At 40.9% G+C, this 253,278-nt stretch overlaps 1 protein-coding gene and 1 pseudogene across 13 annotated transcripts; both read right to left on the reverse strand.

Moving 5' to 3' along the window:
• Nucleotides 1–17,225: 17,225 nt before the first annotated feature.
• On the reverse strand, nucleotides 17,226–146,754 carry NETO1 (neuropilin and tolloid like 1). Of its 13 annotated transcripts, none has more exons than XR_006707267.1 (12): nucleotides 145,319–146,754; nucleotides 143,244–143,297; nucleotides 142,873–143,010; nucleotides 136,269–136,517; nucleotides 78,028–78,069; nucleotides 77,782–77,948; nucleotides 67,297–67,525; nucleotides 42,442–42,555; nucleotides 35,173–35,731; nucleotides 34,100–34,174; nucleotides 19,599–20,078; nucleotides 17,226–19,162 (listed from the first exon to the last, which is right to left on the reverse strand). XR_006707267.1 is itself a non-coding variant. In XM_045457081.1 (11 exons), the coding sequence occupies exons 1-10, from the start codon at nucleotides 145,344–145,346 to the stop codon at nucleotides 34,114–34,116; spliced, it is 1,641 nt and encodes a 546-aa protein (XP_045313037.1). In that variant the 5' UTR covers nucleotides 145,347–146,754; the 3' UTR covers nucleotides 17,226–19,162; nucleotides 34,100–34,113. The 13 variants fall into 13 exon arrangements, 11 of the variants coding, with proteins under 11 accessions (XP_045313037.1, XP_045313038.1, XP_045313036.1 ...); XR_006707266.1 differs by lacking the exons at nucleotides 17,226–19,162; nucleotides 19,599–20,078 and adding exons at nucleotides 29,637–33,213; nucleotides 33,312–33,358; XM_045457081.1 differs by lacking the exon at nucleotides 19,599–20,078.
• Nucleotides 95,950–96,077, reverse strand: LOC123588647 (annotated as a pseudogene).
• Nucleotides 146,755–253,278: the final 106,524 nt, after the last annotated feature.

The following is a 253,278-nucleotide window of genomic DNA, read 5'->3' on the forward strand; positions in this document are numbered from 1 at the left end:
TTGATATTTCAGTTTAAAGAACAAAATAAAAATCCTCAAGAACATCAGGATAGAAGGAACATATTTCAACGTTGTCAAAGCCATATGTGAAAAGCCCACACCTAACATCATCCTCAATGGGGAAAAACTGAGGCCTTTCCGTTTGGGATCAGATACATGACAGGGATGTCCACTCTCACCACTGTTGTTTAACGTAGTGTTGGAAGTCCCAGCCTCAGCAATCAGACAACAAAATGAAATAAAAGGCATGTAAACTGGCGAAGAAGGAGTCAAACTTTCACTCTTTGCAGATGACATGATACTCTACAGGGAACACCTGAAAGGCTCCACCAAAAAGCTGCTAGAACTGATACATGAATTCAGCAAAATTGCAGGATACGAAACCAATGTACAGAAATCAGTTGCATTTCTTTGCACTAATAATGAAGCAACAGAAAGGGAAATCAAGAAATCAATCCCATTTACAATTGCACCAAGAGCCATAAAATACCTAGGAATAAACCTAACCAAAGAGGTAAAAGATCTGTATGCTGAAAGCTATAGAAAACGTATGAAAGAAATTAAAGAAGACACAAAGACATGGAAAAACATCCCATGCTCATGGATTGGAAGAAAAATATTGTCAGAAGGTCAATACCACCCAAAACAATCTACGCATTCAATGCAATCCTAAAGAACAAAATAATTTGTAACTATACCTGGGAATAACGGGATCTATGGCTCCAGCTTTGATTGATCATAAGGAACATATAGATATAGACTTAGATGTGATATGGTAGATCTATCTTGATATCTTAAGTGCACAATACCATTCTAGTGAAAATATAAAAAAAACTGGAGAGCCTAGAATGTGATACCTACCCTATTATTGCTCCCTAGTTGGAATTTCATAGAATCGAGGCATAGTATCCCCATGTCCATTGGATGCCAATAATCAGTTAGCAAATCAACTGACTTTTGATCGTAATAACAGTAGCACACTGAATTTAGATCATGAATTAGAGTCCACAGTAGTAATGCAGCCTTCTTAAATCTTATCCAGTAAAATCTCTCAATACTCTGTGTCAACAAGTAGGACAGACTCACACAAATAAAAGCAGGTTGGGCTACCAATAAAAAAGAAAAGGACATCAAGACCAAGCCAGTGAATAGATGGCCATACTTCTAATTTGAATTTGAGTAGCCGCTAGTGTTACTCTGAGAGACCAGTAACTCTGATGCCGTAAACCCTCTGGGAGCAGAACACAGACCACAGACCACGTGAGGGAGCTTGTGTTGGCTGAAGAAGTGTGTGTTTGTGGAAAATTACTGAGTCCTGAGGGTTGGCTACACTTGGAAAGCTGACTATTTTTCCTCTGGCCAAGACCATGGAATTGGCGCTTTCTGTGCGCTACAAGGCAAAGACCTTGGTGCCCCCTACTGCTAGAAAGGGTGTCCACAACTTCTTGTAATGCAAATTTGCCACACACAATTGTGAGGGATGCTGTTTTTTCCAATCGCAGAAACATCTGTTATTAAATAAGTTTTGCAATTCTTATTTCATGTTTACTAGAGTAAGAGAAACTATAAAAAATGAAAGATGTATAACGAGATTGGTTGAGATAAAAGACTCACGGAAAATGTTATTTATCTAAAGGCAAATATCCTTATTGGTTTCGGCTTACTTATTATCATCGCTAATGTCGCACGTTCATAAGACTGAAAAAAAATCATAAAATATAGACAATAGTTAAGACAGAATCAAGGCGTATGTGGTAGGTAGACATCAAACATATTTTTATAACTTCACTTGTCACTGTTTATTGCACAACGTCATCCTTATTTTTATTCTTCCCTTCCTGAAGTCATGACAGGTACCTAAAAATTAGTAAACACATAATCTAAAGAGAAAAGTGTTTGATTACTGTAAATGCCATGATCCAGAGATGACTAGTCTTATCCTTTCCATGGAAATTATGTGTGCAAATTATACACACATATATGCATATACTGATGCCTATACTGTAAATTCCATACACTTATCTTGCAAAAGTATGATCTTATAACGTTACTTGTTTTCTAATATAGTTCATCAAGAATGTTCTTCCATGCAAATACAATATAAATAGGCAACATAATTCTTAATGGCAGCATTATATTTCAGCATATGGAAGCAACAACGTAACCAGTTAATTAATTGGGTTGAATTGTGTGCCTCAAAAGGAGGAAAATTTTTTTATTTAACCTCTGTCTTGAAGCTGTCTGCTCTCTCCTCCCTGCTCCGTATAGAGATGATATTAGAACTTTTCCAGTTAATTTTCTTTTTTACAATTATCTTGTTTTCAGTTATTTAAAAATGCAGTTATCACCCAGCTCAAAGTCTGCCCCCTCATTTCTGCTCCCAGGTGATGTCTAAGGTTCAGTGGGAGAAGAGGAACTTGCCTTTTTTATCCTATTTCTGTTCCTTTCTCTCCCCCAACTCCCTATGCTGCCTCTGGCTCCCCTGGGTCCCAGGGCCCAGCTAGAGAGGAAGCATGGAAGCAGGCAGGACCAGCTCACCAAAACCTTGAACCACATCCCCTCCCTCCCGAGGGGCCATGTAACTGAGCGCAGCCGATGGGGTGCGAGTAGAGAGATGTCAGCCATCCACCGGGCCCTCTGAGCTGACTGCGGATGCTCCAGGGAGACCCCTGGGCCCTCGAAGACCACCAGGACTTGAACAGCCCCTCCCCTCAGATCTGCACAAGATTATGGTGTGTTAAGCCACTAAGATTTGGGGTACCTAATAGAGTCCACATCTCCTCCCTCACTAAAGGAGGCAAAAGTGTTAAAAGCCAAATCACGTACCTGAACCTTTCTGTAGGTTTTGGAAACCAAACACCATTGGTGTTAGCTGGTACCAGATTCTTGGCATTCTGTTTGTTTGTTTGTTTGTTTTTTCTTAGTAGGGGGTACTTCCTCACGTGGTGGTTTTACATTTTTTTTCCCAAAACACCCCAGCCCCCCAATCCCCCAATAGGAGAAACTTTCAAGATGACACCTTCAGTAGGATCGGTTTGAGCCACATTTACCTTACTTGCCTGGTTTCTTTGGAAAGCAGGCCACCTCCAAATGATATTTTTCTGCAGGGGGCAGGGTGTTTAGACTGTGTTTTTGGTTTTTGTCGTTTTTGTTTTGTTGGCAGAAACCTTCATGGCCATAGTTTTTTGCATCCCATCGCACTTGGTTTGGGAAGGTAAAAAGAAGAAATCTCTCTTTCCCTCTCTCTCCCCCTCCCTCCACTCCCCCACCTCTTTCTTTTTTTTGTTTTTCCATCCCAGGTACTCAGAAGGCAATCTTTACTGGGGTCCCTAATGGGTGATGACTCCTTTGAAGGAAAACCTGACCACCTCTTAGTCGTTCTCTCACCGCTTCATCCTGGCTTCTATCAGGGACAGGTGATGTTAAGGCTGGGGATCTCAGGGCCAGTTTTTACATTAACACACTGGAAACTCCAGAAAAAAGGACCAGTTCTTCTGTTTACCACAAATGAATAGCATCCTATTATATGGATAGTAGGAATAAGGTAGTGGATATTTTTTTGTATTTAAAGCTACATTAGAGGAACGATCTTTATAGCTAAACATTTTTTTTCACATCCTTAGTAATTTCATTCGGGTGACTTTATAAAAGTAGAATTGCTTTTTCAGAAAGCATGAATTATTGGCTTCATATTAGAGCCATATTTTCTCTCCATTAAGACTTTTCCAATTTATCTGCCTACTATCAGTGTAAAAAGAACCTGTTTCTATACCCAAAACATCAATAATAGAAATCAAATTTGAAAGAAAAAGATTTTGCTTGTCTCACAGGTCAAAAACGCTTCGATGTTTTGTTTACTTTCTGAATACTAATGAAGTGGGATATTAATCTGTAGGTGTCGATCATTGGGTTTCTTCTTTAGTGAATTGCCTACTCGTAACAAGATATGAATTCTTGATTTTTCTCCCCAAATTGCTCATCCCTCTTCTCCACGTATAAATGATACCCCACTAAGCCATTGCTGGAGTTACAGGCTAAAACCGCATGAGTCATTCTTGAGTCCTCTCTTTTCCTTGACCAAATCTTTCAGCCTGTTCTATCTATCCAATTTCCAAAATATATCTGGAAGTCATCTTCCCCTACAGCCACTTATCACCTATTGTGTAGACAGCTGCTATAGCTTTCCATCTGGTTTGCATTTCTCAGGGACTCTCTATATAGGCATGCACTTTGAGAGATTGGCCTGGAACCATCTCAGCTTGGAGGATGGGCGGCTATTTTGCAATGTGTCCTTCCAGTAGGGAACCTTACTGTATCTTTCCCCAAAAGTCACATTCCAAGAGTGTTACAATCCTTCCACTCTCCCACTCTCCACATATACTTTCCACAGAGCCGCCAGAGCAACCATTTAGAGATATAATTCTGATTAAGTTGCTATACAGCTTGTATCTTCCAATTGTTATCTGACATTTAGGAAAACTCTCTATATATTTTTAAAAATTATTTTGACTTTGAAACAATCTCAAGCTTTACAGAAAAATTGCAAGTTCAGGACAAACATCTTTTTTTCCCCCAAAACCATTTCAGAAAAAGTAGCCAACATGTTGTCCATCATCCCAAATATTACAGTGAGTGTGTATTTCCTACAATCGGGGCCTTCCCCTATCTAATCACAATATGGCCAATTAAAAGTAAGAAACAAAAATGGGGACATTACTACAATATCATCCTTAGACCCAGTTCAAATTTTTCCAGTTGTTCCAATAGCATTTGTGTGTGTGTGTGTGTGTGTGTGCGTGCACCTAGGGTAGACTAAGCACTTGATAAACATCAGCTGTCATTTTTGAAAACTAACCCAAGCTATTCATTTTGCAGAAGGAAAAACTGAGGTCTACAAAGGAAATATGACTTCAACAGCATTCTTTATAGCAAAACGATCCAGGTCAAAATCATGCCTTAAAATCATGTCTCTTTCTCAACCTTTCTTCAACTTTGACACTTTCAAAAATTACCAGCTAGTTATCTTCTAGAATGTCTTTTCACGTTGGTTTATCTCTTGTCTTTATATGATTTGACTCAGTTTATGCATCTGAGAAGCAAAAAAAAGGGGGGGGATAATGTGTTCTTTTTGTTGTGTCGTATCCAAGTTTGATTTGAATCAATCTCTGTTGATGTTAACTTAAAGCTACCTTAAAGTAGCACCTGCCCACTTTCTGTGTAAAGTTACTTGTCTGGGTAACCAACACCATATTTGAGAGTCAGGGCATTTCTGTCACCCCCTCCTCTCATTTGTTGCTGCCACATTAACTAGTAACCAGAACTCAGCTCTGTTTCTCCCTTTTCCTACTTCCTCCCCACCCAATTATCAAGCAAATATGGCAAAAAGACCAACTTCACTTGGGAGCAAAAACTTTTCCACTTTTCAACGTTATTAGAGGCATCGTCAATATAGAGCTGGCAGGGCACTGATTGAAAATAGGAGCCTGAATCTTAGACGGCTGGGCTTGGGAATCATTAGCATGTGGATTAAGGTAAAAAGAAGGAAATGGACAAAATCATTTGGAGAACATTTATGGAAAGGGGAGTGAAGGAACAACAACAGAATCTTTAGAAACACCAACACTGATGCGATTGTTGGAGGACAGGAAGTTCAAGTAATAAAGTTCAAATACTGAAAAAGTAGAAAAAGAGCCACAAGAATGAAGAAGTAATAGCTTGAAGAAGGAGCCTTTCAGAGCTTCATCAACAGCAGAAAGATCTGCAGAGTACCCAGAGGTGATGTAGCCAGTCTTTGAAAGGAGAAAAAACAGATATGTGAAACATATGCCTGGTTTCCAGGGTAAATAAAGATTTATGTATCTTGCTCTGTGAAGAAGGAAAACTAACACATATTAGATCCCAATATACATTAGTAATTTTGTTAGATGTCTTAGAATGATCTTATATAACCAACTCACATGAGAAAAATATATATAAGTAGGCATTATTATCCCGGAATTTGTAGCACGGGCAACACTCAGTTGGCAAATGTCTCATTCAGATTAGAACTCGGTTCTTTCAGAACCTCGGTCTATACTAGATTAAGTATGCCACAGAAAGTTTAAAATAAGTTCAGATGTATATGATGATAAAACTACATGAAAAACTAATGTTAGATCAAAGACACATATTTCTGTTGCCCTCTCTTTTGGTGTTTATATAGTAAATTAAGGGTTTGATTTTGGGGCGTTTTAAGTTGCTTTCAAGACTTCCTGAAGGATAAGATTTTCCTCTGCCTTATAAATGTCAAAAAATCAAAAGTAGACCACATTAATGATTCTTGGAAACAGACACTTGGGAAATAAAGACTGAAGAATATATAATGCAGAAAGATTCCCCATACGTTTATCCACTTCGTCACCACGCACTTAGTGACTGCTTAAAATATTCCAAGCACCCTTCTGGTGTTGAGAATACAGTAATCGGCAAAACATGCAAAATCCCCTGTTCTCACTGAACTTACCTCCATAGAACAAGATGACAGAGAACGAACAACCAAATATAATGTGCGAAGGGACTGTGATCGCTATAAAAAAGAAGGCAGGGTAACGGACTAAAGACTGGGGGTGGAAGACTGGGGAGGATTGTAGGGGCAAAAGATAATAGAGTGGGCTTTTTAAAAGGAAAGCCCATGGAGGTCATCTCTGTCAGGATGACAGGTGAGCAGAAAACTTGAGTCAGTGAGCCAACACTGTGGATGTCGTGGGGAAGCGCTTACCAGGCAAAATAGCAGGGCTTTGCCCTTTGAGGAACAGCGAGGAGCCCGTTCTGGTTGATGTGGAGTAGATGAAAGATGGATGCCAGGAAGCAGGGGAAAGATTGTGTAGGACCTACTAGAGTGGATATTCAAAGGTGGATGCCCTATTTTGAACCCGTCAGCCCCTTTTATTGTAGTGACACGTTCCATTCTGCTTGATTTTCACCAACAAGTACATTCTTGTGCAGATGTTCAAACTCTAATGATCAAACACTTAGATTGGAAGAAACCCACTAGCTCATTGCCTCTATCCCTCTGGCAGTGCAGAGCAGAGGTTAAAAAGATGCTTAGCAATTATCTACAACTTTAATAAGCTGAATCCTTGTAATTAGCCATTCACAACATCCCACTGTGGTACAGCTAAATATTATGGTTTCCATTTTCTAGATGGGGAACTGGAGTCAGTGATAAAGCTGAAGGCTCCTAAGGATGTTATTTTCAAGCCTAGCTTAAATTTTAGGCTTACTAACTTCATGATATGTTTTTAGCCTGGAAAACCCCAAATCACCAATAGGACCAGATGCAAAACCCAAATGTCTCATTAGGCACAAAGGCACTTAACAGCTTTTAAGTGAGAGGAGGAGAGTTACAATCACAGACTCCTGTCCTAGGATTTTCTCTTCAACCAGGAATGCATGGATTTAAGGCAGAAGGGTCAAGTTCATCACATGAAGAATTCTACAATGGCAGTCCTATGAAGCACACCATTTTGAACACAGAGTCAATGATGTGTCTCTGTAGGATTAGATTGAACCAACGAGAAGTACTTTAATGTCATGCTCTTATTACATAAACTTCAGAAACGATTTTTTTTTTAATGTTTATTTATTTTTGAGACAGAGACAGAGAGTGAGCCAGAGCGGGCAATCCAGTGGGGGAGGGGCAGAGAGAGAGGGAGACAGAGAATCCCAAGCAGGCCCTGTGCTGACCTGGGACCTGAACTCATGAACCGATCCGTGAGATCAAGAACTTGACCTGAAATCAAGAGTTGGATGTTTAACTGACTAAGCCATCTAGGTGCCCCCAGAAACTATTTTTAAAATCCTAAGAGTATTCGCTGGAAGCCTAGAGATAAAAGTCTTGTATTGAAAAGAAATAAGGATATAAACATTGGCAGAATGTGTTAGAAGAACATCCATATCATTAATAATACAAGCTCTGTTGTTAAACAGGTATGGGTCCAACCCAGTCAACTTGCCTTTGGCAAGACTCTCAATCTCTTTAAGCTTCAGGACCTTGATCTTTAAAATGGGAAAAACAATAATACTCATTTCACAGGGTTGCAGCGAGTGTCAGATGGGAGAATTCCTATAACTCAATGAGCACAATTCCTGTTATAGAGGAAGCACTTAATAAACTGTAGCTATTAGAAAAAACACTTAAACGATCACACTATTTTTTTATATTCAAGTATATTTAAGTAATAACTCAATTTCAACCCTCCTAAAAATATATTTTTTAAAGATCTATGAAAGTCTCACACCTAATACTTTAAAGAGATCAATAAACTATGCCAATACATGTTTTATCGTATCTTAGAATGTAGGCTTTAAATATTATAAAAGTCATTTTGGTAAAAGTGCCATCAGGAGTTCCTGACTCAAAAAGAGATCAGTTATATCTGCACAACGTTGCATTATTTGACGTCGCCTAACACATGGCTGTAAAGTATAGCTTTTAGGAAATTAGTCATGGTGTTCATATATTTCGCTATATTTTCTGTATGCCGTTTCAGCGTGTTTTTCTGGGATTGGAAAGAGACAACCTGCATGGTGAACGGAGCTCTAATGAGAACACAGAGATGTGAGTTACTTACATCAAGGACGTTTTCAATCCAAAATCGTTTTCCTAGAGCAATATCCACCCCTCAGATACAGACAACTCTATATCTCATGCCGAAATAATTGGATAGTGAAGGAAAAAAAAAATCTTACCCAGTCAGAGAGGTATATAAGAATTTCACGCTGAAACTGGCATTTTCTTTGTCATAGAAATTAAAAGGCGTCACAAACATTTCCCTATTCTTATGTATTATTTGATAGTGTGGTTTCTGGCAAAGAAACAGGAGAAGGCAAATGCATGTCTCCTTTCTGTATTCTTCACATGGTCTTGACGCCGATTCTAAAGCATAAAAGCTCAACCCTCCCAGAGGGATCGAGTAATAGGTATTCACACCACATGCTTGTATACGCTCTGGAATCTAAACAGGAAACCTCCCTGGTTTTCTCCTTGGTCTCTCTGTGGGCTGGTAAGGGCTAATTTCAGGTAATGATCTTCAGCTGTATTCCAAGCTCCAACACTAACCACCTCTTTCCACCCATTTTCTCTCACGTTAACTATGTGCAGATGACTTGGCTTGCAAAAAAAGGAAATACTTGAAAGTGAGTCATCCTGAGCCACACTGCAGGGGGTGCTGCCGGTGGCCCGTTGTGTGAGGCATTTGCCATGCCAGAAAACCCTATTTTGAGTTGATTGTAGAGTACTCATTGCCTGTTGTGTCATGGGCTGTAATCACCAGATAGTAACGTGCTCCTATCTGGGATAATGAGCTCATTGCCTGAATTAACACTCAATAGAATAGATACTGAGAAGAAATCTAAGGCAAACTGCCATTAGGAAAACTCAGATCAACTTTTGGTTAAAAAAAAATTATGGAGTCTGCAATCTACACATTAAGATGGGTTTTCTTTCTCAACAGAAAATCAAGGACTCTACCATTTCCCAGCAATTCTTGTCTCATGTAGCCTATATTCACAGTACCATTAATCTTCAAAGCCACATGATGACCGCAGTGTCTTATTTCTATTTAATAGATGGAAACTCAGGGAGATGCAGACATAGAAATGGTTACAGAACGCCAAAGTGCCTGCCAGACCGTCTGATTTTCCCACTTTGCAACACTAGCTGCCTCTTCAACAGCTTCTGAGATTCGGCTGATATTTCCGAAGACATTTCTAAAGACTTTATCCACCCTCCGAAGTAGAAACTTAATTAATAGCGCCCACATAGATGGTCATTCTTATAAATATAAAACTAGACATAAGTCCACATCAGTATGGATACCTACATCGTTTCTTCCTTTACTTACAGCAAAGTGAAAGCAATCCATATGTTTTAATAACCGACACCGATATTCTTCTTAGCAAAACAACATAAAAAGTTTTCTAAAAAAATACGAGCAAACAAATACAAAATACTTTAAAACATGGTTGAGGAAGAAAGCCAGGCTTTGTGTTGGTATGATGGCCTCAAAAGAAAAAGTCAGACTATTGCTGGGGAGATAAAAAAGAGAGAATTGCTTTTAAGTTTCAAACAGAAGTTACATAAAAACATAAAAGTGGCACTTGAGGACTGCAGAGAAGATTCAGAGAGGGGCTAGGACCCTAGGCATCACATGGAAAAATTGTCAAGAAAATGTCTATTTTTGCAGGGTCCAGAAAGGCGCACCAAATTAAAAATTTCTGATTTTAGGGGCGCCTGGGTGGCTCAGTTAGTTAAGCAACTGACTTCGGCTCAGGTCATGATCTCCCAGTTGGTGGGGTCCGAGCCCCACGTCCGTCTGGGCTGACAGCTCAGAGCCTGGAGTCTGCTTCGAATTCTGTGTCTCCCTCTCTCTCTATTCCTCCCCTGCTTGTTCTCTGTCTGTCTCTCAAAAATAAATAAATGTTAAAAAAAATCTCTACTAAGTGATTTTGACTGTGTATTGGGGTTGAACGGCAGGCAACCTTTCCTATGATCCTTGGGTGTTTGGGGCACACAAATGCTCTGTGTGAGTAGACTGTGGGTATGCCGGTCAAGAGTGAGAGGCTGGACTTTTTTCCCCTATCTTTTCAGGAAAAGAAGCAAACTCATGTTGTGCAAGCAAAGGTGACTCTTAAAGTCTAAGACTTTCCTTTACTTAATTGACAAAAACATTTTAGAGACAGCTTCGACCCCCCCCCCCTGGGGCTTGGGATATCAGCGATTAGCCAAATAGGGACTGGGATTTTTAATGTCAGTGGCCAGCCCAGAGAGGTACATGCGTACGTGAGGCCAACCTGTCTGGGACCCTGTGTATTTTTCTGCTCGGCCATCCTCATCATGGAGACTTCTTCCATATAAAATCCAAATAACCGCTTCACCTTCACTATGTCTACCGTCCAAATGGACAGAAGCGAAAGTAAAAGCGAAGAGTGACTTGATTCCTTTTTGGCCCCCAAACCATGGCGTCCGCAGAAGCCACGCTCGGCAGACATACCTGGGCGTCATTGACTAGAGCTCGTTCACGTGGCCCCGCCTACGCGAGGAGGTGAACACTCCATGGGGCTCACGGGTGCTGCAAACAAAACTGAGATCCTGTCATGAAGAAAAAGGGGGAATGTTCTTGGCCACACTCTCAAGGCTGGGCAACTCTCCAGGGTGCCGGGAATATCATTCCTTTGTATAAAAACAATTTTCAGATTTAAAAAGGCTACGGGTCCAAAGAGCTGAGAGTTTGCCATTGTCTCCTCAATTTTAACAGCCCTCTGCGTGTTCCCCCTATTCAGCCCATAGAGCTAATTAATGCAAAGGGTAGTTTCCCGGGGTAGACTCATTAGGTAAATCCCAAATGGATCTCAGGCTGCCAGTTAGGAATAAAAAGACGTAGGCCTGTGTATCGTTACCGCATTCATTAGAACCCATCTGGCTTCATGAAAGGACTCCAAAACCTTCACAAGCCAAAAGGATGTGTTTTATCTGCTGTGACAATAGCGATACCTGAGGCTCTGTGTCAACCGGTTTGGTAATTAGTATGCCAACGTGGCTGCAACTTACTTTACCTCTGGCCCCCTCCGGGTTCTCCACCTACAGCGTATTTCAAGAAATCATTAAATTCCACAACATTCTGACTGAAGAGACCTGGTATTTCTTTTTTCTTTTTTAAAGAGACAATGTTTTCCCCCTTCCGACGTCGTTAGTATCGACTAAGATACTGTCTCGGAAAGTGAAATCTGCTTTGCAGATGCATTAGGTCTATCTTGTTTCTGCTTGACACAGTTCACTCAATAGGTTGTGCGGGGCATTCTGCAAACAGCACCGAACTGGCGATTGGAAGGACGAGGTCGTATTCTCTGATCTGTTGAAAGAGCTTCGGGAAGTAATTGGAATTTCCCGGCTTTCAGTTTCTCATCTGGAAAGCCAGTGGTTTGAACCAGATGACTCCCGGGTTACTTTACGCTGTGTACGTCATTTGATGTAGTTTCCTTTCATTAGACGGCAGAGACTTTCTCCCCTTTGCTTCCAGTTATTGTCATTCACAAAGAAGACTGAGAAGGGAGTGCGGTTCGGGCCAAGACTGAAAAACAAAAGAAATGTAAAAATGTCAGTTTTTGTCTAGACAATACTGAGCGCCACCTTGATGGTCGCTAATTAGAGTCACTCATAGGCAGGTTTAGCCATCAGATCACTCCAATCACTTGCAAGAGAATATTGGTAACGGTACCTGCGGTAACCCTCCAGGTGATCTATATATATTTCATAGATAGAAATGTATATGAAATATCTGTGGTAGTAACATGGGTTAACCCTGATGATCACGGTGTCGGGACCACAGCATTTTGTTTGGTGGTGGGAAAGCAGTGATGGGGTACAAATGAAAAAGTGTGATAAATGATCAATACAAGAAAACTATGCTTACCAGTGTAAATTAATTAAAAGTGATCACTGCTCTTTTACTCATGCTAAAGAAAGTAGTAACCTTCATACTGGGGCACCTGGGAGGCTCAGTCGGTTGTGTCTAGCTCTTGATTTTGGCTCAGGTCATGATCCCAGGCTCATGGGATCCAGCCCCCCGTTGGGCTCCACGTTGATAGTAGAGATGGCTTAAGATTCTCTCTCTCTCTCTCTCTCTCTGTCTCTGCCCCTCCCTCTGCTCATGCTGTCTCTCTCTCTCTCAAGTAAAAAAAGAAGAAAAAAGGTAAGAAGTTATTGCTATATCTATTACAGTTCCATTTGTCCATAAATAAGTCGCCAAAATATAAAATAAATTAGCTTAATAATTTAAGGAGTTAAAGAAAATAGAAATTAATAAGGAATTAGGACTTCAATGTGCTCTTATATTAAAGTTTTACTATGTTGCCTCATCTGTCCCCTGAAATCTGCATTCTCTAAAACTACATATTTTCATTATCACCCCCAAGACCCGAATCATCTTTATAGAATGAATACTATAATTAGTATAATTAATATTGGTTAACACTTTAGTTATTTAAGGAAGAATGTTTCATTTAAATTTACTCTGCTACTTCTCCTGAAGGATACTGCTTTAATCCCCAGGTTCCGAAAGATATTAAAAACCTCAGCGTGTCCACCTAATTCTTGGGAAACTTTTATGACAGAAAAAACAAATAGACCCAACCACTCCCTCCCTCATGGTAATGCAGTTCAGATGGGTTAACTGACAAAGCGTCTACTCATACATAATGTAAGATAATTATTCACGAAAAGAGAGCAATTTTGGAAGAGACATGCAAGGAATCATGAGTAGAATACTTAGTAAAATTTTGTCTTAACACTGGGGTGGAAGAAATTTGCTGATAAATTCCATAAACACTTATTGGACATAATCTGCATGGGCCATTTTACTGGATTCTAGTGATAAAATACAAATAGGACCATCCTTCGTCTCACATATTGAAATACACTGAAGAAAAATAACCAACAAAACTGTCATTGCAGTGGTGTGCTATGATACATGAATTCAAGTTTCTGGGAGCGGAATAGAGCAGAGTGGCCACACCAGACTGATAAAGTCAGTCATGTTCCGGAATGCGGGAAAGACAATGAACTTCCTAAGGGATTGCCAAGAGTCAGTCTGGAGGAAGAAGGAGGCAAGAAAATACCAAAGACCTTGGGTTAAAACAGAAGTTATTATAATGCAAACTGAGTCTCTGAAATGACAATTTTGCACCAATGAAATATTGAGGTCAGAATGTTCTTCATCAAAAGGAAGGTGCATTAATCTAGGATGTCCACTTAGAAAATTTAAATGTCTGAATGTCAGCAATGGCAATTAGTGGGAAATAATACACGTAGTGACTGAGAAAGGAAGAACCAGGGAAACTTCCAAGATACTTAAAGAAGGATTCTTTTTGTTGAAAGTTGGTCAACTGTAGTCTGAACTGATTGAAACTAAAAGAAACATTCAAAGGCCCTTGTCCTGTTTACAGGACAAGAGGTGGGGGTGGGGGTGAGGGCGGAATTAATGGCACATGGCTAATTTGAAAAGGGATCTGGACAACTCTGCCTGGCAAGTGACAGAAATTTCGATGATTTCCATATTCGGAGGCCAAGAGCATCACTGAGATTCAACTGGTTCGGACTAATTAAACTTAACAGGTGTTTTCTCTCACATCAGCCTTCCAAGAATCTGATCTCATTCTCCCCATCGTCTTGCAACGGTTTGGGTGAATACTCGATGCCTTTCTTCTCTGCTAGGGATGTTGAGCTTCTCAAAGTCAGAGATCCGCCGTCTTTTGTTCATCATTGTCTCTCCAGATGTGGCATGGTGCTCAGCAAAGTTTGAGTTGCAAGAGCGAACAGTTAGTGAATATATTAATTTGCAAGAAGATAACCTGAGCAAGACCGTCATGATGAACAGCGGACAACCTGGTCTCGACTTACTGTCTCATCTCACCTCCCGGGACAAACTGCTCCCCATTTACAACCAGTGACAGCAGCCCTTCTCCTTGGAAAGGCCTTGACAGCCTGTAATAGTTTCCTTTGACTCCCTGCATAAGAGCCACTTAAGGGACACAGGTTTCGTGGCCAGGCAAACTGCATTTGAATCTTACCTCTGCCATGGAAGTTTGTCATTACGATGTCACAAGAAGGCGATGTGTATTTAAAAAAAAGAAAAAAAGGCCAACTTCAGGCAGATAGGAACATACGTTTTTCATTTTCTCAGGGAACTCCTGCTTTCACAATACTCAATTTATGACTATATATATATATATATATATATATATATATGTAGGTATATGTGTGTGTATATATATGTGTGTGTGTGTGTGTGTGTAGGTATATGCATATGTGTGTATGAGTATATAATATGAGAATACTTACTATATTATGCAATATAAATATAAGTACACTTATATATCTATGTAGCTTGAATCTATGGTATTGTAATCATCTACTTCCGTGTCTTCCCCATGAGACTATGAATGATTATACCTACATTTCTAGGTCTCAGCAGAAGAGTCTAGTACAGAGCTCGTACTTTTTAAAGCCAATTTAATGTATGAAGGCATGACTGATTGAGTGGACAAATATTCTCTGAAATACAAAAATGAGACAGTTTCCCGTGAGCACCATTAAATAACTTTATTGCTAAACTGTTATATATGCATAAAATATACATATGTAATTATACATGTACATCGTAACACTTAACATAGCTCCATAAATATGTATTGTTTGTTGTTGCTAGTCCAAAGTCAAACTAACAAACACTCTTGACTCTGACCAAGGGCCTGACAAACAGAGGAAACTGTCATGATTTTAGGCAAAATCCATATGTACAGCATTGCTTATATTTGTTAATTAAAGTTTCGTATTTTGATTTAACTTAAGATTTCTTTCAGAAGCAATCTGTCAGATTATTCGAGTTGGAAGACAGCACAAACAGTAACTTTATTCTGAGATGTTTTAAAAGCATGTGGGCGGGAGAGAAGAGAGATTCTTCTTCAAGAATAAAATTGAAAAGTTGAGTTTCCTGCTGCCAGAAACTATATTCTTACATAAGTCTCTCAATGCCTTTCTTCTGAAGGGTACAGTAAGAGATGGAAGGAATGACAGTGACCTAGCAGATCTCTAGAGTTAAAAAGGAAAAACAAAACTCCTCCTTTATTTATACCAAATACTGTATGTTGGGATAATATATTGCCTGAGGTTGGATACAGACACCAGCTGAACCCCGAGCCCTGGAGGTGGAGAACACATCCCCAGCCGTCAACATCTAAGCCAGTTGATGCCACGTAGCTTAGGTGTGTTCTTGTGAAAGATGCCAAGAGAAAGCAGATTTCAGGAAGCCAACAGGTACGGGGCAAAGCAGTGAAACTAAGTGTTTCTTCCAGCATAAGGACATTTTACAGAAAGGAGAAGAGGGGTGAGGTGCTGCTCTAAATCTGGAGCTGCCCTTGGACTTTTTTTTTTACACGTTATTATATAATGTGCATGAAAACTTTATAAGGTAGATATTTTAGTTCAGTGTGTTACCTACCCTGACGCGAAGATTCAGAGACGGCTGGCGACTGTGAAACTTACAAAGGTCACAGATAGTTAAATTGTACACCTCGAATTCAGTGTTTGTTGCCAAAGAACTTTCTAATTTATGCGATTTTAACTAAGCATTTTGAATAACAAATCCTGGTCCTTGGAAGTCACACTTAAAATGGGGGTTGCTTTCTGAAACATACTTACTTTTCAGGAGCAATTTCATAGACAGGTAAGGTGGATTGTATTGTTGTTTCCAAAGATTTGCTTCCCCTTTCTTTGTAAGATATTTTATGTCCCTCCCCACTGATTCTGGGTCTGGCCACGTTACAGGTTTGGCCAGTGGAAGGTGAGCAAATGTGGCATGAATCAAGACCAAGCAGAAGCATCAAAAATGTCGTTTGAATTTCTTCCAATTCTCTTGTTTTTTTTTCCTTCCCAATAGGAACCACATATCCTCAACAAAAGCATCTCCTCCAGACAGGCTTCAGAATGAGAAACATGGGGAGGGGAGCTGAAGGCCCCAACCCGCCGCGTCTGATGTGTAAGGACTGCAAGAAAGAAATGTTTGTTTGTATGAGCCATTGAGTTCATGGGTCACATCTCACTCCTGCCAAGATGACTATTTTAAAAGAAAAATGTCCTGATGCTGGAAGCTATGAGGCCCTTGATATGAAGAAGAAAGCAAGAAAACAGGAAGGAAGGAAGGAAGGAAGGAAGGAAGGAAGGAAGGAAGGAGGGAAGGAAGGAGGGAAGGAAGGAAGGGAGGGAAAGAACAGAAACTAAACATCAATTATTATTTAAAAATATTTTATCCACATCACTTATATATATTTGTTCACCAAATGTACATTGATAGCCTACTATATTCCTGGAGCTATATTGGATACTGTATATGGGGAGGTAATGAAACAAAACATAGCTCTTGCTCTCCATGGAATTTTCCATCTAGAGGGATGACTGTTTCCTACATTACTTGTTGAGTAATGCTTGGAGTAATGTTTACCTCAGTGGGGGGGGGGGGGTTGCGTTGAGGAACACGGGTGATGAGCACCCCCAACAGGAATATAGGGGTACAGGTACTGAGAATTGACTGCAGACCAGTAATGGATGGTGTTTCAGCCAAAATGAAGGTCACGCAACAAGGGAAAGTGGATACCGTAGAAGCTATAAAATCCAGTAGCCATGACAGAAGTCTCATAAAAACACAGTAACAATTTTATTTTCTGAGACAATTCTTTTTATTTGTTAGGTTTCTACATTAAAAGTTGGCATGACATTGAACATATGTGAAGGCAAACACCACCAGGTAAGTTTCCTCTTGGACGTTTGTGCAATTCATCACTACTCATGATAATTGCAAGAGACTGAACATTTCAGGTGAAAGACGCTGAAACCAGGCACCTTTGCTGTCACCGCAAGTGACATTCTTAATTGGCAATCAGTTCCAGATACGTTCTTTGTGACACTGTGCGAAAGGCTCACTACACATTTACCATATTACAGACCTAGTTTTTCTTCTTGCTCTTTTGAAGATATTATGCTAAATAAGTCATATTTTGAATTCACAAATTAGTATTCACTTGTGTCAAACAAAGTACTGTCTGTAACTATTTCGATCAGATTGTTAAGAGTCACATAATGTATTTGTGTATTGTCTTGATTCCTTTCAATGAGAAATTTGCAGCAGTGTTATGGATACAGATTCTTTAATCTGAGACCAAGACAGAATAAGTAACATCTGTAGTAGAGAGAAGGCTGTTAATCTTTATTTAGTGGATACTGATAGATGGGGCCGAATCTCATAATGAACATTTAATAGCATATTTCGTTTTCAAAAGGTTTCCTCTGCATTAATCTTTATGACAGCATCAGTGACAGTACCATCATTTTATGTTTGAGTTTTGTATACCCTGCACGCAAGAAACTGGTTTTTTTCCACCGTATATAGTTTTAATATGCTGCTGTTTGGTGTGCACTAAGACCTTATCTTTATGATCCACGACTTAACAATCCAGGCTGTTAAATCATATGCTTACCTGAACATGTTATTTTCATATGCTTGTACTACATTACCTATCACACAAAAAAATACGTAATTTCTTATAAACTCAATGGGCTCAAACCTTGTATAGACACAACAAATGGTAGCCATGTTAACAGTAAAAAGGAAAGTACATTTTCTAGAGTACAGGCTTTTAAAAATATAGTCAATATATAATATACCAATATCATTATCAACACATTATATCCTTCGTCTCATTTCTTGATATTGAGAACATCGTTCCTATTTTTGCTCTTATGATGTCAAAATCCTTTTGCACATGTGTGTGCAACCCACTTATATCAAAGCCAATACGTGTCATTCCTCTCCTCCCAAGGGCACTATACTTGACTGGTAAAAGAATTAGGTAACCATTCCCCTTATCATTTCCACAGGCTTATTTGCACATGTTAATTATTTCTCTGATGCCTTCTATCATTCCCTCCCCTTCACAGTCGACTGGGTAGAATTAAGTGAACTTGTTGCAGTATACATTATTTCTAAAATTTCCAGTGTGTTCCACTGAGCGGCCATTCTTTGTTTCTTTCAGAAGAGAAACACCGCACCTTTACTGATGATCACGCACTTGGGATTAGGCCCCAGTACCGACCTTCCACCTGTGTTAGCCTGGGTTCAGTCAGGGAAATAGAATTTCTAGAGCATTTTAAGAATGAGGAATTTAAGATGGGAGTTGGGGATTCCACAGATGTGAGAGGAGATGGCTAGTAAAAGTCTGGAAGGCAGTAGCTGAAGGACTGGAGAAGCAGTCCCGGAGGACCGTTGACCGCAGCACGGGGACTGGACAGAAGCCAGAGCTCACAGACACGTAGAAGCTTCCATGTCTGGTCACCACGATGGAGAACTGGGAGTTCGTGGGTGTGGCCAAGAAGCCGCTGCATCTGCCCCCCAAGACCTCCCGAGAAGAATGGCTTCCACTCCGTCTTCCCCTTAAACCCTTTGTGAGTGTCTGTCACTGACAAACTCTAACGCAGAGCCAGAGAAGGAAGGGAGACTTGGAGACCTAGTTTCCAGTCCTAGTAGAGAAGATTGGTGGTGCTTCTTTAAGAACAGACAACCCAACATCATTCCTACAAAGAGAAACCAAATAAATAACTTCTGATGCTGGGGAAAAACAGCTTTCCTAGAGATGAGGTTGTATACATATTATTGGTTTTTTGTTTTGATTTTGTTTTGTTTTGCTTTGCTTTTGCCTTCCAAATGGTTTTAAATTCTTTCTTTGGCATTGGTCACTGAGAGTCACCGAGCATCGATTCCCCTCAGAAAAGGCACGGGCTGTTTACCAACCAACCCTCCCCCACCCCTATAATGTGATTCTGAGGGTTGAACTGGAAAATGTATATCAAGCATTAGCACATCTCTGGGGCTCAGTGTATAAAGTCAGTACTTTGAGAGAAAATGGGTATGTCAGTAGGAAGCCTAGGTTAGGGTCTGGGAGTCCCTCCATCTACTGGCTCTGCGAACTGGGTAAATCGGTTGACTTCCTTTAAGATGCAGGTTACTCACCTGTAAGACGAAGAATGTAATAACATCTTCCTTCAGAATGACAGTCAGGATACAGTTAAACAAAACAATGTGTGTCCAAGAATCTTCTTTATAGTTAACCTTATCTTACTCGTAGCAACTTGCCATTTTCATGATGAATGTTTACTCTAAAACATGAGAAAACTAAGTGTCTGTTGTTGAAAACCAGACTCTCCTAACAGATGTGTGGTTTCGCTTGCCTTTGCTGTGACTGAGCTCCAGTTTCTGCCGTGTTCTAACCTGCCCGGGACCATCAGGTAAATTGAGAGTGCTCCATGGAAAACAACAGGATCAAGTCCGGCTCTAAAGGGATTTTGCTGGGATTGCATTTTTTTTTTTTTTTTTTGTAAGCACAATCTCCAAAATGTTTTCTTGGATAGTCCTTAGATATGTCCTTTCAGAACTTGACAAGAAGATTGAGCTGTCTATTTACAAAGTATTGCACCAAAAGTGTAATGGCATCTGAAAAAAATACAAGCATATCAATTCAATTATACTTGGCAAGCCTTGAGAATATAAATCTCTAATCTTTTCTTCCCAAGTCAGTCATGAATAGTTGAAAGATTCCCTGATGAAAATAATAACAATAATAATTAATAATAAAAAAAGCAGAAAAAATAAAATGGTATACTCAAAATAATCTGGAGTTGTTTTAAGCCTAGCTATGCCCTGTATACTTTATTTAAAAAAAAAAAAAAATCTTGCTTCTTATATATTTTCCTGCTCTTCACATTTCTTTATTTCCTATACTTCCTTCACAAATTCACTCAAATTTGAATTGTAATTTTGTATGGATAATTTCTCTTGAATGGTGTATATCTCTTTATTACACACGTCTCTACTTGTCCGTATCGATTCTCTCAGTGTGTTAGCATTCAATTTGTCCTATGATGATTCCTTTTATTATGGAAAAGTTTTTCATTCAAACAAAAAGTATTGACTGTGCATCCAGGATATTCCAGGAAGGTGCTATCCTCCGGGATACAAAAATGAAAAGGATCTCTGCTTTCCTCAAAAAGCTGATACACGGGTAGGAAAGAATGATATAAAAATCAGCAAGTTAACTATTTCATAATGAAATTCATTGGGGTGAACTACGTCCAGAGGACAGAGTGTCACCATACAGTATCTACCTCTCCTCTCTACCAAGGCATTGAGGAATAATGACATACAAAAAGAAAACGACTTTGAAAGCAATACTATAAGCAGGTAATAATTCCAGGTCAAGGAATTTTGGAAAGTACAAATTAATGATAGGATTTGTCACTGATGAGCACTCATGAGAGATTCTACTGACGGAAAAGATGTGGAGGCCATTATTCTCCAAAGGCAAGCACAGCCAGACGCATGGGCATGTATGATACCCACATATGTGCAGGCATGTTCTTCAGAACTATCTGTAGACTCACATAATTTCGTGGCGTTTTCCAAAGAATCTTGAGAATTTCGGGATCTTCTAGGCATCATCAGGCTAAAGACCTTTGGGGAAGCTTCTCTGACCTCTGCTCCTTGGGTTTTCCAAAGCTTATATAAGCCCTTAATTCCTAGATGCATTTTAATTCCCGGGATATGGATAGTGGCTTTGGTTTTCCTGACTCTGCACCCTGACAGATATGCCACACCTGTTTTATGCATCACCTGCACTACTGAATGTCCTCCTGTTCTCAATGACCTCCCCCTTGCTCCTTTACAGGCTTTTCTCAACCCAGCAGACAGAGCAGAGCAGGGAAAGCAGCCATGTTGTGACCCTGACAAAACCCTCCAGTGGCTTCCCATTTCAGTCAGAACAAAATCTTCATTGCCCCTAACTGATCTCAATCCTGGCCACTCCACCCTTGATGGCTCCTGCCTTCTCTCTCCCCCTCTTTTCCCACCACAGCATCTTCTCAACCATAGCCACTACACTCCTTCTGCCCGAAAATCTCTTCCCTCAGATACTGACCCGTCCGTTTTACTCCATTAAGATTTTGGCCAAACGTCACATTCTCAGAGAGCCTGGTCATGTCTTTTCTGCATGAAATGCCAAACCTGTATCTCAACACTTAGCCCCTAATATGCCTTGTTTTTCTTTCAAGGTACGTGCACAACAGGCCCCAGGATTTTTATTGTTATTGCTTTTCTTTGTTCTTTGTTTCCTTCGCCTAGATTACATGACATAAAAGAGTGAATATCTTTTCTGTTGGGTGACTCAAACAGCTCCATGAACCTAGTATGGATACAATAAATATTTATTGAATGAACTGCTGTTGCTCCCGGTGTGTTTGTTGAATACATTAACAGGACTCATGACAACCACCGAGTCAAGCCAAACAAGCATACAGCTTCAGCAACGAACTCTGAATTCCGCAAGACTTCAACTGGAGGAAAGTCCGTGATAAAGCAGACAAGTCAGACTTCCAAGTCAGACTTACAAGAATCACATACCTCCCACAGAATCAAAATTTACCCATAATTCAAAGAATAGAGGTAATTTTGCATTGAAGGCGACGTATGTGGAAGCTGGGTATACAAACCCAACTCACCGGGTCCTTTATAGCTGCGGCGGGAGAACCTCAATACCATTTACACACAGGAGCTCTCGAAGTGTTGCACGTAAGCCATCGCTTGTACAAAGTGAGATATTTTAGTTACGAGACATTGTCATTTACTACTGAGATAGTCACGTGCTGACTCTAACAGTTTTAGCAGGCCTCGTGCTATAAATCCATAAACTCTAAATTCATTTACTAAAAGCAACCTCGACAGACCAGGTGCTAAAATGGTTTTGTACGTAGAGATTCTCCATGACAGGTCTCCAGTATCTCCCCAGGAATTCCTAAAGAATGCTTTCAAGCAGAATTGATTCTGTTATCTCTGTCGTCTATTCCTTCTCTCTCCTGTTTCTGTGCTCACTAGGTTAGAAAGAGTGGATTGAAATCAGTGACTAATATCTTTCTTCCCATTTATTAAAATTAATAAATGGGAAATCACTGAGAAGTAATTTGATGAACAGTCAAGACTATGGATTCTAGGGGCGCCTGGTTGGTTCACTCAGTTAGGCGTCTGATTCTTGGTTTCAGCTCAGGTCATGCAATTAAGAGTTGACAACTCAGAGCCTGCTTGGGACACTCACTCTCTCTCTCTCTCTCTCTCTCTCTCTCTCTCGGCCCCTCTCTGTTCGTTTTCTCTCTCTCTAAAAATAAATAAACAACCAATCATTTAAAAAACAAAAAAAGACCACGGATTTTGTATCCAGACTTCCAAAGTTTAAATCCGGGCCTCATAATGTATTAGTTACGTGATCTTGGCAATGATATTTAACTTCTTTGGACCTCATTTTCTCATCTGTACAATAAAGCTAATAATATCTAGCTTGTAAGGTTGTTATGAGAATTAACTGTGTAAATACCTGTAAGATACTTAGGACAGTGTTGCATGTAAGCTGAGTATTTGCCAATGGTGACTTTTTTAATACTTTAATGCACAGCTACTGTTTTGCTGGTTGTCACTCCACTGAGATAAATACATGTGAGTGTTCTGGTAAAAATCCAAATTTAAATGGCATCAAGAATATTTTCTGCACGAAATTAGTTTATCATAACAAGCTACGGTTTCATATGATTAAGCCAGAAAAATGGATCTTTTCTCCTGTATGTTCACGAACTGCAGAAAATTGCAATTAAATAGACCACAGACTGAGTCAAAATTACTCAGTTCACCTATCAGCCACGTTTAGTTGTCTCCCTGTTCCCTTGAGATGAAAGTCTGAGGGTGGTTGACTCAGATTAGAATTCTTACCGCCAGGAGATTAGATTCAAAGGCACTCCCTGTGAAAGACCGAAGTTATAAAATTTTCACTTTGCAAGTTCTGTGGCTGATTCATTAGAATTTCAATTATTAGCCCTCCTCGGAAATGCCCTGAAACTTCTAATACACCAGAACAGGGTCTCTAGGCTCTCTTGAAGGTGCCAGTAGGCCAAAACTGCCCAAGCATTTGGAAAACAAAAACAAAAAGCAAACAAACAAAACAAGCAAACAAACAAACAAAAAAACCCACTTTATTCCTGAAGAAGAAAGTAAACTGTAAGGATACACCAGAATTGATTATGGTGCGCATAAACGAATTAAGAAGTTGCCCAGAGCTGGCTAGGTCTGGAATATAAATTCAAAAGAGCATCCACAATGTTTTCATGTCAAGGTCTTGTCACTACAAATGTCTCCCCCACCCCTTATCTCAACAGGAATTGAGGACTACCCACCCCATGAAAAGGAACACCTGTTCATTATAAACATAGGCATGATCGTCATATCAATTTTAAGAGCTCATGCTATAAAACTAATATTTCAGAAATTATTTAGCCAGTGTGTGAAATGGAACTAGACAAGATCTCAAAAGCTAAGCACAAGAATCTCGGGGCAGAATTTTCAAATGCTCGTAGCAAGGACCAACATGCCAGTTAAAATCCATCAGAATCCTCCGGCCAGGAAAACAGAAAACAGACCGGGTACATCAAGAGGGAGTGTGATAAAAGGAATCTGTTGCACAGCTTGAAAGGTCGAGAAAACAGACAGGGAATTAGGAGGTAGCACCGAGTTCATAAGCTATATGAAGCCTGAGCAGCCTTCAGACTCAAGTCCTTGAGGTCTCGAGCTGCTTTTCCATCTTCCTCCTCTACCTTCTGTTAGGAGACCTGAGCGGGGACCAGCTGGCAAAGAAACGACCAGGGTGCAGCGTCCCAGGCCTGGTAATTCAGAGCAGTCAAACTGGAGGTGAGATAGCAGATCTCACCAACAGGCACCGTCCTTAAACAAATGATGCCCATTTACAAGCAACTGAAGGGTAAAGGTCTGGTCAGAAAATACCTACGTAATTTGTAAAAGTCTCAATATAAACGGGGGGAAAGCTTGGCTATCGAAAGTGAACGGAGAGTGTTTGGCCCCAAGTGCATTAACATTTTACAAAATAGTTGGGATTACCAGGTAATGACTTTTTTTTTTTTTTTTTTTTTTTTTTTAACACATAAAGACTGTCCTTTCAGAAAGTGGGGCGGGTGTATTATAGGAAAGTGTGTTCCTAAGATCCATCTTAACGATGATGATCTACCTGGAAAACTTGTGTTTTAAAGAGTGATATTTTTTAAAAGACGCTTTCATTCATAAAGTGAGCAGATGTGAGAAGTTAAACATCATGAATGATCCACGGATCCTAAGTATACTGGATAGATACGTACTTCAAGCAATTCTACTTAAATGTGAGTCTAAGTTTTGGTTCTTCAAAACTTCCCATTTTTTTTATTCGTATTGTGTGTGTGTTTGCTTAGAAAGCAGAACCTCAAATTAGCTTTTTTGTTTGTTTTTTTAGCTAGTGTGCCTGTAACGATGGTTACTAAATGTTACTTCTTTAGGCTTACTTTTGTTTTTATTTATTCTTAACTTTAAAAAAAAAAAAAATATTGAGAGAGAGACCGAGCACAAGTTGGGGAGGGGCAGAGACAGGAGACACAGAATCCGAAGCAGACTCCGGGCTCCGAGCTGTCCGCACAGAGCCTAACGCCGGGCTCGAACTCATAAACCGGGAGATTATGACCTGAGCTGAAGTCGGACACTTAATCGACTGAGCCACCCAGGTGCCCCTCTTTAGACTTAGTTTATAAACTGGCTTAGTTCTGTAACTTCTAGAAGGAAGGGCTAATAAATACAAGCCAGGAATCAGGTCAGGACATTTATCTGTGACAAATAAAAAATTTGTTTATTTTTAAGTGTAATTTTTCTACTCATTTCTTCATTTAACAGACCCACATTGACTATGCACTTAACAGTTACTTTGAAGGATACCCAAATTGGTCAGTCCTGAGGCTTGTCTTCAAACACTTATATTCTAAAAATTAGCAATTCTCAATTACATGCTTTTAAGTATATTTATTTTGAGAGAGAGAGAGAGAGAGAGAGAGAGGGAGGGAGAGAGAGAGAGCATGTGTCTGAGTGGTGGAGGGGCAGAGAGAGAGAGAGGGCGAGAGAGAGAGAGAGAGAGAGAGAGAGAGAGAGAGAGAAAATCCCAAGTAGGTTCTCCACTGTCAGCACAGAGCCCAACTTGAGCCTCAAACTCATGAAACCTGAAACTGAGACCCTGACCTGAGCTGAAATCAAGAGTCAGACACTTAAGGGACTGAGCCCCCCAGGTTCCCCAACATATTATTTATACCATATCTGTGTTGGTGTCTCTTCCATGATCATCCTCATTATGCCCAACCAACCGCGACATTCCTTCCATTTGGTCCCATCATTCGTGATCCCTCATTCACTGATGTCAGTTGACTACTGCCTTGAAAGCTGAGGTCTTGTCCTGAGCTGACTAAACCCTTGGGAATCACAAACACGGAGCACTCCCGGGTCATCAGCAGTGGCTGGTTCGTGGATTTATAAAGGTGTCACATATCGGAGACATTTTTCCCACTCTGGAGAACAGACTGGTAACGCACAAATGGACAGACAGCCCTCACGTTAGTAAAACGGGTTTCGTGTTGTTCGTTCATGGACACAACTGATTCCAAGTGTCTCAGCAACTGTTTTCATGAGGTATAGGCCCTCTCTTTCACAGATAAAGGCCCCAGAGCTCGGAGGGTTCAAACAGCTTTTTTTAGGAGCACATAAGTAGGATGAAATGAACCTAAAATTTGAATTCTGAATTTTCCCTGTTGAAAAGGGACACATGACTTTCAGCGCATTATATCACATTTTTACATCATAATTGTGGTTAGGAGACCGTAATTTTCAATATAGCTGTCTGCATGCTTGCTTATCCACTGTTTATATCATGCAGATTCATATCCAAAAATTGTCTGGCATTGAAAACAGGATTTTCTTCCAAGTGTTGGTATTTCTGCATATATTTGATGACTAGGGCTTTGAGGGTCATTTAGTAGCTCTGGAGTTCAATGAGATGACACGATAGCATAAGCATCCGAGAAAATGTCATTCCCTTGAATAACAGTCAGTGGGTTCTGGAAGTCAATCATCTCACTGTGAACACAGGAAGGGCTGGAGATCATCTCCATTACTGCTCTTGACAGACGATGCATTTGTTCTGTGTCGGATGTAGATGAAGTTTACACACGACTTTGATAACGTACGTAAGGATATACAAAATATCCTCCGATGCATTGTCATTTGATCCTTAAGTGCTACAGGGCGGAGAGAAGTTGCTATAATATAAATTTTTACAGTGAAGGAAAGCCAACACGATGGGGTTACTATGAATATGAATTAACTACTTTTGGCAAAACGTATGTTGACTCCTCGAGGGCCATAGGCACATGGGTGAGGATTGCTGGCTGATTCCAGCATTAATCAGCTCTGGGTCAGTCGGATTTATCACTTCCTTTGGTGAGGTCTTGGAAATGTTAATCAAACTGTGTTCAATGTCCTCCTATATACAGTGGAGTAACAGCCATAACAACGAGCATTGCTATTATTAGTGTTGGAACTGCTAAGATGACCGACAGAATGCTTAATTGTCAAACACTTGGAAGGGTGTTTAGCATATAGCACTCAGTGTGTTGGTTACTTAGCCAATCACAATCTTGAAACTTAAAAAAGTATGGCAGGAAATAGAAAAGCAAGACAGATATTTCTGGATATCTACCAACAGTTTATTCTTTCTTAGTGTTTTGTTTTTGTATTGTTCTTGATTCCCTTTACTTATTCCAGTCTCCTTCAACTGGACAAGCACACTGCTGTCGGAGCATTCGACTTAAAGTATAGTTCATAAACCGTATCACGCTATGAAACATTAAAGCATTCTCCTTGGGAAAAACACGAACTCCTTTAGATGAAACTACACGTGCTCAGAAATCAATATGCAAATGCCAAACTACTCTTCCAACTATATTTACTGTTTCTCCTTTAGTCTACTCCTACGCTCCAGCTAACTCAGATGAATACCTGGCCTCCCAAGACTGCTTCCTGCTCTAACTTCTCTAGGCACAAATCTCTCCCTGCCCCACTATTCGATGGTCTCCAACCTTGAAGAGCTGCTTAGAAAGACAACCATCCATTAAGCCTCTCTTGATCCCCTTGAGAAGATATGTGTATCTCATATGCTACTAACTTCTTTATCATAAAGCATCGTCTTTATTACGTTCTCTTGACAATTGAATATGTGTAATCTTCCATTCAAGATCATGAAGAAGGTTACTAATTAGCTTTTTTTTTTTTTCTTTTCAACGTTTTATTTATTTTGGGGACAGAGAGAGACAGAGCATGAACGGGGGAGGGGCAGAGAGAGAGGGAGACACAGAATCGGAAACAGGCTCCAGGCTCTGAGCCATCAGCCCAGAGCCCGACGCGGGGCTCGAACTCACGGACCGCGAGATCGTGACCTGGCTGAAGTGGGACGCTTAACCGACTGCGCCACCCAGGCACCCCACTAATTAGCTTTTTAAGGTGAAAAACTTGGCAAATAATTTTGCATTTTGTTGTTTTGATCTAGCTCTTCTAAATACCCTTCCTTCTATGAAGCTCCATAATTATGTTCCCCAATAGATTTCGGCCTTTTTTTCTTTTTTTCATTCCCAAAGCATTTAAGAAAAATCCCAGTATATAGACTGTATAAGTTCAAAAGAGGCTGGCTATGTTGATGTTAGTTTTTTTTAATGGTTTTTATTTACTTTGAGAGAGAGAGAAAGGGTGTGAGTAGGGAAGGGGCAGAGAGAGGAAGAGAGAGGAAATTCCAAACAGATTCTGACAGCACAGAGCCCAACACAGGGCTCCATCTCACAAACTGTGAGATCATGACCTGAGCCGAAATCAAGACTTAGACACTTAACCGACTGAGCCACCCAGGCGCCCCTGGCTATGTTGATGTCAAACTTAACTCACGAGAAAGTGATTAAAGAGTACACATTTTATAGTGTGATACAAAAGGAATACTTCCTTTTAAATAATTTATACATTGTGCTTTCTGCTCACTGTTATATTTTGTGTCTCCACCTGTGACTATTAGGAGCAGAGCAAAAAAATCACTTTTCAAAGAATGGACCAATATAAAATGGCATGCCTCAGAGTTTGGAGATGCGTTAGGAGTTGGGGACAAATGAGAATACGTTGACTGCACAATTACTATGAATGTAAAGCCGTGGAAACTGTACAATCATACTGCTGCAGGAATAAAACATTTTCTAGAAACCAACCCTAGACCCTGGTAACTGACCTAAGTGAGAAACAGATAGAGTTTAACTTCTTACCTTTGAGGAATTAAAGACATATCAAGAGGGCATTTACTTCTTTAATAATGCACAAAGAACTACAGAACTGGAGGCAACCATAAAAAATGATGACATACAGTGAATGTCTGACATTGGTCACCTACGTTTGGTATTTCTAGGACACTTAGATTTACTTGAATGTTATTATTCAGTTAAAGAAACTTGCAGTACAATTTAAACAACTCATTAATAAAAGAAATCAGGATACATCTACGTTAACAAAAGCGATAAGATTTATGGAATAAAATTATAAAAACACATCTCTGGCTACTTTTACAATGTATCTTTTATTTTGCTATTATTTTCTTTCCTAATTTTATTTATTTATTTATTTATTTCGAGAGAGACAGAGACAGCACGAGTGGGGAGGGGCAGAGAGAGGGACAGAGAATCCCAAACAAGCTTGGAGCTGCCAGAACAGGGCCCGACCTGGGGCTCCAACTCAAAACCCTGGAAATCATGACCTGAGCCGCAATCAAGAGTCAGACGCTTAACGGACTGAGCCACCTAGCTGCCCCATTTTGCTACTTTTTTTTCAACCTTTAAGAGGGGGATGTGAAATACTAATTAAATGGATAAGAGATTTATAATAAATTCAAATCCTGATTCTTCTGTTCTTCCTCTACTTAACAATTTGCCGACTGGGCCCTCTGTGCCATGAGCGTGACAGACAGAAACAAGCAAAGAGGAGAAGAATGCATAAGTAGCCGGGATATCAAAACGAACTTGTTTCAGCAAAGTGGGAAAAAACTGAAACTCGCTTTCCAAGTCATAGACATTTAGAGAATTTTAAAGACTTTATTTATTTAACCTCCCTCCAGAGCTGGAATCTGACAGGACTCATTTTCATCATTGAAATAGACAAACGTCATAATAAGATAAAAATGCTATCATTTATTTCACCACCAAAACATCAATAAATTATTCGCCATTACTTTAATTAAGGTAACAGGAACCAGTATCAGATTCTGTCATTTATAATGATATTCTGAAGTCGAGGAAAATCGATTCATGGGATTTTTTAAAAAGCTATCAAATTTGAGAAAAACCCAAATTCCTAAGGGAAAAATAGAGAAAAATTAATGCAACAGTTTACGTGAATATTCATTCAGCTTTTGTCAAAGGCCTAACCTTATTAAACACCAAGAATGGCAGTTTATGGAGTCAGACCCATTAAAATATTTTTAGTGGAAAAAAATAATGCAAAACAGAAAAGCTGGCATTTCCACAATGTGGACTGTTCTCCTTTAAAAGTTCAGTGACATTGATCTACAGTTCTGTTTATGGCCACATTTCAATTGTCCGAGCAAATGCAAGTGAATGATAGAAAATCAAACATTACATAAATCTGCCTGGCAATATGATACCTAGAAATTGCATGTATATAAAATCAGCCCCCCCCCCCAAACAGTATTTCCCAATCAGCACACCCATCTCGAATTAGGCAGGTGAAATGCACTTGGACAAAAGGAAGAGGCTGAATGCAGGGTTTCCCAGGTGTTGCCTATAATCAGGATATGTCTCCTGGTGTTTGAAAGTTAATTCAAAAATATAAGAAATAAAAGGAAAATGGCTCTTTTCAAATTAACTAATATAGTGCGTAATTATGCTTTTGGAAAACATCTTACGGAATTAAGAAAGCACTTGTGTAAGTAATCTTTAAATTCACTTTATCAAAACATATAATTATTTATTAAAATAACTGGATTTGAAACATCTTGAAACATCTTGAGAGTCTTGAAACATCTCATTCCTTACCTACAACGTGTCTCCCGATTGAAATTGGAAGGTTGATGTTCAGGTGACAGGGTCTGATAAGCCAGTAAATGGAAGTGTTTAATATACTGATAAATTTCAGTAGTGGCTTTTAAGAAGCCTCCTCCAAGGGCCTCCCAGGTATGGTGGACCCCCACGATCTCAAGCTCCAGCATCCAGGGTTATTCCGAGGGCCAACAGGATGCCTCCAGGTCCTAGCCTTAGCATCGTCACTACCTTCTCTTCTGATTCGTCAAAACCATTTTTAAATATCTTTAGCATGACCACCGAAAAGACCTATTCTTCATTAGAAGTATTTTGCCCCTGGAGCTGCTGTGCCTTAAATGTACATAAGAAATCCATCTTTATCAATTTACTCAGTGTGGTTGGACTTTTCATTGTTGCTAACCTCCTTTAGCAGATTTCTGGTGCAAAGATCTTTTCAGCAGTGAACCAACAGATCAGAAGCATCTGCAGATTTAGGAAGAGCTGCCTATGGACAGCTACAGGGCAAGTGGGTCACTTAATTTATTTTCTTTTGTTTTCTGTTAGAAATAAGTCTTGAGATAAATAAATAAATGTGTATATATATATATATATTTATACATTATATATATATTATAATTTTGAGATTATTCATTCAAATAGTAAAGGGCCTATGAAGATTTCTAAAAAAGAAAAAGTAACATAAACATGGCTAGCAGTCTGCGGATGCATTACATTTGAATTAAAGGGCATAAGAGTTGGCCTGAGATTAAATAAATCAGTCAAGTTAAATAATAAAGGCTACATTATGACATAAGCAGTATGTATAAAATATGTAGCAAAACAATAAAAATAACATTTCTTTATCATGTCCGATATTTTTTTTCTATTCATTAGTTTATCAGATGCATGGAAGTGATTATGTATATTGACTTTTTTTCAATATCGATTATTCAGAATTGCTATGATAATTCTTTAACGTTCCTATCATGAAGTTTTATTTTCTTTCCCATTGAATTGTTTTTGTAGCATATATGAAATTGAATTCCTAATAAGGATGTATGCAAGTAAGTCGTCTATGGGTTTGTAAAGCCTGCTTGGGTCACAAAGTTTGAACTGTGATGGACTAGATTGCTTTACTATTCAGAGGACAGAATTCTATAGAATTCAGCAGTTTGGGCGATGTTGGTAAGCAGATTGATAGTAATTCTGATTTTTAAAGTTTATTTTCTAAGAATACACATTCAATATTAAAAAGTACCCATTCACTAAATCAAAGTTTATAGAGTGTGTATATAATTCAACAGCAAGTAAATATATCATATGGTTTTACTTTATTTATATTAAACACATCATGATTAGTAAGCTTTCAGGTAGTATTTGTGCGTCTCAGTATGAGAGCAACTCAGAATGGTGTAATGTGGGGGCATAGAAGGATCTGTGATTTTAAAGCGTTTAAAAAGATTTTCCTATTCTAAAAGAAGAACATATTCCATAAAATTTTCGAGATCAAATTTTAGAGAAGTAAGCCTCAATACTAAAAGACATCCTATATAGCCTAACAGGTAGAAAGAGTTGATATAAAGTGAGCACTTATGTTAAGTCAGGTGTTTTTTTTTTTTTATCACTCTAATAGAAGAAAACATTTTTCTTAACTCAAGTTAGGAAATTATTATACATTTTTATATATCTTTATATCAAAAGTTACAAGTAGCAAGCATATGACACAAAGAAATGGAAGTGTAACAGCAGTATTCAAGAATGCATGCTTTTTACAATGTGTCTAATAAAAAGGATATTTTTCCAACTCAAATATTCAGTACTGACATGCAGGATAGTTTCTCACACTGCCAATTCAGTCATATTGCTAAGTGCTTCATCAAAAAACATTTCTATTGAAGGGTACGAATGGTAAAATACCTGATTTCAAAAACGATTTCTGAAACTTAGTGTCTTCCTTTGATATAGAACAAAAAGGAAGTTGGGGGAATTTGGGAAAGAACAACGACAAAAAAATGAGATGTTTCTTATTGCAATGTAGTTATTTTTGCTCAAGACTCTCGGCTGCGTTTAATCATAATCCAACAATAGATGGTTATAGTCCATAAAACCTCTAGCTGGTGTGTCCATGGTCCATATTTTCACTTCTTAACTGTAGCATGTTCAAAATCCCTCAGAAGCGCACTATTCTCAAGCAGTCTATCTAATGAAAACAACGTACATGTAACACAAAGTTCATCCACAATCGTATTTTTCACATATCACACAACGTACAATCATATAACGAGGACATAAAACAGCATGGAAACAAAGTGAAACTAACAGGGAAAATAAAAATCGGGATAGTCTTAATCAGGAACTAATTTCTTCTTCAAGTTTCCAGTAAATCTCAAAATGTGTTTAAAACCTAAGGAGCACTTGGTGGCCAGCAACCAAATTACGAAATGAACATATCATTGTGCAGCGGGGATGTCTTGCTGAAGGAATAACAAATGTCTGCAACTCTTAAGATTGGATAAAGGCAGTGGAAATGAATTTAGAAATATGTCCACTTTTCACAATTCACTATAGAATTTTCTTTTCACAGTCCCCATCTTTGTACAAATAGTTCTTCTCTGAAAATAAAACACAGTTAAAACATTTTCTCCCAATGAAAAATGCATACAAATACATCAATTTATCAATGTAATATAGAGCATGGAAGTGCATTCACCTAAGTCAAGAATAGTTGATAGGCTTGAAGTGCTTTGAAGAGTTTAGCTGTCAAGCAAATTTAATTGGAGACAGATTAGTCTAATATAGATATAGATTAGCAAGTGCTAAAAGTAAAGCTGCTATGATATTTGATCACAGAATAGATGTACACGTAGACCACTGGTGTCAATGGAACATTTTACACTGTTAAGCATTCAAATTTTATATCATAAAATTTGACTTCATAGATTTTGACATAACATGCTACATTTAATTTGGATGAGATAAGCTACGTATTCATGCAAAAATAAGAGTGCACAAATTGCATAAGTACCACCAAATACTTAGCGTAGGAGTCTGAGTAGAATATTGCCAAATGAAATCAATCAGGAAATTACCAACTTTATATACTGACTTCGGTTATATTGAGACAATCTTCAAGTGTTTTTATTATGAAAAACTTGCATTTCTTCTGCTCTTTTTAAAAAGAGTTGACTAAGTTTCGGATTTTAACTTTAAAACATATAAAATTTCACTTCCTGATTTCACATCATTTTAATAACACTGTAGTACAATGCTTGATGGTAAGCAGGTGAACAATGTTTTGAAAGATATGTCTACGACAAATCATCATTCCATCAGCATTGAACCCATTATATTTCTGATTATGAAATATTACGAAACATGTATCTCAAGAAATTATGAATAAAGAGCACATTCCTTAAAATATCAACAAGACAACTGCAACAAAACAAAACAAAACAGAATACAACAAGGTGGGAGAAGGAACCAAGGACATTCGCTTACCTTGAATTTTCTTTTTAGACCCTAGTTGTGTTGTATTCAGATTCATGTTTGCTTAGAGACCCAATGAGGCAGAACCTGGAATGTTATGGCTATTTCATTCAACAAAGTAATATTTGCACAAAAAATAAATATTCATACAAATACTTAAAAGCATTCCTAAAAATTCTTAAAACTGTGGAAATAGGTTTTTTTTTTCCATCAGCATGCAAAAATACTAAATCAACTAAAAATATTTTAGGTTTTAAGATGCACTAATGAATTAAAAAAGTATGTACATTCATAAAACAAACTCAATGCTAGTAAACATGCAAAATAAAACATATATAATTTGGATTAGGGGACTTAAAATCAATTTTTTTTTCTAAATTAAATTTTCTTTCCTCAAAATTTTTACTAATTTTATGGCTAATAATTCGATACAGATAATAGTATCTTTCTGTTAAAAGGAACATGAATTAAATGTTGCTACTATTTTTCTCTACATTTAAATAGAAATGTTTTGTATTTTAGCATACCATACTATTATATGCAATTTGTAACGTAAGTATTATGTGATCTGTAGAAAAAAAGGATTTCGGTAATTTCATTGTCATACAAAAAATATAATACGCTATATTGCAAAATACGTTATTTTTAATTAAAATTATTCAACAAGATGGGTTAACCATCTTGGTAAGGCAATTACTTCCAAATATCATTTTATATCTGAAAATATATTAAAAGTTGACGAGAGCGACATTTATGACCATGTGGATGCAAATTAGCAAGTCGTATTTATGATAGAAATTAAAACCCTAATCTGTGTAGAAGTAAATGTCATGTACGCGTGGGAATAAATGAACTATCTTTGGTCTGTGTGTGCTCACACACAAACACATGTGTACATAAACAGGGTTCAGGAAGCCTATGGATGGCACGGGAAAGGAAAAGGAGAGGAAAAAACTCGAGATCCTATGGTTTGAATCATTAACAAAAAGAGAAAGTGAAAATGCAGATCGACTAGAACACAATATTCTTGGAGGCATTTTGGTCCTCAGGTTATAGTCGTCATCAAAAAATCTACTGATACTGACCGCTGCACGGCTTTGTCGTGTCGGGACAGCCTGTGACTCGTCGTGGGCACCTCCTCAATCTCGTCGATGTCACAGGCATCTGCGGCATCCTGCGAGTAGCTGTGTTTCATGACGAGGATATTTCTTCTGTTCATGGGCGGGATGAGGGGTTTGATGGGCTGTGGGGGCATCTCCGTCAAGACAGAAGCATCTCTTGTGCTGAGGTTACTGCGGCTGCCCTTCGTACTGGACACGTGGGACCCACAGTGGTGGTCGTGAACACACTTGGAGGAGGATCTCCGCAGTTTGTGGTAGTTTTCAAAGTCCTCTGCCACATCTGCAAAGTCAGCTGTAGCTCCTGTCCCTCTGAGAGTGCATAACTCATAATGGGGAGGTTCAAACACCTCCTGGAAAACTGTCTGGTCAAAGTCCGATTTCCTTTGGACATATTTTTTACGAGGCTGTTTGATCTGCACAATGACAGAAATGATAATAAGGATGATCACAATGCAGGAAGTCACTCCAATGACAGTCCCACTGGTGTTGGTGAGCTGGTCCAGCAGGCTGGCTTTCCTCTTCTCTACAGGTTGAGGAGAGTGAAAACAACAAACAAAACAAGAAACAATCCACCGCGTATTAATATGGTAGTCAAGGCGCATAGGGAGAACTTTAACAAGACGTACGCTCAGCATGGGACTCTCACACGCTTCGAGTGACAAAAACGAATCTTTAGAAACAAAACCTTTCGCTTTTCACAGGGGCCCTATCGTCCGGCCTTAGAGACAGCCCTCCCACTGCCCAGCACCCCTACTTGAAACATAAATATATGCGTGGAGAAGGTCTCACAAGACCTTCAGCATGACGTTTGGGAATGGATTAGTAATGTTAAAAACGGTAAATTATTTTCCTTCTCATAGGAGTAAGGAAACATCCCAGACTCCACTAGTGGGAACGCAGACTTACCTATATGGTTTCGAATTTATTCCTGACATGGATAATTGAACTCAAAATAACAACAATATTCTGATATCAAAAGGTAATTCAATTTCATGACAGAAATTTCTGGAATGGTGGCATGATGTCTTCCATGGGCCTCTTCCCCAGTGAAACAACCATAACTGGTAAAAGTGATTTAAATAAATAAATAGAATATATGTGCATATATATATTTTTCTGGAAATTATCTGGAAATCTATCTGGAAATACTATATATATATATATATGTATATATAGATAGATATATGTACATATATATATATAGTATATATATATACATATATATACATATATATATATATAGTTTCTGGAAATTATCTTAATGGAAAGAGCAAATGGAAGTACATTTATTCAAGAAAATTTACTGAATTTCGTTAAGAACAGTGAGAGTCTGGCCTTTGAACCCATTTCTCCCAACCCCACCCCAATTCACCATGATGGACACTTAGGGAGGTTTCAGACAACAGCACAGAGTTTCCTCCTCCTAAGCCTTCCCTTCTACAGCTGCAGTATCTCCCCAGGAGGAGCAAACCACTAGCATTTCTCACCACCCCCCTGAATCCCTAGTGCAGGTACTCTATCCTAGGCAGGAGATGCTGAGTTGTCAAGGGCTCCATTCCTCCTCTCAGCCCCCACTGGTAGGATGGAAGCTGTATAGCAGGGCAGCAGGCTGGGAATGCTTGTCTCTGAGCACACTTGCCCAAGCTCACTCGTAGAGTCTGTCCGTCTCTGTCAGTCTTGTCAGTCTGGCAAGCTGATAAGCCAGAGGTTACCACCCTCGGGCAGTACCCTATTCATAAAGTAGGGGTGTCACTCCAAGACAAGTAGGTCACGGCCCCTGCCTCCCTCCATCACTCAGAGCAGTGATGCAGACGTTTTGCCCATGAAGAGAGGTAAGTCAAGAACAGAGAGCACCAGAGCTTTCCCCAAAGAACGTGACATTGTTTGGAACAGTGTGGAGAAGTTCAAGCCTAGGGATCTCCAAAACAACAGACATTTTCTGGTAAGCGATTAAGAGGAGACGATCAAGGGGCGCCTGGGTGGCGCAGTCGGTTAAGCGTCCGACTTCAGCCAGGTCACGATCTCGCAGTCCGGGAGTTCGAGCCCCGCATCGGGCTCTGGGCTGATGGCTCAGAGCCTGGAGCCTGTTTCCGATTCTGTGTCTCCCTCTCTCTCTGCCCCTCCCCCGTTCATGCTCTGTCTCTCTCTGTCCCAAAAGTGAATAAACGTTGAAAAAAAAAAATTAAAAAAAAAAAAAAAAAAAAAAAAAGAGGAGACGATCAAGCTCTTCAGTAACAACTAGCCAGACCTGAGAACAGGTAGAAGCTTAACGTAAAATGTCAGGAAAATAACTAGTAATTTAGAATAAATCATAAAGGCCGAACTCAAAGACTAACCCCACAACAGAATGGAATTGAATTGGGTCAGACCTTGGAACAATTTATACTCCTGGGAACCACCCAAAATAGTAGAGCAATCATTTGGCACTTGGTGGAGACTAACAGCTGGGTGTGATACCAACAGAGACACATAAACAGCACAGGCAAAGGGATGGTCAGAGAGCGCCTTACTAAACCAGGACCATCTGAGACCATGGCGTGGTCTCTGTGGAGGAACGTCAGGACAGACGTCACTGAAACAGGCCAGCCTGGTCTGTGCTCACAAACAAGTCGAGGAGAAAACAGAAGGAGCAATAAGCCCCGGGGAGGGAGGAATCAGTACCCAGAATTGCTACAGCACATTATTTGGCATGAAGTTTTCTTTTTTTATCTTCTTTTCTTTTTTTAATGTTTATTCATTTTTGAGAGACAGAGACAGAGCATGAGCAGGGGAGAGGCAGAGAGAGAGGGAGACAGAATCCAAAGCAGCCTCCTGGCTCTGAGCTGTCAGCACACAGCCTGACACGGGGCTCGAACCCACTAACTGTGAGATCATGACCTGAGCCAAAGTCGGATGTTTAGCTGACTGAGCCACCCAGGCGCCCCTAACATGAAGTTTTCAACAAAATATCACAAGGCATGCAAAGAAACTGGAAAATGCAATTCAGACATGGGGGTTAAAAAGCCTTAGAGAGGGCCAAACAGCAGACTAGGCAGACAACGAGACAATGATTGCAAAGCGGTTGTTATAAAATATGTTCAAGGAACTAAAGGAAACAATGGTTAAAGAGGGTAAAAGAAAATATGAGGAGAAACCCTCATTGGATGCAGAATAGCAATGAAGAAACAGAAATCATGAGGACACCTGGGTGGCTCAGTCGGTTGAGCGTCCGACTTCAGCTCAGGTCATGATCTTGCGGTTTGTGAGTTCGAGCCCTGCATTGGGCTCTGTGCTGACAGCTCAGAGCCTGGAACCTGCTTCGGATTCTATGTCTACCTCTCTCTCTCTGCTCTCCCCTGCTCACTCTCTGTCTCTCCCTCTTTCAAAAATAAATAGACATTAAAAAACTTAAAAAAAAAGAAACAAATTCTAAAAAAGAAAAAAGTGAAAAATCTAGAGTTGAGCGGCATGGTCACAGAAATAAAAACTGCATTTGAGTGACTCAGCAGTACATTTCAGCTGGACTAGGAAAAGAACAGCAAATGTGCAGATAGGTGAAGGAACGTTATGCAATCTGAAGAGGACTAAGAAAAAAGGATGCAGGAAAGTGGGCAGAGCCTCAGAAAAATAAGACAAGCCATCAACGGCACCAACATCATGGGATGGGAGTAAAGAAGGAGAGAAAGAAAGTGCAGGACAATAATCACATACATAAAGGGTGAGGACTTCCCAAATCTGATGAACAAATCTAAAATCCAAGGATTTCAACAAATTCCAAGTACGATAAATGAATTGAGACCCACACTCTGACATATGAGATTAAAGATGTTGAAACAGAAAATCTTGAAAGCAGCAAGGGGGAAATAACTCATCACACAGAAAGGACTCCCAATCAGATTAACAGGTGATTTATCATCAGAAATCTTGGAGGCAGAAAGCAGAGGGTCGACAAATTTAAAACCTTGCAGGCAAAAAACAAAACAAAACAAAAACTGTTGATCGAAATCTAATATCCAGCATGACGAACTTTCAAAAATGGAGATGAAATAGACATCTCCAGGTAAACAGAAATAAACATAATTTAATGCTGAAAGAATTTACGGCAGTAAAGGAAATATTAAAGGAAATTCTTGGGATCGAAACCAAGCAACTCCAGACAGTAATTCTAACCCACGTGAGAAAAGTAAGTACAAAGTGAATTAAAGTGGCAAATAAACATTGCCAATAAAGGCGATCCTATACATAACTACCAAGGACGATATAGTTGAATATATATTCTGCATTCTTCCCTTAACTTTTTAAAAGAGTAATATCATATGCATAAAATTGTACTGTTGGGCCTTTAACTTATAATATATTTGGTATTAATAGTACAAGTGAGTTTAGTAGGAGCAAAACTGTCTTGGAATAAGGAAGTGTCATCAGATGGTAATGTGAATTCACAAAAAAACAAAGGAAAGAATGAGAAGTGGTAAGGAGGAAAGGGTTATATAATGAATTATGTGAATACATACTTGCTCTAAAATTACGTAAAGTAACAACAGTGATGTATTCTTTGATTTGTAACGTACATAAAAGTAATATGTACAATTGTAATAGGCAAGAAGGAAGAGAGAACAGACCTACATAAACAAGGTCATTGGGATTAAATTAGTATAAACCTGCAATATATTTTGGGAAATTAGGCTATATGTTATAACCCCTAAAATAACCACTAAGAAAATAACTCCAAAAATACATTAAAAATCACTAAAGGAATTCAAATGCTACACTGGAATATATTCACTCGGTGCAGAAGACAGCAATAAAGAAGAAAAGAGGAATAAAAAAACATGGGACACAGAGGGGAAAAGAAAGTACAATGGCCGATGTAAATCCAACTATATATCAATACCAGCATTGAAATATGAAGGGATTAAACAATCCAATGAAAAGGCAAATGTTTTCAGAATGGATCAAAAAATGAGATGCAACTATATCCTGTCTATGGAAGGCATACTTTACATCCAAAGATATAGATGGACTAAAGGCCAATGGATGGAAAAAGATTGCAACACAAACCGTATTTATAAGAAATCTAGAGTAGATGTGCTAACATTAGACAAAATACTTTAAAGCAAAAAGTTATTAAAAATAAGAAGATCATTTGATAATGATTGATAAAAGGGTCAATCCATCAGGAAAGCACAATAATTTCAAACATGTACAGACCCAACAACTAAACTCAAAAATACATAAAATGAAAGCTTACAGAAGTGAAGAAAGAAGCAGTTCAACCACAATCATCAGAGGATTTTTTAAAAATAGATAAAACATGGTAGGAAATAAAAACAGAAATGGAAGACGAACAGTGCTATCAACCTACATCTATAGCACAATTCACCTAACAATGCACAATGCATTCTTTTCCAGGGCACAGCGAATTACTTAGAACATACTGTAGGTTAGTACATGAAACTAACTCCAATAAATTACAGGCATACCTCATTTTATTGCACTTCATCTTGTCCTTCACAGACATGTGTTTTTTTAAAAATTGGAGGTCTGTGGCAACCCTGCATCGAGCAAGTCTATCAGCACAATCTTTCCAACAGCATTTGCTCACTTCGTGCCTCCATGTCACATTTTGATAGTTCTTGCAACATTCCAAAGTTTTTCATTATTATTACATTTATTATGGTAACCAGTTACCAGAGATTCGGACTCACTGAAAGGATTGATGATGGCCAGCACTTTTTAGCAAGAAAGCACTTAAAAAATTTTTTTTTGATGTTTACTCATTTTTGAAAGAGAGACAAAGCATGAGTGGGGACAGAGAGAGCGAGGGAGAGAGCGAGGGAGACACAGAATCCGAAGCAGGCTTCAGGCTCCGAGCTGCCAGCACAGAGCCTGACACAGGGCTCGAACCCACAACCCATGAGATCATGACCTGAGCTGAAGTTAGACGCTTAACTGACTGAGCCACCCAGGCGCCCCAAGAAATAAAGTATTTTTTTTTAATTAAGGTATGCACATTGTTTCTACAGACATATTGCTATCGCACACTTACTAGACTACAGAATAGTGCAAACAACTTTTATATGCACTAGGAAACCAAAATATTCGTTTGGCTCACTTGATTGCGGTGGTCTGGAACTGAACCCACAGTGTCTCTGAGGTGAGCCAGTAACGACAATCAAACCTGTAAAGGTGTGATCCCCTCTCAAAAAAGAATGAATCAGAAATCAAAATAGTGGTTCTGCCACCTGGAGAAGAGAAACCTGAAAGCTCATAATGCATATCTGTTCACATTCTCTTCCGTCCACTCCCATGTGAAATAGTCCCTATACATGTGGGAACCAATCCCGTTAGACAAATAAAGCTTAGGACCACCAGTCATTAACAGTGCCAATTTAAGATTCTACTGCACAAATCACGTAATTTCCTATCCATCCATTCAGAAGTGGCTCCTTGAATAATCACCTACTCCTATCCTCAAAATAATTGAGAGGCTGGGCCTTTCTCACTCGTCAACCATGGCTAGGGTGGCGATGCCTGTCTGCTTCTGTCCACAGAAGATGGTTTAATAGACAATACTGGACTTTGAACATGAAAGAGTTCATTGCCTGTTCCTTTTTCTTGGCCAATCAGGTAATATTGAATGTGAGTAAAAGAATACACCTGGCACTTTCAGGTAAAACACACAACATTCATAGCCAAGCCGAGGACTGCTATCCAAGTAAACAGACCTTTGTGTACAGGCTAGAGAAGGGAGCAGGGGCGCTGGAAGGTATTTTCTTGGGAAAGGAAGAAAAGCATTCAGGGAGCAAAATTGGAAGTTGAGCTAAGTGGCTCGGAGTACCTGAAAGCACAAATGTTCCTTGAACGCACTTGACCTCTAGAATGTGTGCTTACTATCCAATGAAGACATTGGAATAAGGGAGAGTTGCAGGCAGAGATGAAGGGCACCAAGTCTGATAGGAAAAACACACTGTACTAGGAAGCTTCATTTCCTCTCCATGGCTCCGCAGGCTCTCAAAAGATGTCTTTAATGAGCATCCCAGTGTTAAGGATACTCTCCTATGCATCAACGAATGAGGAAACTTCTGGTGAAAGCAAAGACTAAGGTTTACAAATGAATTATCAAATACACACGAAGCTTGAGACAGTTCATAGACAGTCCATTTTTAAGTCTGATACATCCAAGCACTGTAATAAACTTCTTCCCACTCTACAGGCTGAGGAATTTTGCAAATTTTAAGAACCGGTCTTTACCTTTACAATGATTTTCGTCCCAAGGATACACACAGTTCTGGAGTCCATTGCAGACCAGTGTATTGTTAATACACATGTTGCTATGGCAGAAGAATGTATTGCCTTCACAGGGAGCTAAAAATAAGAAGAAGAAAAAAAAGCAAAGAAAAAAGTCATAACTGTGATTCAGTAGTAAATCACTCTGATTGCAAATCGAAAAACAAAAAGATGAGAATGATAATTTGCCATCAAATTGAGATAAACGATCCGACATTCCATTCTCAGGGGTTGCTATTGTGGTAATTATTTCCCATGTTGTGAACAGAGTGGGCCCTTCTCTAGATGTGCTTAGCTTATAAAACTAGCACAGGAGGGTTTCCATGATAACAATGAGGTACATTATCTATATGGGTGCGTTCTTTTTTTTTGTTTTTGACTTGCTGCATTCATTTAACGAAAATTAAGTGCCCACTACATGCATAACATGATGCTTTACACTGGAATTCTGTATGTACAAATTTAGTTGTATTATGCAAAAAGTCTTAATTTAATTAATATTGAAATAATTTTGTAAAGCATATGTTTACAAAACACGAATGAAGAAAGTAGACATTAAGCAAATCTCTATTGCATTATTTCAACAAATGAACAAAACAAAAAATGTCATGGAAATTCAGAACAAGAGAAAATTAATCCTGAACAACATAAGAAAAATATATATTATTCCCATCAACGTGATTGATGAAATTAACCTACTTTCATGTATTTCACACATTCTAGTAACATTATGTTACAATGGTCCATGATCGCCAGATTACAATGCACATTTAGGGTGCTGGGAGATAAAGGAAGGATGCCCAGAAGGTATACAATACAAAGATATGAGAAATAGTACAAGTTTAATGTAGCAACGTATAAGGTTAGATAGGACTTCCATATTAGGAAAATACATTCCTTTTTTTTTTTTTTTTTATCGGAGTAATAGGATGTTTAGAAAAATTAGTCTCTAAGGGCACTTGGGTGGCTCAGTTGGTTGGGCAACCGACTTCGGCTCAGGTCATGATCTCGCGGTTTGTGAGTTGGAGCCCCACGTGGGGCTCTGTGATGACCGCTCAGAGCCTGGAGCCTACTTCGGATTCTGTGTCTCCCCCTCTCTCTACCCCTCCCCTGCTCACGCTCTGTGTCTGTCTCTCAATAATAAATAAACGTTAAAAAATTAAAAAAAAAAAAAGAAAAATCAGTCTCTAGAATAATACTGAATTAGGGATTATAGTTCACAGACCGTGCTTTTAACTTCACAATGATCCCACATATCTTATAAAACGTAATTTCTGTGTTTCGTGCTTTTTTTTTGTTCAGTAATTGTTCTAAGATCCTTTTAAGGATGAGTATCCTAGAACAGCATATTAGATACAAAACACATAATTTACAGTGGTTAGAAAATCGATCAATAAAGATTCACTAATGATCAGTATTGTCTAAATACCACAGTCATGTTGTAATGATTTTCACACCTTCAAGACTATATATCAACAGGTATTTTAGAAAGTTACCCTTTTTAGGTACATTTGCTATATTAACCACAAGTGTCAAACAAATAATTTGCCTAAGGCAACTTGGTATATTTTAACACTCTTAGAGAAATCCTAACCAAAAAACAATACAAAACAAAACAAAATAAAACAAAACAAACAAACAAAACACACTCAAGTCTTGCAAATCAGAAACATGGTAAAGATGCAGCTAACTCAAGCAAAGGGATTCCTTCTGGCTCTCCACACCCTTCCCCCTATCCCACTTCCAGAAGACTAGTTCCTTCTTTCCTCGGCTAGAGTTTGACTTTACAGTCTTAAAGTCTGGCAAAAGATTAAAAAAAAAAATGCAATAGTCATTTTCGGGGAAAAAACACACTAAAAGGTAGAAAATACGTAGTAGTCATTTTGAAAAGGAAGTATCATGCTTAACATGGGCTAGTGCCTTGTTAAACATCATATAAGCCTGTTATAATATAAACTTTAATGATCTGATACATTATCGCAAAGATCTGCTCTTTAGTATGGAGCTAAATTTAAATTTCTGTAGTCAACCGTAATGGCTCTTGCAGAACAGATACGGTCTGTTAAGCAGATAATGAACGTTGTCACACTGTGCACACAGAACGAAAAGGAGTTTTCTGCGAGTGGAGTAGTTGCAAAATGTTTTAGTAAAAAACCGTAAGAAATACACACATCCTAAGAGACTCTAGTGGTACTGAAAACAGTTATCAGGGCAACTGGGTGGCTCAGTCGGTGAAGCATCCAGCTCTTGATTTTGGCTCAGGTCATGATCTCACAGTTCTTCGTGAGTTGGGAGCCCTCATGTCAGGCTCTGAGCTGGCAGTGCAGATTCTCTCTCCCTCTGTCTCTGCCCCTCCCCGACTCTCAAAGTAAATAAATAAACTTAAAAAATGAAAATACACTTATCCACCGAGTGAAGAAAACCTTTAAGAGAGCATACTTACTTCCCTTCCAGGATGAGTTGGAAAAATTACTACAGTTACTATTAAGTAGGATGCATTAGATTTTACAATTTTAAGTATGTGAATAAAAATGACTCTGCATTCTGTAATTGAACAAACTACAATAGAATACTCGTAAGAGCACCAAACTGTGAATTCCAAATGCTCCAAATGCAGCCGTGTTTGTAGTTCTGCTGCTTCTTGGTTGTGAACATCTCTTATAAACTACAAATCCAGGGGCGCCTGGGTGGCTCAGTCGGTTAAGCGACCGACTTCGGCTCAGGTCACGATCTCATGGTTCCTGAGCTCGAGCCCCACATCGGGCTCTGTGCTGACACCTCGGAGCCTGGAGCCTGCTTCGGATTCTGTGTCTCCCTCTCTCTCTGCCCCTCCCCCGCTCATGCTCTGTCTCTCTCTGTCTCAAAAATAAACATTAAAGAAAAAGTTTTAAAAAAACCCAAAAAACTACAAATCTATGTGCCTGTATCAGTTATGATTAAATACTGGCGATTTCACTGGTAACGGGATAGGTAATTCAGGACGGCCAATAAGTCACATTCCTGACACACTTCTTTTCATCCAATGATCAGGCAAATGTGCCAGTTAACTGGGATCATCTTGCTTTTTAAATTTTCTATTATTGCAGGTACTAGACTCTCTTTTCTGTTACTTTTGCCAGTATTTACAGAATTGCTATGCAAACAAGAAAGATAAAAAAAGCAAATCTTGCAGCGGCTAAGAAACAAATGTGTAACAACTTACAGTTCTTGAACAAAAATAAATGTTGTTTCATAGACAACACCAAAAATACAACATAGTGGCTTCTGAGTGTTCTCGTTATTGTACGTCTGAATATTTCTCTCCTGTAAATGCAGATCTGCGGGGTGCCTGGGTGGCTCAGTCGGTTAAGCGTCTGACTCTTGGTTTCAGCTCAGGTCACGATCTTACAATTTGCGAGTTCGAGCCCCAAGTCGGGCTCCACGCTGCCAGTGCAGAGCCTGCTTGGGATTCTCTCTCTCCCTCTCGGGGCCTCCCCCTCTCTCAAAATAAATAAACAAACTTAAAAAAAATAAATGCGAAGCAGGTATGCAATGGTTCATCAAAGATTCCTATTTCTATCTCCTATTGAAAATAGCAACTTCCTGCCTCCCAAAGCAAGCTACGTTCTTCTTGTGTTTTCAAGGATGTCTGGACACACTTTGGATACCGACCTTATTTCCTATGACCCTCAGCACACTCCCGTTATCTGTGGCTCAGTGGCCAAACACAGTTCCTTCTCTCTCTCTCTCTCTCTCTCTCTCTGCCCTGGAATATCCTTTCTCCGTTCTGTTATCCAAATCATATCTGCACTGTATTATCTGTACAGTTTTGAAATACTATTCCAAGCTACCGAGAAAATTATCTTTTTCTTAAATCCTATTATACTTATAATTTTAAGCAGAGCTTGGCGGTTAGCATATGCTTATCATCTTTCCCACATGTTCTTTGAGACGAAGGGCAAGGCCTTCAAAAATTTTTCATTTTTAAGCTTTCATACGGTTTAACGCTCCTAGGCTTATGGTAAATATTCAACAGAGAGGTTTAATTGATTAATATTACCGAGCAAAAGGTTAAGTCCAGCCAGGGTGCTAGCTGAGTATCCCAGGAAGCGGAAGACTCCAACAGGTGTGGTGAGTAGTGGAGAGCTAATCTCCATGCCATGAATGGTCTTCAAGGGCAGTCCGATTTGCGATATTCTCAGAGACTACAGCTCAGCGTCCTTTCCTTGGCTCGCTCACCATTGCTGACCCAGACACATCCTCCCAGTTGGCAGAGGACTGGTTCTGCTTAGAACTTCAGTATACGTTGCCAAAAGCTCTTGCCTCTTAAATACCAGCTTCCTGATTTCCTAAAATTATCTGGAAGAAGCTCAAGTGGAGGGTGGGATTCACGCACAAAAACGTGGCAGCTGAGGAAACAATCCTTACGGTTCGGAGTACCTCACGCGCCCAGTTCCCATGATCAAAAGAGTCTACTTCTTTCTGGAAGGAGGTTTTCTGTTGTCAGCGGAAGAGCAAACACAGCTTCGCGTTGGCTTTTAGAAAAGACACAGGAGGAACTATTTTCGTGGCTTTTTGTCTCTGAACTGCTTTCAAAGTGTACTTAGATACGATGACCGCGGCTCTTTCAATCTCGCTTCGGTGGAAGGGTTTATGGAACCTCACCATTTCGTTACCCAGATGCAATGCTAAGTATTTCATTTTAAGAAAAAAAAAAAAAGACAGAAACTGAGAGCAGAGGAATATTCTAGTCGGCCAACAGAATGTCATGTGTGCAAGCACAGTGTTGCTGATTTAAATCATTCAGGTAACACAGAATGGATAGTCTGACACTGAAAAACGGGTCTTGCCTCACTGTTCCCTCCTCCCTCCTGCACCAATACAGACGCATTTGGGCAACCAGTCCTTTTTTGTTGGTTGGTTTGTGTGCCTATGTAGGAGACTGCGCGTTAGGATGAAGCTTCGCCTGTGTTCTGCAGACACTTCACCACGGGATGGAAGGATCCCGACAATGCTACTGTGGGCAGAGCTGGGTCTCGGCTGCAAGGAGTGATAGGCCCAGTTGTCACATCTGTAAAACGGGGATAAGGATAACACTTACCTAAGCGATTTAAGTACGCACAGAACTTAGGAGAGTGCCAGCCTATGGACACAAGCATTAGAACTGTGCGTGCAGCCGCTCCGGGAGGGGAGCATCGCACAGGAGCCGTGGGTTCACAATGTCTGAGCCTGAAACCCAGATCCATCACTTCCAGGTTGTGTGACCTTGAGCGAACGTGCCTCAAAATCCCCGGGTTTCAGTAACATGTATACAGGGGGCGAATCTTAACTACCACACAGAGCTGTGAAAATTAAATGTGATCGATCTTTAAAACCCGTAACCACTGTTGTCCGAGGTACAGTCAGCACCCGTTAGCTCTTCTTGAATGACGGTAATAATTAGCCAAAATGAAATCGACCAATAAAACATACGATGTTAAGGAGATACAGAATAGACAAGTTCAGTGACCTGATATTTCACATTTCCTAATTTGTGAAGTGAGGACGGTCATTCACAGAGATCTCGTCAACACCAAATGAGAATGCAGGCTGGAAAGAATGGAACAGAGGTTTCACACATAACAGCGTGCAATCAATAGACTCTAAAGAGAGGAGTTCTACACAGAGGTGTTTACCTTCTTGGGTAACAAAAAAGCATAGCTGTTCTTTAGCTAGTACAACGTTGTAAGAGAAATAATATAATGAAACGGGTTGTAGCACATAGCTCTATAAGCTATTACATGCAAGGGTGAGATTTAAAATATGTAACAATCAGTTCTTCATGGGACCCGGCCAGGCATATTCAATGGACACTGACCGCCACAGCTGGGTGCACAGCCTCAGCAACAGCCCAGGTCATACCCACTCGTAAGAGACTGGGGAATAAAGTCATGCGTCATGAAACATCACTTCCTCAAAAACGTCCGGGGACATTTATCTTCGTAAATTTCCCTAGCATATCTTTCTCCAAGCTGTTATCTTCTACAACCTCCATCATTCATTTACAAACATCCCGTCCCGAGTGCTCAGCGGACAACCCCCGTCTATAAGTAAAAAGTGGTTTCAAGTTGCTTCTAATATTACATGAAGTAACATAAGGGTAGGTAATACAAATAATGAACCTCACAACCTGTAGAAATGAAGGTGTTTATCCCTCTCTCTCTCTTGAAAGCAATCATATGAATTCAGTAATGTATTTAAATGTGAAAAGAGTCACTAATACACCACAAATCTGAAGCTCCAAGCTCTTTGATTCTATGTGGCTCTAGTTACTTACCTATAAAGAGGGGAAAAAAAAGTAAGTCTATATACAGTCTCCACTTTTTTTTTTTTAATTTTTTTTTTAATTTTTTTTTCAACGTTTATTTATTTTTGGGACAGAGAGAGACAGAGCATGAACGGGGTTGGGGCAGAGAGAGAGGGAGACACAGAATCGGAAACAGGCTCCAGGCTCTGAGCCATCAGCCCAGAGCCCGACGCGGGGCTCGAACTCACAGACCGCGAGATCGTGACCTGGCTGAAGTCGGACGCTTAACCGACTGCGCCACCCAGGCGCCCCCAGTCTCCACTTTTCATAGGCAACTACACAATAAAGACAACTTTTTTTTTCTTTTTCAGTTTATTTATTTTTGAGAGTGCAAGCGCAGGAAAGGAAGGAAGAGAGGGAGAGAGAGAGAATCCCAAGCAGGTCTTGCATTCTCAGTGCAGGGCCCAATGTGGGGCTTGAACTCGTGAAACCGTGAGATCCTGACCTGAGTGGAAACGAAGAGTCGGACGCTCAACCAACTGAGCCACCCAGGCCCCCCCATTTTTTTTTATGTTTGTAAGACACTTTTCTAAGATATGTTCAGGACATTCCTGAAACTGAGCCTTGCTAAGTTATTTAAAGATCTTGGGAAGTATATCCCTTTGCTATACCCATGCCCCGTGTAAAATATCACTCAAGTCTTTAACTCTAAAAAAGAAACAGAAAATGGATTGTTTGCTCGCTAACTTCAATAAAAGGCAGATTTTAACAAGTGTTTGTACTACTTTCCAGGAAGAAGGTTTAGATGTGTGTTATGATATTCCCTGATTCGCAGGAAAACAAGACCATGAGGATAATATGCATTTTCTAATTCCAAATCGTAAAGAGAGCTATTCAGACGCCATCTTGGAAGGCAAGAAAAGCGAGTGTGCAGAACTGATCGTGGTGTTTTGGTCCCACTATAAAATCAAGGCGTATTCTTTTGAAGTCTCTAGTGATCTTATAAACTGAGGTTTGGACATAAGTGACAGGAGTGTCCTGCAACTGAGTGACACGATTTTCAGGACAGAGAAACACGACGCACAGATGCAGGTTTCGAGAATATCTACGGGTACCTTAAATCCAGGCTTAAAATTTCAATTTAAAATACCGTAAGTGAACATTTATCCAAACATCTCATGATAAATTCTTTGGAAACACAAATTTTAATGCAACGATTTGCTCTAGCGGGAAGAAATGTATCGTGGATTAGTAAGTAAGATGAACTATGGTGTACTTCCTTCCATACATCGGCTTTTGGTGGACCCTTGTTCACAGAGCTCTTATGCCACGAAGCCCGTTTAACTTTGTTTAATCCAGATGACTCCAATGTCATTAGTTTACCACTCAATACACAAGCCAGAACAAAAGAAAAAGCAAAATCTTGAGAAGTCTTGCCCCAGTGTTCAAAACTTATGGTGACAGATTTCTTATTTCTGAAGGGAACAGAGAATAAGATGAGAAATTACTAAGGTATAAAGTTGGGTGAGAAATAAGGACACAGATCACTGTAAATTATAAAGCCTCACGCACAAAGATACATGTGGAAAATTTTACTGGAAATAAGCCAAAATGGTGACAATGACTATTTGTAGGATATTCACAAGTTACATTTAGCTTTTATTATAAATAATATGTAGATATATATATATATATAAATGTATATATATAAATATATATTTAGCTTTTATTGTAAATAATATGTAGAAATATATATGTACACACACACACACACATATATATATAGTAATTGGTAAAAATCTTTTAACTTTCCAAGAAAAAAATAGTATTCTTAAAAATCTATTCTGTCTTTCATATTTTAACTAGTAACATAGTAGTTTTCACATAACATCTATAACTTACTATATATTTAAAGCTAATGAGTGAACTTAGTATTTCACTAAATTCACTCCCTTCTTTTGGGTTGTTTTGAAATCCTCACATGTTCCCATTCTCACCACTAGGTGGCGAGCATGCACCAGATTTCCTGAAATAGCATTTGCCTCTATTCTGATGCTGAAAATCCTACGTGCGTCTGAGACATTTATACCTGTATGTTGCTGATCTGTAAGAAATAAAAACTTCAGTAGAGACCACAAAAATAATTTTGAACATATCTGAATTAGGTAAGGGATGATGAGAGAAAGAATAGCAGTCACAACACTAAGTGTAAAGAAAACTGCATTTAAAATTTTAATAAAGAATCATAAAACATATCGGCTGTAATGTTAAAAGTCTATTCACGAACATTTGATCATTTTTCAGTATTGTGCCGCATGTTTATAAATTTTGTTCCCTTTTGGTAATTAATTTTTTTTAACTTATAGTAACTTTTGTTAATGCCAAAGTCACTAAAATTCCTTCTCACTTATTAGTGTTATGTCTCCCTAACTGCTTTCCTTTTTATTATTTATTATTATTATTATTTATGATCATTATTATTTTTTTTCACCTGTCTTTAAATTCCAGTACAGTTAGCATACAGTGTTATATTAGCTTCAGGTGTACAATATAGTGATTCAACAATGCTGCACATTACTCAGTGCTCATCATGATAAGTGTCCTTTTAATCCCCTTTCCCGATTTCACCCCATCCCCACCTATTTCAAATCTCCCCTCTGGAAAGCATCAGTTTGCTGTCTGCAGTTAAGAATCTGTTTCTTGGTTTGTCTCTTCTTTTCTTTATTCATTCGTTTTGGTTTTAAATTCCACACATGAGTGAAAACACACAGTATTTGTCTTTCTCCGATTCGCCCATTTCACTTAGCATAATACTCTCTAGATCCAACCATGTCATTGCAAATAGAAAGATTTAATTCTTTTTTATGGCTGAGTAATATTCCATTGTATATATACATACCACCATCCATTCATCCGTTGATGGACCCTTGGGCTGCTTCCATATCTTGGCTATTGTAAATAATGCTGCAATATGCATAGGGGTACACGTATCTTTTCAAATTAGTGTTTTGTCTGATTGCATTCTTTTTCAATTCAGAAATCCACTAAATGCTACCCTCAGGAAATAGTGAAACAAAATGGAAAATAAAACCTGGCAGATGTCTCTCTGAAACACTGATATTTCACATCCTTGTGCTTTGTGGCTAATGAAACGATCAATGGTAGGTGAGTTCAAAGCCAAAGAACATGCTACTCCATCAAGAAAATTTGGAAATGGAAGTGATGCTTGATCCTACTTTTCTTTTAATAATAATATCAGCTAAATAACAGCTCAAATGCTCCCTCGTGTCTCCCCGCACCTGACCCAAATCTCATTCTCTCCATGCACATTCTCCGGCTTCTTGCCTCTCTCAGATTCTTCGGATTTGTTTAATGTGAAGTTTGTCAAAAGTTCACCGCCTCTGTGGGTGCTGCCACACGCATGCACACGCACACGCTCACACGCCCACATCACCGAGTCTTCTAGCTCTGCTCACTTTTCTTTCCCATCACTTCTCCAATCTGAAGTTGGGATGCAAATGGTTGCAGGAATGTGTAGAGCAGCAGCAGGGTGAGGAGACAACTTAGAAGACATTGACACGTCCTTGCTTCATTTGTAGAATTCAACTTTTATCAGCCTTGAAGACATTGATTTATCAAAACTTTCTGATAGTCTGGATGCTCTAGAGCCTACCACTTTGCCTGAGAGATGGAAATAAAGCTTATGTTTATCATAAATATGGAAATGTGATACATATCTGCATTAAATATTTAAGTAATGAATTTATGCTAAAGAGCAAAATCTAGTGCACTTGGAAACGCAATTACTTTTATTCACTAATAATTTTAATTGATCTAGACGACAGAGACGATTTTCCCTCTGCCTCTCAGAACCCTGCAGTCAGGTCTCCAGGGTAATCATAAGAGGCCCCCCTTCTCTTCTCTATCCCAGGGGATCCTGGGAAGCCTACAAAGCCTCTGACACTCTATTTTCTCCTGGGCTTACCCTTCCAGCTCTGACTCCCATCTGAAGTCCAGATTTATACCATACCAGCAAGTCCCGACATAACTTCTTCTGGGGATTCTAAGTACCATCTTAAGTGAAACATGGCTAGATGATACAGAAACGATTGTTACCTTACTCCTCTTTAACTACCCCTTCCCCACATCATGCTTCTACTCACACACTTTCCTGATATTAATAAGGGACATGAGTTATTAACATTAAGGCTGCTAAGCCTGAAGGGTTAGGGTCTTTCTTGAGTCTTTTCTCTTTCAACACCCACGTCCAAATAGCCTTTAGTTGTGTCAGCCTTATCTATCTATCATCTATCTATCTATCTATCTATCTATCTATCTATCTTCTATCTATCTATACATCTATTTATCTATTATCTATCTACCCATTATCTATCTATCTATCTATCTATCTATCTATCTATCTATCATCTATCTACCTATCTCTTATCTATCCATATATTATCTATCTATCTATCTATCTATCTATCTATCTATCTACCTATCATCTAGCTAGCTAGCTATCATCTATCTATTATCTATCGATCTATTATCTATTATCTATTTATCTATCATCTATCTCTTATCTCTCTGCCCATCTATTATCTAGCTAGCTAGCTAGCTAGCTAGCTATCATCTATTATCTATCCATCTATTATCTATCATCCATCTATCTATCTATCTATCTACCATCTATTTATCTGCCGAGTTCTTGTTGCCATCTCCATTGGTACAAGTGGCTCATGGCCATTTTTTAACACCTGGTTTTCTATATCAGATCCATGGACAGAGCAGCCAAAGGAAATTTGGTCATTTAAAAGTATAAATCAAACCATTGCTCATCCCTGTTTATAACACTCCAAAACCTTTCTTTAACAGAGTGAATGCCAAACTCCTCAATACCCCTTGTGCTCATCCAACATCTCAACTCAGCTACCTCTTGAACTCCAATGTCACCCACCATAACCATGGCGCACTGAGATCCACACCCTTCTCCATCATGTTCGTCTAATTTGTTGTTTTTCCAAATACTTATTAGGACTTTAATTTATCTTCTTAAATTCACTTCTCTGTACATCATTTGTCTCCTCTTATAAAAATGTAAGGCAAAGGAGTTGTCTTGCTCACTGCTGTATAACTTGGGCTTTGAATAACAAACACATGCCATTTTGGAGGTGCTTAATAAATACCTACCAACTGACAGATATCAGAACAAAACTTTTTCAACAGTAAGATAGACATGGAGTGCCATCTTGCCATTGTATTCTGACAATGATTTTATTTTATTTTTTGAGGTTTTAAGAAGTTTCTATTTTTTCATTTCATTTTTTAATTTTTTAATGCAATTTATTGTCACATTGATTTCCATACGACACCCAGTGCTCATCCCCACAAGTGCCCTCCTCCCTGCCCATCACCCACTTTCTCCTCTCCCCCACCCACCATCAACCCTCAGTTTGTTCTCATTACTTAAGAGTCTTTTATGGTTTGCCTCCTTTTCTCTCTGTAACATTTTTTTTCCCACTTCCCTTCCCCCCTGGTCTTCTGTTAAGTTTCTCAAGATCCACATATGAGTGAAAACATATGGTATCTGTCCTTCTCTGCCTGACTTATTTCACTTAGCATAATACCCTCCAGTTCCATCCACGTTGCTGCAAATGGCAGGATTTCAATTTCTAAGAAATAACTAAACTTTTTTAATGAATTTAATGGAAGAAAATAGCTAACACATCAGAGATATCAATTATGAGTAAGCATCTGAGCAGGAATTCAAAGCCTTCAAAGACTGGATTGAAAAGTGTCTAGCTTGTTACGTTTGAATCAAGATATTCTAATTCCAGAAAAATATAATGTAAAAAAATAAATATATTTGGTCATCCGAATTGTCCCCAAAACAAATGTTTTGTTTTTCCCCAAATAAATGGAAAAATTTCCCCTGCCACCATATTTTAAACTTAAAATGGCCTTCAGGCTATGCAATTAGAGAAAATGACATTTTATTTGAAAAATGCTGACCAGATTTCAGGCCAGAAATAGATTTGTGCCTCTTCTCTTCATCTCCTTTATCATCTTCATATATTTTTTTGAAAGATCAATATCTGCCTCCAAAACTCTATGTTCCAATGTGACTTAGTTATCTGTCAAAAGATCTTGAATTATTAAGATGAATTTTAATCTCTTTTTTAAATACAAGAAAATCTATTCACAAATTTCAATTTAATCCCACTCACATTTATTAGATTCCCCCAATCTTTCTGCTAGAATTGCATATTGCTACTGTCCCAAAAAGACAGCATATTAAAAAAAGAAAAAGCATCTTCATGAGAAAATTATATTCCATAGATAGAGATCATTTCTTTCCTCACATAGCACATGAGACACATCGTGATCTTATCCATTCTATTTGATCCCAAGAATGAACATATATTCGTATACTATAATTATGTCTGCCTTGCGTCAGCTACATGATGATTTATTCATCGTCCCTAATTAGATAGGTCTACAATTACCAGAAGGAGGATATTGCATTTCCTTGGGGTCTGTAGTCTGATTATTACCAGTACTCAGACATGGATCTCAGGGTTTGTTTTCATGACTGGTGTACATGTCTATAACAGTTAGCTGGTTGAGACGTGCTGTTCCGTTAAAGTCACTAGATTTGGTTTCATTGTTGTAAGTGCCAAGTCCCCAAAGCGGGAACTGAGGTAAATAAAGATTAGGGTGGAGAAAATGAATGGACCATCATAGCCTCAACTTCGTGATCCTCCTAGTTCAAAGGCTAACAAGTCAGAATAATCATTTTCTGTCTCCATACAACAAATACACGCCATCTACTTTCAGTGATAGACATAAACTACAACAGCTGTAAACTGAGAATCAAAGAGATCAATACATGTTATCCTCAAGGATCCTGCCAAAAACTACAAGGAATTTGCTGCCTTTATTCTTGTCCACAATATCTCTGGCAGACTGACAACCTCACCAAGACAACACTGATCAAAACATTTTGATGGGGGGGGTGCCTGGGTGGCTCAGTTGGCTAAGCATCCCACTCTTGATTTCAGCTCAGGTCACAATCTCACGGTCATGAGATGAAGCCCCACCTCGGGCTGTGTTGGGTGTGGAGCCTGCTTGGGATTCTTATTCTCCCTCTGCACTGCCTCCTCTCTCTCTCAAAAAAATAAATAAAAAATTCGTTGAAAATTCTGCAAAATTGTCTAAGTAATTCAACACATACACATGGAAACCAACATTATTTAAAGGAAGACAAATATTTTAGTCTAAAAAATCATTCAAGAAAATTGATTTTAAATTTTAATTATTCCACCAGCCTATAAATCTATAGACATACTTTAAAAAAAGTAATTTGAGCCAAGTATTACTTCCAATATTAAAATATTTCTGATCGTTATCCTCTTTATGGTACAACTGGACTCAATCGCATGCTTAAGAGGAAGGAAGGGTAGGTCCCTGGAAGACTATACAATTTTATATTATTATCCCTTGCTCAAAATTCTCATTATATTGAAAGTAAGAAACTCCTGACTATAAAGGTTTCAGTATGTTGGTATCCCATTAATGGACACAACAGTTATCACCAACCATTTACCATTAGCTCTGTTTTGAACACATATATTTAAAACTCACAGCTACTCTATAACCTCTCCTTCATTTTCTGGAAAAGAAACTGAGGCTTAAAGTCAAGGTGTTATAGATAAGAAAGGAGAGGAATTAACTGACTGTCACCAAATGGGTACTCTTTCATATATTTTCATACTATTTTGATTTTTTTATCAATTAAAACACTTTAAAAATTCTTTTAATGTTTATTTTGAGAGAGAGAGAGGGAGAGAGAGCAAGGGAGGGACAGAAAGACAGGGAGACACAGCATCCGAAGCAGCTCCAGGCCCTGAGCCATCAGCACGGAGCCCGATGCAGGGCTCAAACCCATGGATTGAGAGATCACGACCTGAGCTGAAGTCGGAAGTTTAACCAACTGAGCCACCCAGGTGCCCAAAACACTTTTTTGAAATGATCTGTAATTTTGTTTTGAAAAATGCTTAACATTAATTTTAGAATTCAAAACACATACATGCATGCCAAAATTATATATTTATATATTTATGATACATTCTCTTCTTGTACTTTTCCTGTAGTAATAAAAACATTCAACTTTTTAATAATTTCATTATATAGAAGAATACATATTTAGTAGTAGGGCATGAAAGGGACATGTATTTAGAGACACCATTACCATTTGGCATGGTGTACCTTTGGTCTTCGAGTCCAATAAACTATATTTTTCATACTTTTAGGTGAAGAGTTTATCAATTTAATAAAAACAAAAAAATAAAAACAGAATAGGAACAGCAAACCTACTGTGGTAAGCTGAATAATAGCTCCCAAAGATGCCCACATCCTAATGCCCCGAATTTGTGAACGTTACTTGATATGCAAAAGAGACTTTGCAGATGTGATTATGGGCTTCAAAATGTGGAGATTATTCTGGATTATCCAGGAAGGGCCAATGTAATCACAGGCATCTTTACAGAGGAAAGGACGAGCTCCAAGGGACAGAATGTGATATCTAACAAGGAATCCAAGAGAGACAAAAGGTGACCTTGCTGGCTTTGAAGGAGAAGGAGCTGTATAACCCACTCAATGGGAAGAGCACAGCTCTAGAAACTGGGACAGGTGAGGAAATGCATGCTTCACTACGGCCTCTCAAGACAGTGGCCCTGTTGACACCATGGTTTCAGCCCAGTGACATCTATTTCAAATAATACATTTTTGTTGATTTAAGCACTAAATGTGCTGTTGGAACAGCAATAGGAATGAAGCCAATGTCCCTATTTACACCAGTAGCTAATTTCTTGGAGGAATCAGAACACGATCCACCAGCCCCTGTAGATGTAACTATGGCCACACAACACCGCAACAGGGGCGGGAAAGGCCGAATTGGGAAAAGAGATCTCTGACATGAGTAGCCAATGGCTTTTGACTAGAACACCCTGCAAGTCATAAGTCACGATTCGCTATGAAATGGTCAAGAGCAACATTTTCTAACTACTGACATCATTTAAAATTAGAGAAAACTCAAAGATTCACTCATGGCACCCAGAGGAGGAAGGACTGATGTCACCTCTAGTGCTCCAAGGACATTAGAAAAACATAGGCTTAGCCATCAGCATCTGTCATGCCATAAACAAGCCATCAGGTGAGTGTCTTGCGGGTAAAAAGTGGAGAAATTCTAGTGTAAACCATGGTGATTATTTAGTCTGAAAGAACAGGTCATTAGATAGTGACCTGTCCTCACCTGTTGGTATAATTACCACCTCCCAGAAAACCCTATTGATTAGTTATCATTTCCTGACATCATAGATGCGTCTTGATTTTCCCAACATAGAAAAGAACATCTATATTCTTGTTTTCTTGGATTTAATACATTTCTTTAGAAAGTCATATCAAAGTTATATTTATTGTTTTTTAAAAAAATGTTTACCAAAACAATAACTGTTCATTGTAGAAAAATCATAAAACACTGAGGATCAAAAAACCTCGACACCTAAAATTAATCACTATTGCTACCTTAAATGAATTGCCTTCTACACACATGCATTACATATACAGCAGACACTCTATATTAAATATTTATCACATATACTTACGATATACTTTTATGTGTGTTTTGTTTGATATTTGCTTTGAGAATTTTGTTTTTTTCACATAGCTCAATGTTTGTATCGTTCTAACACAGCATCTAAAGAGTTCAAAGAATATATACAGGTTCCAAGAAGCATTTAACCAAGCCACTTAATTTTCATTGGTTGAATGCTTTTAAACATACTTATCACTAATATATACATATAAGTTCAGATCAACAGAAGAAAGCATGCATATATTCTCGTTCTCACACCATCTACAAAACTGGGTATTTTATTATTGCTATATTTTTAAACAACTGAATAGATAAAAACAGGCCTGATTCCTACTGGAATTTGCATCTCTTTGCTTACTAACACAGACCAGTGTATGTTTCCTATACCAACAGGCCATTTCTGCTTCTCTATGAATTAATTTTTCACTTTATTTGCCCCATTTTCTTCTCGTTGGCTTATATAACTTTCTCTAATTGTCTTACACAATCTTTATTCTTTTTTAAAATTTTTTTGTTTTATTTATTTTTGAGAGAGAGAGAAAGAGAGAGCGCATGCGCACAAGCAGGGGAGGGACACACAGAGAGAGGGAGACACAGAATCCGGAGCAGGCTCCAGGCTCTGGGCTGTCAGCACAGAGCCCGACGCGGGGCTCGAACTCACGAACTGTGAGATCGTGACCTGAGCCGAAATTGGACACCCCGCTGACTGAGCCACCCGGGCACTCCAATCTTTATTCTTTTCATAGTTAAGAATATTTACCCTGCTGTTTATGTTGCCAATTATTCAATTCAGCTTTTCCTTTTTTATTTTAATTATGTTTTTATATTAACGCCTATCTTACTTTTGATGCTTATATATATGATACATCCCCTAGCCACACGATGTTTTATGTCTACTTTAGCAACAGGTGACAAAATAGGACACATGTGCAGCAATTTTGCCAGCATATTCTGCGTCGTACTGATATTTCTATATATGCCATCTGGTATTTATGCAGCTGTATGACAGATATAAGTAAATATTTCCTGTATTAACAAAGTAGTCTTCAATGTTTCAAAACGTACCAACTCTTAACAGTGAGGCATGGAGATCTCTACATTAAAACATCAGTTTACAATCAGCAGCATGGCTTCCTCTAATGAAGGTCATTTTCTCTCTTGGGTGAAATGCAGGAAAACACCATGCCTTTGGATCTTATCATTTACCCCAAACTTGTAACTGTGTTGGGGCTTGCTTTTTCTAGAGAGCAAATGAAACATTATTGTTGTGAGTTGATGATCATCAATATGTTTTGGTGTGTATTCTCAGAGAGCTCCTGAGCTCAGTGCACTTGGACGCTTCTAATCAAACATCTCTGCAACTTTTCACCCTTAGGATCCACCAAATTTAGTTTATTGAGGTCACAGAACAATTTTACTTGTATCTTGCAAAGCTGGGCATGTGCACTCCGGCGGACAGAATGTAAATTGTGGACACAAGAGACAGATGGCATGCCAAAATATGCTCCAGACAAGAAACAATAATAAAACTAAACGGTGAAATAATAATCGCTCACTGTGGCCAAAGAGCAAAGATCCTACTAATAGAAACAAATGCTGGAGAGAAAGGAAAAAAAGACCCTATGAGAAAAGAGTAAGGCTTTTTAAAGTACAGTGTTTCAGTGGATAGTTTACTAAAGTCAATGAGGAAGTACGTGGTGACGGGTGGAGCAGAGTACCAGATGTAAATGAACATGTTCTGGAGTGAGTCACACGCTCATTCAGTTGGAATGAGTGCGGTAGCACCATAAGAGGACCGAACATCCCATTCATCTCTGGGCCATCAGCGGTTGGGTGCTTACGTATTAGATGAAGGAACAAAATGGCGAACGAAGGGATTACAAGTAAGTATCAAAATGAAAACACTGATGCCTAGGTTAATAACATAGTGGTCACTCTACTTTTAGGGTCAAGCTAATGTTAGAGTGATTGCTTTTTATATCTTTCCTACAATTCTACCTTGCCGCATCTCCTCAACTACCAAATCTAGAAAAAGCACGGAACCAGTTAATAAATCATAATATATCAGTTAATATATATAAGTGACATATACAGATTGACATCTGGATTATCTATGGCCTTCAAAAGTGCATATTGTTACAACAGGAATGTGTTTTGGTTTTCTATTGCGAAGTAACAAATTACTACAACCTTCCCGCCTTACATGCAGGTCATTGGGAGCACTCAGTCTCTTGGGTCGCTGGACTGAGGCTCCCCCTTTCTCCCTGGCTCTCAGATGGGTAACATTCTCGGCTCCCAAAGCCTACCTCCATGCTCTGCCACATGGTCTTCTCTACAACGTGGCAATGTGTGGGGAATAAGTTTAAGAATTCTCTGAGCTTGCACCAATGGGTTAACAAAGCTTAGCGGGGAGAGTCACCACAGGATGAAAGTGTCCAAGCACAGGTAGAGTCGGAAAGTCGCTGCACCTGGGCAAAAGAGCCCAGGATTAATCGTGAAATAAAACAAAGCATAGAGGGAAAAGCAGCTATAGGGCAAAAGTGCCTAGGGCGAATTAGTGAGAAAAATGCGTGTTAGTGAGGTGGCACCCTCTATCTGTCTAAGCCCCTAGAAAAGTTAAAATAGACACGGTGCCCGGTGCCTGCAGTAAATGGCCATCTTCTCACCACCAGGACGTTGTCTTGACCCTGACCCCTAACACCACATACCATCAAAACCCCTTTTCTCTCACACACGAGTTAATGATCACTGTTGTATTGTCTCTGCATGTCCGTCACATATGTAAGCCTTCTGATCCTAATAAAACAGAAACAGGACCCTTGCTCAGGACTCTTGTCTCCTCCCCGACATTAGCCTCTCTCATATTCAATTCTGTGTCCGCTCTTTTGCTGCACAAGAGAGAACTCCAGACTCAAAGTCGGTGACAGCAGCATGCTCCGTAAATGCCAGCAGGAGTATTTGCTACAGGTTAGAATGCCTCTGACTTCTTGCATTCATGCCTTTTAGACCTTCTTTTAAAACGGCTTAAAGACTATTACCAGTATTTTTTGTGTATACTCAGCCCCGCCAGGACAGTTTCCCTTTTGATTAATTCAGAGTCAACTGATTAGGGACCTTAACTACTCATGCAAAATCCCTTTTGCCACGAAATGTAACATGATCACGGAGTGACATTCCATGATGCTCAGATTCTTCCTGCACTCAGCGAAGAGGTATGTATAAGCTCTATACACCAAAAGGTGGAAATGTTGGAGTCATCACTGCCTATCACTGTGCACTCGTTGGCTCCCAGTGCCTCACTCTTGTCATGGATGCAAAATAGATTCTCCCTTTCTCATGGTTCCCGTGAGTATCACCGCACTACAGCACTGACTCAAAGTCCCAAACCTCACACCTAAGCCATCTAAATGTGGTACAGAAGAGGCTCCGGGGTTCAGCCCTTATAGGAGTCTAGACCGTAGCCCCAAGAGACCATTTTTCCTCCCCCCATTAAACCCCAGTACCAATGAGACAAATCACCTGTCCCAACACTCCAACACACAATGGTGGGAGAGGCACAGCATCATGGGTATAGACAGTCTGGTTGGAAATAGGGAGAATGGAGAGTAAACGGGAGTCTCTGATCCATAACAGTTTTGAAGTCCAGCAGGGCAAATGCTGGATTTCTTGGTACTATGTTTCCATTTCTAGGAAAAACCCTCTGTCGCTGTGGGCTTCATTCTCCAGGCTTGTGGTGCTATGCTGTCACTCTTCCTTTCTATGAATGGTGACATACGTTTGCAGTTGGGCACTTTTATCTGATGGCTCCATGCCACAAGAACTTGGGGGTTCTGATGATGTCTCTTCATCGGTACTCTGCCTCTTTCAGCCCAAACCAAAAGAGTTTCTGCTGAAGTGGTCTTCTCAAGAAGCCCGTGGCCCTGGCTTGAAATTCACTGGGTTTTGCTCTCAGACAGATGCTCACCCAAAGTCTCTGATGCAATCCTGTCTCTCCCCATGGGTCCTGCTGAGGTGGCTGAGGGTCAGCGCCCTAGTCCTCCTGGATGCCCTCCAGTCTGGAAGATCTGTGAGGCACACCTCCAACCTCCGGAAAGGGCCCTTCTGTTACCGACACTGTGCTCTTCTGCTGTCTCTGGTGATTTAGCAGAGGCTATACGGTCACACATTCAGCCTCATCCCCTGCCATGCGTTTGGCAATCACTTCTGACTTTTAACATCTCTGCCACCTGGAGAGGCTGGCAGTTTTCAAAACCTTCGGGTCCTGATTGCTTTTTGCTCATGGGTTCTCCCCTCAATTTGCTTCTTCCCTCTCATGAGCTACTGCAAGCAGCAAGAGATGCCAGGCTATGCCTTCAACACTCTCTGCAGTAATTTACTTAGTCACGTAGCCAGTGTTGGTCCCTCAGCAGGTCCTGCCGGACAATTTCTCTGAGCTTTCCACCACGGCAAAACAACGATTTCCTTCCCCCGGTTCTGTCCCAGCCCTCCCCAGCAGCCCTCGGAGTCCAGATTTATTCTGCCCATCTAACGCAATGCAGGCCTTTTCTAGCATGCTCCTCAAAATTCGACCAACCTATGACCACTGCCTGATCCCATGCCGCTTCCACATTTTAGGTATTTGTTAGGGCGACACCTCACTTTCAGTACCAAAACCTGCAGTAGTTTCCCATTGATGTGTAACAAATCAGCACCAGATTAGCATCCATTAGTCGCTAGCTTAGTATGTTCCAGAGCAGAAGTCCCTGGTTATAATTTTACTTGAGTTGAATCTTGTAGGGCATAGGAAAGTGGAGTACTGTAGGATTATAGCATGTTTGTACAACGTGTAGACAGAAGGCACAGCGGATAAGACAGAGGCATCAAAATTCAGGTTGAAAAGCACATAAACGAGTATTGCCATGTCTGAGCTATATGACTGATGTAGAAGTGTTCCCTATTGTTATCGTCATCTTTATCATTCATCATCTTTAGAAAATGGGAGCTCTGTCCATTCCTTACAAGTGACAAAGTCATCCACAAGAGAACTTATGAGCTTCAGAATCAGGTCTTCGATCCTTGGCACGGGACTGTTCAATCACTAAGTATGGAGTTTTGGGTGCGCAGGGAAAGTCAGTTACCTTCCCTGGATCTTTTCTTATTCTGTCTGAATTCACAAAATGTTTGGGATTAGAAGAGACAGTCCCTGAGCTCTCCTTTAACATCTAAAAATATAACAAACAAAAACCAGAATCAGACCTATACGTACACAGAATGAACTGATAGTCGCCAGAGGGGATGGGTTGGGGGGATGGACAAAATGGGCGAAGAAGGTGGGGAGATACAGGTTTTCAGTTATGGACTGAGTAAGTCACAGGACTAAAAGGCAGAACATAAGGAACAGAGTCATTGATGTTGTGACAGTGCTGTAGTAGGGCAGAGGGGAGCTACACTTGTGGTGAGCGTAGCATCACGGACAAACTTGTCAAATCACTAAGTTGTCCACCTGAAACTAATGGAACATTGGGTGTCAACTCTACTCAAAAAAATACATCGTATGGTCCCAACATGAGACCTTTTGACATATATTAGAATATTGTTGAATGTGCTGTAAGCACTTCTCAACGCTGCACTGGGCATACTGCCTAATAAATGCTAAGAACCAAGAAAAACGTCAAAGTGGTTTCTTATTATTTGAGTAAGACAAATCTGGTCGTTGATTTCACACCAATAGTTTTCACTCCATATGTGTGTGGATGTGTATGGAGTAAGATTAGAGGCATGTATATTATTAATATTATATATGGATTATATAATATAAATAAGAGAGTATATTACATATAAACTATGTTTACATATATGATATATATACTATATAAGTGTTATACCTATCATCATCAAGAAAACAAAAAGGTAATGCAAAATACTTTCTTAGCCACCATTATGGACTAGAACAATACCATTTGGGGAACTTGAAATGCCAGAAATAGAGTTCCTTTATTTCCTCATTAAAGTCCTTAAAATGACCTAAGCCACTCAGTAGCATCACCGAAGTATTAGCACTGATCAAAGTTCATTTCTTGTTGTTTTGAAATTTTCATCTCTTATCTGGAATACTTTGACTTTGGTACAGAAAGGCTTAGTCCATACCCACACACGTCATCACACAATGCCTTTGATCCTTGGCATGTCATGGTTGAAGTCCAACCAGTTTCAGCCAAAAATAAAAAAATACAATGCAAAATATCAAAAAGCTACAGAGGAAACATGACATGGACGATAAATTTGTTCTAATCAAAGCTATTGTAAACTTTATGAGCTAAACACAGAGAATACTACTGTACCACCTGTCACTGACATGACCGTGATAAGCCATCCACTGTGCAGGAACATAAAAATTGGGGTGCTTTCCTCCTATGGAGGACGGATGCCATGTTTTTTCTGGATTCAACTTTGAAAAGTCCACCCGCTTGAAGGACTTCTGGAGATCGTTTACATACCTGCATGAAAACTCTTCCTTTCAGCTCAAATAGAAATACTCCCAATGGCATCTGCACAGTATGACATAATGCACCATTTCTTGTACCAGCAGGATCTTAAAGACTCATGGAACTCAATCAGTGTTAGAGTTGAACGGGATCGGGGGCGCCTGGGTGGCACAGTCGGTTGAGCGTCCGACTTCAGCCAGGTCACGATCTCGCGGTCCGTGAGTTCGAGCCCCACGTCAGGCTCTGGGCTGATGGCTCAGAGCCTGGAGCCTGTTTCCTATTCTGTGTCTCCCTCTCTCTCTGCCCCTCCCCCGTTCATGCTCTGTCTCTCTCTGTCCCAAAAATAAATAAACGTTGAAAAAAAAAATTTAAGAGTTGAACGGGATCAGTGAAGTTTACCAGTTTGTTCCCTACAAAACTCAGACATTCCCCTACACCATTCACACCACCTGGTGGCCCATTTTCAGACTGACTGCCACTTAGCCAGAGCCTGTACCCTCTATGGGAATCTATTCAGTTTGGGAATACCACACATCCTGTGAGCTACACGTTTTTCCTAAGTATCGCTCCAACATTTCCCTGCAATTTAACAAACAAATCTCACCTTTCAGACATCAATCTGTATCACCAACGTAAGTCTCAGGTAGTGACCACATTTAGAACAAAACAACAACAAAATCTCTCAGATAAACTATGCCGCTCTTCCTTTGACTTTGTCTCATGATTCTAGTTGCTTCTGCATCCTGGCCAGCCACTTCCCATGGATGATCCTCCTTATTAACAATACCCAGAACAGAATAGGTGTTGCAATCTACAGTTTGACCAGTGAGGCTCCCCAAGAGCCTACCTTCTTTGAATTGTTTACCTACCTTTCCTTCATAGAAGCTAATACTGCAAAAGATATTTTTTGCCAATTGTTAAAAAAAAAACAAAAACAAGCTTTAGCTCATACTGTGTTTGAATGAAATAAAACTTTAGGAAGTCCTAGGAGGCAGGGCTCTTCTATACTATTGTTGTTTTAGTTGATACTTGAAACCTAAGGATGTATTTTTTCATTTTTATCCCCATTGCATTTTACGGTATCGTGTTGATAAAAATAGATTTTTGTGATGTTTTAAAAAAATTGATTATATTATCTAACATATTAGCTAGCCCTTCCTTATGTGTATCTTTTAAATGAAATATGAGTTTTCAACATATTATCACCCAAGATTGATAAGAATATCAAATAAGTACCTTTAACCCCCCCCCCCCACCAAAGGCAAACCTATTGGTGACAGTGGGGTAATCAGCAAGGACACCAAATGGGCTGACCTTGTAGTCTGAATTTCTTCCCACTCTAACCAAGAAAATGACGAGATTTTTTTTTTTTGGCCCAATATCTTGCTGACATAAAAATGCACTACCTCTAACATTGTGATCAACTGTTGAAATGAGGACACGATAGCAACATGCTGTTTCAATCTGCAGTAATCCCAAGAAAGATAATGCACTCCATGGTGGAATCAAGATTGACAAAGACTGAGACGTTTGCCACTTCCAGGGTCCCAGAATTCTCCAACTGGGTAATCAGACAGGAATTGAAAGCCAAACCTATTCACTACATGAAAGAATTGTCTAATATATTTCATATTTATGAATTGAAAAAATATTGGATGCTGTGCCAATCACTGAGAAATTCTGGCAATTTCAAAACTATTTTTTTCTATTTATAAATATATAGTTTCAAAATACAGGCTGCTGATTTCCTAAAGTGGAATTTTTCAGGATTATTTTTTTTCATTTGTATAAATTTATTAAACATGAATTATTCAGGGTTTCTGAAGAACATTCCAAATATATCTATTAATGTGACTCATTATTTGTTAGAACATAATTTTCTAAAATTGCTGCGGTTTGCACATAACTCTGGATATCACCCATGGTGCCATTTTAAATATTTTCTGAAACCTTTTCTATTTACTCTCCTCCCAAGCAATTCTCTCTCTTTGCTTACTTTAATGGGAACTTGGTCGTCTCAGACCTATTTGCAATAAATGGAATTGCAAGAGAAGCTTACTAAAGAGAACCTACCAAATATTTTTATGCAGGTTTTTAAGACTTAAACTCAAACTTCATCAGAAGCTGCTGAAGTTCCAGACGCTTCGTAAGAGCTAAACCAGAGACAAACAAAATCCTCATTTCCCAGTCGACGCGGGAACTGTCTTAACCAAGGCTATCATGCGTATGCTAAAATAAGGAAGCAGAATGTAATAGGTAACTCTCTCCCGTCGCTGGATCAGAATGAAGGAAAGGGAATCTCAGTGTTATTAACACCTTGTTACAACGCACCCCACTGTGCTCACGCTGCATGGACAAAACACAATTAGCGGCTTACGAGACTTGCATGGTATGACATATGTGAAGGACAAATAGTCAAGTGCAGAGAATCTTACGTTCTTGGAAGGATGTGAACAGCATCTGAAATCTGCTGTTTCGACTGCCCTCATCGGCCCACATGCGGATGACCCCAAGACCTGTGCGGAGCATGACGTCATTGGCCACGGTGCTGCAGAACTTAGCCTTGAGGTCCCCCACGGAACTGCTCCCATCATACACGGCCACAAAGTTCCTTTTGCATTCATTGGAATTCTGCATCTCGTAGTCCAAGAAACGTAGGTAGATCTGTAAAGTAACAACAAAGCCGCGGTCATTTCCGCAGATCGAAACACGCAAGTAGTTCAGTGAGTACCAGCCTCTCTCTCTAGTCTCACAAGGCAGTCTTGATTACACTCAGTCTTAGGATTTTTCTCCTGGGGATAGCAGGAAATAAAGATGTACAACTAACCTCAAACCGTGCTTAATATTTTTTCAAGTGTTATTTTCCTTTCTTCATGGACATACATGGAGCATAATACCTTCTTTGAATTAATAGTAACGGAAACAGAAATGGTGTCGAAAGATAGTCTCTGATTTCACATTGTTTAAATCCCTTCCCATAACCACACTGCTTCCTTTTTCAAGTAGAGCATGTTAAAAAAAAATGTAAAGGAAGGGCGCTAATCTATGATTATTCTCACCACAACATAGAGCCAAAGCCATTTAGTTAAGTCCGCATAAATAAAAATTAAATTAACATTTAATGGGTAACAATGTCCCATGCAACCTACACCGTAGATTATTTTTAAATACTCCCAACTACTCTACAAAGTTTTATCGTCCTATTCAGACGATGAAACTAAGACTCCGCGGGTATAAGCTGGAGATCAGACGGGGTCTCTCTAACTCCCAAGGCTCTGGCCCTTCCACAATATAACGCTGCTGCCGATGACGCTGTTTTGTGATCAACATATTATTTGACTCTGTTCCGATGGACATTAAAAAATCACAAGCAGTTAATTTAGCTACAGAGAAGTTTGAAAAGAAGTCATCTGTCCGTGCACGCCATCAGTTTGGCATTACCTACACCCTGGCCTTTGACTTTGTCCCAGACACTGTTAAGGGCCCTGGGGACACAACAGCGGACCAAAGAGTGAGGCTCAGTGTTGAAAATATGTGTCAATGAAACCATGACACCAGGACGTAATGTCACAGCAAAAGAAGTGATATAAAGAAAAAAAAAAACCAATCTGTGCTCTGTGACAGGGATATCTGGAATAGTTCTGAAATACAGAAGGCATCCTCACAAATAACTTACTAAGTGACTAAGTGTTTTCTAACACGCAAGGCTGTGTATGGGATAGTTCCTCTTCTATTCCCTTCTGTCATTAATGCGGTATGGATGTAAACCAAAGACACGCGTTCACCTACAAATCAATCACTTCCATCTCTATATTCATTTTGCTCATTTATTCATAAACTCTGAATCCCATGAAACAAAACTTTCTCAGATTCAGTATGTCTGCCCTAAATTTAAAAGTGTCAATGTTTCAAATTAAAAGAAATTTCTCTTTTGTCCTCAATGTTCTAACTGAATGAGGTACTGATCTTTATTAATTTCACCTTCAGAATGGTTGTTTTCCATCTCTGACAGGTCTATGATATTTCAGCCATCTCCTGCCGGCCCTGGATATGTCCTAGGTTCTTACTTTCCAGTTCATTCCCACAGCCCGGCCCAGTCAAAGTTATATTTCTTTTTTTTTTTTTTTTTTTTTTTTGTAATGCTTATTTATTTTTAACAGAGAGAGAGAGAGAGAGAGAGAGAGACAGAGCATGAGTGGGGGAGGGGCAGAGAGAGAGGGAGACACAGAATCCGAAGCGGGCTCCAGGCTCTGAGCTGTCAGCACAGAGCCCAATGCGGGGCTCGAACTCACAGACTGCGAGATCATGACCCCAGCCGAAGTCGGACGCTCAACCTACTGAGCCATCCAGGCGCCCCCAAAGTTATATTTCTAAGACACAAATTTAACAATCCTACTACAATCTTTAACTGACTTCCAAATAATTATAATTTTTTTTAAAAAAAAAGCTTAAAAATCACGAACGGGCAAATTCTTCTTCTTCTATCTGAATATTTCACACTTACTTTACAAAATGCCATCGTTTATGCATATGACATTAGTTACACAAAAATGACCATCCCTATTTTCTGCCTACCAACCTCTTCCTGATATTTTTTTACACACCGGTGCCGAATATTCAAGTGCCCCCACTCTCCAGCCACGGTAGAATTATTCTCTACATCCTCTATGATAAAATATTATTCTGAATGTATTATAAGCTTTAGTTACCGGTTCTATGAAACTTTAGTGTCACTAAACCACGTGCTCCCAAAAAGCTGGGGCAGAGGTGTACGTTTTTGTATTCAAAGTGTCGAACCATGTGTTGTATATACGAGGCACTCCATCAAAGTTCCTGAGGGGATGTGCCTGTGAATGACTGACTGACTGACTGGAAAGTTCTATTCTGTTATTGACTTCACTTATTTCAGTACCCAGCAACTATTGATTGCGTCCCTGTATACCCGACTGTTTTAAGGGCTGTAACTAATAATTATACAGAATAATTGGCCTTTTATTACTTGCAGTAGGAAATTATACGCAAAAATTCCCCAAACAAGGTATTTTTAGTATAACTCTGAACTGTCAGAAAACCACAAGACAGTTTGTTACAGACTCATTAGGGAGAACTGACTGAACCTAAAATGGGAGTCCCAAGTTCGGAAATACTCCTATAAATTTGAGGAAGAACAACACAGAAATAGGGAGAAATGGACAAAAATTGAGAAACACTGGAAGGCACTCGAGTTTTATTATGCTCTGCTTGGTGAGGTTTTCACATACACAGGCAGTCTGTAACATTACAGTTCGAGCTAATCTAAAATTTCCAGACATTTTGATGTTAACGTTAATTGCCGTGACTACAAACATAATATATATGTCCTAAAAAACCTTGCATGTTCCTCCTTCCCAGTGGCGTTGTACTTTATTTTATCACAAGGTCAACTATTACTCAGGTAACCCATCCAGGATTCACTTTTCCCGACCAAATATTACATTCCTGAAAGCCATCCAGGAAACGCCAAAATGTCTCCTTGAAGCAGGCCTACCTGGGAATGTTAAGCCTTCCAGGGTTTTCCTAACTGCTTTGTTTTATGAGTTTCCACGTGGATTTGTAAAAAGGTGTTGGGTGTTTCTGATGACCTTGACCGTGAAGCTGGAGCGAAGGAGACAAAAAAGTTGCTCAAGGGATATAAGTAAATCAATGTGGGAACCTTCAATAGGAATAAAATACCTACTCCTTGGTTTATAGCTCTTTTCACTGCATTTCATCACCCCATCCTGACTAAAGGAAACAAATTGAAAGCACTATAAAAATATAAATACCTACAAAATCTAGATATTTTTTCTTATAAGGTAATAAACTTGCTAAATGCAACAAAAAACCAAATACATATTTTAATCTTCAAGTACCATGCGGTCAACCCAACAGAGTTTATTAGCCCTCAAAAGAATTTGCAATCAGAATCGTAAATATGCATAGCTACCCATAGGAGGAAATACTGAGTAGGGGAGGTGAAAAGATCCTTTGGAGTGTCTTGTAAAGTAACTCTTCCCTCCAGTGTCCTTCCAAAGCTATAAAAACCAAACACTATGCCCACAGAAAGAAGGAATTAATCGTTTGACTAATTTAAGAAAGACAGATAGTTGAGAGCCTGCTGTTTCCAGGTTGAATGAGTCCGTGGCCTAATAGGCCTGAACAATTATTTCGAGTATCTTTCTGACGCTGCATGTAGAAGCCCGGCTTAAAATGCTAATTTATTATTTGCATCGTGTACTGGCAACAACCTAAGACATTGCGCTGACGCATGATTTCACTCAAATCTCTCAGTAACAACGTACACTTGTTGCAGCCATTTTAAAATGAAAAGGCCGAGATCGGGGGGGTGGAGGGGGGGGGGTACAGCCAAGTCACTTTCTCACAGTGACCCAGGCCCTTAGGTAAGTCGTTGGTATTGAACGCAGGTCTGCTGGACATTTGCTACTTCTCACTGCACTGCACAGACTCCTATAATTTTTTTTTTTTTAATTATCACAGACTTATAGCCCAGAAAGAAAGTCACAAAGTTAAAGAAAGCAAACACCAATAAAATAAATAAGTGAGCAAGCAAAACCAAACTGTTGGCAAATCCAGATAAAAACGAGAGTCACAGAAAACAAATGGGTCCCTCTGAAATAAATGGCTGTCTTAAATTTTCTTAAAAAGATCGTTTTACAGCAAAGCACTGCTCTTGTTAGAAAGGCAATTTGCATATTCAGCCCATAGTTTCTCATTTTACAGCTCTAGAGAGTTTCCACATTTTCCATGCGAGGTGACGGATGTGTATTCTTACATGAAATGGAGTGACAGAAATCTAAGCCCCTTTTTCTATTTAAAGGCCATTCTTAGTAGACAGAATACTATTTCTGGAGGAAGTGAACAATTAGTCACTGGATTTTTATATATTGCCTTCTGGAGCATTCCATTATTTTTTAACTTCATTTTTCTTAATCATTTAAGAAACGAAATAAAACATGCCAGCGGTTATTACCTTTACTGGGGGCAGAGCTGTTGGGGCAAAAGCCAATGTCATTAGCCAGAAAAGTGATCGTGCTTCTCCACACCAGCTCTAGGATACATCATCTCACAGCCTTCCTTATATTATGACTTAAATGGTATCTTGCCAGCCTAAGGTTTGGGCCACAAGATCACCGAGGGAAAGAATGTCACGGTTTTTATTTAAGGTAGAAAACTACAGAAAGTTCTTTAGTCTCCCTGCTGAGAAAAAGGGGAAATGATAAACAGAATCATATATAACCCCAGTAAAATAGTCAGATTACCATCTCCTCTCAGTGAATCATTTTGATGCATTCTTCTTTCTAATCAATCACCAAGAGTTTGAGCTGACAAAGTGATTTATTGAACAGGACCAGAGGGGGTTCAGAGCACATAAGTAATTTCTAGTATTATCTGGCTTCCAAATCACACTAATATGGAAAACAGAATCCCTTTCGTGTACTTAAAGCAAATAACTCTAGCTAACAATTTACTAAGGAATAATATTTACAAACAAACATTTAATACCAGCCTTTCAACCTGGTCCCTCCCCTCGTGTCACAAGGATATGCAGAACACAAACACTGTTTGGGGCAATTATTTAAGACTTCCCAGAACAGCTTTCTCCATGAAAATACACTTTAAATACACTACGGTCTGAGAAACGCTGTCCATGGTTTCAGAACTACTTTCCACTTTGATAAAGAAAGCCACATTCTTAAGGAAAAGTGTGTAGCCTGGGGCTTCTGAGCTTGCTGTCTTATTTGTGGCCGGACATGCCAGCCTTATCATTTTAGATATGACATCCCATGAATTCGGAATGCAGCAGCATCCCCTCTATTTGGAGGAGAACATCAGAACATCATACTCTTTGCTGAATTGTTGAAAAGACACAGCCTACAACAAGTCCTGATACGAATATCAAGGTGATTTTTCTGGCATGTACGAGCGAGTATCAGAGCACTTGAAGTCCGTCTCCAAAATCTGACAGTGCGAAACTGAGATTTCGCTCGAAAACCGGGTGGAGTCCTAACAGGTCCAAGGGTGGTTTTCGTTGCGTTTACCCAATTTTGTTTCCGTTTTTGGAGATAATCAAGTCAGACTCAGTCTTCAGAACCCTAAATCTTATTGCTGTAATCAAGGATAGTTACTACCCTTCATCTCTTGTGTTAGTTTTCTCCTTGCCCCATGACAAGTTACCAGAAATAGAGCAACTTTACTCAATACCCGTTTTGGATCTCTGAGTCTGTAGGGCAGAAGTAATTGTGGGCTGGCCTGTGTTCTCTGCTAAGGGCATATGAGGCTGAAAACCCACCTGCTTGCCATTCTAGGACCAAGGTCCCTGTTTTCTCGATGACCAGTTACCAGGGATCACTTTTAGCTCTTAGACAGCGTTCTTAGTTCCTCTGACTTCCCCTTCTGCCGACAGCCAGAGAAAATCCAGCTTTTAACGGGCTCATGTGATTAGATTAGGCTCACTTGGATAAACTCTCTTTTAATTAACCCAAGCCAACTGAGTGGTAGCCTTAATTGCTTCAGCACAATCCCCTTTGCCAGGTAGTTTAACATAATCAGGTATGTGATATTTTATATTCACAGTTCCACCGACGGGGCTGTAAATCCTGGGTTGTCATATCTAAGATTCTGCCTACAATTAAGTTCATCATATAATTAACTTTAAAGCAACTTCACTATAAAATATTGACTTACTATAATTGTCAAGTTTTCCTGTTTATTTAATGCTAATTTTCTTTAAAACATTTTTGAGTCACATGACAACACATTAAACTCTAATGTGAAGTTTTAAATGATGGGTGATTACTAAAAGCTAGAGTTTTATTGTCCCAACACCTTAATCGTTAAGTTAATGATCTTCACCGCTGTACTTTTATAAGCGTCTGACTTATTTCTTTTCCTATCTTAACAAATTTGACAATTTCCCCCAAAGAGTGTGGTTTTGTGACATCACACCAGACCGGGAGTCGGGATACGGAAATCTCGCCTTAGCTCTGTACTAACAAACCAAATATTTGGGCGCTTATCAGAGACTCATCACGTTTTGATCTTGAAAGGAGTTTAATGTTACCTGGGCCAGAAAAATTACCTGACTTTAACATTATTGTACAAAATTTCTGCTAAACTTTATTTGGATTCTTCTTATGGATTTGATTTTGGGGCAGCTCCATTATTAAAACCAAAAGCAGAAACCCTGTTTGTACCGAATCAAAAGCTATTCTTTTTCCAGCTTTGAGCACTCAAATAAATTGTAGTGCTTGAAACACTGCAGATTAACCCTTACCTGCCTGTTCGTCTGTCCTACGACAGTCCTTTAAATGTCTGAAGATGGCTACCACATCCATTTTTCTAGATACACATCAGTTTGTTGTTTTATTCTGAGTTTTAACTGAATGACAGTCATTTGGCTTGGTACTAAGTATCTAAAGAAGGCCTAGCCTTCATGGAATTAACATTCAAATAGGTACCCTGTTGTGATCATCCAACATTCTTCCCTGTTGGTTCTTTTCTGTACCGGATCCAGAACACGAAGCCATAAGACCCTGTGGCCATCCTTGTTCTAGAATCTACAGAGAGACATCTCTGGATTCCACTCTTAACCCGGGTAAGACTTCTTTATCCTGTCTTAGCTTATTCACCTTTAAAGGAGCCAATCAGTAGCCGATTTCCAATGTTCTTTCTGGCTCTAGCATGCCAAATTCTAAGAAATCTGGATGAATCACCTTCTAATTAAAGGTGATCATCTGTGTTACTATTTTCTATTTGTCCAAAAGTCTGAGAAGCAATGTAAATACCTGATATACGTTTTAGTAGAAGCCCAGTGAGCTATTTATTAGCACCTGCATTGTGCAACTATGTTTCAATCCCCAGTTATCATTCAAAAATTCACCACGGGCCACTTCAAGTTTAACTTGTGCTTTGACAGTCTAGTCTCACAAACTGCTAGGAACTCTGCAACAACAGAAAGCCCACATAGGCAGTCATATTCTTGCTTTTCTCCACCGTTATTCAAAGCCACTCCTATCCTATCACCTTTAATTTCACAGAGAAAGCCTGTCACAATAGAGTCATCTTTGTCTAACTCTGCAGGCGGCTTCCCCTTTGGGTCACAGAATGCCAAATTCTGTAACAGACAGGTACACTGGGTATTGTTACTCTGGAATTGTACAAAAGACAGCCTATTTACCAGCCGGGGGAAAAAAAAAAACGATGTGTGTTTACACTCCCATAAAAACCCTCTCTTTAACACTCCAGGGACAAAGACGCTGGGAACAACAATGAGGTGGGGCTCAAATGTTTCCAGCTGGAAAAATTTTTTTTCTAATCTTTCATTCATAGAGTTTAAGAAAAATGAATAGCATTTGCATGTGAACCCACAGATTATGTAAGAGAGCAATCTAGCTCCCTTATAATCCAGGCAGGGGGTTGCCTTTTATGTTGGGAACAGTCTTGGTTTGTTTTTTTTTTTTTTTTAAGGAGGGATCACTGTGTCTTTCTTCATAGTACAACAAACGTTTTCAAAGATTTGTACAAATGCAAAGAGACCTGCCGGTGGAAAGACTGGAAGCAGAGCACGGCTCTGAATCTCCATAACTGGAAGTCTGGGGAGAGGGTGCTGCACGTTCACACTGCACGCAGACCCCAGAGACACACTGACGGGAAAGTCAAGTGAAGGAAGCCAACACGCTTCCTCAAGATCACTCTATTTTCCCCTCATCCTGGATAGCCAGCCACCAAATTCTCCTTTTTCTATCGTGACTATTTCCTTTACCTGTCTACTGTCACAACCAGCCTCCACTGTGGGCATCACCTCCACTGTGAGGATCACCTCCACCATGGGGATCAACCTCCACTGTGGGGATCAACCTCCACCATGGGGATCACCTCCACCGTGGAGATCAACCTCCAACGTGAGGATCACCTCCACCATGGGGATCACATCAACCATGGGGATCACCTCCACCGTGGAGATCACTTCCACCATGGTGATCACCTCAACCGTGGGGATCACCTCCACTGTGGAGTTCAACCTCAACCGTAGGGATCACCTCCACCATGAGGATCACCTCCACCATGGAGATCATCACCACCGTGGGGATCACTGCCACATCTTCCTACTGAGTCTTCTGCCTGTAGTGTTCAGTCTTCTGTCGCTACTTCACAAGGAAAACCTACTTTTCCAGAATGCAAATCTGATCACACCATTTCCTGCTTCACACTCTTGCGTGTATCACTAATGCTAGTGGGGTGAATCCAAGTTCTTTAGGGTTCCTACAGAGCCCTTTGACTTAAAGACTCACCATCCACCTCCATACATACTCATGTTCTACTTGGTCACATTCAATGACTCAATTCCTAAAAAAAGCTCACTGTCCTATGATTCTATGACCCTGATGGCTATTCCCTCTACCTAGAGAGCCCTCCCACCTTGTCTACCTGATACAATATTGTTTTTCATTAAACTTCAGTGGACACCCTGGCAGAATTTGATTCCATGTGTGACTTACCTTCCAAGGTATACACGCACTTCTCCCGCTCTCTACTACACCTTATAAATACCTCAACAAGCCTGTCTCATTCCTTGGATTAGTTGGTTACATATTTGTCTAAGAATTAAACTGGAAGCATGAGGACAGTGGCCGACATGCTTTTTTCATTTCTCCAGCGTGGTGCTCGAGATTTTACAGAGCCACTAAATCTATTAATGAAATAACGAACTGTTTCAAGCTCAATAAATAGTCAACTACAAACCCAATAAATCAATAATGCTTGGTTGAAACAATATAACTGAGGAATAACAATAAAGAGAGGAGGATAAGCAAATAATCGACAGTCTCCACCTATGATAGTGACTGACACAAAATCATTCCCAGCATTTCTTCATATCTTAATAGTAGGATAAATATGGTTGTTCTACAGAAGTATTTCCAAAATAGTGGCCTGGGTTTGAATCTGACCTCTAATATACTTAATTTCATAACATATACATTAACAATTTTAAGAAAGTATTGCCAGCATTTGAAACTCAAGGTAACCTACATAAAATTCCAACTCCTGCCACATTATGAAAAAACTGGAGGATTTGGTAACGCAGCAATACTTTTCATAACGACAATTGAAAGAAGCGTGATACAGGCGCCTGGGTGGCTCAGCTGGTTGGGTGTCCAACTTTGGCTCATGTCACGATCCGGCGATCTAGGAGTTTGAGCCCTGCATCAGGCTCTTGTGCTGACAGCTTGGGAGACTGGAGCCTGCTTCGGATTCTATGTCTCCCTCTCTGCCCCTCCCCCCTCAGACCGTGTGTCTCTCTCTCAAAAATAAATAAACATTAAAAAATTTTCAAAAAAAAGAGAGAGAGAGAAAGGAGGGTAAGAGGAGATGAAGTCCTGGCTGGTCCCTCTGCCTGGGCACAGACCCCCAGCCTTACCATAAGGTATTTTATATGCCAGAGATACATGATTTTATAAGACTTGGGCAATTTCTTCCAAAGATAGGATTTTAGGTTAAAACAAGAACAGAGTGCAGACACTGACAGTAAAAGTGTATGTGTAATTATACTTAGAATCTTAGCTTACAGATAGTATTTCAATCCATTTTTCAGCGGGGGGCAGTTACATTACAGCCTCTTGGGCACACTCTCTACTACACCTTATATTGTAGTCTCTTGGGCAGGTGATCAAATGCCCTCTTCAGCACCCTCTCCATGTTATTTACGACATCGAAAGTTTCCTTGGATGGGGAAAGACAAGTTGCATTTCAAAACCGAAAGAAAATGACAGCTTATGATCGCACTCTGAAACCTACTAAGCGCGTCCGGTGGGTTAAAGGCCGTGCATGTTGCAGACGCTTCCCAAGCTGACTGTCGAATCTGTTTTCCCCTTAAGACTGACCTTGGATCGTGGAGGTGCCCGGATGTACCACTTGCAATCCACGGCCTCGCTGGCAGAAGCTTTGCCTTCCTTCATAATCTGTACAGACTCCACAATTCCTTCTGGGCCGCCCATCTCAAACTCACATGCTAAATAACGAAACGCCAAACAAACATACAGAAATGGAGCTTGAATGATAAACCAAAAGTATATTTCAGAGCAGAAAACAGAGACCTCTGAACATTATTGAATATCTACGTTACCAACCTGGTAATGGTTTCAAAACGCCAAGGTCCTTAAAGTCAGGATCTTAAAAATTGAGAAAAAGATAATTAGTCTTATTCTGCATTTATTACTTAAAACGATGTTGAGTAATACACCATTACATTATTCAGGAATCTGCCAAGAAATAGATTAAGAGAAATTAAGTGGCCGAATAAAAGCCTGCATGGTAATGTTAAGACCGAAATGTTAATTTATAAAACCGAACTATTACCACGGGGTTTTTCGTCAATACGCAAGAAGCCACTTTTCAAGACCTTCCAAGGCCACTCTTCATGCAACCGTCAAATGGAAATACTGCTCACCGCTTTGGACTCCACAATCGGACACTGGTTGTTTTTGCAAAACGTATCCATAGGTTAGTGAGGCTTTGAATAAACTTCCATCGGTGACACATACGGTCATTTTGTCTGATTTAACCAATTCTGTAAATTTGGGGGACGCAAATCTCTTTGCCATTGAAATACCGGGAGCACAGAGTTAAGCTGTAAAACCGAGGGCCCCTCTCCCCCAGCACAACGGCATCATCCTGTTTCCAGCAGCCCTCTTCCCTCTTTCTTCCATGCTAGCTCCCCAAGTTTTTCTCAGTGGTCTGCTGTGCCTTCTCAACCCCGGCTCTCTCCCTGCCTTTCCCCTCACACCAGGTCCCCAGGGCCAGATATGTGTCCTTGTCTGCTCATGTACTTGGGGGAAGCTTGATTTATGACAAGTCTCAGAAGCGGCCTACATGTTATAGGCCAAGAACGGTGGTCTTGATTCCATATCCTGGAATTGATTTTGAGGTTAGTATGCAACCAGTGAGATATAATGGTGAGCCTAGTGGAAGGCTTCTGAGGAAAGTTTCTTCGAGAACAAAAAGAAACAGGGTGTATTTAGTTTTCTGGCTCACATCACGGTCTGGTTTGTACGGGGACCCGCTCGGGTCATGCATGGTGGTCAGCTTATGAGGTTGACAGGCACTAATGTGAGAAGATGCTAACTCTTAAGGCTGAGCAGAATGGAACCATGGAGAACCATCAGTCCTTATGGATCTCACTGGTGCACCCTCTTCAACTACTCCACAGTCACACTTCTCTGGGCCTTTTGCTTTTTGCAACAACGTACGTCCTTATAACCTGTCACTTTGAGTTGGATTTTCCTTAACTTATGGGTAAAGGCATGAAGGCTATGATTTTTCTTGGAGACACATGGTATCCAAGTTAAAAGGTGACTTTGACATTTAATTTCTTTTTACTACTATGGTATTGGCTATAAATTAAAAATCTAATAAAGTTAGAAATATGTTGGGAGACACTGCTCATCAACAGTCGAGGACTGAAATATGAAAGGGTAGCAACTCTCAGGAGGCAATTATTTCTGGATATCAAGGCTGTGTGTGCACAGATGTCTGTGTGTATCCAAGGGCACTTTTTTGTATGTGTCTATCCTTGGATACACGAGGCCCATGGCTTCAGGCTGACCGTATTACCGTACTTATCTTCATTACGGTTTTTTCCCCTAGTTTCGTGAAACAGTGATGCGTACTGATATACTGAAACTAAATGGCCTGGATTAGCCAGGCTACAATTTAGTTATGTCAACTATTTAGACACACTTTATCGTAGAACACAATTATAATGTGGTAATACATTTTGAATCAAGATATAAATTCCTGGGGCGCCTGGGTGGCACAGTCGGTTGAGCGTCCGACTTCAGCCAGGTCACGATCTCGTGGTCCGTGAGTTCGAGCCCCGCGTCAGGCTCTGGGCTGATGGCTCGGAGCCTGGAGCCTGTTTCTGATTCTGTGTCTCCCTCTCTCTCTGCCCCTCCCCCGTTCATGCTCTGCCTCTCTCTGTCCCAAAAATAAACGTTGAAAAAAAAATAAAAATAAAATAAAATAAAATAAAAAAAGATATAAATTCCTTTGTATAATTATTTTGAAAACAGTCCTCTTACCTTTTAGAAGAAAGAAAGGAAAAAAAAAAAGAGAAAGGGAAGGACAGAAGGGAGGAAAGGAGGGAGAAAAGAAAGAAAAAGGAAAAGAGAGAAGGAAGGAGGGAGGAAGAAGTATTTGTATGCAATCTTTATGAAAGAAGCAGAAATAACGATGATCTAGTCAGTTTGGATCAGGATACCCCCAAGTAATTTTTTTTCCCTCATCTAAATTAATGGGTATTTGGTTATTCTTTAAAAATGTATATTTCTTGTCTACTTTGTACCATAAAAGAACTATGTTTTGTACAGAATTACTCAGATTGGTTGTCACCATTAAGCTGTATTCTTGGTATTGATGACACCAAATTATCTTTCCTTATTTTTACACCAACTTTGCCCACCTCAGTTATCCAGATTCTTTATTATTCATTATATCGGTTTTACTATTTTGCATAATGCTTAATAATCGTCATCACTGATTACAATGTTTCAGCCTTGTGTGGCTTTTCTTGTGATTCTTGTGGAAGGGTAGTTGGTATTCTATTTTCTGGTTTAAAGGCTAACATTTGTCATTTTTATAACTCATGTTGGGCAACGTAGAGAGAAATGCCAGTTCTGGGAGTTGAAAATTTATTTTTGTCTTTGTATTAATGGTGAGAGTGCTGATGGTTAAAAAAAAATGGGGGGGGGGAGAAAAAAAAACTTTAGGAAAAAAAAATCGTTTCTGCACTTTCTTTCGAGTTAGCCATCAGTAATTTCACAGTGACAATAACAGATGGCCCCCATGACCTGCAAAATACACAGAAAATAAACGACACAATAATTTTTTAAAGCAGCCTAGACTGAATTTAAGAACACGAAGATTGATTTTTTGGTCCCAGGTTGTTTGGGGGCAATGACAGAAAATATTATGCAGAAGCACAACAAAGCTAGACTTGGAAAGCCATCTTCTAGCCAGGATCTCCCCAAATCCGTTCTCCACTAAGCAATCCGAATAAGCTTTGAAAAATATAAATCAAATCGTGATACTCACCTGACATTCCATTGCCCATGGAATAAAATCACAGCTGTTTTTAAAGGACTGTAATTCTCCATGTGCCCTTGCCCCTGACCCCCTGGCCCAAGGCACTACCTGCTCTTGATTTTGCTGTCTCCTCTCAAGACATGTCAACACTTCCTGTTCCTCCAGTACGTGACCTGGCTCTCTTCCTTGCCTGTACTGTCCCCCCCCCCCACTACCACCCCATGGGTGGATCTTTCTCCTTCTTCATCTCATGACTGGAGTGTTGTTTTCTCAGGAAATCCTTCCTGGATGAGCCTCTCCAAAGTAGCCCTGCGTCTCACTTTCTTTTCTCCCTTCACCACTTCTTTGATCAAAATCCACTATTGTTTTACTATTTTCTTTTCTTTTTTTTTTTTTAAGCTTTTTAAAATTTATTTCAAAAGAGAGCAAACAGCATGTGGGGAAGGGGCAGAGAGAGAGAGAAAGAGAGAGAGAGACAATCCCAAGCAGCCTCCGTGCTGTTAGCGTAGAGCCCGAGGCGGGTCTTGAACTCACGAACCTTGAGATGGTGACCTGAGTGTAAATCAAGCGTGAGACGCTTAACCCACTGAGCTACCCAGGCACCTCTATTTGTTTGCTTTTCTTTGGCCATCTCCTCCCACCAGACTATAACAAAGCACACCCTCTGAGGGACTTCTTACCTGTTGTTCCTCTCTCTCTCTCCAAGACCTAGAACATTGCTTGAACATGGTGGGTGCCCCATAAATATGGTTGAATCTAACGTATTCCTTTGTGTATATATAAAAAAAAATAGTTACTTAATATGAGGTTGATTTTCTTATACTGTTGACATACTTACCACACGTATAACTACATCTTTGCCAGAGGGTCTCACAGTAAATTATCAAATTAGGTGCTATTTGAGAGAATAATCTCTACTAAACCAAACCCAAATCTCTTTCTGGGCACCCAGCTGACTCCGTTCCCCCCACCCTCCCTTGCAGTTGTGGGTAGCTGTGGAACCAAGTTCTGCCCAATGCAATATGGACAAAGTGACTGAACTTCACTTGAAGGCTGAGCTCATAAAAACTACTGGAAAAAAATCCCTCTTCCGTCTTCCACGGTCCACCTCAAAAGCCACCCAGTGAAGGTGCAGAATTGCACCAGCTTCAGCTCCTGGAAGAAGATGTGTTGTACTGCCTCTTCCTTGGCTCTGATTAGACCACAGAAGCAAGAATTAACTTCAGTTACCGGAGATCACTGAGCTTGTCGATTTTTTATTCCACCGCAAAAGTCAAACTACGTTCATACTACTGCTAAAATGTTACCGTTCCACATTCTCAGTTTCTCGGGAATGTATGGCAGTTTCCAGACATGATATGTGATGACATCATCACTATTACGGTTATTAAAATATTTGCCTGTGTTTTCAAGAACACTCTAAGGTAGTGGGTTTAGGCTATAAGTGATGTACCTTTTCAGAGATTAATCCCGTTTATTCTCAAGGATTTTATTGGGCTAGCTTTAATTTTCCCTGCTGTAATCTCTGCAACCTGATTTTTGTCCAATACGTTGTTATATTGAAATCAAGAATGACGTCTTGGGTAGCCTGGGTGGCTCAGTCGGTTGGGCGTCCAACTTCGGCTCAGGGCATGATCTCGCGGTTCGTGAGTTCGAGCCCCACGTCGGGCTCTGTGCTGACAGCTCAGAGCCTGGAGCCTGCTTCGGATTCTGTGTCTCCCTCTCTCTCTGCCCCTCCCCCACTCACGCTCTGTCTCTCTCTCAAAAATAAGTAAACAATAAAAGAAAATTAAAAAAAAAGAAATCTAGAATTACGTCTTGAACTTATATGGAAGCACAACCAAAATTCAGGACACTTTCTGTCTTATTTTAGAATTACGTATATGTGTAAAAATATTTAAATTTTTTTCTAGTTTTAAAAACTGTATCTAAATGTATGAATGTTCTGAAATTCAATATTTCCCCTGAAATAAAAGAAATATTTGTAATATTCTTCTTCCCGTGAGGAGGGACATTTGCCAGAGATGAAGGAGACCAAGAGGCTGACTTTCTCCACCACCATTCCATGGTCTATGTCTAAAACTGGAGAAAAGGATGACACTAATATTCCAAAGAAGTATCTTACTCATGAAGAGGAGAGGTCGACTCCACATTAAAAGGGAAAGCTGTACATAATAAATGAAATCATGACAAAAGCCATCATTCCTTCAGCTTCATACATGTGAATCATTTGTTTCATTGTGATTGGGGCAGAAAAATATTTTCTGGCAATTTTATCGTGGCAGTTGGATTGCAACATGATTTTGAGATCAACAACTGTTCTAAAAAGTATTGAATATTTTAGATGTAGATCTAATCAGCCTTTTTCAAAGGTCAAAGATCTTTTAGCACCCTTTTGAAACTAAAAATGATAAAGGCCCTGAAGCATGTTGCAAAGGGAGTTACTGTCCTGCCGTGGCTGGAGTAGCTCACACGAGACATGAGGGGCCTCGGGAAGCAATGCAAAGCGACCACTGCTGAATATCTACTGGCTGAATAGTCAGGAAAGAAAGTCAAGAAAGTCAAGAAAGAAGTCAGCAGACTCTACTGCTTTCTAACCACACAATCACCTGGAGATTTAAAGTTTTAGCCTTACACGAGAAGAAAGAGTTAATACCTCGTCGACAGAATTTTACTTCTGGGTAACAAGTAGATGTTCAGACATGGTTGAGCCGCTGCTTTTGCTCGAATTCATCAGCGTCAGCATGGACCAATCACCAAAGGCCTCCTAAGTAGCTGCTTGCCAACAAATGCAAGTTGTGCTGAAATATTCCAGTTGTTAGCAAACTTTTGAATGTTCTGAGTGATGCTGGAACATCTGTGTTGACATTTGCATTGACGTTGCAAACGCAATGGTAAATAAAACTTCTGATGCCTTAGCGGGATTCAAGACAATGGTACCAAACCACAGCCATTCGTATTCGTTGTATAACTCATCATTACACCTTTGTGCAGGCAAAGAACTGTTTTATTTCAAAATCTCCTTGACAAAGCACTAAAAATTGCCACTCTTTTTAATCTAAAATTTTAAGGGCCTGTCTTTTCTGCAGAAAGAACATAGTGAATCTGTTGACTTTAAGGAAAACAACTGATAATATTTGCTGCCAATGATAAAATTCAAGCTTCCAGCAAAGAAAATCGTATCCATCACTGGGCATCCGACAGCTTCTCAATACTTAAAGCATTTTTAAATGTGACTGCTGACTAAATGTGCAAATATAATTTTTGGTGTGCAACAATGGACTGGGTCAACATTTGGAAGATCTGTAAAACAGTGATCCACTAACTGTCAAATGTTAAAAACTCAGGCATGGGTAAAAAAAGATAGATATTCATGTAACAGAATACAAAAAAAAAATCACTGATATGGTTTCACATGCCTCACTACAACTAACCTTTAAGGAGCTATCACTTTCTGAGGTTTGAGGAAGAATCTATCTGAAAAGTCTATGAAAACACTCTTCTCTTTTTCAGCTACATTATCTCGTGAGACTGAATTTTCTTCATATACTTCAACCCTAAGAATACAACGCAACACATTTTTAAAAAAAAAATTTTTTTTCAATGTTTATTTATTTTTGGGACAGAGAGAGACAGAGCATGAACGGGGGAGGGGCAGAGAGAGAGGGAGACACAGAATCGGAAACAGGCTCCAGGCTCCGAGCCGTCAGCCCAGAGCCTGACGCGGGGCTCGAACTCCCGGACCGCGAGATCGTGACCTGGCTGAAGTCAGACGCTTAACCGACTGTGCCACCCAGGCGCCCCACAACGCAACACATTTAATAAACAAGTAGATGTTGAGAATCCAGCTGTCTTCTAAGAAGCCAGACATTAAACAGAATTCCAGAAACATAAAGCAATGTAATTCTTCTAAGTATTATTTTAATATTTCTTAATTAATATTTTAATTTCAATCGATGCTGTTAAAATGCTTTTCAAATAACACAGAATAGGTTTATTAGTGTAATTTTTCTATGAATTAATAGATATTTAAAATGCTATTAGCTTGAATTTCTACTGTAATGAGCATTGAATGACACAGCCGTATAAGCCAAAGCCCTATCAAGTCTTCAGTTGTTTCCTGAGAGGACAGATGTTTTAAGACCAAAATATTGCAGAACTTCTGTCCTGGCCAACCCCACCTTTGTATCGTGGGTCAACGCCTTCTTGCAACAAAACTCGAAATTGCAATTTATTAACTCGGGGCCACGCGACACATTTATTTCATACTCGAAAGAGATTTCCGCAATGCCAGCCAGATTGTAGACGGACTTTCAGTAAATGAATATTTACCCGATTAGACTACAACTGAGTCAAGTCAGAGGCATATTCATCTTATAAATGAACAAAATGGAGGTTCAATTACTATAGAAAATGCAACTTGTTTGGAGCTAAAACCTAGAAGTTTTACAGCTAACTTACAATGTTAAACCAATCATTCAATATGTCTGGAACGTATTTTTCCTGAGCTGAAAATGTGGTTGGTCTAGGCTTTTTCCAGCTCATGGATGCCATTATATCACAAAACACAGTGGTATTCCTCTAACAACAGTTTATGGGAGAATGTAATTGCCTGACCTGGCCATGTAAATAGAACTATAAAACCCTCTGATTATAAAACTCAACTTCGATACTTTGATATGTTTTGCAAGGCACAGCTCAACTCCCCAACAGGATCATCTTGGAGAAAGTTAACCAATATTCCCCTCAAGCTTCCATAATTTCACACATCCTGAATTCTGTCATAAGCTATATGATGTCTCCACGTCTCACGTCTATTTACTTTGGAAAGTCCTGTAATATCTGTGGGTATATCTGCATTCAATCAGCTCTCGTATGGAAACTAACTGCCACTCCAATGGCCAGGTCACTGTCTCTAACATTCCCTCCTTGTCTGTGACCCATCTCAGCGTTGGCTCCCTGTTTCCTACTCAAGATTGAAAAATACTGACTTTGTAGTTTTTGCAATCAGTTAACTGAATTTAAGATGCTGTTTTTAAAAGCAATTGCAAAAAATCTTGACAGTGCAATACTAAAATAGCTTACATCAACATATTATTTTAATAATCTGATTCCTTTCAGTCTTGTCTAGAAGCAACATTGCTTTAACAGAGAATTCATAGTATAATATTTTAAGCATTTTCCAAGGTTACTGTTATCCATAAGTATGAGGCTGGCAGTTACAACTTCACAATAGAGTTTCTCTTCCCAAGGGTTGTAAGGTGGGCACAGAGTTTGCATATCATGACTTCCGGTTTAACATAAAATTTACTCATATATGGGATTTAGAAATGGAAACCTAAAGAATTTCAAGAAAGAATTTTACAAGCCCTTTAATATATTACCGATATTTGCATGGCTTGTACAGAAGTTTTGTTTCCTCATTTTACTTATTAAGCTGTAACAGGAAGCTTTCTCACAATGCTTGTATTCACAGTTTTAAATAAATTGAGAAGACAGAATTCTCTTTTACAAAATGTATGCAAAGAATATTGATTTTGCTCGTGCTCGCGTTAAACAGGCTTTTGCAAGGTTTGTTTTTGATAGATAGTCACAAGATAGCAATATTCTTCTATGGGGAAAATGCATTGGCCATGTAGAATAACAAAAAAAAAAAAAAAAAAAACTTGCAGGACGAAGGGAAGAAGAAATCTTCAGAAAAGCAAAAGAGTAATGAAGGCAATTAAAAAAAAATCCTCAATTGTCCAAAACGCGTTTGGTGTTTCCATATTGAATGCAAAGGAAACCAGGCAAGTGCTTGATCATTAGCAACGCCCGCCCCCCGAATTCTCCCAGAAGCCCCTGTTTGCTCCTCCAGCTAAGTACCCCCTAAATCACAGGAAACCTCAAATAAATGAGTCCACCTTCCGAGCCATCTTTTTCATAGACCTGGTTTAACAGGGCATTTCTTGCTGGCACAACAAATGCTGACCCTCCCAGCAAATGAACACCCCCAACGCCCTCTTCTTTCTCAGTTACTTCACGTTTCCCGTTTTCCCAACACTCAGCAATGCTTATCAGTATGCACAGGGGAGATACAGGCTTCCGGGTCTGGAACGAGTAAGTCACAGGAACCAAAGGTACAGCGGCGCGAGTACAGTGGATGAGGCCGTAAGAGAGCTGTACGGTGACAGGTGATAGTTACGCCGAAGGTGAGTGTGGCATAGCGTATACAGAAGTCGAGTCACTGTGTTGTACACAGGCAACTAATGTCACCTTGTGTGTCAACTCTATGGAAATAAAAGAACTTTTTTACAAAAAAAAAATGTTATTTCATAGTAATCAGGGAGGGACAGGATTCTTGACCATAGGAGAGTTTGGAGCAAATACTATGACAGGGAGTACGGCACTTGCCTCTGAGGCTCATACCTACGAGAGAGGAGCAGGAAATGACGTCTTGTGGGTGAACTTGAGAGTTTGGGCCCGGGCTAGCAGGTGTGATACTCGGCTACCGAGGAGGAAGATATTCCTGGCTCTGACATGCCAAGAATTGAACATGCGGGTGGCACCACAAGCTGTGTGTGTGTGTGTGTGTGTGTGTGTGTGTGTGCATGCTAGGGGATGGCATTATCCTCGCATCAGCCTCTTTTATCCCGCTGTGTCACTGTGAGCTAAACAACTAAACACTGTAAGCTAAACAACTAAACACTGTAAGCTAAACTTTCACTGAAAGTGAAAAAAAAAAAATACGTTCGCGAGAAAAAGTTACGTTTTCCCAAATCTTTTTTGAAAATGGCGATGCAAGTATCGTGAGAAAGCCTTGTAAGTGACAGCTAACTAAATATGCCGCGGACGGAATAAAGGTGTGCAAGCCGTGCACGTGTAGCTTCAAGACAAGACTTCTCGTGCTTCCACTCGATTTGATGAGCCTTAGCCGGTTCTAAATGGAGCTGGAATGGCCTCTAGTTGGAGACCGTGGGAGCGTCCTCTGTTGGTGCCCTTGGCAAGGACTGTGGAGTTTTTATGCCAGGGGCTAGCAGTGCACACGGGCAAGCGGAGCCATCGCGGGGCTGGGAGGGGGAAAGAACAAATGCAAAATGCCAAGCGCTGGCCCTGCCAGTAGATTCTCATGAGAGCATGCGTGATTCATCCCCTGATCCGTCCTGGGGATGCTCAGGGGATGACATAACAGCACGAACTGTCGCCCATCTGGACGAAGAGTTGGAGCTACTATGTTCTGTCTTCGAAAGGAAGCGTGTCCTAGTTTTAACCCCCAACTCTCATCTCCGTTGACCCAGGTCAGAATCAGTGAACTCTAGCCATCCTTCTGCACTTTGAACCCACAAAACCCAGCCACGCACTTCTAAAAGCCACGTGTGCGCGACGCATCATGTGGGGTGACTGAGGTTAAGAGGACCCAAAATGATTTTCCAGTGAGGCAGTAAAACATGGAAGAAAAACCCTCTGAAACCATATTATGTTAGAGGAAACGACCCTAAAAGCAAAACCGAAACATACAAAACATCAGAGAGGAGGTCAAATAGGAATTTCATGAGGAAGAATTCACCAGAAACATTGAATGAGGCTAAACCTGTGTGAGGCAGCACCGATTCCGGAGAGAATTCTACCTTCTAAGGTATCAATTGCCTCTTTTCTAATAAATAAGGGTAGAAATATCAACTGTCCAAAGCAGAGAACTTACGAAAATGAGCCAGGTAATGGATAAGATACAGATCTCCTAAAGTGCTCTATACGTTATTCTGTTCATGTACACTTCAGAATTTCAGCTCCTGGGTGGTAAACGGATATAGTAATACCTAAACTTTCCAAAACTTTTTAAAACATGCCTAAAATATTATTGTTGCTCTAAAACCATATTTACAAGTCAAATCCCACCGTGTCACCTCACTGTCTATTCTGCATATTGTACTTATTTCTATTAGAAAGCATCTTAGCTTTGGGGTTCATGAAGAATTACTCTCGTTTCCTCAGATGCCTGAGGTAAAATGGAGAATCCCTGCAGAAAACTCATAATGCAGTTCCTGATGCATATTTACAAATATCAAAATAAGGACAGATACCCAGTAAATGCCCAGACATCCACTTTTCCTTTAACATATGACAACATATACTAGGTATAAAAAGCCCTTTTATGTCAATTTAGCTCAGAATCTATACCCTAGTTTTAGATAATGGTAGAATTGAGCTCATTTGAATATGTATGAATCCATTTACAAAAAGCATTATACCTAGTATCACAGCTGGAGATTTCAGAGACTTCTAGATGCATGCACCTGTCTCAGAACTGGAGAGCCCACTATGTACTTCCTTCTTCATTAGCAGGTAACTTCGGTCCATTTAAGTGTAGGGGGATTAAACAGTTACAAAAACAAAAATCCTGAATCATTTCATCTGCATTTCTTGCATTTCTTTTCGTCCCCCTGGAACTAATTTCTCCAATATCACAGCAATTCCTAAGGTTGGAATGAGTGGCTGAAACCGGTGGTTTTCAACGAGCATTTCACTTGAGAACACAAGGGATCAGTCAACACTAGTTCTGAACCCATGTGAAGAAAATTAGACTATGGCTTCTTAAATTCCTCGGCCTCTGAGAAAGAATTATTTCTCGAAAGTTTAGCCTCCATCTTGGGGACCGGGAAGAATTATAGATGTGGGAGCTCCAGACAGAGCTGGACTGTCAGGGTCCACTTGGACCCAAATCTGTCATCTAAGGATTGCAAGAATCAAACACGTTTCCAGGGGCACCTGGGTGGCTCAGTTGGTTAAGTGTCCAACTTTGGCTCAGGTCATGACCTCACAGTTTGTGAGTTCGAGCCCCACGTCGGGCTCTGTGCTGACAGCTCAGAGCCTGAAGCCTGTTTCAGATTCTGGGTCTCCCTCTCTCTCTGCCTCTCCCCACTCATGCTCTGTCTCTCTCTCTCTCAAAAATAAATAAGACATTAAAAACATAAAAAAAAAATCCATGTTTCCGGCCTAGGTCAAACACAACTCGATGTGTCTATTGAAATGTAAGTCTTAGAACATTTAATAGTGCTGTCCTGACATCTCTTTCCATTGGCATTTAAAAAATATTTGTGTAACTGTAGAGCTGGTGCTATGTTACCAAACCTTAAATGCTTCGCTTCCCCCTGAAACTGCAGTTAAAGACTCAGCGGTTTATTGAGACACTTGATAAATCTGCATTCCCTTTGCTCATTTTTCTGTCATTCAAATATAAGAGCACTAAAGCTATTTCATTAAGAGGTGTGAAAATAATGCAAGATTTCCCCAAAGTAATGGTCTAAAGCAATACAAATCAATATCATAATTCTTAAGTTGAAAGCAGAGAATTAGGTCTCTCTTGTTTAGTCAGAGAGTGTAATTGATGGGGGATTCTATCAATTTTATTCCTCTAGAATTTTCATTTTATCCATCACTAGACTTCTCCTGATTACCTGAGCTGAAAACTTCTAAAACAAAATTAACTTGACTCCTTCACACTTTTGCTTTCACCAAAAAAATACCAAGAGCTCTCAAATAGTCTTTGTAAAATGTCTCACTACTAATCTCCCTTTCCAGTCTACCATGGTCTTCTTACTCCTGGCCTTCTTCACCTTAGGGTACCAGAATCCTAGCCAGTCTCTTTGCCTTAGACCCCCTTCCGACCAGTGCTTTGTGTATAATATTTGAGCTAAAGTGACACACAAGAAAGAAAGAAATCCTCTCATCTACGGTCACGTGATTTTTGCCAATGGTGCCAAGACATTTAATGTTGGAAGGACCGCGTTTTCAGCAACTGGTTCTGGGAAAACTCAATATCCGTGTGCAAAATAGTGGATTTGGACCTTTATCTAGCATGTACAAAAATTAAGTCAAATACATCAAAGACCTACATGTAAGACCTAAACCTATAAAACTCTAAGAAGGAAACATTGGTTAAAATCTTGATGACACTGACTTTGGCAAAGATTTCTTGGATATGATACCAAAGGCACAGGAAACAAGAGAAAAAAAATAAACAAATTGGACTTCATGAAACTCGAAAAAATTTATGCATCAAAAGAATATCAACAGAATAAAAAGTCAATCCACTGAATGAGGCAAATATTTGCAAAGCAGGTATCTGATAAAGGACTAATGTCCAGAATGGGTACAGAAGTCCTAAAATGCGACAACACCACCAACAAAAAAACAACAACCCACGATTCAAAAATGGACAAATGACTTGAAAAGACCTCTCTCCAAAGAAGATATACAAATAGCTAATAAACACATGAGAAGATGCTCAATATCACACATTCATCATTAGGGAAAAGCAAACGAAACTACAATGAGATATCACCTCATACCCATTAGAATGGCTACTATCAATAAAATAGAAATGACAAGTGTTGGTGAGGTTGTGAAGTAACTAAATCTCTTGTGCACTGTTGGTGAGAAGGTAAAGTGGTACAGTGCCTATGGAAAACACTATGGCAGTTCCTAAAAAAATTAAAAATATAATTACCATATGACCCCAAATACCACTTTTGGGTGGGAGCAAAAAACAAGGCAGAGTGGGAGATGCTAATCATATCAGATTTATAAAAAGAGAAGAAAATGGAGGGCATACAATATTTAAAGAGACAATTTATTCAGAGTTTTAAAAGCTGTTGAGAGACAGAACATATTTAAAACAGCCCAAGAAAAAGAAAAGCAATTTCTTCAAAGGAACTAACACTTGTATTCAACAGAATCCAGAAGACACTGGAATGATGTATGCAGCATGCTAGAAGGTGAGTGCCAACTTGAGTCACACCTGCAAGAAGATATTATCGACACATATTCAAATATCCAGAGTATCTACAGACTGACAGTATGTGAGAGACAACATAATATAAAATGGGCAAAAGTTCTGAACAGGTATTTCACACAAGAAAAAATCCAGGTGTCCAGGAAACATAATATAAGCTACTTAATCTTATTAATAATCAACAATTGGACAATAATTAACACAACTATGTCATCTATTACACAGTTACTAATCAGAAACACAGATTAAGATTGACATCAAGTTTTTGTGAGGGTGTGGGATGAGAGCTCTCGCCCACTGCTGATGGTAATGGACATTGTTACTCCTCCACTGAAAAAGAATTCCATTTTCTGCTTTGGAACTGGGTAGTCAGTTGGAGGTCAGAAAGCCCTTGAGAAAATTACCAATGGTGGCTGGAAGAACAAAAACACTTAGAAAAATCTTACTGGACTTTTACAGACACCTGTGTTACTTCATGGTGGAACATGTGGCGACACTGTTGCCTGGGTAACACGGAAAATGGCAATGCAGTCCATGAACTTGGGGGTTTCACTGAAGCGATTTCTAGAAAAAAAGCTGAGTGTCAAATGCTTTCTCTTAGGTGCATATGATAAGGTACAGATACAGATCAATGTGACAGGAACTTTTCATCAGAATCAAGGGGAGACTTTGCCAACTCAGGACTCCATTATCATTTGTCTATTTCTTACTTCTCCAACTTGAAAATTATTCTAGAAGTAAAATCAAAGTTGGGGGCAATCAATCCAGAGTGCCGACAGTGGACCCTCTCCTTTGCGGGAGAGCAGAACAGTTCTGTGACTGTTGGTTAACTGCAGAGAGAAGGGGCACCTCAGGTGACTCCTCAGCTCGGCAGCTGTCTCAGAGGATCTTAAGCGCATTTCCCCAAAGCAAGCTGGAGTGGATCATGTTGTGTGACACAGTAAACCTCAAAGTCCTGCTGACTCTTATACCAGCTTTGATTCAAAGGGGCAGAGAAACTTCAAAATGGAAAGAGGCCTCCAGGGTGCTAACCTCCTCTAGTCAGGAAGGACGCCGACAAGCCTACTCCCTGAGAACATGGGCTGCTTTGAGGGGGAAGGAAGCCTCCAAAATCAGAGCTCCGAGCCCAGAGTCCAAAGCCACTGCAGGCACCCAAGGGGAAAGAGCCCCAAACAAGGAAAATTTCCTGCTGCCAATCATAAGAAATGGTAACTCATGTCAGGCTGGATTTTAGAATTACTATGAATGACAGTACTGTGAGCCTCCCAATATTCCCCTTTCTAATGGGAGATTTCTAATTATGGTTGACCATACGGGTCTCACTGTTGCACGTTGGGTGGGAGGGTGGGATGGACAGGAGCGCAGATAACGTGAGTTTTTAGTTTACAGGTCTGGCCACCCAGGGAGCTGCATCTGAACAGCTGTGCCAGTGGGGTGCTGACACGCCGTGTCATCTGCGCTTGGACCCAATATACAGATGATGGGATACGAGGCTTCAAGTTATGTCATAAGAGGTGACACTTGGAGGCCCCTGAATGGGGTGAGCACCTTTAGCTTGTGGCAAGTACGTGGATAGTTACAGCCAGGGGTCACACTGAGGTAGCCAATCTTCAAAGATGCTCTCCAGCAGAATTCTTCTTCTCCAGTTATAGAGATGACAGTTGCCCATCAAGAGGTGGACGTTATGTGCCCTCCCTTTGAACCTGAGGTGGCCCCTGCACTCAGAAATGTGTGCCATCCTGGACTTCTGAAGCTAGATGTTAACAGACCGGCAGTGTCTAATTCCTTCCTCGGAGCACTCACTCTTGGGTTGTTCCCTCTTACAGAGCCCAGCAAACATACTGAGAGCAAAGTCAACAGACTACACGGAAAAGCCACATGGAAGAGAACCAGGTCTCCCCAGGCAACAGCCCCAGCTGAATTCCCAGCTTACGGCCAACACCAACTGCTTGGCATGGGAGTGAGGACACTGAACCGACTCAGTGCTCAGGCCATCATCACATGAAGCAGAGGAACCAATTAGCCAACAAAAACGCGAGAGATGTACATTGTTATTGTTTTAATGCACTAAACTACACACCTTTGTGTTTGTGTTTGTTCTTGTTTTTATTCCAAAAGGTTGATACGAATACCAAAGATTAGTGATCTATGAAACCTACATACAGAGATTCAAACACCATGCAGTAAGTAGCCTCTAAGAATGCCCTACATGTACCCCCCACCCTTGATAGTATTCACGTCCTTGGTGTAACTGCCTCCCCTGCAGTGTGAGCTACACCCGTAGCTCACTTCTAACAAATAGTGACTCACTTCCGGCAATAATAATGGAACGTTACTTCCAAAATTTGCTAGAGAGACAGTGGCTTCCATCTTGTTCTCTCCTTTTCCACCCTTTCCCATCTCTGTCTCTCTCTCTCTCTCTGTCTGTCTTTTGTTTGCTCTAATGGAAGTCAGTTCTCATATTGTGAACTATAGGGAAACCCCAGAGCAAGGAAATACTATCTCGGACCAATGGCCAGTGAGGACTCGGCCGTGTCAATAGCCATGTGAGTAGCCATGCGATGCATCCTCCCTGAGAATTGCAATGTGAGCTGATAAAGATGTTACCCATTGAGCTATCGATCTTTCTGGCATGCGTCTTAAATAACATTAGCCTTTGATTGGCCCCGCAGTAAGAAAATCCAACCTTTTTACTTCTTGATTTTTAGTAGTTATTGTTAATCAGAAATATCACACAGTGACCAAAAACAAAACTAAAAGGGTATCAATATAGTTAGCAGTAATTGTTTGGAAATTAGCAGGAAAACCACATACAATGGACTTGGTCCCACCATCTATTCACTTTTAGGAGACTCCTGAAATCAATAACATTTTCAAGCAAAAATATAAATTCTCTCAGGCACTTGTCTCTCGCCACTTGAGGATATTAAGGAAAATATTGACAAGAGCATATATGCTGGATTCTGCCTCTGGCAATAGGCTCCTCCATATTTAAGAAACAGTATTAAATCACAGGGAGTAATTTAGGACATTCCGCTATGAACAGCTCAAATCCTTGTGTGGCAAAAGCATGCTGGAAAGAGGGTAGCCGCTTCTCGTGAACTTCTTCCTCAAAATAAAAATAGACGGTTTGATCTTCAGAGCAAAGTACTCCTTTTTAACATTTTAAGCCTATTTTGTAGTAATCAAGACCTTATTCAGCTAGTATTTTCAGATTTTAAAAATTAAACACGAGGCATTTTTTTTAATCGTGGAATACCCCTGGCTAATTGAGATGCTATGACTGACTTGATAAAAATATTTATATTACAATTTGGGGGAAAAAACATATACCTTATTACCATAACTTTACAAAAAACATTTTATTGTTTATCTATCAAACAAAGAAAATAAGTAATACATTCTTTTGAAACGCCCATGATAGCTATTGCAATTATATGTATAATTTTCCAATATTAATAGCACAGAAAAGTAAAAATTAGCTAAAAATGTAAAAATGGAAGTGTGGTTATATATATATATACATGCCTATATATATATATGTGTGTGTGTGTGTGTGTGTGTGTGTGTATATATATATATATATATATATATATATATATATATATTCTATTCCTAAAACACACACATGCCTCTGTAATGAATTCCATTTTTCCACTAGCTTAGATGGAAATGTTTTTGCATAAACTCCACTGCGTTGTCCTTTCTTCCATTTATTTTCCATCTGCCATCCACTTACGAAGTCACAGTCCATCTAAATCACTCCTCCTCTTTCTCCCTGCTCCTTCTCATCTTCCTTTCTCCTTACTTTCTCCCCTTTTCTTTGTCTCTCAATGTTCTTCCCCACTTGTGTTGAGAACTATCCTGGAGAGTGTTAACGTAAGGCCTCAGGAATCATGTGGCAATCACATCCAGCCAACAGAGATAAGAGACGTCCTGCTACATAAAACTGTGCCACGTTCCAATCCAGTGACATATATGCACTTATCACAAACACTAGTTAATTCTTATATTGGATGTGGCTGCTTTACAGAAACGGACAAGCTTCTGAAGGGCTGTTATGTTTGCTGAAATTTTGAGAATTGATTAATATTTTAAAATTAAATGATGCTATGATTTCAAAAACATTGGACATCAATACTGGGTTTATTTCAAAATGAGATATTTCCATAACATTCCTAAATTTTGTCCTGGCCATAAAGCGTTTAATTCGTCTTAGGAATGCAAACACTAAAATATATAAGGAAATCTGGATTTAAAGAGGCTCATTTAAACTGATAAGAACAGATACTACACTCGATCGTAGCCAAAAGGCCGAAAAGAGATAAAGTTAGAGAGGGAGAGAGTCAAACCATAAGAGACTCTTAAAAACCGAGAATAAACTGAGGGTGGATGGGGGGTGGGGGAGAGGGAAAAGTGGGGGGATGGGCATGGAGGAGGGCATCTGTTGGGAGGAGCCCTGGGTGTTGTATGGAAACCAATTTGACAATAAACTTCGTATTAAAAAAAGAAATTAATAAATTAAAAAAAGAGGCTCATTTAAAATGTTTGAACACATTAAAAGGTGTAATATAATTGTACTTTCATTCCTTCGTATGCATGTTAAAATTCCTTCCTTAAACACTGAAATTCTGATCATGAAAATTTTCACACAATGAGACATGCAGCAAACATAAAATAATCTTAGGCAAAGGCAACGATGTTACGTGTAGATCGATTTCTAAATAAAATATGCGGAAAGTGAAAATGTATACTTTTTTCTTTAAATACATAAAATTAATTTTGAATTCTATTGGATGTGACAAAGACTGTATTTAGGACATGAAATTTAAATACTATATCAGGACCTAATTTTTCTTAGCTCATTCGATTTAAATATTCTCAGTCTCTATTTCAAAATTTATTTTACTGGTGAGAGACACATGCAACTGAAGCTCAAACATGTAGATGGCAATACTCTGGGGCCAGAAAGACTAAAAGGTTTCTATTTTTGCTCTTGTACTAGAAGGAAAGACTACATTTTACATTAAAGCCACATAAGTGGAAAAATTCAAATTCATAAGCTACTCTAAAAAATTTTAAAGAGGCTTTCTGATGTATGGATAGTCCATTAATGATCATTTAATTTGTATGCAGACAATAAGAGAAGGATAAACGATCTTTTATATTTCAAAAAAGAATAGCAATATATGTATGAGAATTAAACTTCATAAGCTCCTATTTCTCATGTTTCACCTTCAGTATTACAATGCGCCTCAATGTGGGGCAATTAAACAAGGAGATTAACATGCGGCAAACCACCAGGCAGACTGGAAAGCAAAATCAATTACAGAATACACACACCCGCTTTCCCCTTTGTCACCTTTACCTCTCTAGGCAATAGAACTCGGTGCTTCTTTCCACCCCGGCCCATTCATTCTCCTCCTGGTAGTGCCCTTTGTTCACCAGACATCTGACCTCCTTGCCACAGCTTTGAAAACATGTAGGATGGTGTTAACTTGACTGGGCCACAGGGTGCCCAGACGTTTGGCCACACATTATTCTGAGTATCTCTTTGAGGTTATTTCTGGATGAAATTAATCTCTGAATCTGTAAGCCGAGTAAAAAGGCTGCCCTCACTAATGTAGGCGAGCCTTACCTACTGATTAAGTGAATTCCAGAATAGAACAAAAAGGGAAACCAGAGGGGAGAGCTCCAGCCACACTGCTGGGCTTAGGCAACAGTTTTCTGCCTTTGGACTCGAACTGAAAAACTGGCTCTTCTTGAGTCACGAGCCTGCCTGCTCTGGACTGTAACTGTGCCAGTGGCTGTCCTGGTTCCCAGATCGGTCGATACAGACTGGAGCTAAACCATCAGCTCTCTTAGGCATCTAGCTTGTGGGCTGTAGATCTTTGGATTTCTCAGATTCCATGATCATGTAACCCAACTCCTTATAAATCCATACACGTATCAGTATTATATACCCTGTATATGTGTGTGTGTGTACTGATGGCACAGAGCCCTTCACGATCTGCCCTACATCCCTCTCCTGCCCACCTCCTGCCTAGGAAACAACCTTAGGTCCCCCTGTGCTTCCTGATCCTGAAACAGCTTCCCCTGGCTGATGCGTACTACATCTGATCATTTCCCCAGCTCCTTACTGGTTGTCTCCTGGAGATGAGCTTACATTGCCCTTTATGTCCTCCTTTTAGATAAATCAATAAACGTGTAGGAATATCTCAGAGGAATCATATAATATTTAGCAAGGTCTTACTATATGCCAGGTCCTGGGTAGGAACTTTAACATTGATGATCTCATTCATCCTCAGAGGGATACCTCTCTCGGAGGGCAGTTATCATCCTAATTTTCAAAGTTGAAGAAAGTGAGACCTCAGGTTACCGAGAGGATTGGCGAAGATCATGCTGCAAACAGGTGGCAAAGCAGAAACCTGAGTCTGTAGGCAGAGCCCATGGTCTTATCTGCTCCACAGTTAAAGTGGAGCATACTAAGATTTAGTATGAAGGAATTATAATGGGAGACGTGTGAGGCAGTCACAGGGCAGTTAACTCACTGCCCACCTCAGTTACCTCCTGGACTTTGCCCTGCTGGCATCCTGTGAGTCTTCTAAATTGTCCCCGTGGAGGTAGAGGAAGAGAGGGGAGGAGTGGAGGAGCTGATATTCACTTGCAGGGATCTGATCGAGAAGGAGTGAGCCCCTGAGGGGAGAGGGGCAAAGGTCTTCACCCAACGCTGGATTCTCACAGCTGCCGGGGCATTTGTATGTGACCCACAGACACAGAGAGGATGGCAGGAGTTCTCTGAGAGCTCGGCTAGGACTCCAGTCTCAGAGGCCGGGGGTCTGGGTGGGGTGGGCACCAGGGGGACTGTGGCGCACGAGTGAGTCAGTGGACTGGAAGAGGGGGCCTGACTCCCCTAGGCTCACGATGCCAGGAGGCTGCAGGCTGTCCAGGGTGCTATGGAGGCAAGCCAACCAGGGGACAACCGAGAACACTGTTCAGATTGCAATGGTGACAGCTGCATGCCACAGCACAGAAAATGACAGCAGGACCGCTGCCGCCCTTATGTCCCCTTTGCAGGACGTGGAGAAATGGAGCAGAGAGCAGAAGCCATCTGCAGAAAGTACATCAAAAAGAATTGGGCTGAATCTTGAATATGACTTAAAAAAAAGAGAGAAAGAAAGAAACCTCACTGGAAGGTTGACAACCGTCAAGCACAACTGTGACCTCAGAGTCCAGAACATAATTTTAGTTATGAAATAGAGTGACATTTTTCTACCCCTGAGTTTTATGCATCTTGTAACTGCAACGTAGAGAATAATTGTGCTACTGTTATCAAAACAACACGGACTGCCAGAGGAATAGAAGTTGAAGACTTGTGAAGACTTCCATGGTTCCGTCAGCTGTTTTATAAATTATCAAATTTGCTTACACTGTCAGGTTTCTGGAAGCAAAATCAGCAGTAGCAACAATTTTCCAACCTCCCTCCCTCCAAAAAAAAAAGGATATTCCAAAGAGCTTCTAGTCCATCAATAAGTTTTACTGGAACATTCTATGCCCACTCATTCATGCCCTATCTGGGGCTGCTTGACTGCCACAAGGGCAGAGCTGAATAAATGCCACAGAAATGGTGTGACCCCAAAGTATTTACTCTCTTGCCCTTCACCAAAGAGGAGCTTAGCAATGGAAGAACTCTTATCGAAAAAAAAGAACCAGTAGACGGATGCATGGAGGAGCAACTTTGTCTGACTATATTTTTCAAAGATCACTCTGGCTGCTATGTGGAAAAAAAACTCTTTTGGGAACAAGGGCTTGACTTTATTATACAATTTTATGTCTGTATTACAGCATTTTGTTCTACAGTAATAATGTTTATTCATCCTGAACTTCTAATGGATTAGATATGAACTTTGAAAGTAGGTAGAGTTTTCCAGTTTGTTTTCATCTCCGTAAATATAGTTCTCAGAATTCCGAACATTTAGCGGGTACCCATGCAATAATTGTTAAAGAACTAATGAACTCAAATCATGGGCAGGGACGTAGCTGAAGGTAACTCTATTTTTAATTATATTTCCATGGCGTTCTACTATTAATGTGTTGCTTTTCTCACGAGGTTTTTGTGAGCCTCAATATTAAAATTATGATCTCGGGGCGCCTGGGTGGCGCAGTCGGTTAAGCGTCCGACTTCAGCCAGGTCACGATCTCGCGGTCCGTGAGTTCGAGCCCCGCGTCGGGCTCTGGGCTGATGGCTCAGAGCCTGGAGCCTGCTTCCGATTCTGTGTCTCGCTCTCTCTCTGCCCCTCCCCCGTTCATGCTCTGTCTCTCTCTGTCCCAAAAATAAATAAACGTTGAGAAAGATTTTTAAAAAAAATAAAAAATAATAAAAATAAATAAAATTATGATCTCAAATTGAATTTATAATTACCTGGCTCTGTATACTTGGTACAGATGAATTATATATCCCATTTGAACAATAGCAAATGTTCTGAGAAATACTCATTAACTACGGAGGACGTCATAAGATGAGAATAGCTCTGAAGTATCTACTTCGTTTCTTGGACTAGAAAGCAACTTAAGTGACCATAAAAGAGATTTGGGGTTAAAAACAAAATTACATCTTAATTTTAGAATAATAGAACAAGAAAAGCTGTCAAATGTTCTTGTGGAAGTTCTAACCAGTAAGAAATCTCCAGCCATGGACTCATAAGCCGATGGTAACATCCATGGAAAGAGATCAGAAGTAGATGGTTTTCTTTTAGTTAATGTCTATCTTTTTCTATTCCTTGATTTTCAGCCCTCCTGCAGGTAGGCAGGTATATTTTAAGGTAAGGTGTGTTTTTGTAAGTATTATGGTCCTGACATTTTTCCTTAGTGGAATCCACTTCTCCCCGTTTTGTTTTCTTAATTGGAGAGTTTATTCTATTTACATTTATATTGACTAGTGAAGCATCTGGGTTTATTTTTACAACCATATTTTGTGTTCACCTAACCCTAGTTTTTTGTCTCATTTCCTTTTTCTTATTTTCCTGTTTTCTTTTGATTTAGAAGATTTGTTTCCCGTTTTATTCTTTGATGGTTTGGAAACGATAGACTGTTATCTCTGTAACGTTAGTAGTTACTATTTTGTTCTCAAATTGGTGAGTTATCTATTTCATGGAAACTTTCCCATATTTGTAAAGGCTCAGTAGTAGGTTGGTAGAATTTTATATTTAGTCCTTTTATATTCTCTTGATCTTTAATATATTCATAATAAAATAATTACAGCAAAATCTTGGTTTGCAAGCATAATTCGTTCCAGAAACATGCTGGTAATTCAAAGCACTTGTATAACAAAGCGAATTTCAAGAACCACTGGGTCAGTTGTGATCATGTGATGTTCGGCATCGCATACTACTCGTAGTGCAAGACATCGCTCGTCGATATCAAGTTAAAATATATCAGAAACCTTTGCTCATCTTGAGGAACATACAGAACAAGTCACTCGCAATCCAAGGTTTTACCATATTTGAAAATAACTCTGAGGGCTTCTGTGTCTCGTAATACTAGTGATTGGGAGTTCTGAGAAGCACCACACACACACGTATGCACACACATGCACCATGGACATGTCCACACACACATGTGCACGCACTCATGCAGACACACTTCCCTAACAGAAGTCCTGCCAGTCACACTTACGGAGGCCTCACCGGTCTCGGTAGGCACAGTAGGACTCTCAGCCCCAAACAATCCTAAAACCAACAGCTGAGCCCCTCTTATGCTTGGATCCTGGGCTGGACTAGCCGTCAGTAGCTGGGAGAAAAAAAACATCTGGAATCCAGAACAGGCAGACAGATCCAGAGGAGGAGGGAATTCGGGGAACAGGAGTGTAGGAAAATGGTCTGAATGTCAGGGCATCCTGAAACAGGTGATCTCTGATACATGGTTCTTCCAGCAACACTTCTGTGGGGATTTTGAACTTTGGAAAAGAACACAAGGAAGCCAGGCCTGGGCACCTTTTCTGTACCGACACTTCTGGGGGTATCCTGAAATGGGACTGGCCCAATGTTCTCCTCTGCTACGGGGAGAAACAAAGCAGAAGAATACCGGGTCATCCTTGGAGGAAACTTTCCCCCAAATTAGCACACATTAATGGGAATAGATCTAAAGAACAAGAGCTTACAATAAAAGGGGGGGGGTCACTAGAGTTTGGAGTCATCAAATACAGAATATACTTTTTATGGATATATGTGCAACATTTTCAGGAGTGGAATCTTCAAAACTAAGCAGACAAGAAGAAATTATAAAAAAATACAACAACAAAGAGATCAAAAATGGAATTTCCATATACAACGTTGTTAAAGAACAGAATTGACATTTGGCAATATTTAAAGAAAGAATAGCTACAAATTCCTGAGAGCTGGTGAAAATATGCAGCCATGGATCTCAGAGGTAGAATATCTTCCATGGGAAAAAAAAAAGAAACACAAAGAAATCCATGCCTACAGACATGGCAATGAAATCACAAAGCAGAAGATGAAGAGGAAACCTTGAAGAGGCAGAAAGAAAGGCCACGTCAATTAAGGGAAGTGACAGAATGATAGCAGACATTCCAATGGCAAAAACACAAGTCAACACACAGTCAAATAATATCTACCAAGAGCTGGGGAAAAATACCTGTCAACCTAGAATTGTCAGTGAGCAAAAGGATCTTTCAAGGATGAAGAGGGAAATGAAGATATTTAGAGAGTAAGTAAACACTGAGGGATTTGATCTCTAAGAGGTTGGTCTTAAAGGAAATCTTGAGGTAGTTCCAAAAGCAAAAAAAAAAAAAAAAAAAAAAAAAAAAAAAAAAAAAAAAAAGAAAGAAAAGAAAAGAAAAAGATCCAAGAACAGTCTCAAATGCAGGAATGATCAGTAAACACAATGGTAACAAGGAACACTCCACATTTTCTGATCAGAATACGATTTAAATGAAAAGTTAATGGCAAAACATTAATTTCACTTAGAAGTTGAATACTGCCATTCGTGCAAAAAAGAAAAGAGGGAGGTCAAGAGATTTTAAAAGACTTACTGAATGGTAGTGAAAGGCACCAGGTATGATGACCGAAATAAGAGGAGAGACACAGCACACACCATGTTCATTACACACAACACTAAACATACAAATGATGCTAGCTCTCCTGGAGTCAATCTACAGACCAACAAAAACCCCAACAGCGATTTTCTTGAATGAAATGTGACCAGCTCATGCTCTCTCTCGCTCTCTTTTTTGGTGGAAGAATATAGCGTCCAAGATAACTAAGACACACGAACAAGTTACGAAGTCCTACTACGAGGTCATTTGTTATTATCATCACTGCTAGATTTTCAGTTCTAGCCCATTCCCAACACACCTGCCGTATTCAAGTCGGTGAAGCCGAGATGCGGATTTGAACATCCAGTTTCTACTGTAGTGGTTAACACGGACCTACGTTTATTTTACTCTAGCAGATGTTTACTTTTCGAAATACAAGCAAATTATTTGCTCCTCTGCCGGAAAGTTGACTAAGGAACAAATGCAATGATAAAAACAGAATTGGAACAAACAGTTTGGCCAGTTTCTCTCAAACCCTGCCTGCGCCAGGGCGCTTTAGTTGGGAAAAAAGAGCGCCGCTCGCTGTCCTTGTTCTGTCACATCTTTGCAGCTCTAAAGGCAATATGTCCATATGTAGGGATAAACGTTGCCGCGCTCCAGCTTGAGCCTAAAAGACATTACCCTAGGATTGGCCCAGGCAGGGCAAGACATTTCTGAGTCTATTTGAAGCGTACCCACAGGGGGAGTAAATAAATCTTACTGCAAGAAAAGAGAGATTTCAGGGTGCACATGTCAAGAAGACGGGTGACTCGGAAGGTCATAGTGTATGTCTCTGAGATTGCCTCAATGCCGTCTCCAGATCTACACACGCAGCTGAAATCAAAGGAAGTACCAAAAAACCTAGTGTTTCATCATGCCATCATATGCGGAGTATAAGGCATCCAGGGACTTGGGAGAGTGCTGTGTTGGCGGAGGCGAGAGAGGGCGGAGGCGGTGTTGCTAGAATTGGCAAAAACGAGCTGTCGGCGTCCACACTCTCAGCAGCCTGGACGGTGTCCGAACGTCAGCAAGGGTGGCTGCAGCGAGGTGGGAACCAGAGACATCGCTAGCACCACGTGTGTCTTCAGAAAACCACTGTTCTGTCACCTCTACCGGGCACTGGAAGGGACTGGGGCATCTAAATAAGGATCCCAAGCAAGAAGTAATAAATGTGATGAAAATAGCAAGGGTCCCGGGCTCTGAGAGTTGGCTTGCAACCTCTCCCTGAGTCGGTATAATAAGGAAGACTGAGAAAGTTTTTCAGGAGCACATTTTATTTTGGGGGTGGCAGGGGCCGGGGGGCAGGTGGGTTTCACCAGGTAGAAGCCAGGCATAAGAAAACCTATCTTGAAGCTAATCCCTTGTGGAAACAAGATCTGCATAAAGAAAGGACAAAAAGTGCAATTTAAAAGCGTCCCCTTGACTCTGCACCACCTCTCAAACTCCACCACCTGCCCCCTCTCCCTTCTTGCCATCACACTATTGCTTTCACAGACAAGGTTCCGGGGGCGGGGGTGGTAGTGAGGTTCCTGCACTTCCAGGTTCCAGCCCTCAGTTTTATCCATGGCTGAGTTCTCAGCAGTCTGAATTCTACCTCAACCACCGGGAGGACACTGTATTTAGTAGGAATATCAAAAACTTCTTGTAACCTTAAAATCGCATTGATAATCGTATTCCATTTTCTCCATGGCAAACTGACGTGACTTGAATACGTCTCTTTCCCTTGGTTTCCAGGACCCCTACTGTCCCCCCTGAAGCTCCCTTTGCCCTGACACCCACTAGCCACCCTGTTGACTGTTGACTTTTGGCCCGTCTACCAGCGGCCTGCCTCATCCCTTGCTAGTATATCCATTCAAATGTTCTGTCTTTATCTTTCTTGCATTTCTCTGATGAGCAATGCTGCCCACCCCCATGGTTTTTACTACCAACTCCATGCCAAGACCTGACAGGATGCCCCTGGCTGGATCGCTTTGTAATGTGAAACTCTTTTCAAACACAGGAGCAACAAACAACAATGAATTAAAAATGATCTATTTCTTCAGAGAATTGCGGGCTGCTGTGTCAGATAACAAAAGACACCGGATGACTCCACTTCCGTATTTCAATGGCATCTCAAACTGAAGTAATTCACTGTCTTCTCCTTACATATATTCAGAAAACATATATTATAGGGGCACCTGGGTGGCTCAGGCAGTTAAGCATCTGGCTGCTGGTTTCAGCTCAGGTCATGATCTCACGGCTTCGTGGGTTTGAGCCCCCCATCATCGGGCTCTGCGCTGGCAACACAGGGCCTGCTTGGGATTCTCTCTCTCTCTCTCTCTCTCTCTCTCTCTCTCTCTCCTCTCTCTCTCTGTCCCTCCCCCAGTCACGCTGTCTCTGTATCTCTCAAAGTCAATAAATAAATATACTTAAAAAAAAAGAAAACACATGCTATAAATTTTAAGATCATCATAACGCTAGAAGCTACATTTTTCCTGTTCACTTCCTGTGCTACCACTGGAACCGATATTCATTCACCTGGACACATTTTACAGCGTCCCAATTCATAAACAACGGCAGCCTCTTCCAATGAACTATCTTGTGATCTGGCGGTGTTTCTGTTTCAACTACACTCACATCCATATATAAAACATTTTGGTGGTTTCCACTGTTTCGTGACTAAATTCAAATACGTTAGCGTAGCAAATACGGACTTCCATCTTGGATAACTTTTCCAAACACATCACTCGTTATGTTTTTGTGCACAGCCTTTATTTCAACCAAGCCAAATCACTTGCAATGTCTTTGGTAGGAAAGCAATGATAACGTCTCTGTCTTTGGGCACTGCAGTCCTAGAGCCTGCAAGCCTGGTTCATACCTTCCTCACAGTGATTCTTCTAAATGCCTCGAGATCAGATATGGTGTTACGTCCCCCATGTTTCTCTACCGCTTGGCGTCATCAGAGTTCAGGGTGTCTTACTTCCTAAAGACTACATGTTACCTTTATTATGACATATCACATTGTACCCCCTCTCACCAGGGAGGGTATGAGCAGGTTCTCGGTTTTATTTATTTGTTACCTCCGGAGCCAGGCACATGAACAAATAAATAACTGACAGGTGAACCGGGTGATAGCTTTAGAATGTCTGCTAGCTCTCCAATGTGCTTATTCTTAACTTTGATGCAACGTAGAGTTTTCTGTAATTATTAGAAAATAAAATAAAAATGCGGTCCCTAAAATTCACTTAAAAATATTTCACGACATCACAGAAATTCCAGGATGACACAAAATATTTTTAGGAGAAACACTATTGTTTCCATAGTTAATAAATCTGAGGCCTGCCATTAGAGAGATTTGCATCACCCTCATAAAGATCAAGTTTCATTCAGGGGAATATAAACCCTTCAGATTTTATTTACTTATATTTATTCTTCAGGAACGGCCACTTCTAAATCATACTGCAAAAGAATCAAGAAATAGCCGCATAGTCTTCCTTAGGCTTTTATGAACCCATACACTGCACTACGCAGATCTTAGAACTCTGTCTCTGGAGCTCGTGGGTAACATCTGGCAGTTAATGTTCATAAGTCCTGTTACGCAACATCTTCTGGCTTCCTAGTGTCATCCAAGGGATTGATGTGTGACTAGACTAACCTAATATATTCTGCCCGCTGCTCTCACTTCCAAGGGCTGTTAGTAATGCATAGGCTCATCTATGGTTTATTCTAATTCAGTCTTCCATTTAAAACTTTACAGCTTTGGTGTTTATACATATATTTTTACTGATGTAGTAGGGTAATAAAAGCTGTTTTTAATATTGCTATACTTTTGTTAGCAAGTGATACTATGCTATCCGATTTTCTAATGTATGATTTACAAGGTAAATGTAAGATACTTTAGTATCTTGAAACTAAAGTAAAAGTAAATAAAGTAAAATAAAATAAAATAAAATAAAATAAAATAAAATAAAATATTAGAAATACTCTTGGATAGTTTGAACATTGTCTAATGTACATAATTATTATTAATTTTAAAAATTAAGTATTTATTCCACTTTATTTTCTTTGGTCATAAACCCATAATCATTGTGTATATATTGATTCCAAAAGACCCATGGTGGGCACTGAGTAAGATACAGCCTCAGAACAAAGGATGTTAAACCTACCTCGGAATATTTAACACATCTACATGCAATAAACACTATTACCAAATGTGGGGGTAGAGTCCATAAGGGGAATGCTACAAGAATTTAAAGCAAAGATAGGTCACCAAGGTAGGAAGATTTAGGAAGAAATACTTTATGAGAGAAGTAGGACATTTTCTCTCAACAGGGTAAAATGCAGGGAGAGCTGCCCTTGTGATGATTAATGGTGAGGAATCTGAGAAAAATACGGCAAAGGTGGTAAAAAGCTTCTCAGAGTAAACGAAAAGTTACTGTATTATCACACTTCCCTTCCTTCAGTTCTGTTTCTTCGGTGGCCATGACAACCACCAAGTTAATTGTGATATATAAAATCAAAACAGGGAAAAATAAGACAGGATAATCACTGATTGAATACACAATAATTTGTAGGTTGCACTTAGCTTACGACTAAAAGATCCCACTAGAAAAATTTCTTCCTGCTCTGGAGACAGATCTAATCATGCTTCTTGCCCAAATATTCATTGAAGATTCAGGTGTTTACACCAAATCTGGAGAAGAATAACCATTGTAATAAATGCTTGTATTCCATACGATGTTCTGAAAACTTTGCATGCCCCTTACTTGTTAAATCGTCACTGTCACCTGATGAGCTTAATATGGTTCCCACGTTATAGGTGAGGGATCTGAAGGTCTCCAAAGGTCACCTGGGTACCAACTTGTGGAGCCGAATTTTAACCAGACTCTCTGAGGTGAGACACCTCCTTCTGAACCACAGCTTATATCCTGTTGTAGCAAAATCTTTAGAACACCAGTTAAAAGGATCTAAGTATGGGTGACTTTGTGCCAGATCTTTAGTATTTATTATTATCAATGTTCATGTAAACACAGGCTATGCTAGGCAATAAAACATGGAAAAAATATGTGGACCCGAGCCCCAAATTCTATTTTAAGTTATATGATATTTTTAAGTTAATCAACTCTTCTGAACATAATTTCTTTATGAGTGATACAGAAGTACCGAAGAAAACTTAGTTGTCAATTTCATTGACATTGTTGTTCAGATCATAACGAAGTTGAAGACAGAGAAAAATCTGTTTTCTAACTCATTAATGTATTTATGTGCTTATTTGTGGCCCTGAAATCATCTCCAACCTTCTCATTGACTAGAGAATGAAATATTATCTTGAGTTTTTACTGGTATATTGTTTGAGTGAAAATATGATCAATATATGGCAATGCTCAGGTACTGCTGGTAAAAACTAAGGAAAAAGAATGAAGGCGTAATTTTCAAGCTGAAGAACTCACAATAAGCTGGGCGGGCAGTGTGGGGAGGTCACTACTCTACCGTTATAATAGAAAGATCACAAATGCCAGAGTAGGGATAAGCATTAACTTTATAAACTTTTTCTACAGTACCTCACAGAGGAGGGTGGTCTTCACATGGACTTTAAGCTAAGAGTTGGAATTTGCTAAATGGAACTTTCTAGATAGAGCAACAGTGTTGTCAGTAGCACAACTGGTGGTCCATTAGGGTGTTCTGAGTGTGGGTCAAGATGCCCAAAGTCCAGCCCTGGGGCAGCTGGAGACCACAAAACATGCTATATGTTCTGCTAAAGCGTTTCTATTTTATTCTGCAGGCAGAGAGCTGCCAATAAAGGACTTTAACTAGGCCAGCTTCAGGATCAGGTGTGAATTTTAGGAAGCCCATTCTAGCAGATGTTTGGGTATTATGGGACGGGTGATCCTGAAGTAGGAACACAAGCTCAAGATCTGTTCTAATAAGCCAGGTAAAAAAAAAAAAATAGGAGCGCCTGCAATTAGTGTTGAGATGGGGTAAGATACAGATTCAGTAAGTCGTCAGAAGGCATTTTTGCAGAACGTGGGGGTAAAGGAGAGGGAAGAATGGTGGGTCATCACAGTTCGCTGCTCGATGGACCACGGTTGGCAGCGTCACGACCCCAAATATGAAACGCAAAAGAAAAACATAGTTTTCTGAGAAGGACGTATGGACATTGCTGAGTTTGAAGAGGAAATGGGGCAGGCAAGTGAAAACAGCAGTGCGTTGGGAAGTAAACGGGTGAGGAGGAGATAATACTTGAAGTACATTCTTCCATATGTTGACACTATAGCTAATGTTTGGAACACAAATGTGACTCACTTACTTCCTTATGAATCTCACAGTTTAGTGGGAGAAAAATTATGTAAATAGGTAATTACAATGCAATGTGAGAGAGCAAGACAGAGATATAGGTGCTTGTGCGCGTACGTGTGTGTGTGTGTGCGTGCACACACACACACACACACACACAGACCGGAATGTAATGTCAGGATTCCTCTCTGCCTTGAGACAGGAAGAGGGAAGCTGAAAAGAGAGAGCAATTACCCAGGAGGCAGTATTTAGAAATGATTCCTCAATGTTCTCACCACAGAAAAGAAATGATAACCACGTGAGGTGATGGAGGCATCAGATAAGACCATGGGGGTCATCAGTGATCAAAGTAGAAGTGTATCAAGCAATGCAATGTATACCTTAAACTTACACGACGCGTATGTCCCTATAAACCAACAAAAGTTTACCAAGTAGACCTGAGAGCCAGAATAATCTTTTTAAGTTACAGATAAAATTATGCCACTCCCATATTGCTAAACTTTCAACACTTACTCATTTTCTTAGACTTAAACTAAAATGCTTATTCTGTTGTTCAAAGGTAGGCGTAGACTTGTTCCGACTCCCTCACCTTCCACGACTTCATTTCAGTGAGAGATGAGGACTTAGTGAGTAGGAAAGAGAAAATCAAACGTGTTTCATACAACGTGGACTTGAGTTTCTGGGTGCACCGTAGTGCCGTTGAGCAATCGCAGAGAGAACTTGGCTCGGGGAACGTTCAGCGTGTGCTGTTCACCGGGGGTGTGGAACCAATGAGCCCAAGTTGGGACATCAAGCACAACGTCTAGCAAACATTTAAAGGATGCCTAGTAAGTAGTTCTGAACGCAGAATTGGATCTCCAGGGAAAGTGCAGTAAGACAAATGAAAGCATACCAAGTCACCTGGATTAAGAATGAACAAGCATTGCGTTACCCAGTAAAGGAACAACGGAGTCGGAGTATTGTTCTTCCTTACCGTGAAGATATCTAGAAGTGTCATTCGTCATTTTAGGTTACATAGTGAGCACTGCATAGGAGTTAGGGTCTGACCGCACGGGTCTTTAATTTTTCTGCTGTAATTTGCAAACTGACTGGTGCTGGGTACATTTTGCAACTTTCGTTAAGCTTCCATTTTCTTCTTTCTAATAGAGGAATACAAATACCTAACGGATTTGCTAGGTTTGTCTCTATGAGGCTCAAAAAAAAAAAGGAATAATCAATCTTACTTTACTTTATTTCCAACTGTAGCCTTTGACTGGTGGAGAATTTCCATTCCCTGTGAGTAAACGAGAGCTTGGGAGGCTCCTACAGCCTTTGAATTTCTAAGAAATTTCCTGCTACTCTCCTTAAGACTCGATTTCTTCATATTTCAGCTGTTGAAAATCCAATAGTTGTGCACATCACCAAAACATCATCTCTCCCCCATCTCTGTCCCTAACACGTGTCTCTACGAAAACCCTGCAGAGGGAGAAGGGAGACAGGTCCTTCTTTCTTCCTAGTTCCTTCACCCCTCCCATCCTCTGCAACTGTCTGGCTGAGGGACAGGTTAAAGGAAAAGGAGAAGTTCATATATTTAGCTGTTGAAATCTGGAGCCCTCTCTTGACTGTTGATGAATCGCTGTGAAAGGGAGGCGTTTAATTTAAAGAATGGTTCTCACGCAGAGGTCAGTTTCCTGAGCAGTTTGGACTCTTCTCCAACTTATCCTCTTTGATCGTTCCTTGAAACAATTCTTGCAACTCCACTAGATTTGGCCTCCCTCACATGCCACCTGACTGGGCAGGGACCACCTAGCCCGGGGAAGCATACGTTCTCGCTACGCCAAGAAGGGGGAGTGCAGGGGTGACCCTCTTCCCTCCGACATCTCTGCTTCCATCACAAGCTGCTCCAGCCAGACTCTAGCCTATGAGGTTCTTCAGGTAGAAAGCAGACAGCATTCCTTTTGCTTACATATGCTCCAAACTCCTGGGCACAGGGGTCCCGGAACTCTCCAGTCACCCTGGGCCAGTTCATCCGCATGTGACAAGGTCCTAGCCTCACTTCCTGTGGGAACCCACAGTTTCTAAGACTGGTTTTCTTAGAGAATCCCCAACCAGTATAAAAATGCTCCTACTCTGAGACGTTATGGAGCTTCAGGTTTCTACTTAGCAAGGACTGTTGGCAAGTTGTGGGTGAAATACAAACCACAATCTTGGTCACTGAAGTTCCGTGGGAAGAGATCCAACAGTTGTCTTTAGGATTTAAAAGTTTTTCCTGACCTATTTTTCTCAACTGTAAGGTTCTGACTGCAATTTGCAGGCAACAGGAAAAAATTATATCCTGTTTTGTCCGCAACAATGCTGAAGTTCTTAGGGTTGTCGTGGAGGTTAAAGGCAACAAGGCAGGAAGGACCTAAACGGATTCGCCTATTGTTACTATTATTTTTTTCTACTGTTCCGCCAAGTACTGACACAGGACCTTTAAAAAATGGACATTTCTGTTACTATAATGTCAAAAGGGAGTAGATAAAATAATTGCCTTATTGCAAAGCTCTTGTATTGATGCCGTGTATCACGGAGTTCTGCTGGGGATAGGAAGTGAAGGGTCTGAATCTGTTGTCTCCTTATTTGAATAAAAAGAAACCGTGTAGAATTTAGAGCCAGCAGTGGTGGCTGTCATTGTCAGCCCCTCCAGTTCATGGGACCTTAGCATGTACAAGGCACTTAACCGCTCGCCTATAGACTGAAGGTTTGTGCCCCGCCCCCGTCCCGACCCCAGATTCCTTTACTGGAAACCTAATCCCCAAGATGATAGTGTTAGGTGGTGGGCCCTCTGGAATGGGATTCAGTCGTGAGGGCAGAGCCCTCGACAATGGGGTCAGTTTCCCCTTTAAAGGGACCCCAGAAAACTGCCTTTCCCCTGCTCCATGTGAGGACACCATGAGGAGGTGTTGTCTGTGAACCAAGAAGTTCTCACCAGATACTCAATACGCCAGTGGCTTGATCTTGGCCTTCCAGGCTCCAGAAGCATGAGCAATAAACTTCTGTTGTTTATAAGCTGCCCAGTCTGTGATATTTTGCTCCAGCAGCCTGAACGGACTAAGACATGTTCCAAAGTTCAACCTGCTCCTCTATAAAACAGAGGAACAGGGGACACGATGCAAATTTGTTTTGCAAACTCAGGCGATCAATGTGGCTAAAACCATTTTTGATGGCATAGGACTGATTCTACAATTTTAGAATGTGAGAGCTCCAACAGGCTTGGATGACATCAAGTTCTATGCACTCCTTTTATAAATGAGCAAAAAGAGACCAAAATGGATGAAGAACTTGCCCAAGGTCACACGGCGTGCTCTCAGTCCAGGGCCCATCGGACCTGGGTGTTACGTAAGTGCCTTCAAGGGGAGATAACCTTCCCTCATCTTACCAGAACACCTCCAATGCCTTTAAAATGCCTACTTCTTTAATTTCTTTTCACACACAAAAAAGTACACACTCTCCCTAAGGATACAGAGAGTGTAAATAGAGAGATATTATCCACATTAAAGGAACAGAGAAGGGGGAAAGGTTAATTTTTTTTTCTGAGGCTCCAATGTCCAAGCATATTCAAGAAAGCTTATTATTAAGCTATTTCTGTTTTGAATTCAGCCATAGCCCTTTGCATTCGCCCTGACCGCATGCGTCTGTTTATGTCCCACTCCTGGAGGACAGTGACAGCCTCTGTTATCTGTCATTTCCTGTGCCTAACACAGAGCACGTGCTAAAGGAGCACCGGTTAATGAGTGCTATCTATGAGCAACGGCCCTTCCATGCCCTCAGAGCCAGAAGTTGTTTCTTTTCCTGCAAACTCTTCCCACCTTGTCCTTCTGCCTATAAGGTGTAAGTTGCCATTTCAAATGCAGGTTGCCCTGTCTGGGTGAGTGCAATTCCTCATCCGTAGAGACTAGTTTATAGGGCCATTCTCCAGCCAGGACAGGAGCTCAGAATAAATATCTGCCTGAAAGAGACACCAGGTCGGATTCTAAGATGAATTCTCCACATGGACAAGGGGAGGGAAGCATGGCAGATGGAGGTAGGAAAATGCAAAACTAAAAGCTATGAGCGGACTAAATGCAACTCTCCTTCTCGATGCTCAGCTTTTGCCTTTTATTCTCACAGGAAGCAAGAATGTCTCTAAAGTAGGCATCTGCGGTCTAGTAACATTCCATTTCTATGTGTACAGTTATTACCCTAGATCTGGAAGCCATTGAACATAATGTCAGAGAGCCAATTAAAGGCACACAACCCAACAAATGCGTTTTTAGGTGCTGGTCCAGCATTTCATATTTCAAGGATCATTCTTCTAATGATACAAGCAACAGGGGAATAATTACTGAGGATGATTTAGAAAGATCTCAGAAAGTCTACTAGCGGCCTAAAAAAATTTTCCACAAACGTGCATTATGTAACCCCAAAAAGGAATCTGAGTTTGCTCCAACAGCAAATTCAAAGGTGAAGGGGGAAAAAAAAAAACAAAAAACAAGGAGCTTCTTAGAAATTACACTCTGGGATTTCACCAGTAATACAGATATAAGACCGAGACTGGTGTCAGTTTAAAGGAAGGTAAATTTGCTGGTGAGATCAGTGTTTGCTTCAGGGGTTTAAGGGCCGAATGGCGGACACAAGATGTGGTCACAGTGGGACAGTAATGAAAAGCTTGGTAGACACCAGGCAGAGCAGATGAAAGGTGACTGTTGTACAGTTAACGTGAGGTTATTAACTACCTTTCGCAGTGTGCCTGCTAATTCTTAGAGGCCAGGGCAAGGAAGGAACCGTTTTCCAAAGAAGGGTGCCCCCTCCTCACCCCTACCATCAGCCAACCTTTAGGGAACAACGGTTGTTGGTTCTTTAACGGTTGACAGCCTCCTGTTTTGGTGACAGTTCTTCTGGCTGTTGTTTTGATCATCAAAAGGATGGAGGGGAGAGACTTGGGAGGGAGAATCTGAATCAGACTTACTGAAAGATACAATCTGAGCTAAGGGAGAGGAAAAGAGTATTTGGAGGGGAAGGAGATACTTCAAGAAAACATTTAGGAAATCTGCTTTTTGCTATCCGAAATAATTACCCAACCCAGCTCCTTGGAAAACCTTTAGTAAAATTTGCACTGCGGATCAGTGACTTTGCCATGATGTTTGTGGCTTGGGTACGGAGCGACGAAATGGTTTCCAACAATCTACGATCAGGCCCGATGCGAGAGAAGCTGCAAAGTGTCCTATCAATTGGGTTACACATAGATTATCTTACTTAGTCCTTGCAAAACTGGATCAAATAGTCATTATAACAAGCGCTCGGCGGACACGAAATCTCAAGCTCAGGGGGGCTAATGGTTTTGTTTTAATTAGTAGCTGGATGGTATCCTAACTGCAGCGTAAACCCAAGCTCACCAACTGCCCAAGACTGTTGTCAGATTTCCCAGATCTAAAGTCTTAGCCTCAGCCCGGCTGGCACAGAAGCTGTGTTCTTCTAACTGTGTCACAGGGCACTCCCACCTGCCACCACTAACAGGGGCTGTACCACTTTTGACATTCAGGGTCAAGAAAGTGCAACAGACAGAAAACATATGGAGCACTCTCTGAAGTTTAATAAAAAGGGAAAGCTGATTGAGGCTATTTTCCCACTTAATAAAATGAATAAAATATAGAGAGCAAAGGTTTGGAGGGGGAAGGAAGATAGTTTGTACTTGTAATTTTTCTCTAAGTTTGAAACCGCTGCACAACTGTCTTGCAAAGTACAAAGAAATATAAAGCAGCACCTGCAGAGGGAAATAAATATGGCTGAAGTCCATTATTATTTCAGCATTTGAAATTGTCATTCCCTATATTTTTACTAGCTACACATAGATGGAGTGAATTAGCCATTTTCTATGGCAAATATGCATTACAATGTACTTGAACCATATGAATATTATTTTTAGGGGCTTAAAATGAACTCATAACATAAATTATAAGCAGTGATATTATTATTCTTGATTACTAATATTTGTGACTAATATGATGATGATGATGATGATGATGATGATGATGCCAATGATGTTAAAATGTTATAATTACAATTTTAAAAATACAGGGCAAATGTTTTGCTTAATTATGATACAGGAGGAAAATACTGCTGTTGTATGAAAGATGTTAGACTCTAATGAAAAAAGAAATTCTACGATCACCAAAAACATCTCAAAACTCCACAATAAAATTACAAAGGGTGACAAAAAAATCAATATTTTTGAGAAGTTAAGCCCTGAAGCAAATACATAATTTGTTGACAGTGGGGACTAATACCTAAATATATACACTTCTTGTATCCAAGTCTCAGCTTTGCTAGGGAGATGACCTTGAGCACAATATTTGAACATTTTTAATCTTTTTTTTTTCAAAAATCCAAGAGAAGAATGGCAATGATATAATACCTGTAAAAATCAAATGGGATCACGCAAGCAAAGTGCTTTGAACAATGCCTGACATATAAGAGGAACTCAATAATTCATTATTTTTATTAAGATGGATATCTTATAATAAGATGGTAGAAAGCAAGAATCGCCACCTAATTATACCATTATTTCATTGGAATTAATTTTGAATGACTGCATTTATCATATATTGTTATGCTGGATAATGTCATAGAGAAATCTGGGAGGAAGGTGTTTTACCTAGTAAAAAAAACAAACACTTTTCATAAGAAAAAAGCTATTTTTTTCCTGTAAATATGTAGGATATATATATATGAGAATATTTTGCAAAACAGTTCCCCATTTTAGCCCAACCATCTAAACTGTAGTCAATGCCATTTTACATTGTTACAGCTTGCAATCGTAATCAGTGTAAATCCCAACAGAGAAAATCAAGCAACAGATAAAGTAGCAAATATTGGCTGAATAAGAAGAAAATAACTCAATGAAAAGAGAAAAGTGACTCTTTTCTTTTCCCTTTTCCCCGCCACCATACCCCCCATTCTGTTAAGCTGGACCAAATGTATTTCTTCAAATCTTGCAGAACACCTGCAATCATCCTCATAATAGAGACAGTATATTTTCAAAAGGAAATATGAACAAATGAGGTCGCTCCTAAAAGGAAGTATGGCAAAGTCATACCAGAAGAAAAACCAAATGTCATTACACCTGCTCATCTAATAGGCACCATGGCTCATGTCTACCTCCGCACCTTTCAGGTATATCCCAGATAAGTCTGCTTTGTCTAACCAGTCTCCTAGAAGTACTTCTCTCCATAATTCAGGAGGAAGTCCCTACCAGTGGGAAAGCTCCAAGCATGGGACAAAAGAAGTACTCTTCCCTTCCTTCCTCCCAAAATAAAAACTATCCCTCAAGTCCAACTATAGCCACAGACAAACTGGTTCCAGTTGATAACCTGCTGAAACTATCCATAAGAAAGAGGTCAGGACTGAATAGCATCTAACATTCCCAAATACTCAGTTTTGTGTTCTAATTTACCTCGAGGAGAGTATCGGCTCAAACTCATCTTAAGTTCCACTGTAATACGCGGACGTCATAATTAGATGGGGTTCTGCGCTTAGTTCCCTGATCAGCTGTCTTCACCCTCCCTGGCTGCTCTTCCTTGGTCCGGTTCTAAATTGCCGAAAGCGTGTGCACCGCGTCCTCAAGGACACCACGCTGGTATCTCTCTCTGGATACCTTTAAAAGCAAACGTACCGTTTCCTATCATTTTAGTCTCCAACATCAGTTATGATACAACCCATCACCGAATCACGGAGGATAGCGACCTCAGGCATGTCCACGGCTCTCACTCATGCACACCTGATGTGTCTCTAAATCTTACTGACTTCAAATTTGCTCTTCCGTTATAGCGTTCCACACATTACTCCCTTCTTGGCTCTCGCAATGTCCTACTTGCAATGCCTGCATTGTTTTATCTTCATTTTCTGGTCTTCTTTTCTCTCTCTACTCCATCCATCCACTGCGATTCGATTTAAAATAGTAGTACATTTCTCACTTCTCCTGAAGTTGTGTTTGTGTCCATGGACACAGCTTACAGAGCCTTCAGTATCCGAATCCGATTATTCTGCTAATCTCATCTCAACTCTTCTGCTTTCCAAGTCACACGTCCACTTTCTGAAGGGTCTGGAATACCTGCTATACAGTTTACCAACTTTTCCGTACCTGGTGTCTTACCCCTACCTTCTTGGATTACTCACCTCCACTCATTCACTCATTCACTCAGTAACACATCTGGGTATTTCGTTCATATAAATGTCAGTAAGTGTCAGTGAATGCTAGGCGCTGATAAGGCACTGGAAATTTAAAGGGGCACACCAAAGTTCTTCCTTTTAAGAAGTTGGATATTAACAGAGAGAAGGAATGTTGCTGTAATGAAGTCTACAGGGGCATGATGGAGCCATGGCTCATGTCACGTCGAGTGGCTCCCCTACTTATCCATGGCATTCATCACATTGGGTATATTATTTCTCAAGTACACCGCAAGCTCCATGAAAATAGAATCTGAATCTTAATCTCATGTCTCAGTATTTAGGATAGGGCACGTGTGGACCAATTATGGGTCAGTGTCAGTAATCTTTTATTGCCGTTGAATTAATCTGTGAAATAAGGAATAATGAAGTAATGAACCAGGGGTTTAGATGTGATCTTGAGGAGTATCACGCCATGGGAGAAGTAATGTCAGTATTTTGGCGGTATCCTTAGGTAGCAAAATCTGTAATGATAATGGGTCAAATGCTGATCTCATGAGGACACTGCAGCTAAGAGATTAAGCAAACTGCCAGAATTTGAACTCAGATAATAGTCTAGCACTATGACCATGTTTCGTAAAACTATTTTGTGTGTAGACATACACGCAAGTTCATATGCTGTATGAAATTATGAAAAAACTGATAAAAATGGATTTAGGAAGAAATGGAAAACTAAAGACATATACAAATAGACTATGGCAATGATTTGGCATATTGCTAATAGTCTTTGAAAGGAAATGAGTAGCTTCCGATATATTTTAAGAGAAAGACCCCAAATAAATTCTTTTTAGTTCAATATGTATTAAAATGACAGCTTCAATTATTAGTAATTTTTTTTTCCCTGATGAAGAAATGTAAGTTACATTGAAAACAGTTTGAAACCAGAGAGGAACTTCTCTAGAACATGGATACTTTTAGGCATAAAGGAATATTTCATCCAAAGATAATCAGAAAAACATACCAAATCACATTTCTAAAAAATTTGACTTTTACTTATTTATTTTGAGAGAGACAGACAAAGCATGAGCAGGGGAAGGGCAGAGAGAGAGGGAGAGAGAGAGACTCCCAAGCAGGCTCCACACTGTCAGAGCAGACCCCCACCTGGGGCTCGAACTCACAAAACCATGAGAGCATGACCTGTGGTGAAACTGAGAGACAGACACTTAATCTACTGAATCACCCAGGCATCCCATACCAAATCACATTTTTTGAGCAGCTTTACCTTAACAGAACGTTGGTTTTCATTGTGGATTACTTTATGTTCTAGAATAGAACATGTAAGTTGCTGTTAAATGAAAAACTGTATCTAATTCGAGCTCGGCAGCAAAAAGCTTAGCACCATGAACATAAATGCCAACCCTGACATTTCGAACAGAAAACTAACTACCATATTTATTTGTATAATTGCTACATTTCTCCTCTATTAAGGGTTCATAAACGGTTCAGATGGAAACAGTATCTGGATTTTTTTTTTTCTAGAAAATGTGGAAGGAAACCAGGATACAAATTAAATAAATAAATAAATAAATAAGTAAGTAAGTAAATAAATAAATAAATAAATACGGATGGGGCCAGCAGGTCAAGAAGGACAATACAGAGCCCAGAGACTCGACAGCCTAGAGAAGGGGTTAGGTAAAACGAACTGGGAGACACATTCGCCAGGAAGAGGTCAAGGAAAGAGGTACACAGCCACTGCAGGTAAATGGATAACAAAACAAAACAAAATAAAACAAAAAAAGCTAGAAAGACTGGGTGACAGGCAGAAGCAGAGGAAGAATCCAAGAAAATAACAAATAGTACAAAAGGTAAAAACAGTTGTCAGCAAAAAAGAAGCATGGCTGTATTACTTTTCAGATGATTGTTTTCTTTTCAATGTGAAAGGGAGATAGAATTACACTTTGCAAATTATCGTTAAAAGGAAGTAAAATACACATGCAACCAAAACCGGGAATGCTTTTCTCGCCAGTTAACCAATGATCTATGGCAGAAGGTCTCTGCAAAGTTGAATTCACCGCAATGCCCAGGGAAACCCTCAACTTCAGGCTTTCCCCATCATTGTCATGACAACCGTCTTCTTTCCTAGTTCCATCAGCACAGCCACTGGCCATTCTACCAATCCCACTTTGTTTGCCCGCCAAATCTGCTACACTTTCCCCTCTGACTGCATCAGCAGGCATAATAGCATCTGGGGTGGTGTTAAGGTAGCACCGATTTCTGTATCACTCTCCTCTCTGAATCACTTAGAGAACCTCCTTGGGGCTTTGAAGTGCAAATTTCAGAAGAGACGTTCCCAGGGAATAACACAGTCTTCTGATTTGGGTTATGATCAACGGAGAACAGAACAGAAGTGACATATTTATGACTAATACGTCTTCCTGCTTAAAGAAGTCAAATTTCGTTCTTTGGTGGGTACGTGCCTTGCTGATGGTGGAGAGTCCTACTGGATTATAATCATTCTGTAATTCTTTGTGGTAGTCTAGTTGAAGTGAAGTGTCTGGGAGTCGCTGGGAAGGGAAAATGCCATAAGGATGTACTGAAGCAGAATTTCAAGCATCTCAGCACAGCCGTGGAAATGGTGGGAAGCTGGCCAGCGGAGCAAGCAGGAACAGACAGCGCAGCCCTTTTGAAGCAGAGACATCAGGCAGATACACCGTGAAGAGGCAGAGGCTTCAAGAGTGCCAGGTTCTACAAATAGCTATTATTACCACCAACAAAAATACCACCATCCCATGCACATCTTTGGGAAGGGTTGCAAGTCATTATTGTGTTGGGGTTTCTGCCATATTTATGCATAAAGATGGCATTCACATACACACACACACACACACACACACACACACACACACATATGGATACATCCACATAAAAACAGAGTATCAATTTGTGTGTAGGAAAGTCAAGCAGAAAGGCTTGGGTAGTCTGCATTTTGACCAAAATGTATTTTAAAATTTTGAACTGATAGAATCAAAAAGTACTATGTTCTTCATCTCGACAGTGAATTCTTACATAGCTTACTTACTTCCTTTCTTTCAAGATTTTATTTTTAAGTGATCTCAGCACCCAACATGGGGCTTGAACTTAACAACCCCGGGATCAAGAGTCACATGATCTTCTCACTGAGCCAGCCGGGCGCCCTCCCTTTGCGTACTTTCGATATCACCTCCCAAATTCCAAAACACCTTTTGAAAAAATTAGTGACATGCTAAATTATTGGTTTCCTTTTGCTCCCGTAACAAATTATCGCAAACTTAGTGTCTTCAACACATATTTCTCATCTTATAGCTCTGGATGTCAAGTCTGAAATGGATCTTACTGAGCTAACATCAACGTGTTGGCAGGGCTGTGTTCCTTTGCCGCACGCTCTAGGAGAGAATCCGTTCCTTGCCTTTTTCAGCTTCTAGAGGATTTCCACATTCCTTGGCTCACGGACACCTTCCACCTTCAGAGCCAACAATGGCCACTTGAGTCTTCCTCATGAGCATTATATCACTCCAACACCAATTCTTCCGCCTCCCTCTTCTGTATGGAAGGACCCTTATGATTACAGTGGACCCATCCAGATCATCTGAGATAATTTCCCTATCTTTGGATCAGCTGATTCGCAACTTTAATTCTATCCACAACCTTAATTTCCCTTTGCCATGTAACACACCATATTCTCAGGTTCCAGATTTCTGGATGTAGACACCTTTGTGGGCCATTATTCTTCTTATCCTGGTCTAGCTCGTGGCCCACCAAGATTCTAGCCCATCCCACATGCAAAATACATTCATCCCATCCCAAGACACCCAAAAGTTTCAGCCCATTACAGCATCAACTCAAAGTCCAAATCCCAGCAGCTCAACACCTGCATCATTTCAGTCAGGTATGGATGAGGCACTAGGTATACATTCTATCTGTGAACCTTGAACTCAAGAAGAAACATCTTACTCGTTCCAAAAACACAATGGTGAGGGAGACATACAGTAACATTTATAGACATTTCTTTTCAAAAAGGGAGAAAATGAAAGGAAAAGGAATTCCAACAGTCCCAAGCAACCATGAAATCCATATGGAAAATTCCACTTGGCTTCAAGGGCCTGGAAATTATCCTCTGTTTCTTAACTCTACCTCTGGGCTCAAGGCTCCATGCTCTGGGCTTGGGGCCGTCCATCTGAATCAGCCTTCCTCTTTCATGGACAGTAGAACGTGTGTAGCTGAGGAGTTTTATCAGCCCGTCTCTCACCTGTAAATACTTGGGGAACTGACCATTTCCTTTCATTTCATCCCGTCTCAAGACCTGAAGTTCAAGATGGCACCGTTTCTGCTGATGTAACATTTTCAACCACCTCACGGGTCTCCTGTTTATTCACGAGATTCACTCTATTAGCCAAGAGTCTCCTCCACAGGTCTTTTCTAGATAATCCCATCTCTATTTTTGGCTTTGCTGAGATGACTGAAGAGATTTATGAGTCACACACTTAATCATTTGAAAGAGCCTTTTATGAGACTGAATATTTTGATGTTTTTATCTTTCCACAGGGTTAGCAAAAGGTTGCCCAGCCATACCTTCGTTTTTCTCCCTACGGCATGTTTTTCCAACCCCATCCCAAGAAGCCCTAAATTTCAATAGGCAGTGAATCTCTTAATTTTGGAATTGCTCGTAACCTAGCAAGTCATTAAGCCTCAATTACTTTTGGTTTAAAAGTTCGTTCTTGAAACCGTCTCTTCCCTCTTGTGTTTTCCTAAAGCACGAGAAGGAAGAAACGAGGCTGAACCTTCAACACTTTGCTTGGAGATCTCAGTTAAATACCCAAGTCCTGCTCTCCATAGGACCCCAGGACACAATTCTGCTAATCTCTCTGACTCAACACGACAAGAAATTCTATTCCTCCTGTTTCCAAGGACACCTTCCTCATTTCCTTCCGAGTCCTCAAGATTGGCACCTTGAACATCGGTGTTTCAACCAGCAGTTTGCTTATGATGACATACGTATTCCTTAAGGCATATATGCTTTATGTGCAATACTCTTCATTTCCTTGTGAGTCCTCCTTGGCCAGGTTGTTATCCATGCACCTCTTAACAGTCTGTTTAAGGCAGGAGAAGCTTTTTCTATCATGCTTCTCCTCGAAATTCTCCCAGCTTTTGCTCACTGCCCAGTTGCAAAACCACGTCCACATTTTTTCAGATGAGTTTGTACAGCAGCATTCTACTCTCAGGCATGACATCTCTATCTGTTTCCACTGCTGATGTAACAAACTACTATGAACTTAGAGATTTAAACAACACAGATGTATTGTGTTACAGTTCTGAATGTCAAAAATCGAAAATGAGTCTCACTGGGTTGAAATCCATGTGACGGCAAAGCCTTTTTTTCCTTTCTGCAGGCTCGAGGGGAAAATCCGTTCCTTGCCTTTTCCAGTTTCTAGAGGCTCCCACACTCCTTGGCTGATGGGCCTTTCCTGCACCTTTAAGGCCGGAAATGGCATTGGATTCTTTCTTCCATCACATGGCTCTGACACTGACTTTTCAGCCTCCCTCTTTCACACTGAAAACTTTGGTGATTATACCAGGCCCTCCCAGATAATCCAAGTTAATGTCCCTGTATTAAAGTAATCTTTGTATCCTTGATCCAATCTATTATCTTGATTCCCATTGCCAAGTAACCAAATATATTCACAGATTCCAGGGATTAGGTCATAAACATCTCTTTTTGGAGGGAGGAGGAGATAGGGACATTACTCTGTCTACTACAGTCTATCTGATTTTTGTTTTCTTATAAACTATAAACTCATTGTATGGAAGATAGAGCCTTGCATATACTGAATTTCTATAGGTATACGTATCTTAAGATACAAGTGTATGTACATATACAAGTATATGTATCTTATATTTACTGCATTTTTACAGCACATTTGCTGAATAAATGTAACGGCAAATACAGCCTGGTGCAAACTGTTATTCTGTGCATTCACTCCAAGAACAGCTGCATGAGGGACACCTGGGTGGCTCAGTCGATTAAATGTCGAACTCTTGACTTTGGCTCAGGTCGTGACCTCGAGGGTTCGTGACGTTGAGCCTGGCGTTGGGCTCTCTGCTGATAGCACAAAGCCTACTTGAGATTCTCTCTCCCTCTCTCTCTCTGGCCCTACCCTGCTCACGGTCTCTCTCTCTCTCTCTCTCTCTCTCTCTCTCAATAAATAAATAAATAAATGAATAGACTTAAAAAATAATGTAAAAAATAGTTGCATGAGCTATACATAAGGAGCTATAATGGCATACAAATTCCAAAATAAGGAGACACTTTTGGTCCAGAAACTAATAATGCTGGGTTGCTGTCCTGAAAATTCCTTGATTTTTTGCATAAAAATAAAATAACAATAAGCTTCAAACTATATACAAATTGTTATGAAAGAAAATGTTTAAAAAATTAGGTAATAATATTTTCTTAGGCAAAACACATCAGATGTTTGGAATCTGAAATGCATACTTCTTAATATACAATGGTAAGTTAAATGGTAGAGTTTTCTGGATTACCAAGAAGCTGAGTGACTACAAACACCCCACCTCTCCCCAAGCCGTGACAATGCAAAATGGAGAGAAAACATGTGCTTTATTTCTTCCTTTTGCTTTGTGTTTTAAATGTTCCCCTTGCCTAAATGATAGGATTTATCTCTAGAAAATAGTCTCTAGGACTATTTAAGTGAAAGGTGGAGGCTGGTCCTTTGACGTTGGGACTACTGTGTGGGTACAGAGGTAATGTTACGCTCGATCGAGGCATGGCCTCAGCCAGTCCCTATGAGGCCTTTGTGCAAATTAATAAGTGGAATTGATTTCAGGACACAGCTCTGCCCCCAGGTGTCTGAATGTAAGTGGGATCTGCCCTTCCTTCTCCTTCAACTGAGGGTCCTTAATGTGCACAACTGTATACAGCAGCCCCAGAGAAATAATGGTGCTGATGCCTGGAACCAACTAGCTTTACAAGAAAAGGTCAACGACACAAGCATTAGGAACGAGAAGAATTGTGGGAGCCCTGGGAGAGAGACACTGAAGATCTCCCTGGAGTATGTAGCTTGTGGGCCTCAGATTTCAAGTCATGAGAGCATTCTGCACGCAACTGAGCATGTCAGTCATCGCAGATATTCGAGCACAGGAAATGAATCACACACTTCGGGCTCAGATGGGTGGAAAGGGCAGTGTCTTTAATGCAGGTAGAGGGGGCAGAGGCAACTCGTTCAGGGTCTCTTTGGTCATTGTGCATTGAAAGACATTTTAGACAGCACGACAAAGATGGATTTTTAAATCCAAGCTCTGGTTCCTGGTAAAATGTGAGGGATGCAGTATTCCCCCTTAATTAAACTTCCTACTATAACGGTACTAAAAGTGCTTGCAGTATGTGATGTAATTAAAGTCATAATCTCTACCCTTTGAAGAAGGGGCATCAGCATAATTGTTATATAATAGACAAACAAGGAGTAACTTAACCTCTACACAGAGTCATCAACCTGGGCAGCAGATTTTATCAAGACTTTTGGTATCTTCATCTATGAAACGAAAAGGCAGAATGAGGTGAATTCCAAGGAGTCTTGCAGATCTAAAGAAAAGAAACATCTACAACAGAAATACGCCTGAGTCTCCACACGGTCCAGTCCCAGAGGTACCATGTTCAAAATCATGTGCCAGCAACTAACCCCTAAATAAATATAAACAACCTAAAACGTTTTTCTCTGCCTCTCCAGGAACGAAGTGGAAGAAGTCGTTCTTTCTGTACAGGAAACTTCGTAAAAGTCTTCCTTCTCCTTTGTTACTGCTTCCAGTATTCTCTGCACAGATGGCAGCTAATCCTGGAAATCCTCTCTCCCACTCTCAACTTCTCTCCTGAACACCCACCGAGCCCAAACAGCATTTTGTCTCTCTCTTCATTCCTCATTCTTCCCCCTAACCCCTGTATTGTGCAGATCAGATTAACCAAGTCATGGGCTAGGTGGGAGCGAGGGAGGGGTAAAACTGCCCCCGCACGAATATCCTGGGACCCATTACACACTTAAAATGTTTGTCACTTCTGTGACTCGCAAGTTGTAAATTCGATTTCTTAAAAAATAAGCACCCCCCCCCAAAAAAATGTGAGATGTGGTTCAAGATGATGTCATACGAAGACCCTGAACTCACCGCTCCCAGGGACACATCAAGTCAACAGTCACATACAGAACAATTCTCTCTGAAAAAGACCTGAAAACTACTGGGACGGGTCCTCTACAATAGAGGATAAAGAGGCCATATTAAAAAAGGTAGAAGCAGCAGAGATATGATTTCACCCAAAACCCCCCAAGCACAGTAATGCACAGCAATGCACGAGCAGGAGGAATCTCACAGACACAGGATGTATCACTGAGGAACACGAAGCCTGAGCCCTACATCAGGCATCCCAGCCCCTGGGACCTGCACCGGAGAGATGAGCCTCCGAAACATCTGGCTTTAAAAATCAACGGGACTTACATCCAAGAGGCCCAAAGGGCTGTAAGAAACAGACATCCAGGTCCAGGAGTCCCAGAGAATTCCAAATAAGATGATCCCAAAGAGATCAACACCGTGACACATCATAGTTACATCTCAAAAGTAAAAGATAAGAAAGAATCTTAGAAGCAGCAAGAGAAAACAACTTATCACATACAAGGGAATGTCTGCAAAACTACCCACAGATTTTTCAGCAGAAACTTTGTAGGCCAGGGGAGCCTGTCATGTTCTGTTCAAAGTACTGAAAGCAAAGAACTTCTAACCAGGAACCCTCTATCCAGCAAGGCTATCATTCCGAATGGAGGGAGAGATACCAAGTTTTCCTTAAAAACTAAAGAGAGTTCGCCACCACTAAATTGGCCTTATAAGAAATGTTAAAGGGACTTCTCTAAGCAGAAAATGAATAGCGTTAATTAGCAGCAAAGAAACATAAAATTAAAAACCTTACTGGTCAAAGTAAAAGACATAGACGACTTATAAAGTTAGCATGAAGGTCAGAAGACAAAAGTAGTAGGAATAACCATAGCTACAACCATTAGGTAAGGGATACAGAAAATAAAAAGATGTAAAATGCGACATCAAAAACACAAAGCATAGAAAAGAGTACATACATAGAGCTTCAGGATGCATTCAAACTCAGCTTGCTCCCAACTTAAAATAGACTGGGACCTATGAACTGATATGTACGTTTCACGGTAATCACAAGGCAAAAACCTACAGAGCCACGAAAGATACTAAGAATGAAATCTGAGCATCCCACCAAAGAAAGGCATGGAGCCACAACAGAAGAGAACAAGAAAAGAGGCAAAGAATAGAAAAGAACAACAAAACAAGTCTCAATAAGTTTAAGAAGATTAAAAACATATCGAGCATCTTTTCTGACCCAAAATGTGTGAAGCAGAAAATCAATCACAAAAAGAAAACTGGAAAAATCACAGACACGAGGCGATTAAACAGCATGCTACTGAACAACGATGGGTCAAAAAAAAGAAATCGAAAACTACCTTGCGACAAATGAAAATACAACTTACCAAATTCAATTGGATGCAGTAAGAGCAGTTCTAAGAGCTCATAGCAATTCAGGCCTATTTTAAGAAACAAGAAAAATTTCAGGGGCCCCTGGGGGGCTCAGTCGGTTGGGAGTCCGACTTTGGCTCAGGTCATGATCTCGCGGTTCGCGAGTTCGAGCCCCGCGTCGGGCTCTGTGCTGATGGCTCTGTGCTGTGTCCTGCTTCAGCTTCTGTGTCTCCCTCTCTCTCTGCCCCTAACCCACTCACATTCTGTCTCTCTCTCTCTCTCAAAAATAAATAGAACATTAAAAAATTTAAAAAAAAAAAAGAGAAATTTCAAATAACCAATCTAATGTTACACCTAAAGAACTAGAAAAAGAAGATCAAATGAAGCCCCACATTAGCAGAAGAAAGGAAATAATAGAATCAGAGTGGAAATAAATGAAATAAAGACTAAAAAGACCAGAGAAAAGAGCAATCATTTCTGGGAGCTAGTTCTTTGAAAAGACAAACAAAATGGATCAACCTTTAACTCTACTCACAAAGAAAAAAGAATGAGGGCTCAAATAAAAATCTGAAATGAAAGAGGGGAAATTACAAGTGACCAAAGAAATACAAAAGATCATAAAAGACTACCGTGCATAGTCATACACCAACAAATTGGGCACCCTAGAAGAAATGGATAAATTCCTAAAAACATACAGTCTTCCAAGATGGAATCATGAAGTAAAAAATCTTTATTGACCAATCACTAGCAAGGAGAGGGAATCAGTAATCAAAAACCTCTCAATGAAGGAAGATCCAAGACAAGATGGTGAATTCTACTAAACATTCAAAGAAGATTTTACATCTTTCTTCCAAAAAATTGAAGAGGAGGAAATGCTAACTGATTTTATGAGGCCAGTATTACCCTAAAATCAAAACCAGACTAGGACACACCACAAAAGAAAAAAAAAAAGGAGAAAAGAAAGAAAGAAAGAAAGAAGAGGGAGGAACAGAGGGAGGGAGGGAGGGAGGGAGGAAGGAAACAAACAAACAAAGAAACAAGGAAACAAAGAAAGAAAGAAACAAAGAGAAAGAAAGAAAAAATTAAAAGTCATTATCCCTGATGAACACAAGTGCAAAATCCTCAACAAAATATTAGCAAACTGAATTAAGTAAAAATGATCAGTATATAACATGTCCAAGCGAGATTTATCCCAGGGTTGTAAGGATGGTTTGATGTCCACAAACCAATCAATATAATTCACCACATTAACAAAATAAAGCATAAAAATTATATGATCATCTCAAAAAGATGCAGAAAAAGCACATGACAAAATGCAACATCCACTTATGATAAAATCTCTTAACAAAGCAAGTAAAGAGGGAATGTACATCAACATACTAAAAGCTCTATATGACAAACCCACGGCTAACATCATACTCGATGGTTAAAAGCCAAAAGCCTTTCCTGTAAGATTGGAACAGGACAAGAAGGCCCACTCTTTCCATTTTTATTCAACATTGTGTTGGAAGTCTTATCTGGAGCAAAAAAAGAAATAAAAGGCATCCGAATTGGAAAGGAAGAAATGAAACTGTCACTACTGGAGGGCAACATAATTGTATACACGGAAAGTGCTGAAAACTCCACCAAAAAACCGTTAGAACTAATTAATGAACATAGTAAAGTCACAGCATACAAACTTAATAACAAAATCTGTTGCATTTTTATACACCAACAACACACTGTCAGAAAGATAAATTAAGAAAAAAACCCTTCACAATTGCTTCAAAAAAATAGCTAGGAATTAATTTATCCAAGGAGGTGAAAGCCCTATACACTGAAAACTACAAGACATTGATGAAACAAACTGAAGACACAAATAAATGGAAAGATATTCTGTGCTTATGGATTGGAATAACTTATATTGTTAAAATATCCATATCAGCCGAAGTAACCTATCCATTCAATGAGCTCCTTATCAAAATCCCACTGGCGTTTTTCAGAGAAAGAGAACACATAATCCTAAAATTCCTATGAACCACAAAGGTCCCAAATAGCCAAAGAAATCTTGAGAAATAAAAACAAAGCCGAAGGCATCACAGTCCTTAATTTCAAACTGCATTACAAAGCTATAGTAATCAAAACAACATAGCGTCGGCATAGAAACAGGCACAGATCAAGAAACAGAACAGAGAGCCCAGAAATAAACTCACACATATACAGTCAATTAACTTATGACAGAGGCAAGAATATACAATGGGGAAAGGACAGTCCCTTCAATAAATGGTGCTGGGAAAATGGGACAGCCACACACGAGAAAGCAACTGGACCCTTCTCTTACATCATACCCAAAAAGTGGTTCAAAATGGATTACAGACTCAAATATATGCCCAGAAATCATACAACCTCCTAGAATAAAACATAGGTAGTAAAACCCTTGACATAATCTTTGGTGATTTTTTTTTTTTTTTGGCTCTGACTCCAAAGGCAATGGCAACAAAGGCAAAAACAAATGGAATTGTATCAAACGAAAAACCTTCTGCACAGTAAAGTAACCATCAACAACATAAAAAAGCAAGTTACGGGTTAGGAGAAGCTATTTTCAAATCATGTATCTGATAAAGGGTTAATATACAAAATATATAAAGAGATCATACAACTCAATAACAAAAAACAAATAATCTGATTTTTTTACATGGGCAGAGGATCTGAATAGACATTTTTCCAAAGAAGACATACAAATGGCCAACATAAAAAGATGTCCAACGTCACTAATTATCAGGGAAACGCAAATCGAAACCACCATGGGATAGCATCTCACATCTCCAAGACTTGCTATTATCCAAAAGATAAGAAATAAAAACAGTTGGTGTTGACAGGAATATAAATTGGTTCAGCCACTGTGGCAAACAGTATGGAGGTTCCTCAAAAAACTAAAAATAGAACTACCATATGGTCTAGCTATTGCACCTCGGGGTATTTATTCAAAGAAAACAAAAACACTAATTTGAAAACATATACATCTCTATGTTCCTTGCAGCATTGATTATAATAGGCAAGAAATGGAAACAACCTAAGTGTCCATCAGTGAATGAATGGATAAAGAAGATTGTATATATGTGTGTGTGGATACATGTATATATATTATAAAATTATGTATGTCATAAAGAAGATGAATTCAAATACTCTCTCTCTCACACACACGCACACACACACACACACTTGAATACTACTCAGCCATAAAAAGAATGAGATCTTGCCATGTGTGATAACATGAATGGACCTTAAGGGCATTATCCTACGTGAAGTAAATCAGACACAGAAAGACAAATACTGTATGATTTCACTTATGTGTGGATTCAAAAAAAAAAAAAAAAACACAATAAAATAAAATAAAACCCAACTCACAGAAGCAAAGGACAAATTAATGGTTGCCGGGGGTGGGGGGCGGATGGGGAGGGGATTTGGGGGGGTGACATTTGAGAAGGGGATCAAGAGGTATGAACTTCCAGTCATAAAATAAATGAGTCATAGGGATGTAATGTATACCACGGGGACAGTAGTCAATAATAATGTATTGCATATTATATAACTATATATGGTGACGGGGAAACTAGTCTTATCATCATCATTTCCCAGTGTATACAAATATCAAATCATTATGTTGTACATCTGAAATTAACACAATGTTACATGTCAATGGTACCTCAGTAAAATAAAAGAGGAACTGTAACTCTGTTTCATAACTTTGCTGTCTGACAGCCTTTGCTGTGCTGAATTTAGACTATTTCGGGTCTACAGTGTAAATATAATAGAAAGACCACACAATGCTATCTGATCTAAACTCATTCAATCTTGTATTAATCAAATCAAGTCCTTCTTCCAACTTCAGCCTTTTATTCTTTCAGCTCTTACTGCAAAATTAAAATTCAGTTGTTGAGAAAATGATATAGATAAATAGATGTAAGCACTTACTTTTTTTTTTTTCTTTCTTACCAAACCATGTATCAGAACTCTGATTATGTAGAGAAGAAAATTTAGGAGCTGTCAATATGGCTAATACTCACACATGCATTCACATTTCAAATAAGAAGAAAAGCACCACACTGGATAATTAAAATAACATCGAGTCCATGACAATATTTTACCTAAATAATATATTTCGTTTAACATGCGTAGAAATCTTCTTAGAACACTCAGTTTAAATCACTGCACTGCACTGCGTCCTTTCCATTGCCTTTGATGTCAATCGGCTTGGAGTCTAAGAGGAAGCTAGGAATTGGGCAGAATGTTCCTCAAACACTCTGAGCTCTCAGATGAAAGCTTCTGTTTAAGTACAAATTTCATAATAATTGCAATATATTTAACAACACCGCTCCCTTCCATGGCAGCACCTGACTACTGCACCTCTCTCATAGGGCACGTGGAGGGGGTGTTTCATAAAACCAGCTCAGAAAAAAAGATCGGCAAAAGAGGAGGATTTCACAAACATTACATTATATGCCTGTGATTAGCAGAAAATGTCTCCACTAGAAAGGAAAGTTCAAAGCTCACAAAAGATAGTTGTTCCTAAATAGAGATGGGAAGGATTACTTTCCCCAAGAGATAGCATCCTGCATGTTTTTCTTCCTTAAGATTGAATAAGTCCCTCCTAATGCTACTGGGCTGGGCACAGAGCAGATGTTACAGGTTTCTCCTTTGTTTATATTTTCCAGGAGTAAAGAACACTGAAGCATGTAGGCAGCTGGCCGTACTGTAAGGGAGAATTATTTTCTACGCGAAAAGCATTCTCAGTTTGAGTTTAAAAAAATGTGGATTACACAGAAAGGGTATTCCTCTGCTCTGAAAACTCATTTAAAAATTACCAACTACAGTATTGTCTCTCTCTTTTTTTTTTTTTTTTTTTTAGCTTGAGTACTTGTATTTGTCTAAGTAGTACCAAAAAATACAGCCTCCTTTTCAAAAATGAAAGTGTTAATAATAGTGCTAATAAATTTTCACTGTATCTCCATCTGGGCCCGTTCAATTCTTCCTCATTCTTCTCCACCCCCCACCTAGGCTAATCATTATTCATTTTTCTGCAGGACATTTGATTTAAATCTTTAAGATTTAAAAAAATGTCCTATAAGATGAGAAAACGATATCATTTTATTACTATGAGCACTTTTCTATGTTTTCTCACTAAATTATCTGTGGGCTACCAAACTTTCCATCATGTGGCTTTTAACATTTTCAGGGATTCTGAACTCATCCCTCTTCTCAGAAGTGGGAGAGTATCAGTGAGGCCCCTTTGCCCTTCTCCAGGCCTCACCCTTGTCCCTGGTTTCTGCAGATCCCAGGACCAGACTCAGCCGACTCCTGTGTCATGTTGCTAACCCTCACAACCCTATGCGTGCTCGACTACTCCCTAGGTGATTCATCAGTGCCCTGTGGCCTGGGCACTGACACAGTATCCAAAAGTAGCCATAATCCATGAAATAAAAAGTGAGGACTAGTTCAATGTGTCACGAGATATAGGAAATACCCCCCCCCTGCCCTTTTTTTTTTTTTTAATTTTTTTTTTCAACGTTTATTTATTTTTGGGACAGAGAGAGACAGAGCATGAACGGGGGAGGGGCAGAGAGAGAGAGGGAGACACAGAATCGGAAACAGGCTCCAGGCTCTGAGCCATCAGCCCAGAGCCCGACGCGGGGCTCGAACTCACGGACCGCGAGATCGTGACCTGGCTGAAGTCGGACGCTTAACCGACTGCGCCACCCAGGCGCACCCCCCCCCTGCCCTTTTTTTAAAGGAAAGACAGAGTGTGAAAGAGAGAGAGGGACAGAGGGAGAGAGAGAGCAAGAGAGAGAGAGAGGGGGAGAGAATCCCAAGCAGGCTCTGTTCGATCAGCACTGAGCCCAACGCGGGGCTCGATCTGAAGACCCTGGGATCATGACCTGAGCCAAGATCATGAGTCTGATGCTCAACCGACTGAGCCACCCGGGTGCCCTGGAAATACCCCTTTAAGAGTGTTTCCATGGCATCGTCCCTGGCTCTGCCCTCCTACACTGCATATCCACACATGACCTCCAGGTAGCTAGCTCCCATCCACCACCAGTCCAGAAGCAGAGCTACTAGGAACATAAAAGTCCCAAACTAAAAGGCTGTTTTTTTTTAAAGCCGTATAGGAAGAAAAGTCAGAGACTCAGATATTAAGAAATAGAAACAAATTTTGAAACAAGAGCTGACACAAACTCGCGTCCCACTCCAGCAGGATGAAAGCAGAGACAGAACAGGGGAGCTGGCCCACGGTGGTCTGAGATGTGGGGCACCCCTGAAAAATCTCTCCACGCTACCAAGATAAATCATCAAGTACCTTAGCTGGGAGCGATTCAACAGGCATTTATATAATTAAGCTTTAATATTTGCATCCCACACTCACTACACAATCTTCTGATTATAAACTGGACCGCATGTGGGTATGTTTGCTTACAAGAAAAACTGGGCTGTATGATTTGAAGCATTCTTATTAAAAAGGCATATATTTTTACACATGTGTACGTGTGTGTGTGTGTGTGTGTGTGTGTGTGTGTACCAACGTGTACACAGACATACGTATATTCAGCCTTTTTAGCTTGGTTGATATGATTAATTCCTAAATGTGAGTACATTCTCAGTGTGTTGACTTCAACTTTCTGAGACTATAAATTAAGACTGAGATTCCAGATCTTAGTAAATTCATAACAATAATAAAGACCACCTGGCCTTCCCACTTCTATTTCTTCTTTGACGATTTTGATGACTTGCCATCGCGCATAACTATAACCCCCACAAGGAGGCCTAGACCCACATAAACAAGCTAACAAGGAAAAGTAACATCTTACAGGTACTAGTTTCGCACATTCACTCCCCAAAGCAGAGAAAGAGCAGTTGTAAATGAAAAATTCGGGGATACTTGTCCTCCCAATAAACGATGCCAATCCCTACTTTGTTCTTAAAGAACACATGATCAAATTAATAAAATCAATAGCTACTGATAGTTGAGATCTCGTATTTGAAGTGCAAAACCCACAAGGATGCATGGGTTGGCAGGCGGCCAGTGTTCAAGCAATCCAAAAAACAGGTGGTCAGTATTGTCCCTATTTTATCAACTGAAATATTGAGGCACCGAACATTAAGGATCATGTCCACAGTTTACAGCAAGCCAGAAATAAGAAAGCCAGGGCTGAGGCCAGATGGTGTCCCCAAACCAGTGTTCCTCACAGCTGTGCTGGGGTCCAGCTCTGCAAGGGACCTGGTGGGCGGGGCTCTCCCCTCCAATGTGTGGTCCATTTGGATGCCTTGGTGACTGCGGCAAGGCTTTCGACTTTAAGTCATGACGTTGACTTCAGGAACTCTATGGCTTTAGTTTCGCCAAATCACCACTTAAAGCATCGTCCCCAGTCCAAATTAACCCAAATTAAACCGAAGCCTGCCTGACCCCCTATTCCCTAAACGCTGTCTAAATGATTACTAATCCCTGCCCCCTTCCTCTTTCATTAACTAATTGGCTTCCTCAATACTGGCTCTTTATGGAATGAGTAGCACATTACTGTGCCACTCAGGCAATGGCCTTGGGCCACGGAACGTCAGAGTCTGCAGTCATGGAAGTTTTACAAGTCTCCCTTTTATGGTCCTACTGTTCCTTCATATGCCAAGTGTGCGCCTCCCCCTGCCCTTAGTTTACTCTCCTTTATCTGAGTGGAAACAGAAGCCTCAGTCCATCCGTAACTCATCCTCAATTTCATGGAACCATCTCCTTTCGTTCCTTTCTGATCCAGTCCTTCATGGCAGTGAAATCCCCTTTTGTATACAGATAAAGTAAAAGGGGCTCTAAAGAAACAAGGCACAAAGAACATTGCACAGGGAACACAGTGGCTTTTTAAAACCCTTGGAAAAGCAGACTGGTCTCCACCATTTACGTTATCTCCGGCAGAGCTAGAAATGTGGATAGCCTCGCTTACGCTGATAAAGTGGACCCGACAACTTTATACAACCTGAGTCTGAAGTCCTAGACACTATCCCCCTGATCTCCAATCCCAGGATGAAAATATAACGTACAAAAACCTAGAGCTATCTTTAAGTCCTGGCTATACCCAAAATTATCAGTTAAGAAAAAAAAAATGTATTTCCATTCACAACTCAAGCACTAAAGTAATCTCAGCGTCTGCAACTTTTTGGAGCACATCAAGCTAGTCTGATCGCCAGGGTGAAATACTCCTGCTTTCTGTGAAGGATCCAGTATCAACAAAGCACAATTAAAGCCACAATATCTCTTAGTGATACTATAAAAACATTCCTAATGCTTGAGGTTGATATGTACAACGCTATCAATACATGACCTATTCGACATAAACCATAATATCATAACGAAAGTCATCATTAATCTCATATTAATTATTTTTAAAGTTTTAGCACTTAACCTGAGCAGCAGCACCCTGCTCTTATGTTACCTGTGTAACATGGAATAGAAACTCCAACAAATTTTACGCATCTTCCAATGTCACCTATGCCTGTTACCGCCTCAGTAAAGCAACCCACACAAACTAAAAATATATGCAATCATATAGAAATAATGCGCTTCAGGTAAGTTTGAGTCATCTTTCCATTAAAAAAAAAGGACCGTACTTCATCAAATCTCAAATCGCTTCAGCCTGACGCTGCAATTTAAAAAGGTGATAACCCATTTTCATTGTAATAAATGACAACTCATCATCAAGTGAGCCAGTCAACATCATAGACCTTTTTTTTTTTTTTTTTTTTTTTTAATACTAGCAGGTGAAACGGAAAATGGACCCAGGATGAATAATTATATAATGACGGATAATGTCTGCAGCAAATGAATATTTGGCTGCTAAGGGCCTCTGGCTTTCATCACAACTGTTAGGAATTTGCATTTCTAAAAAGGGATTAGACTGCTTTATGCTAAGATCCATTTGCCTTAAAAATTATAATTTTCAGAACAAAAGAATTTTTTATTCAGGTTCTCCAAAGATCATTTAGATGGATACATTTTACACTACAATTGTCTTTTCAAGTTTATAGGGATTCAATGTATACTGTAAATTAGTTTCTTTATTACAAGTCACCTCTCAAATTACACATTTCAGCATAATGGAAGTCCATTTAATTAACTGTGCTCCTGATGATCATACAGACCCCTGAGTCACTACACTTCACCTCTAGTGGAGGCTAAATTTTAAGGAAAATTTATTTTCCGTTCAGGAAATTTCATTTCATTACAAAACGAAAAGACAAAGCACTGTAGGTGTGATGTTGAATAGAACTAGAAAATTCTTTGAAAACCTATGAAGCCATCTTACAAATGTTCTTATACTATGAGGACAGAAACCTAAGGAAGAGAAAAATAATTGTATGAAAAAACAAACAAACAAATAAACAAACAAACCCTTACTTACCAGGTGTGAAATTGTATCGAGCTGAAAATCCCATAGATTCCAGCTCTCCATCAGCGAAAAATTTAATCCATAGAAATCTTCCACTGGATTTTATTACAGGTGGGTTTTGTTGTCCACAAAAACGTCCAATTATTGGAGAAAATCCGAAAGGTCCATCTCGAACTTCAATATGATCAAATTTGCACTCCCAAGACGGCTCAATAGAGTACTTTTCATCAAAGTAAAGTTCAATGCACTGTCTTGGGGCAGCTGAAAAAAAGGAAAGAGTACGTCTAGGAGGCCGTTTTTTAAGTCTTTAGTTTGATTTCTGTGACGCAACTTCCAATTTTATCTGTACATCTTCTATCAAACTCTGAGTCTGACATCATGGGAGCACAAAGCAAGTCTGTCATACTTAGCGTTCTAAGGGAAAATGTTCCCGTAAGAATGTCTCAGGGATGCTCCTTAAAATTGATGATGTTGCACAAAATATTATTCAGACACAAAATGACCATTTAGATATCTAACACAGACCCGATGATGACCGTGCTTTTGTCAAAGACCACTACCATCGGGCTTAGTAAACAGAAAGACCTCTTTCTGTCACTTTTCCCATATTTGCCGAAGTATCCAGTTTTGAGGTCAAAAACCACTTAAGAATTGTTCAGCACAGAGTTATCCAAACATTCGAAAAGTCCCAGTGAGATGTATCGATTGCACCCCAGCGCACATACGAAGATATCAAGAGTAGTTTTTCTACAGCACAAACCTTACCACGGCACCCGCAGGTTTAAACTCATTCAGCAACTCTCTATCAGCTACAGGAAAAAGATCAATGCACTTGACATGCAGGACCTTTATGGGTCCTACACTTCACTCCTCCAGGATCTTCCCCTCCAGACACAGTCCAAGCTGAGGCCGCTTGAGGCACAGGGTGTTTTCGAAGGCCTCACGCTCTTTCAGACTTTCGTGTATTTTACCACTTTCTGGAGTATCGGTCTCCCAATTTCGCCAACTCCTGTTTGTGTAGGAAACTCTTGCTTTAAAGAACCATCTCTCTAAATCTACTCACGAAAGACAAAAATCTATTCACCTTCATATTTCAGCACTCAGCACAGTACTTATCATTGAGGATTTCTCAAAAAAAAAGAAAAAGAAAAGAAAAGAAAAGAAAAGAAAAGAAGAGAAAAGAAGAGAAAAGAAAAGAAAAAAGAAAAAAAATACCTCTTTTGGGCAGAAGAGTAAACGAGCTTATCTTCATAACCGTTTTTATAGCTCTCTTAGGAAGAGCCTCAGAGGGCCAGTGGCTCTATAAACCTGTACATGAATGCATTTGCTAGCACCCTTCCATTCCTCCCTTGTCATGTCCAAAACAGCTCAAAATCCTGGCACTCCAGACTGATATTCAGCCAGGATACCCCAGAATGGCCATAACAGTTGTCGAAATATCCGCACATATTTATCCTAGTTAGTAAACAGCTGTTGCCTCGAGTCCTTTGAGTGTTTCCCTGCCATGTGGCCCACTTCGGGGACCAACACCCTCCAGAAACTTCAAAGTTACGACCTGGCACAAGGAAGGCCTGATCCCCATGTGGTCGGTAATCATTCCGAACGACTGCTGTCCCCACCACACCAGTTCTTAAATATGTATTGAATATCACCCTTGATGGCTTTAAAATTAAAGCCTTGTGTGCATGGATGTCAAAAATTTATAGAGAACTGAGATACACGATGACTTGGAAATTAGAGACTTACAGAATAAAATATAACCCTGATGATCCCCGAGGATAAAACTGAAGCTCATTTGGTTAAAGGTCAATGTGTGTTATAAGACTCTTTTGGGGATTATTTTTAATCTCTAAAAATGTTTATGAGTCTTTGGACATTGAAAAGAGACATTTACTGCTCTTACCGGCAAAACCAGGGATGATTATATCTACCACTAACATATATTCACAAAGGGCAACAAATGTAGTACTACCTAATGACAGATTTGATGAAGTTCCAGTGACTTTTTTTTTTTTAATCTATGAATTGGAAAATATCCTAAGACATCACTTGGAAAACTATGTTTTTTCCCTTCAAGGTTATTAGTTCAATCACAAAAAGGCAAAGGCTTAAGACACTGGACCCATATACATATTAGCATTCAGTATAACATTTACACCTATTACCATCTTATAGAATGTGCCTGCTGGTTTATTTCCTCTCTGGCAAGCCAATATAAGTTTCAGAAGGAAATAAACGATTTCAGAATATAGGATATTTCCTTTCGATGTGAATAATGTATGGCTAGGGAACCTTAAAGCAAAGAGAGCAGCCCTGTGCTAACTTACTTAATAAAAATCTGTTGATCAACAAATATCCATTTATTTTTCGCTATTAAGAAATGCATGGTCATCGGACACGAATTCACTTACATTTCCTTCATTTTCATCGTCACTTAAGTTCCCTCCAACGTGGATGAACAAACCTCTCAATGTTCCATCAGGACACATACCAGCGTTATGGCTTTCCCTAGGCAGGACTACACGCGGACAGTTCACTTTCCTTTGGTCCATCATGCAGACGTCAACCACACGCGCTCATATACGAAATCCCACTAACTGAATTTTAGAAGGCAGGAAAATAACGTTTTAAAAAGAAGTACGTCATAGGGGCTCCTGAGTGGTTCAGCCAGTTAAGCGTCCGACTCTTGATATCAGCTCATGTCTTGAACTCAGGGTCCTGAGTTCAAGCCCTGCATTGGGCTCCACACGGGGCATGGAGCCTACTTATAAACAAACAAACAAACAAACAAACAAAGAGCACGTGGTTGTAGTTCAAGACAACGGCTTATGGTGCACGTAAGCCATTGGAAGCTAAGTCCAACTCCCTACACTTACATGTTCTTTCCCTTCAAATCTCTCAATTCACGGCTGCCCTTCTCTGTAACATCTTCTGCAAGTCATCTGGTATGTAAATCGGAAGTTCCTTTTCGAGAAGTCTTACCGTGTCATTGGGCACGGTGAAAACTCTGGGCGCTTTCACCTGAACATAGGTACAGAGTATGGCCTCTGATTGGAGGGAATTCTAGGACAACCTGAGATCCATGCGAGGAGTCTTCCTCTCTGTGACTGGGACGCCACCTGTGTTTATCAGAACCTCACCTTACCTCCAGAAACTTAGCCAACCTTTTAGCCCTCTCGTACTTTCAAGGCACCTTTTCCTACAGAACAGGCTCTTCTTTTCAGAATTAAGTATGACAGTCTGCCCCCGCTGCAAGAAGACGGAGAGACAAAGAAAGTAACTGCCTTTCCACCTTGGGTCCATCAACACCACCCACACCCACACCTCCGGCCCCCACGCCTGCTAGGGCATTGAGTGCACACCTCCTAAAGTGTCTCCCTAACAGCGTCTCAGGGGCCTCGTGCAATAGATGTGTTCGCTTTTACCTCATGTTTGTTTGCCGTCACAACCGGCACCTCGGCTTCTCCCTTCTTCCTGAAAGGTCACCTGCACTAGGTACTGAGGCCTCTCTCGCCTCGTCTCCGGTCCATCTCCCTGGCTTGTCCTTCACCGCCTCCCTGTCATCCTTTCCTTTACTCTCCCATCCCTTACACGCTGTTTTTCAGAAGACTATTCTCTTATCTTCTTTCTGCCCTTTCTAGACCAGTGCTCTGGGGCCACTGGCATCCCAACGGAGAGCTATCGCAACATAACGCTACCTGCGGCTCCAGCAAAGACCAACTAAGCCAGAGTTCTTGGGGGCAGACCCGGGCATCATCGGTATTTTCTGAAAGCTTTAAAAAAGAAAAAACAAAAAAACAAAAAACAGTGCTCCAAATGCTCTCTCTGGATCATTTCATTCATACTAAGAGCCTCAACCACAGTCTATATTTATGACCTCTAAATATCTATTTTCAGCCAAGAGCTCTCCAGTGAGCTGAAAACTCATATACACAATGTCTTTATGAGGCATCTCCATAAACACCAAAATGGAGCCCATTAATTTTCCTTTAAACACTCCTTCTCCACCCATATCCTTTACCTCCATCAATATGTCTCCAAGCCAAACACTTTGGAATCATCCTGGGATTTCCTATCTCCCATCCCTACCTCCAGCCACTCACAACTCAGTTTCCTAAATACCTCTCATCTCTTCCTTTGGTGCCACAGCCAACATCACTTGTGCAGGTCAGGCTTTTCCTATGGTTTACGTGGGCTTTCACAATAGTTCCTGCTTGCTTCTTTTCCTTCAGTCACTTCCCCCAAAGGGCAGGTTCGTTCTCCACGTAATTTATTTCAGTGACATCCCACTGTCTAGAATATTACGTTCAAACGTCCATGGGTGGAGCCAATGGAGTGCCAAGTTCTCCTTCTCTGAGACCCCCTGCCTCCTGAGCTCCTCTTCACTGCCGCTCCCCTCACCCTATGCAGAAGCCCACACGATTCTCCCTGTGGGTCCCAATCACACATCTCAGCACATCTGCACCTGCCATTCTGTACAGAGAATTCTCTCCTGGAAGTTTTACAAAACTGAGTGAAAACACCTGCTTCCCCTTGTAGCCTCGTCTTCTTTCTCCTATTCCGAACACTGCTAGTTTGGGGGGGGGGGGGAGGTGCCTTCAGATTTTTGACTGAAAGGGGCATGGTCCCCAGACCATATTATAAGTTCCACAGGCAAGAACCGTGGTTGTTTTGTTAACGGCTCTCTACACTGTGCCTGGAAGAGTGGTTACTTCTTAGCAGTTGTTCAAAAAATATCTGTTAAATAAATGCATGGATGGAAAACCATGGCTAGGATAGGGTACTTCAAAAAGGGTGTAGAAATATAACCAATAGCCACGGGAGCTTCTATCCACTTCCCAACTGTAAGTTTTGTCCTTGACATAACTAGGAATGAATGTGACTATGTGCATGAGATTGAAATGCGAGCAATGTTTTTTAATAGGCATGAAAGCACAATTAATACGCAAAACTTTCCCTCTGAATTAATCCTTTAAATGAGAGAAGTCATTGATTTTATTCTTTTTAATAATTCGAAGTTTTAAAATACTGATTCTTCAAAACACGAATTAGGTGAATTTAACCAAGACATTTAACCCCTCTGTGCCTGTTTCCTTGTCTATAAAATGAGGACCAAAAAAAAAAAAAAAAAAAAAAAAAAAAAACTTACTCCCTAGGATTAAATGTTTTACCCTATGATAAGGTCTTTGAAAATTTTATATACATATCTATGCATACATGCACATATACACATAATAGATAGGTAATACTAACTTGATAAAGGGAACAACTAAGTCTAACCCAGAATTTCCATATTTCAATTTCCTTTTCTATCAATCATCTGAGGAATAAAACTGCCAGAGCCCAGATTTCTCAGTTTTAGCCTTTATGATCAGAGCTGAGTCTCTTTCCTTCTTCGTGGAGTGCAGTGTATCTTTGCTAAAAGTTCAACCTCACGCACAAAAAGGAGAAGGGCAGTATCCTTAGCTTAAAAGTTACAAAAAGATAAAAGAATCTTTTCTAGATAGAAGTTCTTTTTTTTTTTAATTTTTTTAACATTTATTTATTTTTGAGACAGAGAGAGACAGAGCATGAATGGGGGAGGGTCAGAGAGAGGGAGACACAGAATCTGAAACAGGCTCCAGGCTCTGAGCTGTCAGCACAGAGCCCGACACGGGGCTCGAACTCATGACCTGAGCCGAAGTCGGCCGCTTAACCGACTGAGCCACCCAGGTGCTCCTCTAGATAGAAGTTCTTGAAAGCGGTTAAATAGAAAGCCTCTTCTCTGAAACATCTACCAAATGAATATGCCCCTCATTTAGAAGCAGATATTGAACATATACTGTCTTTTTCATTAAGGTAGACCAATCTGTCTGTGCCTGTGTGGGCGGGAAGGGTTGCAGGTTTGGGGCTATTAGGTATTCACACTTGTGATGTTGAAATCTTCATCATGAGATGAAATGATCATTTATTTTAGAAAGCTGTACTTAATCGAGTGGTGTCTACAAGGGTAATGGAAATTGGAAATGTTCGAAGAGAAATGAATCTCTTTTTCAGCACTATTTATCTTTCGAGTCAGGAAAGAGAATGATGAGAAGAAGCATCATAATTCGGAATCCTGACTTTGGCATTAAAGTATGATAATGTCACTTGTTAGCACAAATTAAGGCAACTATCATTCAGATTGTCTGGGACCATGATTATAGATTTATTTTTGACATGAATATGTATTTTTGTACTTTATTAACGAAACACTAACAACTGTACAGGTTATTCTACTAACTGTTAGCCAATGAAATACTAGTTTCCAAAACCATTGTATGTTAGGCAATATTATACCAACCCGTGCCTCCATTCCACTAATTTAGAATTCTGGATCAATTAAACCAACTGCAAAATTAACTGTTATTGATTTGCTTTTATTTGCCAGACTCTACTTATCTTAACCCATTACTAATAATTTCAATAATTAGCTTGATTCCACATTTTACAGTTTCTTGATTCTTGAAGAGATATTTATGTGCAAGGTCTCGAAAATCAATCTTTGTGATATCTTGGGACATTCTGTCCGCCCAAAGCATAGAGATGGCCAGGTCTGGCTCAGAGCTCTCCCCAGCCCTGATTCTTTGCCCCTTACCTTCTATGATGTAGATGCACTCTCGGTCAGGGGGGTACTTGCTGGGGTAGTTGGGAGAGGTAAAAATACCTCCCTCTGCATGTTTTGTCCAAGTCCCACACTGCACTGACTTCTGAGTTTCTGAGGTGGTTTGCTTCTCTGTAAAAAATGAAAACAAGAGGCATCATCCAATTTTCTATAAGACTAAAAATAGAGAGGACATTCTTATAGTATCCATTAGTAAATTAATTTTGAAATGTTGTCTTAGTCAAAATCAATCAATTAGACACCCTATAAAATGTTCAGATATTCTGGAATATTAAGAATATGAGGAAAATAAGGAAACATAAATAATTAGAGGTCCTCCACTGCGTTTACCCCCAAAAACACACCTGTTCCTTTCTTGGTCGCCCCAGACAAATGGAAGATGATTAAACTTGCTACAACTGAAACAGAAAAGAAAAACGAGAAAGAGATCATATTAATATACACTGAGATGATCATATTCGATAACACCAGAAAGCTCAAATAATATCAAAGCATATTAAGTTTATTACTGCTCACTGTTCCAAGCTAACTCAGAACATGCCCCAACTGGTTACAAATGTACAAGTCAGGACAATTAGTGCCCAGAACTGATGCAAGTTAAGACTGGATGGGACCTGAACTGCAAATGTGCACCTCAAGACTTCGGAGGGGATGCTATAATCTACTAATGCCACATTACAGTAGGATTTCAGGACCCTCGTTGTGTCCAAACTGCCCTTCAAGAATGGCTTTGCTAGCATCTCTGAAGGAAGAGCGTAAGCCAGGGGAAAGTCTGAAAAGGCAAACAATGAGGACCAAGAGGGACCAGAAGGCACTGCCAGTGTTGTTGTATTTTAGAAAATAAATACTCAGGCCAATCTTATGGCAGGTGGGGGAGGGGCACAGGAGAAAACCGATGAATGTGAACTGGGGGCATTGGGCAGCAGGATAAACACGTTTCTTATAAAAAGGTACTGTCCCATCAAGTAACCCCTGTCCTCAGCATTTTCTAAGCGAAGAAATTAATTCCTTCTAACCTTCACGTTGACTTAATATTTGGTATTACCCAGAAATAGATTCTTACTTTGAGAAAGGTGACTTCTAGAAGCATTTTATCGAGCCTATTTTTCGGTTTTATTTACTGCAACAAGAGTAAATCTGCAAAGGACCATTTGAAACCTGAACTTCTGTTTTACTGGCACATCTTGAGTGGCTCAACATTTTTGTAAAGCCGGAAGCTAGAAAAGTAATGAAACAATCTGGTCCTCATGAGGTCTGCTTTTTCCTCTTCTCCTTCATCGCTGTTCTTTATTTTCTGCCCAGTTGCCTACAGTCTCTAAGTTCCATGTGGTGTATAATCGCATCTCCACTTAAAAATGAATTGGGGGAAGGGAGAGTATCATTCACAGCGATTTCCTAAAACGAAGCACGCTGGCAGGGGCTTATAAATTTGCGTTTTAAGATTATTCCAGCAAAAGCAGTAGGCCTTTTTATTAGTATTTGAGGAAGCACATCAATTTTATTACTTTGTGCTTCTGCCCGGTCATCTTTTAGAGTGAAACATTAGTTGTTGTCTGTTTAAACAGAGAAAATATGTAGATAGATAGACCGATTCTCTTATTTTAACTTGCCATGACTCTATACACACGCAGACACGCAGGTGCACAGCCATCAGTATCAGGCTGTACGCGCCCTGTGTCTTTACTTTGCTTTCCCTGTGGTGGTGGAATCACACGTTGGAGCAAGTACTATGCCGAACGCGTCCACAAAGCCGGGCTTTTAACTGCGTGGCACAAGATTCGCACCGCAACCCTTGCTTTTTAATAACAAATTCCCACCGCACGTTTTTCTCCTATCGCCGTTTGCTCCATGCCTTCCGAGGCCATTTTCCCCTCCACTGCACGCGCTACCCCGAGAACGCACCCCGAGAGGTCTTGGGGGCCACAGGAGTTGAGGCTGGCACTCGCCCTCCCCGCAAGCGCCGCGTTCAGGTGCACCCCGCACTACCTCCTGGAGTGGAAACGTGGGCCCGCGGAGCTCCAGAAGCCCCGGGAAGAGGGCGATTCCCTGCATCCGCCCCCCCCCCTCCGGCTGGCAGCCCCGCGCGCCGCCCCCTTCCACCTGCGCCCGCACCCGGGCCCGCTCCCGGCCGCGCCCGCACGTGCTCGCCTCCGCCCCCGGGACGTCCCCGCAGACCCAAAGGCTGCTTTTCCTCCGCAGAGTCTGGGACCCAGCGACCACCGGCCGCGCGCCGCCCCCACGCCCCCGGCCGGCCGTGCCGCAAGCCGGAAAGTTTACAGGTGCCCGGACTCGCGGGGACTGCGGGGTCCGGCTGGAGTGCGGCGGCGAGGCTTTTCCCTGCGCGTTCGGCCACGAGGGAGGAGGCGGGCGGGAGGAGGGACGGCGAGTGGCCCCGCGCGGCGGCGGGAAAGGTACTCACTGTGAAACAAACTGCGTCCATAGATCATGTCTGTTCCTTACACCAGAGGCTCCGATCTCCACTAATTCCATTTAGAGACGGGAAGACTTCCAGTGGTCGGGAGAGGACGGAGTCGGGGGATTTTCAGTGTGCCAACCGAGAACCGAACGGAGGGGGGTGGGGGGGAGAGGGGAGGGGAGAGAGATCCGAGCCCACACAGCAGCCAGATCCGAATTCCGGCGTCCTCCGCCCCTGGCTCGCGCTCGCGCTCGCTCGCTGTCTCACCGCCGCGAAGCCAGCATCCCCACCATGACGCTCGCATCACACCCGGGCGCCGATCGCCACCATCAGCACCGCCGGCGGCAGCACCCTCCTCCTTTGCATCATCGCCGCCGCCGCAGCTGTCAGGAGGACGCGCGGGCAGTCGGCGCGCGGGCGGCGGCGGGCGCGGGGCGAGCCCCGGGGCGCCCGGGCCGGGACCGGGGCCGGGGCCGGGGCCGGGCGGCGGGCGCGGCGAGGCGGGGGCCAGTCCAGTCCGACGGCAGCGACGGGGCGGGCGGCGGCGGCGGCTGGGGCTCGCTCAGTCCCCGGTTTCATACACCCCGAGCAGCAGGTCGGAGCAACCTCTCCGGGAGGATGTCCAGCGGCAGCCCTCCTCTCTCCAGCCCTTGGGGATCTTCCGCTGAGGCATTGAAGACAGGAGGAAGGGGTCCGTCATCGGCTCGCCGGGCTCCGCGCCACCTCTGCGATCTTGCGGAGAGCTGAGCGGGTGGGTGGGCGTCTGGGAGGAGGGCTTGAGGGTGGCGGAGGGGAGGGGGGGGGTGGCCGAGGGGGCGGGGAAGGGAGGGGGGGGGAAAGGAGCAGGAAGATGGCAGGGTTACCAAGTGGGCGCCTGAGTCATAGCCGTGGGCTGCGCGACCCTCTGGGAAGCCCGGCGCCGGGGCAGAACTGGGCAGCACCGCGCGGCCGGCGCCCCCGGGGCTGGTGCGCGGCGGAATGGGGCGGCGGCGGTGGCTGCAAGGACATCACACCCGCTCGGATCCTGGGGGGGGGGGGGGGGGGGGGGGAGGGGGGGAGGGGAGAGGACCGGGCTGGGAGCCGTCACTCCGCCAGCCCCGGCCGAGGGGCCCCGGAGGGAGCAGGCAAATCCCGAGCTGGATCCCGAGGCCCCATCCAAGGCGAGCCAGGGGGAGGGGCCACCGCGGGAAAATTCCCTTTGGGGTTCGGTTACCACTTTTCAAGGGTTGGAAATCGCAGCTGGGGTGTCTCCCACCCCTTACACTGCATCTGCCCAGAGCAAGCGGGTTCCCTCTCTGATCAGGGGTCGGGGGGGAAGGCTTTTGCCACGCGCTGCGCTCGCTCACAGGCGGGGAGAGCGGGCAGGGGCGCGCCGGCGGCAAAGGCAGCCGTAAAAGTTTCGCGGTTAATCGCCCGGCCTGATGCGGAGGTCGCCCGCACCGAACGGCTTCTGCGAAGACACCTTCCTCTTCCCCAAGATATTTTAAACCCCCCAGGCAAACGCAGAACACCTCCTACCCTACCGCTACGGGCACAGATGCGCGCGCGCGCGCGGCGCGTTAAACTCGGGGGGCGGGGGGTGGGGGGGGGGACAGAGTTGCTGGGGAAACAGCTCCGGGAAAGCCCCAGCTTGTAAAATGCGAATAAACGCACGAGAAGGAACAGCAAACGGCGGGCGGCCCCGCGGAGGGCCGGGGCGCGCGGGACGCAGGGGGAGTCCTTCCCCGGCCGCCGCGGCACCTCCCCGTCCCCGCCGGCCGCGTCCCGCCCTCCCCGGCCGCTGCGGACTGTCCGCGCCACCACGGCCGCCGGCCGGACCTCGCGGCTACCCCGGGGCCGGCCGCCACCCCCACCCGCCGCCTCGGCGGTCCCGGCCCCCGGGCCGCGGCGCCCCGGCCCCCGCTCCCCTCCCCGTGCGGCCTGGGGGCTCCGGCTGGGGACGGCAGCGGTGGGCAGACGGGGTAGGAAGGACTAAGGGGGAGAGGCGCGGAGCCGCGAGGGCTGGGACCGGCTCAGAAGGCCGAGGAGAGAGGAGAGGGCCGGGAGACGGGGGGCGGGAGAGCGAGGGCGCCGGGCTGCGGCCGCCGCGGGGCTCCCGGCCCGGCCTCCACCTCGCGGCACCTGCTGCTGCTGCTGCTGCTGCTGCTGCTGCGGCCCGGGGCCGCCCACGTGGGGGCGTGCGTGCCGGCGGCGGTGCCCGAGCCCGGCCCGCGTGCCCCCGGCGCCGCGGCCGCGAGGGGAGGTGACGGGGGTCGGGGAGGGGAGGGACGGCGAGGCGGCCCCCGAGTCCGCGGGGAGGGGGCTCCCCGAGCCCAGACGCCACCTCCGAGACACCTTGCACCGAGCTTCTGGTCTCTGAATTCCAGGCGGCTGCAAGTCCCCGACGAGGGTAAAAGTGGGTAAAAGGTGTGTGTGTGCGTGTGCGTCTGTGTGTTTCCATCCAGTCAGTGAACGGGGGGCAGCTGGGGCAGGCGGGAACGGAGACCTGGAGCGACAGACAGACAGACAGAGACTGCGCGGAGACCCAACTCCACTGGGCGGGCTGGGAGCTGGAGCAAAGGGCAAGGAGTGAGCAGAGGGACGGGGAGCCAGGAGGAGCGCCCCCCACCAACCCGGGGTGGATCCGGCCACGTGCGTACCTGTAAAGGGTCTAGAGGCCAGGCAGGAAGAAGGCCCCGCGGGAGTCGTGGGGCCCAGGAGTGATATTGTGGCAGCACGGGGGTTGGGGAGTGGATGGGAGTGGAGTTGAGGAAGAAACGTCCCAACTGCAAAGCAGCACAAGGGACCAGCGGGCGACCAGCAGCCGGGTTCAAGCGGCTAGTAGGTTTGTGAATAAAATGACAAAGGTTCAGGGGCCCGGTGGTGGGGGAGGGTGCTGGAAAAATGGTCAACCCCGCACGTTGAGAGGGGAATGTTGACACCTTTCAGAGGGGATGGCAATTCTGTTTCGCATCCACAAGATATGCTTTCTTTAGGAGAGTGATAAAACAATTCCATAAAACAGTAACAACGTTAAAAAAAAAAATACCTACAGGGAAACTACTGTATTCTCAGTTGCCTGTTGAAGATAAGAGAACAGAACCTTGGTCTTTGCTAAAATCCATCCACTCAAGTATGTCTAACATGTTTCATCCTCTGCGCCCGGGACCGGTTTCCCAGGACCCAGATTTTGTTACTGGGCCAAGGAAGTGGCCACCGAAATTTTGCTAGACAAGTGGTTCTTGCAGGAAATTCAGGAAGGAAATCCCAGAAGAAGAAAAAAACAAAAAAAGAAAAATCGAAGGGGGGTGCTGGAGATCCAGACTTTTTATACATTGTCTCATTCCTCTGCATAACCTAGCGGCCAATATGTCTGTGTTTGAAGTCAAGTTCTCAGAAATAAGGGCCTCTTTGATTTATGAGCTTCAGTCCTCTCTGGGGAAGCGTCTGGGGCTGAGAGGTCCCTTTTCTGTGGCCTCAGTGCTGAGGGCATGTCCTGGACCAGGTCCTCTGTTCACTCACCCAGAGACTGAAACAGATGATGCTGTGGCCTTTGCACCATGGCCCTGATCCTCCCGGGCTGTGGCTGCAACTTTTCCTTGAAAGTTCTCTTCATTTTCCTACAGAGACACACAGAAAGACTTTTAACTACCCACCACATTCTGCTCTCTTGGCAAATCGCCTTCTCACTTTTGAGACCCACCACTTGCCAAGTAATGTTCCTTCCCTAATGGAGACCCACCAGGCTTTTCTTTCTGAGAAACACCAACAGATGGGGAAAGTTCAGCTTCTCCAAGGAAGGTCATGCACACATATGGTCAGGTTTCAAGACCTGATCATTTTGAAAGGGAGTGGTTATAAACTGATCGATTTCGTAAAGTTAAATGGGCTGGCCCGGAAGAGGGTGCTTGCCACAGTCCTTCTAAGTTAGCATCCAGATAGAGGCCACGTAGAGAACATGAGGTAGAATTCATACTTTTTGAACCCAGTTAAGGTGACATTGGCTTCCTCGCCCTTGCACCTTACCACAATGAATGGTTAAGAAAGATTCCCAGAACCCTTAAAAGAATTGGAGGAGGGCACTTTTCTCTGATTCTGTCCACATGCTCGTGGTTCTGTATAGAAAATTACAAAACTCCAGATGCTCCAGGACTCTTGATTAATTCATCTGCAGTATTAGCATCCTTAAGGTTGTTTTTCTACGGCTGTAACAGGTGAGGTTACAGAAATAACTGGAATAAAATAGCGCTTCTGACCCACTCTGTGTTACGTGATTTTATTTTAAGGAAGTTATTTAAATTTATTTACGTAGTTATGCAAAGCTGTTTTCTTCCATTTTATTACATCAACAATCTACACATCATAGCATTAGTTTACCAAAACTTGTATTGATAAATAATTTGCTGCCAAATATTGAAATATCTTTAAAAGTTATCTGCCATTCTCCAACGTGAAACTTGTTTTAACCAACATTGGAAGCCGTATTTCCCTTCAACAGCCTGTAAATATATCATGAGTAGGAAATCTTCATAATAAAGAAGAGAGTTAAAATCATTAAAACCTTATATTTAAACCAGACAGGATATCTTATGAACATGACGTGAGAAATAAAAGTTGGTTTTCTTAGAAGCATGAATACATTGTATTGTCAGATATCTCACGAATATTAGCCTCTTGTGGGTGAGAATTATCAGAGCACTTCATTATTCAACCAATTTTCATCAGTACTTACAGATGCGTGGTCATTGTCTACGTTGTTTCATTTTAAATGATAGTCGTGCTCCGGGAACAATGTGTTATTATTATCTCTGTTGGGGGAAATGTGAGGCGAATAGAAATCACTCCACGATCCACCAGTCTATGCTAAAATTGAGAAAAACTCTCTTTTCCTCCTGATTAATATTAGTTGACAGTGGCTTATAAAAATAACATCAAGATTTTGTAAACAATCAGCAGCCTAATTAGTAGTTAGGGTTCTGTAGATAGGCACAAACAAAAAGAACTTTTATAAAGATGCATCCTGAGATAGAAAGATACATCGCCATCGTCCTGAGTTATGCACAGAGTACCTCACTATTAGTCTGGGGAGAAAACCACCTGTAGTGGAAAAAGGAATTTAGTCCTATGATGTAAATTAAGCTGGAGAAAATGTCTATATTTTATGAAAAAAAACCTCCATTAAGGAATACAAAGTTTCACTTACAGTTACTAAATGAGAAGGATAGGGGATGATTGCTTATGTGGCCATACCATTTTTGTATTATTAATTATATAACTCAATAGCATCACCTTCGTTTATTTCCTTTGCTTATTTAGGGCATGTCATATTATGATGATGATTTAGTGAGTGTTATTAGGTGATTTTTAGAAGATAATAAAAACCAACATTTGCTTGTTGAAAATAAACCTGAATGTTAGGCTAGGACAGAACTTATGTCTGACTCATGAAATAATTCTGAAGAGTGAAACAAGCTTCTGTGCATGGAAATGAATGCTGAATGAAAAATCCTGTGTTTTTTAAGATATATATAATAGCAAAGTCATGTAACCTTCTTTCCTTGACTGTCCAGCCGCTTTTATACTCAACATGTATAAGGAAACATCCCACACATTTTCATTTCCTTTTGTAAGACAAGAACAAAAATGTGAAATAGCTCTTTCCCCCGGTTTTAGGGCAGGCTGAGTTGCAAAAAAAAATTTAAGAAAGGAGTGATACTGCAACCACATTTTTGCCAAGCAGTGATGGTTATGATCGTTTAAAAACACCAAGGGGAAATGCAGTCGACGCTTTTTAGTAAATGTATCATTTGAAATAAAAATCTTCAAAAATAGTTTTCTAATCGACATACATAGCTAAATTTTCCAATATATCTCTCGTGGAAATCAAGACTTTCTTGTAGTTATGACTGGCTGTGCGCAATGCATGCCTTCGCCACAGCCACAGTTCTTCTAGAAGGATACCTTCTCACGGAGGCGAAGGAAAGGAGAGCTGGTTGGAAATGATATAAAGTAGAAACATTCCGAGGGGCGCTGAGAGCGGTCTTAACTCCGTGGTTGGCCCAGCGCCGGCCTTTGGCAAAGGAACAGACAGGGAAGGGAAAGCACTGACCAGTAAGGATTGTCCTATATGCATAGGATACAAATTTGAATATTTTATTAAACGGATGTTTGATTTTAGGTTTCACTTAGATACCATAAGGTGGGTGACATGTTTGGTATTACAGGAACCAGACATTCCCACAAGGACAGAGTATGAGAACTGAGTAATATCTGAGTAATAATTGAGTAATAACTGAGTTAGCATCAAAGAGGACTCAGTTAAAATTATTTTAATTTGGGGGCGCCTGGGTGGCTCGGTCAGTTAAGCAACTGACTTGGCTCAGGTCACGATCTCATGGTTTGTGGATTCGAGCCCCGTGTCGGGCTCCGGGCTGACAGCTCGGAGCCTGGAGCCTGCTTCAGATTCTGTGTCTCCCTCTCTCTCTGTTCCTCCCCTGCTCATTCTCTGTCTCTCAAAAATAAATAAATGTTGAAAAATTTTTAAAAAATAAAGTAAAATCCTTTTAATTTGTAAATAAAAGGCATAGTGGGGCGCCTGGGTGGCTCAGTCCTTAAGTGTCTGACTTTGGCTCAGGTCATGATCTCGCGGTTCCTGGGTTCGAGCCCTTCAAAGGGCTCGGTGCTGACAGCTGGGAGCCTGGAGCCTGTTTCAGATTCTGTGTCTCCCTCTCTCTCTGCTCCTCCCCTGCTCCCATACTCACTCTCTCTCTCTCTCCCTTTCTCTCTCTGTCTCCCTAATAAATAAATAAACTTTTTAAAATACAATAAAAATAAATAAAAAGCACAGCAGAGTTCTTTTGGTCAAAGTTTATAAGTGGATACTGTTGAATTATGTATTTGATTAATTCCAATTCTTTATTAATCCCAACTCTTTTTTTTAAATGTTTATTTGTTCAGTTTTGAGAGAGAAAGAGGCAGAGAGAGAGGAGAGAGAGAATCCCAAGCAGATTCCACACCTCCAGGGCAGAGCTGATGTGGGGCTTGAGCTCACAAGCCCTGAGATCATGACCTGAGCGGAGATGAAGGGTCTGATGCTTAACTGACTGAGCCACTCAGTTGCCCCATTATTGGTTCCAATTCTTAATAATCCTTACTTCACTTAAAAGTCCTGATTAGACCACAATTCACCAGCATTCCAACATCAGCAGCCCTTGTAATTCAAATGAACAATTGATAACTCACTGCAATCTCTGCCCTTCTCAACTACTCCCAGACACTGGGTAGGGAACATCTGCACAACTTTTCCATTGTCACTAACATAGTTGTGCGTCTGTCGACACTGTTATGACACCAGTTTTGACTATTTGGGATTCAAGATAGAGTTAGAATTGGTAAGGCTTATTTGTCTAGGCTTTATATGCATGTGAGTTAGCAATGCTTGATCTTCTCCTTAAAAATGGGGGTGCCTGGGGGCACCTGGGTGGCTCAGTCAGTTGCGCATCTGACTTCGGCTCAGGTCACGATCTCACGGTTCGTGAGTTCAAGCCCCGCACCGGGCCCTGTGCTGACAGCTCAGAGCCTGGGGCCCGCTTCGGATTCTGTGTCTCCCTCTCTCTCTGCCCCTCCCCTACTCGCGCTCTGTCTCCCTCTGTCTCAAAAATCAATAAACATTAAACAAAATTTAAAAAAGAAAAATAAATAAAAAATGGGGGTGCCTGGGTGACTCAGTCAGCCAAGTGATGGACTCATGATTTCAGCCAGCATTTTGGGATGGAACCCCAAGTAGGACTCCACACTGAGCAGGGAGCCTGTGTGGGGTTCTCTCTCTACCCCCCCCCCCAGTTGCACTCTCTCTCTCTCAGAATAATTTTATTATTTATTTTAAATAAAATAAAATGAGGGGCGCCTGGGTGGCGCAGTCGGTTGAGTGTCCGACTTCAGCCAGGTCACGATCTTGCGGTCCGTGAGTTCGAGCCCCGCGTCAGGCTCTGGGCTGATGGCTCAGAGCCTGGAGCCTGTTTCCGATTCTGTGTCTCCCTCTCTCTCTGCCCCTCCCCCGTTCATGCTCTGTCTCTCTCTGTCCCAAAAATAAATAAACGTTGAAAAAAAAAAATTTTTTTTAAATAAAAAATAAATAAAATAAAGTGAAATGAAAATGCAGAAAATGAGGCCACAGGAAATGCGGTGATTTCCACAGCGTTGCTTTATCTGTAAGGTGGCAACTGTTGGAATCCCAGATCCTCTTGCTCACAGGGACAAACAAAACCAAAAACTAACCTCGTTGTTCAATTTGAATTGTTTCACCTGAGCTCAAAGGAAGGCCCTCGTGTTTTCTACCATTGTCCCACTTACTCACTCCAGCCGGGGTAGGCATGCCCCAAGAGCCACCACTGCTGAGCCTGTGTCCGTGAAGGTTACTCTTGAAGAAAAAAAAAAAAAAAAAAAAAAGAATTCAAAGAGCAATTAATATAAACAGCAGGTGCATTGTAGAAAACACCAATAGGGAAATCAAAAGCCTTGGCACACAGAAGGTAAAAAGTCGCGATGGCAGAGATCATTGACTGAGCTGTTTTCAAGTCCTACTGGAACAAATGAGTAATATTCATTCAGACAGACACACACATGGACCAAAAAGAGAAAGCAGGTGGATACACCTTACGGACGACCACGCTAAATAATACCAGAAGTTTCTTCTGTTAGAGGAAATGGCAATGCCTTAATAAGATTTTTAGTGTTTAAATGTGACATGTGCCAGTTAAGAAGATTGGAGTCAGGAACTTCTTTCTACAATGCCAGATCTGTCAATTAGTAGATGCATCCAAATTATTTAAACTCTCTTAGCCTATTTCCCTCCCCTGTGAGTCAGGAAGGGTAACATACAGAGTTGCTTAATAATTAGATCGATTTACGTATAAAGATAGGGAAATCAAGATGAAAACATTAGAGCTTTCCTATCCTGAGACATACTCCAAACTCCCATCCCCTACACTCAGGTGGAGAAGAACAAACTAGGACTTGGGTGTTTGCTTTTTCTTTAATAAGTATCATATCAAGACAGCTGCTACTCCCAAGAAAATAACAAATGACTTTGTGTAAGCACTCCGAAAGAAAGACAAGATATAATAACTTATACCAGTGTAAGAAAAGGTGCTCACCGTAAGGGAAAGTTATTGAAAACTTTAAGAAGTTACAAAGGTGCAGTAGAGCATTCTCATACATGACATGGCTACCATAATTCCTTCCTCCCTCTCCGCACAGTCCTTTAAAATATGATGGTGATCCTCCCCCCATAAAGATGTTGGAGTTCATTTCCCTACCACCTAATCTGGTGACTTACTTTAGCTAATGAGACGTTGGCAGACATGGTATGAGCAGAGACTAAGCAAGTGCTTACAAATTCGGGCTCAACTTTCTGTCGATAAGAAGTCTTTCATCACCATTGGAGAAAACTGACAGCCTCGTGAAGAATGATACCACCCGGAACATAGATGAGCCATCCCAGTGAAGGCTGCTAGAACACCAAACCCCCAGCCAACTGCCAGAGCCATCTCGAGGACATTTGCGCGAGATCATCTTAGATGATCCAACACTGGTTGATCCACCAGTTGAATGAATGACTTCAGATAACACCAGCTGAAAAACCACTCAGCTGAGCCCAGTATAAACAGCTAACCATGAAACCATGTGTTAATAAATTGATTATTATTTTAAGCCACTATGCTCTGAACTGCTTTGTTTTATGGCGGTAGATAACTGACACCGAAGGAGAAGACTTTGGAAATACTGGGTATAACAGTGATCATTGTTGAAATGTTAAAAAAAATAATGAATATATTGATATGATCAAAGTTGAAGTACTTTCCTGGAAGACATCAAGAAAATGTTAATAGATATGGAGGATAGATATGTAAGGTTATGCATACATCTCAGAGTGAAAGAAGGGTTAAAAAATGACAAAATATGAGAAGTGTTTGAAGTTAATAATAACATAATTAAAGAGTGCTGTCAGACCTCAAACCAAGAACACATCTAAGTACTGAACAGCGTTTTTCTGGAGAAAAAAATAAACAACTTGAATTCCAATAATAACATTTAATAAAATCAAACATAAGAGAAGATTCTCAAAGATTTACAGGAAAGAAAAAGAAAACAAAAACACAGCTCAACAGAAACAAATATAGATCACTTCAGAGGAGTGGGGTTATATTCATAGCGTTCTTTTGAAAAGTAACACTGGGTACAGAAAGTCAATAGAGCTGTGCGGTCAGGTTTAAAGGGAGCTCTCTGCATTTAAACTGTTGCTTTAATTCAAGAGGGAAAAGAAAGATATTTTTAGCATACTCAGTTTTGAAGAACACATAAAGGATGTGTTATAGCAAGAAGAATAATGACTTCAGGAGGATATACTGCAGTATGGAAGTAAAGGTGAGGAAAGTCTTAGGAAAATTTATTGTTCTCTAAATGAGCAATTGACATATATTGTGTATGGGGGAAGATGGGAAGAACAGAGAGTTTAAGTGTATTCTGAGTTTCCTGTCTGGTTTGGATAAAAAATAGAGATATTGAATATCACAAGCCATTGGTAGGGAACATGACCATAACTCTAAATAAATAAATTAGAGGTAATCACTATATGAGTAAAAAATACAAAAGGTTCATGTCAGTTAAGAAGTATTCAACCCATCCAATGGAAGATATAAGTGAAAACAGATAAATAACTAAATAAATAAAGCAAGAAAGCAAAAGAACACTATAATTATAATAGATTTACAATAATTATTTAGATTATAATTTACTTTACTATAAACCTATGAGGGTTAAACATATCAGTGAAAGGAGTGCTTCTGATTCGGTATCAAATTTTATCAACTAAAATAAGATCCATCAACAATGTATCTGTAAGGGAAATATTTCACATAGTTTATAGACATAGAATAAATGATTAGCAAAAGGCATCCCAGTCAAATATGTATACTGGATGACAATTTTAATTTTCAGCAAATAGAATCAAAGCAAAATAAACACCTGGAAGGAAAAAATGCTATCATGTATTTGCAGGAAAAAGAGTATGGCAAACTGATACAATGTTCCTGAACATATATGCAGCTAAAATATAGCCTCAGATTAACATTTTCTTAAAAAAGGATAAATGAAAAAATGGTGAGACAATTATATTAAATAATAATTTCACTGGAAAATCCTTACCACAATCCTCTTAGAAACCGATTAAATATATCTAAAGTTAGCAAAAATTGAGAACATATGAATATAAGGTCAATGTATTTGATATGAGCAGAAGTTTTAATTCAACAAAAATAAATACTATTTATTTATTTACTTATTAAACGTTTTTTTTTTTTTAATTATTCTGAGAGAAAGAGCACAAGCAGGGTGCAGGGCAGAGAGAGAGGGAGAGAGAATCCCAAGCAGGCTCCACACTGTCGGCACAGAGCCCGATGTGGGGACTCAATCTCAACAAGCTGTCAACCTGTGAGAACATGACCTGAGCCATAATCAAGAGTCAGATGCTTCATCGACTGAGCCACCCGGGTGCCCTTAAAAATAAACACATTTCAAACTCCTATTACACGTTTATTAAAAATAAATAGATCCTATGCAAAAAAAACAAAACTGGTAAATTGAACGAATAAGCATACAGACCTACTATCAGAATACAATAACATAGAAACTAATATCCAAAGTATAGTTTCATGTCACATGTCTGGAAACCAAAACGATAATACCAACGACAATAAAATTATTTCCATTTAATGCCTGGCTCTAAGATTAAAGATGAAATTATGAGGGAAAGATCAAAATCTAGAACTTCATGACCAGGGTAGAGACAAATCTCTAAATCTGTGGGTTGCTATACAGCAAGGTTTAGAAGAAAATGGGGTTTCTAGTACCAAAACAAAAACAAAAAAAGCCTAGATATAAAACACTGTATGCTCAAAGGAAAAAAAGACAGAAATAACAAAGAAAATGCTAGAAATCAGTGAAATAGACCAAAAGAGTCAGGATGATTATTAAATCCAAATTCTAGTTCTTTGAAAAACCATATTCAACAGATAAGTCTCTGATAAGATTGGTCAAGAGCAAGAAAGGAAATAAGAGGCATATAAACAACGCAAATAACGAGAAGGAGAAAAACAAAAATGGAAAAGAAGCCAGAGAATATTATGAACAGCCACATACAAACCAATTTGAAAACCAAGATGAAATGGACAAAGTCAGAGTAAAACCTCAAAGGCGAACGTTTGAGGAAGCATTCTCCCAGGCTACCTCTCACACAGCCAGCACCTGCAAATGGCTTTTCTACGAGCTGCCTCTGGGAAGCTCACTCTCGAGTACCTGTCAGCAGGGAAAGGTGAAAGCAACCTTCAAACAATGACTGTTAGGAGCTGGTCTCCTTCACCCATCCTGTAGTGCAATCCCAAAGTGTTTGACCTTGGCTTCCAGACTTACCAGCAGGATTAAGGACGAGCTGCCCTCAGCAGCGGCTTGTTGGATAACACACACTTACGTGGCTTCTTTCGTTTCCAAGCCTAAGTGCCCAACACCCTGACAATAATCCCTAGAAGAACCTCTAAAATAACCACTTATGTACAAGGGGGCCTGGGTGGCTCAGTCAGTTAAGAGCCTGACCCTTGATTTCAGCTCAGGTCATGAGCTCACGGTTTGTGAGTTCAAGCCCCGCATTGGGTTTTGCGCTCACAGCAAAGAGCCTGGTTTGGATCCTGTCTCCCTCTCTCTGTCCCTCCACTGCTCACGCTCCCTCTCTCTCTCAAAAATAAATAAATGTTAAAAAATTTTAAAAATAAATAAAATAACCACTTATATATAGAGTCTTAACCCAGAGGTTGTTTTTTTTTGTTTGTTTGTTTGTTTGTTTTGTCTGTTTGTTTTCTCCCAGGGAAAGGCAAAGGAAACAGTGTTTTTGGTATCCAAAGTGTTCCAAGGAGGCAGATTCTTAGAATGGGATTCTGGATTTGAATCATTCACTGACCATATAGTAACAAATACTCCACTGATGGGCGGTCATTCCTTACCTCCTGGCAAATGCCACGAGGTTGATACTTGCTTTCTCAAGGTCTGACCTCGTCTCCCTTCACCAAATGTAGGTCAGTTACTCGGTTAAGGTCTCAGCGTGGCTTCACTGGGGAAGTCTTGTCCCTGTTCTGAGACAAACGCGATTAGCAGAATCTGTGAATGGATCTTGAGGGTGCTACCCACCCTTGAAAACAGCATCCCTAGGTGACTCATCGCAAGCCATTCTTTTCTTCGAGGCTTCAAGGGAACATTCCAGTAGTTTATTATTCATACTTGCTTCAGGTATCCTTGTCAAATCATTCAATTCTGAGTCACGGGAAAGTTCTTTCATATCAAAATTGCCTTATTGATATTTATAATTTGTCCCCAGCTTGGCACCTGCTCATTAATTCCCAGGTCTTGCTAATAATTCTGTTCCTCTCAAAACAATGACAGGACTTCCCCAATTAGGACGTGCTGATCCTTGAACCTCATCATTGGTCTAGAATCAATGAGGGGAAGGGGGGAAGTGAAGTTTCAATTATAAGTGATCGTGTTATCTTCAGGATGGAAAATAACTGCTTTCCTACATTTGAGCAAATATTAGAGTTTGAGGGTTAAACTGAGTTCAGAAATAATCAAAGAAAGCTAGTCATATTTTTGTTCACTGAGTGCATAGCCTGCTAGATTTATACCCAGTTCTCTCCCTTTGCTCTGCAAAAGAAATTTATTTCCAAATTTGAATGAAGCATCCCTCGTGACATGCATGTAGCTACCAAGGAGCTTCCTCCTGAAATCTTATACTCAATACAAAATTTTTTCTCAACACTAAAAAAAGGAAAGTTATCTGTAATAGATGTGACCGCTATCGAAATCTACAACACATACTAAGGATGATTTGAGAGAATTCAGGGGGATAGATTTATGTCAAATATATTATTTGTGCAAATTTGTGGTCGAAACAATTAATCTCTTTGTATTTTGGAGTTTCTCCCAAATTATTTTTTTTTCAAATGACAAAGTCCTCAAGGGAAGAGTGTAGCTCTTGAATAAAGTCTCTTCTCTTTGAGTTCCTATTTTCTTTTTCAAGAAGATTCTGTGTTGAATACACAGAGAGTAGATTTGCAAGGCAGTGAGAGAAGAAGGTCAGATTGATTCATGAAGTGTGGACGTGCTGTGCTAAAGTAACACTCCTTACAGCCAAAGGGTATATTTTACAAAACGTAGGCCAGCTGAATTAGCCAGTGATACAAATAGTGTATCACTTTTTTTTACCTTCAAAAAGAATAAAAGAGTTATAATTTGCACCCCCCCCAAATAGGAAAAAGGCATTCAAAAAATGAAAATAGATTAGATAAACAGATGACAGACAGAAAATAAATATTAAATGTTCATGTTGGAATTTAATACCTTAGTTTTATCTATCTAGAATTTACTTTCAAGTACCATACTATCCATCTTTCTGAAATGAAGGATTTGCCTTTCCTTAGACCATCTATATATTAATTTAAAGATGGAACACATTGTTCTTGTTACTCTTAGCAATAAGGATTTTTTATGATTTATTCTTGGTATATACCTTTGACTCATATTCTTTTATTTTAGGCACACAACTCAGGATTTGTAACGACATACATATGGCTAGAGGTGCTTGAGAAGAAAGTCTGCTCTTCTAGAATACTAAGTGCAAAATACAGGCCCATCACTCTAAGCAGAATTCGGAGACTAGAAATGGAAGACGGAACACAGTTTTCAAAGGGATTATTAAAATCTAACAAGTCTGCATTTTGCCCAGACCATATAACACATAAAAATCTATCATTCCGCTCCTGCCTCCAGGGCTACAGGATGATGTAAGGTCATTCAACAAATGCAGTAAATTCTGTGGCCAGAGTGACTGGTCAGGGGTGAACATGCGATCAAGACAGTGAGATATAATGACACTAGTTCTGTTAAATATTCAGATTGAATCCATTAGTCCAAATGGACTAGGAGCCAAATGGATGCTTAGCTTAGGTCTTTATGAATATGGTTATGTTGTCTGTTGAGTCTTAGTGAACCTACTGCGCTACTCAAGAATGATAATCATGTACCAACCTACTATCTGCCTGTAGTATATAAGATAATACAGATGTGCTAGGAAAGACGCATGCACACTTTCAGGGTGGGACAGCTGCCAGAAAGGAGGACATGAGCCTGAGAATGAGAAGGAAGCTCAGGAAAAAAGCCAAGAGCAAGAAAAAAAAAAAAAGGGGGGGGGCAGAACAGAAACAAATTATTCCAAATAATTTGAGCTTCTGGATTAAATTGTGTCTAAAGTACTACTCCTGGGCTTTTCAGTTTTACGAGTCAATAAGTCCAGTTTGGCAAAAGTCAGTTTACATTGATTTATTGTCATTTGCACAAGAAAGGAGTCCCGATTGATACAATATGCTTTAAAGCAATTGTGTCTGATGAAATCTCATTCCGGTCACGTTGGACAGCGAGGAACGGCAGCACGGAGCCCAGGCCTTCGGGATGCTGTCCTGCCCCGAGTGGCAGCAGAAAATAGAGAGTCAGATCTTCAGCTGATTGTTAGATTGCGTGGTATACGCGCCCAAAGCAAACTCAGTTTTTCTGGGGTTGAATGGATTGAACTGACTTTTTTTTTTTTTTAATTGCGGTAAAAACACATTACATGAAGCCTACCTTCCAACAAAAGTTTAAGTGAACGGTGCAATATTGTTATTTTTATGCACATTACTGCAGGACACATATCCAGAACTTTTTCATCTTGCACCACTGATACTCCACACCTGGCCAGCAGCCACTCCCCGTTTACATTCCCCCAGCCGCTGACGTCTCCAGTTATCCTTTCTGCTTCTATGGCAGTGACTGTTCTAGGAGCCTCATGTCGATGAAATTACGCAGTATTTGTCCATCTCTGGTTTATTTCATTCAGCATAATGTCCTCAAAATCACCAATGCTAGCACATATGAGCAGGATGTATCTCGTTTTTAAGGCTGCCTAATATTCCATTGTGCGTATAAATCCCGTTTTGTTTTTTTTTTTTTTCATCCGCTTATCTACTGATGGACACCCAGGTTGCTTTCAATACTTAGTTACTGCAGATAATGTTGCAGTGAACGTGGGAGTGCAAGTATTTCTTCAAAATCTTGATCTCCGTTCTTTCGGGTAAATATCCAGAAGTTAAATGGCTGGATCATACGGTAGTTCACTTTTTAATTTTGTGAGGAAACTCTATCCTGTCTTTCACAGGGGCTGCACAGTTTTCTATTCCCACCAACACTGTTCAGAAGTTCCAGGTTATACCCCCATCCTTACCACACTTCTTATTTTCCAGTTTTTGTTTGTTTGCTTCTTTGATGGTGGCCAGCCTACCAGGTGTGAGGTGATAGCTCATTGTGGTCTGAATTTACGTTTCCCTGATGAGTGACGTTGAGCATCTTTCCATATATCTGTCGGCCACGTGCACGTTTTCTTTGGAGAACTGTCAACTCAAGTTTTTTGCCCACTTGAATCAGATTATTTGTTTGGCCGTGGGTTCTGCCGTGGTCGTTGTTTATTTCTTTGCTCTTACCGTGTAGGAATTTCGTACGTATTGTACATCTTAACCCCTTATCCGGTAGGTAGTTTGCAAATATTTTCTAGGTCACGCGTCTGCCTTTTCACTCTGCTGACGGTTTCCTGCACAATGCAGAAGCTTTGTTGTTTGATGTAATTGCCCTTGTCTATTTTTGCTTTTGATGCCTGTGCCTTTCAATCATACAGAAACAATTAAATATTGCAATTATGAAACCAGGCTGTCTTTTCCTTCAGTACTATTTTTATTTGCATTTAACTAAATAATAATTATTCTTGAGAAATTATTGGGAGCCATGCAGCCTCCTAAGCAATTTGCATATGGTAATTCATATAAAAAGGATAACCCCATGAGGTACGTGCATTTTATTCATTTTTTCCAGATAGCAAAACTAAGGCACAGCGAGACTGAATTATATACCAACGAGTGGATTCAAGCGTGGGCGGTTTTGCAGCAGAATCCATACATTTAAACATTAGATCCTGCGGCCTCTGCACTATGTTACGACTTGCGTAATTGAATAAGTAAATATTAGTGTGTAAATGAAATAATGGCTAAGTTAATGAACAGAGTATTGACATGATAAGAAATTACTAGAGTTGCCATTTAGAAATATTTTGAGAGTGAGACCTAAGTTTGGAGACTTGAATGAATCAAAATATTCTTTATATGAGAAAGAATTTCTATATTTATTTGCTTATTTTATTTTATTACTTTATCTTATTTTATTTACTTTGTGTTTATTATTTAGAGAGAGAGAGAGAGTGCGGGAGGGGCAGAGGATCTGAAGCGGGCTCTCAGCTAATATAGCAGACAGCCAGGTGCGGGGCTCGAACTCATAAACCACAAGATAATGGTGACCTGAGGCGAAGTCGGATGCTTAACCTAGTGAGCCACCCAGGCGCCCCATATTACTTGTTTATTTTAAGAGCTAAAACGTCATCTCTGTATCTTAGTCGGCTCTTGATAAATACTGTTTTATAGGACCCAATATTGAACAATAAGATATGATAACCTATTATTTTTTAACTTATTATACCAGCCTAGAGGCAAACTCACAGCAAGTGTGAGCATTCTGATATAAATCTTTTACAAGGATGCCTCCTGGGACGTGTAAAGACATGGCCACGTGGCCACTTTGACCAGGAGGGGACAAGCTTAAGGCTAATGTCAATATACTAAAGATGGTGGTATAGAAAAAACCTCTTTGATGGTATCTCTGGGCGGTTGAAATTACCTCCAGAATTTCTAGTAAGTGAGTAATCTATACCGATATTGTTTAAGTCATTTTACTTTTCAGTTAAAATGCACAATGATTTTCTCTAACACACACTAAAATTTTGATGCTGATTCTGCAGCTTTTAAAATCGTGTCTCAATTTGTTTGTACTAAAATTCAATATGTGTGATGAAAAATCGGTTCAAATACATTGGTACTTTTAGAAGCACCCCATGACATTTATAGAAAAAAGGACTGGGTAGCAGAAAAACAAAGTGCCGAATGCATAGTTTGCAGCTAGAAATTCCGGAAGTCCCGTCATTCTTCACCCATAACCCTTTCCCTAAGTCAGTTTCAAGAATTATCGAATAGCAAAAATACCCCTGAATAAAGTCATTGGCACAGGTCGGGGGTGGTAGAGACTTGGTGGGAGAGGAAGCAGGTGCCTGGAGAAGCAGAGCAGGTGGAGGGGGAGAAGGATCCCACCAGGAAGGACTAAGACAGGCTGCGGTACTCACAGAGGTACTCACAGACGGGTGCTCGCCAGAAACAGGTGGGGCATCAGCAGGACGCAAGACACTCCCTCTCTCTCTCCCGTCTTTTATATTCCCCCACAAGCCATATGCTTCTTTCTGCGACGTAACACATCCCTATTTTCTCATTCAAGGTTGCTGGTTTTGTTCATGTAAAGCTATTCAAATTGTAGGCAAATGAGCAGATAAACTAAGTGTGACCTTTTTTTGTTTTCTTTTTCTGTCACTGTTACCTAAAGACAATTCCTAGTATCTGGGGGGAAAATGAATGGCAAGCCTGGGTATGTCATTTTGTAGCCAAGAGAAGAAGCCACCAGGGACCGCATGGATATGATGCTCACACCCCCCCGTTATCCACCTTATTTCCTATGCTCAGCTGTTGATCTATGACATCCAAACTTGGGCCATGCAAACTTTGGGCCAGTGACAATACCAACCCGTGGGAAGAAGTTGGTGTTAGTGGAATGCAAGAAAGAAAAAGGCTGTTGTGTTTCCAAATTGGTTCTTGGCTGTATTTTGTTCAGAAAAGTAAATCTAAGGAAACACACAAATGTACAGATTATTGAAGACTTGAAATAACAGTGAATAATTCTTAGAAGAGTCTGCGATTCTGGAGTTGGCATTGGACAAATAGAGACGCCTTGAACTTCTCTTCACAAAGCTAATTTTTCCCAAATAACATATGGATAGGGACAAAACAAAAACCATAATCTTGAAAGACTTTTACTGAAAAACAACTCCCTCCTCTTTTCCTTTTTCCCTCTTTCCCTCCCTGGCAACTGAGTTTTCATCCTTTACCTTTTCATTCGGGTGGTAACACCCATATCTGTGAAGTTACATAGTCTATTGTATCTTAAGTTCTTAAAGGGAGACGCAATCTATTTACTTCTTGTTATGGCAGCTAAAGATTTATCTATAATCTTCACCCTGCTTCATCCTTGGGTGAGCTTTGTAGTATATTTACTGAAATAAAAATGAATATCCACTGTGTAGACGATCCAATGATCGTGTAAATGCTGTTCACTCCAAAGTCAAAAGGTGAGCCATGATTATATTCCTCTCCCTTAGAAATTTTGTTTTTCACTGGAGTTTTTGACTTTTTCTTACTGTAATGTCCTCTTCCTAACAAAATTGTTTTTAAAACGTTTAACCTAGCGAGTGCTGTAGCGGAATTACATTTTTTTCCCTGGTAATCTCTAACCTAAATGTTCTCTCTGCCAGCTCCCGACTGAAGTTTGGTAATCTCTAATCTAAATGCTCCCTCTTCCAGCCCTCACTCATTTGTTCTTCAACGCACTATTTCTTGTCTCTTCAGTGTAGTGGGTATTCGGTATCTGTCGCTCTGTCAGCATCCATAAAATCTTTTGGGGGAATCGCCTTATCCCACTCTCAGAAAATGTGATTCCACTGAAAATGACTTTCAGAACAAGAGGTGGATTCTGAACAGGTTAAACTGTTTAACTAATTCTTCTTAATGCAGTTTTGCTGGAGTAACCACTTTGGGCCAAGAAGGGTGATGAGGCTTTATATTATCATTATTGTGTTGGCAGGGGGCGGGGGGGAAGCTCTCTTTTCTCCTCTGAACATCAAACTAGGGGATGTGTCTGGTCTGGATCTGTCACATTCTCTTGCAGTCAAAGGAAGAGAGAATTGAGACAACAGGTAGAGGAGTGGCCTAAAAGATGGAGGCAACCACTTCTGGAAAGCGTTGTTTGAGACCAACACCACCCTGGACCGTAAATTGTTATGCAGATGAGTAAAGAAGACCCATTCCATTATTATTATTGTTATCGTTATTGCTGCTGCTGCTGTTGCTATTGCTATTTGCTTGTGATAGTTTATTATTGGTGTTCAGATATTTAAAATGAAAAGTGACCTTGGGGTGCCTGGGTGACTCAGTTGATTGAGCGTCCAACTCTTGGTTTCAGCTCAGGTTATGATCTCACGGTTTGTGGGTTTGAGCCCTGCACCGGGCTCTGCATTGACAGTGTGAGCTGCTTGGGATTCTCTCTCTCCCCATCCTGTGCTTGCTCTCTCTTTCTCTCTCTCTCTCTCTCTCCCTCTCTCTCTCTTTCTTTCAAAATAAATAATATAAATAATAATTAAATAATAATATAATTATTCCTAATTATATATTATATATTAATTATATATTAAAAATAATATAAATAAATAAATAAATAAATAATACTTTTTTAGAAGGTGAAAAGTGACCTAATTGATACAGCAGATCCAACACTTTTTAGTTTAATACTTTGTTTGGCTGACAAATTAGGCAAAGAGCCCAAATGTCCGTCAACTGATGAATGGAGAAAGAAGGTGCGGTTTATACATACAATGGAATACTACTTGGCAATGAGAAAAAATGAAATCCTGCCATTTGCAACACATGGATGGAACTGGAGTGCATTGTACTGTGTGAAATAAGTCAGTCAGAGAAAGACAGATGTCATATGTTTTCACTCGCATGCGGAATTGAGAAATTTAACAGAAGACCACGGGGGAAGGGAAGGGGAAAAAATAGTTTCAAACAGAGAGGGAGGCAAACCATAAGAGACTCTCAAATACACAGAACAAACTGAGTGTGGATGGGAGTGGCGGGGAGAGGGGAAGGGTGATGGGCATTGAGGAGGCACCTGTTGCATTAAGCACTGGGTGTTGCAATGAATCATGGGTATCTACCCCCAAAACCAAGGGCGTACTGTATATATAATGTATGTTAGCTGACTTGACAACAAATTACATTAAAAAATGATAATAATATTTTGTGTGGCTGAAATATTTTGTCATATAATTTCCTGAGAAAAGCTTGCAAGGGGAAGAAATTGTTCAGTTCCTCCATGACTGGAAAGTCTCTTATTTGACTTTCATTTAATTGATAGTTTTGTGAGGTATAACATTTTAGATTGAAAACATTTTTTTCTTTCACATTTTGAAAGTATTTCAAGTCCGGTACTGAAAATGAGAAGTGAAAGGGAAAAAATTCTGAAACTCTTTCTTGTGTAATTTAACAGCATTTTTATTTCTGGAAGCATTCAGAATATTCTCATTATTCCTGATTATCTTAAATTTTATGAGATTTCACCTTGGTATATTTAGTTGATTTTATTTTTATTCATCTTAGTAGAAACCTCAGTGTGTACTTCAATGTGGAGCCTTTCTCAAGTATCTGTTTGTGCATATTTTGTTTTATATTTTTAAAGAGTAATGTGATTAAAAGATAGTGGGAAATTCGGGTACATTTATAAGACTTGTCCATTGTCAGATTTGCTTATGAATGATTGGAAGCAAGCTAGATATAATTACGCTGAGAGATAACCAAATTCTAGACTACGGATTACTCTTTTATTAAGGAAACTTAATTTCTCCAGGGATGAAAGCTTGGATCTCCTTGGGGACTAGGAAGGAAGACAGATGCCAGACATGCAAAAATCTGTGCATGAGTGCAGGGAATGAGTCTACAATTGTATATAAAGACTTTCGGTTGGGGCGCCTGGGTGGCGCAGTCGGTTGAGCGTCCGACTTCAGCCAGGTCACGATCTCGCGGTCCGTGAGTTCGAGCCCCGCGTCGGGCTCTGGGCTGATGGCTCAGAGCCTGGAGCCTGTTTCCGATTCTGTGTCTCCCTCTCTCTCTGCCCCTCCCCCATTCATGCTCTGTCTCTCTCTGTCCCAAAAATAAATAAAAACGTTGAAAAAAAAAATTTTTTTAAAAAAAAAAAGACTTTCGGTTAATTCTCCTCTTTTCAGCCTGGATGAATGTCCACCCTTCTTTGTACTGTGCATCTCCGGCCCTAAGTGAAGTCGAAATGCCAGAATCACGTAGCAGATGCTGGCCAATGAATGGAAAGGCTGAGGTATACGGGCACGACAGCGCGAGTGTACTGTGTGTGACCTGCAGGGGGGCCCTATCCACAACATAGGCCAAAGGGCCTGCCATTAACTATCAGCTCAGTCCCATCACGAGGAATGAGCTGGTGACAAGGGCGCCAGCATCTGCAAATGTTTATTTGTAGCCCTCCTCCTTACGCCAGGGCACGTGGCAAGAGAGGGCACTGCAGAATTATGCACACTGATAGCAACGGAGATAACAGGACAGGACCCTACAACAAAAGAATACAAGTGGATAGCGCATCACCATCATCATGATGGAACGAGAACGGGAAAGAAGGCTAATCCACTGAAAGTTACGGAGCTAATTAATAGAACGCAGTAACGCTAAGAACACCTTGGGTGGGAAGTCAGCAGGGCACTGCTGAGTTTGTACTATCAGAGGACATCAAGGAGATATGCCCAGGATGCTGAAAGTCCCCCCCAAATGCCCAAATCTGTTGCTCCATTTCTGGACCCGAGCCAGGTTTCTGAACGAACCCACTGACTGAAGGGGGGCCATGTCTCCAGAAGGAAGGACTCAACAAGCCACTTGGCAATACTTCTTCTGTCCTTCAGCCAGGGGCCCTCCAGTCATCTCCATGGGTGAATGAGTTCCAGGTGTATTAGTTTCTAAAGGCTGCTATAACGAGGCAGCTTAAACAAGATAAATTTATTCTCTCACAGCTCTGGCGGCTAGAAGTCTCAGATGAAGGTATAGGCATGGTTGACTCCTTTTTGTTTGTTTGTTTTGTTTTGTTTTGTTTTAATTATTTGAGAGTGAGAGTGCACATGTGAGCAGAGGAGGGGCAGAGAGAGAGAGAGAGAGGGAGAGAGAGAGAATCCCAAGCAGGCTCTGAGCTATCAGTGTAAAGCCTGACGGAGGGCTCGAACCCACCCACCACCCACAAGACCATGACCTGAGCCAAAATCAGAGTCTGATGCTTAACCAACTAGCTGCCCAGATGACCCCAGATTGGCTCCTTCTGAGTCATGAGGGAGAATCTGCCCCAGGCCCCTCCCTCAGCTTCTGGGAGCTTGCTGGCAAGTTTTAGTGTTCTTCAGCTTATAGAAACAGCACCCCAAACGCTTCCTTCATGTTCACATGACTCGTTCTGGGTTTTTGTCTGGGTCTAAATCTTGTTTTATATGGACACCAGTCAGATTAAAGCCCACCCTTTCCAGGATAGCCTCATCTTAATGACTGCGTTGGCAATGACCTGTTTCCAATTAAGGTCACATCTGAAGTACTGGGGGCTAGTATTTCAACTTATAAATACTGGGAGGACACAGTTCAACCCATAACACTGAGAAAAGAGTACTTCAAACCATTGTGAGGACTGTTGGACACAGGTTCCAGGTTGAGGTTATTATCTGAAGACCCCAGGTATAGTCACGACCCCTGTTAGAATGGGGCACATGAGAGCCAGGTAACAAATGTCACTCATCATGGGAGGGCCAAGAAGAAGCCTGTGATACTGTCCCTTCGCCCTCAGCCAAGGTAGTGACTCAAAACTGTGCCTCACCGGGGGGAGTGGAGGGTGAAAGAAATCAGAGCCACCTTTAAAAAAATAGGGGCACTTGGGTGGCTCAGTCAGTTGAGCTTATGACTCTTGAATTCATCTCAGGTCATGATCTCAGAGTCATGAGATCGAGCCCTACTTGGGCTCCATGCTGACTGTGGAGCTCGCTTATGATTCTCCCGCTCTCTCTGTCCCTCTCCCTGCTCACACACACTCTCTCTCTCTTTAAAGTAAAATAAAAAAAATAAATTAGAAAAAAAAGAATATCAATCAGAGGCAAGCAAACTACAGCCTGGGGGCCAAATCCAAACTACAACCTATTATCGTATGGCTTATATCCTAAAAATAATTTTTTATGATTTCAGAGGATCCCGGAACCAAACGACAAGAATATGTCACAGAAATCAGAGTTGGCTGAAAACTCCCCAAATAGGTGTGCCTGGGTGGCTCAGTCATTTAAGCATCGGACTCTTGATTTCGGCTGTGGTCATGATCTCACAGTTCATGAGATCAAGCCCCCTGTGGGGCTCTATGCTGACAGCGCTGAGCCTGTTTAAGATTCTCTCTCTCCCTCTCTCTCTGGCCCTCCCCCACTCACACCTACACTCTCACTCTCTCTCAAAATGAATAAATAGACTTTAAAAAGAAAGCCTAAAATATTTACTATGTGATCCTTTAGAGAAACCCTTTGCCATCCTGAGCTCGATGATTCAGAGCTCCAATATATTGCCGTTTAACTACTACTGACCATCCTGGTCCCTAGAGACAAAGAGCAGGTGCTGGAGAATCACGGAACACTATTACAGCCATGACCCCAATCGCTAGGGCCTCCGTTACACGACATCTGTCAAATCTATGATTTTCTGTTCCATCGGGAGACAGGACGCCATCAGCAGATAATATTCAGATGTCAGCTCCTTCAGGATTTGTCTCAGTACCTCACTAGCTGCTTCACCCGGGTGTACTGCAACCAATTAAACCTTCGGGCCAACTCTGGCCGGCGGGTTATGCTCCACAACGTCCTATGGGCTTGGCTGAGGCTTTATGGGATCTACACAGTACTGTGCCTTTCCCCTCTAAGCCGCCTTGCTTACCATTTCCTCTCTGGTACCCACAGTTATCAACCCCTAATAAATAGCCCTCGTTCCACAGGGCATCTCGCCTCTGCTTCCAGAAAAGGCGACTTACAACAGTCACCAGTTGGACTTTACGTGGGCGATAGTTACCCTTCTGCTCTGGTTTGGGCTATAGCAGCTGGTATCACCTGAATAGAGAAGCTTATAATGTATTAATCCAACTGAAAAAATAATGGAAATAAATCCAACAGGAAGCAAATAAACATCTTGCCCGGTTAAGGCAAAGTAGTGGACATTCCTTCAGCCTGTGGGTGTCTACGTGTCTTGCCCTCCCTTTGACCCAGGTCAAGCCATGAGCTTCGCTGAGCCGCGTTCTCTTGTCCTATAAAATGCCTGGATTCGCCAGATTGCCTGTGGTTCAGATCAAGCACTCACTTGAAGTCTCCAGATCGAAAATATATGCCTCTATTCTTCTCGCTATAGTTTGCACAACATCAAAAGAAGCGTTTTACCCCCCAAATCAGGATTGTATGAGCACGAAACGTTTCCTAATGCAAATTTGTAAATATTAATCTATGATTACAAACGTGGAATGCCCCAGCTGACTTCAGGACATTCTATTCCCATATGTTTTGTCACGAGTGTGATTTGCATGGAAAGAAGCATGCTTTCAACCGGGGATGATCTTCTGACATCACTGTTGTCCACATCCTTGAAAACAATTACCAGGACCTTAAAGAGAAATGCAGATGACAGACCTTAATCACAGAGTTTTCCCAGCGGCACATTTTATTGTCTTTCTTTTTAACGACTGGGGTAGAATCTCGTTGCTGTGTTACTGAACGCTAGTAGAAATTATTTTGTCTTTTTGACCTGAAGAAAAGAAAATTGATAAATCACATGATTTACATGCTGGCTTTTTGTTTTCCAAGTCTGTGCCATGAAAACGCCTGGTAACATGGGTTTGCACCGGGCACAGACACAAAACCGCCTCGTGGCTTGAGCCACAGCCACTCTGTGTCGGCTTTAGGTGGCCGCATACCGGAGTCCTGGAAACGCGTTCTTGACAAACTACCCAAGAAGGTGAGGCTTTTTCCCTTTGTTGTGTCAGCCAGAGGAGAACTTAATTTGGAATGAAGCACATTTTATTCTACTGATACCCATTACTTTTTAAATGTTCTCTTTATTTTGACCAAACCCCAACTTCTTTGATTACAAAAAGGTACACAAGCAAATCCGCTCCATATTATATAGTTCTAATTAAACGCAGTTAATTGAAAAACCTAACTAAGTTTTTATTTGGCAAATTTTATGACTCGAGCATTTTAATTAAGTAGAATTTCCAAGGAATATTGATAACAGAATTCGGTTTTAAATTGAGAACAAAGTCTCCTAACCTCAGGAAAATGAAAGGGGTAACTGGAGACCATATTTCATTTTTCATTAATGAAAAATCATACTGAACCGGTTCATAGGACATCACAGTGCCACAGATGACCAGTGTATTTAAGCCATCAGACGCTGAAGCAGGGAGATGACTTCAGGCAGGCGTGGGTAGCAGGTGGTTTAGGAAGAGTTGGCTGCTTCGGTTACTCGTCAAAGTCGTAACCGCTGCCAATGCGTCCATCTTGTTCTGAAACTGCACGTGCAACCTGGAAATCACAAAGTCCAAGAACAATAATTCTCAGCCACTGGTGTTTGGGGAAAGGTGCTTCTTGGCTTGCTAATTTCTATACGTGCCTCTCTAATGGAGGCATTCATTAAAATAAACAGATGGGGCTCCTGGGTGGCTTAGTCGGTGAAGCGGCCGACTTCAGCTCAGGTCATGATTTCACGGTCTGTGAGTTCGAGCCCTGCGTCGGGCTCTGTGCTGACAGCTCAGAGCCTGGAGCCTGTTTCAGATTCTGTGTCTCCTTCTCTCTGACCTTTCCCCGTTCATGCTCTGTCTCTGTCTGTCTCAAAAATAAATAAACGTTAAAAAAATTTAAAAAAAAAAACCAGATGGCTGGCAAGGTTCTAGAATCACGCTTTTGTAAAGCTCACACTTCTCTGTGCACGTGCAGCTTTGTTCACTGCCCGAGCTCCTGTCTTGCTCACTTGCCCATTGGGCTGGGGAGAGGTCAATCCTTCTCTGTCACCTTTGCCCTCTCAATGCACAAAGAAAGGGCTGAAGACATAAGTGACGTGAGCATGATGAACAGAATTATCTGATGGAGGGAGAGTGGATGGTTCATCTCAACCCAGAGACTTGTGAGGTGGAAATGGGAGGAGAGAGGACCTCCATTCCAGAAGCTTCAGTCAAATGTTTACTGTTTCGAAGTCACAATGGGTCTCCATTGATGTAGGAAACTGCAACTTTATTCTAATTTTCAAGCACTGATTTGGATAAACAAATGGGTGACTTTGAGTGCCATGAGTGAAAATGAAATTGCATAATTGTAGTAATAGAACAAAATCAAGTAAGCTAAGAGTTATTTTATGTCTCTCCCCTTCCTTTCACTTGTTTTGATGAGAACCCCGAACATATTAAGCATTATTCATTTTCAGTGCCAAAAATTCCTGCTCATAATTTCACGTGTGATATAGTGTGGCCTGCCAGTAAAATAAAACCTGTATTTATATGATAGCGTGTTCGGTGAATGTCGCATTCTATGAGCGTATTGTAAAGTTATCCTTTAGCACTTTACAGAGAAAAAAGGGGTTTTGAGCTTCTTGCTGTAACTATGGAAACAGTATAGTCTTAAAAACAGTAACAAACATTATCAGAATATAAAGCAAATCTATTCTATATTCTTTGTGTCTAAACATAATAGACACTTTACAACTCTGAGCATTTGTCAAAAATGCTACTATCTACATACTAACAATTACATTCAATAGCCTCCTTGAGTTTATGACACTATATCGTCTAGCAGGTGGGACAGTGAGATGCATTCATGAAAGTCACAATGTGAATTTTGACAGGAACCAACATCATTGAAATTAATGTAGTTATTTTTAATATTTTTAAGTGTATCAAGTATATGTAATAGCTGCTTCCCTTAAGAGACGTTCAGTTCTAAATATGTTTATTCTATTAATAAGACTTTTAGTAGCCTACAGGGCAGGATTCTAATTAAATTACTTATTCGACATAAGGTTGAGCATTGAGAAAGAGAGAGTGTCAGTGAAAACATTCAGAATTCAGTCAAAGATACGTGTTCACAGATGAAAGGCTCTTTACTCCAGGGGAGGAGGCTTGCAATAGAGAATTACGGATATTTTAAAGTCCTGGTCAGGATAAAATTCAGCATCATTAAATTGTTAATGTTACGTGAGGTCAGATATCTTTCTACCCATACTTTCTCCTTTCTACACCATTTTTATTTTAGACTCAAGCACACAAATGTAGATGTTATGATTTTTATGTTCGAGTGCACAGTATGCCCTTGTACCTAACAATTACAATCCAATCTACTCAATATATTCTGCATAAGTAATCCAACATAAATAGCATTTTGTCTTATGCATTCTTTTCCTATGGACCGAACAGTATGTTAATAAAATTAAGAAGCAGTCCAACAAATAATTACTTCTGAGATTCAGAATAAATTGCTGTCTCAGTTAAAACAATTATAAATGCTAATGGGTTGCACTGCACTACTATGCACTTACTAAGAGTTCCCTGGTCATAAGAAAGTCATTTAAAAATATATTATTATTTTAAATTAATATGCCCAATAAACCTAGAGAATCAGCTTCTTGATAAGCCTGGTTTCCATTAAACAATAAAGGCAGGGATTCTATTCTTTGTATTTCCTCTGCTTTAGAGTCTGTCTGACAGATTTCAAGTTGAAGTGAACATCTTTCTCCCCCATCCCAAACCTAGTTCTCTGTTTTGTTAGAGATCTCACTATTCTCTGCTTTTCATGGCAGCTTGAATGTTCATAATAACGGCCTAGTTCTATTGTACGAATACACAATAATTTGTTTACTCACTGACATGTTGATGTACATCTGGGTTGTTTCCAGTTCAGGGTCGTCATGAATTAATTTGTTATTAACATTCTTACACAAGTTTTTGTTTTTGTTTTTGTTTTTTTAACAAAATGCCCTAGTTCCTCAAACTTTCAGTCCATATCTGATTACTACCTGGTCCTGATCTGAAGTAAATATCTGGCAATTATCCTTCAGATTCGGGAAATATTGTCAGTAAAAGCAGATGTGTCCCTTGTGTTTTGGCTGTAAAGTCACCGAACTTTTAAATCTGTGTCTATTTCCTGCCAGATAGTGCGTTGAATAGAAGACGGCCATTATGAATTCAAAATCTGCCGAGTGGATTTATCTCTTTAGCATCTGGTGAATAGAGTGCATTATCTGTGACAAATGTTGCTAATTTTTTATTTGTCTGGTGGGCGGATGTAGCCCATAAACCATTCTGTGGTAGCAACGTGTGATCTAAGGGAACAATCTTTGCGATAACTTCATGTAGCCGCGAAGCATCCAAATCAATGATCCTGACGCTCGTATTTGAAGTATGGGGTTGTCTATTTTCTTAGAGAATAACATTTTTTCACTTATTGGCCTTTAATGGATCACTGTCATAAGGATCCAAAAACGTATTCTAAAAGGCATTAAATAGAAAATGCAATCCTCTAAACAAACGAAAGCATGAACATGACTCATCATTATTAATAAACTCATCTTCATTACCGCCACCAGGATGGCACAGTTTACCAGGAAGAGAAAATAAACCCTAATTTTTACCACTATTTTTCAAAGAAATATTATAAGCAGATTTTAATTGTAATTAATATTTGGTCTCCTACAAATTATAAAAAAGGGCAGGTTATTAACACAATAACTACAGTTTCCATTATAGAGGATAGAAATATGTGGTTGAGGGGTTATCATTTTAAAATAAAAAATTTATATGGCACCTGGGTGGCTCAGTCCGTTGAGAGTCCGACTTCGGCTCAGGTCACGACCTCGGGGTCGGGTCCGTGAGTTCGAGCCCCGCGTCCGGCTCTGTGCTGACAGCTCGGAGCCTGGAGCCTGGAGCCTGCTTCAGATTCTGTGTCTTCCTCTCTCTCTGCCCCTCCCCTCCTTGTGTTCTGTCTCCGTCTCTCAAAAAAAAAAAACATTAAGTTTTTTTAAATAAATAAAAAAAATTTACTCGGGAATAATTTTAGATTTACAGAAAAGCTGCAAAAGTAATACAGAGAGTCGTTATCAGCCCCTAGTCCAGTGTCTCCTGATGTTGACAGTAGCAGTTACACTCGTCACAACAGGAAACCAACAAGTCTCACTATTGCCAACTCTAGGCCATGCTGAATTTGCATTTCAGGACCTCCCCCCCATTAGCGCCTTTTATTTTTCCTTCCAGGACTCAGTCCAGGATGCCACATTGCATTTAGACCATTCTGATTCTTGATGAATCCCTATAATCAAGCTTAAAATGTGTGTGCATTCACAAAATGGACTACAAACATGATGATGTTATATAGATATTTAAATAAAACAAAACAGAATGGGAAATATTAAACTGTCTAAATTTAAAATTTTTTTTTCAACGTTTATTTATTTTTGGGACAGAGAGAGACAGAGCATGAACGGGGGAGGGGCAGAGAGAGAGGGAGACACAGAACCGGAAACAGGCTCCAAGCTCTGAGCCATCAGCCCAGAGCCTGACGCGGGGCTCAAACTCCCGGACCGGGAGATCGTGACCTGGCTGAAGTCGGACGCTTAACCGACTGCGCCACCCAGGCGCCCCTAAACTGTCTAAATTTAAAATAGTAAGGAGTAATTCTTCAAGTAATTTTGAAAACTGTTTAGAATCTCAATAGGTTTATTTTTATCATTTCCCTTATTATGTCTTTCACATTTCCCTTTTTTTATATAATTTTTGGTCAGATTGGTTTCCGTACAATACCCAGTGCTCATCCCAACAAGTGGCCTCCTCAATCCCCGTCACCCACTTTCCCCTCTCCCCCCACCCCTCATCAACCCTCAGTTTGTTCTCAGGATTTAAGAGTCTCTTATGGTTTGCCTCCCTCCCTCTCTGTAACGTTTTTTTTTCCCCCTTCCCCTCCCGCATGGTTTTCTGTTAAGTTTCTCAAGATCCATTTCCCTTTTAATACGTTTTCTTCTTACTATAAATATTTTGCTATAAAATCTAAGAAATGGTTTTGGAAGGTCTGTGAAATACAGAAGAAAATTCAGTTGTTTAGCCTACAAAATAACAACTAATTTTTAAAAACTAGAACACTTTTCCTACATAGCACTTCCGACTGCAGAAAAGGAAGTCACAGCTGTAATGGTCAGAGAGGGAACAGTCATCCAAAAATGACGTATTCATGTTGCACGCTATAAAACTCGCGTGTATCGGAAGCAAAATCGTTTTACTTTTGAAAAACCTAGATGGAAGCTTTGTCTCTACTTGTAAAAACCTGGGGCGGAAGCTGTATTTCAATGAATCGGTCTTTCAAATGTGGTACAAGAGGAGAAATTATGTTTTCATCATTCAATCTGACGCTAGAATCCCATCTAAATTTAGAACAGATTTCCTAAGATCGTGTCAACGGGAAAGAATGTCTCATCAGAGTGTATCCACTTTGGATGATGAAAGAGGTAAATTCTAAGTACTGAGAAGCATAACATCTGTTTGTCTGAGCAAAGTCACTGTGACCTTTCTCAGGACCCGTGACCCAGCATTCAGGCACTTACGGGCCCTGCGTACATCTTCTGTGTTTCAGGTCTATACCTACAAGCTAACTGAGCAAGCACCAAATACAAATTAATTTCTTAGACCGGAATGAATGCCGTTTCAAAGGGTGACAATTTCAAACCGCAGTAAAATAAGAAAGGCAGTTGTATCTACGGATTCTTTTCCCATATTTTTAGTGACATCCTCGCTCTGTATACAGCGGTATATTTAAGGGTGACTTATCTTGATATTAAAGGTGTTGTTCTCATTCTCTTCAAAGAATGTACGGGACCTTTCAACCAGTCAGTCGCTGCTATTTTGCTGTTCCTTTACAATATGGGAAGTGGACAGAATTAGCATCGTTTCCATTGTTCTGAACTCCCACCTCGTGTGTCCGGCCCCGCCAGATTTTCCTGAGAGGGCATTATAGGAAATGTGGCTTACCTAAGTCGTCTTCGTACTTCCAAAGATGTTCTGAAACCTGGACGTCAGGAGACTTTCTATTTTCGTCGTTCGCTGGTCCTGGAGAGCTCTGTCACTCCCTTTCTTAGGTATTTCTTCTAAAGTGAGTGTCAGCGCTCCGCAGCATGGGCCTCCCTGCATTAACGCCACCACGTGGGGATTCGAGGAGGCTAACGGGTGTTTAACGTGTGCATCCCTACCTTCACTGAGTCCTGGGATATATTCCGTGATGAGCCTGGGTTCACAGCGAAGTTCTCCGACCACTGCTCCCCCTGTGCAGTCACAAGCTTTTCACTGACCTAGCTATCATGTCAGGTTTCGAGCCACGAAAGAAAGCTGGGACAACCCTCAGTGATTCACCTGACTCCAGCGTGATGAGCCATGAAGGGAAGGGAACAGTACGAATTTGTCCACTGCCTTGTATCAAATTACAAAGCAAAGCACACACAACGAGGCAGAAGACCAACCTACTCCGGTCAGCAGGAAGTTAGTAAGGTCATATTTTGTGTGCAGTTATTGCCTCTTAAGTGCCGTATTCTCCAAGAGCCTCAGTATGATCCAGAATTGGAAGATTCCATTATAGTTTTTAAAAATATTTATTTTGTTTATTTTGAGAGAGAGCATGAGCAGGATCAGGGGAGGGGCAGAGAGAGAAGAAAAGAGAGAATCCCAAGCAGGCTCTGCGCTGTCAGCACAGAGCCCCATGCGGGGCTCATTCTGACAAACAGTGAGATCGTGACCTGAGCTGAAAGCAGGAGTCAGAAGCGTAAATGACTGAGCCACCCAGGTGCCCCTGAAAGATTCCACTTTCAAGAGGACGTTTAAAGTTCTTGCTTTCCTAATTTGCACCCTTTTTACAAGCTACCACCTTATCTCAGCCAGCGACAACATCGAGGGTGCAATGTAGCATGTGACAATACTACGAAGACAAGGATGCCCAGTATATGTCACAGTTCATGGGCTCTGAGCACTATTTTTAGAATTGTTTTCGTAGATACTTAAAGCATCACTGCTTAATTTGATATCTGATGGAAAAATTAAAATTTAACATAATTGTTCTCTTTTATTTCTAACCTCTCATGCACAGAATGATGCCCACACATTTTAGGCTCTTCAAATGCTTCCCCCTTCATATTCTTCCTGTTTTTTGTTTTTTGGGTTTTGTTTTTTGCCACAGTTTTTTGGAAAGAGAGAATGCTGACTATGGGCAAAGATTCTTATTGTCCCTGCCACTTGCCCACGTCGAAATCTGAATAATGCTGGCAATATCGAAACATTTTAAGAAAATCAAACTCAACACAGACACACGCACGTGCACGCACGCACGCGCATTTGGATCCCCATTTTTTAAATTAATTACATAATTCGGTAACTTCAATGAAGTGAATACTATTATTAGTGCTACTTGCAATCTATTTAATAGTGATTCTGGCAGGGAAACAGAAAACCAATATGAAAATGAGGCAGCATCATAATAAGCCAACAATTTTGAAATTTGGTGTTTCATTCAGAACAATTTAAAAGAACGAGGGGTTATCAGATGGTCATTTGTTTATAATACACTACTTGTAGTTATAGTTATTTATTTTGTAGATTTAGAACCACTATTAATTATAATAATGAAAACAGCTAATATTATTTTGGGAATAAAGCACGACAAATTATTCTGAGAAATGAAATAACTATGATACAGAATGTGGCCACCTGGGTAGCTCAGTTGGTTAAGCATTCGACTCTTGACTTTGGCTCAGGTCATGATCTCATGGTTCATGGGTTCAAGCCCCACATCAGGCTCTTCGCTGGTAGCTGAGGCTGCTTGGGATCCTCTCTCTCCTTCACTGCTGCCCTCCCCTGCTCCTGTGCTCTGTCTCTCTATCCCTCTGTGTCTCAAAATAAATAAATAAACTGAAAAAAAAGAACTTGACTGTATATCTGACTCTTAGAAGCTTAATGGATTTTTTTCAGTTTAGTTCACTGATACAAAATTTAATTTATGTTGTATCTTTGCTTTTCTAGAATATTCAGTTTATCTCTTACAGTAGCTAGTTTCATAAATCAGTTTTTATTTGCTTATGCTTTATTTATTATATCATAAGTAGATATTTATATATATACTTGTGTATACATTTGTGTGAATTTTCAAATGCAGACTATTTTATGGAATTTCCAGGGAAAACCAATGATGTATATATCATAGACTGTTTAATGAATATTTAAAATTAACTTTGACCTTTATTCTTTTCAGTAATTTTTTCTTTTTTTCTTTACTTCTCTCTTCCTTCCTCCCTCCCTTCCTTCTTTCTTTCTTTCTTTCTTTCTTCCTTTTTTCATTCTTTTTTTCTTTCATTCTTTCTCTCTTTCCCAAAGTCCATATTTTTAAATTTAAATCGAAGTGGGTTAACATATAGTATAATGGTTTCAGGAAGAGAATTTAGTGATTCATCAATTATGTATAACACCCAGCGCTCATCCCAACTAGAGCCCTCCTTAATGACCATCCCCCACTTAGCCCATCCCCCCACCCGACACCTCACCAGCAGCCCTCAGTTTGTTCTCTGTATTTAAGAATCTCTTATGGTTTGTCTCTGTCTTTGTCTTTATCTTGTTTTTGCTTCCCTTCCTGTATATTCATGTTTTGTTTCTTAAATTCCACATATGAATGAAATCATATATTTGTCTTTCTCTGACTGACTTATTTTGCTTAGCATATTACACTCTAGTTCCAACCACATCGTTACAAATGGCAAGATTTCATTCTTTTTGATCACCAAGTAATATTCCATTGTGTGTGTGTGTGTGTGTGTGTGTGTGTGTGTGTATGGATATAATGGATAAAGAAGGATCCATGGATAAAATATATATGGATACAAATGGATAAAGAAGATGTGTGTGTGTATATATATATATATATATACACACACATCTTCTTTATCCATTTGTCAGTTGATGAACATTTGGGCTCTTTCCATACTTTGACTATTGCTGATAGTGCTATAAAATTCACTTTAGACCTTTAGCTTACTAGATGACATTAGCATATAATTAATCAATTTTGGCACTTTCATGTGTGACATTTGCTAAGTAGCATAAATTCGTATTTTAAAGTCCCTGCAAGTTTCCTATTCCTCAAAAATGTGGGAGATGGGGGAAAAACACTTAAAAAATTTTTTTTAATGTTTATTTATTTTTCAGGGAGAGAGACAGAGTGTGAGTGGGAGAGGGGAGAGAGAGAGGGAGACACAACGTCCAAAGCAGGCTCCGGGCTCTGAGCTGTCAGCTCAGAGCCAGATGTGGGCCTCGAACCCACAAACTGTGAGATTGTGACCTGAGCCAAAGTCGGATGCTTAACCGACTGAGCCACTCAGGTGCCCCAGGGAAAAGCACTTTTTAAAGAAGATTTAATAAGTTATTTGTAATGCTTTTCATGTAATTTGAGGAAAATTAACTTCTAGGCTGTTACAGCCAGTGCCTTCGATTATTTCTGTAATACGAACCCGTTCCTAATCTTTCATTTTCTTCATCACTTTCCTTGAAAGAATATCCTCAAAAGAGTATCATTTTTCCTCAAATTTGGCAATTAGCATGAAACATACGCTCCAGACCAGTTCTTGCTAATGTCCCCAGCCAGCAGCGTCAACACCCGCTAAGAAGTTGGCATGTAGAGTCTCAGACTTCTTCACCCAGGTCTCTGCAAACGTCTGATGTGCTCCAATTCCCAGGTGATTCATGTGCACATCCAGGTTCGAGAAGCACCAGCCATGAGCTAACAGAGGTTGTTTACCAGCCTTGAGGTAGCTATATTTTTTCTGATAATTAGTGTACAACTGACTTACCTCTCTCGGCAGCTCGTATTATGCTTGCGATTAACTATTAATCCAGCCTTTGTTTAATGAATTGATTTTAATTTCATTCTCTTCCATACAATGATAATGGTGACGGTGAAAACAGCCACCGATATCTCTGCAGTGATTACTTCGTGTTATGCTCTACGCTAAGCACTTTATGCATATCATCTTGTTTAATCTTCACATTTCCATTTAGGAAACAGGAAACTGCGTCTTAGGAAATAAATAATTGACCAAACTCATGAGAGAAATAGTGATTATTTCACTGAGGTGATCCCAGTTCTATTTAACTTCAGAATCCACTGTCCTGCAATGCTTCTCCCTTAAACACACACGTACGCACACACTTCTACACAAGATTGGACTTTTTTCCCCTCTTCCATTTTGTATTTCTTGTTCCGGTCTTTCATTATAGTTTTTCAAAGTCCATTGTAAATTCTTCTGTAGCCATTCTTCATGACAGCCTCCTCGCTTTGCACTATTGATATATTTCTTTAACCGGCGTTTTATATCCTAGCAAGTAAATGATAAAATATTATAATAAACAGTCAAGGGCAGAACCCATCTGGCTGTCGCCCACACATATCAAGCAGCAATCTATGGAATGCTTGTTGGTCTAGTAAACTCTACTATCTGCTATTATTCAATCTATACAGTTATTATATTTCAAGTTGAAGACCTAGAGACCTTAAAACTTAGAAATCTGTAGGGGAGTCTGGGTGGCTCAGTCGGTTAAGTGTCCGACTTCGGCTCCGGTCATGATCTCACAGTCTGTGAGTTCGAGCCCTGCTTCAGGCTCTGTGCTGACAGCTCAGAGCCTGGAACCTGCTTCGGATTCTGTGTCTCCCTCTCTCTCTCTGCCCCTCCCCTGCTTATGCTCTGTCTCTCTCTGTCTCAAAAATAAATAAAAACATTTAAAAATGTATAAAAAAATTTTAGAAACCTACTGCAGAGAAGAAGCAGGGAAACGGACTAAATTTGGATTTGACAAGAGGCTGTAGGAAAGCTGGGAAGAGACTGTCAGAGTAGGGCAATCAATATGACCAGGAGAAATTTCCAAAGACTGTAGCAAAGTCCATTCAGTTCAGAAATTGATGGTGCCTGGTTTTTGAAAAGAGCAACAGAATGTCCCATTTAATAAGCAAAGTGGTGGAATGAGTAGGCGTCTATTCTCAAATAAAAATCCTACTCAGTCTGAGAAAGGATGTGTCCACCCTGCCTAAATCTGTACCACAATTTCTGTGCTTCCATCCAAGGGACCGTTCCCTGGGTCATCAGGCTCTGATAGTGGGACTTGTGTTCATGGGTCCCCTCAGTTTTATTTGGATACCAGGAAGACAGAAGTTTCGGGATATAAGATTTATTTTATAATAAACATTATTTTGAGCTAGAAAAAATATTTTACCGAATTTATAGTGAATACGTGTGCTAAATAGCATATAGGCACGCCCGGGTGGCTCAGTCATTTGAGCGTCTGACTCTTGATTTTGGCTCAGGTCATGATCCCAGGGTTGTGGGATTGAGTCCCATGTCAGGATCTGAACTGAGTGTGGAACCTACTTGAGATTCTCTCTCTCTCTCTCTCTCTCTCTCTCTCCCCTGCTCTCCCCAGCACACACACTCTCTCCCTCTCACTAAAATAAAAAAATAGCACAGAAAATATATCAATTAAATGTTAACCCAAATCTGTATCACCAATATCTAAACAAATGGATCATAAAATTTTATAGAATACATAGAACACATTAGTAAAATTACATACATTTTATAATTATTACCACACTCAAACTCAAGTATTGGAAAACTTAAGCAAAAATGAGTTTAACCTATTGTGATTGGCTTAATCCTGTGACAACTCATTTCAAACACAAGAGCATTTGGGACTGAATCAAATATCAAACTAAAGATATGACCTACATAATATTCTTTATTTGATCAAGTTTTATGTTAGTGGTTAGCTTTTAGATGCTAAATGTGTGTTGATTAATAAGTCTTAGAAAATAAAAATGGAATGGAATAAACTTAAATAGTTATGCTAATAATAAATAATCTAATAATACAACTTTACTCACCTTTTCCCTAAAGAGTGTATGTGCCTAGACATAATCTTGAGAGTGTTTATTAAATTATACTGTGACAGTCACCTGTAATAATGTGAAGGACTGTGAGATTCAAGTGGACATTTTTCTTTTGGTTGCAGGTTAAAAACACTCCATTCTTTAACCCTTAGTAGAGACAGTCATTCTTTATTCTGTGAATTATCTCAAAATAGGAGTTATACTCACATTCTTCTAATGTTTCCCTGTCCGCTTCACCTGTTACCATACCCTACCAGTGGGCTCTTTTATTCTTGAAAGTTGCCAACATCACAAGTTTTTTTCAGTGGATGCTAGTGTAGAAATAAACAAGATATCACTTATTTCCAGAAATATTTTTATAGCTGATCAAAGTTTAATTTTTTTAATGATAGAAATTATGCTTTAAGATAGTGGTCTTAAGTAAGAAGGATCATTCTCTCTAAAGCTATTGAAATATGATTTTCTAGCATTTCATTTTCTATAACTTAAAATAATTTTATTTATCCCCAATATTCTTTTTGTTGCATTTCAACAGAAAGACACCCAGTACCTATGCCAACTATGCAAATTCACTCTTGGTTACAAAACCATTATTATTGCTGGAATTAATAATCATCTAATGTCTTGTCACCTGTATGAATGACTATAAGCAATGTCACTGTAGTACACAATATTTTTTACTCATTTTTAATAATCAGAAAATGCTGATTTGACACGGAAAGATATATGGGTATCTTCAAGTACTTTGCAGTTTTGGTCTCATATTGAGAAAATACGAAGTATTATAAAAGCGTGTTGGATACACTCCTGAGAAGTTAAAGGACTCAATAATATTAAGGGTAAAGGACCCTCCTGAAGTATGGGTGTAAGATGCTGACATTTTCCAATGGAAAATATTGTTAAATTTACAAATATGGAAAACCTTTCAATATCAAACTAACGCCAACTGGTATTATGTACAAAGTTATAGTCTTAAGAAGAAATTACCCAGCACTCTACTGCAAAGAGTTCACTTACAGAAAAGGACAGAAATCGATGGGAATCACATTCAATTTAGAAGTGTACAGTGAAATTTCAATAAAGAGGCAAATAAATGTTTTTTATATCAAGAGGAACGGCCATGGTATAAATATCACCAAGAAATTTATCTGAGAGTTTAGTAAAATGATAAGGTCATAAAATAGCCACTCATGACACCCCCTAGGCACCCAACATGTTCACAGAATCAATAAAGTATTCTACAGAGGGTTATACAAATCTTGATCTGGATTTTAGAGTCCAAGAACTATATAGATAAGAAAGAAGCAATCATTTGTTTATCTTCTTGAAAACAGGAGATGCAAATCAAACTTTGAATGGCACCAGCTGTAGTCAATACTCACCCTAAGTAGGTCATTTTTCCACTGCTTTATCAATCCAGAATCTGTTTAGATTCAGAGACAAGAATTCCCGGTTCTGAGAAAAGCTGCATATCTAAGTAATCATGCTTCCAATGAAGCATTTAGATGCATGTGAAAGTCATGTCCCTTAGAGTTTTTCTTTTGTACTAATGACTAAATTCTCAAGGCACAGTTAATTCACGGTGTTAACAATTTAACTCATCAGTCGATGAGTAGCATTAGCCGTGCATCCTATCAATAATAACTGGTAATAAATAATTTGGGAATAAAAAACTAAAAATGTGCATAGCATAATATAGGTAGTAATGTGTAGTTTTCTTGTCAACAATGTTTTAATTGCGTCCTATATTGACGGAGAAAAGACAAAGCAGAGAAATTTAGAAGGTAGGGGATTCTGTAGGATGAGCAATGTGAACTTCATAAAGATGTTAATCTCACAAAAGCCAAAAAAAAAAAAAAATCAGAGACTTCTAGAGAGTTGGGTAAAATAAAGAGACATGAAAACGAAATGTCATGTGTGGATCATGAGGAACAGAATATTGTAGGGGGTATTTTTGAGACAATTGACAATATTTAGATATGGACATCTGAGATGGAAAAGATTAAGCAGCAATTCTGTGCTTTACTCTCTGCCATTACCAGTGGGAAGCCCCCAAGAAAGAAAAAAGGTGAGTGAACTATTTGCTTGTCAACATCCTATTATCAGATATTCCAGCAAGAAGATAACAAGTGTTTGCTATTATGACCGCTTATCTTTGAAGCACTGTAAGCAGGACATACCTGGTTGTCTAGAATTACTTGCGATAAACCCTCTGCATTCTGAGGGTCGAGGGAGCATAGTTCCTTGGAAAATATCACATGAGTTTACAGCAGTTGCGTAACTGAGTAGAAAATGTTTTCATAACAAAATAACTCTCATCCATATAAGTAATAGAAACTGCACAACTTGCTTAGGGACCTTTCGTGTTCTTCAAGACCAAAGGATGTCAAGGTGGTGAGAAAGGACCTTGGAGAGCTCAGTTGATGGTTTCAGATCTTTCCTTTGTGTCTCGTGAATTCAGGCTTTGAAACCATTAGTAATGTTGCCCTCAGCAAAATGTCAGATTCCTGTGAGTCTAATTTGATAAACTGATTCTGGTCACGTAGCAGCTGGTCATCAGGACCTGACGGTACACGGACCCAAGCAGCCCGAGGCTATGCTGCCTTATCGTTCTCAGGTCAAACCCAAGTGTAGGAGAGGAAAGACTCATCACACTTACTCACTATCTTCCCTTCTGCTTGTGGTCAAGGGGTCCAGACATATTCCCGTGGAAACAAGTGTTTCACTACATTCAGCGAATCCCTGGGACTACCTGTCATCAATTTGGTTCTCTAATGACTATCTTTTCCCTCCTATCAGGCACAAAGTGGGGAAAGTCCTGGGTAGGGACTGGAAGGGAATCGTGAACCCTACAACTTGCCTCTCTCTCCCCCATTCTATCAGAATGCAGAAAGAGCGACAATCCATCTTACATTATACAGAGATGGATGGATGAATGTCTTCCCAGGGGATGGCTGAGCAATTCTATGGAATAAACCTGGGTCTCTTAATGACCTCATGGAGGGGAGCTGCACAAAGACCCTGAGATGGGTGGACATTGCCAAAATAGAGAAATAAACATCGATCTTTTTAAATCCACTGAATTTTGTGGTTTTCTTGGTTGGTTGTTTTCTTAATTATCTCTTAATAACTAATATGGAATATGAGAATGCCTCTTTCCTCACATTTCGCCAATAGCTACCAAACCGTTTGATCTCTTTTAACTGCTAGAAAAAATATTATCTTATTATGCTTTTCAGCTTCTTTTTCCATACGATCAATGAGATTAATAATATTTTGTGTTGATTAAAAGTCATTCCTGTTTGAAGAAACCTCTGACAGTTCCTTCCCTCATTTTCCTATTGATTTATTTATCTTTAATTATTATTATTGATATTTAGGAATACAAAGTTTTTGGTGCCATGATAGACACAAGTGATTTTCATCATTATCATCTTTACTTTTTTTATATTTGTGATAGCGTTTTGCCATGCGGAATATCACAATATTTTAGGTAACCACCTCTATGTGTTTTGTGTGTGTGTGTGTGTGTGTGTGTGTGTGTGTGTGATTCTTGATTTCTGTTTCATGCTTACAAAGATCTTCCATATGCCAAATTTTGCATAATCTATATTTTCTTTTAGTGCTTTATGATTTATTTTGTTTTTCTTCCACATAATTAATCCCTTTGGAATTTATTTTGGTAGAAGTTGTAAACTTCTGATCCATCGCTATTCTTCTCTAACTGGCTTCCTTATTATCACAATATTTATTGAATAACCCATCTTTTCCCCATAGATTTAAATGACCATATTATGGTATGAATACTGAAACTTAATATTCAAATAAATATGACCTTGAAGACCAAATATTGGAATCAAATATCATTTGCAATAATGTTGTAGGATGCCAGTTTAGGTTTATTCCCTTAGGAGATACTTCTCGTTATTAGCTCAAACATTATTGGGAGTTGATATTAAGATGCTGTTGAAGGAGGGGCTCCTGGGGGTCTCAGTCAGTTAAGCGTCCAACTTCAACTCCAGTCATGATCTCACAGTCTGTGAGTTCAAGCCCCATGTCAGGCTCTGTGCTGACAGCTCAGAGCCTGGAGCCTGTTTCTGATTCTCTGTCTCCCTCTCTCTCTGCCGCTACCCCACTCGTACTCCGTCTCTCTCTCAAAAATAAACATTAAAATTTTTTTTAAAAAAGATGGTGTTGAAGGAGAGAAATAGAGAACAATCAAAGTCAACATTAAATATCTAGACCGAATAAAATTTTATTTTAGAAGATATTTTGTGTTCTCACTTTTCTCCTCCCTTTGAGAAAATATTTCTACAATATCTGTTTTCTTTGAATTTCCATTTTACTGACAAAGGTCTAGATGGTTATTTCTTGAGTACTAAATCTACAATGCGAGTTGTCCACGTGTGCATACAACCGTAGTTTTTGCTTAATATATATTTTGCTACTTTCATACAAATTTAACAAATTCAAACGGAAATAAATTATGATTGATGGGTGTTTACATGTTGGTTTCTATTGATTTTGCCCAGAGGCTCTGTGGACGACTGGCTCATACATGCCAATCTGCCCAAAATACCTTCACAAGTTTTTAGATATTGTGTGACTTTTTCTTGTACGAATCTACTTTATTCAGCACCATCAGCGGGGTTTTCTTGCTACTTCCTTATGAATGAAAGGATGGAATAACACGTTCAAAATATTCCTTTTCAGATGAATGAAGATTCTCAAACCAGAAGACACTGAGGATAAACAGTATTGGTAATTAAGCTTGCGGCATTCAAGGCATCTGCCAATCTAAACACTGTTTAAATTCAATTGAAGGAATTGTCAATGAAAAGGATGCATAAAAGCTTCCATCATAAAATACCATCCGTGCACAGGAGGGTGTTTCCTGGGGCTTTTGCAGGCTATCAGGCCAGAGGTCACACTGTGGAAACCCAGACTGTGCCTTCTAAGGGAGGGCATGATTTAGAGTAATACCCTATTCACACTGTAATCAAACCCAAGATTTTGTCCATGAGAAGTGATGCGAAAGGTCTCCCTAATTAAGACCTTTTAGATCATAACACATAATGTATAATCTTGCCTATAAATCCAGTGGCTCAGGCAATGGGTGGGATATTCCAGCTCGGGAGGCCCCTCCTCCTGACCCCTGACCTGATGACCTCACCTGTCCTCCCAATTCCACCACAGAATTGTTGGTGACACCGGAATCTGTGGGCAATGGCCCAGAGTTATCTCCCCCACCCCTTTGATTCCCCATTCCGATGGTCCTGCACATATGGCCTATTGACAGTATTCTTGAAAAAATACAGTAGAACCTGGGAAGAAGATCAGTGACAAATTCTAAAGAACTACTTGAAAAAGAAATGAGAACTAGTCTCCCTGCGGTCGTTTGTTGACGTAAAATCAGAAAGCTCGTGTCTTTATTTTCTCCCAGATTTTTTTCCTTTAAAATCGTTTCAACTTTTCTCAGGCTGCAGAACCATAAATATAATCCTTGATAGTTTCTTCTTTCCTGAGCTGCTTGAGAGCAGTGATAGGCTGTGGTTGCTTTTTTCAAGAAATACCACATGAATACGTTTCTGAAGGAGCCCAAGATTTCCGTTCATCCTGGGGTGGCTGGGGGGGGCGGGCAGATCCCCGCCCCCCACCCCCCACCTCCTGCAGGAGCTTCTAGTTCCAGGGCAGTTTTCTGTCGCTCTCTGGGTTCTTCCTCTTTTGCTCTTGGCATTCCTGACTGTCCTGTCACAGAGGTTGCAAAAGCAAATTGATGCCTTACTCTATTCTCTGCACTTCCTCTCAATCATTTTTCCCCTGCGAGCTCTGTGGATTGCTGACTTTCTTTTGTTTTTCTTATTCCAAATCGAAATTTACCGTAGCAAGCTAAACAATCTTCTTCTCCTGTATTTTCAAGTGTCATTGCGTGCTTTCATTCGCTATGTTTTAAATGTCGAACATGAAAAGAAAAGAATGACATGGAAACAGAGGCCTATGTCTTAAGTTGCTGTTTTGTAGTGCTTCCGATAGAAAGGAAAATGGGGCCCTGGGTGTCTCAGTCACTGAAGCGTCTGACTTGGGCCCGGGTCACAATCTCATGGTTCGTGGATTCCGGTCCCGCATCGGACTCTGTGCTGACAGCTCAGAGCCTGGAGCCTGCTTCGGAATCTGTGTCTCTTCTCTCTGTCTCTCCCCTGCTCACTCGCTCTCTGTCTCTCTCTCAAAAGTAAATAAACGTTAAAAACATGTTTTAAAAACAGAAAGGAAAATGGCCTGCAGTGTTAAATTCTAGCTAAGAAGGGATACTTAACTCTTCATCGCATAGGGACGATAGGCTTCTGATAATGTAGTTATTGGAATCGTTGCTGTTCAAAATAGAACTTAAGGGGCAAGGATATTTAGCTTCTGATGAAAAACTATATTGAAAATGTGTGTTGATGATCATATAGTGATGAAAATAGCAAAGAGAAGAATTCATTCACCCAACAAATATTTGTTTATTGAGCAGCCACTATATTGAGGGACGTTTCTAAGTGCGGAGGATACAGCAGTGAACAAACACGCAGAATCCTTTCTTTGTAGAACTCACGTATCTGGCAATGCATATTTCAAAGGTCAGATATCGATCGATCGATGCTGTAAGGAAAAATAAAGGAGGGAAAGGGAGGGTGAGAGCAGGCAGGTCAAGTATTAGCTAGAGTCATAAGGAAGCTTCTCTGATGGGTTCTCTGCGCGCATTCCTGAAGGACACCAGGTTGATTTGGGAAGCTCTCCCTTCAGGACAGAAGAGACATCCCATCTCCTCAACGTCTTGTCTCTGAAAACATCGTCTGTTTGTTCCAAAAAGGGGACATTTTCTCTTAAAATTAACAGTCACTAACAGAGAATAGCTGTTAGACTCCCACACTGACTCACCACTCCAAAATAGTCACTAATTTAACTGATTCAGTGCTCTTTACGACGAGCACATGGGATGAGCAGTGAATGTTAAATGCTCACAACACATTGAAGCTCCATTCATCTCCATGTGGTTTTCAGGGGACGCACCTGACAGGTTGGGAAAACTCGCCAGGCTCGATTTTGGGAAACTTACCACTCCTTTAGCATGGGTGGGTGGGTTGCTGGCGATCTGTGAAAAACAGCCAGCAGGAGCAACTCTCTTTCTCACGATGCGTATGTCAGCCCAAATCTGGCTCTGCTAACAGTGTCTGCTGTCCTAAGGCTCCAAATATCGCATGGCACTTCGGTTTCCGGGACTGAGAAGCAAACGGTACCTTCTAAGAGGTGTTTTGCCCCTTCTTCTCTGTAAGAATGTCATCTTAGTCAATATCCTGAGCAATGTATGGGTATCAAACGGAGACTGAGAGGAGAAAAGTAAATGAGCAGATGCCCTGTGTACAGTGAGTGTCAGGGCTGGGATTCAAACCAGGCTTTGATCTCTCAGACGAGCCGGGGCATTAGTCCAGCCCAGCAGTTCCCAAAATTCAGTGTGTATCTGATTCGCGTGGAGGGCTGGCGAAAACACCCAGTTCTGGGCCCCACCCGAGGGAACTTTTTTTTTAACTTTATTTATTTTGAGAGAGACAGAGACAGCAGGAGCGGGGAAGGAGCAGAGAGGGAGAGAAAGAGAGAATCCCAAGCAGGCTCCACAATGGCTGCGCAGAGCCCCACGTGGGGCTCGAACTCACAAAACCTCAAGATCAGATCGTGACCTCAGCTGACACCAAGAGTCCCACACTTAATCGACCGAGCCACCCAGGCGCCCCTCCAGAGACTTTAACCCAGTCGTTCTGGGCCGTAGAATTTGTGTTGCGAACACGTTCCACGTGACCCGGATGCTGCTGTCTGCTTCTCAGAGCATCCTTTGTCAATCCCACTCCAGGCAGAGGCTCACTTTTGCTTTCAGAAAGTTTGAAATCTGAACTTTCAAGTTTTTACCTTTCTTTTTTTTGTCTAGTTTTGTTTTCACCTAAGGTACATGTGGGAAAACATAAAAAGACAGTGGCTTGGAGAAGCGTTTCCATTCTCTGGGGATTAGTCCCTCTCTCCGCCATGAGGCAGGGTGAAAGGAACAAACACAGACAAAGTTTTGCATGGTTGGAAAGCAACAATAACTTCTAGAATTATGGCATAAAGCAAATTGACAGATGTGTCACCCTGACAGGGGCTTGTAGAGTGTACTTAACTCTCCGGAGCCCCCAATTTGACATAATTAGCATTCCCAAGTCACCCTGCATTAGCGCCTTCTACATAACTCGTTTTCATCTGAATCGGGAACACTGCCGTGGCAGCTGGCCAGACCACGGACATTCTGAAGCTCCTAACAATCTCAGAAGATACGTTTCCAAACACTTTTCCTAAGTGACTTCCACTGCTGAACTTAAGTGAAAAGGAAAGGGAGAACAGGTCTAGCCTGGGTCTTTTCTTCTGAAAACGTATTTGCTAAAATGTCCCATGAGCGTGCGTGAATCATTCCTAAGAACCTGAATGTGTCCTGCAAAGATACAGGCATCCAAAACATTTTGTAATTTAACCATTTTTCAATTAATTTCTCATACCTGTAGCTTCACAAGCAATTCATTCTTTCTAACACCTGCTGGTTGGTGATTTGTGAACTTCCCTTGGATGGGGCCACATGGGAGGGCATCTCGTTTTTCTTCAGTGTGAAGGAAAGAGGCAGGAAGAACACAATTTCTACGTTTGGGAGAGAAAGCACATCTTTTTGTGTTTTTTGTTTTTTTTTTTTACTAAGTTCTTGAGTATCACCTCTCTCTTTTTTTCTTTAAATGTTTATTTATTTTTGAGAGACAGAGAGAGACAGAGCATAAGCAGGAGAGGGGCAGAGAGGGAGCCACATATTCCAAAGCAGCTCCAGGCTCTGAGATGTCAGCACAGATCCCAACATGGGGCTTGAACCCATGAACCGCGAGGTCATGACCTGAGTCGAAGTCGGGTGCTGGACCGACTGAGCCACCCAGGTGCCCCTCACCTCTCATTTTAAATCGGCATCTTAGGTTTTCATCACGAGTTTAAATAGTTATAAAGGATGTATTTTGTAATATTGTAGAAGATGCCATAAAGAACCACAGCTACTTTATCTCACCTAAATATATGCTATAGATTATAAACACCAATGTCATTCAATGTCCACCAGAGTCCATTTAAAAAAAAAAAAGAATAAAATACCCTCATTAACAGCTGTGAATTTTACATTGTTGCATTTTCCTCTCTGAACTTCTGAATGTATTTCACCTTCCCCACAGTATCCCATCCTAATATAGTGTGCTTTGATTTCTAAAAATATTTCACTCAACATCCATAGTATCTTTCCACTTATGTGTGTATATATACATATACATATGTATATATACACACAATTTAAAATCTTCTTGTGACCCTAAATTATTAATTTTTTTCTTCTGAACTGTTGTATCATAATTATTATTGGTATACAGATAATAAAAACAATATAAATACATGAAACATTTGAAACTAGCATAAAAAGCAAGATTTTATTGGAAATGTGCCTTCTCATGACAAAGGAGGGATATATATGTGTCTTTTTTTAAACCCTTTAACGTTTTTTATTATTTATTTTTGGGAGACAGAGCACAAGCGGGGGAGGGCCAGAGAGAGAGAGAGAGAAATCCGAAGCAGGCTCCAGGCTCCGAGCTGTCAACGCAGAGACTGACGCGGGGCTCGAACTCAGGGACCGCGAGATCATGACATGAGCTTAAGTCGGACGCTTAACCGACTGAGCCACCCAGGTACCCCAACAGGTGTCATGATTAAAGATTTTTTGACACTCCAGAAAGGTTTCTGCTTTAAGACAATGGCCATAGTAAGACTCAGTAAGACTCCTGGCTCCACCAAATATTAGCTGTGTGATTTGTGGAGGTTAATTAACATCTCTGGACTTTAGCTTCCTTATCCACAATATGGATGCAGTAATAGTACCTTCCTTCATAAAGTTTCGTGAGCACTAGGTAAGATAACTTAAGAAAAGTACTTAAAAAACACCCAGTATATATTGTAGGTGGTATGTAAGTTTTAGCTATTATCATTATGACTAACGCTATTATAAAACTTGTACCAGAGCCTCAGTTGGTTCCCATCCCACTGTTACCCTCTTCCCTCGGCTAATTATTACTCTTCACTAATAATCTGTCTTAAAGTTAACCTTCTTTAGGGAACATTCTTTTATTTATGTCTTCCGAAGCCTGGAATTTCTATTCTATTCTATGATTGAAAATTGTTCTCTTTTATAGGAGCTGTCTTGATCACACGTGTCCCCCCTTACCTACAGGTAGGAGGCCCTCCGTATAAATATCTGCCATGTATTTAAATGACATGTGCTCCATTCATTGCACTTGATCTTGGTCTTGGTTGATATGTCCTTAGCATTTTCATCAATATGCTCCTTCTTTCGGTGTCGTGATGAGTTGAACAGAGTCATCATTATAACATAACTTGATAATTTTATGGCATTCTTAGAAAAAATGACAGATCCATGGCTTTGAATATACAGACTTGTACAAGGTGATGTTGTTCTTGGAAAAGAAGAAGAAGAAGAAGAAGAAGAAGAAGAAGAAGAAGAAGAAGAAAGCATATGTTAGCTTTTTGCTCTGTTTTTATTCAGTAGGGCCGCAAAAAGAATTGTGGCCAGTAGCAGGTGATCTGGACTGAAAGAGTTCTCACGTTCCAACTGCATAAGAGATGATAAAAACTCAAAAGACCATTTCCAATGACAGCTGCCATTTTGTCATCATTCTGTAGCTACATGAGCATTACCATCAACAAAGAAGCCAGAGAAACTCATTAAACGCATGACGAAGAGACCTGCAGACTGATTCTAAGTTGGGTTCTGTACTGTATATAGCATTCAAACCATTCCAAATATAACTCTTTAATGACTGATTAAAATCTACATCTCACTTCTTTTCCGCTCTTCTTCAATTTCAGTTTCAAATACCACAACTTGGAAAATAATCCTGTTATCTTTTTGTAAGTAGGACCATGTGTCACATCCTTGTTATAATTGACCATGAGTCATGTCGCATGGTTGTCCGCCATATGGCTATATATTTCCTATTAAAGTGTAGCAGTTTTAATTTGCTCAGAGTTGCCCCCAAAAGAATTTCAGCCCCCCCTAAAAAACATTAATAAAGAAGTACAAATGTAAAATTGACTGCAAAAAAACACTACAATTAGATATTTACAAGCCAATGAGCATCACATTAATGGTCTCTGTTCTTTCAAAGACTAAACAAATAATATTGAGTTCTTCTCTTAAGTCTATAGGAAACAACAAAAAATATGTTTGTATGTAGTGGAAAATAAAAAGTATCAAAGCAATAGCAGATTCTCACTAATTTTATGATTAAAGAAAGGTGTACAAATAATTTCTGTGGGCTTTTTTTTTTACCACAAGTTCTTACAGCCTAGGGTCCCCAGATATACTGGAGGTGCCCATGCAGAACTTTGAGAAGCCGTGCTTGTATATGTTAACTCGTCTCAAATTAAATTCAGTGTGTATAGAAAATATACGGCATCTCTCTTTTTTCTCTTTGTATGAATCACACCACACTCAACACTCACATGCAGACTACTTTTTACAGAGAATGTGAACTCTTTAAACAAAGGAATGAGGCGTTAGTCTATAGGAATATCCAAGAAAAAGAAAGAAGGTAAAATATTATTGCTTAATAAGGTCGCTAAAATCATACAAGGTGTGTTACCACCTATTCTATGTAATAAACAAATAAGCAAAGAAAGAATTGCCGCCCTTATTTTGGCAGCGTGGAAATGCATTTCTACCGTGTTCTGCAAAAACTTCTGGAAAGTTCAGTTTATGTCACTGAACAATAATCATAGCATATCTTTGGGAGGAGAGCCTTCTATTTGATTGGGCCAAGTCAAGTGCTGATTCATGTTTCTCTCTCATGTTTGTTTCTTTCAATGCCTAGCTAAAGAAATTGATAATATATCAATATATCAACAGAAAACAGCATTTTATTCATAAGCAAAGTAACAGACAATGAAGTGACACCACCACTCACTGAAATCACTGAATATCTATTAAAAATTGGTCATGAGCATTCTGGGCGTGAAAAATCTGTTAACATCTTAAAATTAACCGCATTTTTATCATTATTTTCTTTATGAATCACTATTTTCAGCGGGTAGAATATTTAATACTTGAAATTATAACTTGAAAAGTATGTTTCAAACCTATAGACCTCTAAAAAGTCATAGTTTATGTGTCAGCGACAAAACTAGCTATCCAGATTCAGAAGCACGAGACTGCATAAGTCCCATGAGGGAAGAGAGGAGGTCAAGGTCTGAAGTCAGGCAAATCCAGATGGGCCACAGGGGCGAGGTCTTGACAACCCAAGACCCCTGCCTGGAGCACAGTGTGGCACTAAAATCTGTGCAATGAGGAATAAGAGACACCAGGAGGGCGTGTCCATATTCTCTTACTATCGTCTTCGGTAAACGTTACTGATTTACAATTTGCATAACAGTTCATAACTTCCTGACTGAAATCTTTCTAGCATGAAAATAAATCATCCTTGGAGCACCTGGGTGGCTCAGTCAGTTAAGCGTCCGACTTCGGCTCAGGTCATGATCTCGCGGTTCGTGAGTTCCAGCCCCGCGTCGGGCTCTGTGCTGATGGCTCAGAGCCTGGAGCCTGTTTCAGATTCTGTGTCTCCCTCTCTCTCTGACCCTCCCCCGTTCATGCTCTGTCTCTCTCTGCCTCAAAAATAAATAAAGGTTAAAAAAAAAATTTTTTTTTAAAAAGAAAATAAATCATCCTTGACAATGTTTAATGAACATAGCCACCCCACTAAGTAACTTTTAAAAATCTCTCAAAACCTCCCTATAATTGAAAATGTAGACACAATACAGAAATTGCTTTTAATTTTATTATCTTTAATATTAGTTATTTTTATATACTAGAAACAATAGTGGCAGAGAGTCTACATCCCACAGAAAGCATCGCTATGTTATTAAAATGACGGCATAATGAAAATTTCTGTGCAGAGTCGCAACTATAGAACGGAAGGAGAAATGATATGAACTTCATCGATTTTAATTTTTTTCAAATTGTTTGATTAGTTGACAGTCACTGAAACGGATGAATGATTCTTTTCCTGTAGTATTAGACTAGATGTAGTCAAAAGGTTAAATTGTAGTTTAGTACAATTACACGAAATTCCATTTTAGGGGCACCTGGGTGGCTGAGTCGGTTGGGCCTCCGACTTCGGCTCAGGTCACGATCTCGCGAGTTCGAGCCCCGTGTCGGGCTCTGGGCTGATGGCTCAGAGCCTGGAGCCTGCTTCCGATTCTGTGTCTCCCTCTCTCTCTGCCCCTCCCCCGTTCATGCTCTGTCTCTCTCTGTCTCAAAAATAAATTAAAAAAACGTTAAAAAAATTTTTAAAGTTGACGAGTCACTTGCTCTGATACCTTTAATTTCAGGTGGCTATATTACTAGATGCAAACACATTTAGACTTCTTACCTGGTTCTGATGTATTGATCCTTTCATATTTTGAACTGTCTCGATCTCAATAATATCTCTCTTCTTAAAGAATGCTGAATTTGTAGACACCTGGGTGGTTCAGTCTGTAAAAGCATCTGACTTCAGCTCAGCTCATGATCTCCTGGTTGGTGGCTTCGAGCTCCGTGTCAGGCTCTGTGTTGACAGCTCAGAGCCTGGAGCCTGCTTCGGATTCTGTGTCTCCCTCTCTCTCTGCCCCTCCCACACTTGTGCTCGGTTTCTCTCTGTCTCTCAAAACTAAATATATGTTAAAGAAATTAAAGAATACTGAATTTGTTGTTTGCATAGTGTTCCCAGCTTTCCTTTGGTTCATATTTGCAACTTACATCTTTTGCAATATGTTTATTTTCACCTTCTATCTTTATAGCACCGAGCCCAACATGGGGCTAGATCCCACGACCCTGAGATCATGACCTGAGATGAAATCAAGAGACAGATGCTTGACCGACTGAGCCACCCAAGTGTCCCTGTATCTTTGTTTCATATCCATACCTCCATCTGGGATCATTTTTCTTCTTTCTGAAGAACTCTTTTTTTCTTTTAAGGCAAGTCTGCTGTTCATTAATCCTCATTTTTATTTCCTTTTTTGAGGACAGTTTTGCCACGTATAGAATTTTGAATTGACAATATTTTTGTCTTTGAGGTACTTTGATCTATCCATTTCCTTCAGTTTCCTCCATCTGTTGAGAAGTCGCCTGTTCTTTGAAGTCAGTCTTTCTGTAGATGCTTTTAGGATTCTTTGTTTTCTTTATATTTACAGTGCTTGGGGTTATAGAGCTTCATGTGGAGTTTTTAATATTTGGGAGGAAAAAATTCATTCATTACGTCTCCAAATATTGCTTTGATCTCATTTCTTCTCCCTCCTCTTTCTTCAAATTCCAAACACAGTTGTTTGAGATCTTTTTTGTTATACTCAATTTTTACCTTCCGTTTCTTTCTGTATATTTCAGGCTTTTATCTCTATTCCTCGATGTGCATGTTTTCTTCTGACTTATCTCTTCTTTACTATTCCTCTCTCCGAGGGTGTCTAAACTAGTATTAAAACTACTGATTGACTTAACTTATGTTTTTATGTTTTTTCACTTGTAGAATTTCTCTTGATCATTTTTCATAGTGTTTTATTCTCTCCTGACATTCTAGATTACTCATGATTAAGTTATTGGTAATTGCAATATTGTGATGTCCTATGGGTCTTTTTATACCGTTATCTTTATTTTTGATTTTAGCCAACTCTTGAATTTCTTGTGCATTGCTATTTCCCAATGAATAATGGTTGTGTCTGAAAAATTATTAAGATCATTTAAGAATCTAGGTGTGGTTATTTTCGCTCAGAGAAGGAATTATACATCTACAGCAAACAGTCAGAATAAGGGCAGATCATCATGTACCAAGTAAGAATTCGGCTAATTAAAAGTAGCTTTGAGTTTTTATGAGAACTGGCTTACCAGGTTTGCTTTTATTCTTACATTGCAGTCATTACTGGATCCAAACTAAAAGTGTGGTATGCTTATTGAGGTACATGCTCCTCGCGGATTCCTGAATTCCATCTTTCTGTGCTCCCAACACTGCTTCTTGAGATTACTAAACGCTCTACTCAGTGTCAACTGTTACTTAACATCAGCAAATACCCCAAAGGCAAAAGTGTTGCCTAAGTTGGGACCCTTTCCCTCTATGACATTAACCTTAATATCAGCGCTGCCTTGGTCAGGCTCAGATGCCTTTAAACAGATTCTTAAGGTCATCTTCACAGTTATTCTAGTTGTTATTGGTGGGAATGCTGGTCTTCTAGAGCCGGAGATAACATTTTAAAATATTTTTCTTATAAAAACAATCTAAAATAGGTCAATGAGCCACTCTTCTTATTCGTTGTTAGTTTACTACCCATAATAATCTCACTTTTGCATTAGGAAATATAAGCAAGTAGTAACATAGGAAAATAATATCCATTATTGTGTTAAATTCCCATGTGACTGATGAATTTTAGGTCTTTCTGGAAAGGGATTTTGACCAATACGTCCAGGGGTATCACTGCTTTCAACTGCTGAGTACTGATGAATGAAAAAGATGCTGAGGATTGTCAACACTGTGCTCAGTTAGCATCCAGAAAATAGGAACTGGGAATCATTTCCAGAACAATTTATCCCGAGGCATATGAGGAGTGTTAGTCTGGGAATCTTTCATAGACCATTATACAATGCAAATTAGATATTACATAATGACATACGAGAAACGAAAAATAATATGTGTTTAGGAAGTCAAATACATGAGAGACACTATACACTTTATTGAAATTGTGAGGGGCGCCTGGGTGGCGCAGTTGGTTGAGCGTCCGACTTCAGCCAGGTCACGATCTCGCGGTCCGTGAGTTCGAGCCCCGCGTCGGGCTCTGGGCTGATGGCTCAGAGCCTGGAGCCTGTTTCCGATTCTGTGTCTCCCTCTCTCTCTGCCCCTCCCCCGTTCATGCTCTGTCTCTCTCTGTCCCAAAAATAAATAAACGTTGAAAAAAAAATTAAAAAAAAAAAAAAAGAAATTGTGAGCACATAAGGAAAAATAAAAATTTAGAAAACTTAAATTTACTAAGCAGATTTCTTATGAGTGGTTGCTTTAATCATAAATTATTTTTCTTATTAAAAGACACGTCCCTTTTCTATATAAAATTGCTTGGTATAGGTGAATGATTGCTTAAATATTGCTAATTGCTTGACCAATTGAATATGAAAAGGAAGCTTAAACTACTGGCCTTATCATAATAAATGGCTGATATTTACTCACTGTTTTCTGAACTGCATTAAACGATTTATTTATTGGAAGACACTTCACAGAACAAGGTCAGTTCTCACACTTTACCAATATGTACACGGATGTTCACAAAAGCAACTGCTTTTAAAAGGTGTTGATATAAGGGCACCTGGGTGGCTCAGTCGGTCGAGTGACCGACTTTGGCCCAAGTCGTGATCTCGCAGTTGGTGAGTTCGAGCCCCGCGTCGGGCTCTGTGCTGACAGCTCGGAGTCTGGAACCTGCTTCAGATTCTGTGTCTCCCTCCCTCTCTGCTCCTCCCCAACTTCCCTCTGTCTGTCTCTATCTCAAAAATAAATAAACACTTAAAAAATTTGGTTTAAAACTAAATAAACGGTGTTGACATTTATCTTTGAGAGAAGCGAGACTTAAATCCAATTCTTAGGGGTACTATACCATGTTCCTCACCCTTCCACTAGCCTTTACTGAATTTTAAGATGTTGACAATCATTGATAATTGATTAATAATCAAAATAATGGTAGTGCAATATTAATTTCATTAAAGAAGAAATTCTAGTTGTTCAGTGATTTTTCCTTTCTTAATGGATAGGATGTGTTAGGATAGGGTCATTGCTTTTTTAAATTTATGCAAAAAATGGTAATTTCTGTAATAATTACAAGGTGAATAGGTAAGCATATATTTGTTTACTTTGAAATAAAATGACATATTTTGAAGCTTTGTGAGATGGACTGAGCTGGACAAAAATGAAAAGAATATGATACAAAAACTGTATTTCCAAGGATAATCATTTTTCTTAGAAAATATGGGGGGGGTGGGTTATCAGTAGCATTTTTCCACAAATCGAGAATTGTGCGTGCCATTCATTCATATGGGTCATTTACACATGTCAACATCCCTTTTCGTATTGTTGAAATATGTTTTGTGTATTAATATCATGAGCAAGCATCTTATTTATTATTCATTTTCTTACCACAAGTTTTAAAAGATAATTTATATAAGGTTTCCTGAGGTTTATGGTTTTAGGTAAAATTACGTTAAGTTTTTACACAGTAGGAAACGAAATACAACGTCTGCAGGCATATCCACAATTTTCCCCCACAGGACACGGAGCTCCGACTTAGCTCAGGCTTCCTTCCCAGACTAAAGTTGCTCACGGTTACAAGCATTCAGCATCATGCTAACGTTCTGTGAACTTCGCCACACTGTATTCAGAGAGGAATGGCATTACTCTTTCCAATTTGCGGAGCACTAAATCTTAAATAAAGGAACAGCGCGGAAAAATAGTTACTTTGATTCTTACAGTTTTTATTCCTCAACATCGCGAAAATAATCTTGGATTTTAGGGCGTTGGGCTTTAAGCTGTCGATAATCATGACACTGTCAGAAGCTATGTTATAGGCGATGTCATGGGCACATACAAATAACAAGGACAGCTTCCTCACCCAGCCGGTAGCAGGTGAGGGGTTTGGTAATAAACACTCAGCATGCCTATCTCAGGTCTTACTCATAGGACACCTGTGATACCCGTTGGCAGAAAGAATGAAATTTAGGTAGGCTGAGGTACACGCTTAAAATCTCACAGCTCTGCAACAGGCTGAGGACGCAGACTCTGGTCCTCTGAACGCAGATATTGAGTTAGAGCGTTATGTTACATCTATACTCATTCCTAACTGATGTTTGGCGTAAACACTGATTATTTTACAAAATAATACTCACGCTTATTGATCTCTTTTAACTCTTACAACAAACCTGAGAGGAAAGTAGTATGACCCTCGCTTGATGGGTAGATGTGGGACCTGAAGTCTGAGGATCCCACAGCCAGTGAGGCCAAAGTTCGTCGAAAGCCATGCACCTGCCCAGCACGCCTGTGCCCCTCACTGCTGCGCAGATCACTTCATCTCCCAGTTCCCCACTGGTTACTGTGCGCTCGAAGATCTGCCTTTCTGTCACTTCTTCTCCTAAGCCTTAAGCTGCTTTACCACGCACACATTTTTCGAACAGTTGCTAGAGAAAGCTGATCAGAGCAGCAAGCTTTGTGATCACCCTGTCTATCAAGGCTCCTCTTGGTTATACATCCCCAGAACCTGGAGAGGCTTTACAAATGCCTATCCTCAGCCAGGCCTTGGAATTAAATCAGAGTGCCTGGAGATGGGGCCGACTGTCGTCCTTAACTCAAATCTCCAGTGCACTAGAACTGCAGACTGTAGTCCCTGAGGCTCGCTGGGCGGTGGGTAAGTCCGGAGAAATCCAACTTCACCTGCTCTGGGGCCTCGGTGATGTTTCAAAGCTCCAGCACGTTGGTTCTGCTTGGGCCCAAGGCCCTGCCGAGATAGAGTAGGATAGTAGTTGCTAAATTCAAGAAATGGTCCAGAGTCATGACCATGGATGGATCACTCATGGACGAACCAGAAAATGCAGAAGCAAAGTAACGTGAGAACCAAAAAGAAGGTACAGGAAATTTTCAGGAGTCTTGCAAATTGAGTCTGATAACTACAACCATCAATTTTCCTTCTACCAACCCACCCCCTGTCCACCCACATTATCGCCCTTATGAGAGAGTGTCCTACTCTGCAAGGTTGTACTCTTGCTCTCAGGATGGACTGCTCTACGATAGTCCCTTCTGTCTAATTTCTCATGGTCGACAGCTCTGATGTCCCTTGGAACATGTGATATGAAGTTACTACTAGAATAACAACCCAAAATATTATTTGAGTACTTCTAATTTAATTCCGGGTGATATTCATAAAAAATACCTCAAAGTTCTTCACTTAAGGAACTTGCCAGCTGAAATGCAAATAAAATCTCCATAACGTACAATTAAAAATAACCAACCAGCCATAAAAACATGACAGCGTGGAATAGGTTTAGAGCAATCATATCAGTCAGCATCTCCTAACTTTCTCCTGAAAATGTGGTGATAGAAACAGATGATGAGTAACACATTTTTGTTAATTCTTTTACGCCTTTCAATCACTCAAAAGTCAAAGTTCAAATTTGTAGATTATAGTTAAACAAAGCCAAAAAGGACACCAAGCATTTGAAGTCAAAATAGCAGTTCCTTTGATTTAAAGAAATTTGTAATACAATTAATAAGTTGACTATAGAACCTGTAAGCTACAAGATGAAGTGGGCAAAATAAAAGCTTGGAAATTGCCCACGCACACGAGGATATTTTGAAAATGAATTATAAACCAATCCTTGTTCTTTTGATATTTATAAAACATTTTTTCCAGCAGAGTAATTGCTTGTAGAATTATAAAACCACAAGTTGATATATGAAATAAGACCTTTATGTTTATTTTAAAGACAAATGTGTAGCTTGAACCCTAACTGTGACTTCTATTTATTGTTTTGTACATACCTTATTTTTCAGAAGCCATATGAATTATGTCTTATTTTTCTGTGAACGTTTCATTCTTTTTTTTATTTATTTTTTTTTTTAATTTTTTTTTTTCAACGTTTATTTATTTTTGGGACAGAGAGAGACAGAGCATGAACGGGGGAGGGGCAGAGAGAGAGGGAGACACAGAATCGGAAACAGGCTCCAGGCTCTGAGCCATCAGCCCAGAGCCTGATGCGGGGCTCGAACTCACGGACCGTGAGATCGTGACCTGGCTGAAGTCGGACGCTTAACCGACTGCGCCACCCAGGCGCCCCATGAACGTTTCATTCTTTATTCACAGAACTTCCATCTATTTCCAGCTGAGTAAGTACACAAGAACTAACAGAAATAAGCACACAGACAGATGCACGAGTTTAGCAATTTCTGTCACTGTGTTGGGGGGTCCCTCGGAAGAGTCGTAGGGCTCCACATATCCTCATATTCATGGTTATGATTTATTACAGTGAAAAGACACAAAGAAGAATCAAGAAAGAGAAAAGGCACGTGGGACAAAATCCGAGAGAAAACAGGTGCAAGTCACCGAGAGTCCTTCCTACGGAATGCTCTGAACCTCAGCCACGAGAGGAGACAACACAGGTAATGTCTACACAGGAAGCTCCTTGGAGATTCACACCTGGGGTGGTTCCTGGGGGCCCATCATGTAGACGCCCTCTGCTGGCAAGGGCCAAAATCCCCTACTCTCAGAAGGAAAACAGTTTCAACATAAGACGTATTATTTGTATAAAAAGTTTAGGTCCAGTGAACCACCCTCATTGAGGAATGGTGGGGGGAGCTTTCCTGAAATCCACATCCCCCGACAGCATCCGAGGGCCAAGCAGGAGCAGACCTCTGGAGGGTCCTGCTGGGCCTGCTGTGTTAACGTTTTCTGCACAGCCCCTTGGATCTTACAGCCTTGTTCTACTTGCGATTTACGGTAAAGTCACATGGGAATCATGTTTAACGATTACAGCTATATCAATTAGCATAATGGTGGAGAAACGATAGTAATTTCCCCATATGATTTTTAGAGAATTTCTTAATGTACTCCAGAGAACACGTTTTTTTTTGGTCTGGTTGGGTTTCTTGCCAGTGGCAGGGTAGAGAAGGGGACCTAGTTGCTTGTTTTGTTTTGATTAGTAAACTCTGGCATGAATAGTTTTCTTTGCATGGTGCTGATGACCCAGTTTTTCTCAGAAGCAAACCTTTTACCCTAAAGTAATGCAGCTACGTTGGAAAAACACGTCAGGTTTATAAAACAATTCCTCCTCTGGGCGCCTGGGTGGCTCAGTCAGTGAAGCATCTGACTCTTGATTTCAGCTCAGGTCACGATATCGCAGTTAGTGAGATCCAGCCCTGCGCTGGGCTCTGTGCTGGGCGTGAAGCCTGCTTGAGATTCTCTCTCTCCCTCTCCCCTGACCTTCCCCTCCTTGCACTCTCTCTGTCTCTCTAAAAATAAATAAATAAATAAATAACCCAAACAAACAAACAAAAACCAATTTCTTCCCTGCATGTACTTGCCAGAACTATCTGAAGAATCCCATTCAGAGGAGGACACTTGTTGGGATGCGAACTGGGTGTTACGCAGAGAGGACGGGTCACCGGAATCTACTCCTGAAATCATGATTGCGCTGAATGCTAACGAACTTGGATGTAAATTAAAAAAGAAATCGAAAACGAGAGAATCCAATTCCAATGCGATAGCCGTATTCAAGGGCTTTTGTGGAAAAAAAAAAGTAGTGATATACACTGTGGATAATGGCTACATTTACATCAAAAAATATTTTGAACACGCATAGAACAAATCAACGGGAATTGCTGCATAGTGAATTATTGAAGGGCTGATTTATTTGTTGTTTACTTATGTGACACGTGCAGAGTATTTGAAGTTCAAGATCTCAATTTACCCGTATGATATTGGCTGCATGATCTTTGTGTAAATGTCTCCTCCGATGGGTTTATTTTCGGCCTTGACCTTTAAATTTAGGTTCCCTTTGATTATAATTATTCTCTTTGTGCAAGTGATGGTGAGGTGGTACTTAACAATTAAACATTAATTTCTCCAGCAACTTTACATTTCAGCAAACCTTTATTTTGGCCTTAAACAAGACTCGAAATATTCTTCAGAATGAAGCATGAGAAACCAGCATTAAACCGGTTAGGAACCTATGCATGTCCTTCAGAATAATTAATGCTGCAACACTCAAGCCACCAAATCTCATTGGTTAAACACAACAGTGATTATTTCTCACCCTTCCACACTCCCTCGTGGGTTTGGCAACGTTCACAGATGCGTGGGTTATTTCTATCTTAAGACTCATCGTCTCCTTGTCCCAAGACCTCTTACAGGCACTGCTGGAAGAGAAGAGAAACAGGAGGAAAACACTGGATTTTTAATCCCTTGGCCCCAAAATGATGGCATCACCAGGCACAACCCATTTCTGAACTGGTGACAGCGTGAAAACCCACCTTCCAGGAAGGCTGGGAGGAAGTGAGGGAGCATTTGGAGTCTTTGATAAGCAGGGTCTTTCCTACCGTTCGTGTCTTTGTTCTTCTTTTCGGATGTGGAGCAAAAACTCCCTTTTCAGCTCTGTTACCCAGGAAGAAATAAGTGAAAAGGAGACACTGAGTGGTTCCAGGACAAAGCGTTTTCACGTTAGCTTCCAAAACGGCCTTGCAACCATGCAGAGAAACAGGCCGTTTTGTATGACACCAGAAGAATCTTATTGTAATTAAAAACAAGGGCATATAACATAACTTTTCAACTTTATTTCTCTCTATGCTCCCGAGTGAAATCCGTTCTCTGGCCAAAAAGGCTGTCCAAAGGTGCCAGGCACAGGGTACGGTCTCTCGTTTCCATATTTGGTGCAAACCATTCCACTCCCCTAGAATTTGCTTTCTCTTCCTCTTCCATCCAAATTTTAGGTTTCTTGAAGATGCAGCTTGGGTCCATCACGCTCACATGTGGTTTCCTGACTGTGCGATTTTCCTCCCCTCTCATGACTCCTAGATATCACTTTTAAAGTGGTTTTTTCCCAGGCTAACCTGTTTTCTCCATATAACATCACTCACTTTTTTTTAAAGTTTGTTTCTTTGAGAGAGAGAGAGAGAGAGAGAGAGAGAGAGAGAGAATAAGTGAGCATGAGTGGGGAAGGGGCAGAGAGAGAGGGAGAGAGAGAATTCCCAGCAGCCTCCACACTGTCAGCACAGAGCCCAACGTGGGGTTTGAACTCATGAACAGTGAGATCATGGCCTGAGCCAAAATCAAGAGCAGACACTTAACCAACCGTGCCACGGAGGCACCTCTAAAATCACTTACTTTTTTAAAAGTTCAGCTGTGTGGCGACACACGACAATTTATTTATTTTTAATGTTTAGTTTTGAGAGACAGGGAGAGATCGAGTGCGAGTGAGGGAGGGACAGAGAGAGATGGAGGGAGGGGGGCAGAGAATCTGAAGCAGCTCCAGGATCCGAGCTGTCAGCACAGAGCCCGACGCGGGTCTCGAACCCACAACCTGCGAGATCATGACCCGAGCTGAAGTCAGATGTTTATGTGACTGAGCCATCCAGGTGCCCCAACACACCGTCTAATTTAGATCAAAGTTTAATTTTGTGGCCTTCAGTATTTATATTGCCCGTTTCTGTGTGTCCGTATAGAAAATCTTGAAAAAAATAACCAGTTCTATAATTCAGCATTTTAGTGTTAATATTTTAATACAAGGCTATAAATGTTATTTTACTGAAATATTAATTAGTCTTTGAAGAGTACCATGTATTTATCAATAAATTATTGGGTTTTGCAACTGTGAGCATTACCCGTCACATACACAGTTATAAGTCTAAGGGAGAAATATTAAAATCAATATTGTCAGTGTAATAGACTTTTTAGTAATACAAAACACTGAAAAAAATTACAACCTGTGGAAATCAAGAAGAAATTAAAAAAAGATTTGTTTTCATGTTTATTTATTTTTTTTGAAAGAGAGAGACACAGCGTGCGAGCAGGGGAGGGGCAGAGAGGAGAGGTTGACACAGAATCCGAAGCAGGCTCCAGGCTCTGAGCTGTCAACACAGAGCCTGACGCGGGACTCGAACTCAGGAACTGTGAGATCGCGGCCTGAGCCAAAGTCAGATGCTCAGCTGACTGAGCCACCCAGGGGGCCTGGAAATCAAGAAAAAATTTAATTGAAACACAAAGAAAGCTGACATTTCCATTTATAGATGAAATTTTAGGCAACGGTGACTAATTAACTCAAGGACAAATAACCCCTCAATCTCCATACTTTTAAATGATTTGATTGCTATTTCAAACTCCCTTTTATTCACGCTTTTTAAGACCAAACATGATGTTTAACTTGTCACATAATTCAGAATGGAAGTGGAGATTAGGAACTAGGAAAGAAACAAGCATTTCTTGTTTAATTTCTGCTCGATATTGGCAATACGTGATAGATTTATATTAAATCTCCTACATTTATATGGTGCTCTATCATTTTGAAAGTTTTTAATCTTTTTTTTATTAGTTTATTCATTTTTTGACAGAGAGAGAGGGAGAGAGAGAGAGGGCAGGGAAGGGACAGAGAGACAGGGAGAGAACCCCAAGCAGGCTTCACAAGGTCAGCACAGAGCCCAATGCAAGGCTCAGACTCACGAACCATGAGATCATGACCTGAGTCAAAACCAACAGTCAGATTGTTAACTGACTAAGCCACCCAGGGACCGCTAATCTTTATTATTTTAACTGAATTTGTTTTATAAAGAATAGCTTCTCCTTCCCTACGTTAGTGAGGAATGAATGTGGGTCAACTCTCCCCATAACCCATTTCAAAGGAACATGGTGATGGGTGTGCATTCCAGGCAGCAGAGACTTTCAGCCTTCCATTTGGTTACATTTCCGGGCAGAGTCATGGTGGGCAGGCAGCAACGGTAGTTTTCAAGAACAGATACATCCCTTCCCTGATCTCAGTATCTCTCTCATTCTGAGTTGTAATTCGAATCCAATATCTTGCTCAGCCTGAGATAATGTAAATAAGGGGGTTGGGGTTGAAAGTAGGCAGCAAATCATTTAACAGGATGAGGATCGATGGGTTATTTGTCCTTGAGTTACTGCTTCCTCATGGCCTAAGCTTCACCCATGGACCGGAATCCTGGCTCCCCTTGCATACGGTTCCCCTCAGAGAGCTAGACTCGCGTGGCAGTGATTTTCAGGCTTTTCTTTTCCTGGGGGTAAGATCAGAGTGAGGAGGTGAAAGCAACTTGACTCAAGTGAGTGTAAACCACTCAGAGATGCGGTCCATTGGAAATCCTTCTGGACCACCTGTAGAAACCAGACAACAGCACCCAGGGGCATCAAAGGCTTCCGTGAGCCCGCGAGAGGGGACCTGGGAATCTCGCCTCCATTATGCCTCCTGAGCACTGCCAGTAGGTTAGAGTCACTTGGTTCCACTACTGCATCATCTATCCCTGGCAGAGCAAACCCTGGCCCACAAATAGAAATTTCCTGGGGATAGCGGTTCCTCAATGTGAGGTGCCTTCTATTCTTTTAAACTTTGGTTCCTTTTTTCTCTAACTTTTTTTCTTTTTTTAATCCCAAAAGGAGAGGTAAAAGCTGAGTATATGCGGAATTCAACCGAACAAACGGAGTTAGGTTTTCAGACCTCAGAGCAGACCTGTCTGCTCTGTACAAATAGCTGGGGTCGATCGGACACCTTGTCAATCGGACAGCTGTTTTCCTGGGATGTAAATCATCATGGATGGAGAGATTCCACATAGCCTACAGTCTACTTACTTCTGGGAGAGATCTGCTGACTCATGTGTTTGTCAAAAAAAACGAGCTAAAAAAATATGATCCGCAGGGCGCAAGGGTGGCTCAGTCACTTAAGCGTCCAACTCTTTTTTTTTTTTTTTAATTTTTTTTTTCAACGTTTATTTATTTTTGGGACAGAGAGAGACAGAGCATGAACGGGGGAGGGGCAGAGAGAGAGGGAGACACAGAATCGGAAACAGGCTCCAGGCTCTGAGCCATCAGCCCAGAGCCTGACGCGGGGCTCGAACTCCCGGACCGGGAGATCGTGACCTGGCTGAAGTCGGACGCTTAACCGACTGCGCCACCCAGGCGCCCCATTAAGCGTCCAACTCTTGATTTCGGCTCGGTGTCATGATCTCATGGATCATGGGTTCGAGCCCAGCATCGGGCTCTGCACTGACAGTGGGGAGCCTGCTTGGGATTCTCTCTCTTCCTCTCTCTCTGATCCCCCTACCCACAAATAAATAGATAAACTTAAAAAAAACCCACAAATTAAAAAAATATGTATGATGAGTAATGTTATTTGAAAATGTTAATGAAATACAAAAAAAGATCATTTTTTTACAAGAGCTTTATATTAGAAAACTTTTGAGTTATTAAAGCATACTATGTTATATTTATTGAATGTCTAGTCAATCTAGTAGGCACTGGAGATACAGAGAGATAAGTCATGATTCCTTCCTTCAATCAGCAAAGTTTAGTAAAGTCACTGAAGAATGGGTGTGTGGCCTCCAGAAAAGACAGCTTGGATAGAGTTCCCCACTGTCCCCCGAAGCCTGCTGCTTACTGGCTTTGTGATGTCGGGCAAATTATTTCACATCCTAATGCCTCATTTTCCTTATCTGAAATAAAAATACCTACCTCTGGTTGTTGTCTGAAGTAAATGTTTTAATAGTTACAATATGCTCCAAGCAATGCCTGACTTGAGACACAGCAGTTTGCGTATATTATCACTTCAGATGAGGTCTGATATTACTCACAGCTTGGCCAGCTGTGGAGTTAGACTACTGTGTGCCCTAACTACCTCCTTAGATGCTTTTTATTCAAAACTCTGTTTAAAATCAGTTGTCAGTTTATAAGGCAGTCCGATTACGTAGACTAGTTGCCCTTATCCGTGAATAGCTTCTTTGGTCATCTGAAAATAATAATAAACACTTAAAAATAAACAAACATAAAATCATTTAAATAATCGAAGAGGAAAGTGTAATGTTATACATTCATCCATAGCATATCAGCTTTAGCTTTTACGACACATAACTAAATGGGTTAGAGAGCAATTCCACCTCTATAACCAAGTGGCCCCAAACAATAATGCCATAAAGAAAAAAGAGCTGCATCTACTCAAAAGAGACGAAAACTGCCATGTCCACAAAGATGTATAGTAAAAGGTTCACCGTAGCCTTCTGCGTAATAGCTCAAAACTGGAAACGACGCCGATATCCATCAGTAATTGAATAGACAAACACCCCGTACAACTGAATACCAAAATCCTGGTACCAAGTCGTATTTATGAGGGTGTTTTTCCTACGCCATCAAGCAATTCCGGGACACCAACTGGGTGTCTTACCATTCCACTCAATGCCGACACTCCCCAGAGACAGCATCAGATCCCACAGGTTGAGGGCTTAGTTCCAGAACACTCCCCTCGGTTCAGATGCCAATCACAAGCCCAGGTTGTCACCAGGGGATCTGATGAAATGGCTGTAGATTGAAGGTTCTGATGACCCCTCCTTGGGTTTGGTGAGTTTGCTAGAGTGGCTCACAGAATTCAGAGAAACATTTTACTTACGAGATGACCAGTTTATTAAAGGATGTAAGTCAGGCACAGCCAGGCGGAGATGCTCAGGGGCAGGTATGTGGGAAGGAACAGAGGCTGGCCGGATGCACCACTCTGTCTGAATCTCCCTGTGTTCACCAGCTCAGAAATTCTCTGAACCTTGCCCTTTGGGATTCATTACACAGACACGATTGATTAAATTGGCCATTGCCAATTGATCCAACCCCTGGCCCCTGGCCCTTCCCCACAGGTCAGAGTAGAACTGAGAACTGCAATCCGCTAATCACAGGGTTGACTTCTCTGGGAACCAGCCCCCATTCAAAAGTCACCCCGTTAACAGAAAAAAAGACACCTTTATCGCTCTCACCACTCAGAAGATTCCAGGGTTTTTAAGAGCCCTGAGTCAGAAAGGACAAAGACCATATGCGTATTTCTTATTATAAACTATAATATCACAGATACTACTCGGCAATCGAAAGAAACCAGCTACTGATGCCTGGAACAAAATGGACGAAACTCAAAAGCCTTTTGCTGCGTGAGTCCTGCAAACCTATGTGCATCATCTGTAACACACGATATCATTTTTATGAAACATGAACTCATCTGTAACAACGAAAAGGAAAACAGTGGTTGCCTGTGGCTGAGGACAGAGGGAGGGCAGACTGCCAAGGGACCTGGGGCATCTTTTGGGGGTGATGGATATACTCTGCACCTTTTTTTAATGTTTATTTTTGAGAGAGAGAGACAGAGAGAGAGCACAAGTGCACGCACAAATGGAGGAGGGACAGAGAGAGAGGGACACAGAGATTCCGAAGCGGGCTTTGCTCTCACAGCAGTGAGATGGACGCGGGGCTCGAACTCTCGAACCACGAGGTCATGACCTGAGCCGGAGTCGGACTGACTGAACCACCCGGGCGCCCCCTGCGTCTTGATCACAGTGGTGGTTTTCTGCGTGAAACAACTTTGAAGACTCACAAAACTGATAGTCTAGGTGGCAGTTTCCCTGGCTTGGGAGAGCGTTTCTTCTGTCTTGGGAACAGGTGGGTAGTGTCCCTTCGTGGGTAGCACACGGTCCTTTTCGTTTGCATGCCTGTTTTCCTGGGGGCACTCTGAGCAAGAACACAAGCAACTGACCTTTCCTCACTACTGTGTGATTCACTGCCTCCCCACAAAATGTTTGGATTCTGCTCATTAAAACAAACTAGATATTCAGCGACCAGCAAGGCAACCCCCCGCCCCGCTGCAGAACTCAAGAGAATGTTGGGAGAGACAGCTAACGTGTCTGAGCCAGTGCTAGTTCAGTGCTCAGCAAGGGTGGGGGAAGAGAGCACAGGCCAATGATTCTCCAAGGTCAAACTCAAATTCTACTTCTTTCTACTTCGCTGAGTCCCGTAGGGAATTTCTCTCTCTCCTTTCAGTTGTTATAACACTTACAGATTATGGCATACATTCGAGTCTGTGAATACATACTGTGAGTAATCTAATGTTCATGAGTGTGTGACTTACCCTCTATACAAATGTGAATTCGTGATGTGCCTGAGAGCTTCCCTATAGTCCTCTGTGTTTCCAGAAAAGTACTGTGCATTTCGGTGGAGTCCAGGAGTTACCTCTTAGGCATGTCTGTTCTGGATGACAATAATGATGATTCATCTTACTAAATAGGCTCCTATACATTTGAGAGGCTGATCTGCCAAAATGAGTTATAAATAGCACGATACAGGGGCGCCTGGGTGGTGCAGTCGGTTAAGCGTCCGACTTCAGCCAGGTCACGATCTCACGGTCCATGAGTTCGAGCCCCACGTCGGGCTCTGGGCTGATGGCTCAGAGCCTGGAGCCTGTTTCCGATTCTGTGTCTCCCTCTCTCTCTGCCCCTCCCCCGTTCATGCTCTGTCTCTCTCTGTCCCAAAAATAAATTAAAAAAAAAAAATTTTTTTTTAAATAAAAAAAAAATAAATAGCACGATACATAAAAAGATATATGTGGTTTGAGGTCAGAGTAATTACGCTATGATTAACCATCCTGTCTACTTATAAGACAACTGTGAAGATCTCCCAAAGGAGCCTGGCATTTGAACAAGCTTTTGTGGTATAATTATGCTTAAGTAAATATTTTATGTAAGTTTGCAGCAGAGGAACTATATTTAGTTGCGAGTCTATGATAAAAATACCAACAGTCCTGCACTAATTTTGGGGCGCAGGTTAAAATTAACTATCGTTTTATAAATAAAATGTAACATGCATGATGTATCAGATCAGTTATGTTCTGAACTCTTTTTGTTAAATCGTGGCATTTGGAGAACAAAATGCCTACTTACGAGCAGCTCCTGATTATGAGTTAATTTCAGTAACGGTCGCGACTCACAGCCAGTTGCACCCATGAGAAGAATTTCTCACAGTTGCAAAAAGGGCATCTGGGGGCCTGGAAATACAGCCTCAGTGAGTCTGTTGGTTATCAAGCTACTGTTCTCTCCGCTTCAAACCCATCCTGGTAGACTTTGCTTTGTGATTCGGCGTTGGTCTCTTCAAACCACATTATTCCTTTGACGGATAGGCCGGGCTTCCTCCTGTGAGCTCCTGAGTGAAGGTCGTAGGCAAATAGAGCCATTTTTATTTTTTTATTTTTTTATTTTTTCAACGTTTATTTATTTTTTTGGGGACAGAGAGAGACAGAGCATGAACGGGGGAGGGGCAGAGAGAGAGGGAGACACAGAATCGGAAACAGGCTCCAGGCTCTGAGCCATCAGCCCAGAGCCCGACGCGGGGCTCAAACTCACGGACCGCGAGATCGTGACCTGGCTGAAGTCGGGCGCTTAACCGACTGTGCCACCCAGGCGCCCCTAGAGCCATTTTTAGATATCTGTAGCCCATACAGAGGGGCCGCCTTTCAAACTTCTAAACTCTAATTTTCCCCATCCCCACTCCTTATTCTTAAACTTTCTAAGGAGTAGCTCTCTATGGCACTGCCACGTGGATGGCTTTTGTCTTCTCAGAGGTCACCACACATCTCTGTGTGGTGTCAGCGTTCTACTTGGACCCTGACCGGTACAGCTAAGCAAGCATCCTGTAGGTACAATATGTGTGTTCCTTGGGCTCTACTAAAGAGTTGTGCCGGTTGCCAAGAATGGTGGTTCAATGGCAGGGAACTCAATATTCGGGTCTCTCAGGTGTGGGCTCAAATCCCCTCTCTTCCTGCGATGTGACCTGGAAAAGTCATTTAACTTCTTGGACTTCCTGCAGCCATACTTCCCTTCATGAGTAACAAATGTGTTCAGTGATAACCAGGTGCAGAATTATCACCACCAGCAAACGTGAATGGAAGCTCTCGGTTTGGCAAAGAGTAGATTGTGTAATCATCCCTTCTGCAACTAGAAATTACTACTTCTTGATTATTTATGTGTTGTCTTTTGAGTTTCTACAAGCAGTTACGATGCCTCCATGGTAATAGGTTAGGTTCATGTTTGAACTGAAGGAGAAGCCCAAGTACCTATCGGGGGACCATTCATTTCTGTGTTGCGTAGCTCTTAGGAATGTTCCATGACCCTACTGTATTGTGGTCATTTCATGAATTCCTTTTACTACTAGATGTGAGGTCTTCGGGCGCGCAGTTGTAAGTCATGGGTATATCTGCCATTTTGTAATTGGACTTTATCGCATTGGTTAACATCCATCTAAATTAGCTGATGCCCCAGGGCTTAAATTAAAAGCAGGCAACTGACTGCAATAAGCCAACTTAATTGGAGCCAAATTTTTTGTTTGAAATGAGAGTGCGGTGGATTTGAGCTGCTAGGTTGTTGTTTAGACTCTTCTCTGCCTTCAGTATCTGTCGTGTCTTCACTAGACTGGTAAAAGCCATCGCCTTCATCATCCCCTGGGCCAAGGACCTCCTCCAATGGGTCCAGCAGGTTAAGGGCAATGAAGGGCAACATTAAAGCTGCCTCCATATTTTTATACTTCAATAGTCTATTTCTCTGTGTCAATGAATACACAGAGAAAAAAAAAACACTGTAGTTTGTCTAAGATCCTTATTCACTTTTTAAAATTCTCTGTTCTATAATAGGTACCATAGTTGACTCATAAGGAGTATTGAAGGAAAGACAGAATAGACGGAAAAGTAAATGGAAAAGGGAAAAGCATAGAGAATGCAGGAAGGAGAGGTGGGAGGTAGTCTGATAATTGTTGCTGCTGCTTTTTGTTTAGTACTTCCTGGGCTGAGTCGGTGAACTCTGTATTTCTGTAATAAACAGCCTGATGTTTCCATTCACTTTTTTTTCTTTGTTTATATAGATTCTCATTTTTAATTTTATGTCTGAATTTTTAAGAATTAGCCAATGATTAGACGGAATTGCATTCCAGTGTGTCCGGCCAGTAAGGCTTCTGACCTCCATGGATGCAACTGTGTCTGCATAGATAAGGCACTCAAAACAGGATGCTCTCACGTTTGCCCCATGTCTGTATTTCTTTATTATTCATTTAAGTTTATTTATTTATTTTGAGAGAGAGAGAGAGAGAGAGAGAGAGGCAGCGCACAAGAGAAACCCAAGCAGGCTCCTCACTGTCAGCACAAAGCCCAAAGCGGGGCTCAAAGTCACAAACCAAGAGATCATAACCTGAGCTGAAATCAAAAGCTTAATCAACTGAGCCACCCAGATGCACCTCTTTTTTTTACTTTTTAAATAACTTTTTTAAAGTAGTTTCAGGTTTAAATAACGTCAAAAGGTAGGGGTACCTAGGTAGCTTAGTTGGTTAAGCGTCCAACTTCAGCTCAGCTCATGATTTTTGTGGTTCATGGGTTCAAGACCCACATCAGGCTCTGTGCTGACAGCTCAGAGCCTGGAGCCTGCTTCGGATTCTGTGTCTCCCTCTCTCTCTGCCCCTCCCCCACTCACACTCTGTGTCTCTCTCAAAAATAAATAAACATTAAGAAAATTTAAAAAATAATAATAATGTCAAAAGTTAGAACCCTTATATACTTCCCATCCTATTTCCTATATCATTAACACTTTACATTATAATAAAGTACGTTTTTCATAGTTAACAGGCCACGACTAACACGTTGTTATCAAAAGGACTCACTTTATCCAAACACCCTTGATTTTTACCTGTTCCAGGATCCCATGCAGAATATGATAGTACATTGAACCACCAAGGCCCCTCATCTCCTCTAAATAGTGAGTGTCCCCGATTTCCCTTGTTTTCAATGACCTTGGCAGTTTTGAGGACTACAGGTCAGCTAGTATCTATAATAGCCTAGATCCTTTAATTGAGGCTTGCTTGGTCAAATACCGGTTATGGGTCTTGGGGACGAAGACCAGAGATGGTGCTCATCACATCATCCCCCATGAGCTCATGCTACCAACATGCCTGACCACTGTTGACGTGAACCCTGAGAAGGTGCCTGACAGATTTCTCACCAGGAATCTGTTCTTGTCCCTCCCCACACTGTGCGCTTTGAAAGGAAATCACTGCATGCGTTCAACACTTAAGAGATAAGGAGTTATGCTCCACCCCCTTGAAGGCCTGGTGTCTACGCACATAATCTGAAACCGTGCATGGAAAATTTGTCTCCCTCATTTATCTACTTATTTACCCCTTTTGTATCAGTAAGGACTCATGGGTATTTATCTTATATTGTGGGTTACCATTCAAGAATATATTTATTGCATTATTGTTCTAGCTTTATCCACTGAGAGCTCTGTCAGTTGGATCCATTTTCCCTTGACATACACTCATTACTGTATTATTATTATTATTTTTTGGAGCACGTTCTTTATTTCTGGTGTGTCCCAGGCTAATCTTGTATATTCTCTGCCCCGATGCTTGAACAAGCTATTTTGCCAAGAATTCTTGTATCTTTCTTGTAAAATGAGATGAGAAGCCAAGGTCCAGGTCTCCTCTGCTCACTCATGCTCCTCAGGTTTGGCCCGGAACGTGTAATATCTTGGTGCCTGTCTGGTCGTGGCTATGCACATGCTCCACCTTCACCAGGACTCTGCTAAGAGATGGCAGCCTCAGGCTAAGAGAGCCCAGCATTTGGCAACTTTTGCCCCTTGGTTGGCTCTAAGAAGTTACTGCCATGAATAGAGCTGCTGGGCATGGCCATCGTCTGCTTCTGAAAGATGAGCCCACCCACGTTAACAGAGAAGTACCTTGTACCCACGGGATGCGCTCCTCTGGCAGAAATTCAGCATGACCAAGCTGAAGGCAGGGTGTAGAATCACCCTCGGGCCAGAGTACCGCAAACTCCAGTTGCCTTTTCCTGACATTCGGAATTTTTTCAGGCCCAAGAGATTCTTAGGTTGTTGTTTGCCTTTAGTCAATTTCCAGAGTGCTGTGTTGTTGTTACCAATTTTGTCCAATTTTGTAGTTCCTTTTAGGCAGTGGTATTTGCTGACTTTGACACTTAGCCAGAGCCAGAAATCTTGCCTTCATCACTTATTTGGACATGGAAGCCTGAAGTGGAATGTACTCTGGATGCCCTTGTGAGTCATACTCACACTAAAGACGAGGAGAGAAACCACATGAATATTCAGGGTCCACCTGCCACACCAGTGAAATTTTTAGGAGTCTGGTAGTCTGGAACATGCTGGAGCACATCAGAATTAAATGGCAACTTATGGCATCTTATCCCAGCTACCACTAAGAAAGGAATACAGCCCTTGGCAGGCCTCCTTCGATCTTGAGACAGCATACTTTCCACTGCCCATTTATTGGACGACTGGGAAGGCTGCTGATTTTTTTTTAATTTATTTATTTCTTTTATAAGGGAGAGAGAGTAAGTGAGAGTGGGGGAGGGGCAGAGAGACAGGGAGAATCCCAAGTAGGCCCCCTGCCACCTGCACAGAGCCAGGCATGGGGCTCGATCCCAAGAACCGTGAGATCATGATCTGGGCTGAAACCACGAGTCAGACGGTCAACTGACTGAGCTACCCAGACGCCCTGGAAGGCCGCTGATTTTGAGCGGACCTGAGAGAAAGAAAAGACTGAAGCAGGTTCAGGCTGCAGTTCAAAAGTATCTGCCAATTGGGTCTTTTGGTGCGGCAGCCCCTGTGGTCCTTCTTGTGTGGTGACAATGAGGCCACCATGTGGCAGTTAAGCCACAGTTGCAGACCATTAGGACTCTGCAGCAAGACCTTGCCATCTTCAGGAAAGTTCTATTTCCCATTCCCAAACCACGTCCTGGCAGCTACTAGGCCCTGATAGTGACTAAACCCCTACCTGAGAAGTGACAAATGATGATCTAACCAAGGGTGTTCAGCATCACGAGATGGCTATTGCCGAATCCCCCAGCGAGGCTTGATGGCTGGGAGGCTCGCCAACAATCCACCATGTAAGGGATATTATACATTTTTGCATCAACCTTGAGCAGGCCCAAGGGCACGGGAAGTTCCACAAAAGAACGTTCCAAAACCGCATGTTTACCTGCCTCTGGAATGCTGATATTATCACACCTATGATCTTATGGGGATGGGAAGACACACCTCAACCAGCTGGCAGAGGAAGAAATATTTTAAGCCTGGTCCAAGGAATGGGTCTCTATATATTATTTCAGACCAAAAACGCCCTGAATAGCACAGGGGTGACCCTGAAATTCTCCCAGGAGGCCAACTGTAAGCAGTACACATTGCTACCCATTGGGAGAAGAGACACAGGCGAGAAAAACATCCACTCCTGCACAGAGGAATGGCTTGTCTGGCCAGTCCGGAGCCTTGAAGGGACAATAGTGAAAGATGGGAGGCAAAAAGGAAGGTTTTTGAGGTTATTATTATTTTCTTTGTATCAGTTACATGCAAGAGAGCATCCAGTGCCGAAGAGATGCCCAGGCAGCCAGCTAGATGGGAGAAGTCGTTGATTGGAAGTCAGCCACCTTCTAAACTTCCTCACCTCTGTACTTGCATCATCTGCCCACGAATGGAGCGACCATGGGGCAGGGATGAGCCCAACAATGTGGTCACCTACTCGCCAAGGTGGATTTAGCTACTGCCACTGCTGAAAGCCTGAGCAACCAGCAGCGGAAACTGAGGCAGAGCCTAGATAAGGTACAAACCTTGGAGGAAATGAGCCGGCCATGAGATGATAGCCTTTTCGTGTCAGACACTTGCCACTCTGGAGGGGAACTGTTTGTCTTTCCTGAGAATGGGCCGCATTCTGGAGCTGCACAGCATCACTGCGCCAGTGCTCAGACTGGTTGTTGTCGCAGGGTCTCGCCCAGAAGCACCTCAGAGCAGGGAACCTGCTCTATAAGAAAAATGGGACTCCATGAGCAATTGTCTGGGAAGACGTGGTGTCTATTCCGATCTCGGGCCAGCACGACCTTTGGTAGAAGAGGCCCATTGGGTCAGTTGTGCGTCCTGTCCTGGCCACTTCAGGCTGTGCTTGTACAGGTCCTGGTTCCCAGGGGAGACACGTTGTGACGGGAGAGAGCAAGTGATCACAGCATTCCAGGTGATGGCTGCCATCCGGTCATGTTGGCTTCCTCATCCTGGTAGGCCATCAGGCACCTAAAAGTATCAGTATGCGGCCGGGGTCATTGACCCCAATCATCCTGGGAAGAGGGGTTTGCTCTTTCATGGCAGGGACACGAAGAAAGATACCCGGAGTTCAGCAGATTCCTCAAGGTGCCGGTTTGGGCACCTTTCGTATCCCAAAATAACTCTTTATTCGCAATTACTGTAACTGTGGCAAAAGATACAATAAACAGGTGCACAACCCTGGAAGGATGGAGGAGGGCTTGGTTACTCCCCTACAGGAGCAACACAAACCAGCAAAGTGCCAGCTGAGAGTTACGCTGAACAGGTGTAAGAGACAGGAGGTGATGTGTCGAAGAGGTGGCCCGGAGACAAATCGAAGCATTGGGAAATGCAGCTTGACCCACAAACCCTCTCTAGGGAGACCATTCTTTTTCCTCTGTCCAGCAGTGACCATTTGGAGGAATCAGCAGCTCAACCAAGCAAACGAGCCCTGAGCCCACGTGGGTCTACCCGGTGGGAGGGGGTGGGTAGAGGCAGGCGCTGTGTTCCGTCCAACCCCACGGAAGTCTTGGTTGGCCCTGAGCCGCATGGTGAAGACTTACGGTATTGTTTAGATATTTTAAAAAATGTATCATGGCTATTTCAGTATGCTTTTGGTACATTTCCCTGGAATTTTAGGGTTATATTAAATGATTTTTAAGTGAGTCAACAAGGCAAAGCTGACAAGTATCATGCACTTATGTATCTGCCCGACGTTGGCACTCTCCCTATACCCACATTGCATGCTTCCTCTTAGATTGCAAGATTATGGATAGCCTAGAATAATCCGGTTTTTAAAAGAAATAATCTTTAAATGAGCACTTGGCAAGTTGTTTTCAAGGATGACTTCTCTGAAATCAAAACGTGGCTTCTGGGATGTGATTCACATTGTGCTTTGCAACACTGAATCTTTTACGCTAGCTTATCCTAGGGTAAACACGAGAAAGTCAAATACCTTTCTGTGTCTGTAAACATCAATCAAACAACCCAAACAATTTATGTATCATCGACTACACACTTGGCTGGCAGTGCGTATGTATGACTGCAGAGATAAGATAAAGCTAGCAGCACAGAGTGAACGACAGCAAGACAGCTGAGTCCGACGAGTGACGAGACACACGGGGAGGGCACATGTTGGGCCGGACGGCGAAGTAAGCACTTCTGTTCAGGAGTGGACCAGCTTTGCGGTGGGTGAGGGATAAGGCGGGGTGGAGGGAGGGGAACACAGAGCATGAGGAGGGAACATGAGGACCGTTTCGTGGGTCACGGTGCGTGAAGACTATATCCATGCACTTCATTAATGCATACTGAACATCTTCGACACAGAAAGTAGCAGATAGGATGGGCAAAATTCTACAGATGAGGTCCACCAGTTTGGCGCCTGTTTGCAGAGGTCCTGAGAGTCTGAATTCCTTCTTGTACATCTTAAATTTTCTTTTATTTACATATTTATTTATTTTGAGAGAGAGAGAGAGGGAGAAGATAAGTAGGGGAGGGGCAGAGAGAGTGAGGGAGAGAGAGAGGATCCCAAGCAGGCTCTGCATTGTCAATGCGGAGCCTGACGCGGGGCTCAAACCCACAAACAGTGAGAGCATGACCTGAGCTGAAATCAAGAGTCAGGCACTTAACCAACTGAGTCACCGAGGTGCCTCTCCCTCTTGTACATTTTTAAATGTTTTCAGTTAAGCTCAGAAGTCATGACCATTGAGCCTTACATTGGGTTCAACTCTCTTGGTGAATTCGACTTTTGAAAATTCAGTGACATAGCATAAATTTCAAATAATCATTTTCAATGGTGGCATATGTGTATTTTATTAAGGAATCAGTTCATTCTAAATGATTATTTCGTCATATGATGTGTAAGTATTTTACTTGTATGACATATTTACATCATGAACCTGGTGCATACATCGTAAAAGTGTTGCTTTCTTGAGACATTGCATAAAAAATAAATTTTTTAAATATTATTTGTAAGTATATAACTTTGAACATCTACAGGTTCCTCCTGGAAAATCTATAGACTTTTAAATTTGGTAAAAGTCATCACTTATCCTAATATAATACATATTTAATATATACACTTTTTCAGTTATTATCTGCTTTAAAACAAACTTAGGGGCCCTAGGGTGGCTCAGTCAATTAAGTGTCCAACTCTCGATTTTGGTTCAGGGCATAATTTCATGGTTTGCGGGTTTGAGCCCCACGTCAGCCTCCATGCTGTCAACCTGGAGCCTGCTTAGGATTTTCTCTGTCTCTCACCCTCTCTCTCTTTCTCTCTCTCTCAAAATAAATAAACTAAAAAAAATTACAATAAATAAATACACAAATAAACATTAAAAGAAAAAAACACAGACTTAAAAAAATTCTCTGCTGTTCATTCAAGAAAAATTCCTGCCAGGAAAAAACACAAGTCTTTGTGGTCTAAATGACCTTTAATATTCTACTTTAAATATACTTGTTAACCATTTATAAAAACAAAGAATATATACAGAACAGTGTGTTTTGTCAATAATACATTATTTTGAAAATAATATCTTAGAAACAAAAATAATTTATGGAATTATACAATTTTACTATTGGAAGGGATCTTTGGGTTTTTAAAGTTGCCATTTCAGCACTATTGTGTATTTTCTGGAGGCACACACTTCCAAATTCTGTATGCTTTACAATAATTTTTTTTTGTAGAATACCTACAACGTGTCACATTTTTAAAAAATGAAGATATGAGAGGGATGTCTGGGTGGCTCAGTTGGTTAAGGGTCTGACTCTTTGTTCCAGCTCAGGTCAGGATCTCACCATTCATGAGTTCAAGCCTTCCATTAGGCTCTGTGCTGGTGGTGTGGAGCCTGCTTGGGATTCGCTCTCTCTCTCTCTCTCTCTCTCTCTCTCTCTCTGCTCCTCCTTCACTCATGTTTTCTCCCTCTCTCTCTCTCTATCAAAATAAATAAATAAACTTAAAAAAGTTAAGATATGAATGTAGAGGCAACACCTGATCTGCCCTATATGAGCGTTACTTCAACCTGTGCGCAGAGTAGCCCATAAGACCGCCTGCCCCAAGTGGGCCCCCGAGCAAGACGGGCTGTGAAGCATGTCAGGCCGCAGTACAAGCGGTCCTGCCCTCCAACAAGGGCCAATGATGCTCCCGGCGTCCATGACAAACGGGGCCTTTGTCTGGAGTCCCTGGCAAGTGCCAATTCTAGAACCACCACACGGACCTCTCAGATTCTGGAGGAAAGCTGTGCCCTCTTCTGAAAGTAGCTTTTCCTTTTTTGAGAAACAGCGTTTGGCCTTGTAGAAACTGAACACTCCCCCCTAGGCTATCAGGTGACCATGTGAGTTGAGCTTCTATCATGAACTGGTTGTCATCTGGCCCATCTAGCCAGACGTTTGGGGGGTAAAGCAGCAATCTATTATCAAATGGACACGGTGTATAAAATATCCAGGTCAGGCTAATCCAGAAGGTACGATCACGGTGTAAGAGCAGGTGACCCAGGCTCCTTCAGCATCAGCCCTGGGGAAATTGCCTCTTCTACTTCAATCCAGACCTGGGGCCACCGGCGGTATCTTGACCACCAATGACCAGGGAACAAACTTGAGCCCGGTTCACAGAGGGGTCTCTGGGACACATGGGCACCACCTGAATGTGGAAAGCTGTACCACTACGGAACCTTTTGGGGGTGACCCTGAAAGACACAGAAAATGGACTTGAATGTGCCTCCCCTGCCCATGATGCTTCTGTGGGCATCACGATCTGTGGGCTCACAGAAGTTGAAACTGCCGTCGTGGCCTTGCACACAACATGGTGTCCGTGCATGTAACTGACCCCATGGTAACAGAAATGTTTACTTAAAGCTGCATTGTTTCAGCTTGAATCTCAGCGACAATCTGAATAAAGTAAGGAAAAGAATAAATACTTCTGAGGGTCCCGGAGAAAAACCTTCCAGGGATAGGAGTAAGAACAGGGATGCTAAGGTTAGAATGACATTAACGTGTTTCAAAAAAAAAAAACCCCAAAAAACACCCAAGGGGCACCTGGGTGGCTCAGTCGGTTGAGCGTCCGACTTCGGCTCAGGTCACGATCTCGTGGTTCGTGGGTTCGAGCCCCGCGTCGGGCTCTGTGCTGACAGCTCAGAGCCTGGAGCCCGCTTCGGATTCTGTGTCTCCCTCTCTCTCTGCCCCTCCCCCGCTCATGCTCTGTCACTCTCTGGCAAAACTAAATAAATAGTAAAAAAAAAAAAAAAAAAAAAAAATTTAATAAAATAAAAGAAAAAAAAGCACCCCAAATCTAAAAAGGAAACCATTGCTCTAGAGTGGACTGAGTGCATACAAGTTTGCAGAGATGCCTGGGTGGCTCAGTCAGTTCAGCATCTGACTCTTGATTTCGGCTCAGGTCATGAGCTCATGGTTCACGAGTCTGAGCCCCGCATCCAGCTCTGCGCCGACATAACGGAGCCTATTTGGGATTCTTTCTCTCTCTCTCTCTCTCTCTCTCTCTCGCCCCTCCACTGCTCTCTCTCTCTCTCTCTTAAATAAACACTTTAAATAAATAAATTAATTAATGAGTTTGTAATGATAGGCAGAGGGACCCAAATCCCACAGGGATTTTTAGATCATGATAAGGGGTGTGGACTTCCTTAGTCTGAGTCATTACGGGTTTGTTTATAGGTTATCGCCACAACTTTTTCTGTGCCTGCATCCTTTCGTGGGGTAAACATTTCACATGATTTACCCTAACACCAGGATAATGCTGATTGGCCCAGGCAGATTCTATTCCGGGTAGTCAGCATGAGATTCCACCCATACAGTTCTTATCCTCCTTTGTATTCATGAGAAGAGCTCCCGCCCTTGTGTCCCCTAAAGAAAGTAAAATTTCCTATAACATCCCACTCACTCCCTAAGCTGGGGTCGGATGCTCAGAAGAGAAAAAGGGAGCAAACGTTTCTTAGGCCTCGGGTCTTCAGCTTCCAAATAGATGGCATCTGTGGGTTTTCTAGAGTGTCACGCATTTTCACCTTTCTTTGGAGACAATAAAATGACTGGTAAATTAGTTAGAGGAATATGTCTCCATTATGCATGGAAACAGATTCCGTAGTTCAGTCACGCATCACATAAGTGCTTGAATTTGCCGCTGTCCTCGGTGTCTTCCAAATAACGGCATTCCGAACAGCAGTGGGGCAATCGCTTCTCGGCCTTTTGGCTAAGATCAAGTGCGAACAGCAGTGGGGGCAGCTCGATCCCCATTTGGGGCAAAACTCCTGGCTTCCTCCACCTACGCGTCTGTGTCTGCGGACCTGATCTCACGTTGATCAGCCGCCCTTCCGCAGTGGCTGCTTTTTGGCAGATGCTGTTCCGAGCATTTTACCTTTATTATCCTGGATTTCCCTGCAACCAACCATTGTGGTCATCACCGTGAGGATCTTGCTACAGATGGGGAACCTGAGGCAATGAAGATGTTAGGTAACTAGCCCGTGGTCACAAGGGTTACAAGCCGATGGGCCATGAGTCAAATCTCGATTTTTCCAGATCTAGCAAAGAGGATGTAGATATACTCTTGGCGACCGTTTTCCGGTATTGCTGGGAGGTTTAAAAAAATAATGATAAGCATGGGTAGTGACTGATGGCTTTAGAATTTTAATGCGTTGGCGGTTTTATTGAAGACATAACTCAGCCTGACAAAGACGTGAGAAGCAGGAGAGTTGAAAGAGAAGTGGCCAGAGAATCTTATTCAGGAGACTTTCCTACAAAACGACAACAACAACAATAACAACTGATTGGTTATCTTCAGGAAATTACGACTCCTTATTTTCTTCTCCCAGAATGTAAACTACATTCCTCCTCACCAGCCAACGATCATCTTTTGTAGTTTTTTATTTCTTTTTTTTTTTCTTTTTTGTCACTGGAGTATTTGCTTTGTTGGGTTTTCTTCTGGTTGATATTTAAGCTTTAATATACAGAAAACAGAAGTGTAATGTTAATCTATGCCTCATGAGGCTTATTTTTAAAATTTTATTTATTTTTGAGAGAGAAAGAGAGAGAGAGCAGGGGAGGGGCGGGGTGGGGGTGGGGGGCAGAGGATGCAAAGTAGGATCTGCACTCACAGCAGGGAGCCTGATGCCAGGCTCGAACTCACCAACCCTGAGATCATGACCTGAACTCAAGTCCGAGGCTGAACCAACTGAGCCACCCAGGTGCCCCCTACACCTTCATGAGGTTTAAACTGAGAGAAGCTGTGAACGTTACTCGTCATTCGTAGTGAGTCACTGGCGACTTAGAGACCCAGGCACACGGTGAGGGCCCCACGGAGGCACGAAGCTGGAGCTAGGCCAGGGGGCGGGCACGGAGCACCGGCCAGATCCCCTGGCAGTCAGGGTGCCCCTGGCCCTTCCTCCTCCTTTCTGTGCGAGCCCCTCACAGCGCTGCTGCCTCTGTGCTGCCTGTCCTCACCCCTGCACAGTCCTGGCGGCCCGTGGTCCACCGCACGCCTGGCAGGTGCCCAGGCCACCGGGGCCGGGGGGCGGCCTGCCTTCGGGCGGCACAACTCTGCCATCGCAGGACTCCAGGAGAGATGGGTCTCCGGACTTTCACGCAAACCCTTCGGGGAAATGATTTGCGGAGGCCAATGCTGTGGTGCCCTCTGAAATACACCATGTAGCAGACGACTTCCTGGCATGGACATTGGTAGAGGCTGGTCACACCAAATCAGTAACTCACACGAAGCAAGGGGTCCACGCTGCCAGAGTGCTTCCCAGCTCCCACCTCTTGTGAGGTCTTGCCCGGGCCATTAAAGTCCTCCCGATCTCATTTTCCTTATTTACCAAAAAAGGTGTCCCTTTCCTTACTCATTTCTCCAGTTTCTTTCGAGGATAAATATATATATACATACATATATATATATGTATGTATATATATATACACACACACACACATATACACATGTAATATATATACATACATGTGTATATACATGTAGATATATGCGCATACATATTTACACATATATACACATATACACACATATATACATATGTAACATATACACACATGTATATACATGTATGTATATATTACGTGTAATATGTACATGCATGTGTATATACGTGTATGTATATATTACATATGTATATATGTGTATGTGTGTGTGTATATATGTGTGTGTATATATATATACACATACACACACATATACATATATAAAATAAAATATATATATATATATACATGTGTTTCGAGGATAAATGTATATATATAATATATACATATACATATTATTCATATACATATACATATTATATATAGTATATATATAATATATACATATACATTTAAAAGCATTTTAAAAAAAGAAAGTACTATAAAGTGTTCATTAAAAACAAATCAAAATCTTTCATATTTTAACGTAAAATAATTATTTGCACCAGTGACACTCAGAACTAGAGATCGAACATTAACACAAGTAAGACGTGGCCAAGTCAAAACGAGTTGAATCAAGCAATTTCGAGGGCAGAAACCCATCAAGTTAACTATGCTAGCTGGAATAATACAGACTTGGGACAAGCAATTCCCTTAAATAAGATGGCTATTTTTATAAGGGCTAGATCAACTAACAATTACACCCCTTCGCAGCACCGTTGTAATAACTGCCACAACTCCCTTTAGCCCCTCACACACTCTTTTCTCCAGAGCCACACTATTTTGGCTTTGTTTTCTTAAACCATTAATGATAATGATTTCATTCTTTTTAAATGTGTGTTTAGTTTTGAGAGAGAGAAGCAGAACGAGAACAGGGAAGGGGCAGAGAGAGGGAGACCCAGAATCGGAAGCAGGCTCCGGGCTCCGAGCTGTCGGCACAGAGCCCGACACAGGGGCTGGACCTCACGAACCCTGAGATCATGACCTGAGCCGAAGTCAGACGCTCAACGGACTGAGCCACCCAGGCACCCCAGTGATAGTGAATTAATCCTGCTAGTGGATCCACTTGTGACACAAATACGGTTTGAAGCCTTCATGGCGCTTTGGAAGTAAGTAGCCTGAAATATCAGAACCCAGACTTGATCCTGAAAGATATATTGGAAAGAAGCACGTTTGACTTTCACAAAAAAGTAGCACAAGGGCATCGGTACTTTCCAAGTGTCATTAAGTCTCTCTGAAGTAGGTCAGTCTGGCCCCGCGTTTCCACAAACCCTTGGAAGGTGATTTTAGAAGAAAGCGCTGGGTCCAATGGTGTGCATTAATCTTAGCTGAAGCAGAGGAAAGACACTTCAATATGAACCCAGTGTTTTCTTCTTTTAGAAAATAACGCATTTGATAAAATAATGAGGACAGAAATTTGAACTCTTTCACTGATGATGATTTAATGTAACAACTTTTAAAACAGAATTACACCTAACACTATCTTAATAATTCTATTAACAACCGCACAGTATTTGTCGCATTGTAACTGCCCAACCACCTGCCCCAGGATTATTACCTTAGCTGCTTTTTAGAGATAGAAGTCCCAGAGCCGCACCCTCGGAACTTCTGGCGGGTGTCCTAGGACTCTGAACCTTGACGATACTCCGAATCCTTTTCGTGCAATGAAATTTGAGAAGATTTGACTCCACTCTGCTATCTTCAGACATGGATTCAAATAATAAACCTCAAATACTAGCTTCGCCTTTCTAGCTGTAAAACCTTAGGAAAAGATACCTGACCTCCTTCGATCTCAATTTATTCATTTGGGAAAATGAGAGAATATATCTTGTTCATAGAACTATAGTGACGTTGACAGGCCCAGTGTTCGCAAAGCCTTTATCTTATTGGCTGCTACCTACTGCGTACTCGATAAGTATAGCTTTTATCATTGCTAATCCTTTTTAGCATTTTCGATTAAAGAGTGTTTTAAAGAAAATCAATTAATTCTTTAGAAAATCAATTAAAATATAATGAAATAGCTTCCAGTGTAAAACTCTTTGGAAAACATCAAAGGAAAGTTGACACTGTTTCAAAAGCAATTTCGTGAATTTCCGTTAGAGACACAATATGTGCACAACTGGCTACTGAGAGGCACAAAATTATTTTAAATTTATTTTTAAAACAGTTTTAAAAATGTGTATGCATATCCCTTAAAATATGTGATAGCAATTGTTTATGCTTCTTTTTTAATATTTACCATCCGAATGTTATTGATTCGGGGCGCAAGAATTATTTCAACTATGGTGACTCATCACGGCAGTCTGACACAATTTCATCCAGAGCATACAGAATGCTGGATTTGCGTATCCAGACAGATTGAGGATAAAATCCTGTAACGTTTTCCTAGTTTCCATTGAATTTAAAAGCACAGTAACCTACACAGATGATCAGTGGCATCATAATGAAATAAGATATGAAACTTCTTTACAATGATAAGCGAGTCAGGGGCGCCTGGGTGACCCAGTCGGTTAAGCGTCCGTCTCTCTCTCTCTCTCTCTCTCCCAAAAATTAAGAAAATAAATAAACATAAAAAAATAAAAAAACAATAAAAATAAAATGTGAAGCGAGTCAAATCATTGTAAAGTATTATTATCGCTTTGCCTGTTCCTGCCACTTTTACTGGTAACAACACTGGCAGTCACATAATGTCCTTTGAATGGGAGACGGTGACAATAATACTGTCATTTATTACAAGCCCACTTTGAGCCTGGTTCACTAGTAGTTATTTTATATGCATTATGACGTTGAATATTCTCATCGGCTAGAGGAGGTTAGCCATACACCCATTTTTACGTGAAGAACCTGAAACGTAGAGTGTTTCAGTAGTGTTTCCAAAGTGCAGAGCAAGTGACAGCTGGACAGGGGCCACCTCCCCCTGTTGTATCTGCAGGGGGCCTAACCGAGGCTTGATGCATGGCAGGAGCTTAATAATAAGGAAACACAGGATAAGGTTTCTTTCTTTAATTTGTTTAAGTTTATTTATTTATTTTGAGAGAGAGAGAGAGAGAGAGAGTGTGTGTGTGTGTGTGCAAGTGGGGGAGGTGCAGAGAGAGAGAGAGAGAGACAGAGAGAATCCCAAGCATGTTCCACTCTGTCAGCACAGAGCCCGATGTGGGTCTCCAACTCACCAACCATGAGATCATGACCTGAGCCAAAACCGAGAGTCAGAATCTCAACCAACTGAGCCACCCAGGTGCCTGCCATGTCGCCTTCTTAATGAGCCCTACCCTGACCTTGCCTTTGGAAGCTGGAAGCCGTCCCCACCTGGATTCGTTTTTAGTGGCTGTTTAACAAATTACCACGAACTTAGTAGCTGAAAACTGAGCTCATTTATAATCTCACAGTGTTCCGTGGGTCGGAAGCCCAGGGGGGCTCGACTGGATTCCCTGCTTAGAGTCAAACAAGCAACTCCAGGCACGTGTTTGTAGGAGGCAGGAAGCGTAGTGAACCCTTTCATGGATTTTCTGTAAACAGGACCAACGGGAGAAGAATAAGGGGCCAGGAGACTTGATTTTTAACGATGTGAGGATCCATATCATGTTTTTATGTTCGTGACAAAAAGAAAATCCCCACTTACACTGCTGAAGAGAAAGGAGGCAGTTATGGGAGCAAAGGCAGAGTGGTCAGCAGCAGGGGGGGCTCGTGCACAGGAGAGGGGAGGGGAGCACGGGTGCAGGTGGGTATTTGGAAATTCCCCTTCGCGTCCTTGTTTTTTGTCAGTTGAGAGTGAAGAGGAGTTTGCAGGCTGGTGGGGGCTGTTAGGGGTTTGTAGAGAGAGGAGAAGATGTGAAATACTCTTCCAGGTAAGTAGGGAGGAGGAGTGTGTCGTGAGACTGTGGGACAGTGACAAGGGTGTCCTGGAGGTTGATGGCTGGGAATGTACAGTGCTGGCCTTTGGCTGGTTGTCCTTCGCCTCTGGCCAGAGTTGCAGGGGTGCAGGTGAGGAAGGATGGGTTTAAAGGTGATTAAGGGAGGGACGCCTGGATGGCTCAGTCGGTTAAGCGTCCGGCTTCGGCTCAGGTCGTGATCTCATGGTCTGTGAGCTCGAGCCCCGCATCGGGCTCTGTGCTGACAGCTCAGAGCCTGGAGCTGCTTCGGATTCTCTGTCTCCCTCTCTCTCTGCTCTGCCCCCACTCACACTCTGTCTCTCTCTCCTTCAAAAATAAATAAACATTAAAAAAAAAAAAAAAAAAAAGCACACAGACTGAGAAGCTGGAAGTCCAGGCTCAAGGTTCCAGAAGATTCCTCGTTTGCCGATGACCACCTTCTAGCTGTGTCTTCACGTGGTGAAGAGAGCTCTGGTCTCTTCTTGTAAGGGGCTTCCCTTCATGGGGTTGTACCCTCACAGGCTTATCTAAACCTCAGGACGTCAAATTTGGTCACACGGGGAATTAAGTCTTCAACGTACGAACTTTGGAGAAACACAAATCTTTGGTCCTTAGCATCCACCTTTCCTGAGCTTTAACACACAGGCTCATCCTGCCTCTTCTAAATATAAGTCTCTTTAAGAATTTTCTGAGCAAACATTAGAATATCTATTTATTCATTCATTCACTTCCTTATTTCTCTGTTTATTGTCAAGTCTTTTCTTGGGTAAATTTGAAAGAAATTTCCAAATCAGATTGTTTTCCTTCTTGCACAGCCATGGATATGATAATATCCTTTTAGTTCAAAAGGAGTTATTTCCAAGCAAATTGATCGAATCCTCTATGAAAAGCAAGCCCACTATTTATTTGCATATATCATTATTTATTGCATAATCATATTCGGGGGATAACATGACTATGCCTAGCTAAACATCAAAGCCCCTGCAGGCAATTAAATGCATCTTAAAATTCCAGTTATTAGTATCAAATATGCATTTTATAATTTAGGCATTTTTAGCAACCAACATTTATTTATTTTATGGGGTCAAAAGGAAAAAAAATTTACTTTTGGAAATTCTATGCATAATATATCTTCCCACAGTTTTTATGAGACCATAAAAGAAGTTTACATTGAAATGTAGGCTTTTGTAGCAGGAATGCAAACAAAAATTATTGAATTAGAGTACTCACTACAGTGGGTAGCTAGCTATAAAGAAGAAGCAATCAGTCAGGAAACAGGAAACCTGGAGCCCAATCATGGTACCTGCCAGTAACTAACAGGGAATCTTAGAAAAGCCAAGCTAAGTTGGGTCGGTTTGCTTTTAAGCCTCGATGCACTTTGTCACTTGAGGAAGTGACAATACTGAGCACTGTTGCCTTTTATGCGATTTGCAAATCCCAGAGTCTATTCATTTTTATCAGAAACTTAAGACAAATCAGGATTCCACAGTCTAGTGAAGATCGTATTACGACGGTACCTTGGGCTGATAAGGTACAAACTTTACAAAGAACTGTCGGCAGGTGAGTTCCCCTAACTTATCCTAGCAGCCACTATTTTTTAACGATTCATGAAGAAATCAATTCATATATATCACTGAGCACATTTCCAGGCACACAGCAGTTATTCAGTATTAATAACTAGTCCTATTACTGTCGCTAATGTGATTTTGGAACGACACTTCTCAGCCCATGGAAGGCATATTTTCTGCTACAGGAACCAGGCTCTCAAGGGACTCATGTACAACAACATATGCTTGGAGTCATGGAAAATGAGTTCCATGTACTTGAGGACTTCAGCTTTCTCCAGACTTTGTTTTATAGTAGCTTCTTCCGCTTTTGATTCCTAAGTCACGAGTGTGTGTCTCATATATTATTTTCTACATGAATTATCCTGGGGATCAGAGAGCCTAGAAATAGGATTATTTTTTAGAAGTTAGTTTTGATGGTCTCACATCCATCATGTTATGGGCAATTTCTTGAATTTTCAATGGAAATTATCTTTGAATCTTTTGTGCCAAAATTTCCAGACAAGGAAAGTTTAATGAAGGAGGGTTTCACCTCATTAAACCATCAGTCTTTTGGGCTATATGGGAAAGTTGTGATGCATACAGGATTCGTCAAAGCAAATTTCTTCTTTTTAGAGTTTTCCCTAACTATAACCTAGTATACATTTTCTGTTAAAAATCTCCCAGGGTTGTGACATGCCTCATGGTTGGAAGAAGTTACAAGAATGAAAAGTAAAGGTTTTAATGATCTCATTTTTGCGGGTCTATTAGTCAGGATGGGTTGGTCTATGTGTGAGAAACATCATGATTCCAATTTCTTACTGACTTAACAAAAAGGTTTTATTTCTCCTTCCGTTTAGGTGATTGATCCTCAAGAATAGCTGAGGGACCCCACTTCTTGTGATGCCACCAGCTTGGCCCAAAGTTTCCAGGGAATAGGGAGCCGGAGGGTCTCAGAGAGCTCTTGGAGCCAAGCCCGAACAGGCGAACATGGCGATTGCCACTCCTGCCCACACCCCTGTGCTCAGCACTCAGGGAGTCTGTGAAGTGTTATTTTACTACGTGCCTAGACGCAGAAGAAGAAAATGGAACTCAGTGGACCAACAGAGCTCTCATTGTACAACTGTCCTGCTTTTAGAAAAAATTGCTTGACAAAGTGTCCATTGTTTTTCATTTTAATATTTTTTTTTTGAGTGAGAGTGGGAGAGATCACATGAGCAGGGGAGAGGGGCAGAGGGGGAGAGAGAGAGAGAGAGAGAAAGAATCCTAAAATGGCAGAGCTCAGTCCCACAGATCATGACCTGAGCTGAAATCAAGAGCCAGCCACTCAACTGACTGAACCACTCAGGTGCCCCCACAAAGTGTCCATTGTTAAGAGATTATGTCCATTGTTAAGAGATTATGCAAAGCTTTGTGGGTTTTTTTTTCCTATTTATATGCCTACATCCATTAAACCATATTTATTCTATATTAAACTTTATTGTTTCTTTCAGCACATTTACATGTAGAGTGACTTTAAATCTCTCTCTGTTAGACCCAGAAATACATGACCTATATTTGGCCCATGCTCCCTGCTTTCTCTTTCCCCATTATAAAATCCCCTGTGGATGTCATTTCTTACCTTTGGAGTCATTAGACAATGACATTTTAATGAAAGTTAAACCATATATGTTGTGTTTTTTTTAATTGGTGGCTGAAGACATAAGAGCTGTTAAAAACAATGTACAATATGGCACAAAAACAGACACACAGACCAATGGAATAGAATAGAAACCCCAGAACTAGACCCACAAACGTATGGCCAACTAATCTTTGACAAAGCAGGAAAGAACATCCAATGGAAAAAAGACAGTCTCTTTAACAAATGGTGCTGGGAAAACTGGACAGCAACATGCAGAAGGTTGAAACTAGACCACTTTCTCACACCATTCACAAAAATAAACTCAAAATAGATAAAGGACCTGAATGTGAGACAGGAAACCATCAAAACCCTAGAGGAGAAAGCAGGAAAAGACCTCTCTGACCTCAGCCGTAGCAATCTCTTACTCGACACATCCCCAAAGGCAAGGGAATTAAAAGCAAAAATCAATTACTGGGACCTTATGAAGATAAAAAGTTTCTACACAGCAAAGGAAACAACCAACAAAACTAAAAGGCAACCAACGGAATGGGAAAAGATATTTGCAAATGACATATCGGACAAAGGGCTAGTATCCAAAATCTATAAAGAGCTCACCAAACTCCACACCCGAAAAACAAATAACCCAGTGAAGAAATGGGCAGAAAACATGAGTAGACACTTCTCTAAAGAAGACATCTGGATGGCCAACAGGCACATGAAAAGATGCTCAACGTCGCTCCTCATCAGGGAAATACAAATCAAAACCACACTCAAATATCACCTCATGCCGGTCAGAGTGGCCAAAATGAACAAATCAGGAGACTATAGATGTTGGAGAGGATGTGGAGAAACGGGAACCCTCTTGCACTGTTGGTGGGAATGCAAACTGGTGCAGCCACTCTGGAAAACAGTGTGGAGGTTCCTCAGAAAATTAAAAATAGACCTACCCTATGACCCAGCAATAGCACTGCTAGGAATTTACCCAAGGGATACAGGAGTACTGATGCACAGGGGCACTTGTACCCCAATGTTTATAGCAGCACTCTCAACAATAGCCAAATTATGGAAAGAGCCTAAATGTCCATCAACTGATGAATGGATAAAGAAATTGTGGTTTATATACACAATGGAGTACTACAGGGCAATGAGAAAGAACGAAATATGGCCCTTTGTAGCAACGTGGATGGAACTGGAGAGTGTGATGCTAAGTGAAATAAGCCATACAGAGAAAGACAGATACCATATGTTTTCACTCTTATGTGGATCCTGAGAAACTTAACAGAAACCCATGGGGGAGGGGAAGGAAAAAAAAAAAAAAGGTTAGAGTGGGAGAGAGCCAAAGCATAAGAGACTCTTAAAAACTGAGAACAAACTGAGGGTTGATGGGGGGTGGGAGGGAGGGGAGGGTGGGTGATGGGCATTGAGGAGGACACCTTTTGGGATGAGCACCGGGTGTTGTATGGAAACCATTTTGACAATAAATTTCATATTTTGAAAAAAAAAATAAAAAATGAAAATAAAAATTCTATAAAAGAAACAAAAAATAAAATAAAATAAAATTGTAGAAAACAGGTACCTTCAAATGTTATTTTCTTTATTAAGGCAAGCCAACATTATTAACTTAATTAGTGGATTTATAGATTTCCAGCATTTTTTAATAAAATAAATGTATTTTTCACAAAACAAACAAACAAAAAAAAAAACAATGTACAATAAAAACAACGTTTCTAAAGTCATAGAAAACAACATAGGAGAAAATCTAGATGAGCCTGGTTTGGTGATATCGTTTAGATAACACATCAAGAGCACGACCCATGAAAAACAAGCATTGATAAGCTGGACTTTACTAAAATTAAAAATTACTACTCCAAAAAGGGCACAATCAAAAGAATGAAAAGACAAGCACATACTGGGAGAACATATTTGCAAGATATCTCTGATAAAAGACTGTTAGCCAAAAGATATAAAGAAGCCAATGGTAAGAAAACAGTCTGACTTAAAAATGGGCTAAAGACCCCTCCGCGAAGAAGATAAACACATGGCAAACAAGCACATGAAAAGATGTGCCACATTATGTGTCACCAGGGAAACGTAAGATGAAAACATTTGATAGCAGAAATCTATCATTGCAGCTTCAGAGGGCGACTTCTCTTCTGGTTTGGAAAGCGTCTCCCATAGTGAAGAAACAGCAGCAGGGAGCAGGAATTCGCTGTATCACGTGATCTCTGAGGACTGGCGACCGTCCATGAAGGAAGGCGTGAGCACTTTATGGTTCAGCAATGCGAAAATCTGCACCCTGCTTTTCCTGGAGTCACATCTGATGTTGTTTAAAAGCAAAACTTTCCCCCGGGTGGTTTGATTTTGCAGCTTTCCAGTGAAAGTAAGTGGAAACAAATGCAATGTTTCATTTTTCTTGCGTGCGAAATATGCCTTCAGGTTATGCTACGCTGTATTCTGTAAAATCTATATCGCGTGCCTCAGTAACATGCAAAAGATCCTCTTTATCATCTTCCGCGGACAATTTGCTTGTCCTTTGCATACACTCTGAGCTCTAAGCACTGGGTGCTTATGGCAGTGGCTCCTAGGGTGATAGCATCAGTGTGACTGAATCTCACTTTACTGTCCTTGTTGGTCTTGACATATATGCTGAGAAATCCAAAGAGGCGTGTTATCCACCTGAAATGATTTGGACCCAGCACTCTTTGATCACCTGCGGTGCTGTGTACAACCGGGTTGAGATCTCTTGGAGATTTGCTTCTGGTCACCAGGTCACTTAGCCAAGTCTTTACGGACAATGCGGCTGCTCCTCTCTATTGCAGGTTTCCTTTAAAATGTATATACATTTTGCACCTCGATGCAACGACTCGAAATGGTAGACCAAGTATTTTTGACATGAATCCTGAGAGAGTGCGGAATTTAGAGACGCCGTCTCAATTCTCAAACTGAATTATAAGCAATACAGGGAAAGTGGCCTATCTTACTGACAAAACACGTAGGATAAAATGACATTCTCTGGGTACATCTGGGTGGCTCAGCCGGTTAAGCATCAGGCTCTTGGTTTCTGCTCAGGTCATGATCTCACAGCTCGTGAGTTCAAGCCCTGCAGTAGGCTCCGTGCTGACAGGGCAGAGCCTGCTTGTTGGGATTCTCTCTCTCTCTCTGCCCCTCCCCTGCTCACTTGCTCTCTCTCTCTCTCTCTCTCTCTCTCTCTGTACATATATATATATATATGAAAATAAATAAATAAACTTAAAAAATTTAAAACTGCATTCTCTAAAGTTGTTGAATACAAGGTTTATAGTTGGTACCTATGCATGACTGAACACAGATTAAGCCAAAGCCACTTAAACAACGAAGACAGAAAGAAACTTTTCTTCAAAATAAATTTCGTGACTAAACAGTGAAACAACATAAATGTAAGGGATAATTAGAATGTGTAGGATTCAACCGAGAAAACAATCTCTATTCGAATGGCTGTGTCTCTCATGATCATTATTCCTCACTGTATGGAAACTCAGAGCTATAGATTTGCACGCCATCAGGTTAGCAGGTCTGTTTACCTTCTATGCCCAAACTAATTATTTTTTCTTCCTAGCCAAGCTACTTAATGAAATGACTGATTACGGATATGGGAATAAACAAAGGCCACCCAAATGAGAGCAAGCAGAGGCTATTTATTCCAAGTTCGCTATAGCGAAGGGATCAGCCACCATCAGGATTGGTAAAGACTCAAGGTGAGCAGGGGAGTGGAAAAGCTCCGTAGTGAAGAAAAAGAAGAAAGGCTTCAGGTCTGTACTGATTGGAGGCTATGGGGCTGGGGAGGCTGGAGGCCGACTAAGTGGAAGCGGGCCTCTTGCTTTAGGCTTGGAATCATGAGGGATCGTATCGTGGTTCTCCCTGGTGAGTCCTGACTTGAAAGCGAGCGGAAGACTGGGAAGCTGGGGCCCCTGGGCGGCTCAGTCGGTTAAGCAACTGACTCTTGATCTCAGCTCGGGTCATGATCTCACGGTTTATAAGATTCAGTAAGAAATAATGATTACGAAGAGACCCAGCCATTTGAATAGAGATTGTTTTCTCGGTTGAGTTATACACGTTTTTAATTTTTTTTTTTAAGGGGCCCCTGGGTGGCTCAGTGGGTTAAGCATCTGACTTCGGCTGAGGTCAGGATCTCTTGGCTTGTGGGTTCCAGCCCCAGGTCAGGGTCTGTGCTGACAGCTCGGAGCCTGGAGCCTGCTTCGGATTCTGTGTCTCCCTCTCTCTCTGCCCCTCCCCTGCTCATGCTCTCTCTCTCTCTCTCTCTCTCAGAAATAAAGAAACTTTCAAAAAAACTTTGAAAAATGTTTTTTTTTTTAATTTCTTTATTTCTGAGAGAGAGAGAGAGAAAGGGACAAAGCATGAGCAGGGAAGGGGCAGAGACAGACAGAGGCACAGAATTCGAAGCAGGCTCCAGGCTCTGTGCGGTCAGCACAGACCCTGATGCGGAGCTAGAACCCACAAGCTGGGAGATCGTGACCTGAGCCGAAGTCAGACGCTTAACCCACTGAGCCACCCTGGTGCCCCGAGTCATACATATTTTAATTATCTCCTAAATTTATGTTGTTTCACTATTTAGTTACGGAATTTATTTCGAAGAAAAGTTTCTTTTTCTCTGCACTGTCAGTGCAGAGCCTGCTTGGGATTCTTTGTCTCCCTCTCTCTCTGCTCCTACCCCCCATCAAAAACAAACAAACAAACAAAAACATTAAAAAGAAAGAAAGAAAGAAAGAAAGAAAGAAAGAAAGAAAGAAAGAAAGAAAGAAAGAAAATTGGGAAGATGGCAATCCCTGACCAGGTTCTGAGCATTTGGGGCCAATTACTGGCAAAGCTATTGTTTGGCTTTCTAGACTAATTCCTGCCAATTGTGGATTCTATTAGAGTTCTATTGTCATATTTGGGCTGGCCAATGTCTATCCAGTCTCTCATGGATGCCACAGTTATTCAGCATATATTGATTGTATGTCAAATATGTACAACATTTTCTCCCTCAAAATATGCTACCCCTTTGTCCACCCAAACTTTATGAAGACATTTAATAATGCAGCGTATACTGAAGAATTGCCTGCAGTTCTTTTCAATCACATCAGTGGATTCATAATGATCTACCACGATCAGTGATCTAGAGGTAGTAAGTTGTCATGATCCTTTCTTCCCAAATTGGTTCCAGGTAAATTTCCTCTCTGGTTTAGGTGACTTTTGATAACAATACCTGAGAAAGTTCTTCGATCGCTGAATGTCCAAGAACAACAGCAAAACGTGTAGTATATGTTCAAATTGTTAACCATTCCAAGTAGGCTGATCCTTTATTTTCCTTGTCACTGGGCTGAAAGAGTCCCATGTTACTCACGCTTGCTTCGCTCTCCCTCCAGAGAAATGTTTCTGCTGCAAATACTCTTATCCCGGGGAACCAGCTTACTAGAATTTTGTTATTCAACCGTTTCATAACCTTTGAATGACTTGCATATCTCTAATTTTTCCTTCATTTTGTATTCATTAACTAATCCGTTGTTTGTAATTAGAATGAGTTAAGGGAATGCAAGTTTAAAATACAAAGGGAAAGTTGCTGAATCATCTGTTTATCAGTGGCAATTATTGATGTATTGAAGTCAGCTTTTCTAATCAGATAATTAATGTGGAAGATTTTCAGAAGCTTGTTTTTAAGCCTTCAGCCAATCTTCCCTCCGGATCTTTTTTTAGAAAGCCCTCCTCCAAAGAAAAACAATGTGCTGCTAGAAATAACCACTTTGAATCTCTTTTGCATCCCTTCTGCCAAAATGGGGATTGATGAATGGCGAAGAAAAGAGAGTCAAAGACACAATAGACGCATTAATTTAGCAGGGGTGATAATGTGTTCCTAGGTAACTTCTTATTCAAACTTGGTTGGCTAACCACAAAGGCTTAGAGTGCCCATGAGCTTGAACTTCAGGCTGAGTTGCCATGTGCGATTTCCTTGCTCCCATTACTAGCCCTGTCTTGAGAGTAAGTTTTGCTACAGTCTATGAGTCAACTGGAGAGAGAGGATGCGACCAAAACATAAAGCCCCGGTTACTTTAAAGAAGATATTTAAAACCAAACTGCGAAGTTTTATGGTTGCTGTCATTTCTTAGCCACTACTACTTACAAAAATGTGGTTTTGCTCGTAGGCACAGGGAATGTCTTATAAAGATGATACAGTAGTTGGTTACAAGGAAGCTGAGTGGAATCACCCTGAAGGTCGTTTAGTGAGTCAACAATTAAATCAAGTAGAACCATGCAGATGAATGAGACTTACCTTCGGTCAGTGTGGCTCATAGCAAACTGAATTTCCCATAAGGTTAGAGTCCAGACTGGTTAGCAGAATGACTAACATGACTGATGACGAATGAGCCAGACACGAGCTAATTACAGAATCAACGGAAGACAGAGGTGTGTTTGTTATTCCAGGACGTTTTAAAAAGTTAAATAAGTCACTGGTTGATTTTCTAAAACTAGGTATTGCATATTTAAATTCAGATTGAGGGTAGTTTACTGAAAAAAAATGTAAGGATTTCTCTTCTTTACTAGACAGCCGGACTTGTTTTAAATTAAGACTATCTGTTTCATGGGCAAGAATATCCAACAATATCCAACATTTGTGTATTTCCAAATGAGAAAAATGCATCATTTTTGTGAATTACTGCAGCTCCGTGGTGATGTCTCCCTTTGAAACGCAGTAAGTGTATTATTGCTAATCTCAAGCAGGGATAAAATTTCCTTCATTTTTTTCTTTATGAAAACTTTGAATGGATTACATGTTTTTTTCTATTAAAATTATACATAGTAAACATTTTTCTCTGTGTATATTTCACATGTATCAAGTATAACTCATATGGTTGTATCCATAATAATGGTAATGGCTCAGATAATTCACAATATTACGTAGTTTAAAGCCTTTTGCACTTGTTTTTGCAAAGTGTGGTTCCACAGAATTGAAGAATTATGATACATCAGAAATCAAATAAATTCACTTTGACCATTTTTTCAAATATTAAAAAAAAGTTAGTACTCAAACTTTGATAAACTAATTTTTTTATGTTTTTTTTTTTTCCTGTCCTATTCTTAGCTTTTCCTTTTCACAAAATCAGTGAAACTGGGTATTGTTTAGTAGATGGAAGGGTTACTTCGATTTTGTGATGGGAGGGTTATACAGACCCGTTCACATGCTAATATCCTAATTTATTGTATTGTCTCTAATAAGCTTTAAGCAGTTATCCCTTTATTTCACTTTTTATCTATGTTAGTCCAGGAAAAAAGTATAATATCAGGGTGCTTATCATCACAAAAGTCATTCCTTGTCAGAGTTTCTTTGAAAGCCACTTCTGTAGGAGTCTTTTGTTTTAAGTAGGCTCCACCCCCGACGTGGGGCTTGAACTTCATGCTCTACTGACTGAGTCCCCAGGAGCTTCTGTAGGATTCTATTTGCCAGCGCCTGTCCGGGACCAGCACAAAGACAGGGATGGGGAACTCTCCATCTTTGGAGGGGGACCTCACGGCCTGCCTGTGCAGGAGAAAATACATGGTGACAGCCCTATTTGGAGACCATCTGCCACTGAGAACCTACGAAACCGTTTCTCACATGACCCCTTCTGAGAAAGTGTAGTTTTTATCCCTCAGGCGTATTTGATCATCTAAATTATCCTATAATTTCCTCCAGAGTCTAAAATAAACTTTCTTTCAAAGACTCTGACTCACAGTAATGTGGCTAATTCCTCTCACACCTGAGAGAGCAACGCCTCCACTTTGGGTTTCAGTAAGAAAAATCTATCCAAGAAATAACATTTCCCTGGGCTATGAAAATATTATCCTGCTGCAAAACACCAAGCAGATACAGCATGCCCTGATTATCTTGTCATCAGAATGCTTTGTTTTGCCTTTCTTTTAATTACGACCTTATTTGTGGGATTCTTGAGCTGTGAAATGCGTTTAATTAATCTTAGGATATTAATTGGTTTTCAATATTTCTGCATTTCTAACAGGAGGAATGCCGCTCTTTATTCAGCATAATCAGTTCCGTGTTGTAAGTGATTTGTAGTGATATGTTGGCTAACCATGCCTATGTATATGGTAGCATCCTAAATTAAAATGCCAATACAGATATTTGAAAAACTCAATTTCATACCAAATTAAATTTTAATTGGAATCTCTTATTTTTCAAGATTAAAAATGTATCTTCTTATATATGGTAAAATCATTCTAGAACAATTTCTATTACAGGTTATTAAACAAATCAGCCATGTTTGCATACTGTTTAATATTAGCTTAAATGACTATCTATCTAAATATACATGTATATATATATATTTTTTCCATGATGGTGTATCATGGAACCTTTTACTGATAAAACTTTGGTTGTTATAAAACCCAATTTTCCCTTATTCATGGACATCTAGACTTTTCCAACCACGATTCAATCACCAGCTTTGCTCACCCGCATCGTAATATCAACATATCAACTGATATCAGGCATAATCATAACTGAAGAAAAAAGAGAAACATATAAATTAGCAATGACCTTTTAGTAGGTAAACTCTGCTTCATATACTAAGCTCAAGTGAATGTAAGGATGGTCCTAATTTTTTTTTAATCTAAGTGCCAATACGTATGAAGGTATTATAAGCCAGGAATGGTACAGGATCGCATCACTGAATAAACAGATACATATTTTTAGTAATATATTTTAGCTGAGAAACTTCCTTTATGAAAATATAAATACACACCAGATTCAACACATGTGACTTTATGAAGTTGCTCAAGGGGCGCCTGGGGGGCTCCGTTGGTTGAGTGTCCGGCTTTGGCTCTGGTCGTGATCTCATGTTTTGTGGGTTGAGCCCCAGGTTGGATTCTGTGGGTTCTGTGCTGACAGCTCGGAGCCTGGAGCCCACCTCGGATTTTGTGTCTCCCTCTCTCTCTGTCCCTCCCACCCCACTCGTGCTCTCTTTCTCTCTCTCTCAAAAACAAACAAACCAACAAACAAACCATAAAAACATATAAAGGTGCCCACATCTTCAACAAAGTCTGGTCCCCAGCTGGCACCAATAAATATAGAGGCCAAAGTACTTCTCTTCGAAAAAAATGAAAATCACTAAAAATACGTTCACTTCCGTAAAAGAAGGAGACTCTAGTGGCCAAAGAGGACTACCTCCATAAGAACCACCACATAAAACCTTCCTTACCTTCAATAAAAATCATTACCGAAAGCTTTAAGAGCAGATGTTAACCTTTACTGATTACATATCAAGAATAATCTGCACAAATTGCACATCCCAAAGTTCACATTTATTTAGGAAACAAACGATTGCCATTGTTTTAGCTCTCTAAAGCTTCTTTCCTTGCAGCTGATTTTTAAAAGTTCTGTCTGGAACCACCCCCTCATCTCTTCGGAGTGGATTATTAGAGGAAACTATTACCGTTTCGATTAAGTGTGTAAACCCTGATCTGGGCAAAGAAGGTGAAAGAATTTTAAAAACTAATGATCAGAAATCCGAACGAGTGGACAGATGCCTCCGTTATTAAATACAACTTGTTTAAAAAGTCTGGACAAATGCTTTCAGATACTTACATGTTGTGAGGGTTTTTTTTTGTTTGTTTGTTTGTTTTTAAATGTGACCGATGTGTGATTCTAGTGATCTGCCTTGAAAAACAAACCCATTAGCAGCCTCAACAGAGCAAGTTTCGATGAGTGCTTGGCTGAGAAGGAATGAATGGGTGTGGTACTGGTGAAACAACTTTCAGCCAACATATGCCCAGACTGACATGTTGTTTTCTAAGGCGCAATTCAGGGATAAATTTACAGCCTCGCACAAGATCAGTTACATTTCCCCTGTCTTAGAGTATCCTGTGCATTCCACTCACACTTACCATCTCCTTGTATCTTAGAGAATGTTCTTTCGAAAACAAGTCCCACAGATGCGTCAGCGTGTTTGTGATGTGGATACACAGGACTGCTCTGCCCCAGTCAGTGACAATGTCATTAAAATGGGAGCCTATAGTGGTTGAGGATTTTGATTACTTGAGCGTTCCACGGTTAAATGACTACTCTTTTTTTGCTTGGTGGAATTTTGCTTTACCTTCATCTATGAAAAGGAGGTTCAGCTCTGGAAACAAACAGACAAACACACGAAAAGGTTTTGTGAATGTGAAGTGAGATTAAAAATTCTGCCAGCATTTTCGATCAGAAGTCATAGAAAGTAAATGTAGAAAACATGAGACTCACACAGAAAAAAATTACTCTCAAGAAAATCATATGTCTGCCTATCAAAGGGATATATTTATAAACCAAAAATTGTATTTTCTAGAGCATTTTGAAAACATCATTAGTGATAATTGAAAGAAAAAAATAAAGTTCATGATAGGTATCAATATATATCTAAATTTGTTTATAATGGAAAAGAACCGCATACAAGTATTATATCTCATCACTTTCGGACATCGCATAGAAAAATTTAAATACTATTTGGAATGACTCTGGCAGGTCAGTAGCCACATTTACTGATAATAATTTAAATAGAAAAACAACAAAATACATAACCATCATTTGTTTCTAGGTCTGTGCTTGTAAGTCCTGTCAGTGAGAAAATGACATAATAAACAGTCTACTAAAATGCTATCAATTTCTTAAGTAATCCATTCAGAGACACTCCTGAGACTAATATTTCACATTTATACTGGTCGACGCTTTGAAATTTCAAAAAATATCATATCCTCATCGATATTTTAGAAGTGCCAAGACTTATTATTGATATAATTATTACTACTATGGTTTTTGGGTATAATATGTGAAAGGTAAAATAAATTAATTCCACATTATTTGTCATGATTCGGGTCAAGGGTTAACTTTATTAATTACCTAGATCCAATGTCACACAATGAAACCCAAGGAGAAGCATTTCCCTACCTCTAGCCAGGAACTTTGCTGCTGTCTCCATCTGAGTTAGCAAAGACTGTTCAAATGCAAATAAAAAGTTCACATTAGGAATTTTCAGTGTTCCAACCGGGATCAGAGGAAGCATTTCCAGGTCCCAATGTCCTCTTGGCATTCTTGGCAATAAACAATAACGGAAGTCACAAATAATATTTCATGGGCCAGCGCATGCTTCCATATAGAAACGCAATAATTTTCTAAAGTCAGGACTATCATGTAGTTTTTTTGTTTTGTTTTGTTTTTTAACTCTGTGTGGTAATTGGCCGAAATAATTTAAAGGAACCACTTTGCATATTCACACCCTCTTAGGATGGAACATTACCTACTATTTTTTTGCTAACATCAGTAGCTGTGTTCCTTTGTGTTAGATGTAGCATAACAAGGAAGGTAACTAATCGATTTCTCAAAAAGATGCAGGTTTTCTTAGACGAATAAATACTCAACATTTAAGAGATGAATACATATATATAACGTTGCGGACAACAACAGGCATTCTTGTTCTGCCATCGCCAAAGCTCCAGCTACTCTCCATTAGCATCGACGCGTTTCTTCCACGGTTGAAAAAAATGTCATTCTTCCACATCAGAGCTACTCGCAAGTTTCAACTCCAGGAGATGCTTTCAACATTACCTTCCCCACGGGGCCTTCTCATCCTTCCTTTGACACAATAACCCCTCACATTTGTATGGTGCTAAGTGATTCGAAAGCATTTTCAATTTGCTTCTCTCGAAATTCCAGGGGCTTAGAGAAGGACAGGTGCGTTCAGTATGAATTCAGAAGACAAAAAATGATATTAAGAACGTATTGTGAAGCGGACCCTGTTCTAGTTTCCAGACAACGAAAGAAAGGATCAGGTCCCTGGATCACTGTAAAGTACCTAACTTGTTACCTTGCCTCTGGATCATCCCTCCCTTCCTAGCCTCCCACGTCTCTCTGTCTGACCACCTTGCACAACCTACTGGCTGGGAAACCTAAAATCATCCCAGGTGTCTACGTGAGAATTCTCCAGCATCAACTTGGGATGTAACTCCCAACTGTTTTCTTAACAGGATTTTTAACTCCTACACACCATTCTGATCTGGCAAACCTGCTCCCTTTCTTTCACACCATCTGTTTATTTCATCCTTTTCCTCCCACTGATGTTATTTCCTCTTCCTGGAATTTCATTCCTAGCCTTCTTGGATTGTGTAAATCCCATACATTATTTAAAAACGCAATCCTTTGTGCCTACTGTAGGGCAGGATGGTATTCCGCGGGGCTTAAATCTGTACAGGAGGGAGTCGCACGCTGTCTAACGTTTCATTGTTCTCCAACTACGTCAGGGTTCTGCCTCCTGGACCAGACTGTAAAGTTGACAAAGGATGGGGCCATATGGATGAGTACTTTTATACAGATCAGATACCTAGAATGTAATCGCTAGTCTACAAATATTTTCTGGATGAGAATCTGATCCTCCCAGACACCAAGGATAATGACTTAGTCCCAAGAGACACTGTCATAGAGACAATTCCATGCATGTGAGTAATCTGGAACTTGCAGGGTCTCTAAAGACACAGCACACGCCAGCCACCTTTTCTACTACATATTCTTCTCATCATGCTCACCTCAGACCTGTATTTTTGCCCTGGAGCAAGGCTAATCATGGCCAAACCACTCCTGGGAGGAACTCCCTACCATCTTGGCCACAACTCTTCTTCTTCCAGCCAAACAAGGAGTTACATCAGAAATTCCAGAACTGGGTGACTCATTCACACCTAGTGTTTGGTGCTGTTACAGTATGTTTTCAAAGGCAACAAAATGCAAGCTACATTAGGACACACACATATGTCTAAGGGCATTTTTTTTTCTCCTCATACGCACGATGACTTTTTGGAGAAGTGGGAAAGAATCAGATTTACAACCTTGGAAAATTGACCCTATTGTGAACAAACAGGCATGCCGTATTTTCCCTGTCTGCAAGAATCACGCCGAGCTGTACCTATTATTGTCAGAAAAAGAAGAGGAGTGATATTGGCAGTTAAGGATTGGTGTTAGCAGAATTTCAGTTTTCACTTCGAGTGTTCTTCTCTATCGCTCTCAAGCGTTTTGACTTCCAAACCAAATTCAGTCTCCCATTCCACGCATTTCATTTTCACATACAAAAAGAACATCGGTGTTGGTAAAGTTTATAAAGATAGAGATGTCTTGAGGCGCCTGGGCGGCTGAGTCAGTTAAGCGTCCGACTTCGGCTCAGGTCGTGATCTCGCGGTTCATGAGTTCAAGCCCCGTGTGGGGCTCTGTGCTGACAGCTCGGAGCCTGGAGCCTGGTTTGGATTCTGGGTCTTCCTCTCTCTGCCCCTCCCCAACTCATGCTCTGTCTCTCTTTCTCAAAAATAAACATTAGAAATTTTTAGATGAAAATGCCTATTTTTTTTGTCCTCAACAAAGAAGAGGAATATGGCTCTGGTCTTACAATATATCTCGTTTATCTAATAAAAATGCGTGATTTTATAGGGTAAATTCGAGTATTATGAAAAGAAATTGCTCCACATTTAGATTTTTTTCAGGATGTTTAAAAAATTGAATTAGATTTATTCTACGAAAAGTTTTAATTGGGGCATTTACTTTAGAAGTAAACTTTACTTTAGAAGTAGACTTTACTTTAGAAGTGTGTCACTGGGGGGCATCTGGGTGGCTCAGTCGGTTGAGCGTCTGACTTTGGCTCAGGTCATGATCTCACGGTTTGTGAGTTCGAGCCCCGCGTCGGGCTCTGCGCTGACAGCTCGGAGCCTGGAGCCTGCTTCGGATTCTGTGTCTCCCTCTCCCGCTTGTGCTCTGTCTCTCTCAAAGATGAATAAACCTTAAAAAAATATTTAAAAAAAAAAGTGTGTCACTGAGATGTTTTCATGCGTCGTTCCTGAGAATTACATCACGGTGGATTTGGGGAACAAGTGAATTCTGTTTTCATGGCCTCCTCAGAAGGCCAAAATCAAGTTCCTTGGTGATTCCTTCTTTCTTATTTTTACGTAAATATCACATATTCAGTGTCACATGTCAGGGGTGAGTGGATGTGGAAGAAGTTGAGGGAGCTCGTCTCTCAGCTGTGGGGACCCAAGATGTCGCCTCATCGAGTGAAAAGCATAGGGAAGCAGCGTGTACAGCCACAGGATTAATCTAAGGACTCTCCTCACCGGGCAGAATCTCAAATTGAAAGTGTTCTCAGGTCACCGCGGTTAATGAGTCTTATTTACAGGAAGTAATGTAAGCACCGACTTAACTTCCACATCATGCAGAACTGTGCCTTGACCTACAAAGTAATAAATAAGAGTTGTCTGGATCTATAATAGAAACCGGGTTACAATGTATGTCCGGTGAACTCATCGAAGAAGCCGGTAGATGAGTAATTATTTCTTCCCCAGCGAGCAAGAGGATGCCGGCCAGGAAAACCTACTCAGAGAGAAAAATCACATTCTCGAGTGCCCGACTGCTGGCTCCCTCAGACGTGGCAACCAAGCCGAAAATACACGTGTGCCTGTGACACCTGAAGAGCTGGTTGAAAAGTGAAAAATGTATTAACCGGCTAAGTGTTTCATCTGTAAGAGATCAGGACGATTTTACTATCAGGTTACCGAGGGCGCTTGGCACTTTGGGATGCGGCCGAGCAGTGGTGACCACTGACCAGTGACATCTAAGGAAAAGAAGAAGAAGAAATAGTAGGGATGGCGGGGAGAAAGCTCCCGGATCCACTCCTTGGGCTCCAGGCAAGTAGGAGGAGCGTGTTCCTGCCAATGATTCCAAACCTTGAGATTCCTCATGGCAGTCGGTAATCTTCTTCATGTCATTGGAAGTGACGGTGTGACGATAACTTGCACGGATGACGTAGGCATGGCTCCACATTTATTAATAGTTATTTAGGGGTTCTTAAGCTTCTCAAAAATGGGTTGGTTAGTCATCACTCAGGAGTGATGGCCAATACTCTCAATAAATTAGATTTTTCACAACTGAGCTGAATTCCTTATCTTGTGTGTGATAGAACCTAGAATCGTATTTTTTCCATTTGTCTGGTAGGTAAGTAAGTCTTACTCACCGGTAAAATCTCAACATTCTTCAAGCATCGTCTCCTCTGCAAAACCTTGCTTACCTCTTACTTTTTTTTCCGACTCAACAGCCTAAGACGGCTCTCCTCATCTTCTCTCTCCCTGCAGGGAGCCCCCGTGTGAGTAGAATTTATCACAATATAATGCAATGAATTGCTTGCTTCCTGCCCCTTGTAAGTTTGCTGCACAAACGTTGCTAGAATGAAGTTAGTGCCCAGCAGAGTAAATAATTATTTGAGCTGATCAGCATGTGCTTTTTGCTGAAGAAAAGAGTCATTGCCTTTTAATCCTACATTTTTTCGACATCTTGAGATTTTTCTACTTTATTAGATGTCATACTCTTGAGGATGTAGCACGTGTGTGCATGTGGGTGAGCGCGCATGTTTGCACGTGCGTGTGGACCAAAGTAACTCTTTCCTGTGCGTTCACCGCAAGTCTAGAAAATCAGTCCATGGGCTCATACTTTGGAATGTACGGCTGATGTGCCTGTAAAACGCATGTGAGACTTGGGCTCAATAGTTAGGGAATAGGATCCCAGTGTTTCGCTCACTAGCTTTACAGCCCGGGGGAAGTCACCGTACTGCTCTAAATGCGCATTTTGTTCAATGGCAAACAGATGATGAAAGCATCACCTACCTCAAAGAGCTACTTTGATCTTAAATAGGATAATTTTTGTGGAAATTCTTTATGAAACGAATCGCTTTATTAAAGTCAGGATTTCTTTCTGGCACAACCCTTTAGACAGACTCTTTCATCAGGGGCACCTGGATGGCTCAGTTGATTGAACATCCGGCTCTTGATTTCACCTCAAGTCATGATCCCAGGGTTGTAGTATCGAGCCCCACATCAGGCTCTGTGCTGAACATGGAACCTGCTTAAGTTTCTTTCTCTTTCTTTGCCCCTGCCCCCCCATCTCTAAAATAATGTTTAAAAAAATGATATCACTGCATTTTAGTTAGTATTTTCATTGCTCTATCCCCATGATATTGAGAACTTTTCAAGGGCAAAGGTTTTGCTTCTCTACCATTGCAGGGGTATGTGATGTGTTGTACGTAAAAAGTGCGTGTTGATTAACAGATACCCAGGACTATCAAGAAAGGAAACTAAAGTGGAATATTATGGGGCATCTGGATGGCTCAGTCAGTTAAGCATCTGACTCTTGACTTCAGCTCAGGTCATGATCTCATGGTATACGAGATTGAGCCCCACATCAGGCTGTATGTTGAGAGCACAGAGCCTGCTTGGGATTCTCTCTCTCCCTCTCTCTCTCTGCCCTTCCTCTTCTCTCTCTCTCTCTCTGTCTCTCAAAATAAATAAATAAACATTAAAAAAATAAAGTGGAACGTTGTATGCCAGAGTAGATGATGCACCTAAAATTTCTATCCCTCCTCTGTCGCACTAGCCTTCCTTGGAGTGACCGAAGAGACCTTAGGAAAAGCAACTCATCCTCCACATGCACAGATGCCCATTCCCACACCTCTGAACGCACAGAGGTCCCTGCCCCTGTCAGGTGGGAGGATCAGCCGGGAAGTAACATCTCTTTAATTTCCAACCTACCTAATTTAACCATATTCAGCCACATGATTTGCAGTTTACGAAAATATACCCGATTACTTTCACGACCTTAATTAGTACAATAGTACTTTTGATTACCCCCTACCTACATGCAGTGCCCTTTGCTGTATTTTGTGTGAATTTTGGAAGCTACTTTGAGGAGGGCCACCCTAGATGATTGAAAAGAACACAGAAATTTCACAAATTAAACGACTCAGATCGAATGGTTTGGTAACCGCTGGGGAAACAGTCGTGATGAGGAGATAAAGTGAGAGTTAACTAGAAAGAGGTGTTAGAAGAAAAGGGAGCCGTGACGCAGTGACGACTCCTGGGCTTACAGTGAATGATCACAGAAGTAGGTCATTGAGCATGTGGATCAAAGACACTCTTCCTTCAGTCCACAGCAGAGAATATTGCTAAAAGAAGGAGACGACAAACCCTGAAAACAAGGAAAATCTGCAGACGATACAAACCCATCTCATTCGTCCCCAGATACTTGAGATGACATTATACATTTTACTTAAATGTTTGAAAACCCGAGATTGAGCCTCTGTTCCTGAATCCAGTCACGTATGCGTATACACACTCTGTCTAATTGATTCTAGGGACTAATTATTTAGCTTCTACCATATGTGGGGAACTGTGCTTTTGGCATGTTAGGAATAAAACAATAGACAATAACATACTATTGGAGCTGTAAAGAAACATACAAACTTACCAGAAAGAGAGATTACCAAAAACTTGGTGATGTACCCTGTATTTTTGCTACAAAATGACATTTACTACAGTGGTTCCAAATGAGCTGATCATTAAGAACCAATGGGCAGTTTATCAAAAATATGGATTTTTTTTTTGCCACACGCAAATCTCCTGAAGTTGCATAGAAAAATAGTAAGATGCAAGTAAACTCTTTTCTTTTAAGACTTTTTTAGTCATCTCTGTTTCCAACGTAGGGCTTGAACTCACAACCCTGAGATAAAGAGCCACGTGCTCTTCTGACAGAGCCAGCCAGATGCCACACGAGTGACTCGTAAAAACCCAAAATCAGGGGCGCCTGGGTGGCGCAGTCGGTTAAGCGTCCGACTTCAGCCAGGTCACGATCTCGCGGTCCGTGAGTTCGAGCCCCGCGTCAGGCTCTGGGCTGATGGCTCAGAGCCTGGAGCCTGTTTCTGATTCTGTGTCTCCCTCTCTCTCTGCCCCTCCCCTGTTCATGCTCTGTCTCTCTCTGTCCCAAAAATAAATAAAACGTTGAAAAAAAAATTAAAAAAAAAAACAAAAACCTAAAATCAACCATGACAGGATGGGATGGAGTCATGAAATAAATCGTAAAGCTTTCCTCCAAAATGGACAATACTAAAGGCTAACAACAACATAGAGTGAAAAGCGGGAATATTTATGTAGAAAATAAATAGATAGTAAAAAGATTTAGAAGTTCACCCTCAGATATTTGGAATCTAAGGCAACATGGAGCCATTGAAGACTTGAGGACATTGAGTCCCTAGGACAAGACTGTGTTTCAGCAAAGTCACAGTCATGAGAGTGTCAACAACGGATGGGAGAATGAGAAACACTGCAGTAGTGTGACTTTTCAATGGCTGGTGACTAGTGTGACAGTTGGAATTTTTTACAGGCATGGTATGTGGACACTACTGGGGAGATAAACAGGAAGAATAGTAGGAATGATTAACAAGAAGGGCCATAGAAAATTGTCTCCAATTTGAACTTTCTAGTGTGCAAGTTTGGAGGATTTCATCGAGTCCCCACCTATGAGACAGGTAGGGGAGACAAAATGATAAATTCAGACGTGAGCATTCTACGTGGCTAATGCTGCTCCTGGTATCCACATGAGATGCACAGCAAAAAAGTGTGTTATCAGTTGAAGAGAGATGCAGACTAGAAATAGACATTTGGACATCATACTGATTAAGATGACAGATGAAGCAATGAGGGTCAACGTGATAAGTAGTAGAGGACAGGAAGAAACTCAAAGACGAGAGACGTTTGGGATGAAACTGCCTTAAAAGTTGAGGCAGAGAAGGAGAATGACCACCGGAAGTGGGTCTGGGCACGCGCACTACAAAGGATGATCCTAGCGAGCAGCAGTACGGAACAACTGTATGGGAGGGAAGAGTAGGTGGCCCCAGCGCTTGGGAATTAGAGGGTAAATGAAGTACTTTTATTTTCCAGTTTTATTGAGATGCAGTCGATATAATGTAAGTTTATGATGCACGATGTGATGATGGGACCCACATATATATTGCAAAATGTGTACCAAAATAAGGTTAGTTAACACATCATTTATCTGAGATAATCACCATTTTTTGGTTGTTACGGTGAGCATGTTTAAAATATTTCAATCAACCAATCAATCAATCAAACGTGATCCAAATTAGTCCCTCTCCCCCCTACCGTATGCAGTAATCTGTTGCTGCAGCTACTGAGTGGCTGCTCTGGGTGAGCCTAGGGGGCCTTTTCAGAGAAGGCAAGGCCTCTCCCCCATCCTTCCCGCTGTGGGGCCAGGGATGGTGCCTGTGAGTGCAGAGAGGGGAAAGGCAGTATCATGTGGCCCAATATGTAACCCAGTCTTGGGGGAATTCAAAAAGATCGCAGAAAAAGTGACATCCAAGGGAAGAGGTAAAGAACACATTGGGAGGGGATCTGGGAGAAGAAGAATGTGTTTCAGGCAAAAGAAAACTCCTAAAGGCCACTCTGAGAAACTAAGAACACACTTATATGAAGTGATGGTGTGTGGGGGCACCTGGATGGCTCAGTTGGTTGAGCATCTGACTCTTGATTTGGGCTCAGGTCATGATCCCAAGGTCATGGGATAGAGTCCCGGGTCAGGCTCATGCTGAGTGTGGAGCCTGCTCGGGACTCTGTCTGTCTCTCTGTCCCTCTCTCTCTCTCTCTGTCTCTCTCCCCCTTTGCCCTTCCCCCGCCCCCGCGCTAAAATCAAAATAAAAAAATTTAATGAAGTAATGGTGTGTAATCTAAATGGCAAAATAATAAAGAGTCTATTTTTCTAAGTACACCAAGTTCATGTAAAAAGACCAAATAAGGTAAGAAACATAATATGGTCAAGTACCATAGTTAAACTGGAAACTTTACCTTATTAGAAAATGTTAGGGAAATCTGGATGGCTCAGTCGCTAAGCATCTGACTCTTGACTTTGGCTCAGGTCATGATCCCGGGGTTGTGGGATGGAGCCCCGTGTTGGGCTCTGTGCTGAGTGTGCAGCCTGCTTAAGACTCTCTCTCTCCCTCTGTCTGGGCTCTCTTCTCTAAAATAAAATATTTTAATGAAAAGAAAAGAAAAGAAAAGAAAAGAAAAGAAAAGAAAAGAAAAGAAAAGAAAAGAAAAGAAGTGTGGATCCACCGTTCAGGGCAGTGATTCTTGAATGTGTGGACTGCATGTGCCGTGAAGTGTAGACAAATATTGGACAGTAGCACAAAAATTCATTTTATTTTGAATTTTACGGGAGATCATTTAAAAACCACCCTGCAACCTCCTCTCACAGCAAAGCACACAGGAAGTAATAATTTTACTTCAAAATTAGTGAGAATCATGGAACACAGGGTGATCTTGTAAATTATATAAATGTATATTGGTGAAAATTGCCTTCTTTTGTTCTCTTTTTTGTCTTTTGGACTCCGACCAGTAAGTACCTGGCCATAACTCCAAGCCAGCTCACAAGCAGGGGTCCGGAAGTCCCGGAAGCATCAGACTTGCAGATCTGAAAAACAG

This window comes from Leopardus geoffroyi, chromosome D3 (assembly GCF_018350155.1).
Source record: "Leopardus geoffroyi isolate Oge1 chromosome D3, O.geoffroyi_Oge1_pat1.0, whole genome shotgun sequence".
NCBI classification, from domain to species: Eukaryota; Metazoa; Chordata; class Mammalia; order Carnivora; family Felidae; genus Leopardus; species Leopardus geoffroyi.

What these genes read in the sequence shown, in the direction of transcription:
- NETO1 (XM_045457081.1), bottom strand. Translation starts at nt 145,346, where the DNA reads ATGATCTATGGACGCAGTTTGTTTCACA. An exon ending in CGTTTTGAAACCATTACCAG is followed by an intron (nt 77,949 to 78,027) that starts GTTGGTAACGTA and finishes TTATCATTCAAG; the next exon opens with CTCCATTTCTGTATGTTTGT. An exon ending in CACGACAAAGCCGTGCAGCG is followed by an intron (nt 34,175 to 35,172) that starts GTCAGTATCAGT and finishes ATAACATTCCAG; the next exon opens with GTTCTGCCTCATTGGGTCTC.